General features: G+C 41.0%; 1 protein-coding gene across 1 annotated transcript; it reads left to right on the top strand.

Moving 5' to 3' along the window:
• Positions 1–38,261: 38,261 nt before the first annotated feature.
• On the top strand, positions 38,262–194,914 carry KCNH5 (potassium voltage-gated channel subfamily H member 5; the record flags this gene model as incomplete). Its single annotated transcript, XM_080344898.1, has 11 exons — positions 38,262–38,349; positions 51,215–51,338; positions 58,083–58,189; positions 62,673–62,801; positions 78,461–78,576; positions 82,429–82,821; positions 97,730–98,159; positions 142,479–142,678; positions 154,144–154,396; positions 166,344–166,540; positions 193,967–194,914. The coding sequence occupies exons 1-11, from the start codon at positions 38,277–38,279 to the stop codon at positions 194,912–194,914; spliced, it is 2,970 nt and encodes a 989-aa protein (XP_080201024.1). The 5' UTR covers positions 38,262–38,276.
• Between the last annotated feature and the right edge of the window lie 57,669 nt (positions 194,915–252,583).

Here is a 252,583-nt window from a genome sequence, read left to right as displayed (position 1 = left end):
TCTGTGCTGTTGTATAGGATTTGCATTCAGCAGCGCTTTGAAGATCGCAGTGGAAACATGCTCCGGTTACATTAAGCATTGCACAAAGGTACAGGGAAACCCAGAAGCCCCAGCCTTACAGCATTTCCAGTCTAAAGGTGCAAATGACAGCAGGGGAACCAGAACGGAAAGTGTTGTCCAGCTGACGTGTGAAGTAGTGGTGTTGCTAGAAATAGCAGCCCATGCCCTTGACTCATAAATCAGTGGTTATCTCCTGCTAATTTAAATGCCTTTGAGTCATGTGCTGTGCCTACAGCAGGTTGATTCGAATGCAAGACCAGGGCCAGAGCAGTTGTTTATAGGATTTTCCTGCTGTGGAATCTGTCACTCTACAGTATTTTTGGACAGCAGGGTGTAAGGTGCTAAAACTGTCCTCCGGGTGTCACTTAGCTGCTGGGCAGACAACCCATGGGCTCAGACTGGGACTCCTCCAAGTTTCTTCATAACAGCGGAGATGTTTGCTCAGAAAAGTCACTTGGAAAAGTAAACTCCCTCTTCCTACCCAGCTGTATCAAAGACTGTAAAGACACAAGCAATGAAAACCTTATGGCACAGACGCCTTAGTTCAGCTCTTTCACTCTCCTGTTGTTTTCTGTCCCCATTGAGATCGCCACAGTTGGCTGGGCTTGAGTTTGGATTCAAACTTGTTGTCTCACACAGCTCACACCATTAGCAGCCGCTCTGCCCCAAGGGGCAAAATTCAAGTCTGGACACTTCCTTGTGACTGAATTTCTTTGGCAGGCAAGTCCCTTGGCTCCCAGTCAACACAAATCAGCTTGGGAAGCAACAGGTTGGCAAATTTTGTGTTTTGAGAAGAGTTAATTCAAAATGGCCTTGAAGCCCCAAGAGGGTATGACAATATAGCTATGAGATCTTCTCAGGTGCATGACCACATCCCACCTCTTTTTCTTCCTTTCAAAGCATAGGAGGCACACTTATATCTGAGCAGGATGGATCTGAAATTTCACATCACCATGAGGTTACCTCTTGCATTAGGCAGCTGCTCACAGCTGTTGTTTCCCACTGTGGGTACACACAGCTTTTTTTTTTTTTTAATGATGTGGGAGGAAAACTTGTGCTTTCAAACCCTAACAAGCTATTTGCTTTGCCTTCTCTGCCTCTTCTCGCAGCTGATCTCCATGTCCAGCCGCGAAGGCATTTTCTGGTTTAAGACAACTGTTGAGCAGAGCGCCAGCAGGTGATAGCCCAACCTCTCCTGCTGCTCTGTAATTAGCAGCCCCAAACATGGAGCAGCATCTGACCCTTTGACATTTTTCGCTAAGGCTTTTATTAATTTGAGACTAGTTTTCATAGCAACTCACCAGGGACCTGTAACAAACATTCAGCTGTACCTGACAGAAAATGGTGGGTTTATCTGCTCAAAAGGTTATACCAAGCGTCAGAGGCCAACTGTGGTTTGAATCCTGGGGAACACTCCAGCTGTTTGATGGAAAAAACATGGAGAATTAAAGTAGGAACATTACAATATAGAAGCAGGATTTGTATCACCTCGAGCTACTGAGCTCTGTTATTGTGGTCTTTCAAAACTCCTGCTCTCCGGGGAGCAGACAGGTAGGAGTCTTTTAACATCCCTAATATCACTGTTCCAGAGGGGACACTGCCTTGTCACCTGTAAACTAATTTAAAATGAAGGGATGTTTTATTCATTGGTTGACGGAGATTTTTTTTATCATCTGAAGTGAGCTCTTCCTTTGTCTCCATGAAAAACTGTTCTCAGTGCTCTTGTGATCCCTTTGCTCCTGGTCTGCCCACTTCTGGTGTGAGCACACTGTTGCATAGTAATGCTTGGACATCTCAAATAATCTTTTTTATTTTTTTGACAGACAGTGTGATGATAGCCACAGTAAACACAAGTTTAGGTATTGCGGGTTTTTTTGGTGACTTATACTTTTGGTTTCCTGTGGTGTTTTGTCTCAGGATCCTTTACCCTAATGCAATTTGATGGCAGTGTTCACTTAGTCATATACTCTATTCAGACGGGGGATATCCTTTCATCCTTTCCTTGACAAACTTGAAATGCTGTGTCAGAAGATACTTCTGCATTCACAGGTAATCTCTTGATTTTACCTCCAATACCGGTCATGATCTGTTGCTATAATCAAGGAATCTGTCCTCCAATATCGATTCTTCAGTCTTCAGTAACTTACAGCCTCTTTTGTCTGCTTCCCCTTCAGCAGTGAAGGAAACATTATCCAACATGAAAGCATAATTCAGAGCTATCTAGTATCTCTACTTTGCACAGTACAAGCCTCTGTCCAATAGTGGATGTTGTATAACATTAACCAATTTGTTCCACGCATCCCTTGCAAGCCTCATTTCTCCCACCCAGCTGCTGAAGGTGGATTTAAGGTATCCATCGTACTATCCCCATTTTCACCTATTCTTGGCTCATACCTTCGTTCTTCTGCCTAGGAATTTCTCCTCCAGCATAAATGAAAACTTCTGATTCTCTTAGCTTCAGGCCATTGCTCTGTGACATTTATCCTCTGAATCCTGAGTAAAACTTTGATGGTTTCTGAAAAGGTTTGGTTTTACTTGACAGTTAGAGACACACCATGTCTGTGGTCAGCGTGTGTTTAAGAAGCACTGTAGCTGTTAATGCTGCATTCCCTCTATGCAGACTTAACAGTGGTGGCCTCAAATCTGTACACCCGTATTTTTACTGTTGTTGAACAGGTAAATCTTCCATTTAAATTCTCTTGAAAACTCATTACTTTCTGTCTCAGATCCACTTAAGATCTCAGTGAAGCTTCCATAAAATGGCTTGTGGTTGGTTAAGACAAGAGTTCCTTTCTCCCTAATGCCCTACAGGGACAGCATCTATGACTATGTATGCCTGTTAACTGCAAGTGGTCTTACAGTGTTCTTCAGCTCACTAACACCCACTGCTGATTTTAGTGAGCTGGTAAATAGGCCCATGCTACTATTCTTCCCTGGTTACTTCCATTTGCACTCATTTGAAAAGCAAAATTATTCCTAGGTAGTAGGCAGGTTTGGGATGAAAGAAAGGACAAAGAACATCCAAGTATCATAAAGCATCAGTCTGTGTCCAAACCATAGCCTGATGCATTTTCACAGCTGCCAGCAGAGAGAGGTAGCCAGCCATGTACACAACAGCTGCATTGCCAAGGAACAAAATTACAGAGCCAGATGTTCCTCTTGGAAGTACATTACACTGAACTTGGCAGATGAGTGCAGTAGCTGCCAAGTACATCTCTTATTTGGTCATAGGTAATGATCCCTCTATCAGGGAATGTTGAAGAAAAAGACCACACAGAATATCATCATCAAAATGTTATAGTTAAAACATTAACTTCTCATGGACCAAAAAGATTTGGGAGCTCCATGGCAACCTTCACATCTTGTTTGAGGGATGATGTTGTTTACTACCAGGCATGAAGTGAGAAACTCACAGGAACTGAAGCCAAGTGCTTTCAAGGTATTTGTTACTGAAAGGTGACTAAGAGACTGATATAATTTTTATAGCAACCACAGTTGCTTGTGGGTGTTGTTGTAATTCTCAGCTAAGACTGCAATTGAGAAGGACAGCTTCTGGTTCTGTTTCTAAAGTAACTACCAGCAGTTCGGGTTTCTGAGGACATGTTTATGCTGCAGCCATGTCTGTGATGCAGAGTGGTAGGGACAGACCCAATCTAGCTTTAAACTAAACAGCTGGGTGTGAGTAGAGAGTAGCCACTGCAGTGCAGAGCACCTTCATCAACTCACTACTTGTGTATCTGTCTTCAGTGGAAAGTTTGGAAGCCTGGCATTGCTAGTATTGCTATCTAGAGCTAACACTGCCAGGGTTCACAGTGCTCTGCAAGGGCAGCATGTAGAGGCAAAGGCCCAGATTAATTCCAGCTAGTTGGATGCAATTCATAAAAGTGCCTGACTTGGGGGTCTGGCTGTGGTGTGGCCAACAGGGAATGACTGATACCTCCTTACAGAGATACACCCCCCAAAGACCCTAGACACCCCTGTAAGTACTTGCATAGTGAGAGCTTAGATGACTGAATCTTTTGAAATAGGTAACATTAGCACCTCTGAGATAACTGGAGAGATAATTAATCTCTTGTATCTCTTCAGTCATCTTTCTTAAATGTTCACAATTTGACCCTGGGACTCTCAAGTCCCAAACCCAGTTCTTTCTTTAAATGCCTTCTATTTGCTAAGTAAAGAAACTACCAATAACCCAAATCCCTCTGCCAAATAAATCCTCAGTAAGGAACTTAACCCTAAAAATTACTTTGACCCAACATTTTCCATGCATAATATTAAACTCACTCCTGCACCATCATCAAATTCAAGATGCAATATCTCAGGGATTGCAACTGAGCTCAGAAAAGCTACAGATCATAAATGAAACCTGCAGATTACACTGCAGGATTTCTTTGTCTCTGTTCACATCTCGTTCATGACCTCCACCACCCATCTGCTGATGAGGGAGGGAAAATGTCAGGTTAAAAACTGTGGGTTTGGAGTGAGAACGCATTGTGCCGCTTGCGCATTTTCCAGGGACTCTGGGACAATAAGTTTCTCTCCCCACCTAGTGGTCATTAAACGGCTTTTAATAGAGCAGTAGCCTAAACCAGGATGCTTAACAACCCTCTGCAAGTGATGCATTTTGCATTTTTTCCATGCCAGGGTGGGGAGGAGATGGTTGCTCCCTTTGTTGTAGATTATATAACTGAGATGAAAGCAGAGGGGAGGATTTTTGGAGGATTCCTTTTGTTTCCAATACACTCTTAATCAAATATTATGAGGGTAAGAAGCTGAAGTGATGGTAGGAAATTATTATAACAAACGATGGGGCAGTGGCCGCTAATTTTTCTTTCCTCTGTAATCTTCTTGCTGTGGGTTTTGCGGTGAGTGAGAGTGAGCTTGATCTGTGACAGGAACAGAAATATCTTCATTGCCCGACAGCTTGTTTGGCCTGGCTGTGGTTAATTCTTTCCACAAACAATGTGATGTTGGGTGAGGGAAGAATAATGTGAAATTAAAATGAATATGGATGTTAAACAAAGCTGATATCAACTTGTCTAAAGTCAAATAAGGGAACTCTGAGAGTAAGTAGTGAAAAAAAATGGAGTTGTTTGAATTCTTCCTATTTGGTGCCCTCAGGTTTTATCAGTAACATGGGAAAAATACATATGGAGCAAAAATGTGGTCGTAATATTAACACAAGACATTTCACTACCTTCCCCGAGACCACACACACAAACACAGCTTGCAAGACTGTTATGTGAGGAGTGGTCCTTTTGGGAAAGCAGTGGGTCATCATGAAACACAGCAAAGAGAGCAGCCCCAGTGGCACCTTGTGCTAACACTGGGTTACCCATGGATGGCTCCTTGCCTTAGTGCTGGATGATCTCTCTTCATGTTTTCCAGCGCTTCATTGTAGTGTTATTATTCTGTAACTGTGAAATGAGAGTAATGATATTTTTCTTTCTGTGAATAAAACTTGGAAAATGAAAACTGAAAAGTATAATTAAAAGACTGCAACTGCACGAAAAGTGCTGGCTAAGGCTTATTATTTGCAGGACAGCTTGGGTGTCCTTCCCTCCACTTAGACATGCCCAGGTGAGACCTGGTGGCTGAGTCATTTCCTGCAGGGCTGGGGCAGGGGTTCCAGCTCTTGTTTCCCCAAAATGATGAAATTGCCAGAGGACCCTTGTAGAAAATCCCTACAGCTTAAGGCTTCATGGAACTTTTTGTCCCTTACATCTGAATGCAGAACCAAGTGACCCCTGGGGACACAGGGTAGAGGAGGGACTCAGAGGCTCCTTGCTCATGGTTCTACTTCACCATCTCACCCAAGACGTCTGTTTCAGCCCTCACTAATGAGCCATCCCCTCCTGCACATTAATAAAGCCTTTTAACTGAGATCTGAGCTGCGTTGAGCTCTAGCAGATTAGAACAAACAGATATTTCTCCTCTTAGAAAAGGGATCCCCATTGCCATGGACTTCCCATGGACTGCCTCGTCTATCAGACTGAGTTTGTTTTTAATAAATGTCTAAAACAGGAAGATAATCTGAAAGCCCTGTGGCACCACGGAAAAGGATCAAATTGTCCTGTGGCTTAGGTGAGGAGAAAAAGTCTGGCAGAGGGTTTCAACATGTGACACCACCTTTCTGAAAGGGATGGTGGGATGAGTTTGGGAAGAGTGAGTTAAATTTCTTCCTTATGTCAGACCTAGTTATTATTTTCTCCATCTGACCCTACAGAGACCTTTCACACTGTGGTGCCTTACAGTGGTATAATAAAGTATATGGAGAGCAATGTAGCTATAGCTCTCTTATCAATACCTCTGTACAACAGTAACAGGAAAACAAAGCTTGCTTGTCAATGTTTCCAGCTGCTGCTACTTTCTTTAAACATACAGTCTTATATTTATTGCTGATTTCTCTGAAATAAATAACAGTATAAGAGAGGGCTGTGGACATTTTGTCTCACCTAAATATCATCTTAGTGACAGCCAATGCCAATGTTAGATATCTATATCTATCTATCTGTCTGTCTGTCTATCTATCTATCTATCTTTAATTTTTATTTTCAGTAGTTGTTTACTTTTCAGAGGGTGCCAGAGAAGCTACTCAAAGGCAGACTAGGTCACCAATGAATCTCAAATTAGGTTAGGTTTACAGCTAACCCTAATTCACACCTTGACATATAGAAGGTATATTTATAGGGGTGTGCAGCTGATGATTAGTCTGGTGCAGCAGCCTGATAGGGGGCTGCACCCCCTTTCCCATCAGCATCACATTTCTTTTCCCCTGCCCTGTCACAGCTGTTTCTGGTTTGTCTGTGGCCTTTGCTTGACCAGACATCACAGTCACATTCTACCCTCCTTGGTGGGTATGACTTTCTTAATTGAGGCCACCTGCACGGTCCTGACATTTTACTTTCCATTATTAACATGATTAATGGAAATACTGAGTACAATTGAGCAGGACAGGCCACTTCAGGAACTCCATGACAACATGTACTGTCAGAGGACAATTTGTTGGGACAGGTTTTTGCAGGCAGGTGCTCCTGGAAACCATGCTTTCCTAGTTTCTCATGACCGAAATCAAGACATCCAACATCTACCACCTCCCTTTCCCAGTAATCCTCTCAAAGAGGGAAATGAGTTTGGGTTTGGTACATTGTGTTCTTGATGCATCCACTCTGGATTTTTTTAATTGCTTTATTGTTCTCCTAGTGTTTATAAATTGATTGTTTAATAATTTGCGCTAGTCTGTTTCCAGACTGACAGCTTTATGGTTCCCCAGATTCTCATTTTCCACCTTTAAAAGAGAGAGCTACTCTATTTACCCTCCTGGTATGCAACGCAAGTGATTTCATGCGAAGAAGCAGCAAAATGATATTGCATTATGACAACTATTCTGAGTCATCCTGAGGATTAATCAGAGACAACGGCAGCAATGGCACCTGAACATTCAGAGCGATAACAAGGCAGAGGTAGAGGCTGTGCAGGTAGCATTGTCCCAGCTTTGCAGAGGATGGCTCGGTCAGGAGGGGTTGCAAAGAGAAAACCATCTGTCAGACAAGAATTGCGCACACTAGAGTACCCCTGATATCCAAACATTTTGGTATTTGGCTCCTGGGATTTTGGTATTTTAGAAGTGCAGTGTTGACTTGGTGCACAGCTGTCCATCTCCCAGCCAGAAAAGCCAAACTTTTCTTTTCCAGCACACACTGACAGCCTGAAAGAACTGAAAGGTCAGTGTATGACATGTAGCGTTGATCATATCCACATTAATCTCTGGTGTTCAAAAAAAGGAAAGAACCCTGTAGTTTAATAAAAAATGAATTAACTTCCCAAACAGCTTATTTTTAAAAAACATTTCTTTTTCACTGGCATTGCTTTATTGACCTATTTTGGTGGATTAGGTATCAAAGCATGATGCTTATATAAACTTTCTCAATAAGCTATGTTAGGCAAAAACATCTCTTAAGGAAACTATTCTGTTCTTGCTGCTGATAACTATATCCTTTTTAATATTCAGAACATAAGAACACAAGGCAAAAGAACAGATAATCCAGAAGACACCTGTATCATTAATAACTTTATAATTTTCCTTTTGCCTGTCTTTGGATTCAAGAAAGAAAACATTTAAATCCAAGCGCATCAGTGCTAGCGTGGATCTATGTTTATAGTGTCTGTTTCTCACAGCTTAGAAAAATGAATGTTCAGGGAAATCCCGTCATTCTGATGATAATGAATTTCGGTTTCTAACACCTTTGATGTGTAACATCACATTAAATGTTTTTTCATTTAAGACTGAGCAGGAGTTGTGATAGTGTTGCGATTGTTCTCGAGTTTTGCTCTTTATATCGTAGGATTGTGGCTCAGCCTTAGCCCCTTGCTATGAAATGTAGGTCCATGGGCATATGAACCGATACAGGAAACAAAGGGATGACTGAATTCCTGAAGGTGGGGGCATGTTTAATTGTTTGCAGGATCAACCCTTTAATTTGACATCATCCTTTCAGATTACAAGCACTAAATTGTTACCTACAGTTTGCACTGCAGTGTGTTGGGCTACTGACTACATAGTGAAGAAAGCCATTGAAAAGACATTGCTATTTCTAATAATCAGTTTTATCTGTATAGAGACACCAAGTGTGGAAGAAACCTTCCATCTTACAGTAGAACTTGGATTCTCTTTTTCTTACTGTAGCTAACAGAAAGGAGCTACCTGCTTTCATAATAATTCTTTGAAGAATATAACATTATTTGCTATTCTGTGTTGGGTTGCAGCACAGTTTTGCATGACAAGCAGACTACTTTTGGCATAGCCCCAGAGAGGCTGTTCATGGTGTGTGTCTGTCATGCTCTTGCTGTTGCTTGTAAATCTCCTGTGTCATGTATGGAAGAATATTTGGGGCCATGTCCTCACCTGGTTTACAAGTGGTGTAGTGAGCTGAGGTTGTGCTGGAGTTGGTGGATGTGGCGTAGTTTAGGTGAGTTGGAGATCCATCTCTCTCCTCATCCACCTGCCTCCCAAGCACTGGGCACTCCGCCACAATGACTGACTCCCATGGACTATCCCCTTGGCCATCCTTCCCACATCCATCTCCTCCTCAGCCCCTGGCACCTCTTGGTGTCCACCAGCACTACCTGCATCCCACCAGTCCACGCTGGGCTGCCTCTGCTTTGCACTTAATAAGGTATAAGGAAACACCAGCCACTCCATGCAGAGCTCCTCTCCTGAGAGCTGCCACAGGAGCATTTCAGAGCTCATCAGGCCAGCTCGCCTGCGTACATTGCTGGAGGTGGTAAAACGACAATAAAATCTGTAAACCTACGCTGAGGGATGATCAGGGTTACCTAATGAAATCTATCTCATTCTGTCATTGCCTTCTGTCCTTCACACCACAAGTTTTAAGCAACCTTTGTTGATGGCAAGTAGTTTTCTTTTCCCACGACCTTTCTGCAGTGCTTTTTCACTCTACAGCTAAAAGCATTTAAAAATAATTATTTTTTTTCTCAATACTAAAGCAGCTGCATCATGTCCCCAAGTCAAATATCCTGATTATTTAAAACAGATCTCTTCTTCGTTCCTTCAGTATTCTGTCAGCAGAAATTAAGTCAGCAGAAAAACGTGATGATCACAAAGCCCAATTTCCAAATATTTCCATTACTGAGAGCTCTCTGTCAAGTGTCTGCAGACGTAATGAACAGGATCTGCAGCCAAGTTTATAGAGTATTGGAGACAATATAAGGGAGTCTCACAGGAAAGACTCCCGCTTGGTTCTGTAGGTATACTCCTTTTCTCCTTTAAAAAGTACCCAAAAGTGGAAAATTTGACTGTAGAGTCACCAGAAGTATTAAGAAAGGAAAGCCCTTTGGAAAAAAACTATCAGTATACTGGTGTGGATGATTGGAGGTCAGCTGCAAAATATGCAATATGCAATGATTCTTGGGGAAGAGACCTCAGGGTAAACCCAGAAAAATTAAACCTCTGCTTTAAATGGGAGCAAGGTTACTGGCCTTAGTACTCTTTTGTGCTGTTATTGCCTGGTAATGAAGAAGTGATGTAGGTCACCATGGTTAGCAAGGGCTGTGATCTTAGCACAATCTATTTCAGCTTTTAACAAACCATAGCTCTGAAGACACCTTGCAACACACACACTTTCATTTTTTACTTTATTTTGTGGTCGATAAAATGTCTCTGACTGAGGAAACAATGTCTTGCATCCTGAGTATATCTAAATAAAAGTGAGGCATAATTGGGCAATAACAGCGATGTTGCCACGTTAGCTTTTTGTTGTTGTTGTTGTTTTCCTCTTGATTAACTGGTTGGTTTGCCCTATCGCATAGAGTTTTTTAAATAAAGCCTAGTTAAGGGATGTTGGCAGTTAGGTAGTCAGGCTGTCTATAACCCAGGCTGGCAGGTTGTTGGCCCTGTCAAGCTGGCTTTGGAAGGGACATATTGTTATAATATACACGTGACAATTGACTGAGGAAACTGAAGGGACATTTCTCTTTGGCTTTGTGGAGGCATGGAAATGCACATCCCCAAGATAACCTACAAAGGACATGAAAGCTGAAGCCTTCTCCTTTGCTGGAAATGGAAATCCATTAGAAACCTCCTGAAGGCAGGCAGCAAGCTGTTTGCTGGGACTAAGGCTTTGCTTCATTTTTGTTCCCTTGGAAAGAATTGGTATCACTGTGAAGACCAAGAGGGAGTGCTGGGTAGAAAAAAAATTAAAGTAATTTCTAGGATATATTCAAATGCTAAAGGATGGTTCCGGAGCCAGAATGTATTTTAAAAGGGGAAACAGGAACTGTATCTAAGAACATAAATGATTATTGACTGAAGATTGGAGAGGAAGGACTAAACAGATCCAGCGTGTCATTTCTCTGGCTTCTCTTGTGGTGCTTCTGGGATGAATTTGGCTGAAATTCTATAAATGTCAAAAACAGGTCAAAAGATAATTATCTATGTTATTTGTACAAAGCCTTGCCCTTGGTGGTTGCTGTTCACAGGCTCCTCAGTGGTTTGATAGTACAACTAATGAAGACTAATACTGCAGGTAAATTGTTTTGTGTTTGATGAAGAGGACTATTTTTAAAACTGTAACGATGTAACTGGGAAATCTGTGCTCATTTTAAAGTTCCAGATGGTTTTAGAGTCAAGTCAGATTTTCCGAAAAAAATGCCTCCAATGCAGCATCTTCAAAACATCTGTATTTAAATTGTGTCTGCCTTGTCACTTATGCTAAGCAAGGTATGTAAATTCCTACACTCTTCCAGGAAATGTGTTTTACAGTTTTATACTGTGCAGCAGGAATAGCAAAATGAGAGACCAAATTAAGTCAGGAAGAGGCAAACTTGGGTGCTGTGCAGGGATGGGGTCCATATTCCATTAATTACTTTACACTGAAAGGAATGACCACTTCAGCAGTGAAATCATTGCCTTGCATGCTGTTTGGCAAGTCTCCTAACAAACAGTTCATACAAATGAAATGAACTTTTGACACTGCCTGTCCAGTGATGACTGTACAGTGGGATTTTTCCCTCTCAGTCCTTGTTTTCTACATGCACATCGTGTTCTTGGCTGGTGCTTGGGGCCTTGGTAAGATTCAGGCTGAACTTCCTTTCAGCTTACTGAGTTTGGATAGATAGTTCCCCCGGGAAGGAGGAGGCAGGCGAGCAGAAAAGATGAGACTGCAGAGCAACACACCCTCATCTTCCTTCCTTCAGGCTTTTTTTTCAGGGATTTGGTATCAGGATAGGGAACACTGTGTTGCCTTTCAAGACCAGGGTTTTTCTCAGAACTTTCCATATATAGATTCCTATAGTTTTTCTGTGAAAGTGCATTTAAATTCTCTGATGTCTTATTCTCTTTCTACCATTTGTAACATTTTAAAAATTAATCTGCAGGCCCTGGGCAGAAAACTGAAAGCCACCAGTTGGAGTATATCCTGTAACACATCGCCTGAAGCAGGCAACATGGTGTCTACAGGCTTGGCACATCCTTATCATCTCTGAGCACCTTGTAGTGGTATGACAAATAATCCAGCTATCACCTATGTACAATTTGTGTTCGCAGCCTCTCCTTGGGTAGGGAAAGTGTGGGCAGAGCAGTGTTTTGTTTAGGTTGGATTTTTTTGAGCCTATGCATGAGAGGTCTTTACAGAAAGCTCTTCTCTGGCAGCCAAGAACATGTGTGTCTGATACATATCCAGGAAAGGTTTTACAACAGATTTCCTGGTGCTCTTGTTCATGGGCCCCAAATTCCCTCGCCACTGAAAGAATGGTCTGGTGGGAACTCTGCTTTGCAATATTTCTGAATGCCTTTTTGCCATCCTGATATTTGTTTACAGGAAAGCTTGGCGTGTCCCCCTGTAGTACTGGGAAGTTGTGTTGATTAATATGAGTTACCTTTGTGTTACTTTCAGTTTAACTTCCATCTCTAGTTGAAGAATATGAAAAATAGAACAAATTAAGGCAAGGAGACTAGTGAACTGCTGTAGTGTAGCAGAACTGCAGCCAACAGGTCATAGAACTTTTAAAGGCAAAGTCGTAATGATCAGAAGGTAGAACCTCAGGTGGAATAATAAGAATAATTTCCTGATGGTGTGTGTTGTATCATGCCTTTGAACAATCCATGTAAGGAGTGTCAGAAGTCCAGTAAAAAGGGTTATTAGATCCTGGGCAAGAGCAACCTCAGTGAGCAGGCACCAGGGACCAACTTAGCACTTGGGGATGTAACATGGTTCGTGCCCCTTTCTAGTGCATCTGATTTTGTTTGTGAACAATGACTACAGAACATCTTAATCTTTGCTTAATTCTGGTTATTGCTAAATGATTTCTTCCCTGTCATTTCTCCAGGGAAATGTTAAATTATTCTTTTTTTTTTTTTTTCTTTTTTTTTTTTTCACCATCTGTCTACTGGTGTTTATCTCTTCCTGGAAGAAATTCAAGTTTTGTAATTAAGGCACTGGGAACAGTAGGAGGTTTGATCAGTAGATAAAATGTAATTATAACAGATCTGTGAGTCTCTCTGCAGTAAATATTTTAACACCTTGGGCCAAATCCTCCACTAACATAAACACAGTTATTGGAGATCACACTGTCTTACACCAACTGGGGATCAGTGTAAAACTGCACAGACAGCTCTGTTGTGGTTATGTGAGGAAAATAAATAAATAAATAAAAGTCTTAGGAAGATGATGAGGTGTAACACTCTGTGCCCAACAGGCAGTTTGGGTGAAATGTGGGTGCTTTTTTTTCACATCCTAGAACATATGCTTGCTTACCTTTTTCCCATGGCTTTTTTCAAATATCCTGAAATAGGATAATGTCTGTATGGGTAAAATTTTTAAAACTAATCGCTTCAGTTGCAGTGGTGAGTACACTCTGTCTCGCAGTTTGATTACACATATTAATGAGGCAAGCAGCGTAATCTATTCTCTAATTTGAGTGCTTAGGTGAGGGATCGTTGTAGAAACATTTCACAGACAAAAACCACAAGAAGATTGTTTTGGAGAACAGCATCAGACTGGCTGAAAATTTCCCAAATTCTACCATTTCTGGGTTTCTTGTTTACACTCCTTCTGAAGTCTGGAGCAGGTTTCTAGGCCATAGCTAGTGTTGGTCACTATTTCTGGCCTCCCTGACATCAGAAAATGCTCTAATGAGACATTGGCCATGTTCCCCAAGGTCTTCCTCAGCTATGAGCCCTGGAGGAGCCTGAGGTCAAGTATTATCCACTGAACCTGCAAAGTACCAGATGTTGTCTTGCCGACTCCTCACCCCTCTGGAGTGGATTGAAGGCTGTAAAGGGACATGCGGGAAGGTCGCCTTCCATAGAGATGGAAAGAGAAGGACTTTTGGGTGGAACTACATCCTTGCATATGAAGGAGAAGTTTCCAGGGAGACTGTACAGATGAATCATAACACAGTTTGAGAAGCTGTCCCCACTCTGGGCTGTATTGACAGTTCTTTCAGCTGGTTAAGACTTACTTCCTGAAAGATTTAAAGATTTTACTGCTGAACAAATAAAGGGAGCTGGTGGGGAGGATGAGCCATGCTGCGGTCCCCATGAGTGGTGATCATTGTCTCTCCATGCTGTGTGCTACCTGCTGCTGCCAAGTAGAGGGGCTGAAACATTTCCTAAAGGAAGAGAGCTGAGCAACCAGCTTTCTGCCTTGTCACAGGTGGCCTACATGGGGCTCAGGATCACGCTCAGAAGTGGTGATGGGAACTTAGATAAAAATGAGCATTTAACCCATTGGTGAACCTACTGGCTTCAGTCCTGCTTCAAGCAGTTGTTTGCAGAAATGGTCTGATGAATACTTCAGAAGGTGCTCTCTGTCTGTTTGCATCTCACTCTGCAGGGGTTCTTCAGAAACTAAAAGGTATCAAAAGCAAGGCAAAAGAGAACAAAGATGAAAATCAAAACGGAAGTGAATTGTAAGGGCATGGAAGCCCAAAGACAACTCCTGCTTGCTGAAATCACGTGGTGCAGGTCCTGCAGGAGGGGTTGTGCAGCAAAGGCAGCAGCAGTTTGTGGGCAACAGACAGCTTATAGAACAATAAAACAAACGAATTCCTCAATATGTCTTGCTTCAATTGCAGAACTAATAACCTAATATCTTCCAAACAACGACAGCTCATCTTACACAATAGAGAGTCTAAAGAAAGCATTGAATAAGAATATAACATAATTATAATATGAAGAAAAATAGTGTCATGGAAATGTTACATACTGGCTTGCTTCTTGAACAAACCAAGGGTAAAAGTGGAGTCTATAACTCTTCCTGTATTGAGTGATATGATATGACATGATATGATGATATGATTGATATGATATGATATGATATGATGATATGATACATATGGCTTACCTCTCTTCTCCAAGGCTCAGCTGGCCCTTCTGGGTGGCCTCTTTCCTTACATGGAATTGATATGAAAACTCTTACCTCGAGTTTATGTCTGCACTGTGTGTGTGATCAAAGAGTAAACCACAACGATCTTTAAAGTCATTGGAAAGCCACATGTCTATAAAAGAAGTATTTCATTATGATTCAGAGATGCCAAAAGCATCGTTTCCCTTCAAGGTCTGCCAATTCATTTAAAAGAAGATGTAAAGGATACATCTGTGCAAAGGCTTGGAGTTATACAGCTGCAAAAGGGGGAAAGCAATTGTTTATCCCTTCAGAAGTCTTGCATTTGCAAAAGTAAACGATGCACAGATTGGAGAGGACGTACCTCATACCATACAGCGACATCTGTCTCTGTCTAGCTGTGAGTGCTCATAGAGGAAAAGCTGTGGTTGGCTCTGACCATAAGCTTTTGGAAGCAATAATGAGAAAAGCTTGTGGCAGCACCAGCACATCTATAAAACATAGTGATGTTCCTGTAGATATATGCTACTGTGGCTACATACAGAGCAAGAGAAAATATATTCCATACTGATTTCTTGGTCAGATGGTTTCTGGCAGGGGAAAACAAATAGAAGGGGGTATTTTCAGGCGTAAATTAATTTTGTTTCATCTGAGCAGTATTTGTGGGGTAAGAAATGTAGAGCCCAGACATGCCAGGTGCTCAGCTGTCCCTGGCCAATCCATTGCATTTCAGTGGTACAGTGGCTGTCCTAGCAGGAGGCAGCAGTTGTGGGATACCTGGGTTTTGGGGATTCGCACAAAATTTGTTCATTTTGGGAAAATGTATTTTGCAAACAGTGAAGAAAAAAAGATCAAGAAACATGACATGACATTATATTTCTGACAACTTTATATTTTATGGGATGTTTTCTTCCTCTGAGACAGTTCTTGGTAGTGCTGATTGAAATTGGATGCCTTTTTTTTTTTTTTTTTAACTAAAAAGAGAACAAACCGAATAAACTGTCTGCAATTAGAATTTCCAGGTTGTAGTGGGTTGTTTTGTTTTTCCATTAAGCTCACAATGACTGATTCTTCTTGGAAATTGCCAGTGAGACCTATAGAAAAGGCTCTTGTTATTTATACCTTGTTATTTTTTGTGTGTAAGAATTAGCTCTTTGAGAAATGCTTCTTGTTTGACACAGTTCATTTTGCTTTTGTTTTCCTGGAAGCCAAGTGCATCAATAATGAGATTTATTATACTTTATTTTTTCTTTTAGAATCAGTCTTGATGACAGCTGCTGCCCTCAGATTCGCTGTTACAAATGAACAAAACTTTTGGTTCAGATATTTGGCTCAGTGTTCAAAAAGCAGCTAGACAAACTCATGGGAGAAGAACCTGCCTGTAGATATTAAACGCATAGAAAACACCTCTGGCCTTGGAACCTCCTGAACTGCAAAATATCACATCTTTGGAGGGTAACCTGGGGCTATATCTTCATATGCTTTCTATATTCTTGTATTCCTTCCCATACATGTGTTCTCGGCTAGTGTTGGAAACAGGACAATGGGTCTTTCATCTGAAGTATTAATAGTATCAGCTTTTTGTTGTAATGTTTTTATTCCATGTCATAAAAACACAACAGCTTTGCAGCTTCTAACATGTTCCTTAGTGTTTTATTTTTGGAGCTACTTGGCTCCACATCATGACAGAAAATAAAACAGCTTATTGATATGATAATCTGCCTGTCAAAGGTTGCATGTGAGACACAAAAAGAATAGGGTGTATTGAAACAGAAAGGTGGTGCAGTTAGGTACAATACACACCCCCCTGCTCTAGAAACTGCCACATTTTGAAAGTAAACATTAACAATTAAAAATACATATCATAAAACCTCACAAAAATCCCTTTAAAATCTTAATACTGGTTCACTTATTTCATTAAATAACAACCAGAGCAGTAAACCATTTGTGGTTTGTTCTGGTCATATGAGCTTATTTGTGGCTTGACTTTCTCTTGATGAAATTCCTTGCAAGAGCTGCTCTCTAAGGCAGAAAAAACAATGGGTTAGTTTCACATATCTGATTTAATCAGGTTGCCTAAGTTATTATCATTTTTCACTGCTGCCAGGGAATCAGAAATATCCCTGTATTGTTCTCCTCAGTCTCAGGTGCTGTTGCAGTGTTTGGACCAGGTGAGCATGAAGAATCTCATGGCAGCAGTGGTGGAAAGTTTAAAGAAATGGTTCAGATCACTACTCTATTTATGTGGGGTCATCTGGCTATGTAAGTCTTGGAAAACTTCATATTAGAAATACTCAGTGGACCCCCAAGAGGTTGTGACCCCCAACTGAGGAGACATGTCAATGCTTCTCCAGCTCCTTGGTACAGTCACTGTCAGGATAAACATCTGCTCCACTGGTTCAATGGGGGCTCAAATTGGCTAAAGAAGCACCCAGCTGTTTGTTAGGAATTAAAAAACCTCTTTGCAAATAGCTAAATTATCCAGTTTAACTGTACTGAGAGGCTGTTACCCTTACCTGATGCTACTTGGATTAGCTGTGTTCACATCGGCGGAACTGGAGTGGTGTAATTGCTAGCTGTCTTGTGTTAGTGTGCCTGGAAAACGTCCCAGTTGTCTAAATAAACCTATACATCATACTGGCTATTTATTTATTTATTTCCTTAAATTTTATAGCTAAAGTTTCAAGTTTGATAACTGAACCAGCATCTAATCGAAATGCCTTTCAAAAAAGGAAACTCTAATTTAAAAAGACACGTTGCCTTAACAAATGTCTTAAGTGAGTTTGAACCGGGTGGCTGCTTGAGGGATCCCAGAAGGACATAAAATAAAGCTATGCCTGTTTTTTACCAGCACCCTTCAAGCAAGTTTATGATTTTTCTTTTCTACTATTTAATAAGGTCTTCTGTGTTCTTTTATAGAGATCTACTCATCAGGAAGCAATCCTCAGACTCTGCCTCCAACAGCCCAGGCAGAATTGCATGCTGTCTTTGACACTCTGGTCCCTCAGAGCCTGAGAAAGCAGTAGGAAATACGAGATGTCTTGCAGAAATGTGGAAGAATTCATGTGTTTTGGAGCTTGGTGAATTTCCGGCAAAATTTACTTATGTTCCAGATTCATGTTAATTCCTCAAAACCTGCCATTTGAGATGCTCTGAGCTAAGAAAACTGGATGAAATTGAAAATCAGCATAGAACAGTGTAACCCTTGCACACAGGGTCTGAGCTATTTGGGGCCTCCCAGCTGAAAAGCTTTAGATATCCCTGTGAACCTTGTGAAAACGTCTCCACAAGGCAAAGCAGCTGTGAAAAGCTAACAGCAGTAAGTAAACTGTGTTAACAATGGAATAGGGAGTAATACAGAAAGTCTGGGGGCTTGACAAGTTAATCAAAGTTGGGCAGCAGTTTAAGAAACCTCAGAAAGATATAAACCAGAGCTGCTCAAATGGTTTATACCAAGAGCTGCTGGATAGATGTAAATACCACAAGTAGAAGGGTCATTTCATCTCCAAAGGGATAGCAGGTTATACAGGAGTGCTGGGGAGAGGGTGTGAAGTTGATTTGCAGCACCCAAGGGGTGATGTGTATTAAGTGGAGCTCCTGTATGCAGCATGGGGAAGGGGATGGATTAGGTTATAAAGGTGAGAGGTGAGATTTATGGGGCTGAACTGGGATTTGGGAAAATTAAGATGAGGTGTAGGGATGTCTTCTTAGAGAGGAGGTAAGAGAAACAAGGTGAAGAGAAGTTCCTGGAGGCAAGAGGGGGGCAAGTAGAGGTAGATGTGAAGATAAGCTGGTGGAGGGAGAGGCATGCAGTTGCATTTGGAGATAGAGGAAGCAGAGAATACATTTTGTAGCTGGTCCTTCAACAGCAAATAACATTAGTAGACCTTGCTCCCATCTCAGCAGCTGGGGAAAGAGAATATGGGAAATCCTAGCACAGCTTGCCGGTCCCAAGAAGCATTTTCAGGGCTATGGGAGGGGAAGAGAGGGAATGGCGAGCATGTGAAGTGGGTGGCAGAGAACCAGATCATAAAGCTGTATGCAATTAATTAAGAACTGAGAGCACCCCCCCCCTGCCCCCGCCGAGATATGGGGTGTTGCAGTGTGGTAATTTGCTGTTATCTTGCTGTTATCTCTAAGTGATATACAGGGTCTGGGTTTCTGGGATTATTACCATAAACATCAAGGGTGAATTGGAGTTGCAGGATTAGAGAAATAAATTCAGTCAGTGGAGTAAAGAAAAACAGACAAGAAGATTTGAATAAAAAGATTTGGAGCTAATGCTTTCTATGGCTATTCAGACTGCACAGGGTAGGATTAGTAAATCTTATTCATTAAAAGCAGGAGTGTGTTATTTGCTTTCCAATTAGTAGGTGGAACTCAGCCTTCCAAGCAAAGGTGATGGAATAATTGGAGACACACCTGCTCACACTGCTGTTAAAGTTGCTCTAATCTCTTTCAAGGGTGTTCCTCACCGACACAGCTCCTTGCTGATCTGTATGATTATGCCGGATCAGGAGTCATCATGGTGTATTTACATTTCTAAAACACATGATGCTTTGCCTGAGATATTCTAATTGCTGATAGGTAAAGATCATCTTCAGGTCCAGATTGCTATTATTCATTATATACAACATGAAAGATGGAATTTTGTTTATTTATTTGGAAAAAACATCATAACCTTGGGTAACTTTGGTGGTTCACTCAGTTACAGTGCTGTTTTCTGAATCTGTTGTGTTTATCCTTCTCCCCCTGGAAGAGGCAGATGGAGACTGTAAGTCCAAGAAGAAAAGTTTAAGAGGCAGCAGATCAGGAGTCTGGGTCATGAGAAGGAAAAAAGCAGAAGAGTGGGATGAGTAGGAAGACAAGGTGGAGGGAGAAAGAGAGCTGCAAAAGGAAAGATAGACAAACACGCTCTGTGTGAGCTGGGAGGATGCAGGAGCTGTTGAAGCTTGGCAGAAGCAGCACTGGTCTTGAGTGAGGGTCAGGACCCAGCATGGAGCCTGAAATGCTGAGCTCAGTCAAACAGCAGAACCTGGTGATGTTGACTACCATGTGCGTTCACTGTCTTCTGCTCGGTTCATGGGATGGGGCTCCGGCATCAACTGGAAGGCAACTGAAATTGTGGAAACACTTAAATGTTAGGAATTGATGAAACCAGGGCAAAAAATGGTTTAGAAGAGGCAGACAGTTTTGCTTTACAGCATAGATCATTCTGATTATGTTTTCTGGTTCTGTTGGCAAAAATCTGCCTGTAGGAGACAACAAATGGCTTTTAACTTATTGTTTTCTCTAAGGAAAGCATTATTTTTTTAAAGATCTCTCCATTAAATCTGCATGTGCTTGGAACCTGAAGAAAACAATCTGACTGAGGGGGGAGGGGGAAGGAATAGAACAACTGAAAATCTATTTGCTAAGTCCTGCAATGGAGAATATATATTTTAATGTGAAACAGTGATGGCAGGGGAGGATTTAGACATCTTCAAAGCAAAAGGACTGTCACGGAGGCACCCCAAAGTTAGTTTAGGTGGACAACAAGGTCCAAAACAAACTTTTATTCTGCTCAAAAAGGTGCAGCAAGTTAATCGAGAAGAAATGGGGTTTATACAATCAGCACTGCAGTAACATAAATACAAGTTTGAATATCAGTTGAGGAAATTATTGGGGTGGAGCGAATAAGAAAAATGGACATCCATAGTGTGGATACACGTGGCTCACAAAAAACAATGCCAGAGCCGTCCCTGATCCCAGGAAAATACACTCACTTGTCTAGTGAGGAAAACACCTGCCCAAGTGGCGAGGAATTACTTAATACACCTGCTTATGCAGCGAGGAACTATTGTTATCACTCACCTACATGGTGCCATGAGGCACTACCAGTCCTGGGAGATTACCTTGGGTGGCGATCCAGCCTAAGAGGAGGGTTCTCGATAGCAGCATTTGGCCCACGGCTCCAAGAGGACCACACTAAAAGGCAGGCTCAGTGGAATCTCTGTTTTTATAGTCTTGTCAGATCTGGCTGTGGGCATTCCAGAAGCTTCTCGGCTTCTCTGTACCCCCACTTTGGCTACGGGCGCCCTGAATCTTCCAGACCCTTTGGCGCCTCTTCCCCTCTCCTAGCTAACAAAAAACAAGAGGAGCTATTAATTGCCCCATTGCAGGAGAGGGGGGAGGTGTTGGGGAAGGGGGGAGGTGGGGGTGTACATGCACCTTCCATACTGAAGGAGGGGGGATAGGTGGGTGTGCAACTGCCACAAGCACCCAGACAGTCAGTCCTGCAGGACTTCAGAACCTTGTACTGAGACAAAGCTTTTGGTACATCAGACCTTGAAATTCAAATCAAGTGGAGGGTGAGCCAAGCCAACTTCGAGCATTCTGAATTTCAATGGGTATCCTCAAAGGCTGCAAAATTTGTTTATCGCTTGCTTGCATCACATCCCATTTGCAGCATTACTTTGCAGGTGTTTCTTTGCTCATTTTCTTTTAGTTTTGTTAAGTGATTACGTAGATTTGTGTCATATCATGTGGGTTTTTTTAAAGGTTTTATTCAGTTGGAGTCTCCTTCCCTCCCTCCAGCCTCGAAGGCAGATTTACAGGAATCTTTTAGAGATATGACAGTGCATTATTTTAAAAGCTTTGCTCTTCTTATCTTTCATGGTCTTAGGGGTCACAAAAGACTATGTATGAGGATAAACACCTGGTTTCCCAGCATGAAATAAAGTCAGACTGGATTACACAAAATACTTTAATAGATAAATCCAGATGCTCTTCTCAGTGTCTCCCCTCTCTTCTATCACTGATGAGATTTTGTGAATTTATTTTCAAATGACAGGATGGGGGGAGTACCAGAAAGAGCAAAAAGATCCCCAAGCCTCTATCAAAGAACTCAAAATAACTTTTTAATTCTATCCAAATAATGCATAGTCAAGAATGGCTCAGTACAGATGTTTTTACATCAAAACCAGCAAAGGACTGTTGTTGGCTAATTAATTGATAGGGTTTATATTTCACTAATGAGTGTCCAAAAAATCATCCAGTGTAGGATGCTTTCAACTTCAGGGCAAAGAGGAAACTACCTTTGCTTTTGATGAAGGAACAAATGGATATTGCATTTTTTTTTTCTGTGGTGAGGCTTTGCTAGATTTGATTCAAAGAAATGCTTAAAGCTTGGTTCCCCATTGCCTGTGTTTTATACCATAATTTCAGTCATGCCATCTTTCTCCATGCACTCTTGCAATTAAAGAACCTGCATGTTTTATCACTTGGAGTCTGGCACAGCTCAAGCTATGCCAGGGACAGGCAACTGGGAGGGTTTGGGTTTGAAACTTGACTTTGGCCAAACCCAGCAGAGGACTGAGATGACTGGAGGGTGGGTTCTCCAAAGCTTTGCTCCCAGGGTGCAGTGTTGCAACCTGCACCAGCTGGCCCTTTAGTCTAGGTAGGCTGATATCCAGGTGACTGAAGGAGCACCAACCCACCCGTCTCCTGGGCCAGCTGTGTAAATAACTAAAATCGGGCGAACAGGGCCTGATTTTGCCAGTGCTGTGGGAGTTGCATGTTCCACTGCACTGTGGCTGGTGCTGGAGCCTACAGAGCTTCTGAAGGGATTTATGCCCAAGGAGGGTGTCCCCACATCACTGTGGTGATGGCTGCTGTGGTCACACAGAGAGGCACAGCTCCATGGAGCTTTCACAGTCAGGAAGAGTTTTGGTGCCTCTGGTCTCAGGTGACACTTGGTACTCTGCAGGGCACTGAGGGGCTGGGTGACAGTTGTGAGGCCTGTGGACTCTCATCCCGGATGCCCAAGGGCTCAGCATCACAGGGACCTGCCATGGATGGGTGACACTTTCAGCCTGGCAGGAGCTGAACCATGTGGCTTGAGGAAAGCTGTACCCAGCATGGGTGAGGAGCAGCTCAGCCAGCCAGCTGCAGAGGGTTACAGCAAGCAGCAAGAAATTGCTCTGCTGTCCTTTAAGCAGAACAAGCCTGGTAAAAAAACAAGTACTGGTTTTACCTGTGTGTGGTGTGGCTCAGGGAGACCAGATTTGTTTGGGTATGTGATCGCTTCCCATTTTTTGAGAAAGGGTGAAGGGAGTGCACAACTTCCTCCAGGTTTGCTCAGCCATAAGCATCTGCTGGGCTACCAGCAGCCACAAAACGCCTCCTGGTGTTCCCCTGTATTTCAGTGTTCTGTCATTTCATAAACGGTTTATTTTATTCCTCTTGGTTCTAATCCTGCCATCACTAGCCTGCCTTTAACCCAAGGACAGAGACGAGGTTTTCTCCCAATGACAGGCAGCTGCTCCAGGAGCTCAGGTAAGGGATTGAAATGGGATTTATGCCTCCTGCTTCTGGCTCTGATGTGGTTTCACAGCATAACACTGAAAGTCACTTAGGCTCTGGGCAGTCTAGCCATCTGTGTGGTAAGACCAGATGTGTATCCAGGAGGAGGATGGCATTTGCTAATACTCAGCTCTGGGATTCCTTTCTGATGGACCCAAAGTCTATAGCATCACAGACTCAAAGAAAATGGGACGGCACAGCACTCCTCACAAACAGAACTATTTAAATGGCAGCATTTGCAGCAAAATGAGAGAAGGCAGTAATTCCTGCTATGTATCTCCAATTCCGGTGCCATTTCCAGGTCAATACAAGGGAACGATTTTGTGTTTTGCTCTGCTGTGTAGGTCTGAGCTGCTTATTACTTCCATACTGAGCTATGTCTTTCTGAGGGACAGGTGCTCAGCCAGGTATGAAGGACTGGTCCAGCACCCTCCTCTGGGGATGTGGTTACCAGGTAGGAGGGACAGGTAGCATTTAGCAGTGGGCAGCTGGCTGTAATCCTAGCTGAAAGACAAAGGTACAGAGATGGGAACAACCAACCTCCTGTCTCTTGCAGAAGTGACTCTCACCTGTCACGGTCCACTAGGTGATGGACTTGTGATGGTTCTTTACCTTGATCTCGGAGCACAAAATTAAGGCAACCAAAAAGCCAAGTGGTTATGATTCAATCAAACAGTATTACTTCATTAATTTGCCTGTAAAGTGGCATATGATAGAGATAGAGTGTAAGGAAAAGAAAAGGGAAAAGAAACAAGTAAAGAAAAAGTAAAGATGGGAAATAAGGACGCGTTACCACCAGTAGAGCTTCAGAGGCGTCCCTCTGGTCTCTGGTCCCATAGAGTCCTGCCAGTCCTCCGTCGTGGTTTGGGATTCTCTGGTGGGAAGATCTCCACAGTGTCCATTCAGGAGTCATCTCTTATACTTCTTCACCCCCTCTCACTCCCATTGTTCGAGGCCAGTCTCTGCTTTGATTTTGCATCCCAGGCTTGTACTGCACAGGCTCGAAAGATTCACGCTTTCTTTTGCCAATGCTAACGTGTCCAGCATTCAAGGATCTTTCTCTGGTCCATTGGGTGACCTCAGGACTCTTGGCGAGCTTCTGGGCATGCTCCTTTTCATTGGCCACTGTTTGGGGGAGCAGTTGGGGGACAGGTGTGACTGAGGCTGCAGATGAGAACACATCTTCTGGACAGCAGCTATGGTTCCTGGGTCGAAGAGACCCTCATAACAATCACTTTCAGGAGGCAGGGGCCGGTTTGGCTGAAGCAGCAGGTGAAGTCCATACAGCAGCGATTGTGAGCAGCAACCCCCCCATATCGGAGAAACCAGTGCAACACAATGCTTGTCCTCGGGCCTCTCTCCAAGTCATTGTCCATGCATTCTTTCTGTCAGGGCCTCAGCTCTCTCAGTTCCTGATGGTGATGTTCAGGCAAATATTGCTCCATCTTTGGACCAACTCTCACACTCACCTCTGAAGTTATTGGCTTTCTTACTGCTCCTGAGACCACAGGCAGCAGGAGACTCTTGGCATCATCTGCTGTGCAGAGCCAGGTGAAGCACTTCACCCAGCCTTCAGTCAACAGAAGTGCTGTTGGCCAAAGAAGTTTTTGGTAAAAAAGCTTCTCTTCATTTTGGATGTTTTGTTTACTTGTTCCTTGGTTCTTTTTTTTTTATTTTCTTTTTCTTTTTTTTTTTTTTTTTTTAAATTGAGGGTAATTTCAAATTTAGGATAAAATAACTACAGAAAACGTACCCAGCTGATGATCCTGTTAGTTTTCAATTTGGGTGTCTTCTCAGAAACTGTCAAAATGTGTTATGGAAAAGCTAAAAACCCCAAGTAGTTTATGTTTTAAGCACATGACCCACAGTTAGCATTTTGGCTGTCAAAATGTGTTATGGAAAAGCTAAAAACCCCAAGTAGTTTATGTTTTAAGCACATGACCCACAGTTAGCATTTTGGCTTATTCCAACAGGTAACACAGAGGCCCTTGGCTATTAATATGTGAGTGCTGATGGCCACGTGCAGGGTTTGAGCCTGCGGGACAGGTTGTTACAGAGCACTCCTGTGATCAGGGCGCCCTTTGTTGACACAAAGAAGATGCTCTAGAAGCATCACATGTACCAGGGTGTATCTCCTTGCATGGACAGGTGGTGAGAAATGCATCCAAGTGAATCTGGGGCATAATCTCTGGTCCTGTGTAAAATCTTAAATGTTCTGTACAATGGTTTTAGCGGTAGGAGATGAAGGAATCCTGCTGTGCATACGCTGTGTTTTTAGCTATATGTAACCAACAGGGGGCATTAGGCTTATGCTTATCAAATGTGCATTTCTACTTCCAGCAGAGAAAAATCTCAAGGTTCGTTTGAAAACAGCAGGATTGGAAGCCTGTATCCTACAAAAGATATAGGATTCTGTTTTTCCAGAAGATTTAGTAACTATAAATCTGTTCTGTTTTCTTTAGGTCCAGCTTTTGTCTATTTTGAGATGAGATTGATGTAATTAAAAACCAGATGATTTATGTATCATCTGTAGCTCAAAAAGCACTTTAAAAATACAAGTGTTTCTGGTGCGAATTGTTTTGTATTGATGATTTCCAGTTTTCTAAGCAGAAATTAAAGTAAGGTTGCAATTACATCTTTCTGATAGAAATTAGATCCAGCACCACGCAGTCAAATGCTGCTCTTTGTTATGGAGAAACTCTTGCCCTGAGTTATTTGATTACTGAGTGCAAAGGACTTTAGTGAGGAGCTACAGTGCAAGCACAAATTGTGGTCTTCGAAAATGAAAATAATATTTATTACAGATGTAATTATTATGGCTACAACCACTCATATTCCTGTATGTGGGACTATTCATAGACACATTCTAATGGAGATGTGGGGTTTTTTTTACATTTATATCACTGATTTTGGAAGCAAATTTTTTCCTTTCACATGTAAAGTTGGAAACCTGTAGCCTGCTCTGCGTTCCTGTCACACATAAGCAGCTGGATAACTGCTTTAGGTGAAGTGCTTTTTATGATATATGGTTAACTTGAGCTGCATTTGCAAATATGGAAATAGGTTAAGGAAGTAAATGTTAAATAATTAGGTGATACAGCTGAGGAGAACGGCTTTCACAAAGAAATGTCAAAACAAATTGTTGGCTAAATATGTACGGATGGTGTAATTTTCAAGAAGTTGATTTAATGATGTGCCTTATGTTAAAATCGGTTTTACATAATCTAATAACTTTAATTTCTTCCCAAGTAAAGTAACGGTTATTATTTTGAATTAAAGTAAGAAAATGAACAACCTCTAGCAGTCGCAGAACTTTTGCCTGCCAGTGCATCTGGGATGCTGTGAGCAATTCTTCATCCCCCACAGCCAGAGAGGAGAAATTCTAATTGGATCAGTGGCACACAGTATCTTTCTTCCCCTGCACCACTTCATACCCCTGTCATCAAAAAAAGGCAATAGGAGTCTGGTTCAGTTTTATCTAGCAAAAATGTAAGTGAAGGGGATACAACTGCAAACAGCCAGTCCTGTAGCAGGGTGCTGCAGGGGTAAGAGAGTTTATAAAGTAAAGAAGAGCACAACATTTGCCTTAGAAAAATGCATATAGCTTTACAAATCTGCAGGTGGTAAAGGGAGGTAGAGTTTTCAGTGGGTATCTTTAGGTGGTGCCTGAAGCAAGGAGGATCAGGTGCTTCCCAAGCTTTCATCCTAATGGTAAGTGTGTTTGATCAGTGTCTTCCCCAAGGGGTGCCTGAGCCCAAAGTGCTCTGTTGGAAGCGGGAAATGTCTAGTGGTGGCATTTCTGAAATGCCTGGATTGCTCTGATGGCAGAGCAGGGGCTGTACTGCTCTCCACCACTCTCTGCTGTGGCAGGACTTGGCACCATTTGGGTTCCCTGCACATGAGTGTGGGTCAGAGGGGCTTATAGAGTGTTTCCCAGCCTCCTTGGCTGGAGAAAATCACAAGGAGGGTACAAATGCTTGTGTGTCTGGTTTTTCTGACCTCCCCCTGTTGCCCAGTTTGTGTGTTCGGATCTTAACAGACAGCTCTGCATTATTAAACAGGTTGCAGGAGCCACCCCAAAGTGTGGGTTCACAGACAACTCCGTTAAGTGCCGTATAGACACAAGAAAGACAGCCCAGACTCCCTTCAGTGCACTCGAAGAAGCAGCTTAGTTTTAATTGCTTCTATCAGATTGTAGTTTTGCCTGTATGAGTAAATGAAACTCTTGAAGATGTTGAAATTTAAATTGCTAAAAGGTAATTGCTACAATAGCTTCCTCTTGAAATCTATTCCTATTTCTGTACATAGGTGACTATCTTCTTAATGTTAACAGTGATTTTTTTTTTTCCAACTAAAGTCCACGTGCTCAGAAGTGAACTTCCCATTCAAATCTTTAACACAGGAACACCTTGTAATTTGAAAAAGGAGAGTTGTTATCTGGGGAGAGGGTTGGATCAGATTTATAAATAGAAAGAACACTCACATATTCTTTTCTTTCCTCAACTCTTCCCTGCTGTCTGCTCTTTGGATCTGTGTACTAAACAATTTATCAGCCACGGAATAAGTTTTCTTTTTGCCCATCCAGGTTACCTTTCTTTGAGTTTGCATTGCTCATGTCCTGCAGCCTGGTACTTGCATCAGTGAATGAGCAGTGCAAGAGTGCAACTTGTCTGTAAAATTCCAAAGCCTGAGCTTGCTGTGAGTGTATAGTAGTGCATTTTAAAGTTCTTTGTTGGGATTTCCAAAGTATGGATCATGGACAGCTAACGTATGGGTCTGACTTGGACCCAGGGGCCACGTAACAAAATTAAAACCCACTTTGACACTTGCCAAACCTCTTCCAAAGACTGCCTTGGGTTACTTTGGCTCAAGCTCGGCAGCAGTTCCCTGTGCTTACAAATGCATGTTGATCTCCATGTCTCATTTTGTGTCAGATTCAGAAGCAATTGTGACATCTGTGGTGTAGGTCTTTTGTTACTCTTGTGCACTTTTCTAGAGCAGTAAGAAGCTCTTGATGAATGGTTAGAGCATGGCAGCATTTGCAGCTGCATTTTTAGCCCCTGAGTGGTGACAACTCTGGTCTCCTGGGTGGTGGGATATGTATCCTGGTTCAGGAGGGACCTTGTAGTTGCTCCAGTTGCAGTGACATTGATGGACACCCCATCTTGAGACTTCTTCCATAGTCCAAAGGTGCTGCAGACAGTATAAGGTCTGTAGGCTTCAGGCTGGCTAACCACTATAAAAACAAAAGTGTGTTTTATCTTACATTGCTTACCTGGCATGCTTGTAGTCTGAAGGGAAGCAACAAGACTACCTAGAAAAATTGTTTTTGAAAGTTGCTTGGTCAATGCCCTGGCACTTCTTTCACTTTCATAGAGCAGAGTTTAGTGTCCTTCAATACTTACTGCAGTCTGAACTGCATTTTAAACAGCATCTCATCCGTTGGACTCGCTTGTGTTAGTGGAGAGTTGTCTTATTCTGTGTATCTAATAGAACAGCAAATTAGGGACACCTTTTCCATGCTAAATCAATTAGTCATGTAAAATGTTACCACTTTCCAAAGAAGTGCTGGAGTAGCAGCCGTGTTACTTGTTATAAAAGGTTTGTGCGTCAGCCAGTTCTGCATCTATGTTTTTATTCTGCAGAGCCAGCAGCAAACCCTAATAAAACTTAATGCGAGAAAACATTGCCAGTGAGGTGATAGGTTGAGATTAGCTGCACTAAAAAGAGGCAATTCCATGCTAAGTTTCTTAACTTCTCTGAAGAGTCACTATTATGAACATACCAATTTAAGGACTTCTATCTGCTTCTGTCAAAAATCAATATGAAAACCTGCACAGAATTAATCTAAAGAAGAAAAAGCGGAGAGCCAGCTGCCACTCATCCTAAGCCTGGATAGCTAAACTGGATGTAGACCACATAAGTGCTGGGTTCAGTGGGAAACTTCACCAGTGCAAAAACATTTAGCTGAATTACATGTTTACTGGGGAATCTATGTTGTTTTCCTGCCGATCTTTTGCCTTAGCAGTTAGGAAAAGGGGCTTAGTATTTTTTTCCTATTGCAGTTAGGCTTAACTTGAACATGTATGGAAGGGACAATGTTCAGCTGCCTTCCAGAATGGTATGAATGATCAGTTCCTCTGTTGTGTGATACATCCATAGGCAATTAGTGTTGCTGTACCATACATTGAAGTCAAAATTTCTGTGTCAAATCAACCCCTGTGAAGAGAAAGAGTATGCGAGTAAGGGTTGGTGCAGATATGCATCTGATGTCACCCTTCTCTCCATCTGGAAAGGAGTTTGAGGCAGGTGCATGAAGCATCAGTCTGGCAATAAAAGGATCTAAGTCTGATCACAGACTCTACCCCAATTTTTTCACTAGCCAAAATGTTCTTAGTTTGCTATCTATAGAACAATGGTTTTTTTTGCCTATCTTTAGCTCAAACTGAACCATGTAGGTACATGTACATATAGGTACAGTGTCTTTGTTTCTGAAACTTTCTGGATTTCTAGTAATACAAGTTTTAACAAGTATGTTTAAACTAAAAATTTAGCCCCCAGATGACTTCTAATGAAAACTTCTAAAAAAAACCCAAAACAAAGCCTAAAAAAAAATCCCACATGCAGTTGAGCTAAGCTCTGGTGTAATATTTTTTTCTCATAGACATTTTTTATAAACAAGTGTATATGAATATTTTTAAAATTGAAAAAAACCCTTGTTGTTAAGTGCAGCACTGTATTGTAACACTTTACCCAAACCACATAAAATGCTGGACTTAGATTGCATATATTAGAAGGAAACTCTGTGTTAAAGCATTTTTCTGGTCTTTTTAAAAGTAAATAATTTCAGGACAACTTAGTGTCATCCACTTATGTTGATGCTTCTGCTGCCAAAAAGTCTCGGGGTTTTTCTAGTATACTTGATGCATAATCATCAAGCTCTGACAGATGCTCCTATAGCAGTGAAATGTGGTCAACACCTTGGATTTCTAGTTTTGGAGAAGTTTTTTTTCTCTATAGTTCCTGCTTGATTTCAGAAGAGGTTCCATAAACTGACATGGTTCTTACACAGAGAAGGGTCCAGAAGAGGTGTCAGACATGGGAATAGATTGTAACACCTCTCTGAAGGAAAATGAAGCGATGATCTGTCTCAGACTGTCGAACCTGCCACAGCCTTTGCCACGAGCATCACTGGTGGCTGGTTGGTCTGTCCTTCCCCCCAACAGTGCAGCTTTCCTGCCTGATTTCCACAAACTCAACCCCCCAAAAAATGACACAAGATCAGATCCAGAGCCCCCAGCTCCTGGAGTCATCAGATTAGAGACTCTCAGCTTTCACTTTAATAAAGCTTTTTTCTTTGTGAGTCTCCCCAAAAAGCCCAGAAACAGAGTCAGATCACAGCCTATGAAGCAGTCCATGTCTTAGTGTCTGCAGGAAGCCTGAACAAGAGTTCTGATGCAGAAAATGGTTCTATCCTCTGGCAGGGTGTTTGCTTTCCTCCTGTCCCCCATGTGTGACCGTGGCTGGAGAACAGTGAGGGGTATTTACAGCAATTCATTTCATACCACCCTCACTTCTCACTGGTGGGACTGGGACCTGTGGAGGTGTGAGGGGATATATTGTGATGCTAAGGGCCTCTCTTAGACTTAATCCAGGCTCTTATCCACTGCTGCCTGGAAAAATATCCCTTTCTGCTGTTAGGATACCATTTATTTCTGAGTTCCCTGCCCTGACAGCGTCAGGGATTTATTGCTGGTTCAAGTAGTCCAAAGACCCCCGCAAACACTGCACCCTGGAGTCAAAGCAGCTTTTTGGGTATTGTAAATTGAGCCTAGGAAGGACCTGTGAACCCGTGCAATCCTTCCTTGTGTTATGGATTTCCTCAGAGCATGCCTGCAAAGACTTTTTGGGGCTATAAAGGCTTTAGGATTAGTCACAGAGGCCAAGAGAAACAGAAGATCCTTTCGTGAGGTGTTTTTAGCTGGACACTACTTTAATGCAAAACACTGCTCCTAAAATGTAGTTGTGAATTGTTTCCTGTTCTGAATCTTTTCTGTGATGATTTAGCTATTGGCAAGAATAACCCAAAGAGTATGACTTTGAAACATGGGAATACTGTGTAAGCCCATTTTCACATGATTGTTATTTTAGGCATTACCTGTTTGTGGGTAGAAATATTTTTTTCCGAAGGCAAGAAGAAGAGGACATCAGTCAGCTTTTCTTGGCTTTCTGTAATTAATTTGGTGATTTATCTAAAATCTGACATTAAACTATTGGTTTGTATCACCTTATTTCTCAGGAAGAAATCCTGGAAGAGGAAAGTTGCCACAGGTTCATTAGAGCCCCTGGGAATTAACCTCAGTGCTGACATTTACTGTCCTTATACTGGAATAACGTGTTCTCCTCTTATTCCACATACCCTTTTGACCTACGGAACACCAACCATTTGCACCACTGACTGCTGTGACTGCTCCCAAACCTTGCTTTTTGGGCATCTATAAGCTGCTATCCTGTGGTACTGGTCTTACTTGGTTTTTAGGTTAACTCCGAGGACTCTTTCTTCCTTGCCTTTCCAAGTAGGAGTTTGAGGTTCCCACCTCTTCTCTCCTGAAAGTCTCAAAGACATGAAAACTTTCACTCCCATCACTATATTTTTCTCTACCTGTAAATGTGCTGCAGCATCTGTAATGGTTTCCTTGCCGCGTTAGAAATATGAACTCTGTACCCTTGAAAAGAAAGAATTTCTCTTGTTTCCTGGTAGAAAGTCCACAGGAGTCTTGGTTTGGACCTTGCAGCACCTGCCTAGTGCTGTGATAATGGACTTTGAAAGTTTTGACGCTGTTCAATTAGAGGTGTTATTTTAGGTCATTTCAGAAGCTTTAATGGCTCCCTGTGACTGCACAGCTGGACTGATGATAACTGAAGCACAGACTTTGCAGGTGAAGGAATATAAAAAAATAACATTAATAAAATGATAATATTTTAAAGGCGCTTTTTTTTTTTCCCCAAGTGTCAGGTTCTGGCTTAAGAAAAGCCAGTGGAAAAGTAAAGTTGGGGTTTCTAAGCACCCCAAAGCGAGGCAATGCCTATATGAAGATCGGGTTGTTTCTGCCCTTATGTCTATTCATTGCAAAACAGTCTTCAGTTACATTCCCCACAATATTTCACATATGTGAAACTTTGGCCTGTTAATACCTTTGGTGTGTTTGTTAGAGAAAATTAAAGGTGGGAAGCAATAAGGCAAGGTCTATAAAAAGTCTCATGTTAAAAGCAAACAAGACCTGGAATTGTTAAATGGCTCTTCCATGAAGCTGTGCAAGTCACTTGAACCTAGTGTCACCCAGTGCCTGTTCTTGTTTTTTCCATAAGCTCATGGAAGATGCACAGGTTGCACTCCGGAGAAATGTTTTGCTCTCATAACTGAAGTCAGTGGACACTGAACATCTAATCTTCTGCTGAAGTGGGACTCCTCTGCTATAGGATCCTGAATGTCTCAAGTTGGACACTATAAATTACCAGACGATTTTGACCTTAATCTCACTGTGCCCCAGTTTCCTGTCTGATCCCTGTATGACAAGGTAAAATGCAGAAAACGTTCATTGATGCCTACAAAGCACCAGCAGATTAGTGATGAGCACCATGAATAAATTAATCGTTCCATACTTGAGCAGAGGTTGGCTGCTGTCCCACGAATACAGAACAGGCCATGTTGAATGAGAAGCATGAAGGGGAAAGATTTTGCTGTAACCCATTCTCTGAGAACCATCCTGAGTGCATCCCAGGGACACGATACACAAGAAACCTTAATTTCTCTTAATTCCTGTGTGCTCGACTCAGCTATTCAACCCTCTACAAATTCTGCTTTTTCATGTCTGTTCTGCACCCCTTTGCTTTGGACTGCCAAAGGGGCTAAAAGACAGGAGATCCACAACCTCCAGGTCTGGACTTACTTGCGCAACACAACAGAGAATGAAGAATTTTCCTTGGTGCCAAATCAGATACCAGCAAGTACTTTGGCTATGAGGTTTCATAATAAATATTTTCCATCAATTTCTATTTTTATACCAAAACTGACAACTTTTGTCAAGTTTTTATTGATCTTCTGTCTGTCAAATCACTTTCTCAGATTTCTAATGGAGGAGGAAGCATAAGACAAAAAAAAAAAAAAACAGGAAAGAAATTGTAATTTATTCCCTCCCTCCATCTGTTTTTTGTTTGTTTGTTTGTTTGGGTTTGTTTTCTTTTCCTAAGTATTTCTTCTTGGCATTATCTGCTGTTCATGTGAGCAGAGGTATTTCCTTCTTCCTGAAGGTCGTAGTCCGAATGAAATGAAGAAATGTTGTTACAAGTATAAGCAGATCCTCTTGCTTCCCATCAGTAACTTTCAAACTCAGATTTCACCTACAAGGTGAAGGGATGGTATGCTCAGAGACGCTGGCTTCCTGCAGATTTCTGACGAGTCTCACGCACACTTCTCGGGTAGTCTTAAAGCCAGTAAAAGAGAATTGACCTTACAGTCCTCCCTGCTGAGGAGAAGAAAGCTGCAGTGTGAGCTCACCTGTTGTCCCACTCCAGTTGCTGACAACAGGCACACTTTAACTGTGGAGAAAGATTTAAGGACCTCACGCCTCATTAGATATCAGAACCGTTTGTTTTGTCATATTCTTCTGTGCAGATTCCCTGGGCTTTAAGGAGGAAACTACCCGCTTTTCTCGCAGTTAGCATGCTTCAAACATCTCCCTTGAGCCTCTGTTTCCCACTTGAGCTCTTGTTTCAGCACTACATCTGTAAGTTATGAGACACAAATGTACTGGAAATCAAACATTGCTAGTTTTGGAGCTCATAGACTGGTACAAATCACATTGTTTATAAACAGAGCTTGTGGTCATCTTGATTGTGATTATTAGAATGAGAAGTCTTCTGTGTGCACCTGGATTAGTGTCACAGAGGCACCTCAAAACTCAATTTAGGTGACAAGTTCCAAAAGAGACTTTATTCTAGCCAGAAAAGTATACCCAATAATAGAAATGGCATTTATACAAGTTATTTAGCACTGTGACAACAATAAAACACAGATTCAGATATCAGTTGAGGAGATTATTGGGGTGTAACTACATAAGAATTATGAGAATCCACAGCGCGCATGCATACACTCACCAGAAACAAAAGCAGAAGCCTTTCACTCAAGGGTACCCAGGAGAAATATTCACTTGCCTGGGTTAGGCAAGGACTCACTCAAGGATATATCCAGCAGAGAAAAATAACCACTCGCCCAAATGAGGAGGCAAGGCGCTCTCAATCCTGGGAAGTCTCCTTAGACAGTGTCCCAGTCTAAGGAGAGGGCTCCAGTTCACAGACACACTGCTCCAAGAAGGCCACTCAAAGGGGGTCTTTAGTGGGGACCCCATTTTATAGCCTGGTCAGATCTGGCTGTGGGCATTACGACATGGTCCAGAAGCTTCTCAGCTTCTCTGGGCACCTCCTTCGTTGAGCACCCTGTCAGTCGACTGAGGGTCCCACTCCTCCTGCCCTCCATCAGCTGGGTGAAGATGAAGTCACCCTGCCCCCAGGTGTGGGGAGGACATGACTGTCAGCACCATCCCAGGTGTGTACGTGGGGACAGGCACAGTGGGGCACAAGAGGTGCTAAAGGCTCCGGATCTCGTCAGGGGATGTGCAAGTGCCACAGCAGGAAAACAGCTCAGAGCCCTGCCAGGGGTAGCCCATCACTCAGTTCTGCTCACAGTATTTTCAGATCTATGTAGTCTCATTCGGTGCCCAAGGTGGTCCCAGGGACCCTGACTCACCTTATTACATACAAAAACTGAAAGCAAAAGCAATGTTGTAAATCAGTCCAGCAGCTCGTATGTTTTAATGACTCAGGCCACTGGGGTGGATGAGTGCCTGACCTGGTTATGCTGGCCTCTGGCTCCCTCCTATTCTATGAGCCCCCTGAGACCCAAGTGGTGACTCTTCAATTCATAAATTAATGAAAGATACATTTAAAGCTCTGTGCTATGGATGAGAACCAGTTCTGAAATGTTTAATAGTCCCTGAAGTAAAATAACGCGCTTCTGTAAGTTTAGATTCAAAGGGTCAGATCTTCACCAGATATAGATGGACTTTCAGCCTGCTGCGTTTCCCCTTGCTATGGGAGTCAATGCTTGCCCACTGCTCAGTGGTGCCTTTTGTAGAAATTCCAGTAAAGAGGTAAAACATCCTGAGCAGGTGTTTCAAATTTCAGAAGAAAGGAAATGGTGAAGCAGAAGAGGAAGGAGTTGTGATTACTCTTTTACCCTGCTACAGCAATGTGCTCATTCCCTTTTAGCCTTTTTACTTTCAGGAAAAGAAAGCTAGTTCCTTTGCTTAAAGAAAGAAAGTTTGAAAGGTGGGAAGAAAGAAGGACTAGGAATCTTTTGATTTTCCATCAGGAAAGTTGTTACATTTAGCTTAGACTTCTTTTTATTATTGTTATTAGTAATATTTTAACACCTAATTAACTCTCCAAAATTCAAATTGTGTTGATTAACTGTTCTGGAATAAAAAAAGAAATGCACAAGCCACAGTGGATTTTCTGCCACATTTAAGAACAGCTGGTTGAGACGGGGGTATTTCTGATTTGGAAAGAAACTGCTTAGCTGCATTTTTCCTACTTACACTGACCTCAGACCTTTCTGACAGCTTCTTATGTGATGTCTTGACACTGTTTCCAAGCACAATTCGAAGATCTCCAAGAGAAGACAAGAGTGTCTTTGCAGTTCCCAGTTTGCTTTCCATATCACGTTCTTCTTTTTGGGGTTATCTTTAGCCACATTCAGCGTTTTAGGAAAAAGAAAAGAAAAAAAAAAGAAAAAAGAAAAAAAAAGAGGTGTCCTCTGGAGTTTTTTGCTGCCTCAATGTAAAGGTAAGCATCCCATCACATGTTCTGCCCTTTCTATCCTATCAGACATTTGTGACATTTAAAGATATGTTTTTGGAGCTCATCCCTGTCCATAACCTATTGTTTAATTAGTGCCACTGGAAATACAGCAGCAAAATTTAATAGTGGGATCTGAAGTTGAAGAGAGGAAGCAGGGTGGATGGAGTCACTCTTGGACACGGCTGTCACACCACAATGGAGAAGTTTAGTAGAAAGGGTAAACAAGAAGAGATTTGGTTCATTAATCAAAAGATGGAGGGGATGGTAGGGAGGAGGTAAGCAAGCAAATCTAGGTTTCAAAACAAGAATGAGAAATAAGCAGAAGAATTCAAACTGGGTTCAAATTGAGTGGAACAAAGGGAATTGGGGAGCAGAGGTCCTGGCAACACTGTCCAGACAGACCAGTCACATAGTATTTGCCTGTACACAGATGTTTCTATAGGGCTGCTGCTCACTTAAAAGAAATGAAGGCGTTGCTGTCCACCTGGCAATTACCAGGAGCCAAATTTCCCCATATCTGCGGCAGATCTCAGCAGGGGCTTCTTTTAAACCACACCATTCTCAGGAAAGCTCTGACGGTTTCAGAGTGGTGGTGGTGGGAAAATCAATAAGTGTTTGACAAATAGGGTCTGGTTCACCTCTCAAGCTAGTTTCATAACACCGTTCACAAGCTGATTCTAATGCAGCTGCTCCTGATTTGCATGTTTAAATGAAAGCAGAACCAGACCTTTTCCTTCCAGCAGCTGCTTTAGGGCTGGCTGGCAGCGACAGCAATCCTGGTACTTGGGTTGAAAGAGCTGCTCCTGCAACAGCTCCTGGTGTGGTAGAGATTTTAAACATGCCCTGAACTCCAAGCAGAGGACCTCTGTGTGACTTGTTGGACTAAGACCTAGGGAAGGAGGAGGTACTGAATTGATTTTTCCACAGTGGAATAATGTCCCCTGGGAGAAGCAATGCTGCTTGTGGCAACTAGGGCAGAGGTGTGCAGCACACTGGGATGTGCTTTGCAGGGCACACTCCTGCCCTAGAAAAACAGCGATTTCCATCTCTTATTCCCTTCTATGATCCTTTCTAGTCTGCAGCAGCTTGCAAAATTAGCAGAGGCAGAAGCAATAGGTGGAGAAATTCCTTTCAGGATTTTTCTGTCCGTACCTTTAAAAGACACTGTCTGAGTGCTGAAAAGGTTGGAGAGAGAAATGCGGCTGGGTCAAGAGTAGGGAAGAGCTTACACAGAAATTGGTGCGTGGTGTCTCTCTGCACTGACTCATCTGCTCCTTTGGGGCTTCGGCACAGGAGCAACACAGTAGAGCTGGATCCCTCGATAAAATGATAGAAAACAGGGTTTTAACCCCAAATCTGCCTCCTGTTACTTCCCCCTCATAACTGCTCTCACTAGGAGAGGGAGGAATCCTCTAAAAAGACGGTTGATGGCTTCATGCAAGACTGGCATTTTACATGTTACCTTGCACTTCACAGTTATCATTTGTGGGCAAAATGCAGCCACCTTCCCCTATGTCAGACAGCACTTCGTAGTCTTCCCCTAATCCAGCCGCTGAGAACATGGGAATGCCGTCTCAAAATTAAAAAGAAAGTTCAAAAAGTATCGATGAAAACGCTGGGGTTTGGGGTTTGTTTGGTTGCTTGTTTCGCTCAGGGGGACACGGCAAAACTTCGAAGGGGTTTCCCAGAGCGCCCGACTCGGCGACAGCCAGGGGACGATGCCCAGCGGGACACGGCACCGAGCGCGACTCGCGGAGCCGCCGCCGCGCATCCCCGCGGAGCTCCGCTCCCTTCCGCGCGGCTCCGCGCCGCTCCGCCCCCCCCGCCCCATCCCGTCCCGGCTCCGCGGCGGGGCGGGCGCGCAGGCGCAGGGGAAGCGGGCGGCGGCGCTCGGCGGCGCCGTGCGCGGCGCGGTCCCAGTCCGCGCTGCAGCCGCCGCGGGGGCGCCACTACCATGAGCGGCCGCGGCCGCCCCTGCGCGACTCACGGGCACTGGGCGCATCAGCCGCCGCCGGCCCCCCCCCCGCGCCGCCGCCGCCGCCGCTGTCGCCGCTGCCGCGCACCCCCGGCCCCCGAGCCCGGCGCTGCAGGATGCCGGGGGGCAAGAGAGGGTTGGTGGCACCGCAGAACACCTTCCTGGAGAACATTGTCCGGCGCTCAAGCGGTGAGAGGTCTCGTCCGTCCGTCCATCCATCCATCCCTCCGTCCATCCATCCCACCCTCCATCCCCGCGGTGGCTCCGCCGTGCCTGCCGCTCCGCTGATGGGTCTGTGCCAAAGCGGTGCCTTCAAGGAACGTGGTCTGCTGTGCCCCACCGGGCTCCGCTGGCACCTGCCCTTCGCGGTCTGGTCCCCGTCCCCCCTCACTTCATACATCGTTATCGCTACTATGAATATGTAGCTTTTTTTCTTTTTTTTCCTTTTTTTTTTTTTAAAACTAAAAATAAGTAGTCAACATTTACATTTTTAGTATCCTCTCCGCTCGTTGGGTCATTTTTTCCCCTTCTACTTGTTCTTTAGTTCTCTAATAATTGGGTTTGCAACCGTTTTCAGTCAGGGTTTCAAAGTCTTTGCAATTCTGTGGCACTTTAAAGTCTGTGGCAAAGGTATCGGGAAAGAGGATAAGGGAGGACGATGGTAATCCTGTGGCTAAGCAAATATGTAAAGAACTGTCTGCAACTGCTCATCTACAGCTCCTCTGGTAGGTGAATATTTACAGGACTGGTTCAGGACTGCATGGCTATCAAATTATTCCTTGCTGCTGGAGTTAATTTTACCCTTTCATCCAGTGCAAAGCGCTGATCCAGAGTACTGTATACAGCTCCATTAAAGTTACTGCGTGGCTGCAGACCATCTCCCTAGGTGTATCCCTGTAGGTGCTGCTTTAGGCAGGTCTTGTGTTAGTTACCTTCCTTTCTGGTGTAGTCTTTGCACTGTCAGTTAACTACTGAAACATACGAGTGTTTGCATAAATGAAGTCTGGTCAGAGACCTTGGACTTTGCATCTGCTAAAAGATTTTGCATGGACAGCCCAAGTTCAGGGCAACCCTGCCGCCCCAAAGCACTGCTGTGCCAGTGTGCATGTGGGGATGTGTGTGGGAAAGGTGGCCAGAGCAGAGCATTGAGAAAAGTTGCCACATGCATTATTAATTAAGGCACTAATGTGATGTGAAATTGTGCTGAAAAGTTTTCCTTTCCACCTTTCTATTGCACAATTCTGGATTTACCTTGCATTCATTCTAAAGGGGTGTGTTGGCTTGGTTTTGATGGAAGATAGTGAATTGGTGATTCATTGACATCCACAGGAGCAGGAGTGGGCTGAGGACCTAGAATTTGTTTTAAAATGTTGTATGTTAAAATGCCAGCCTTGTATTAAGCCCTCAACCATTTATGGGGGGGTTTCTTCCCTCTTATGTTGCCTGTGTTACTTCTGCAGTCAGCAGCCGACTCCCTGACAAGCTCTGTAGCTGCACTATCATGAAGAGCTACTTTCCTGCAATAGTGTATTTATTTACCAGAATGTTAAATGTAAGCTTAATTAATAGAGGTTTATATAGCACTTTCCCTCTGATAATTTCAAAGCGCTGAGTGGAATTTAATTACACTTCACAGCTCCTTGTGGAAGGGGACACACAGAGGCTTTTCCAACCCGTTCTTCAAATTGTGGTGTAAATGGGGGCTTAGGGCATCACAGTTGTTTTCCCAAGGTCGTGCAGCAAGTCAGTGGCAGAGCCAGGAACACAGTTTGGGATTGCTGTGGTTTTATATGATGCTCTAATTAAATCATGTGTCCTCCCTGGTGAAAGCTCAGTAAAGCTTTGAGATATCAAAAACTGGAAAAGCTCAAAAGGCTTTCGAACATTATGCTTTAAAAGCACGTATCTCTCTCCAGTTTTAAACCTGGTCTAATTTAGAACCATAAATCATGCTGACCTGGTCATTTGTTCTGCTTTGTCTTGGCCACTGGTGATGCCCAAGCGTGATGCTACAGAGGCAGATCTGTCCCCTTGGACAACAAAGCGAAAAGTGCATTGGGAATTTTCTTTTTAACTCATGTAATTGGTCAGTGTTGTGCCATGAAACATGATTTCGTTCTTATTTTTGTCATCCGCAACATAAAGTTATTTGTCCTTTATAGAAATAGTAATTTTCATTGGATTTAGCACTGTTCAATTTGAACTTAATGGTATCCAATGGAGAAAATCTGTTTGAAGGATCTCCTGCCAGTGCTTGGTAGAAGACAAGGATGTGGTCTGCTAACTGTGTGCTGGGTTTTGTTTTTATACTTGGATTCACCAGTTTCCAAGAGATTTTTCATTAACAAGTTGAGGAATGGGATGAAGGAAAGACTGGTAATTGGTTTTTGAAGTGTATCTTCAGCATCCTCAAAAAAATAAAAGTGCTTCTATCACTTTTCCTGGTTAGAGAGCACTGTCTTTTCAGATTTCTCATACTTATGCAATCCCATTGCACTTCTTGACCATAAATCTTTTCTCACCAACCAGGAGAAGGTTTGTAGACAGAGGTAATGTCTTTTCTTAGGCAACAGGTACAGCTGGAAAAAAGTAGATGGATATTTTGGAAGGTAGGCTCTTTTTCAGGTGAAACGGAAGCAATGCTTTCAAAATGAAATGTAGGTAGAGAGAAATTACGCAGAATTGCCATCTGAACAACAAAATTTATAGACAAAATAACAGTCATATTAAAATGTGGGAAGTCAGAAGTGACATAGTGGGAACATGGTGTGCACATTTAGTGTGGTGGCCAGCCTAGTGTTAAAAGCAGTCATACATTGAATTGTTAGCATTATTTATGCATTTTTATTTAGGACTGTTGTGAACTTTTCCTTTTCACCCCAGTTTTGGCTACAAATGAAGTTAAAATTGCGAGGGAAGCGTCCAGGGTGAGTCAGTTATGAGCAAAACATCAAATAGCCCTGCAGAACAGAACAGGGTGGCCGTGGCTCTTCAGTTCTCCATGTGGAGGGGTGGGATTTCTGGGCTGCCACGCTAGGCATTCACCTCCCAGCCAACACCTGTGGGAAGGGTGGGAATGACTGCTAAAGCGATGAAGGGGTCCCACAGTGTCCCTCTGTCTGGGGAACCTCTGTTTTGGAGGCCACTTTACACCTTGGAGCTTGTCAAGTGTTTAGAGTAGTGACATACTTTGCTCTTTTGGACAGGGACAGGTTGTAAGTGGTTCCTTAAGCATTTGGTGGTGGAGGGTGACCTCTGAGCTGCTTTGTGGGTTCTTTGCCCACACCACAGGTGAGCTCCACTCGAGGAGAGACAAAGTCTGTGAGGAAAATCAGGGTCTGTTGTTAGACCAACTGCTGCAATTGGTAAAGAGGGGACAAGTCCGCAGGACACACACGTCTATCTCCAGGGTTATCTCAGTGCACTCTCTGCGATTTTTTTTCCTTTCTTTTAAAGCACAGTGAAAACACATCGAGTAAAGGTCTTATCTGAGGCTCACAAAGATTGATACGACCTCGCTACAGCCTAGGCTGTGCCCTGGATCTTAAGAAAACCAGGTATTTTGCTGAGCTGAAAGAATAAGTGTTTTGTGAGAGCACTGGGTTAAATCACATTAAGGTGACAGCCTTTTACTGCCATTAGTATTTTTGACTTTTAATAAGGGTCTTCCTTAGGGCAATGTTCTCTCCAAAAATGCTCTCAGCAGCCTGTGCCCATTATTACTAATATTATTGGTTGCTTCTTCAGTGCATTCAGCACTCCTGCTGATACTGACCTCGCTCAGCACCACGGAGTTTGGGAAAAGGTTATCGCTGGGACTTTGTGGTACTATGCAATAAGGAGTGCTAACAGTCTGGAAGCGGGGCTTAGTTTAGTGAAAGACTATATTTAGTCTTATCTATATGAGAGTCCTCATTATTGGCTATTGTTTCTATTGCAATAACTCTGAGAAGCTTTCTCAGCAAAATGGGTCTTTCAGGTTTTTGCAAACGTATTTTGACACTTAAGCTGAAATCCTGGCTTTGTAAGGCTTACATGGAAATTTTACCACGAGCTTTAATGAAGCTAGCATTTAATTCCTGGCCTTTTTCAGCTTTTTGCTATATTCCTACGAAGTGGTTCCTTCAGACAGAGCTTTGCGCCCTGCTTGGGCCTTGTGACTTTAATGGGCAAAAGTATCAGCCCCACTTACAGGTGACTGTGTTGCCAAGGCAGGTTACCCAGGAAGCGGGAGGAAAATAAGTGTCACATCTATAGTGCTAAGACACCGTTTTGATTTTTATTACACTCGTAGAATAGATAAAATAAGTGTCTGTTGCCTCTCCTGTCCTCCTTACCAACCCATATAACGTACCTGATGTCTTGCAGGGTGACAAAACATTGTTGGTCTTACAGGACATGGCATGTTGTGGTTTCTCTCCCCTCAATTAAAACAAGCTACATATTCATCTGATCTAAATTAAGTCACACACACTGCAGAGAGAAAGTTCTTTAATGCAAGTTACCTCAAGTTTACAGTATGTCTGTCATTGGGGTTCCTCTGAAAAAAAGGTGTCCTTCAGCAGTTCCCTAAATCTCTACATAAAGACACAATAAACTGTGGGTGAAAGTTCCCGTCCTCCAGTTCAGTTGACTGCAGAGAAGTTGCTTAAGGGATGACCAAGGAGCTTATGTCATTAGGGCTTTCTTGGGCATTTGAAGGCAGAGGGTTCCTTTTGCAATTCCTATGACTGCAGGGGGCCTGCTGATAAGTACGTCAGTGGAAAGTGGATTTTTACACTAAGAAGCATTACTAGATGACATTTGTGAGAAGTTTTCAATTGCAAGTGCCCTGCTTTCCTTACTTTTCAAGTTGGCTTGCTGAGTGCAGAAGGGTTAAGCATATCTGACTGCTGCTGAAATCGAGGGAGTTTTACATGATCTAATTTTTTTTGTATTTTGTATGTGTTTATTTTTTTTTTTAAAGAAAAATATTATCACAGCTCTATACCATTGTGTTAATTCAGAAGCCCAAACAATGCTATATCATTAGCTAAAGGAATAGGTGGATTTCCTTGAGGTCTGATCAGCTGCTTTGTAAATTGTAGGTCTTCTCTTTCTAATATTTCTGTGTGTGTTGCTGGCACTGGGATGGGGCGATGGGAGAGTCGTTGTCTTCTGGGGGAGGCTTGAGCACTGCTGAGCAATTGCCACAAGAGGTCACTGCAAGAGTTGTTGCGTTCCCAGGTTAATGTTTAAATCTGAGAGAGAAAAATGAAATTATTGATTTTTTCCCTTTTTTTTTTTTTTTTTTCCAAGTAAACATCCAGGTTTTTTATTGCTGTTAGAAGGAGTATGCAGCCAAAGAATAATGTCAGGAAGTTAAGTGAGCTGTGGAAGTACATTTAATTAGCCTGCTTAGCAGGGTAATGTTTGGTGGCTAACTAAGATTTTTAAGTTATTCTTCTGCATATCTTTCACTAAAAAATAGTGTTTTCTGGTTTGATAAAATTAAGTAATAGAAGAAGATTTTGGAGTTAGCACTCTAATGACCTGTTTGATGCTTGTTAATGACCACGTCTGATGCTTGTTTAGCACAGTCGGTGACCAGCTATTTTAAATGCCAAACCCTGGGTAACCGCGATAGCCGGGGCCCGATCCTGCACCCGTGTGTGAATCCCCCCTTGGGAGCCTTGCCTGGAGCAGCCCCTCAGTATGGGGCTGGGGTACCCCCTGTTAGTGGTTTTGCTTCAGCCACTTGCACAGAGAGTGGAACATGGGAGAGGCAGACAATTCTCTGCCAAAACAGATTTTCTGAGATACACCCAGGCTCTGTGAAGCTGCAGCCAGGATGAGCTTTGGGCTGAGTGTTTGCGAGAGGAGCCCCCGTGTCTGAACAACTACTGTTACCTCAATTTTCTCATCTGGGAATGTGAAGCAAGTGCTTTTGGTTGTATAAAGCTAGAAATCTGATTTTTGGTTGCTCCTCGAGCATGCCTGTGTGGCTTTCTTGAGACCTACAGTGTGCTCCAGTTTAAATTTAGTCTCGCTACATCTATGTTGTGTTCTGCATAATTTTAATAGAGAACAGATTCAGCAGTGATAAGATTGATAAGATAACCAGGATAGGTGAGGATTAGTTTAACTCTTGGGTAAATGAATGTTTCAGAAGGAACCTGTGATCAGAATTATATGAAATGTCATTTTGCAGGCAATTCATAGGGACACTATCTTGTCATTATTGACTCCAAATTCTTCCTGGTGTCAATGATGTTGTGCCACAATAAAGGCAGGGAACTGCACTGTTTGTAGCCTTTCATATTCAGAATGATTAAAGTTAATTTTTTAAGTTTTCAGGAGGTAAATTCCAGGTATACTCTAATCTTTCTTCTTGACCTCACTTGCTAAATTGCTAAAAGCTGTTGTGTTCCCAGCTAAGTGACTTAGATGTGGATTTAATATTTCAGCCAATGCTGGATAATTTATCTTTTGTTTTATTTGAAGTGCACTGATTTGGGGCAAGAAATAGATCATTTCAACATAGTTGATATGGTGGCATCTTGCTTTGGGTTTAGCACTCTTTGTGTTTCCACAAATAAAAACAACACTGGTACAGAAAGGTGACGTAAAGAGTTAGTCCTTTGAGAGGTTTTTTTTTCAGGCAAGCCGCACTTACTGTGCTCAATAAATTGGATGACACTGATGTTTTGCATGCTTTAAAGACACAGGGGAAATAATAGCTTTGTTAGAAAACAGCGATGTTGTGTTATAGCGAGGAGTACAAAGTGATGGTGGAGGCTTCTGCTTCAAGCCCAGCAGTTTATCTGCAGCGGATCCCAGAGCTGGAGGGATGCTGGTGCCTGTTGGGGCTGATTTCAGAGGGCAGCACCCTCCAAAAAGGTTTAGGATTTTCGGGTTTATCTTGTGGGGATTCATTATGTCTTGAGCATGTGGTTGGAGTCACTTTAAATAACACCAATAGAAATATGTATTATCGGGGCCAAGACTTGCTCAGGAGAGCTAAAAGAAAATAAAAAATTGAAATATTTTTAGGACCCCCACCTCTCCAATGCACGGATGAGTTTTCCAAGATGATCTAAACAAGGCTGCAGCAATATGCTGACCCTGTGTAGTTATAAGAAGAGTCAGCTGACAGCAGTTTAAGTGGTTTGGGGCTTTTATAAGACAGCATTAGCAAAAAAGGCAAATTCCAGGCGTTTCACAGAGCCTGTCAGGTCTGGGCTGCAGTGGAAAGGTGGTAATTCTAAAGGACAGCTCTGTGTAAAGTTGCTTGAGCTAGGAGTTTATTCCTAGATTGAAAAACTGCTTCTTTTTATTATAATAATAATTATTATTACTTGTGTTCTGCTGCTGCTTCATTTTTTTTTAAAAAAACCCATCTTTTAAATGGTGACTTCTCTAAAAAGATTAATTTCCTATTTTCTTGGGTAGAGAGAGAATTCAAAAATGGTGATTTAAACAATTTTAGTTATAAGTGGTACCCAAGCATTCTTCAGAAAAGATGGTTAGCGACAACGTTTCTCACTTGGCTAAGCGTATCTCCTGGAATGATTTAGCTGTTCTTGCTCTCCCGTGATTACATAACATGAATTTTACACTGCTTTGGGCATTTTGTTGGTTAAAAAACTTGCTTGCAAACCGTCTTTTTTTTTTTTTTTAACAAGACTGAAACAAAACAAGGCTCAGCACTGTGTTGAGTATTAGCAACTACAAGATAAAGATTAAAGGCTTGCTGCTCTACAGCATAACCTGCCTTTATACAAAAGTGCCTTTTTACAAAATACAAGCGCACCAACGGCAAATATATGTCCTTTAAGAATTATTTTCCTCAATTGTGTTTTCCAACCTGAAATTTTGCTAACTCTATGTCTCTAATGCCCCAATTCCTTGCCATCAGCATTAAACCTGGTAAATAGGAGAGTTGTATTAGCTAATAAAAAGCCTGCTGACTTTCTAAGAGGAATTTAGCAACTCTGAGAAAGGCAAGTGCTGGCTGAGCCCTGCTTCCCCGGTCTCTTATAGGCAGAAACTGGTGTTTAGATGTGTCTACTCAAAGAACTTATATAACCTACAGATTTGTGATTTGGGCTCTCTGCAATATATCAGAAAGGGGGATGGGTGGAGAAAATGATTGGTGGAGGCAATGACATCAAGACAAGCTTAGAAATAATAAAAATTGACTTTTAAATTGACTTTTATCTCTAAGGAAATGAAAAGTGGAAACGCATTTTCAGTGCATCGGAGAAACCCAGGCAAGGATGAATGCATTACCAGACATTTCAGTTTAATCATCATGCAAGATCTGAAGTTAGCTGCATGTTAATGTTTTCAGAGTATGAGATATCACCACATGGTGATCTGGGTCTCAGTTGCACAGAGTTTCATATACTGGATCAGATGATTGATCTGTCAGATTTACGGTCCTGCATTCAGCCATGGCCAGTGTCTAGCAGACCAGGGGAGAAGTCCCAGTGTCCATAGTAAAATACTTTTGAGATTGGCTGCTGCTGTACATGGAAAGAGACTTTCTGTTCTGGCCCACAGCACAGGTATTGCACAAGTTTTAGTTACCAGTGTCTTACTACAGAATGTGAGCTCTATTTATGCATTACTTCGGCTATCCTTGGCAATCCCTGTTGTGATACTCTTCTTTCAGTGAAGTTGTGGTATACTTAAAAACTGAGTAAATTCAGGTGTTCTGGTGTAGATGTAGTGGCTGAGTTCAGCATTGCCAGTTATTAGTGGTTAAATTATGTTAAGAAATACTTTTCCTTGAGAATACCTCCAATAGATTATATTATTTTACAAAAACAGCTTGCAGAATATAGCTCTTGTGTGTTGAATCCATAGTCAGGGAGTCTGAGTCTGGGTCTGTCTTGCAGAAGGCATCTGCGGTGTGTGGCATTGCAGTGCTCATGCCCATGCTTTGGAAAAGACTGATTATCTAAAAGTCCTCTGGCTCATTCCAAAAAAGATCTTTGCTATGAACTAACCGATGTGCAGTGTGGGCTGTATGGGGAACGGAAGGACCAGGGGTGAACCTGGGGTTTGACTATGGAGGTGCACCCAGTGCTTGGCTGCAGCAACGCCGGCGGGGTATGTCCCTGGGCTGCCACCGGGTGATCACGTATGGTCTGGGTCCCTCCCTGTTGCACACAATGAGTGTGGATGTATCTCAGTAAGGAGCAAGTCAGTTGGCAGCCTCTAGGCAGGTCTTTACTATACCTGATCTGCTTGAATGAAGGCCTGGCTTGTGCTAAGAGGTTGCTATGGGACTTCACCACAGAGTCACTATGGCAAGGCACAGAGGGACATCAAAGTGTCCTTGACTGGGAGTCCTTGCTTTGGAGCTGCTGGCAAAGGAGGCCAGGAGGTGCACGTAGCCAATTGTGTTAGGAAGGGTACAGGCTCATTTTTGGTGTTAGGCTGCCCTATGGCAACTGGAGATGGAGAAGAAATGAGGTTTTTCCAACCCTTGTCTCTTACGCCTGGTTCAAGCAGCCAGCTGGAAATGGAACAGAGTGGAATTTGCCATAATCAGACTGATGGAAATCTTAACTCAAGAGACAACTGTGATTTAACTTTCTTAATAAGGAAAACATGTAATTGAGTTGTAGAAATATGGAAGTCAGGTATGCAGATGGACTTAGTCCAGGATGGGCTGTTAGGACCCAACTGCAGGGGAGGTAACTGCAGAAATGGACCTTCATGAATGTTGGTGATGACGCAATGTAAAGCAGCCTCTTCTCCAACTACTCAAAACTCCTAGAAAACCTAAGATTATCTTCTTTACTAAGGAGTCTGTGTTGCTGACCAAGGTTTGGCTCCAAAATGGGGACATGCTAAGAGAATATACAAGGAGTCATAGCAGAGGACTCAAAGCAAAAACTCCCCCGTGTCCCTTTGCACTCTGCGAGTTTAACAAATTATGGCCGAAAGAAGAGAGGTTCTCTCAAAGTGTGCAGTCATCCAGCACACCGTTTGGAGGTTTATGGCAGGGTATGAAGTGGGTAATTAAGGTTAAATCTGCCTAAAGTTTTGATCTGTATAAACTGTAGAAAGAATTAATGTATGTATTGTTTGGAGAAAATAACGTGACTCCTGATAAAATGTAGGGTAGGCATGGAGTCCTGTGGATGCTGAAACCTGAGTACACGATAAAACCCCAGGATCAGATGCTGACCTGTGCTTCCTTAAATTTTATCAAGCTGCTCGCTGAAACTTGGGTTCCTATGGCTTTGTGCCCACAGTTAGATTTGTTGGTCTCTAACAAGATGCAAACATTGAATCAAGATTTTTCTCCAGTTGGAATAGGACACACACATACATATTCACATGCTGAGCATGGATGCATAAGCTGTATTTGCTTAGGAGGCAAGGATAAAAAAGAAGTCAGTTTAGTAAAGGAAAATTCATGGGGACAAAAGGAAACATATTCTAATATCTGGTCAAGTTCCTAGTACATCTACTAGGTGTCTTATCTAACCTTACAAATACTAGTATCTACCAAAATACTTCTAGTCTCCATTTTTTTTTCTAGTTTTATGGGATTTTTTTAAACTATCAATATTTTGACTTTATGTTTTGTTCCATCCCAAGTTTCTGGTGGATTTGATTAGTTTAGTGAATGGCTCATCAAGTATTTTGAGCCTCTCAGATGTGAACAAGTTTAAAATCCATAGAAGACAACAATTAAATGCTGTATGTTGGCTGCTGGCTGCAACATGTATTAATATCGTCTGTTGTGTACTATGTCCTGAAACAATCAAGATTATGTCTGTCAGACAGGAAGGCTTCAAAGCAGAATCAGCTGCTTTGGGACTGTGGTCCTCTGGCGAGCACCCAGATGTGCACGGCATCCACAAGTGTATTTGATGTTGCAGTTTCTCATCACCCAGGTTGTGCCCATTGTATCTATATACGCAAGCAAAACTTTGGCGAAAGATAATCCCATAAAGAAATCTCCTTCCAAATCTAACAAGTGGACTTGTAATATTGGTTGTTTCCCTGTGGGAAATTAAAAATTGCTTGTGCTCCCGTTCTCTCCAGCTGCTGGAGTGCAGTAGTGGGAGAGTGGTGGCCATGAAGGAAGCCTGGCAGGTTTAGGGTGTTGTCTCCCCTTTTCCTAATTGGAGAAGATACAAGGTGTTGGGGGGACATCAACCCGATAGGATGAGCTCCAGTGAACCCTTTGATTTCCATGAGGTGAGGATGTCTCTGCGTTAGTATCTGCACGGTGCTGAGGGGAGCTGGACTGAGCCCCTGGTGTGGAAAGGGCTGCGGAAAGCCAGGGAGATTTTGTGTAATGCTCAGGCTTTGCTCCGTATCCCCTGCTGCTTGTAGCGAGGGTATCTATCTCCCTTTGGGTAGGAAAGCAAATTTTTAAAGTTGGTATTTAGGCTTAAGAATATTTGTTATGGATTCGAATAAATTCTTTGAGCTTAAAAGTGTTAGATTCCACAAAATCTAAGCTTCTATTTCTCACGTTGCTTGGCTTTTAAATATTTTTTTTAATCTGCTTTTCTATAGAAAATCCAATAATCTCCAGATTATTTTTTTTTTTCAAAATGCATGCTTATAAAGGAAAAAGAAAGACATAGTATTTTTTTTCAGTACACTTTCCGTCTTCAACAGAATAATGTTTGCATAATGAATAATCCAGTTATAAATACCCTGAGAATGACATGTGTAGCTCATGCAAACCCAGTGTCACTTTTATGTGAAAACGATTGTGTGCACCTGAGTATATGTCTGTAAGTAATTGGCATAACCATTCTTTGGTTATTATGAGGAAAATCTGAAAAAATCTCCTTAATTTTTTCCCACAAGAACTGCTTGAAGGAATGTTTTCTATAGTTTCTATACAGCAGTGATTGTTAATAGTTATATTTTAATAGCGTTTTAGCATCAATGACTGGGACCAGTTAGTTCCATAGTTGCTCTCAAAATGAAATGGAAAACTAACAGTAAAATTAAGAAAACTATGAAGGTCATCACAGACTAGAATTTGAGAACCTCAACTAAGTGAGAATATTAGTTCTGAAACAAATTTAGAAATGTTTAAGGCAATGATGAACAAAAAAATCCCACAACATTGTGTTTAAAAAAAATAGGTATTTCCTTCTTTGGATATGCCTTGCTAAAAACAGGAATTGAATAATCTTTCTAAGCTAGTGAATAAAACTATTTTAGGACTAAGTAATAATGTGTTGGTGCCAGTCCGTGCATATAAACTGTAGGCACTGACTGAAAGAACAGATGACTGAAGTGATATTTAGACCTGAGTTCAGCCTCCTAGAAATTCTCCCCGCCCATATTTTGTATTTACGGCAATGGATGCATGTTACTAGGATGAGCCCAAGCCACCTATTTGCATTTTTAATAGGCTGCCACTGAAATTCAATATGTGTTTTGTGTTATTTCAACATGTAAGTGCCTTGGGCACTCATCAGTTCTTTGATCGTGCTCAATTTCCCTGTGGGTCACTTAATATCTGCGCTCCCAGGCGTGCTGTGGCTGGTGGTCCCATGGGATCTGGTGGGCACATCTTGCCTGTCCCCAGTGGCTCCTGGTGTTCTCTGTCCCTCATGCCAGGGATGCTGGCTGTGTCCTGCACATCAGACTGGGACCTGCCAGGAGGAAAAATTTACTTGTCTTAAGCAAGAGGGTTGTTGTCAGCATTGCGCACGCATACAGTTCAGTATTTAAAACTCAGTTTGCAAGTTCATTTAAGTTTGATTTCATGATACGTATGAAATGAAAATCAAATGTGATACCTTGCCCGGATATTGTGAATAAATGAATCCTTTCTAAATTGCTGAAACATTGGTGCTTATACCAGTATTTCGGGGTGCAAGAACCAACTTACATTACCAGGAGTTATCCTGTTTCATTACTATTTCTTTTCTGTTGCCTATTTTCATTTCAGTTCCCTCTGAAATTTGAAAATAGAAGTTACCGTCATGAGTAACTCTGCATCTGCTGTGTAACACATGGAGGATTTAAATGTAATTTGCCACTGACAACAGCCCTTTCTCTCTTTTTCTCTTTTCAGAATCCAGTTTTTTGTTGGGAAATGCCCAGATTGTGGACTGGCCTGTAGTTTATAGTAATGACGGTTTTTGTAAACTCTCTGGATATCATCGAGCTGACGTCATGCAGAAGAGTAGCACTTGCAGGTATGCCGACTGTCTGTTCATTGCCACTCAATGCACTTTTAAAATGTTAATCTGCTGGAAAGAACAATGAGGTTATGGAAAAAAGGACTGATGTAAGAAAAGCATTGTTTTGCAGAAATTAAAGTACTGAGGCAGGCTTTAAATGAAGGAAACCAGCAACTTATCCAGGACTTGGTAAAGCACTTTGAAATTTATCCCGGCTAATATCGCTACTAATGTGCTCTGGCTAATGATTCAATAAAGAAAGTGGGGGTTTAGGTAATATATTTGAAAGGGTTTTTTTACTAGATTTTTGTTAATTCCTCCGTTACCAAGCCAGGTTGCAGTGGGCTGTTCTGTATCCCGTGTTGGTCCCTGTTCTGACACACACACACACACACAGAGCAGCACAGTAAAGTGCAAACTGTGTCTTTATTCCCAAGAGAGTGATTAAGCTGATGATATATTTACTTTAAGCATTGCAGCTTTATGGCTTTTTCCTTTTGTTGGTTGTCTTTGAGGAGCAGACAGCTGTGATTTAGGGTTAGACATGCATCTGCACCTTGTCTGCTGCATCCTATAGAAGGAGATGACTTAAGGAAAGACTGAAACTAATGCATGTGCATGTGTACATGAGCAAAGTAAATGAGGGACAGAGGCAATAAAGAATGGCTGAGATACAAGTTTCTGTACGTTTTCAGTTGATGTGTTCAGGGAGTGACCAGCCCCAGGCACTGGGAGGAGGGGGCTGCATATCTATGGTGATGATTTTTGAGAGACGGGTACTGACGTGTGGTTGCTGCTCCCATGTGCAAGGAAGGGGAGGAAGCCTGGGGAGTCCAGGGTTGCTCTGTGCAGCTGCATGTCCTCTAATGGGCAATGGAGAAGAGACAGGCATGTGCTGCTGAAATGAAATATTCATTCGCAAAGTAGCAAAAGAGTCAATAGACTCGGAGGGGCTGAAGAAAACAGCCTTATCACAGCCATCCCGGATATACCTATGTGCTTTCCCCTTCGCTATCTGCTATCCTGGTTATTGAACTGTACAAGTCTGCTATGAGCCAGCACTTTTAGAGTCTCTGCATGTTAAAATAATTATAAATACAGAATGGGATTGTAGGAAAATGTTGAGGAAGTTGAGGTTTAGCAATACCTCTCTGATAATGATTCCCCTGTGGCTCAAATACTGAGGGGACCAAAAGATTTATTCCACTTGATTGTTTTTGTGAATATGGGCTCTAGTTACCATTTACAAGAAGCCTGATTTGGCCACATTCAAATGGATCTTACAGGTGAATCATACAGATGCAAATTCAAGGAGAAGTTATTGTCAAAAATGGAATTGCTAGCAAAGATTTTTTTTTTTCTTTAATCTTCATTCTATACATCTGCCTCTGAATCTCAAAGCATAGCTAGTTCTTCTTTTATTTCTGGGTCTTAGCTGGTGAAGTTATGTATGCAGTGTGATGTTTCCTCCTTCTTAGGAGTCATCTCAGTCTTTGCAGATTAAAGGAGAGCTGGAGAGGATTTTGGCATGGTCTGACATGCAGTGTGTCACCTTCCAGAGCAATGTCTTTGGAGCTGCTCTCTAATGAAGAGCTGTGCAGCTGTATGGAATGGAAAATAGTCTTGAAGGCCAGTGGTGCCTGCTTGGGCTTACTCAGTAAAATGTCATTGGAGGATTTTTGACATCTGGGTCTATTACTGATATTATTTTCTGAGTTATGCTTTCAGTCTATATTTGGTGTTATGCCCGGATTATGTTACATTATACATGAAAATTGCCTTATATGTGTTTTCTTTACTGTTCTAAGGCAAGTGCTGTGGGGTAAGAGTGCTGTGGTGCCACACCTCTACTGCACGTTTAGGAGTGGTCTGTTTTTGCAGCTTTTTAGTGCAAAAAACAAGCAAAGAAAAATACACTGATAGAAACAAGGTAAATCTAGCCCGTGATTTGAGCTATTGTTGTTACCGCTCACGAGTGTGATAAAGGACAATTAATAAATTTTGCAATATTTGATTAGTTTGCCCCTGCCTGTAAGGTGTGGTGACTTCAAATGAGCTTTTACCCATGGGTAGCCCAGCAAGTATTCACTGTATCCTACTTCTGTTTGTCCCACCCCACACCCCACTGATATGAGCATTGGGGATGCTCATATGTCATCACCATATTCAGTGTCAGGTGGTCATGGCTGATGCTCATCACAGGGAAGGGTGGATAAACTGAAGGCACTGCAGGTGCAAGTGATTTGTTTTTTTCCAGCTCAGGCAATTAGTTATTCCTGTGACAAGCTGGTAATCAATTTGATTTTGCACTTCACCCATCTTTTTAATCAGCAACAATGTGCCCGTTGGCAGGAAAATCACTTAGAAATATCTCAGTGCAAGTGCCAGTCTCCCTAGTTTCTTGGGCACTGTATGAAAGGCACAGTGTCAGGCTACATGAATATTGTGTGATGGGAGTCGATATGTGTTCTTTCTGGAAGCATATGGCACCCAGCATTGCAGGTGTAGCTGGGGCGGGTATATAGAATAATTGGTATAAGTGAGTGCTAAAATGCACGGGATTTTCAGGTAGAAGAACTTGTGTGCTGATGAAGCATTGCTGTGCCAAGTGAAAATGAGCTGCCAGCCCAGGAGGCACTGGGCATCTGCAATTGCGACACCTCTAACCTTCAATTAACCATGCAAAAACCCCTGGCTGGAGGTGTACTGATAGATGAGCCAGCATGCAGGAAAAACACTTATTTCATGACCACTTGCCCACAGTCATGACAATGTATATGTTCATGAATACACTGGAAGAATAAACAGTTATAAAACATTAAAACCCAATTTAATGTTGCAGGTAATGTCAGTGATTTCTAATATTGTTGCTTATCGGTTAAGCCCTGTATTCTCACTAAGGCTTAGGAAGAGCAGGCACCCTTTGAGTGGCTGGTTAATAAACATATCCTGGCATTTTAAAGTTGGCATTTGCTCCAGGTCTTGCTTTGCTTACCCTTGCTGGCACCTGAGAGCCTGAACTGGGCTGGGAGTTAATGTTTGCTGGTTTTGTTTTCAAAGAGGAAACCTGCTCTTAGAACCTATTTGTGTGTTGCCTTCCAGCTGTACAGGGGATGGAATTGCATCTGCTTGTTGACGTGGTTTTTTACACGTGGCATTTCCACCAAAACACTTGCAGCCCTCCAGTCAGCACCTCTGCTCTCCCATGCTTTGATTTATTGCCATTATAAGTCGGATTGAAGAGTCTGCAAGTGAAATCCTGGCTTCAGTGAAGCTAATGGCAGAATTCCCACCATGTACAAAGAAATGGGATTTTGCAGTGTGGCGGACTTGAAAAAAGTTCGATTTGATACTGGGATGTCACCTCAGTGACCTGATTTTTGCGTATGTGAAAAGGCCTCCTTGCACTGCCAAAACCACGTGAGGAAACCTTGCTGAGCTTTACTGTTTCTCCTTAGAAATGGTGCCCAGTCTTTAACTTGCACAGTTTTGAAGCTATTGAGGTGTATCTGTATTTGTTGTTCCTTCTGGGTAGATGTTTGTTGTAATTGATGCCTTTTCGTCCAGCGCTTTTGGATGACAGTTGTAAATTGGATGCAGGATCGTATACCTTCTGTGCTTCACCTGTCCTCTGTCCTGGATAATTCCTCACAAACAGCTATTAAACACCACCCTGGCACACACTGCAGACCTGGAGCTGTTCTGATGCTGCTGCTCTGGATCCTGGCAAAGGACAGAAGAGCATGATACAAAGCTTCAGATGGGGCTTTTCTGTGCCAAGGGATGCTCTCAAAGGGAGTTGGGGGCCCAGGCATCTTAAGTGATAAATGGTCTGTTTCAGAGATGGGGAAATTATCTAAGATTGAGCCTTTCTCTGAGTATTTCAGTAAGTCTTGTTTCTCTTTGATAAATCTGTTTTCTAGATGGTAAGATTCCCAGTAGCAGGGTGGTTTTGGTATTTATGTCTCGTACAGTTTGCACTGAAGGCACTCGACAAGCACTAAATAACAAAAAACATGAGGCAGAAAAAGACAGAGTGATTGACTGAAGAAGTAGGAGTCACTCCATGTGTACAAAATAGGGCAGACTAAATTAAATTAAACCTGTGATAAGCAAAGATCTTATGTAACTTCCACAGTGAGTGGCTTTGAGGTTTCTTCAGTGCTGTTAAAAATTGCCTTCTGAAAAATGTTTTTATTATTCCACTGTCTTTTATATGTGAAAATAATGTAAGATTTGAGTATTACAGGTTTACTGCAATAATAAGCTGCCTTTAATTTAAAACATAAAGTTGATTGATTGTATTCAGCAGCGCTAACCGGTATTGTCCACCACTCAGAACGCCAAGTACTATTTGTCATTTTAACACTAACTAATGATGACTTCCTGTGTTATAAGCCACGTGAAGTCAAGCACTTCAACAAATTCTTGTTATTTCTTTTCCTTCAGAACTAAGAGAAATATGGTTTTTATTATCAAGAAAAAAACCCAACAAAAACGAACAAAAAAAGACAATTCTATTTTACAAGAGGCTGTGTGAAAACTACCAGCTCTTAATTTGTCTTGCAGGCAGGAGAGCAATCTGCTTTACCACATCAGTGCATTAAAAAAGGCATAGTTTAGAAAAAAAAATACAAAACCTTTTTGTTGTCATCTCACATATAAATGTATAATAGGTTATCAGGTGAAGTTGGGAAAGACAGGTCATTTGAAAATGAGGAGTAGCTGTGTTTTGCATTTCCTAAAGATGTAGATGTAACTGCTAATGATAAGCAGTACCTTAATGAAGCCTTGTGCCCTGGTAGAACCATCTCCTCAGAGTAGTTGCCCTTGTGGTGTTTCCATTATGTTGCCATCCCAAAGGTACTAGTTATGGCATATCATTTATCAATGGCTTTCCATGTGTTACTGGTGAAGAAGCACCTGTAGTGACATAGGGAATCATAGAACAGTTTGGGTTGGAATGCGCCTTCAAAGCTCATCCAGTCCAACCCTGCCATAAGCAGGGACATCTTCACCAGCTCAGGTTGCTCAGAGCCCCATCCAGCCTGGCCTGGGATGTCTCCAGGGATGGTTCATCCACCACCTCTCTGGGCAGCCCTGGGCAGTGTTTCACTACCCTCAGTGTAAAAAATTTCTTCTTCATGTCCAGCCTGAATCTCCCCTCCTTTAGTTTAAAATGATCACCCCTTGTCCTATCACAACGGTCCCTGCTAAAAAGTCTGTCCCCATCTTTCTTATCGGCTCCTTTTAAGCACTGAAAGGCCACAATAAGGTCTCCCTGGAGCCTTCTCTTCTCCAGGCTGAACAACCCCAATCTCTCAGCCTGCTGGAGTTGCTCTGGTGCTCCACATTTGCCTCCATCACCTGCGCTGGGCAGCACTTTGTTCTGCCCGTGCTGGGCAGCCCCATTATGCCCCTTGGTTGATTGTGTAAATAGAAGATTCACGGTCTGGCCTTCATTGAGTATTTTAATGCTTGCCGAGTCACTTACCACTGTACTATTTTATTGTTTCTTTCAGAACAGTAACATAAAATAAATGTTTATTGAATCTTTGGAGGTCTGTGATCAATAAAAGAGAAGCTGCATTGAAACCACAGAGGCACTGATAGCTTTTGTTTTCTCTTTCATATTCGTAGGGTTGTCCATTGTAGGTTTCAGCTGGAGCTCAAACTGTTTGTGAACAAAGAAAATGCAAAAAAAAAAAAAGAGTCAGATCAATTAAAAGTATATTCATCCAAATGTCTGAAAGCGTTTATCCCACGTTCTATTTTCCTTCAGTTCTGTAATTGGGAATTTGCACAGAGTGGTGTTCGCTTATTTTTAATCCAGGAAAGAATGACAATGAAAGCCTGACTGTTTCCTTACAAAGGCTTTCAAAAGTCAGGTCAGCGGGTTCAGTTTGCTTACACCAGCTGGAAGTCTAACCTGGAAAAAATGCAAAGATGGGATGGTCAAGTGTCAAAAACCAGCAGAGTTAAAAATCCATTTTCATATAGTGAGTCTGGAGAGGGATTAGTCTCCAAAAGCATTTTAATGTTTTCTTTATTTTCGCTGAAATATTAAAGAAATCCAGTATACAGTAAGGAAAATGAAGGTATGAATTTCATTGTCTGGTAGTAGTGCAGATGTAGCTGCACTGAGAAAACTCGTACAATGCTTTCTGTGCTGAATTTTCAGACAGTTACAGTCATCACTTCTCATTGGTTAAATTCTCCCTCATTTTGTAATATGTATTTAGTAAAATCATTCCAATTATCTTATTGTTCCAGATTCATCCTGACAAGATTAGATTTGTAGCCACTGATTCAGTCAACAGCCTTTACCTGTAGTAGTTTCCCTTCCTCCTCCACAAGTTTTTTCAAGAGGATTGAACAAAATTTGGGAGGTTTTAGAGGTTTTCTTCAGATTTCTCTGTTTTGATAGCAATATTCTCATGCCCTGCAGCTGTAGCAATAATGGTTTTGTAGGCTGTCAGCTCTATTTCTAACTATATATCTTTAAAGATATGCTCAGAAAAGCACTTAATGAAACATTACAGTAGATTTATTGGCTGTCATTTGCAGTAAAAAGGTGGTCATGATTACTCACCATTGTAGGTTTCCTTCTGATACTCTAAATATTTAAATGAATTATAAATGATAATTAAACTTTGGTAAATGGCAGGTAATAGTATCTCCAATGCTTATGCTGTTTAAGGTGACTGTAACAAAGTTGTTGCTTCTCTAGAAAAAAAAGAAACATTTTTTCTTTTTCAGTTTTATGTATGGTGAACTGACAGACAAGAAGACCATTGAAAAAGTCAGACAGACTTTCGACAACTATGAGTCAAACTGCTTTGAAATTCTCCTCTACAAGAAAAACAGTATGTATATATTTGTGTATGGTGTTGGGAGTGATAAAACATATTTAAAGTATATAACAGACTAACATAATTTTTCATTTTGCCATATGGGAAAATTTGGGGTAAGATTTGGAGAAGAAATGGTATTTTGTTTGCCACAGCTGAAGAAGAGAGCTCTTTTTTTCAGGACGAGTGTTCGGATTGCCAAGAATAGTTGTTCCCTGCTGTCTCTAGTCTGACTCCTTCTTTCCAAAATATATTTAGTATTGAGGATTGTTTCCCTGAATGGAAAACTGACTGGGTTAAGTGAAAAGAAATCCTGAATGAGGTTCCCCCACATCTCTCAGGAAACACCCCCATGTCTCCACAAGTGAGAACCCAGGCCCTGGTTGCCATGAGCGGATGCTCCCAGCAGTGCCTCTGTGGTGTGTAAACCAACACATACGAGCTCTAGTGAAACTGCTGAATTTGATGTATAACCCAGGGATTAATTTGAAAACCAGGGAATTGTGTAACTTCATGAGATATAAGACTTAAGTCCCTTCCTCTTGGTGGCATTGGGTTTACAGGAGGTTGCCAGAACCAGGGATGATTTTCTTCAGTTTGTCTCAACGGTGCATCACTCCACTCACATTTTTTGTCCTGCTGCATATTTGGGTAGTACTTCTGTCTTACTAACGTTATAGCACATACCAACCAAACCCTGTACTGTTGTGTGGTCTTACGCTGGGCTTGTGCAGTATTGACATCTCTCCCAGGCTGGTGGTTGAAATTCCTGCTGCTGTCAGTGTATATGAGCAGCCTCCTCCACTGGCACATGGCATCTTCCCAAGGTAGAAAGCCAGAACTGTCAGATGAAATGTACTTTAGAAAGCCTTGTTCCTCTATACTGAGCAGACCAAGTCTAGTAGTCAGCTACTACGGTGGCCATGTCAAACACAAGGCAAGAGCAATCTTGATGGAGATGTTTTATTTGGTTTGGCTTTCCTCACCCAGTATGGGATGCAGCTCGTGAGCTGTTGAGGAGCTTTCCCCCTGGTTCAGCTGCCTGGAGCCCAGTACCTGAGGCCACATTCCCCCGGGTGGGCTTTGGTGCTGGCATGGAGCACCTTGCTGGGGTGAGGCTGGAGCTCTTCTCTGCATGTCAGGGCTGAGGGAAGGTAATGGTGTGCCTCAGGAAAGTGCCAGCTGTGCCTGACCATCCCATTTCACTGCAACTCACATAAACCTGTCATGACATTGAAGAGAGCATCCCTGATACCTCGCCTTCTTGGAACAAACTCGCATGCTTCAAGCTTTGTTTGTACTTTCCCTTTTTAGGCTAAATCTTCCTGTATGTGCACTTAAACAGTAGGAAATGTCTATATTTCTCCAGATCTGCCTGCTTCAAAGCATTTTAGCCAACACTTTAATTAAAAAGAGAAGCACGAACAGCTCTGAAGTCCAGCTGTTTCTGCAGGTGCACAGGAGAGACCTCCAAATGACCTCTTTTTGGTTCCCCACCATATGGATGTCTGTTCTCTAGATTTTCTGCTTCTCTGCCTGTTTCCTGCACAGGTCACCTGAACATGCCCTCACATTAGGGGAATTTCCTGGGACAGACTTGTGTTAGGAGTCTTTGCAGGTGGTTGTGCCCAGCACCACCATGCCCTGTGTCCTTATGGTTTCCAAGAAGGATCCTAGAGACCCAGTGCTCTCGCCGTCCCTGGCTTCTCTTATTGACTGGGCTGGCAGCTCCTGCTTTAGCAGGGGCCAGTCCTGAACTAAAGTCCTTTCTATTTTATATAAGTATAGAAGGAGGAAAGCCTTTTTTCTCTGAGTGTTCTGTAACAAGCCAGTTGCTTTTTGCTTTGGGTTGTTGATTGCCCGCTGGCGCTTGATAATGCTTCAGAGATTTATTGAGCTGCCGTTGCCTTAATAAAATCTTCACCTTTGCCCAGATCTCTAAGCCTATGCATTCCATAAGTTATGCAAGATTACAAAAGGACTTAATGGAAAAGTCCTCATATTTCTTTTTGGGCTTGAGTCATCTCATCCATAACATCTTTTACCAGCTTCCTTCTCCATCACCGGAAGCCCAGAACTTCAACCTCTTGCTAACACTAATAGCCTCATGTTTTGGCTCCAGTTCAGCATTGAGTTTTGCTCCCATTTGTCATACTCTGAACCTTGTGGAAGAAGGTTCTTCAAGAAGCTGCCCATTTATCCTTTGTATCCTTCAGGCTGAATATTGGATAAAGAAATAAAGAATATTCATGTATGCAATATACTTCTGCAAAATATAGGCAGTTACTCTGTGGAAGGGCTTGTGTTTATCACCTGCAGAGACCCTTTTGTCTGCATGAGGCTTGAAGTGCTCTCAGAGCACCTTCCTGCCCACATTTTCAAACTCAGATCCAGAGGTGCCATATATTTTTGAGCATGTGGCAGAGCCTTAGGTCCAGAGGTACCATGTGTTTTTGACTATGTGGCACAACCTTTTCTTTCTTACCCATTCCTGCTTTTGGCAGAGGGAGATTTTGAGATTTTCAGGTTGCTTTCCCATCCTTCTTTCCTTTGGCATGGAGATGATCTTTAAGAGCTGATGTTCTCCAGTAGCATCCATACAACTGCTGACTTCACACACTCCCTTGGCATTTGAACGCAGCTAGCAGGTTTCAAGTTCAGACCTGAAAGTTTGCTACGACTTTCTTCTGCTTTACTGCATTCCCTCACATTTATTGCTCAAGTCTACTCACCCAACCTATTCATCAACCATATTAGGCATGCGTATATATATGTATATATGCACATATGTATATGGTAGTACTCAGGAAACCTCGTTGCCTGCTTTTGCCAAGGTTTCTGCTTCTACAGCAGTAGCCACCTTGCCTCTGTCTTGGATTTTTATCAGTGCTGTTGTGCAGGTTGTTTTGCCTCCGTACTTTCAGAGCTTTTCAAAGGGTGCCGATGAGTTGCCAGGTATAAGTGCAAGTACAGTATTACTCCAGAGAGCTGCAGCACTCTGTTTTAGAAGTTATGAAAAGAGTCTTTTATCTTGGTTTAGCAACTGGGAATTGAGATAATCAAGTAATCAGCATAATGGCTTTGGAATTATCACAAAAAGCAGTCCCCCATCTCTCCCACTTCTCCAGTTTATTGCTAGGAAATTACTGGTTTAATCGCAGTTCAGCAGTGCTGAATTTTGCCATGAACCCTCGTGGATTTTAACCATCCCCACAGTAGTCCTAGTCCAAATGGGCTTTGTTACCCTCTGAGCATCTATCCTACAATTCCTGGCACAGCTCCCAGACATGGAGATTTTTTTTTGGGGTGGGGGCAGTGGTGCATGTGGGATAACAGTGGGCAAGCAGCTTGTCTCAATGTGTCAGCTCTCAGGCTGGCATTCAGGCAGCTCAGGACAAAAGCTATTATGACAACTGTCTGAAAGCACATCAAATCCCGAAGGTAATTAGCTGGCTGTGAAGGCGTTTATAGTGCAGTGTGTGTAGGTGCAAGTTTGGGAGGGAGGGGATGTGGCTGTGGGCACAGAGCTTTGCTGGGTGGAAAGCGTCTCTGACATTCACGTCCCTGCAGGTGAACAGGGTGTTTCTAAGCAAACTGGTTAAAGTCTTGTAGGATTTCACCCTAAAAGCAGACCAGACCTGCATGTACAGAGGGGACTGCCACGTGTGTTCAGCCTAGGAGGAAACAAGACCAGATTGAGCTCCTGAGCACCTGCAGGAGCCCTGTGTGAGCACTTACCAAAAGCCATGCTAAAAACTTCAAAATCATAGTCTTTTAGTCTTTTTCTTTTTTTTTTTTTTTCCTTCCTGTGTTTTGATGAGTGGTAGGGTTTGAAAATTATTTTGTATTTATTTCACAAGCTAAATACAGATAACTGCATTGGGAGAGTGTTCTGCTGGGCTGGACAGCAAGGAGTTGGAGGGTATGAGCTAAAACACAGAAAGGAAATTGAATCTCTTGAGTTGCCCTGATAGAACATATACAGTCTATATCTGGATTGGCTCATGTCCTCTTAAATAATGAAGCAGCATCAAATTTGGAGCATTAGACAGTATACTGCAGTAGTTTTGGATTTGATAGCTCCACCTTATGTGAAGAAGGAATCAAAGTTACCATCCATTCATTTTTTCTTACCTGCTGACCCTGCAGACACCAAATTTGTGAGATGTGCTGGAAAGAAACAAGAGCAAGAGCAGAAGAATCATATATTTTATTTCAGAGTGGAAAGTTACAAAGACTCCTGTCTCTGCTTATTGGCTAATCAAATTGGTAATATTTCCCCATTTTCATGAATCTGTAAAAATAGGTGTATGTTGTTTTCCTTTGGGGAGGTAAAACTAAACGTTCTTGTATATGGAGAAATATCTAGATGTGATCCTAAACTACATATGTTTTATAATAAATAATGTGTTATAATAAATGATGAAAAATTCTGTGTATGGGCTCGGGAAAGTTTTTGCTGCACCACAGTCCAATGTCACCTTTTTCTTTGCTTCAGGAACCCCGGTTTGGTTCTACATGCAAATTGCACCCATAAGAAATGAGCATGAAAAAGTGGTTTTGTTCCTGTGCACTTTTAAGGATATCACTTTGTTCAAACAACCGATTGAAGATGATTCAACAAAAGGTAAATACGAAGTACAGTATTTTTCTTTGGTAAATGAGAAAGTACAGGCTTGAGCTCATTCTTGTGTCATGTCATACCTGTGATCTGTGTCTTGAATTCAGGAAATGTTTTGTGACCTGTCAGACTTTTGATGCCACTCTTCTATATTATTGCTTAAAAATTTTCACCATGAGTGAAAATTCCCTAACAACATTTTACTAGAATAACAAGCTTTCCTTTCTCTTTGTAATTTCACCAATTTTTCACTACTTGTTTGTTTGTTTGTTTGTTTTTATCTGACCTTTGCTAATAATTACATAATTTCTGAGTCATTTTAATGGTGTGTTGTTTTGGGAGACCTGCCTCCTAAGGGACCAGTATCATCTTTTTAGCAAAAAATAATTTCAGCTCCTTTGTGCTGAGATGTTGGTATTTCCTCCTTTTCTCCCTCATGGAGATGAAATGTAAAAGAAAGAGCCCATGTGGGTCCTTTATCACTGGCCAGCAGTGATGACTGTGTGGCAGTGGACATTGTACTTGCTATTTAACAGTGGCTGGTGATGATGTTTGTTGAGACGTGCTGTACTCTCACCACCTAACAAGCCATGGACAGACCCCCAGCCTTGCACAAAGAGACAATTGGTGGGCAGGAAGGTGCAGAGGATCTAACAACATTCTCTGCTTTGGTTGTAAGACACGAGTGTCTTGTGTCAGGTTCACACGTGTATTGCTTTGGACAAAATAATGCACACTTTCATAAAGAAGGGCATTTGTGCTACAGCACCTGCATCCCATTTTGTCTTGGAAGTTGCCTTCTGATGATTAATTCCTTGCTATATTTTTCTCTTCACGCTCTGAGAAGGCTCTGAATTTCTCACTGAAAGCCTTATGTGCTCTAAGCTGTCTTCTTTAGAATGAACTTGGTGTCATTTGAATGCGAACAGGATTTAAACTCATTTCTTAGGATCTAGATAACACTTATTATATGTGTTTGGATAACTGAAAAGTAGATTTATAAAGGCAGACTTAAAATAAAAGAAAGGCCACTCTAGGCTAACACCAAATATGAGAAATTTTGTCTAGAGGGTATTATCTGTAAAGTTACAAATCCTGATATAGGAATACCTTCTCAGCCATCATAAGCTTTACTGCTTCTACAATTTAGTTAGCAACATGCAAATGTTCCTTTATTTCACTTTCAGCCCTATAACATGGAATTCTTCTGCCTGGAAATAATCTGAAAATTTTAGGATAAATGCCAGTTAATTGAAAGGACTTTAACTGCAGATGTCTGAAGGACATGGGACCTGCTCCTTGCTGTAGTGTGTATAATATGTAGTGGGAGTTCCTAATGGAAAAAGTCAGTCTTTGCAAGGATCCTCTTGTACGATTTCCTATTTGATTTTTTCTGGGGAGATCAAGATTTATCTCACATGAAATGAGCCCCTGAAACCCCCCGTTTCACTGCCTCTGCCCTGCTTTCTGCAGGACGTGTTTGACCTGAGGAGTGTGTGGATGCAGCAGGACAGGGAAAATGTATTAAACGTGGCTCCCAAATGCAGAAATGATGAATGTTGCCTCCTTTGGATTGTCATCCTTGGAGATTAGTAATCTGTTACCTTCCCTGGGGAGGCAGGGATGTGCTAGGGGAGGCAGAGCTCTCCCCCTCCCTGGCTTGTGGCTGAGGAGGAGCAGAATATATTTATCATCCATTATAGGAACAATATATATTCCTATGGGAAAGAGCAATCGCTGTGAAGTGCATAACTTGTGTACTGCTGTTCTTCAGAGAAAGGTACCATTAGTTAAAATGCCAGGTATTAACTATGAACATTGCAAAATATTGTCGTCAGCAGCCGGAGAGGTTCGACTGCATGTTTAAAGAGCACTTACTTCTGTCAAAGTTGTACTTAAAAAAACCTAAAAAAACCCAAGAAACAAACCACTACACAAGGCAGTACAGCCACTTCTCTTAAGTGCCTTTAAGGCATATGATAACAATCTTAAGAATTTGCTCAGGGTGCTTTGATTAGAGCATAGATTAACATTGATCAATACATTCAACGAGCTCCATAACTGCAAGTAATTGACCTGATTTTTTTTCTTTTCCTTTTGCATGAATTAGAGCTTGTATTTTATATTCTTCATGTTAAAAAAAAAAAAAAAAAAAACTTATTCAAATATTTGTACAATTTTACTACAAGGATGGGAAAACAGCACTCTTGCATTACCCTTTGTGTCTCAACTGGGTGGATCTGCGGGATCCCACAGCACCGGGATCACAGTGTTTGTCAGACATAGAGCTATGAGGGATGCATAATTCATTGTCCTTGCAGATAATGTTATGATGAGCTTAGAAGCTTGTCAGACCCCTTCCTTTTTGATTATGAGGTCAGTAAACATATACATTACAATTTAATGAAGAATTTCTAAACTTTTGTAAAAAGCATTTGAATGCTGGAACTTGTAATTGAAAGGGCTATTTTTTTTCTTTTTAAAAGAAGGATTCTTCTTCAAAAATTCTGCCAGGACCATGCAGTACATAATGCATAAGTAACTATGGTGCAAATGAGTTACTGTCGATTACTTATGAGAGCACTAAATTTGAGATAAAAAATTCAATAGATATAAAATATTGATGCCATTATGCAATAATCTCTCCATACCAATATATTCTGCAGTGTTCCAAGGTATGTTGCTTTGTTGTGAAGCTTCAGTATATCACACTCCTATGAGGTACAAGGATTTGGTATTTAAATCATAACAATGGGTGTATCTACACTGCAGGTTGTCTGTGTGTCCTGGCTCCTGGAAATAAATGGTTGGGTTTGCCAGATTTACTTGCAGTGGCTGCAACGTGTTCGGCATCTTGTGTAGACCTTGCACAGGCAGCTGCAGTTTTAGGGGACTGGTCCTGAGGATGCAGAACTGCTCAAAAGTGTTGAGGAGCTTGTCATATTTGTGAAAACAGGACATACAAATAAAAGAAAATAGTGGTCTTACTACAAAACACATTTCAAGGGAGAGGTGTGATTTTTTTTTTGTCTAGTATAGGTTCTCAAACACGCTTGTTTCAAGGCTCAGTACAAAAACCAGAGCTGACATCACGGGGACCAGCCCCGTGCGAGCGAGGGGAGGTAGAGAGGTCGGGGTGCTGCGACAGATGGTGCATCTCTCTGCTTACCTGTGTGCTCACCGTTTGCTGTGTGTTGATGCTGTCAGAAAGGAGGAAGAGGAGGAGGAGGCAGAGGAGGAGGAGGAGGGGGCTTTGCTTGCAGGAGGGTGTAAAAGTAATGAAAAAATTTCCTGGGTCACCCAGGACACTGTGAATATGTCACAGTCCAGGAAACTGTTAAAACTCACTGGACTGAAAGCAAGACTGGAGAAAAGGGATATTTAAAAGTTACCTTCCTCTAATAAAAATGTAGTGGCAGAGATCAAAATCCTTGTTTTTGGAGCGGGTACAGGCAGCTCAACACGAAAGATTTGTCTGACTTGCTTTCTTGTTAGCCATGCTGGTATCTATTATCACAGAGCGATGTACAGGAGACCTATGACGTACAGCGATGTAACAGTGACTGAAAAGTACTGTTGTATCCTTGCAAATGTAAAATTACTTTAAAAAGTGTCTAAACATGCAAAAGTGTAAAAAAACAAAACCAAAACCACCACCACCAACCAAACCCAAAACACAAAAAAACAAAACTAACCAACCAACCAAAGAACAGCAACAACAATTCCCAACCAACCAAACAAAATCAACTGAAAACCAACAACCAGCATCTCAAGTAGAAGCAGTGAAGATGATAATGAAAGGAAACATCAGCCACCACATATTCACTGCTGGGTGAAGATGCCACCAACAGCTGTGTGGTGTAGAGGGCTGGGGGAACTCTCCAACGTTGACTTGGTTTATGGCTCATAGTGTCCCAGCTTCTGAGTCGGTGGCTGGATGAGCTGTGGATGGCGGCAGAGTGGAAGAAGTTGTATGAGAACTAGTGATGCGGCAGGAGGTGTTGCAGGAGATGATGGCTGCACTTGGTGGTCACTGGGACAATGCCTTATTTTCTGGTGAAGGAGCTATGCTATGTTGTGTTTGGTCTCTCTTTTCTTTCTTTCTCCTGTTGCTCTTTGGTAATATGAACATTTATCTGATCTGGATTCAGGACCAAGCAATAGGTCCCACCTGTGGTGCTGGAGGGTCAGATCCCCAGGTGTCCTGGCTGAATGCCTTACACAGCAGGGGTGGAAGGCCATTACAAGCATATGAAAGATCATATTATGTATTTTCTTCCAGAGAATAAAACCTAAAGAGTCTTCTTTTTTTATGTTTGTACCATTGTAGGGTCACAGTTGGATGCTTTTATCAGCTTGCTGTGCTTTTATTCTGTCTTTACCCAATGGCCTTTTAAAAACATCTGAAGACTTTCAATCCTTCCAAAGACACACAGTGGTAATAATCTTATGTTTATTTGTCAGAAAAAAATGAAGCCATTTTTCTGAGCCCTAACTATTAGAATGGCAAATGGGACCACTTAAAATGTTAACAACATTTGAAGCCAGGAGTGCTGTAGGTTATATTGAAATGAAAGTTTAAGGATAGAAAAAAGGACTGGCACTTTTTTGCTAATAGCGGAGTTTCACCTATTGTGCAGTGGCTTTATTTCCTTTGTTATGATCAGGGAAGAAAAAACGTGGCCTCGCGGTAAACTTCGAAATTTTTTCGGCTGGTATTCTCACTGGTTGTCTGTCTCTTTTGAGAGAAATATCAGGCTTGTCACTTGCTGGAAGTGGTTGGGAAGTTGAATATTGATGGGATGCTGAATTAGGATGCAAAGCTGTATAAATGAGGCCTCTACAACTCAGGTCCGTGTGCTGTTAACAGATGGGATCAGGAGATGGCACAGCAGTATCCTGAAGTTAGGGGTTTTTTTTGTTGTTTTACTTCACTTGATAGAGCCAGACTTTGATAATCAAGACTGTCTGGGACAGTGCTGTAATGCTTCCAGTGATATAACTCTTTATGGTTATATAACTCTATATAATGATACAACTCTATCTCGGAGTGTGACAGGGCTATAAAAAGTGTAGTAGTTGCAGAAATATGCACTTATGCTTGCTAATCCTTGCTAAGCCTATAATTCTGATCCTTTTTTATCTTTAATAAGTGCAAGTTATTAAGCATATGTAACTAGTTGCAGATGGGAACTTTTTTCCTTGAGGGAGTATCAATCCTGGTGATAATAGAAGAAGTGGGTGGAGGGATTAGAGCATGAAAATGAGGTTTCTACCTTTAGCTAAAGCACAGTGTACCCTGTTGAACACATTACCTTGACAGTAATCCATAACAGTAATTTAATAGGTCACAATTTTGATATCCTTACCATGTTTTTATTGTGCTTTTCCATGGCTGTGATACCAAGGCTCTTGATGCTATAGGGACCCACTTGTTCTGGTGCTGTTTCCTATTGCTCTGATCTGCAGTTTCACCTGCCAGTGCCTTCAGACACCAAGGAGATCACCTCCATCTCTCCGTTCTCCCTTGGGTCTAGCATCCAGGAACACCTGGGCCTTGAGAAAGGACTTTGTGAGTATGACAGAGAAATGGTCATTTGCCAGGAAACCAGGTGGGCTTCCAGTGACAAGAGCAGACAACTCAGAGGAATGATGCTAAGATGTAGTCACTTGGTATTTGAAACCATCCATTTTGGACGAGCACAGCTTGCTAGTAATCAGGAAGACCTTCTGAGGTCACTTTGCTCCTGTTTCTGCAGGACCAGGATCACTTTTACTGCCTTCAGTGACATGCTGGTGTCAAATGCTGACCTGTCTCCAAGAGATAGTTGTTTCCTTGCTCCTAGGGGTGATGCTCCAAAGTCTTATTTCTGCTCCCATACCCTCTTCTCACTTTGCTGCTTCCAAAGACCCACCATGATGAAGAAAATTTCCATATCCAGGGCTGTTTAGTTTCCTTCACAGAAATCAAGTACTTTTCTGAATCTCATGTTGCCTTTTGAGGCCTTTGTGTGCACCATCAGCAACCCACAATGCGCATTAACTCTCTGTAAATTTCTAGAAGTTCAATGTGCAATGAAAAAGAAATCCCATTGAAATCAAATCTAACCCTGTGAGAGATTGAATTAAACTGGAAATTGATCGTTAAAGCAGTAACTCTTTGTAAATGCATACCCTTTTTATGTAGGAAATTGAACACTCTTAGGTCATATATGAAATAATAAGTATAAATATAGTAGTTAGAGTTTAAGAGTCTAATTTATTTATCAAAGGGCATTACATTTCACTAAGTTACTCTTCTGCTGAACCCATGAACTTGTGTGTGACTAAACCATCTCCTCCAGACTAACATCCAGTATTGATTTAGAAGTCTGAAGAGACTGAGGATCCACCACATTCCTTCTTATTTTTCTTGCTTTTTCATTATACTTTTGACTTTAAAAAAGTGTCACATTTGAATTAACCTGGCTTCAGCTGCTTGCAGTGCCATCTTCTTATGCATTTTTTGCACTGTACTAGTAAAGTCCCATTAAGGCACTTACACAGATATCAAATAATTGCTCCACCTTCTTTTGATAAAGTAAATGAGTTGAGCTCCTTAAGCCTCTGTCTAGCCTGAACTTGGAGGTCTGCTGATGGCAGATACACAGATATTTTAGCTGCATTTTAATCCAGCTCATTGGCAGCAGTAGGGATGAAGATATGGTGGCATGGATTTCAGCCTCCCAGGTCACAAATAAGTTTCGGCAGCCATTATTGTAGTCAAGTGGGTTCACAGCCAACTCCTCAATATTGCTCAGCCTCTCCAAGCCTAGCTTTTACTGTTTTATGCCCAAGGAGTAGGTGACTTTTTGCCAAAGCAAATCATATGCTGAATTGCTCGTCTACTGACACCTCTGGATCATTTTCAGGACTGTTCTTTGCTAGGGACATTTCCCCCTACCATGCTGGAGGTACAATTTGCATTGCTTTTGCCTAGATATCTGATTTTGTTTTAAAACACATTTTAATGGCACATGCCCAGTTATCAAGCACATCATCCTGTGTGACTTTCCTCACTACTGTTTAACATTCCTCTAATCTTCCTGCCATCTGGGCATTTTATTAATTGTTTTTTAACGACTTTCAAACCAACGAGAAAAGCACCGACTAGAAGGGGACCTGTCCACTGGGGTCCATAAGCACTTGGAATAATTTTTGACTGTTTTGCACTACTCCTTGTTTGATATCTGCCAGCTAGCAAGTTCTTAATTCATTTAACCTGTAATTTACTGAACTGCGTAGTCTCAGTATCCTTGTCAAGAGTGTCACACAGTGTCAGTTCAGTGAAGATTACCCTACAAGAGGATTTGGCCAGCACGTGGTTCTCGGCTGATTCAAATGTAGTGCCAGAATAAGGTGGTGTTACGTGATGAGCACTGTGACTGTACTGATTTGGGAGCTGTTGGGAGGAAAGTCCTTGGCTGCAGGTAGAGCAAACCAGGGACAACTGCTGAGGCTGCTGCCAAGTCAATGGTCCAGTTGCTGCCCAGCAGGAGAGCACTGGTACGGGGAGCTGCCCTGGCTAATCCCTCGCCGGTGTACATCAAACAGATGCTGTGGCTCTGGCTGATCACTGCATTTGGCTTGCAGCTTGTTCTGTCCCAGCGTTTGGCTGTCTTCCTGAACCAAACGTATACTCTTATCAAATAATGAAATTAACATCTTAGGGCATTTTACCTAATTCTGTATTGACAGTCATTTGTTACGTTCCTTTCCTTTTTTTATTAAGCATATTGAAACTCAGATCAGTTTTTCTCTCATTTTGCCTGGCACTGAGATCAAGCTGAGCAACCTGTAACTCCTTGGGTCAGCCTCTGCCCTTCCTGCTTATGACTCCAGAATGCCTTTTGGTTGTACTCTGAATTCTTTAAAAACTTAATTATTAATGTAATAATTCTAGCCAGAGAAGGATTTTTCCCGTATGTCTTTAGCTTCCCATGGCCATTCTCATAAGCCATAATTTGTCATTCACATACTCATTCCCTCTTCTTGTCCCTGTGTGTTTCATTGTACACTGCTTCTTCATTTCTAGAAGCTGCCTTCCTTTTGACTCTGAGCCTTTCGGTGGTGTAGCCCTTTTTCAGTGACCATTGAATGGCACCATTTTGCTATCTGAAAAACTCCTAAAAGCCAGTTGACTGACATTTATAGTACTTAGTGCTTTTTTTTTTTTCCCCCCAAAAATTTGCATTTGTTTGTGTATACTTATGGGAAAAAAGTCTTTGGTGGCCCTTTGTGTGTGTCTAAAGTTTAGCTTTAGTTGCACAGTGAAATTTAAGAATTTATGCACTGTATATCTGCAGCTATGTCAGAATTAAATTTAAAAATACATTGTATACCAAATGTAGTATAGTGGTATATAAATCTTTGCACTTTTTGTCAGTAGATCTCAAAATGGCTTGTAAAGTAGGTCATTAGCATTATCTTCATTTTAAGGAGAAGAAAGTGAAGCTCAGAGAGGTAAAGAGATATGCTCAAGATTACCCGTTGATTCTTCAGCAATTTTGAGCTCCCCAGTAGTTGCAGTGGGTGGATGGTAACTGGGAATATAACATTGAGCAAGAACAGAGGTCGGATGTAAAAATTATCACAAGCGTGCAGTACATTATCAGACAGTGGAACACACAAAATTTCAAATTGGGAAATTTATTCTAATATTTTGAATTACTTTTGAACAGACTCTGTGGTTCTTCAGTCCCTAAATAGTTTTACTGCATCATGGGAGTGATTGAGCTTTGTTTGACTTTTATGCTATTTATTCAGGAATCTTATTTATCCCTCTCTCTCTAACAAAGCAAAACCAGGATGATTAAGTTTTTTGAAGAGACAGTGAGGTCTTTCAGCCATACTTTACCTGCAATAAAGAGCAAATAGCCAGCCATCGTAATGATTTTTCTGTCTGAATGTCCAGGAATAGTTGAGATTTGTAGGTGCTAAATGTTGATGCAGGAGGATGATCCATGCTACCAATTGAATTCCATACTGCCGAACTCTGAGTGGTGCCAGCTTTTTGCTTTTGTGAGTAAATCATAGAGTATACTTTAAGCATTCTGTATGTTAACTGTTTCGTGCTTCACAGTGGGATGAGAACAACAACCTTTCCATGGTCTGGAGGTGTTCCTTATATTCCTGCAGGCAGGGATCAACATGGGCATTGCTGTAATTACCCTCAGCAGTTGTTTTTTACACAGAATATAATTCTTAACCCAAGTGTTTTCATTGCAATCTAAGATATTGGATAGTTCCCTGTTACACTGATGTTAAAGCCATCATCTTTTCTGATCCTTTTCCAATCCAGACAAACCTTGACAAAAAGGTTAATTGCAACCTAGTAGAGCTACACTAATGTTTTATTAGGGGGAACTGGTCATGTCTAGATTTTTCAGAGCAAGTGCACTATAAAGAACATTACCGTCTCGCCTTGAGATTTTTAAACTCTTCATAAACTCTGATTTAGCTTTAAAATAGCATAATATGGTTTATGAACTAGAGTTTTTTTTTCAGTGTGGTTTCTAGCTAGGTGGAAAAATTCATATTTGGACCTCTACACAAATCCAGTAAGAGAGATTACAAATTTTCAACTCCTAATTAAATTATGGGGATAATCTGAAGGGTTCTGTCATTCGCAAATACTTATATTTTAAAATGTTTGCTGTTATCTTTGAAGGCAAGGGGTAGACTTGTTGACTGCTGAGGTTTGTACAGGAAAGGTGACACTTGCACTGGAGAAGCCAAAGAGCCCAAGTTGTTTTTGTCATTAGTGTGTGTCTGTGCGGGGGCTTCTCTCCGGCAGGGGGAACTGCCCAGGTCTAACCCAGCCCCTTGGCAGAAGTGTCCATGTGTGATGGGCACCAGGAGCTGCTCCTTGGGGCGTGTGGGAGCACAGTTTTGGGTGGAGCCTAACCAATTTTCTGCAGGCTTTGTGACCCCAAGAGGAATCAGTAGGCTTAAAAGGTTTTTTATCTCCAGATACTCGTTAGGAGACAGTGATTTTGTCCCATCGCTTCCAGCATCACTTCTGCTTCGGGAAGCCTCCTTTGCTGGGCTTTCTTTGGGTAGCTCTTTATCCTTTTTATGCTCTGCTGTCCGCTGCAACAGCTTCTTCAGCCTTCTTGACAGTTCTCTTTACTTAGAGAAGGCAGCAAAGAAGAGGAGCAGGTGTTGGAGGCAGGTGAGCGTGTTTGCGTACTGGATCGATCTGCAGGGTGTATTAATGGGAAGGAGATTGGTGACCAGAAGGCCAGGGAGAGAGGTCCCTATGGCAATGCAAGAGTGCAGTTTGCAGAAGGTCCCTGAGCACACAGTAAGCAGCAAGTGTGGTGGAGAGGAGCTGTTTGGGGAGCAGCTGCTGCAGAGCTGTTCCCATCCCAGCTGTCCAGTATAAAACACAATGATTGATTCAGGATCTCGGGAAGAAAGATGTGTGGGCATAATGCTATTCTTGCTGGAGTAGTAACTGATGGAAAGGCACATGCGATAGTGGGTGAGAGGTTTCACATAAGTTGGTTTGGACTTTCTGACAATGGAGGTAAAATAGGATCAAGTTATAAGGGGGTGAATTTATATTACCTCTCTACAAGGTATCCTCCCTACATATGGGGTCATTGACAAGAAAGCTGGAAAGACCATTTCCCCCTTAGACACCACATCATTTCTGTAGTGTTGTGGCTGATTAAGCATCTTAGACCCATCTGGAAAGCTTCTCCGTCTGTGGGGAGATGTTCAGGTGCTCTGTTTGCTTTGCCTGACTATTGCCTACCTCCCTTCCATGCTCTTGCGCTCCCCCAAGCATCCTGGCACAATGTTAACAGATTCAACTCATGTTGTAGCAGCTATGGCTTGAAAGAAGTACCTTTAAAAAAAAAAAAAAAAAATTATATATATATATATATGTAAATTTGGTACTCCTCTTTTTTTTCTCTTCAGAAAACCTTTGGCTCAGCAGTTGTGTGAAGGATGCCACCAAGTCATCCCTGGCTCAGTTAGCTCTGCAGTCAGAGGGCTGTCAGGTTGGCAGTCCTAATTAGAGCAAGAGGTGTGGAGAATATTTTACAAATGTATTTAATTGTGACTAAAACACATGGAGGAAGAACGAAAGTGGCATGCTTGGAAGGACAGCACTACAGCTGTGCCAAGGCAGAGACTGGTTTAATCCATGTCTATCAGCATGCTTGCCTTCTTCATGTCTTGTTTTTGTAACTGTATGGAGTTGTTAAACCTGCATCTCAGTTTCTTGAGAATACAAAAATTTTAGTTTGAGTAATGAATAGGAACAGGAAAGCATTTTTCTAGGCTTCTCTTGAAGCACAGACCCTTGTTTTGCATCATGAGAATGAATGCAGATCATGAGGTTGATTTTGTTTGTTTTGTTTCATTTTAAAGCAGGGGTACAAATTTTTCTAGTTTTGTCCATGAGTTAGGAAGTAATTAAAGACAACTGAGGGAAACAACCATTTTCAGTGTATGTTATTCCAGAATTTTCCATTTGAGGTAGTTAACCTCTTCCTCTGAAATACCTAATTTAACTGCTCGTAAGGAGGAGCAGCTGCTGGCTTGATCTGGTCTGTGATCTTATTATGTTGCCTCTGTTCCTAAGAATTTGAGTGCAGTGGTGCAAGTTCAGGGTATTATTTTTCAAGTGGTTCTGTGGAAGAAAGACACAGTCAGTCCAGCTGAGCTGAAGAGAGCATCACAAGTGTTGCTTTTTCTCACGAGTAGGTTTTTTTCCCTCTTGCACCTGCTATTTGTGCCACTCTTTACTCCCTCCAAACTGAAAATATCTGTGAGGACAGGAGGTCACTAATACATGTGATAAAATTATCATTCTTTTCAAGTCTCATGTCTGTAGAGGAAAAGAGAGAATAATTTGAAGAAACATTGACAGCAGTAGGCAGCTATATAAATTTTGCATGGTCTTTTTAAACATATGCATTAGTTTTAAATATAATTCTCAATTTTTTTCTAGTCTACAGCAAGGTCAAGAAACAGATAAATGTACCCTGTACAGATTATTTCAGACACAAGACAGCCTGTATACATTTTCACCATCCCACTCATACCCCACCATCTTGCTGTTGCTATGTTTTCAATTTTCTTGGGTTGTAAATAGGAAACAAAAGAAGTTGGTGCTTTTTCATACTATTGCAGATGGATAGATAGGAACAGGTAGAATAGTGCTGGACTTTGTGCTGAATTAGAAAAAAAGTCTTAGCATATTCTGTATTTCGAATGTCCAGAGTCACGGGCTTCACAAGGCTGAAAGAAACGTGCAAATGTGAAGACTCTAAATGAGGCTGGAAGGATTTCTTCAAAAGGTCTGCTCTAGTACAGCAAAGCTTTGGTCTTGGTGGAGGAAAGACATGATGAAATGATTTGCCCTGTGAAAAGGTCAGACCAGACAAGCAGAGCGGTAACCCTGAATGCTAAAATGTGTGACTCTTTCTTTCACATGACGTTGATGATCTCACTAAGGTGGAAAGAGAGTATTTGAAAAAGCATAGTTCTTCATTGTCAGTTTTGCAGGAAAAGGATTACTTTCGTTTGGTATTTGTCTTACTCCTCCAGCTCCTTGTGGTGTATCTTCCTCAACTTCCCCCGGCTTTCTGTATTTGTGGTTAATGCACAACAGATGTTTTTCTTGCCTCAGATGATTACAGCAATTTTCTTACCAATTTTGCTTTATAAGAGGAGATGCATTTTTAAAACTTGTATTTTTGTGAGTAGGATCTCTCAGTCTGTGCAGCACCATGGAAAGGGATTTTTGGAGAGTACATGACGTATCACTGTCAGCCTCTGACTCTTCCCCAATCCTCATCTGATCACTGTACGGATCAATGCTCTAAACCTCAGAAAATAAAGTAAACCTTGAACCATTAACTGTCAGCTATCAGAAAGCTCACAGAATCATAGAATGGTTGAGATTGGAAGGGACCTCTGGAGGTCATCTTGTCCAACTCCACTGCTCGAGCAGGGTCCCCTATGGCTGGTTGCCCAGGACCCTGTCCGTACAGCTTTTGAATATCCGCAAGGAGGAAGAGTTGACAGCCTCTCTGGGCAACCTCTGCCAGCGTGTGGCAACTCTCATAGTAAAAAAGTGTTTCCTAAGGTTTAGACAGAGCCTCTTGTATTTCATTTTGTGTGCATTGCATCTGGTCCTGTCACGGGGCACCACTGGAAAGAGCCTGGCTCTGTCCTCTTTGCATCTTCCCTTCAGTTATTTGTATACGTTAATAAGATCTGCACCCCCAAAGCCTTCTTTTCTCTAGCCTGAGCAGTCCCAGCTCTCTCAGCCTTTCCTCAGAGGAGGAATGCTCCAGTCCCTTAATCATCTTTGTGACCCTTTGTTGGACTCTCTCCAGTATGTCTATGTTTCTCTTGTACTGGGTAGCCTAGAACTGGACACTGCTACACTCCAGGTGTAGCCTCACCAGTGCTGAGCAGAGAGGAAGGATCCACCACCATTGACCTGCTGGCAATATGTGTAATGCAACCAAGGATACTGTTCATGCTTTTTGCAGCATGGGCACATTGCTGCCTCATGGTCAACCTGCTCCACCAGGACCTTCAAGTCCTTTTTTGCCTAGCTGCTTTCCAGCTGGTGGCCCCCTGCATATATTGGTGTATGGGGCTGTGCCTCCTTAGGTAGAGGACTTTGCAGTTCTCCTTGTTGAACTTCATGAGGTTCCTGTTAGAGCTGGGGGAGCTGACAGAGCTGAGATGCCACAAATAACTATCCCAAATCCATGCCCATCGGCCACAGGGAATTGTCTTTCCAGGGGAAGAGGACACTGTGTGTGTGTGCCCGTGTGTGTAGTTACCTGCCCAGGGTCTGGAGGTGGGTGACCACTTCTCAGAGGAGAACTGCTCTTTTCCTCCGGTTCTTGCAGCATGGTTGCAGTGTGCCAAAAGCAATCAGCTGGGTACACTGTGGCCTCCAGCAATCACAAAAATGTCGGGGCAGAGCTGTCAGGATGCTGTTGCGATGCTTGCTTGCTCTTTGAAATCACTGGCTAAGAAAGATAAAGAGCAGTTCTGACTTCTTCTCTTCAAGCTGTCTCCCTGCCACGGTTTTATAGAGAATTAAGAAAAAGAAAACCACAAGAATTTTTTCAAGAAATTAACAGTTCATACTTGGATCCCTATAGTCTCTCTTGACCTTGTTTAATACAGAAAGTGAATGTTCCTAATTGAATATCCCTGTAAGCTTGAGAAGCATGAGGCATATCCAAAGTTCACATTTAAGGTTTAGATTTGAATAGTTAATAAAATACTTCTATTTTTTACCTTTTCCCAGTGCATTTTTTATGTGCATTTTTGAGGTCATGTATAAATAGCCAGACACAAATGGCTTCTGCTGTGCTGGTGGTGTATCATGATATTTGGGTCTGCTCTGATTGCTAAATGATGAAATGATTTACATTTGTGTGAATGTGATATATATGTGATAAATTGCAAAGCCAAACTGTAATTTTTTTTTCTTGAACTTTTATTGTCTTGTCTGTTCTCTTATCTTCATTTTATCTAGCCCAGGGCTTTCCTTAACTTTCCAAGTCCCTGTCGCCTATCAGACATCAGGCATTTAAAAATAAACCTAGCTAACACAGAACTGTTGTGTTTCCTTTCTTAGATGTGACATTTCCCCCGTTTTTCACCTACTCAGCGTTCAAGTTAAATAGAAGTAAAACCTTCTCCTGAACCTGTTTCCTGTCCATAACTTGTTTGATATTTTCCACATACCTGTGTAGTAAAATGTCAGGTTATACCTGGCTATGTTAAGCATCTCCTTCAGGGCTCTTGGGGAGGCATTTCCTCCCTGCAGATATTTGGATTTTCAGTTTTCCTGCTTAAACCCCTGGCGTTTTCTTTGCTATCTCCGATCTACCTCATCCATTGATGCATCCATGCCAGCAGTCACGTTTGGACGTTTTTCCAGCAGGAATGACCTGATGGCACGTTCCTGGATCAGTGCTGCTGTCAGTAACAGACTCCAACCGCTCCTTTCTGGATGCTGCACAAAAAATTCCCCAGGGGTGGCCTATTGTGTGGGTCTCCAGCTACCATTAAAACAGCTGTTTATCATTAGTTTAACAGCCACGTGTATTTCCTAATGCCATTTAAAATCTAGTGCTTAATCTGTGTTTAAAGTATTTTTTAGCTGGGGCAAGAAACAGTAAAGACTTTAAGATCAGGCTTTTGTGGCTGCTCCAGCAGCCCTGAATCAGCAAGAGCCAAACTGTAGCTAGGGAGATTTTCACTTCAGCAGGATTTGCAGACTTGGGAAGCCTTTGCATTAACTTCAGTGTCTTAGAATTAGATTTAAGCGGTGGAGTAACTCCCCAGAAGGCTGAAAGCACAATGCGATCCCTCTAATACATTGTCTCCAAAAGGCAGAAGAAAGAGCAAGCCAGAGCATTTTGGTTTTACTCAGATTTACTTGTGGTTGCCTTGAAGCAGTGGTATTTTTCCTCTTTTGCAATGTCTTGAAGTCTGGAGCCTGAAGCTGTTCTGTGCAGCAATTTAGAGAAACTCAAAGTCTGAGGTTTAGTATCAGTGAACACGGAGGAGACATACTAATGATGCGTGTGGTCTGAGTACATCTGACACGATTTCCTTCTTTCCCGCAGGTTGGACAAAGTTTGCTCGGCTGACGCGAGCCCTGACGAACAGCCGGAGTGTCCTGCAGCAGCTGACGCCCATGAACAAGGCTGAGGTGGTGCACAAACACTCCCGGTTAGCCGAAGTAAGTGGGACAGACACCAGCCTGTTCCATCCATAAGGCAGGAAGAGATGGGGGGGGTTGGGAAAAACCTAATTCCCATTACTAAATAATATTTTTAGAGGAAAGTGTTTCCCAACTCTGATTTTTTTTTTCTCAGCCTCTCCTCTGCTCATCCTAAAGCAGCAATATGTGCCAAGCCCACATTTCTGGGATAGGTCACTCTCAGTCATGAAAACAGTCTCCATAGGTCACTTTTACTTACGTGGCCCTATTTCTGTGATGTTTGCTAGTTGTTGCTTCACTTGGGGTGCACAGTATGCTCCTCTATGTGCTATATCACACCAATGCGGAACAAGACATGATGTCCTTGAGCCCTGCGGATGGTCGCTTGCTCTTCCAGGGAAAGGAGATTATTTGAAAAACCTCTTTGGAAGTATCCTAGTCCAGGTCCCTGGGGTTGTACAGGCATACTGACTATGTATCTCTTAATCTTGACTTTCTTGTGAAGTCATTCCTATGGTATTTTGCTCATCATTTTTTTCTTCAGAACTGATGAAATGAACTCTTTGGCAGGTTGCAAACATCTCCTTAACAGTGCAGATGGTGCAACAAGTGAATGCCTTCAGGTTAACTGATGAAACAGAGGTACAGCTTTCATATTCCTGTCCATTGGTAATGAAAAATATGTGGGTCAAAAATATATGGGCTACTGAACATGACAACCCCAGCCACCTTGTGCCAGAGAGCTTGTCTTGGGTTCAATGCTAAGAACTGGTAGCAGCTTTAACTGTGTGTGCGTTTGTTTGTTTCGTTTGTTTGGGTTTTGGTTTTGTTTATTTTTCATTCTCTTATTAATAATAAAAGCTCTACTTAAATTAAAATCAAAATGGAAACCTCTAGTTTTCAAGTGTTGGAAGTGTGATGTTTTCTCTTGAATTATCCCATACCAGTAGCTGGATGACTGCTGAGTTACTCTCACATCTTACTTTTCTAATTCATGACATGTCAGTGTTCTGTAAATCCTGTTATATCCACTATTGGCTTAATCTAGAGAAGATATGGTAAGAATATTCAAATAAGTCTATAGCAGGTGCATAGAATGAGGGAGGAAATTGTTCACTGGAACCACTATTGCTAGAGAAAAAGTAATGGCATTAAGTCACAGAAAGGAAGATTTAGGTCAGGCAGCAGGAGAAGCTCAGGTAAGGGAGAAGGTTGTACTGAGGAACAGGTTGCTTGGCGAGTGTGCGATCTCCTCTCCTACCAGTCATTTAGAGCTACAAAGTGCTTTGTAGGGAAAGTGCTGTGAGGAATGCAGAATGAGTGGAGGCACATCATCACTGTACAGGCCAAATTTTTCATACTTCTGTGTCTGAGGAGGAGCATTATCATTACAGCTCATCCCTTGAAGAACATACTGCCTACCTTCATTAGGCTTACCAGCCACCAGCCATTTTTGTTAGTTGTATACAAGAATAGTTCAGAGAGTCTGTGATGAATGCAGCTGACTAACAAGATATTGTGTATTCTTTTGTGGTTTAAGATTAAAAATTCATGCAGCATGAAAGAAATAATCGTTATAGTTCAGTGGTCTCCACAGCCACTTGCCACCCACTCACCATGTCAAACTCAGCATGATATTATGTTAAGAATAATAATTATGCTTTTACAGTGTCATGGGAGCTCCTAGGCACTCCACCACCAGAGACACAGGGAAGTATCAAGCATATGTTCATCGCATTTGGCTTGAGTGCTGAGTAGCTTATTATTCCAGCAATAGTGAGGCTGTTCCTGGCTCCTGCCCCAGTAAACAAGGTGGGGAACAAATAGGTCTGGAGAAACCAAAGAAGCAAGTCCCAGTCTTGATTTATCATGACAGTGAAGCGTTGACCACAGATGAGTCCAAAGTGACAACTGGAGATAACAACCAGTCAAAGGCAACATTGTATATTAAATGCAGGGGACAATTTTGGCATTGAAAGAAGTTTCATGGATTTGTACAAAGACTACTGTGAAAAAACATGGTGGTATTGATCATTGCTTTTATTCCAGCGAAGGACCCTTGGATCCACCAGCAAGTTCAGTGTGCCACAGTGGCCAGCTGAACTTGCCCATTAGGGACTTAGAGGAGTTGTGATAGTGAGCCTTGTCCTGGTCACCGGGGAAGGGACACCTGGAGGTTGATATTTTTATGGTTCTCACCAGGGGTTTGGCATCTGTGAGGGTCTCTGGCAAGTGTCATTGGGACCACACACCTCGGTGTGTGTTGCTGTTCAGCTGGAGCTCAGCGCATGGCTTTGTGTTACACCAAAACTGGTGTGATAGGAGGCTTTTGGCAGCAGGAGCAGCTGTGGTCTCCTGGAGGTCTCTGCTACACTCTCACTGCTGCCTCTGTAGTGGGTCTAGTGGTTTTCTAGTCACAGGTTAAATTTGTGCAACTCAGCAGACTCTAGAAAACAAATGGTTAACTAATGTAACAATAAATGAGTTTTTCATCATAGCAGTTTAATTGACTTTCCTTAGAGGTTGTGATTGCTAAAATTGACATTAGGGAGGGTGGGAATAGGTAAGCAGAAGCAGGTTTGCGTCCCATCAGGTTACAGCCTGACATTGGGCCAAATTAGACATGTTGGGAAGCCACATCCTCCAACAGAGAGTGAGGGAGGCTGCTCTTGTTTTCCCTTGGTGATTTCTGAAGAGCAAGTTTTCAGCAGAGCCAGACTTTTACTGTATGATCTCAGTAACAGCTTTCTCATCTTAAAAATAAGACTGCAAAGAATTAATGGGGAACCGAGGTCTGTGGTACTAGTTGTGCTGTTTATTCAGAGCCATTTACTCCTTTTCATCAAGGAAGCATCCTGCGTTTGATCATTTTTACATATGCGAGTGTTGTTCGCAATCTGACTGTCCCTGCAAATATGGCACCTCAGGTCCAATATGAGACAGGTGTAGGGCTGAAATAAGTTTTAAAGTTGCTGGAATTATTTATTTTCTCCCATACAGATGTGAGATCCCTGAATGTTAAAAGGTGTTATTAGTTCCAAAATACACAGGGATCTTTTCAGTTGTCAGCGCAATATATTGCCACGTTGTGCATTCCTTTGTGCTTCTGTTTCTTGTGTTGGACTGAGATAAGAAATAATTAGATTAGCTGGGAGGAATGTCTTAAGTGAATTTGGCTTGGTTCCTTTGCAACGTTTCCAGTTCCACATTTTACAAAAGTGCACATGCTGGAGATTATAGTCATATGCAAAAAAGAAAAGTAATTACAAGAAATAAAAAAAGAACCCACTAGAGATATTGAACTTGTAAGAGCAACAACTTTTTGAGGAAAATGAGAAGCAAGCATGATATTGCCAGGGTGTTAAAGCAGAAATTGTGCACTCAATGCTTTATTTTAGAAGGAGGTCAGCCAGCAAGGCTACAATCTGGTTTACCTTTGAGAAGGTATTGTTCTGGCTCAACAGTGGTTTAAAAAAGAGGTCAGGCACAAAGGATTAGTCTTGTAGCACCTCCAGGTACAAACGGATGCTCATGTTCGTAACTGCAAAGCATGATCTGGTGTGGCGGTACCCACCAACCTGTTTATGAAGCCTCTCTGCCCTTGCTGTTGGCATGGCTTCCCTTCAGTCCCTCTGCAAAGACCTCCCTTTTTGCAAGTATATCCTTAGATGCTATGCTGCTCCCATTCATCGAGTGATAACTGCTTCCACACATTCTTAATAAATCAGATAATTTAGAGACTGCAGGTTGACTTGCAATGTCCAATGAACACAGTCCCGTCTTTGTGCCGCTCCTTACAGAAATCCGTAAGACCCCTTATTGCTTTATATTAATTGAGAACAGTAACATTTGCTTTTCTGTCTTTTACAGGTTCTTCAGCTGGGATCCGATATTCTTCCTCAGTACAAGCAAGAAGCTCCAAAGACTCCACCACACATTATACTGCACTATTGTGCTTTTAAAACCACTTGGGACTGGGTCATCTTAATTCTAACCTTCTATACAGCAATTATGGTTCCATATAATGTCTCCTTCAAGACAAAACAGAACAATATTGCCTGGCTGGTGCTGGACAGTGTCGTGGATGTTATTTTTCTGGTTGACATTGTTTTGAACTTTCACACGACCTTTGTTGGCCCTGGTGGAGAGGTTATATCTGATCCCAAACTCATAAGGATGAACTACCTGAAAACGTGGTTTGTGATTGATCTTTTGTCCTGTTTACCGTATGACATCATCAATGCCTTCGAGAATGTGGATGAGGTAAGTGATTGTAGGCCTCCTCCAAAGGGTTTTTTAATTAGGAATTAATTTAAGAGCATGCTCCCAGGCATCTGGAAGCAATAAGAGGCAACTGAAGCTCTGTGCAAATATGCAGGGATGGCCTTAAGCTGCTGGGCTTCACCTATGCAGCATTCCCTTGTGGGAGAAGAGGCATCTTATGATGTCAGTACCACAAGTGGACGTGTACATTAGTGGATGTGGGTTTTAGAATAATTTGCGTGTCACCCAGGAGCGTTGTGGCACATCCATATCAAAATGGGCTGAACCAGTTGGGATGTCCCTCTGCCACAGCCCCCCTTTGCAGCTCAGACCCAGTGACTGCCTCTAAGCAGCTTTAATCCATTACAGGGCAGACTAATGTGGCTTGACGTAAATAATAAAAACTCTCTATCTGCTCTAGCTGAAGCTGGTAACATATTTGCCACTGACATACAAAAGTAGAGAATGCCTCTGAGTGAGCATTTTTTAAATCCTGCCCTATGATAACTTTTTAAACCATGCTGTAATTTTCAATTTTCTTTTTTTATGACATCTTTTAAAATGTCTGATTGAGAGGGAGATTTATCTCCATTTTTTTAAACAGTTCTTGAGCTACTGCTGGAATTTTAGAAACTGTTTGAGGAGAGAAAACAAACCTATCCTAAATGGACAATGAATTAAAGCTTTTTAACTGCTAAATGTGTTAACATTTACAAAATTGAGCTTGCAGTCTAAGATAATAGCGAAAACAAGCAATAACTTTGACAAATAATGCATGCACAAGTCAGTGTAGAGAAAATTCATTATTAAAATGCAACTATAAGGGCATTAGGACTTGTTTTAATTTTTCTCTTGAGTCTTTTATATTTAGGGCTATAAACAGATGAAAAAGCCTCTATTCATTTTTTAACATTATAACAGTTTTTCTTAGACATTGTTCAGTGGTGCTTTTTGTTGTTGTTGTTTTGGTTTTGTTCCCCCCCCCCCCCTTTTTTTTAAATTCTCCAGTTCCTCAGTTATATATCCTCACTTTATAAAGTCTATATTCCTATTTTTTAATGCAGAGTTTGGTGCAGATTTTGTAGAGCTTCTTTAAAATTCCATCCCCGTCTCTATGCTGAGTACCATCTTTTGACATTGTTCCATTTTATTTATAGAAAATATGACAGAAGTGATAATACTTGCAGCTTAAATTCAAGATCATATGAGGGCTGCCCGTCTGGAAGCAGGTTGTACAGTCAGGCTGTGTAAGGAGGTGGTATTATCAAGGTTGTAAATATAATACAGGTTTTTAAGATAAGCAATTTCAGACTGAGAGGAACTCGATTTTTGTAAAAATACAACATTATCTCCAGATTTTCATGCTTTAATATGTAAAACAAACAGAAGATTTCTGTGCCCAAGCAGTACAGTTTAAATATTGAGCTTAACCTCTTTCTCTAACATATAGATGAGAAAGAAACCATCTGCCATGTTTGTGACAGTGAAGAGAATCATTGGCATGGTGCATTATAATTGAGGGACACTTAAAGTGGCAAAGTTTAACAAAAATGTAGTAACTATTACAGGGTACCTGGAGGCCCAGTGATCCTGCAGCTGCTGTTATACCTTCAAACAAATGGAATATCAACTCCTTTTTAGTAAGAGAACCAATAGTAACCTTTATTTCTCATGAAATGGTCTCTTATGGCCCTGGAGCCTCCAGCAAACATTGGAGTACGGAGTATAAATGTTTATGCACTTGATTTCAAAGCCCTCTAGCTCCAGTTTTCCCTAGTGCCTGAAAAGAATTGAAGTGATTTTGAGAACAGGTATGTAAGCAGTCAATCTTGGGTCTACATTTTCCCTTTTCTCTGTCTTCCAGGGGAGATTTTTTTGTTTCGTGATACGTCTTCATTTGTGACATTGAATTCTTTTGAGCGGGTTGGTGTGTTCTGGGTGGTTGTAGTTATGAATGCTCTTTATCTTCATTTGGCTTTTAACATTTTAACATAACTGGTAATTTTTTCCTGGGATTTATCTTCTTGGCCCACAAGCAGCAATGTGCTCGATCATTCTTTATTGGTGAAGGATAAGTAGATCTATAAGCTTAATTTGGATGAAATATTCTGGTTGTTTAAAAGGAGAATGTTCTCATTAGAAGTTGAAGTGTTTCCTACCTAAGGCAAGTAGGAGAGAGAGGAGTTCTTTTAGCTCTTGATTCTGGTAGGTTTTAGCCCTTTATCTTGGCCCTGGATCTTCAGCATTTAAGTTGGTGATTGTGGCATTTCAGAAGAAGTTAACAGAAAGTCAGAGCTTAGTGGTAAAGACCTTGGGGGCAGATCCTGGTGCTGTTTGAGTTCTTGGTACTACAGTGAAGGATGGACCAAAATCAAGGTGAATAGCCCTAAAAGCCAGCTCATTGAAAAGTGACTTTCCAAATTTCCATTGTGTGTCCCACCTCCATCCCTCCTTTTTCCACATAAAGCATCAAATGTGCTTTTGTTAGTTGTTAAGGGACGAGGTGGGGGGGGGTAGGACATGATTGCAGGCAGTTGTGGGCAGGTCTCTCACATGTAAAGAAAGACACAGCCAAGGAAGTTTAGGTTTGTGTCTTTCCATTGTAGATGTATATATACTACATATGTGATATAGGTGCTTGAATGTTCTCATGCAAAGTCTGCTTAGTCATTGTATAAGACACTTTATGCACTTGAGTGCTATTTTATAATGTCAGAATTAAGGAGATAAATAGAAAGATTAAAAAAAAAAACAAAACTGTTTGAAAAAAGGGAATGTGTTTTTTCTTAGTGAGGGTCGGAGTTCTTCAAATGCAGTCAGTCTTGGACAGAGTCAAGTGTCATTTCCATCACAGCCAACATTAGGCCAAGGCTGGAGTCTTGTGAAATTCCCACCTGAGCCAAACATGGCTGCAAATCAAAGTTATTTTGTTATTAAGCAGAGATAGAGCCTCCGTAGAAGGATGTGATGAAAAGGATTATGCCACATAAATTGTGAACTGGGGGGAATTAAGATGATTTGAGGCAGAATTAGAGGTGTGGGTTTCCACACAAGGAGTTACAGAGCCGGGCTATTACCGTCTGCTCAGGGGGATTTCGGTGTGTGACAATGAAGGGGAGAAAAGTAAGATAATGAGACAGAGAGGTACCTTGCACAGCATAGAGTGATCTAAATTGATGTGATGGATGAGGAATTAAGTGGCTAAATGGTATTGATAGAGTAGGAAAACAAGGTAAAATAGGCTGGAGAAAAATGAGCTGAGAGAGAGTAAAGTGGAATCCTTAGTGGGATACATACTTTAAGAAAATTGGAAGGATGATAGTCCTAGAATTCAGGAAAATTCAGGTGTCTTTTCTAATTGGGAAATATTACTTGCTCTGAAATACCTTCTGGCTAAACCGAAGCCATACAGAAAACCTTTCAAAAATAGAAGTGTGGAAAGGACACTGTAAAATACTGAGAAATCAGCCAGTTTTTAAGGTACGAACCAGAACAGAGGGTGTGTGCTCAGACTACCTGAAACTAGGCTGATTTTTTTTTTTTTTAAAGTAAGAGAGTTCTCTGAAATTTCAGATTTAGTCCAGAAGTTCATGTCTGTCTGTCTGTCTCTTCTTTTAAATTAAAAAATAATGTAAAAAAAAAGAGAAAAAAGAAAAAAAACTGGAGTAGTGGGGGATATGGTGTTTGGATCAAAAGATTAAAAGATTTTGGTCACGGGAGGTTCCTGTTGTTATTATGCTCTAAAGTATGTAGGAACTGGAAGAAATCGTTCTAATAGTTTTGCCGAGTACTTAGCTGTAATTGACAACTCTTTCCATTGCTGTATGTACTGCCACTTATGTTTTTGAAATCATGATTCCCTGCTTTTGAAGCTGGAGAATTACGTTGCCTTGGGGCTTCTTAGCCTTTATATGTGTTCTGCCTACCAAAGAAAGATAAATATGCAACTACTGTCAGTCTGGGCTACTAAAAGGTTATTTATAGCATAAGTAGCCATTAATTCCATAGAACTAAAAATTTTCAGTCACACTGTGCTGTGTATTGTCAGCAGATGGGTTTACAGTGTGCCTGAGGACACAGATCCCATTGCTGGTTCAGGTATGGTCAAAACATGCTACAGCTCCCTTTGGGACCAAACTCATGGATTTACATCCCAGGGAAACCAAGATGTTGTGCAGGTGTTTGGCTCTTGCCCCCACGTGGAGCTGTGCAGCTGGGAGCTGATAAAGTGCTGCTGAGCCTCTCTAAATTAATATGTAGAATAAATATTCCCAAGACTGGGTGGATGGACAAGCCTTTGGCCAAATGGAAAATACTTCCACAAATTTAGTGTTCAATACAACTCAAAAAGACCCCTTTGGTATTTGGAAAAATATTGATGCCTCTTTTTATTTTTAAATTATTATTTTCTGTGAATTTTTACTGAGATTCCTGAATTTCTGAGTTTGTAGTGGAACAAAACCTAGAAGCTTGATCTCATCTCTGCCAGAGACACAGCCCTAAACTGATACAGTACATATTGTGAAGAATAGGGCCAGATGTCAGGATGGCACATAGAGATAGCCAAATAGATGGTTTTCAAATCAGTTGTATGAAATATCATCCTTTCTGCATAAATTAGTTTTCATGAGATACTGGTTGGAAATGAAAGCAGACAAATATAAATGAGCTAAACTGAATTTCTTTGTCTGTTGTTTCATAATGTAGGACTGCATGACCCAATGGCCTTTAAAATTTAGTGATCTGTGCAGGACATAGTAAGGCATGGAATCCTTGTAAGTGTAATCTACTTTTAATTACTGTTATCGATCTGTTTCAGTGGTGGCAGAGACTCCTTTGCATCACTGCAATGAATAGCGACTAAAATAGTAATGTCTGTAAATTGAAAGCAAATAAAACCTGATACAACTAGTTTAGCCATATTCACATCTGCAGTGCTTTGCTGCAAACATTCCCTTTTCAAAAGATGTTTGAAGAAGGGTTTATGGATCCCAGTCTGAGTAGCATAAGCAAGGTGAAGATAAATCAGTGTATTTCAAGAATGTGACTTTGGCTCTGAAAGAAAGTCCATTGCTAGCTACCTTTCTTAAATCTAGGTGGCTGACATGGAGAAAATAATTCCCAGAACTAAATCCCTGCTGCAGCCAAGTGTTAAACTATGATGAAAACTCCTAGCAAAATAATGACAGGCGCACTAAGCCTGGGACCTGGCATTTTTCCCTTTGTTATGCAGTCAGAAGGCAATTAAATATGAAGAATACTGTCATCCTGCTGTGGTGTGCAGAAAACTGCAGTATAATAATACAATGGCTTGGTTACGGTGTCCAAATATAAATGTATCCACCTTAGCCATATTGTATAAATAGTCGAGAATATTCACCCCATCACCCTGGTTGAACATGGTTGCAGAATTGCACCACATCTCTTTAACTTTTATTCAAGCTAAGATTTTATTCAAATTCTGCCACCGTTTAATTATCAGCTTTTTTAATGCTGTGCAAGGTTTGGGATATTTCTACAGGTTCCGCTGTGGAGAAACATGAGTGTCATCTTGACATGAGGGTCAATTTGTGAAGGGCAGTGCCTGACCCAGAGGCGATGCAGGGGGTGGTGGGAGGGCAGGCAGGGTTGTCTCATTAGATGGATGTGACCTGGTAGCCCAGCGCTGCACCACTCTGATGCGGATTACGGCACACTGAACTTTAATTCTATGTTTCAGTGGTCTTTTCTCCTTTTTTTTTCTTTTTTTTTTTTTATTTAATATGTTGTATATGTTACTGTGAAACAGATGTTGGGTACAAGCCACTTTCAAGGGAAGCTTCGAGTCCTGCGTGATCCCTCTGCTCACAAAGGAAGGAAAGGCTTACAAAGGAGATGAGGCAAATGAAATAAGCTGCTCAGCTACTCACTAAAATAATGCTGAAAGGAGTAGCGCACATCCACATTACTGGGATTGCTGTACACAGCCGTCAATAGGAGGAAAAGAGCTGCAGGCTTAGGGATGGGCAATTGCTCTGCACTGAATGGAGCCAAGCCTTGCTGAAACTAACTGCATGGCTATTATCAGAATTAGTGAAGTTTTATCACAGCCACCTTGTAACTTGATATCAGTCTTTGTTTTATTAAAGACTGGGTTGGTGTTACTTAGGCCCCTTGGTGTCAGCAGTATGTGTAGTTGCAGAAGTACTTGCAGAAACATTGCAGCTCAGGTTACTCTGTCCAGATATTTGTTCTCTTTTTATTCCTATATGGGCATAGGAAATTTGTGGCTTGCTGCTGGCATTGAACTATCAGCTAAGTTCAGTGTCCTGCTCAGGTGCTGTCCTGACCAAGGGGACATACCTTCTTCTCCCTCACATTTCATCCTCTATCCATTTTCCTTAAGTAAAAGGAAATTATCCGTTTTTTTATATCATCCTCTTTTTCCCTGGTTGGGCACTGCAAAGCACTAGCAAATAAATAGTGCAAGATGCCACATCCCTCTTAACTTGAATCTAGAAGAAATATTTTGAAATCGGCCTTATTTTTATAATGTCAGTTATTCACTGTTTGAAATGTGTTGCATTGTAGAGTTGTGCCATAAACAATTCACTAGAAGTTTATTTATAATGTTATAGCTTATTGACATTTGTTTTAGGGGAAAAAAGAAAAATTAAAAGGCTCCTCCATCCTCCTGGAAAAAAAAGATAAAGCTCAAGCAATAAATTTAGAGGTGCTTTCAGACACTGCATGAGAAAATTTACTTACTTTCATTTTGCTATAAGGACTCAATTTTGTGCTCACTGCTGTCACTGCTCCCATTGCTATCAGTGGTACAGGGTCAAGTATTAAATGGGCTCTGCTTGTATCTGGACCTAGAATCTAGATAGCTTGTGCAGACACAAAGCCCCTTACTCCCGCGTGGACTTACATAATAGAATGCAACCCTAAATTCAGTTCTTAAAATGGTAATAAATCAGAAAAGTTGCCTTTTCTTTTTCACTCCATCATTTTAATCTGTAACTATGCAACTTTATTGCGTTGTTTACGTAAAGCAAAAGGGGGTTCTGAGATATGTTGGAAGATTTACTTTAACATTAACTCTGGTAAAGAAGCATTAAGGAGCTCACCAGGGATTTTAGACCTAAGCTCCATTTAAGTAGCTAAGCTCAAAATTTCTTTTGGGAATGATTTGCTGGTTAATTTTCAAGCAGCCTATATGTCTTCCTGGATACTCCTCCTGGGCGAAGCAGAATAATAGCTCTGGAGATGTGCCTGCAAGCTCACCTGCTTCTGTTGGCAAGATTCACTATTTCAGTTGTTCCTAAAATCTGTAGCTACTTCCATGTGTGTGTATGTTTTGGGTTTTTTTGGTTGGTTGGTTGGTTGTGGCTTTTTGGTGTTTTGTTTGTGGTGTTTTGTTTGTTTGGGGTTTTTGTTTGTTCATTTAGGGTTTTTACATTGTCTACTATCATGTAACAACTGCACGTGAAGATTGCCCACGGTTTACAAAAATGGTTCCTTTATCGCTGCTTCTTTACCAAATGCTAAGCTATGCCTCAAATTTACAGAATCAGCTAAGTGATGAGTTTGGGGGATATTTTTTGTGTGTATGTAATTACTTCTGGTGAGGAAACGTTAATGAAAGTTTTGCTCATACTTCTTTAAATGAAGTATTGGGCTGTATTTCAAAATGTGCTAAGCATGAAATTCATCTGATGAAACACAGGACCAGGCCTACTCCACAGGCGTGTTCAGGGAGTTCTTATGTTCCAAGATGCATCTCCAAAGTAGGTCCGAGAAGTCACCTTGTCCTAAAATGCTTATTTCTCACCACTGTAATGACATGGTAGTGTGACCAACTCAGATGCAGAGCCCTCCACGGTATAGTTAGGCTGAGCATCCTGCCCTTCTGACTGTATTTGCCTCACTTCAACTATTCAAAGGATAAAAACAAAAGCAGAAAAAAATAATGGAAGTAATACTCATGGAAATCTTTTGAGTCACCAAATCATTGTCTTTGGGGCACAGGTTTATCATATCACCTTTCCCATAAGCTGGCCAAAATCTACCTTCACTCATGGTGTCTGCAAATCTGTTTTAATTTGCAGTCTGTGCATTTGTTCCTGTGCCAACCTCTTGGTTAAATATTTCTTTTCCTTCCCTCATGTTTATCTCTTCAATGTGCTTAGAAAGATCAGTCACCCCCCTTCCCCTGCACAAACATGCCTATTTTCCTTTCCTTAATCTAAGAAAACTCATTTTATCTAGAAACTTCTTTTCTGAAATTTTGTGAAAGTTTTCCAAGCCTTTTCAGCTGCCTCTCTCTGTATGGAGTTAAGTTTGAATATATCTCTTTAGGGCAGAGCTGTGCATGTTAGTCCAGATGGAGAATTCATCTTTGCCTTGTAAGTGGGGTTTGGCTTTTCCTCTTGATGGTAGAAACACTTAACTGATGTGTCCTGGAACTGGATTAACCTTTTCTGTGAATGCACCCCACTGGTTGCTATGAGTCGATTAACCCATATACCCAAATATTTATTTTGCTCAGTCATTTGCAGTTAAAGAACTTTGTAGTAGTAGAAATTTTCATTAATTTGCCCTGTAAAGGAAGCCTTGAGACTCTGTATTGTTAAGCTTTATCACATTTTCCTTCATTCCCACCCAGTTATTCTTTGCACTGACAGTGTGTTATCAGAGAAAGCTATCAGAAAAACTTGGCTAGATCTCAGCAAACCTAAGCTTAGCAAACCTATTGCTGCACTGATTGCATCTTGATTTATCTCAATGTTTCTAATTATTCTTTCCCTCAACATTTGTTCAGGTCATGTATCTGTTTATTTCCATCCTGATGCATTAGCTTTTTTGGAAAACGTCAACATCATCCTTGAAAACTAAAGCTAAGAATTAGTTTAATTTTTAGCCCAAGCCTGGATGAAATTTACTTCATTGCAGCTTGATCACTTTTGTTGTTCTTTCTTTCCTTTATGAATCTGAAGGATCTTTTGGGATTTGTTTTAATATTCTTTACAAGGAAAAGTTCAACCTAACATTTGGCAGTTCTCACTTTATCTCCGTTCTTTTTAGTCTCTAAGGTGTAGCTTTCAGTAGATCAATTTTTTATTTCTTACATATTGTCAGTTCTCTGTTTCTGTTTTCTTCCTTTGGATGATTGTTTATGCAGCTATAACTGATGTCCAGCTTTACAAGTTTTTCCCCTTCTTTGAGATACAACCTATGGATATTTTGTACCTTTCGATGTAAGGACATTCCAGGTGTCCTCTGCTGCCAGGTGTTTGACTCTCCTATTATCTTGCATACTCCAGTTGTCTTCACTTACTATTATCTGTAGTCCAATATACTGCTATTTATAATTTACCAGCTTTTGCCCTTTTGAAATCAAGAACCCTAGTCCAGTTTACTTTGATTGTTCGTATTTTTATGAAAAGATTCAATTCTTTCTTCAAGCCAATGGGGACTACTGCAAAATCTTATCAGAATTAAATGTGGTGTAGCATCACTTTCCATGGAGTAATTGGCTATTCAATGAAAAAACAAGCATGCTATTGCATCTGCAGAAAATCTCAGCCTACTCTTATTAATGACATTTATTCTTCAAGCTTGTATCGAGAAAGATAAGTCTTACATTCTGAGGCAATGCTCCGTAATATCCATCTCTGTAATAACATAATACAGATTTGGATGCTGCCCAGGTCTGGGCTATCCGGATTTCTAAGGATGGGTTTAATTTCTCCTCCCGTAAGCTATGTCAGTGATAGGCTTCAGCTTCTTTGTATTCAGCGGGAGAGGAGAGAGACAGCTCCAGGAGCTGATTCATCCCATCCCCGGCTGTCTGAGATGGATTGGGTGAATCACTCTTCTGACATGCCTCTCTCTTCACTCACCGGGGAGGAAAGCCGGACAATTCACACAGACTGGATGGTTGGCCGTGAGGTCGCAGCATTACGTGAGGTGAATTCCCACCCCAGGAGTATGGATAGTGCTCAGTTGTGGTGTGGCTGTGGCTTCTGCAGGTGTGCTTGAGCTCAGCTTACGTGAAACCATTTTGCTCTAGCATGGAGATAAAGAGTTCAGCCTGGGCTGCAGACTCCTCAGCGCGTTTGATCACATTAATGACTAGACTTGCTGAATGCAGGTTGCTGTAATTGCTTGCATCTAGCAACTCTAAGCGTATTAGCTTAAATTAAGCTTAAGAGGGTCTGTATATACTGCAGTCACATCTTTGACTGCAGTGGCAACATGCCCTACAACATTTCATAGAAAGGTTCCCACCTCTGGTTCTTGGCCACTCCATAAATTCTTCAAAACCACAATGTGCTGGACATGAAGGCATAATGAAAAAGTCTTCTGTTTTGTTTTTTTTTTGCCTCTGATCTTTTCTGTTAAATGATGCAGTACTGATCCCCATTTCCAGACCTGGGAGGGTTTCAGTTTTAGAACACATTTAAAATGCATGTTTCTTTTTTTTGTTGCGGTTGCGTATGTGCCCACAGTGAACAACAACTAAATAACAAATCATGGAGTGAAATCTAATAAAAAAGTGCCTAGAGTTAAAAACGCATTGTTCCCTAATAGAAAAAAAAATATGCACAAATGTACTGTTTCAGCATACTGGGATTTAATTTTCAGGTTTAAGCAGATTTTATTATATTTACATTTTAGAAACTAATGGCTGCTTTTGTTTTCATTTTACTTTCTTAAACTTTTATGCAATAATTTCCTACTTAAAAAAAAGAATACTTATTAGATTAGCAAGCAATCAGACGATTAAATCTTTTCCATCTTTTACAAAGATGCAGCTCTATTATTCTGTTGCTCCTTTAGTACAGAACAACTCCGCTCTCTCTTCCCTGGTTCAGGAGGACACGTCTGGCACTCATATGAACTTGAATTATTTCCTGCACTTGTTAACCTTAATTTTCCGTTGGTGACAATGTTCCCTTTATCCTTTTGCATGTTTGGCTCTCAACCCCTGTATAGCACCATGACTTTGACAGCTTCATCCTTCCTATTGCCTGGTTTATCAGGGATTAGTCAAGCTCAAGAGAATTCAGATCCCCGTTCTTGCTCCCATGCCATGTATCGCAATTGCAGGAAATGTCTTTCTCAGCCTTGTGGTCAGAAACATTTAGCCAGATGGAAACACACAGCTTAGAAACCTCTTTCATCCTGAAAGACTGAAGTTTGACAATGTGGTAACATCTAGGATCTGAAATGGCAAGATACAGGTAATTTTAATAGGAAGGAGTGGTCTCTCTGCATTTCAAACCGAGGGCTGTCATCGCTTGTGCCTCTGCTGTCAAACTCAATTTCCTTTCTTAGTATGCTAAGAGAATTTGAGAACACAGACTTTGCAAGGTGCTTATGTCAACAATCTTGGGCTTTCTTTAATCATGAATGCCTAATTTAATTCCAAAGTTGAATATCCATTTCTCAGAAATGTCTTTCTGGATAAATTTTATGTTGTCTACATCCTTTGTGTTGGTTTCAGCTGTCTGCTAAATATAAATGGTGATAAAGAAAGGGCTGGTTCAGAGCTGCTACTTGTGTCCTCTCCTGATCCAATGGCCTTAGAAGTCACTGGCAAGGTCTCCTGTGGTTCACACTTGTAACACTTAAGTCAACGATGTGTGTCGGATAGGAATTTGGTTCCAAACTCGACACATAAAATGCAGTTCTGGAGTAGACGGCTTTTCTGTTATAAGATTTCTACAGGTGAGCAAGCTGAATGTCCTCATCATGTTAAGATATAATAAAATACATTTATCAAAACCTCAAGGGGCAGGATTGCATGGTTCATAACATAATGAGATATTCTCAGTCAGAAAACATAGACCAGCAGATATTACAGACAATTGACCCAATTGGCTAATCACTGCAATAGAGTGATGAATGCTCTTCCCTGAAGGCTGAATCCTCAGTATCAAAACCATGCATTTTTTACACAATGCTTCTGCCAAATGGGATTACGTGCTCCATGCAAGGTTCCTCATCACCTCTCTGTTCCTTGAGTGCTGAGGTTGCTTCAGTTAGAGCATAAATGCAGTTTAAAAAAAAAAAAAAAAAAAAAAAAATTAAAGGCAGCCAGCAATCAGTTGAGTTTAGAACACTGAATTTAATAACCCAAACTTAATTCAGGGCAGTTAGTCTTTCACATAATTTCCATCAAAGAGATCATTGCTGAGTCTTAGGCAGAGCTTTGTGTGTTGACAATTGTGCACTTATCATCAGGCTATTTTTCAATATAATGGTACAAGCTTGACCCAACCCAGTACTTAAACAGTGCCATGCATCACATGTTCATTTAGCATGTGCTTAGCTGCTCTTTCCTAGGTAGTGTTTTATGGAATAGATTTTTAAAGCTTCCAATATTGTCTTTATATTTTGCAAGATTAGACATGGAATGTGAGTACTCAATACATATATCTCTGATTTTTTGGCCATAAAGTAGTGAGTCCGTCTGAATTGGCTTTAAGAGTTGCAGTTGAACTTACTTAAATGAATTAATTAGAAAGAATACATTTCAATGTCAGCTAAAATGAAACATTTCTCTTTGTTTTATGCGGTAGAGATATGATTGTTATCTGTGCTTAGGAAAAAAAATAATCACAGCACAAACTTTCTTCCAGACTTTGAAATAAGTACTGTATTTTTATACGAGTTTTTCAACTGCTCAACTGTACACATAACTTAGAGAAGATGTAATATGGGTAGAGGATGCAGTGTCAGGCTGTAAACTCTCCTGATCAAGAGCTGAATCTTGGTTTGGGTTTGTGCACTAGAAAGTGCAGTGTAAACCTTGCCGCTGGGATGAGCTTAAACTACTGGGTGCAAAAAGAGGACTCCCCAGTTTAGCTTCCAGGTCTCTGACCCCTTCTCTTAGCCTTAATCTGGGTAATGAACAGTGACTCTTTAGGTAAAATGGAAATAATGAATATCTCCTTGGCCAATAGGGCACGGATTCTACAAAAAAACACCCTGCTGTTTTCTCCTTCTGATTTCACAGCAAGTTGTAAACTTTCAGAATCAGGGTTAATTCACTGAAACACACTGCAGATTAATTTTATGAAATACACTATTAAACTACTCTGATGTTCTGTTTTGTTTTGTAGACATTGTTTCTGTGGGGTGTGACCCTCATTCAGTAGTCCATTGGCCCCAGTCCATTGTGTGATGAATATTTTAAGGGACTTCCCAGTTTATTGAAGGAGGTGGCTGTTCACGGTGCCTCACAAGCATGTATCCCAAGGCAAATAAGTAGATATACATTTAGATGGAAATAAGAATGATAAACTCTTGTGTAAATGCAAAATACAGAAATCAAAACGGGAAAATTCCACTTCCCTACATGGTATTGGTCATCATGAGAGTTTGAATGCAAATACAGAACTTCAATTTATTAAGGATTTGGAGATCTGAAATAAATTCCAACAGGATTTGAAAGGCATACAAGAACTTTGTTGAACAGATTACATCTAGAAATATCAGACGTATGTTACCCTTCAAACATTAGTTGTGAAAAGAAACAGAGGTGCAAAAGAGATTAATGTTTTTTTCTGGTATGGAAAACTCCAGAAACTCCAGTCTTTTACTGTTTGATAATATAATTAGCCAGTGTTTTGACTAGTCTGATTTGATAATGATCCATAGAAAAGGGCAATTTAATCTTGGCACAGTAAGTAGGAATGTTTGCTTCATTGCTTTCTATGTCTTAATTTCTACTTTAAATTAAATGTCTTCAGCTTCTGAGTGTTTTATATTAGAAACCTTCCTTTACAAACCTTCTATTTTAAGCCACTAATTAATTTAATGCACAAGTTAGATATATCGTGGGATTGCAATAGATCAGGAACATATTTTTCTTATCTTTCTGCATCTATAAACTCTATTAAAATACATTGCAAACCATTTGTGCATTGAGGAGGGCATACACATTTCTTGTTACCTCTCAGATGTTTCTATTAACTTTTTGATGGCCTCTGTTCTATTCCCTAAATATTTGTATTTCAATTTATTTGTTCTTCATTTATCTTGCCTGAAAAAAACACCACACAGATATTTGCTTTAGGAAAAAAATTTGCAAGGTCTGTTGATCAGGAAGGAAATTAACCCTATATGCAAAGGCATGTGATCTTGCCAGTGCCTTGTGGTCTGTCTTACCCTCACTCAGAAAGGTGATGTGCCCACAGTTGTTAGTCCCATGTTGGGTCAGTGAGACTTCTTATAAAAACAAAATGTCCAGAGTTGTATTAGCTGTGGTGGTCTAATATGAGGTGGAGCCTGTTGGACTAGAAGTAGTTACCCAGCTACTCTCTGATGGATGAGAGGAACGGTAGGTAGAATTCTCTGTAGTTACGCATTACAATTACTTTCTGATGTTCCTCTTGAGCATCTGTTAATGCGAAGGGTTGCTGAAATAGGTGCACCCGCATTTTGAACAGAACAGCAATCATCTACTTGGATTTAATAGCATACCGTTCTCCAAGAAGCTTCAAGAAGACTTCACTTGGATGGTGTAGCTCTATCTGTGACTGCTCTTTCACCATGTTTGACCTCCTTGAGGTCAAAGCAGAGTCTCCTGTTTATTTCAAACTGGCAAAGTATCAAATTTCTCCTTTTTATAATAAACATGCCATTTCCCAATTTGGATTCTACAGAACTCTTCTGTTCCTTGGAAAGACTGAGCTTGAATGAAGTAATTTATTCGTCTAATGAGTGCCAAACTTGATTTACCTTGATGAAGACAAAAGTACTGGACAGGGAGGAGGGCTTGATCTTGTATTCTGTCATCTTGGGCATGAAAAAATTGTATAGAAGGTTTTAAAGCAGATGCGGGAATCATTGTACAGTGTTTTGTGCTAACCAGCAGGGCATTTCAAATGAAATAATTATTTTGATTCTTTTCTAGGGGATCAGTAGCCTCTTCAGTTCCTTAAAAGTGGTGCGTCTTCTACGACTCGGTCGAGTTGCGAGGAAGTTGGACCATTACCTGGAATATGGTGCTGCTGTACTGGTACTGTTGGTGTGTGTCTTTGGACTGGTGGCCCACTGGCTGGCCTGCATATGGTACAGCATCGGGGACTACGAAGTGATAGATGAGGTCACTAATACAATCAAGACAGACAGCTGGCTCTACCAGTTGGCACTGAGCATCGGGACACCATATCGATACAACACCACTGGCTCAGGGCAGTGGGAAGGAGGACCCAGTAAAGACTCCTTGTACATATCCTCTCTCTACTTTACCATGACAAGCCTTACAACGATAGGATTTGGAAACATAGCACCAACCACTGACGGAGAGAAGATTTTTTCGGTGGCCATGATGATGGTTGGCTGTAAGTAGAATTTGATTTTATTGTGTTTAAGCAAAAGTAGTTGTATAGCTAACGTAAAGGTTGCAGAGCACACTTGCTCTAAGCTTTCTTGACATCCTAAAAAATCAGAAGTATCTGGAAATAATAATGGAATTAATTTGGAATTACTGAAAACGAGAGCTGAAATTGTGTTGTTGCTTTAGCTTTTAAATTGATTGCAAGGCTACATGTATTATGTACATAAGTGTGCCCATTGTCTGTTCTATATTGAGTTGAGGGCCTCTTTACATCTTAAACATGTCTTTGATTGTATTTGAAACGTCTTGGCTGGAAATTTGGTTACAAGTTACAATGTATATTCAAAATCAGGTAGTCTGACGGAGTTTTGCTTATAAACTTGCAGAGGCTTGGAAACATCTGAAGTGTTTTTAGCCAATTCTTGAAACGTTTAGTGATTCCTTAAAGTGATTTGTATTTTATGGCACTTGTTTGACCTACAACAATCCTGATTTTATCTCCTGAATGTGGTGACCTTTGTCACCAGCAAAGCTAGAAGTGAAGGAAATCAAAAGACTCTCTATTGTACCTTTTTTTCTGCCACCTGCTGTTTTGCAGCTCCTCTGAAATAGTCTAAAAACAATAATGGTAAGGAGAATTTCTCACTTCATGTGCTACTGAGGTTAGATCAGTGATCACCTCTCCAGGTTAACAGAACGTCTGCTGAAAATGTTGGTATCATTTGAGATAATTATTTTTCTGTTAAATAAATAATTATTGGTATTTCTCTGAGACTTTCTATTTTCTGAGCTCCATGCAAACACTGAACAATTATGTAATAAGAGAGCAAACAAAACTTTTTGAAAATAAGATCTGCATAATCTCTCTGATAATTATCTCGGCTAACACTTTGAGCTCATCTCAGAGAAATACTGTACTATGAAAAGCAAGTTTTCTTGCTACGTCTTTCTACATCTTTAGAAGATTAAAGCCATTTATTTTGGGATTTTTAACTGCTTTTTAAGAAGAGAGGCTGCAGATTTGGGACTCTGCTTGCAGTGTGGTGCAATGAAATTTCTGCTGAGCAGCATCTTTACATGATGGGTTGATGTGTTTCAAAACATTTCCCAGTCCATAAAAAGTAAATCCCCAAGCTACAGCATGAATTGCAGTTGGGCCATAGGAAACCTATAGGTGCTGATTAGCCATTTGTTGAAACTGCTTTGTGATATTTACAAAAGACTGGGATTTGGAAAGTAAAGTGGATGTAGAACATTTAAAATATTGTAATATTGTCTTTTGTGGGGACATCTGTTGCCATGCTGAGGAGAGTCCACAGAAGGACCTAAACAGCTGTGGTAAATGATTTAGGGTGGGTTGAAAGCCATAAAACATAATTAATAATAATAATAATAATAATAATAATAATAATATTAAAAATAGTAATAACATGGCCTCAGTAACTGAAAATGAAATGGAGCTTGTAACCTGCTTTGTGTTTGTTCCGGATGGATTGTGCTCTTGCTTTTTAATCTCTGAAACACATGTTAAAGATGGAGAATACACATAGCAGTGTCAAAGCTGACATTTACAACAACCTATGTATGTGACACTGTGTGATTTCAATACTTTTCCTAGGTGTTACCTACACAATTATTACATGTATATGTCAAATTTATAAGTGGTACCTGTAACCTGAGTAGTTGGAAAACCTTGAGTAAGTTCTTAGGTTTTTGGGCAAAGTCAAAAGTAGAATCTGAAATTCAAGAAGGGTGGCATAAGGACAGTTAAGTTGCTTATTGCATAAAAAATAATGCCATCAAAATAAATGTGGCTTCTCTTGTGAGTGAGGTGAAGAACATTGTGGCATGCAGGAAGGCTACAGGCAGAAGAAACCTTTTTACATTGTTTGCAAGTGTAAAAATGCTTCTGTAAATGTATCATGAAGATTTGAAGATTCTAAATTCATGCACCACAGTATTATGAGTGATTCTGAAATCTAAAGGAGTTGCTTGGTTGGTTGAATACTGGTTAGAAAATATGCCAGCTTCCAAGTCACGGGCTTTGTATTTGCAATGTTTATGCCAAGAGATCAGAACTGCAGGTTTTTATGAAGACACTTTGCAGTGCCAGCTACTGAAAACGTGACAGTCTGAACCCCAAAATGGGACAGGAAGGCACAACAAATAGCTGATGGAGAATGCAATTTCTCAGGCAAAGTGACCGGTGAGCTTGATAAAAAGGATTCGGCCCCAAGAAAAGGTGTAACTAGGAACTGAGAAATATTCATTTGAGTTGTTTTCAAAACAAGGTGTTACAGTTTTTCTTTTGAAACGGTGTTTTGAGATAAACATTCAGCAAAATTCAATTACAGTTCAATCAATAAAAAACTCTCGTCCCTGAACTGACTCTGGTTATAAGCAGAGAGAGACTGTGAAACACCTTTGGTAATTTCCTGAAGAAGTTTCCTAATACCATAGTTGATATTGGCAGCGTCTTGTCTAACAGACTCTGCCAAATAAATGTCTTAAACTTCGCACTGGAATCAGAGATAGTAATTCATCACAGTCCCAGCTGCCTACTCATGCAAACTTCAGATATGAAAGAAAATATTCACTGCGTTGTCAGCTAGAAGTGGCTTGTTCTGCAGCCTGAAGTTTCCTATTCACACTGAGAAACTTATCGGGACCTGGGAGGAGTATTTGGAGAGATTTGCAAATCCTTCTGGTGGGCAGGATTGCAAAATGGTGTACTTGTTAAAAATAGCTGAATTAAGATTCTGTAGCTGCTGATAAAGCATTGCTCAGTGCAAGGTGGTGGCGGGGGGAACCCAGATGAATGGGGATGCTTTTCAGTTTGATTGGCAGTTTGTCACTTGGTTGTTCACTGAGGACAGAATCAGGTGGGATATATAGATTGAAGTACATCACCTGTCTTGCAGGAAAGAGAGATTTGAATAACTTAACCTCATCTTGTGGAGCTACTTCAGATTTCTCTTTACCTCACTGGCTCTTTCTTGGTGTCCAGTGCCGTTCAGCAATGTTTTTTCTGTTGCTTCTTGACACTTGAAAAGCCAAAAATAGCATCCTATGACGTGGGAGCAAGGTTTTTACAAGGCTTATTGTTTAAATACCTATTCTGCCTTTGCTGCCTTGAGTTGCTGAATATGCGTTGAAAATCTGCTTTTTCTGCAGCTCCTTTTGTGTTGATGCAGGTCATTTCGTCCCCACTCTGCACAAAACAGAACAGATACGTAGGCCTGTCAGATCCTTTGAGTGGACCAGGAATTGTTTATCACTCAGGAAGGACCTTTCTTGTAAACCTCCCATTATTTTCTGTCAGCTCACAGCATCGAGCAAGAAACTCAGTCTCGGCTGCTTCAGGTTGCTGTAGCTCAGTCCATAGGCAGGTATTAGGCTTTTGCAGCACAGCCATAGATGTAGATGTAAAACTAACTGGTTTTGTGCTTTTCACCAACATGAATGCATTAAGAAAGGCTCCAGAAAGAGACTTTTGGTTTGTAAACCATTACAATCTCACAGCTCAGCACAGCCAGGACTTGAGTGAGTCGAAAGCCTGTAAAAGGGAAAAGGCATTTTTGGGAAGGTGGCAATATAGCAAGGTGAAACGGCTTGCAGAATTCAGGAGAGATGGGCTTTTCTGAAGAAACAGGTGTGAATGTTTAAATGGCAAGAGTTTGTGTACTGCCCTGTGCCTTCTCCTGTGCTTCCACTGGCAGAAAAGTGGCCAGCTTGCAGCTCAGGTCTCTGACAGACTTTGCGTACTTTTGCGTACCTTGGAACAATCAGTTCGCCCCATCCATATGCAACGATGAAATTGCTCTGAATGACACAGAGCAGTTTGCAGAGTCAGCCTAGCCCCATAAGTAATGGCATTTACATGAATGTATTTGTCCAGCTGGATAGGCCCTACCTACCACATACTCCATCCAAGCAATAGCAGAAATCTAGTATATTCCACTGGTCACTGAAATGCTGTAATGATCCTTGCTGCAAGGGAAGGTCAGAACAAGATATTGAAGGCAGGAGTGTCAATTAACATTGAATGCTTCACTGTTTCTCAGGAGATGAAAGTCCCAGAAGAATCTCTTAATCATCCATCAGTCCCCAAAAGAGCTGAGAAAGTGTGCTTAGTTCTTCTTGCTTTAGGGATACACTTATATTTTATATACATAGCTGGCTTTGGCTTCTATTCAACTGCCAGATTTACTGGGAGGTGGCTATGGAGGAGATCTTATTTTTCAATGTCTGGTTTTAAATTGTGGTGAAGACAGGCTTATTAATTCAAATTGGGTTTGTGTATGAGCAAAAGAATTTGTTGTGGTTATTGTACAGGATACCTTCTCTGGAAAATTGGCCACTTTTGCCAAGTATTGAAGCAATTTCTAGAGAGTTCTTTCCAAAACTTAGTTTCTAATTTCATGGTGTGAAATGCTGACTTCTTGTTTTCATCTTAAAATACCCAGGATGATGATTTGCAGGTTGGAAAAGAAAACAGACGTGATTGCTGTCACTTTGACCCCAAGTTGTTATTGTTCAGGGGAGAGCTGATGCAGGAGCGCGTGGGTGGGTTCCTCTTGGTACTCTGCTCTGCTTTTGATTTTACTAAATTGAGAGAATAGGATGTGCTCTTTCGTGTTGAGATGGGGTGAGATGCTCTCACCTGCGCCACCTCTTGTTCTAAAACCTCCCATATTTAGCAATGGGCAAATGATGCTGAAAAGCTGCTGGTTGCTCGTGGCACGCTCCCTTGCTGTTCCTCAGCTCGTGTTTTGGAGCTGTGACATGGACTGCCATGGACCATCAGTCATCTCTCCACTGATCTGCCAAAACCTAATTCATTATTCAAGTGGGTTCTTTCATCGTTCAAGTAACATTTGTCGGTTCCCGACCGATATATGATAGTTAGCCACTTGAATGTTGTTTGTATGAATCATGGAGGTTTATCGAGTAAATTTGTTAAGCAGTGGCTAAGCCCACACACTGACACAACAGTGTAATTGTAGGAAAGCGCTTGTCTGGCAGACTTCCAGAAAAGCAATCCTAAGAGTCCATAGGATTTAATTTTTCATCCTGAGGAAAATGTATAAGATAACACCTTCTAGCAAAAATTGCTAACAGTAATGTAGATGAAATAGTATTTTTTGCAGCAACAGTAATGCGAGAAGGCCTTACATCTGTAGGAATTCATAGGCTTGAGTGCTTAGCTATGGTTGAAATTCAACCCTCCTCTAAGGGTGTCCTACAAGAATCAGTTCTGTGTAAGGGCATTTTCTTTTCCTGCAGAGATGTGGAATATGGAAGAGATACTGCTCTGCATCGTCCATCCAGGAGCTGCAAAAGGGTTTGATCTCTTCAGAAGCAGAGGACTTCTGCCAATTTTTGAGCGGCTCCTTACAGTTTCTTAGAATGTTGGGCCCGTGGGGGAAAACATCTCTCTTTGAACAAGAGCATGGCCTCACTGGCAACCTCTTGATTGCCTCAGCTACATACAGACATAACCCCCAAACCGTTTTTGGCAGGTGGGGTATGGGATGCTTCCACAGCAATTGCTGTGAAGTGGCTGGAGAGCTGAGTGACAGTCTGCACCCCCTGGAGGGATCGCTTGTGGCTTATTGCCAGGTTGGACTTGGCAAACTTTTGAATGTTCTGCAGAATTTGGCCCAGTGAAGGAGGGATGAAGCAGCTTCTCACTTCTTCATGGTCTTCTTCATTGTACAGTGTGAATCTACTACGTGGTTTGGCAAAACTGCCCTGATGGAGGCTACTGAGAGGATGACACAAGGATGCTCCCAAACTAGGTGCTGTTCTGGGTGCAACTGCTTTCCTCCTGCTCCTCTGCACAAGCATGCATCCACCCAGAAAGACTGCAGACTCACCTGTGCCTTAATAACTACGTCTCAAAGACAAAACATTTTATTTAGGGGTAGTGGAGACTGTCTGGAGGAGATCATTAGTTTCTAATTGGACTTCTAAGAGATCTAGGACTAATGGAAGAGGAGGTGTTGATGCAGGGACTACCCTGGAGTAAAGAACTGCTTGAGCCAGAGTGGTTTTACACATTGAGACAGAGTGCCAAGGATTTTCCCAGAAGGGCTGATTTAGGTGTATTTCTGGCTCTCTTGTTCTGGGCAGGTTGGCATTTGGCTTTGTTACCAATATCCCACTGGATGAAATGCCAGAAATAAAGCTGTGCATCACCACTACTCCTTGTCTTACAAGTAAGTGTATCTTGATATTTCAGAGCTTGAGGAAAGGTTCTCAAAAGGCAGCAGGACACCTGGTAGACTAGGGGTAAAGATGTCTGCACAACTAACTCAATGATACAAGTCCTAAGTGAAACTGGAAATATATTTATTAGTTTAGTATTTCAGATGAGTGTGGCAAGCAGAACCCTAAATTACTCCCTTGTGACAATGAGAAAGGTGATAAATTCCTTAACATTCAAAGCAGGGGAGAATAAAACTGTTCATTCACATTTACCCATCAGCACAAACAGAAAGAAATGACACACAAAGTAAACATGAAGTTGCTCTGCAAGTGGAAATTTCCCCTTGAGTGCCACTAAAAAAAAAACATTTTGACACTTTTGGATTGCTGATCAACAGTCCAAGTGCTATCAGCTCTACAAAGCAAGGAGATCAAGATTTTTCTGTGATGTCTTTTAACTGTTAGCAATCTCACAGCTGGAGCAGATGAAGTTTTTCCTGGCAGGGTATCTGTCTCCGTGCAGCAGCTGAACTGGGCAATCTGTTCTCTGAACAGCTGCATGGAAAAGGCTTACAGTAATAAACAAGTTACTCTTAGGGAGCAAAAGATCGATTATCATCCACTTTTTCATGAAACTTCAGTCTAAGAGTGAGATCAGGGTAGAAACAACAAGAGTAATTGTCAGAAGCACCATGGAGGGGCTATGTACCTTGTTTTGCTTTAGCTCTGACATGGCACTAGATTTTTAGATATTTGGGTTCTAGTTTATAGCAAAAACTTGTTTCTTTATATAAAGTGCTTTAAAACTGTAAACCAGCCTCCTTGGGAAGCTTTATGGGATTTTTTTTTTTGCAAGGTTATAGCTAGTGTGTGTTTATATAAGCTTTACTTTTATTATCATTGGCTTGATATGTTTCAATGAATTTATGGTGTCAAGAGAGATGGGGCAGTGAGTGGGAGAGGTAAGAATGAAGAAAGAATTGTTATTTCATGCTATGTTATTTAAAACAACAGAAAATTGCTATTGAATAAATGATACCTAAATGTGGAAAATCAAACTTTACACAGTGCTCTGGCTCACACACAGTGCAAGCAACGCCCTGAGATGGTCCCAGAGGGATTATCAGGTTGTCCCAGATTACTCATAACAACTGTATCTCTCAGGAGGCAAAAAGTTTTAATTAATCCAACTAGATCAGCAAATATATCTGACTAGCTCACAACACAGCACAGTTTTATAGCATATTGTGCTAGAGGGATAAACAATTCTTAGACACAAGATAACCCACAAGGTATTATACACTTGGATGGAAGGGGATGGGGAGATTGTGTTTTTCTGATCTGAAGTTTCAGAAAGCCAAATGCGTGATCTAGGCTTGTGCCTGCACAGAGATCCTTGGAAATCTGCAGGGCTTAATCTTGTATACTCATGAGATAAAACCTGTGCGTGGTTGGCATTCGAAACAGAGAGTTACCCAGGTCAGTCAGGCTGGTTAATGAAGGTATATCCTGCCTGATTTCAGTGGAGCGGTGCTCCTCAGTAGGCATTGCTTTTCAGTGGGTAAAACAGGTATTTTCTGTTAAATTGCCTTAATATTAGCCTAGCTTTACTTGCAGGTAAGACCTATGGTTTATCAATCAGAATATACTGAAAGTTTTTAGGATGGACTCAGGAGCGAGTTGATTTAGGTAGTGTCCCATTGTAAAAACATTGAACCATAGCAGTGAATCAGATCAATTAAGGATTTCCCTACCCAAATTTTGTTAGGTTGAATTTCACATCTGAAAAACAGCATGTCATTGTTGCACATGCAGAGAGAGTCTGATCGAGTTCATTTTTTTTGGTGGTGTTTTTGTAAAAGTAAAATAAAAAGTGCAAATCTATGGCAGGTTTCATTATTGCTCTACTGCCTGTAGTACTGTAAAGCATTTGGTGGTTCTAAGAGATATTAGGCTGAATAAAAAGATGACAGATACTAGTTCTTGGTTTCTCATTACCTCATTTCTGGAGGTCTGAAGTAGTACAATGTCATGTTTCTCTTGAAAATGCTGAGAGCATTGAGGACTAAACCTGCATGTTTCTTGTCTTCATTCATCTTTCCTGCAGCTTTTTCTGCAAGAACCTTGTTAGAATCAGGAAGAAATTTCTGCTGGTGTAAGTGTACCTGATGTGGGAATCTGACTGCACGATCCTTCTTAAAGAGATTTACTCCTTTCCCTTCAGTTTAGAGGAAGGACAGGATAATATCCAAAATGGCATCTCTCCCCTGGGTACCTGCTGTGCATCCCTGCCAGTGCTGAGTCAAAAAAAAGCAATCCAGATGTGCGTCAGTAGGAATATATCGGTCATGAATAATTAAAACTAGTTTTCTTCCACTGGCCAGCAGCCAGCATGGATTTGTCAAGATGAGTTCATGGCAAATTAATCTGATTTCTGTCTTTGACAAGATAACTGCCTAGTGAATAAGGGGAATTTAGTAGATACAATATATCTGAACTTTTAAAAAGGCTTCTGACATTTTTCTACCTAGTGGTCTCATAGCAAATGAGTGAAAGATTATCTCAACACAGTCATAACAAAGTCGGCAATAACTGATTGAAAAATCTCTCTCGAAAAGTAATCAAGGGCTTCATTGTCAAGCCTGGAGGGAATTGATGGGGAGGTCTTTGCCCTGTGTGTGATTTTATTCAGCACTTTCGTTAGCGGGGCTGAGTGACAGAACAGAGAGGATACATCGGGAGAGTTACGGGAAGGGTTGCAAGCAGTTCAGATGACAGCATCAGAATCCATAATGATCCCTATAAATTGGAGAGACGGCGCAAAATCAGCAAAGTGAATGTCAATAAAGGCAAGTGCAACGCACCGTGTGTAAAGAGGGCATATCAAATGCAGCAGTGCGATATAGGGAATATCTGACTCTGCTGTTGTGAGGCTGGAGAGGATCCTGTAGGAAAAGGAAAGGGAAAGTGACAGGCAATGGCTGATTGAGTGTAACACAATAGTGGGCTAAAATCGGACATCTCACTCTCAAAGTATCACGAGCAGTGTCATACACAAGGTGAAGAAGGCATTTATTCTTCTGGGATTAGGGCTGGTAAGACGTTTTTCTTTTTTTGGATACAGGGCTTTAAGAAAGCGTTAGACCAGCTGGAGAGGAGATCGAATAAAATCTGTTACAAGACAGGATCTCAGGGGAACATTTGGAGGAGCTGACACTGGTTTAAGCTGATGGAAGCTGAAGGAGAACATGAAGATTGACTTCCACCATGGAAAGAGTGTGCTTGAAAGGGAAAAAAATGTTGGTCCTCTGTGTTTTCTGAAGGACAATCAGGTCAGTTAGGAGGGAATGAAAGACTGATGTTCAGCTGTGGGTAGATGAGAAAAAGAGAGGTTTTTGGGGCAATTTTATCACTTCTCTCTTTTTTCCAGGGGAAACCAAGCAAGTAGCTAAAAGGAAGAAGTCCAGCAGATAGAAAAAGATTTTTTGTTTTAAGTTGAAAGATTGATAAGCTTTTATCTTATTTTGTTTACATTTTAGTTGCATAACAACATGAAGGATTTTCTAATAGAGCAGAATATTTAAGTTCTTTTGAAGTATGTAATGAAAATCTAAGGATGTTTCAAAGCTCTATTGTGAAATGTAATCAAAATTGAAACAGAATGAAGTTGATGGAAAAGTGTTTATAAATATCTGCCATTGATTTCTACATGGTATTGTGACAATTAGAGATGACTTGGAGGCTGAATTCCTCTACAGCACAAAGCCCAGCCATCGTGTTGAGTTCTATGTCAGCTTTTCCTTAGCAGAAGGTGGTTGATTTTGAGGTAAAAGCCCCTTAAATTGGATCTTTCCTGAAATCTGAACAGAGGAAGTAGTAGTTGTATCTGCATCCCTTCAAAATCTGTGTTTGTGTGTGCGCATGTCAACAGTAATGATAGTGGCTAGGGAAAAATTGTAATTCTCACAGTGTATTGGGAAGGTTGAACATCCTGAAAGTATGATCAGTCATTACACAGGCAAATACTATCTGTCTTAGAATGGGGTATTGAATCCTTAAAATCTCTTCTCTCATCTCATATTAGGTTAAAGGTGAGGAGGGCAGAGTGAGATGTGATGGATCCTCACCTATTTTTTAAAGGCATTTAATCAGGTCTTTCAGTCCTTCCTGAACTGAGACCTTAAACCGGCAGTGTGTTAAGCACTCGAATAGTCATTGTTGTTTAATGCGAGCTTACTTTTAAGTGTTTTTCTGGCCACAAGCCATAATGAAAGGACCATTTCTGACATTTAAAGTTTATGAGTGGCACTTCCAAATATAGTCGAAAGGGAATTAGGAGGGTAAGTCCTGTTTGAAGGTTGCTAGGACTCATACCTAAAATTAATGCAGGCATATTGTAAAACCTCACCTCGACGAGGTCCCATGTGTGGAAATTACTTGTTTACATGATATGTTTGAATGATCAGCTGTTTGGTAAAGACACGGGAACAAACTGTTATTGCTTTAGATACTGAAAGGACTGGCTTCATTTGCCCATCTTTTTCCTCCTTGACCACAAATATTTTAAAGCATGAGATCTGATGGATGCTTCCACTTCTTTTTGAATAGGAAATGGAGGCATAAAGAAGGTTACTACTGCGCCTCATTAATGTAGATGTTTCCTGCTCAAATTGAGAGTCTGTCTTACCTAAAGGAAGTGTAGCTTTCTAGTTAATCAAACACAATCTTTCTGCATTAGCACTTGAAAGAGTGAAAAAAAAGGCAAGTCAATAAGGCAAGAAAGAAGTGCAGAAAAAGCTGTTGGTGTCAGTGCCGTATCAGAAAATATTGGAAGTGCTGGAGGAAATAAGTCTGAAATGATTAAATGTGGGTGAATATTGGTCATGCAAGAAAGAGATTCTAATCAAATCTCCTTGTCTGTGGATGAATGAAGGAGGAGAGAGGAGGAAGGGAAAAACAAGTGTTTGAGATACCTGCAGCACCTGTGGCATGCTCACAACCCTTGGAGGTCCTTGGCCAACTTTACCTTTCCCCATGCACATGGTCATTTTGGCAGAGAGGTCTGTTTAGTGATGTGCAAGACTCTGTGTGTCCTTGCGTGTGAGTGACGGTGTGTTGAGCCCTGTCACGTTTCAGGTGAGCGTGGTGGTGTCTCGTGGGACCATGCGGAAGCTCCTGTGTGTGCCCATGGTTGCACCCATGTCAAGGTTGCTCTGCTCTCTCTTCTGGGAAGTCGAGGGGTACTAGTGGCTGTTAGATGGAATTTTAAATGGCAGAATTAGAATGATTTATCTGAAGCATTAGTCTTCATTACAAAATAATTAATTTTCATTGGCAGAGCTTCCTTAATATTTTTCACAGATCATAACAAATGCACAATATTTGTGTTGTGTTGATGAGCTTTGGAGCAGGATTACAATGTTAGGATGGCTGTGATTTTATAGATTACATCCTGCTTTGGGCATTTTTTGAATTTTTTTTCCCCAAGCTTCAGAGTAGGGCCCAGCACTGCAGCTGTGTTACCTGTTCTACCAGCATACCAAAGGAGCGAATTGGTAAAGCACAAGCTTAACACACACACAGTATCACAGTATGTTTGGGATTGGAAGGGACCTCAGAAGATCATCTAGTCCAATCCCCCTGCTTAAATCAAGTTTCTGTGTAACTTGTTAAAAACAAAACAAAACAACCCAAACAGAACCACCAACAACAAAACCCAAACAACAAGCAAACCAGGAATATCAGAGAGTATTAATGAATTAAATCCTAAAGTGATTTGCTAAACCTGATGATAAATATCGGGGATCTCCCAATTAAAGTATTCTCTGAGATTTAAACTCCCTTCATTACAGACAGAATAGTGAGAAAATTATTCATATGGTTTAAATATGGGTATGCTTTTTTAAAAATAGTCCTTATAAGCAAGAGAAGCCATTAAAACTGCAATATTGTAAGGGGTGATTAGAGGCTTTGGAAGGAGTTTAATGGAAACTGCATCAGTATCGAACACCCACACAAACACACAGCATAGGAGGCACATGAAGCTGAGCTGAGCAGATTTGATTTAGCCTAATTAGTCAGATTGTTGATGTTGTTTTTACAGTCTATTATTGATATACAAACACACTGTTGAAGAATTAGTAATCTAAAACATTGCAGTTCATTAGAATTTTTAGTGGTGCTCTAATAGCCACACTCCATCTGGATGTTAATAAGAAATAATGGACCGTAGAGAAGTTATGCATCCTTACCTTATAATCTATTTTCAGCCAGCTGAGAAAGCATCAAAGAGGATGTTTGCTGTGAAATATATTACTTTGTGATTATAAATTCAAAGCGAACAGAGACCTGTGTTCTTTATCTCTGCAGCAGACATGTATTCCTTTCTTCCTTTGCGTGCTGCACAAATATTTCTAACCAAATTTTTACTGTGGGTAAAGACGTGTCATTGTGTCAATATGAAGCAGACATGGCACGACATTTTTAATGGTTTTTATGTTACTACAATAAGAATGTCAGAATGAATCAGACTTTCTCATAGTTTATTGACTTTCAGGTTGTAATTGTAGCAACAAAACGTCTTCACGTGTAATGGCAGCATATGGAGGTTGTTAACTAATGTGTTTTCATGTGTACATGAAAAGAAGGAGTCAGTTGTGGTCTCTTTCATTTGGCAGATTTTAGCACAAGAACAAGAGCTTTTGGGTAGAGATGTCTAAAGGTTAAGGCTCTGGTCTAGGAATGTGAAAACTTTAGTTTCACTTCAAGATCTGACATTTGGTAGAATCACGAACTTAGACATTTGATAAATTTTGTGGTTCTTTTTTCCTCTCCAAAGCAATGCCTGATTTATTAGTTTAGATGTTGAACTGTTGGGGGCAGGAACTCCACATGTTTTTGTAGAGTGCCTACCAAACCGTGTTCCAAGTGAACAGGGAGCCAACAAAAACAAAGGAAAATGTTCCAGGAGTCACAAAAAATAGTCTGACAGCACTTAAGTAGTCTGAATTTCTGTAGTGGACTGTACGTAACTGGTTCAGACCTCAGGTTAAATTCAAAGAGTGCAGGAGGCATTTAATTTTTACCGATCTACAGTTTAAAAGCTGAGGTGAAAGTGGAGATAAACAGGGGATACTATCCATTGCTATGGCTGATCTAATAGCCTGCAGCCAGGGTATTTCATGATAGTCAAAAGCTCATGTGGGTCTGAGCTGCAGCATTTGTGGGAAGAAATCAGATGAACCTTTTAGTTCACCCTAATTTTCAAAATATATGTCTACATGTGTTATTATAATATATATAATACTATATAATATGATATATGATATATATTTATATGTATAAAAATATTATATCATATTTTTATATATATAATTTTGCTTCAGGGGATATAGCAAATGAAATAGGACTGGAAGCAATTCTTCCTACCCTGAGCAGTATGTTGAGTGATAAGTAGTTCCAGGATTAACATAGCCAGGGTACATGGGAACAGTACGGATTTGTGCTGAAATTAGTGCCTGTCTCTTACTTCTCCTGGCCCAATATATCTTGATGTTTTAAACTGAAATATTAGAAGATTTAAGGCAGAGTTAATATAATTCAGTAGGATGGCAAGACATGACAAAGCCACAACAGGTATCTCCTATAAATCTAAAAAAAGTTTGGAAGTCCCATCACAGACTCTGGAAATGTGAGTTGTTTAGGATATTAGACAATGTATTGAAAACACCGATACAGCTTTTGGGAGTTTATTTCCCATTTACTTTCAGAGAGATCTTGGCTTTTACATCACATTTCCTTCTTTTTTTCTGAAAATCTTTCCTGTTATAATCAACGTGGAACATTTTAAACTAGTTTAGGATCTGGTCCTTGCTCCCTTCTTAACCCCCCAAACAACCCAGAAATATTAATTATAAAAAGGAAATGTGAGATAAAAACTACCAAACAGGCAAGATTAAGATAAATGATCACGTCACTGCTCTGACTTCCCTGACCTCCAAGCACTAGGTCTTGGAGTGCTAAGCCTTAATAGTGGATTAAAATTAGAAACCTTTTTTGTTTTTTTCATGAAGAAACCAATTTAAAATTCTAATGTTAAAAAATTATTTATTTTTTAACATTTTGATGATTTGTCATTGTTTTGAGCTTTCTGCATGAGATTCTCTTGTTTTCTTGTTCTTACAACCTGTTTCTGTCCCAAAAGGTTTGGAGTAACCTTAAGAAAAAAGCATAATAAATACAGTTCTACTGTAGATTAACAAAAGCGTTATTGTTTGAGTGCTTTTGTTATTGAAAGGATATTTTCAAAGTTTGTATACATGTTTTATCATAATGTGATCAGTAATTGCACTGAACTCGAGGCTTCTCCCTGTAACTGTTGTTACTCATACATACTTCCCAAAATGAATGAGAAAAACCATATTTTTCATGTAGAGCTACAACAATGAAAACCAGACAAAGTCATTTTCCCTAAAAGTTCCTCAAAACATTTACCTTGACATTGCAAAATGTCAGGCCAAAACAAATTGGTCTGATGAAAGGAAGGAAGTTTAGAGTGGGAGGTGAAACTGTCCTAGCTGGGGAGTGCATGGTTCACTCTGCAAATATCGTTGTAACTCTCTTTCTTGCTCCAAACTAAATATCCTTATTCTGGTTAAAAAAAATAAAACATAAAAAATGAATATAGATTTGAGAGTATTACCTTACTTCCATTTCCTGCCCCAAATAAAATTTTACTATCAGCTTTATATTTCTATTACTCTCTTTCATTGTTTTTTTTGTCCCTTCCCATTCAAGACACCTAACAAAAAATGTCAAGAAAGTTAATGTCAGAAGTTCTGTTTGGAAGAATAGCACAAAATGAGGACAAATCCATTTCTTGGCTTTTGATCCTGCTGCTTCATTTTAGAAGCCACTGTAATACAGACTTACTAAATTGTGTTTAGGTAGACTGAGTATCTGATATATCGGATTAAGATGTTTTGACAATTATCCCATTGTTATCCTCAGGGACTCTATCCTCGTGTGCCATTTTTCTTTAAATGGTTTCTGTAAAGATGGTAATTAATTTTTTTCCCAATCTTCCCCCAAAATTGCTGATGTGGCACAACTCTGTTGGCCTGGTGTGCAGCTAGGTAGTTATGGACAGCTATAATTGGAGTAAGGCCGTCTACATTATCCCAGGAAAACATTGCAACATAATTTTTCTGCTTATTTCCATGCAACCAACCTGTTGTTTTGGCAATGAGGGGAGACCTACAGAATCCATAGGTTCAACTAGGTAACAGTAAGACTTGCTAATACTAATTTCAGCTCACTTTTCATGACAAGGTAGAGCACGGAGCATGACTGATTTATGTGGCATCATCTCCTTAAAACAGGGGAGAGTTTCAGCCCCCACCTCCTTTTTCTTTTCTGTTTTCTTTTTTAAATGAAAGCCAGGCTGCTTTGAGTCAGGGTGTACTTGTGATGCTGAGATGTGACAGTGAGTATCTATTAACTCAGAGTTATTTTTTGTGGCTGTTAGTGGCATCTATTTGTATAGGCAGAAAGTGAAGCCCGTGTTGTGCATCGCAATAGAATATGGAATTGTAAGAAAAATATTTTTTGTTGTTGTTTTGTTATGAAGTTATCCATGCCATCCCATAACATAGTGGAGTTAGCATGTGAAATAATTGCTGCTAATTAAGCCTTCCTGATTTAAAACCATTTCCATAATCTAATTAGGCTAAGTACGTGGCTGAGTATTGTATGGGATAGTTAATGAAAATATTTATATGCGTGGATCCTGGTGAAATTAGAAAAGGTTGAAATTAATTATGGTCAGGAATTTTTCCTCCTCTTTTCTAACCCTGAGTATAAAAATGGACTTGGACGAGCACTGGCAGTGAGGTTTGTTCCCTGCTTTTCTTCATGCTACTAGAGGAAAGATTTTCTGCTATCATCTGAAACATTTATCAAAGCAACAGGCATAAGTATTTCTTTCCTTTGGGAGGTTAGTGCTCTGTGTTCTTTATGCAGGATAAATAAGCTTTTTCACAGAATTATGTTGTCAAAATCTTTAAGTACAGAATATTGGAGACATTTAAAAATATGTTCAAAAAGCACTTTGGGCCTATTTCATAGCAGTCATTCTGTTTGCTTCTGCTTTAATCTTGCCCATTTTTCACTGGAAAATTTCATGCACACTTTTCCCACAAAAAGGGACAGACTCCCACCCTTTCCTAATCAGCTCATACACAGCTGCCCATTAATCAAGCACTAAGTGGAGAGTGCAGCAAATTTATTTCAAAAAGCAAGGTATCTCACTTGGCAAATCTCTAAGGATTAAAGAAATATAAGAAATACTAAATAGCAGTGCTAAATTCTCCGAGGAGGATTCAGCTTGCCTCTCCCTTCCAGTGGCTCATCAGCAGAGCTCATTTCTTTGTGCTTTGTGCGGATCCTGGAGATTTCATCTCTGCAAAGGATGAGCAAAGCCAGAGGCAGACATGGTCCAAGGGAGAAACAGTGTGATTTTCCCCATCCATACCTTATGGAGGAAGAAGGCCACAGATTTTGGGGTGTCAATAGTAACTTGGGTTCATATTCATTTCATATTCATTTTTAATTTTAGGTCGTCAAAAGTTTCTGTAAGTGAAAGGACCAGTATAATTGGATTGAAATGTTATATCTGGAGTTTTTATTCTGTCAGTTCCTTTATTAGCCTGAAAAAATTAAAGGTGAGGGTGTAGGAGGCGGGAAAAGAAAGAGGAACAGAATCCTCTACTTGGAGCATGCAGGAGGGGAATTGCAAGGCATCTGTGGTCAGTAGGTCCTTGTTGAATTAACCAGACAAAAATGATTTTGGACCTTCATCCAGCTGTCATTTTCTTTTCCTCTTTTCTTCTCAGTTTAGGGCCATCTTTGCCAAAACAATGTGGAATTTTGTTCAACCTGATTGTTTTCCCAGGGATTCAGAGCACCGATTAAACCCTGTAGTGGAAGCCATCCTGCTGTTTCTAGGATGCCCTTAATGAGAAACCTCTTTTTTTAATAGCTAATAAATGGAGCAACTTAAAAAAAAATGGCTTTGATGTATTATGGTGATAGTTATAGATGATAATTTCTACTGTCAGCACAAAACTTGACCTTCACTTTGGTCTGTGACCTGAAAAAATGTCTTACTATTGCTTCTGTAATGTCCCAGTGGTGTTTGTAGGCTAAGTCAGGGTTTGAGCACTTAACATATGGATATCATATAAGGATGGGGTTAGATAGAGGTAGGAAGTGAATCTGTCCCTGAAGAGGCTCAAAGTACATCTGTAATTCAGCAATAAGAGTAATCGTTTTAATTGAAGTTATGTGATTTTCATTTTTGATCTTAGGCTGTAGTTTTTTAGTATGCTATGGGATTTCTATTTTAACAGCCATCATGCAGCGTACTTTCCTAGTAAAAAGCAGAATCATGGAGGGACATAGTCTTGGATTTTCTGTCATCTTAAAAAAGCACGTTTCTCATAAATGAATGTTAATCTTAGTGCATGGTTCAGAATATTTTTTAAATGGTCCCTTTGGCTAGGATTCATCTCACCTAACTTAAGACGTTTATGATATAAAAAATTACTGTCTTTCCTAACCTCCTTTAGATTTCTTTTAGACTCATCAGAATAAATGGGCACTTTCAAGACACAATTCATCTGACCCATTGTAGGTGTCTATACTTTAAATGAGATGAAACTGTGTTCTTAAAGTCTGAGTATAAAACTAATTTAGATATAGATATCTGTATCCCACATTTCCTTAGAAACACAGGTAGAGCTTTGTAAGAACAATACAGCTGTATTCAGATAAAATCACTTCATGAAGCATGGGAGTTTTTACATTGCCAGTAAATATTTTGTCATGGAAATTTGTGGAACTGAAATAGCATATTTTTATGGAAAAGGAAGGACGAGAAAGCAAAAAGGACTGTTTCTCTTTATGTGTAGATTGAGTGGGTAGGTGTGAATTCATATATAAACTCGCTTTGTGTGTCTGAATGGTTTTGTTTTTATAATTATTTTTATCATTCCTTCAATCGTAGGCGAATCTGTCTTTTCCCATTCAGTATATTTATGTGCAGCTCATCACCATCAGTCAGTTCTATTAATTTGTGTAAATGTGCCATCCCTGATGAAAAAATTTTGCCTGAAATTATTTAAACTATCAACAAAAGTCTGTTGAGCTTGGCCACATCTGAAGTGTTCTTACTCCATATATACCAACGCAGCCTGCAATTGCAACAGTTTGAGTTGGATCAGGTTCATTTGATATAAATATGTGATCCAGAGAGATTATGCTGAGCATTGAAAAACTTTAAAATTCAAGTAGTTGGGTGTCACTGAAAACCTGCTTTATTTTATCCTCTCTTGATAAGATGCCCTGAGCTGCACAGTGCATTCTGCTGATAGCACCTTCTTAATCAATAGCTTCATTTTAACCATATCACACAAGTCGTGCTCAGAAATTAAGAGCTGCTGCTGGGCTCTCTTAGCAGACATGTGAAGTGGTGATAAATTCCTGCCTTGCCTATATTTTCCTTTGTTATTTGGTAATCTCCTAAGAAATGGTAAATATGACTGAGAGCTGAGTGTGCGGCTTTACACAATAACCACTAACCTAATTCCTGCAGGGAAATGGGGCAGTTGGTGCTACCACGTGCTCGGGAGAAGAACATCTTATGAGGGCGCCAATAAGTAACTTGAGAGTGAATGCAAAATTGATAATATCATTTTGATTCAGCAAAGCAACTCGCATAATGCCGCTCCCAAAACCCATTAAATTAATCAGTTCTGAGGAGTGTTACCTTACACAGCTCCATGTAGATGCTGCACGGTCACTTGTAACTTGTTCATGTGCTGGCTAGGTGATTTATCTCCCTGCAAAAGTATTTAGATCTCTGGTTAGCAGGATAATTTGTATATATTTGGCACTTGATATCAGCATGCATCACTTTGTTAGAGTTTATTAACTACGCTTATATATTGTAATATATCCTGTAATAGCGACAGTCAGTCTCACATGCAGGCTTGGCACCAGATGTGTTAGGTCATGGGAAGTGAGAGGTTTATAAGCTGGAGACTAGTTTAAAATCGTAGAAGCACAGAAACCTTTGATTAAATTGTTATATAAATACATTTCAAAGTGTGAAGAGGCATGAAACATGTAACATGGACCTTATGAAGAAATGCAGTTTGCCTCTTTCCGAGGTAATAATATGGTTTGTCCTCAGGGTTGCACCTTCAGAAGATGTAGATGACTTTCCTAGTATTTATATATGCTTTGTCCACTTATAAGAAGTACAATTAAGTTTTTCTTATTTGAATGTCATTATTCACATTTCACCATATTAGCCTACATGTTGAATTGTATTCCAGCAATAAACATAAACCACTTTAGTTATACAAATATTACAGCTAGTTCCTAAATATAAGCGCTAGTTCCCTGTATTTGCATATTTTCAATAGCAACAAAAATTACAAACAGTAAACATGACATTTTTGTTAACCAGAATATAATAGACTGAGTACATGAGTACTTTCCTACCACTAACTCATTTTTCAGCCTGCCAAGGCCAAATGTGCTTGACAAAGAGTCAAGAAATAATGAGCAAAAACCAATTATAATAGCTGTCTGTAGTGTCAAAATTTTTCTGATAAATAAATTCCAATCTTAAAAATCAAAGATTGTCATTGTGATTTACCGTGCAGGAAATTTGAGGTCTAAAATGGTCAAGAAAGGATACCTGAGATGTGTAATCAGATTGTCATGGTGCTTAGTTATTGGGGTTAAGGGAAGAATCTGCCTTTGACAGTTGGTCTCTATACTGAATTATCCATCCACCGAGACGTTGGATCCACCTTTTCTTTTTCTCCCTCTATGTGCTGAGATGCAATATGGAAAATGATGATCAGCTGAATCCTCATGGGAATAAACAAAAATAACTTTTGAAACGTGTCGAGACTTGCTGCTGGCTGGGGGTACTGCTTATAAGAAGGACTCCTCACCACAACATACGGTGCTACTACAGCACCATCTTGGTGGCAGCTGCCCGTGTGGGACGTCTTTCCTGCCTGAATCCATTGGAACAGCAGTTGGTTAAAGTAGTGCGCTATTTCTTTTCAAAGTAATGATGTGTCAGATGGCTAATGCTTGAATCTCCTGAACATGTCATGGGAGTGCTTCATAGTGCAGGTTAAATGATCACATGCAGACCTTGAAGAATGTAATGATTTTTTTAAAAATAAGTTTGTGGTTACAGAAGGGGTAGTTGCTGAGTCCCTTTGCTATAAAGTTTGATTTTTCCCGTGATGCACAGAGAGTGCAGCATGTTGAAAAGTTCGTTTGTTCAGCAGGACGAGGCAGAGAAACAAGGTCATCAGGAAAATGATAAACTGCAAGGTAGTTTTATTGTCCCTTGAAATTTTAAATATCCAGTAAAATGTGATGATTTCAGCGTGGTACATGAACCCTGCTTTTTCACTCTAATTAAACTTGTTCTGAACATTTGGAGCTAAAGGTCTTTGTGACGGAGCAGAAGAGAGGAGCCCTAACTGCAACTGACCTTTTCATTTTGTTCGGGGGCCAGGCAAAGGTGCTCTACCTGTGGGCAATTGAAGGACTGTTTAATCATTTCAGTCCTTCTCAAGATTTCACTACTTACACCCAGATACTGGGTGTGTCATAATGTTCACTGACAAAAGCTATTTGTTTCCAAATCAGTAAAGCAAATTTGATTTCTATGCATGTTCTCAGCATCTTGGTAGATTAAAGAAACCACCTGGGTAAGGAGAAATATGTTGCCTTGTGATCGCTACTGCCACTGCTCAGATTTTCTTGATTCCTGCTTTGGTTTCTTTGTAGCATTTTTATTTTAAACTGCACACCAGAAAAGTGCTTCAGGGAAGAAGCATCTGTAGCAATAGCTAGGGAACAATCTTAATCCCTCCAGTAATTCTTTGGTTCTTTGACCTCATACTTTTAATCTCCTCGAGAAGTTTATTCCTTGACCTCATGGTTTTAATCCCTTTGCTAATTCCATTCCTGAGCTCTGGGTTGAGTGGGGTTTTGTGTAAGCACATCTTTGAAACTGGTACTTGACAGTCAGCAGTGGACCTCTGTTACTGTGCTTTCTCAGCTTGTTTCTGGTTAAAAGCGCAAATGGTGGGAAGAGAATTAGAAAATGCTTTTCTGCACATACCAAATATATTCCAAGGGAGAGCCAACTATTTCTGGGCCCAGAAGTTACTGTGGGACATTTAGGGCAGGAAATGTAAGCAAGCAGTTGCAGGTTACCTTAACAGGGATATCATTTGCTTACATTAACATTAAACTACTTTTAAGATGAGTCTTGTGAACTTGATTATCATATTATTGCAATTATGTCCCCTGGGAGGATTTGAGTTAGGAAGATTTGTAAATGAGTGGGACGTTCAGGCTCAGACAGTAAGAGGAATGTTTGGGTTTGAGTGTGCTCTGCCTGTATTTGAACCCAGCAAGGAATATAGATTTACTGACCAGCACATAGCAGTAGCCAAGGATGGAGAGAAGAAAGAGTTTGCATCCTGTCATTTTTCTTCTTTTGAGCTATTCAGTTTCCCACAGTGCATCAATTTTTAAATTGAGACTTTAATGTACAGCATTTTAGCCCCTTTCATGAAGAGATTCTTTTTTCTTTACTTTTCCCTTTTTGCCAGTTATGTAAAACCATCTGCTGTTTACATTTTGTCACTTTGAATGCTCATTCCCTTTCTTTATTCTTGTTCCCTCCTGTCTGTCACTCTATGGAAATAATCATGTTATTTGGAAAGTTTGTTTGAAAGTTGCTTATTTTCATTTGTGGGGAGTCCTTTTCCTGGCAGCCACAGTAAGGCATGGAGGTACTATTGTGTCCTGGTGTACTTGAGGTTAAGACTTGATTTACCAAGGGCAGACTGGAGAGCAGGCAGCTGGGAATGGTACTGACTCTCAACATCCACATTAGCAATCTTGCAGGGATCTGCTCTTGTGCAGCTGTGGTTCAGAGATGTTTTTCAGGACAGCCTTGAGCTCAGGGCATTGCAGTAGCTTGTTTTCTGGTGATCTGGTTTGTGTTCCAGCTTCTGGATAAGATGTAAAAGCTACTCTGAGTAAATGTGGGATTTGATGCTTAACTACTGCTTAGCAGTTATTCCTGCAGATAGCAGGAAGGCATTTTTCAAATGCTGATTTATTTTTTACTCTCAGTTTTCTGGAAAAAAAAAAACCCATAGATTACTGCTTTAGAGCTTTTCTGTTTGCTTATCCCAGCTTGTGATCAGCTGTAGAGCTACATGGTAAAAATGCTGACAAAACGTTCATCAGGAGTATCGGAGAAAAAAGAGGAGGAAATACATTGCCAAAATTGTTCCTGAACAGCTTCTCTTTCTTTTCTGTCCCAATGACTCAGTTCCCTAGAAGGTAACTTGCGTGACCTGGGGTAAAATTAATTAGTGCAAATTGTCATTACCATTATCATTTAAATAATACCACTTAATTAAAAAGAAGATTCTGTCTGCTATGCCTCCACCTATACTTTTTTTTCCCTCCCCTTTTTTAAAAATTAAATGTCAACTCTGTATCCACTAAACAGTCTCAGCAATTTAAATATTAAATACCTGGCAGTACATTGACTTTCAAAGATGATGCAATGAATAGCTGTGATGCAGAAACTCTGGAAAAGCTTACCCAAACCCAGGGATGTCAGTACTCCATGCATGTTAGTATCAGTTGTCATTGTATTTCATTTGCTAAATGCAAAAGTGGTGATGGTGTCAGAGGTAGAAGAAGTGCAAGTTTCATATCCTGGTGAAACTGTCCACACGTTTCTGATGTTAGTGCAAGTGTCATGAGCTCCAGGATGAAGCCCCGTGCTCATCCATGCTCTGCAAATACTGGTGGCTCAGCTGGGTCATAACTAAGACCTGGCAAAGTTGCACCATATTGCTCTATTTCTTTGACAGTTTTGAAATTGCCAGGCAAAGAAGGGTCGAGCAGGAAAACAGCATTGTGTATGTTGGAAGAGCGATTATAAAGAAACCGAGGTCAGGGGAGGTTTAGTGTGTATACAAAAGCTGAAACAGGGAAAAGAACATTTAGCAGATGATTGAGGTTCATTTTTTATGCCCCAGCACTGAAACTGTGGTTATCCTGGCTTAAGGACAGCTGTGTGACCCAGCTTGTGAGAGGAGGACTGAGCTGTCTTTCCTTGTAGGGAAAGACATATACTTATGTCTTTCATAAGCCATCTATGAGACTTGTACGTATGACATTATACCATAGTGCATACATAGACCTTCTCAATGCATGCACAAGCAGGCTGGGTCTCTCACCCTGTTCCCTGTCCACTGTGAAAAGCTGAGAGACCATTTAACCTTGTCTCTAAAATGATGTGATAGAAAACGGAAAGTCTGCATCTCTGTAGCATAGGAATATTACAGTAAAAGGAAGAGAGAGCTCTGATATAATAACAAAACCATAAATTTTGCATAGCCTGATGTCAAAATAGCTTAGATAATTTCTTAAATATGAAGATGAATTGAAATCAACTGTATTTGTAGTCTGATGGAAGTCATAGCTTAGACATGCTGGAAATCCTGTTGTAATTCCAGTTCTTCAGGGTGTTTCCCAGCCCAGAGTTTTCTTTGCGCTTTATTTTGTGGCAGGTGCTTTATAGGCATTTCACTCACTCGAGCTGCTATATTTAATGCATATATTACTGTTAACACAGAAGGTGTTAATATCCATAATGATGTTTCTTTTGAAAAAGCCAGCACCATTTATTCTAGCTCTTCATCTTTAATGTGATTGTCAAGTTTTTGGTATTCTGGAGAGGAAATTATGACATTCAAGCCACCCTCAGAGTAGTAATTCCATTAGAACACTTTCCAATTCCTTAGCTATGGCCTTGGCTTCTTTAATTAGCAGAAAATTTAATAGAAATATATTAGTGAAAGGAAACCAGCTTTGGAGTGTTATCTGAAGACAAGAAAGTACTTACTCACTTTTCTGTTACAAGTATGAGTAAACATGGACAGCCAAACTGGTTTGCTTTGAGTGGTGAATGCCAGAGGTTACGAAAGTGCCCCAGCACAACAAATCTTCAAAGCAGTGGCTAAAGCTACAAACCTGCTTATAAATTCTAGGTGCCTTTTACCTGCTTTGTGTGTGGGAGAGTAGGACAGGAACAATATGGAAATGGCCAAATGAGCTGGCCATTGTCTAGTGGAGTTTTTGTTGTCTACAGTGGGTATCCAAATGTTGGAAATCCCATAAACAGGAGCTTATAAGGCAAGTTGGCTACTAGGATCCTCTGCCCATCTAACACTCATCAGCACAAATGCAGTTGACATCAGTAGTTATTCTCTGAAAGGAGCCAAGAGGGGTTTATGATGGCAGGGTCCCTTCCCTTACCTGACTGTTCAAGGAGAAGCTGGTTATCAGAATATTTCCCTTGGACCTGGACAACCATCCTTAGTCTGAGGGATATCAGTCCCACATTTTCTACCTTCTAGAGGTCCCAGGTCACCTTTCGAACTTACCCTCTTATTGCACCCTGCCCTGGGTTACTGCATGTTTCTCTCCCAGATGTTCCCTCCCCTATGAACTCATTAATCTCCTGTGACCAAGCCTGGCCATTCCTGTAACTCCCACGTTGTCCTCGTTTCAGTAGCCTCCATTGTTTGCAGGTGCCTCTGCCTGATCCCTCCCATATCCTTGCCAAGTCTGTTGGTCTCTGCAGAAAAGCAGCATTGAAGGTGACTTGGGAATATTTAGATTTAAAAGACAAGCAGCCAATGATTCTGAGTAATTCCAGGGTGTGTCCTCATTGCAACACAATGATGCAGGCATCTGAATTTGCTTAACCTTTGTTTTCTGTTTGTGCTGCTTCTTTGGATCTGCTCTATGATGTCCAAAGATCCTAATGATGGTCCAGTTTGCACTTTGCAGGGCACTTATCCAAGCGAAATTCTCCGTTATGAATGTTTGTGCTGAAATACTCTGGCATTGGGGTGAAGCTGTGTGTACAGACCAGTCCTGCACCCTGTCCTGAATTATTTTTTTATTCCAAAAAGTGAAATGACTAAGAACATTTAATACAATTACTTAATCACATTATGAGAAAAAGCAAATTTTTAAATGGAATGATTATTCCAAAATTGGTATTTTCAAAAATGTTTTGCTCCTTGGAACATCAAGTTATCAAGATTGTATTTTTTTTGTGCAAATGCTTGATACTTTGGAGGGTTTTTTTTCAACTGTTTTTCAAAAACCATTGAGTACGTTAATGTGTAATTTTAAAGCATCTGAAAATGCTACAGACATTTTATATTCCTTATAAAGAAGGAAGAATATGATCAGAATGATTTGTATTTAGAAAAGCTATACTTTTTAGAATAAGTAAGCAGGCTTTAATTTCTCAAATGGCTTTCATTGTGTGTTTCCCACTGTTCGTAGGAAAAACAGCAGCTATAGTACCTTTCTTGAGGAAAGAAGCTGAAGCTGGGCAACTGAAAATAACCACGATAAGGTGGTTATTTGGGATACAGACAGGGAGGAGAAGGTTGTGCCTGCATTTACCATAGTGATACAGCTGACTTATGAAGGTCTTAGATCACCCCATTTTTCATTTCTTTTCTCAAGTCAAGAATAGTGCTAGGGTAACAAAGCAAAACGGGCCTTAAATTCTTTCGCTTTTCCCTGTCCTTCCTTCTTTACTTCTACTGGTGCTAAAATCAATACACATCTCCCAAATATGCCTCTGAAGTTGCTCGAGGCAAAGGAATCAGTCTACAGGTTTGCTGTCAGAACACTGTTAATTCAGCACCTCAGTCTTGATTTAGACAGTTTTTGGTTTCTCAAAATAGATGGCAACTTTTCTCTATTGATTTCAAATGGACCTTGAAATGTTCATGTAATGAAGGTAAAAGGATTCTTAAACCTCTTTTACCAACAACTGGAAAAATTATTATGTGTTGCCAACGAAACCTCATTCCTTATTCCTCATCTTTTGTCCACCTTTCCTTCCTTTCCCATTTTTTCTTAGCAAGAGACTGTTGAAAAGAAGTTCTGTCAGCTTATAGGGCAACACTACTGCAATTGTTGGAGCTTGATTCTTCTGATGCCAGGTTCATGTAACTTATGTCTGCCGAACTTTGATTGTCACTTTTCTCTAAATAGAAGACATTACACCTAATATAGATTATTTTAATCTTCTTCTTTTTTTCTTTTTCTTTTTTTTTTTTTTTTGTCATTTAAATATACTACCCATAAATTTAGAACCTGTGAAAAATTACTTTGACTTAGGAAAATAAAGTGCTGGGTAATGATCTTTTTCTCCCCTCCCCTTTCTTTCTATGAAGATAACGTTTTCTCAAGTAATGTTTTTAAAGGATTTATACTGCAAATTACTTGAAGTGCATGTTACCAGACTAATTAAAATTGTTACAGGAACTACCTTGGCTGTTCCTTAGTTTGTGGCTATGCTGTGGGCTTGCAGGCAAATTAACCATAAAAGCCTCACCGTGCTATTAAATAATGCAAAATACAGTTGGGATATACACTTGTGTAAACTTGTGCAGGAATACAGTTGGAAAATGTTTCATATTCTTGAGAACAGATCCTTATTTCCTGACTAGTGATGATCTCCGTCTTCCCTGACCAGCACCAGAAAAGCTCTGGCATGTCCGGAATCTCCCGAGTGCCCACAAACCTTCTCTATCCTGAAAAAACTCTCTGTCCAAAGCAGTGACCTGACCAGCTGCTGGTTACAAAGACCTGGTGAGCAGCCAACAGTGCCACTAGTTCACCAGCAACACTATACTATTAAGCTATTTTTTAGATCCATGCAGAGGACAAAGTCACTGCTTCTCTGTGGACGAGGTGTACCGCTCTTGTCGTTATTTTAATAAAAAGGAATTTGAATGATTCCGTTTCTATTTGAAATAAAATAGGTGAAACACAGTGAGAAATAGTCTTGCTCCTGAAGGACTGCGAGATATATATTTTTAGTAGCCAATACCAAGAAATACCACTTTTTATTGTTCTCTGAGAATACAAGATATCACGTGGAAGATCAGTCATGGTCAATGTGTTCAACAGCATTTCCCAGATGTCATCTTAACCTGTGTGAGGATTGCGAGATCAAAAATAAAACTGTTTTCTTCCTCCAGTAATTAAGAAAAATCAAGGTATGAGCTGAACAGTTACTTTCAAACTGTTCATTATAATCTTGTACTGGATTGTGCCACAATGCTAACTTGTCGGGACAGCCTTATGAATTTACATACGAATATATTCCGTGTGGCCCTTGTAAGTCTGAATGTCTCGAATACAAATACTGTTCGAGTATTGCAGAAATCCCTTACTAGCAAGTAAATTGGAAGTTTATTAAAGCTGTTTAAAATTTTTGAGGGAGAATATTTTTTCAGTAGAAGGTGCTACTTTGTCTAAGAGGAAGCATTTACCTCATCTTGTCAAATCATCTTTTAAAAACTTGTTCGCGTTCTGTATCCTCTTCCTTCTGTTGTGTCCTGATAAGGTCAATATGGGACAAACTGACCTATCAATTTTATCATTAAGCATCCTTTGTTTTCAGTTTTTTATTCTTTAGTGTTACCTAGTGGAATATAAAATAGTGCAAAACAATTAAATTTTGATTCCTACCACCACCTGTTCATTAGGGAGGCTATAAGGGGACACACTCTGTAAAGTGTACATCACACTGACTGCTCAGTGACATTCATTTCTTTGATCTTATCTAATTATCGAGCAATTAATGACTCTACATCTCCAAGAGGCAGGAGGAGATATGCACAGGCGTCCTTAAATTGTCTGTGGGTTCCATGCAGGGCTGAAAGGATCGTTACTCATCCTCTACTCAGTCGCTCTCAGTATATGTTCTTTAAAGTACTTACTGTTTGCTGATTGCTTGTAGAAGATGAACCTGGAAATGGACTGTACATTCATTTTGTGTAAATGAGATGGGAGATGGGCAAGCTCTTACTGATTATAATCAGTAAACGGTAGCTTTTGAGAATTTTAATTTGTTGTTATTTTGGTTAGAGCACTTGGAAATATCTTTCATAAATGAATATAAATACATTAGGTAAATAAATCAGTCCTTGAATCTGGCATGAATCTGCCCACAATAATAATTTTTAAAAAATGAACTTTAATAATAGCCTCATGCTCCTGAAATATGAAATGGGGATAGCAGCAAGGATTTCAGAGACAATTTTGTTATTATATCTGGCTTGTGAGTTAATATTTCATTAGCTTCTGCCACAATTCTTATGCTAGCCTTGTGGATGAATCATCATCAACAACAATAAAAGCAGATTTTACTCAGCAAGTTTGTTAATTATATAAAAATGAAAATAAATGAATATTTTCTTAGCATAAAAAGCTTGACTGTATCAGATTTCAATATTAAATACATAGTTTTGAAGAGCAGAACCAGAACTCTGGCGATGTGTGCAAATAAAAATAACAGGTATGGCTAATATTCTGTTTCACTAGCAGCTTTCACAAGGACAAATATACCCTGAAGATTGTCCATGCTATTTCAGACTGCCTTAGGTATGAACTGTGGTCCTCTAAAATGTACCTTGTCCAGAGTAGTGGACAAGCAGTGTGGTCACTGTCTAAAACAAGTGGAAAACTCTCTGTAGAGATCCAGCCATTAATTCTGTTTGGTGTATACTTAACTTGTTTTGGCTTAATTTAGTGTTTCCAAATTAATGTCCTGATTGAGAAGGTCTGGGCCATGAGGTGGGGGTGGTTGTGAGGAGATTGGGGTTGAGGTTTGGAGTGACTTAGGGGCCAGGCAGGAGGAGTTGAGGTTGGCAGTGTTGTGTGTGGACTTCTAGGAAGGACTGGTCTCCTGGGAGGGTTCTGAGCTTCCTCTGGAGCTCCTTACTCTGTCCCTGCTCTTTTGCAGGAGTTTCCCCTCAATGCACTCCTTTTTCTGTGACTGTAAAGCTCTTAGTGAGTCGCATGGCCCTTAAAACATCTGCAGTCATTAAAAACCGTTCTGAAGTTCACTATCTCAAATCATCCCGCTGTAATTAGAAGATTGCCTGAAACTTTAGGGTTAGGCTCCAACATCTCACACACCAACTTACTGTAAACCATGTCTCCTTTCCTTTACGTTTTTGAGAGCGCACCTGTTTTTAATTGATGTGAATGGTGAGAGGGGTCTTTGCGAAAGCACTCAGCTGTAACCCAGCCTGGCTTCCACCAAAATCATACCTGTGCTACCTCACTGCTTGTTGCTTTCCACTGGGTGCATTTGGTTTGTCATATCAAGTGTAGCCTCTTTGCCTTCACTTCCAAGGCCCTTTGCCTTGCCAACGGATCAGAAGCCCTCGCCTGCCAGGGTGATCCTACCTCTGAGTAGCCTGATGTATCTCTGCCTTTAGCAGCCACTTGTTAACTTTTCAAGTAAGTACCACCTTCCATGTTGTCCCATGTTTTGAAGGAGGAGGTTTGCACATGGTCACAAAGCTACTAGAAAGTCACTTGGAAACTTCTCTTCTTCATGTGTGCCTTCAAAACATATAGTTAGGGAGGAAGTTGTCTATTGGGTTAATCATTGCTGTTGTGTTGATTCCTTGTACTTTGCTGTCTGAAAGCTGTTGTGGTATGGGAGCAGCCCATCCTGCTCTACTGGACATATGATGGTGGTGGCACTTGGAAGCTGATGATAGATGCAGAAAGGTGTGTTCTCTGCCTCTGTTTTGTCTGAATTTGAGGAGAAACAAGCAGGTGGAGGGAGTGTATGAGTCGTCCATGCCACTCTGCAGGTGACGCCGTATATCCCATGTCTTAGACCAAAGCCAAGTTATGGAGCTCCACGTGGTGGACAGGTTGGAGAAACCAGGCAGAGCTTTGTCCTTAAGCAGCCCTGAGTCTTTGATATCCCTAGTAATATCCCTAGTAACTCCAGTAGGACCATCAGGGCTGAAACTGATGGTGCTGCTAATTACGGTTACCTTAGTAAAAGTCCCCTGTGATGAGAACTTGCCATGTGGCAGCTGGACTGATGCCACTTTGTGTGACAAAGGTGTGCAATAAAGCGATAAGGCTGTGCAATATTGGCCGGTATTAGCAGAAGGAGAAAACTTCATGAAAAAAACATTTTTGGCCCTATTATTCTGATAAAACCTGACTGGAAGGGTTATATCATTAATTATTTTTTATGGATGTATGTGAAGCTGGGGTGTTGGAGAAAGCAAGACGTTCTGTGTAAATTCTTCAGAAAGATCCAGGGATGGAGAAATATGGAGTCATTTCTTACAGTGTCATGGCAACCAGCTCTACCCAGAGGAGGCATCTTATCAATTAGGTTGAATAATTAAGAGTAACATTGAGTAAAATAAAGAAAAATAGCTTAGAGTCATGTCAGGTGGGAGGCAGCTAAGCTTCTAAACAAAAAAATATGCTGTATAACTTATGGAAGACTTCAGCAGAGGCTGCAAGGAGATGTGGAGGGGAGGAAGAAATTGAGAGAATTAATGAGGTAGCAAAAAACCCCTTGTGGTAGGAAAATGACATATTTTGAAGAAAAGAATTAATATGCACAAGATATATATCTATACACACACACACACACATATATATATAGGTATATATATTACTTCTCAAGTAATATGTCCCTGCTTTCAAGATAACAGAAAGGTTCTTTCTTGCTCATCCTCTTACTATGCTTGTCAGGTTTTTTTACACCAGTAAGAAACTGGAGAAAAATTCTCCCTCCCCCCCCCCCCTTTTTTTTTTTCTGAAAAGGTTTAAAAAAAATGCGAGAAAATGCTATTTTCTTTTTTAAAATCTTTTCACTTCGATGGTGGAAGAAGTAGAACATAGTAAAGACATAAAACATTGGGTTTCTATATTCAGTGTAGAAGATCTACAACCATAAATTCACATTAAAAAAACTTTCTCTCTTTTTTTTTTGCTAAAGTTTACCCTATTTCATTAGGAAAAAAGCAGCTAAATAATAAGATGGGGAATAATATTTTTTTGAAACAGTAAATGTCTCAATTTTATAAAATATTTCATTCTGAATTTTCCAATGAAAAATAGAACAGGGACAATTGAAGTAAATTACAGGTATGGAACAAAATTGAATTATTTATCTTTCTTTGTAAAGTGTATGTATAAAAGCCAAATATGAAGTGACTGTGATATTGTTATTATTAATAATAATAATAGCAATTACTATGAATAGACATTAAAAAAATTAAAATTGTTTCCCAAAGGCCTTTTACTCTGCCTTTGGGAAATTTCCCATACAGATTTTCAAAGGAAAAGATAAACAAACATACCTGTTTATTGCCAACCTTAAAAATCCCTATTATCATCAGCAACTTCCCATTGACCTCAGTGAATTATGGATCACAACCTCTGGAAAAAATTAGTTCAGATTAATATCATTAAGAACCAATGTAGGTTAGCTTGCAAATCTGTTTCAGTGGTGGGTTGTTTTCTTTTTAGGTTAGGTAAATGTGTTCTAATGTTATGCTTAATAACATGTATTTGCAGGAATAAACAGTTGCATAAAATGAGAAATATGTGAAAGATTATTTCTCCCAAACCATCAGCAGAGGAGATGAAGAGACTCTGCTCCATAGATAATAAATCTGAATGCCTAGAAAGATTAAAAGAAATATTTGCAATTTCATCAAACAAACTGTGGGGAATAAAATTAACTCCATTGGGATTTGGTTTGCAAAACTGAATAAAAAATGTAAAGAAAACAGCTTTCCAAAGTCAACTACAATTAATAGTTCAGTATAAAATTAATGTACCATACTGCAGAGACTTGGGAACAAGCAGGCTGGAAGGCCTGAAGAGACGTGCTAATAAATGGGTTGTTGAATTTCATTTTCTTTGGGTTTAAAGACTTTATTCTGCAAGGATTACACCAGTTTCTTGCTCACAGGAGTAGTCAGTGATGGGAAGAACTGAATGTAAATGATACCTGCAGGTATTAGTAGCACTAGCTGGTTTAGGTCATTAATACAGAAGGACCGAAAAAAACTGAAAACACTGTTCAAACTCCCCATTCCAGGTACAATCTCTGTTCTATGTATGATTTCAGGTGTTATTGCCCCTAATGAAGGAAATTAATGGCATTCGTGCCCCGCTATTAGTGCCTCATAACAGCTGAGAAGTAACTGAGTGTGCTTCAGAGGTTGACAAAATAAGCAGGGAGGGAAGAGATCCTGAAGTAATAAATATTTCCTACAGGTATCAGCATATGAATGAAAACACTGAAGGTGTCAAGATCATTTAAATTAACCTATTACATTCATAGGTGTTCTCACTGTTACTTGAATTAAGGCGATAGCTGTTCAGCATCATTAATGGCACATGCAATGGTGTGACACTGAAACTGCCCAACTGGAGGGTTAAACATGGATTTTAGAAAATAATGCTTGCTCTTGCTGCTAAAGAGTTTATGTTCAAGAGACATCCTGTAACTGTTATAAGTGTTGTGTCACATCTTGACATTTTTATTCTGTCGAATCTCTCATTTATTTTCACTGGACTTTTAAGGTTGGCTTAGTCACTCTTGGATAAAATCCAAGAAAGAACAGCTTTGCCTACATTTACCCTGCTCTGGGAAATAGTCAGTCCTGCTTGGAGTAGAAAGATGAGAAAATCTTCCCAATTATTGGGACCTAAGCCACAATACTAGCATAAACCTAAAAAATTTAGGAAGCAATTTAATTTTGCCCAGACTTTTTTTATTCTTTGCCTCATAGTTGCATCTAAGTGCAGGTTTTTTTGCTTCTGCTCCAGGTCTTTTTTCTCCTTAATCCTGAAAATACAGTTTCTAGTTGATATAGCAATCCCAGCACAGAAGTGATTGTGAAAAGGACAGATGAAATTCAGTGTCAGTGAATGCAAATTAATACACGTAGGCAAAAAATAGCTAGCTATACATATACAATAATGATTTCTAAATTAGCGGTTACCACTGAAGAAAGACATCTGACTACTTTTGCAGCGAGTTCCTTGAAAATATCAGCACAATATTCAGTATCAGTCAAAAAAAGGCAAAAAAAGGATTTATAGGCAAGTAATTGCAATTAGCATCGTTGCACTGCACTGCACCATTCTGCCACAAGGTTTTGTAAGATTAAAAAGGGGTGTCAAAAAGGTGACAAGAATGGAGCAGGGAATGACTTTCTTAAAAGGAGAGATCAAATAGACAGGGGCTCTTCATGACAGAGAAAACACAGTGGGGGAAGGCACAGGAGGTGAAGAGGAGCAGTTGCTTATGTTTCTCATAAGGGGATCTGGGGGAGGGCAATGTGAAGGCTGGGCCAGCCAGGCTTGATGAATAGCACAAAAAAAAAGTAGGAATGGATTTGTGGAAAGGAATTAGATATTCTTGGTGGAGATGTCTTGTTGATGGCTAATAAATGCCATGATCTGGATGCAGTGGGGAGTTTACAAAGTCCCTGGGCTCTGGGTTCATGGAAATCTGGAAGGAGTAGCCCAAAGGCAGGAGATGCTCTGGCACCCTCTGGAAGGGGCTGCAGTCAAAGGAAGGATTTTGGCTTAGGTGGGTAATTGGTGCGATGCCGCCCGTCACTTCTGTCACTGTACATGTCTCTGGGAGCCATACACAGCACAAGCACCTTCCAGACAGCATCTGGAGCTTTACAGCAAGAACACCATTGTCCCAAAGAGAGTAGCTTTGTTTCAGCATCCAAGAGCAGAATAAAAGGATTTTAGTGAAACGGGACATTTAAAAATGCTATGAGACAACCACAAAAAAAGTCAAAGGAAAGTGATAAAATACACTCAATTATTCTCCTCAGATACTCTCCAGACGTCAGTGTAATTTCATTGACTTCAGTGAAATTAGTGTTAATGTAGGAATGGAAATGCAGCAAATCTAATTCCAGCATCTCCTTCCTGGAATAGTGAGCAAGAAAACAGAGGGGTAATGAGATAGAAACAAGTGCTGATCAGAAGGAGTTGGACAGGGAGGAGGAAAGTTCCAGGAGCTACTGCCAGGAAATAAAGATGCTTTTCCAGTCTCACATAGTCATGGAGAGTTCAGCAATACACACACAGAGGCTGAAATGAAATGCCAGATTTGTTTTTGTTTTATTTTGCCAATATATGCAATCTTCTGTTGTTCTGTGGAGTGTTCTCAAACCCTTTCTACCAGGACAGCATCAATGACTAGTAATATATTCCAGCGATGTTTTTATGCTTGGTATTGTGGGGAAGGGAGCAGCGGAGAGCTGTGGGACTGATGGAAAGAGGTGTAATCAAGTAAATGTGCTTGATACAGTATTTAGAGAGCTCTTCTTTCATCTGAAAAATGATCTGTTTGTAACCTTTGGAGTACTGATGTCCAGTTCAACATATATATTACTGTCTGGCTTTGTACTCCTCTGATAGAAAATGCAAAAATATATTTAGGGTGTTGCTATGTCATTGCTCCTCAGCAGAACAGTTTGTGGCACTTGCACAGGGGACTGTGGAGACCATTTTCCTAGGACCATAGATGTTCTCTCAAGTGCTGTAAAATCTACCCAAATATAGTAGGATTTAAATCGACGTTCTGTAGAAGATGAAACACTCTTGGTAAGTGCATTCACACTAGTATCTTCCCCAAAGGCCCTTTTCCACTGGTGAGAAGTGGCTTTGGAGTGGCCGTAAGTGACACCAAAGCCATGGACCTGTGGTGGAAACATCGTCCCACTGCTGGGTCAGGGCTGGGGGGGTGGGTGGATGTATTCTGAATATATAAAGAGTTAATTGATAATGCTGAATGCTAAGTTTAAGAAGCCACTTCTTCTCCTCCCTGCCTCCCAGAAGGATGCAGTATAGAGTAACACACATTATTTCATAGAGTATAAAACTGGGAAACGTGCTCGTTTTTGCAGTTTGGTTTCACTTGACTATTGACTGTTTTACAAGACAACCGCCGAGGAGGCTGTGAAGAAGCTGACAGGCTCACTGACAGCTCAGCATCTGCCACAGCCAAATCAATACTGCGGTGAAGGACAGGTTCCCAAAGTGGATAATCAAAGCTGAGTAAAGTTAATTCACCTTGAAAGCCTGAAAAATACTAGTGTGAAATTTTTTTAGACAAAACCAGCATTATTCCAGCAAAACATGAGAGGTGTTGAGGTCCAGCCCTGAGCAGCTGCCTGCCCGCTCCTTTAGTGGGAGTGGGGAGAGGGCTTCGTGCCAGTCACGGGCACAGATGCTGTGATAAAAAGAGAACCTGGTGCTAATAAATCACGCAAAAAGGGATTCACGTTGGCCCTGTTGCTAGCAGTGTGCTAGGAACTCATGGTTTGCATTTTGTGGAAAATATTCCATTATAATATAAATCTGGGGTGGTGAGCAGAGAGTGAATGTTCCATTTTTTCTTAGGCTGCTAAGACTTTTTTTTTTCATCAAAACAGGATTTTCTTCTGTTGTTCAGGTTTCAAAGGTTTAAAATCAAAAGACTGGAGGAAAAATGTTTTGCTATGAATTACTTTAGCTTTGTAAAACCTGGAGGTGAATTCTTTCACCTTTCTGTGGAACTCTGGTTTTTTCCTTTGGTTTTAGTGCAAGCACTTCAGGGAACGCAAATTTAATTTCAGATAGACTGTCAGTATCACACAGAAAATTTTGGATACAAAATTTTGCTTGGCTCTGTTCAGAGGTGCTGAATTTGCAGGACTGAGAATCAGAGGGGTTGCTTACATGATGCAGATGAGTAAGAAACATTATAGTTCAGTTCAATGTAGCAAGTTTTGTGGTCATTTTACGAAGCAGAATTATTCTGAAAATAATAGGATGTAAACATCATCTCCACATTTTAGGCTTTTAATGTTAACAGGTAAGTACTTTATTTTGTTCCTTTTTGTTCCTAAAAATATCCTAAAATTGCCTACAAAAATCTATCTTCTCACAGAGTTCAGGCTGATGAATTAAAATACAGAAAGAAAGAGCTACCGAACAAAAGCAGCATTGCTTTACCTGCGCTTGACATCATTAGTGTTTTCAGGCAGATATTGTATAAGCAATGTTATGCAAACATGTGTGTTTACCACATCTCTTAAGGCTACACTTGTGTGTTTTATAGCTGGAATCATATGTCTAATTGTCTCAAATCCATTCTTATTAATTGTACTGAGATGAAACTGAATGTTTAAATAAACAAATAAGCAAAGTTAAATTTGAAAGAAGAAAGAATTAGCGAATTAGAATACTGAAAGGAAAATTAGGAGCTGCAGAAAGTCTGAGCCCGTTCATATTGTATGTTCATCTTTTCATTACATACAGTTATGTGTACATACATGTATAAATATGTGTATTTGTGCATATCTAAAACATACCAACATGCAGATATTTGTAGTACAAATGTTAACATTGGCACATGCAGACAAAAATAACCTAGGTAGGAGCAGAGAGCTAGACACATCTAGCTCAGTCCAGTACTTTGAAAGTGTGTTTACAAATTTCCTATTACATTTTAACAAGACAGGCAATTTAGGTGGCATTCCTCAGTGTGCAAGTGATGTTCTGGCATCTTGCCTCCAGCAACATTGCTATCCTGGGTTCATCTTAATGTGACAAGAACTTGGTGTCCCACTAAAAAATTCCCTTAAAAATACTAAAGAAAAAAAACCCAAAACCCTCAACAACAGAAAAAGCCTTGCAACTCAAATCCAGCAAGAAGCTGTCAGGTTGTTTCACATGGTAATACTGACAGCTGCCAACTTTACTTGTAGGACTTTTTTCTGGAGATGATCCCTTTGAGCCAGCGTTGGTTCCTGTGCTTCCATTCATAAGTGCTGGAGACCCTTTGTGACTTGTGCTTGTTACTGGTGACAGTTTTGACACCATGAAGCACACAAAGGAAGGCACACAGGATGGTTTTGATACACAGGTGTCAATGCTGGCCAGTAAGAACAGTAAAGACAGGACTTTGGGAAAGCAGCTTCTTTATTTCTTTGATGGAGAAAGGAAAGAGAAAGATTTATGTGATGGGCAGATGATTGTTTGACAGACACAATTTTGATTTTTTCAAAATACTGGAAAGATTTACATGGAAATGATGTTAAAGCTAATATTGAAAATGGAGAAAATGATAAATAAGGGATGGAGCAAAGCGCTAGAGGCGTGGAGGTGCTGGCATACATGGTGAACATAGTTCTCATTAATTTTGGTCATTTTCTGCCTCTCTACTTTCCTTCCACACCCACTGTCATTCCTTCAGGGAAGTGATTGCATTGTAATTAGCATTTACCATTGCACAGGGCTTTACGCAATGTGTGAAATGCTATATGTGCCATTTGGTAAGGAGGTGATGGATTTCTGGGGAAACAAGAATGATGAAGCATTAGTTTAAGAAGCAGTTTAGCTTGTTCTACTAATCAGTTATTCTCTGTGTTTATGTCATGCTCTTCTTATAAATGGAAACCTAAATATTCCTTCCCCAGTTGTCACTACTAAAACCTGTGAACCCTTAGACTCAACTCCCACTGCGTATGAAATATGTAGAAAGAACCCTAACTCTCAGCCTCTTAATCCAGAGCTCTTAGGGAAAACATTTCCAGAATTAAGGCCCCTTCACTACAAGATATGGATTTTTCTAGCAAAGTTCTGTTTTGCCACTCAGTTACCACAAGGTAATGCTATTTGCCCTGCTGCCTGTTGTGGGGTAATTGCAGCCATTTTTCAGGCTGTGTCTCCCCTTCCCAGTGCTTAATTAACATTCTTGATCAATCTGATGAGGGAGAAGCAGACCTTCGCATAATCAAGATATGTAAAGCTTTCCAGATGAAAGAAAATGCAGGAAATTGCATCCAAATGTCAAGACGAGACCACTGAAAATGTACAGGGCTGTAATTGTGATGGCTAGCAACATTTCTCAGGTGAATGAACAAGTACTCTAATAACATGGGGTGGCTGTGCTAAGGGATGTTGAGCAGGGAAGATGTTGTGTGTGAACTGTGATTTTAAGCATCTGCATCATCAGACCCAGGCAGCACCCAGACCCTCATCCTCAAAGGAGGCAATATGTGATTTTTTTGGTCTGTGCTGTGGAGTAACCTTAGCAAACTTAAGCTCACATCCATCTCTTCCTCAGGGCTGGAAGCCAAACACACTGATAGCTATGGACAGTGGTAGCCTTAATTTAAGACTGTCTCAGTAATGCACAGTACTGTGTTTTGTGATACCGATTTAGCCAACCTTGGATTGCAACTATGTGCAAAAATATAGCTAGTTGGCCCGTCACATTTTCATGGTGGAGAGGCACTGGAGCTTTGAAGTAAATATTTTCCATTAGCTAAGTGTTCTCATGAAAAAAAAGCTTCCAGTTTCGCCATTTAAAAATTAGTGACTGTACAAGTGCAGTTGAAAGCCCTTATTTTTATAAGGATTTTTGCATAAAGTATGCAAAATGCCTAATTGCTTCCAAAGCAGCTGTTCCACTCTGCTGTGCAAACAGTGTCCTTTGTAAATGGAAGAACAGCAAGTCTGAATTCCTACGGTTTACTACTGATGATCCTTTTAATTACATAATTATTTAGTTCTTGTCAAACAAATATCTCATCATTGTGAACAGGGATTTTACAGATTTATCATTATTATCATTATCCTCTTAATTGAGAGTTTGCGTTACTATAGTATTAAGAAGGTGTTGGGTGAATGTCAGCGGGGCCCATGGAGAGGCTGTGCATCTTACGTGTCTGCAGCAGGGATATAGGAATGTATGGAGGGTCACTACCTCCCTATGTTGATAATATGGCACATAAATCTGGATGAAGCCGTTGTATTTAAAATGTATAGGCCATGGGGATGATGGATTCATGCTGGCCCTGATGTGCTTTCACACAACTGCATTCAGTTCCCCCTGAATTCTGCAGTTGGATGATGTTGGTGAGAAGTTCAGAGGTGAAGTTCACTGATGAATCCATCCTTTGCCCATTAGTTTCTCATCTGAAAAGTGGAGTTATACTTTGCATTGCTGGGGCTTATGGGAAGATAAATATTAATATATTGGGTTATGTGGCACAGGATAATACAGTGATATGGCTGCTCAGGTACTTGGAGGAAAAAGTTTGTTTGTTTTTTAATTTGGGAACTTTTGGAGCCAAAATTTGAAAGCCAATATGCTCTACTATTGATATCATCTCACTGTTAAAGAGGAGTGATTGTATTTAAGACACTGATTGGACACTGATGTCAGCATTCCTGGAATGGGGAGATGTGTTTTAACAGCACAATATTTATTGTGGCCAAGAATTCGAAAGATTGGCCTTTTGAAGACCTGTAAAAGCGCAGGGTTGTGTTGGTGCTGTCAGGAGCACGGCTGGTGGGAAGGAGAGTTGTTGCGGGGTGGAGGTGGGAGGCTGAGGGGCAGGACTCAAAAAAGTGCTGTAAAATGATGATAAGGGAGGGGGCTTAGACGGATTATTTTCTTCCAAGTAATACACTTTGTTGAATAATGTTGGTGGATTTGAAATAAGCTGTTCTGTGGAATTTAGGAGATGGACACTGGCTGTGCTGCCAGGTGTCACACCAAATAGCATCTACAAACATTTTGCAATATAAACTGATGTATTAAGGTGAGGTGGAAAGGAATAACAGAAAACTGTGCTGCTTTTAAAATAAGAAATCAGATATTTGGGTATTGGGCTTAAGTCTAATTTTATCTTGTGCTTATATATTGGGGTTTGTATTGAATCTCTTGTGAATGATACAGCTTTAATAATACTAATCTAATAATCCTACAGGAATACCTAATTTCAAAATTTTATTCAATAAGTTGCAGCTAGCCTCAGCATGCGAGAATTAATACCTATATTCTTCCAGGATCAAGACCTCATCTTCTTTACCATTACAGTTTAGAGGTATATCATATATGCTTAGATTAAGAATATTCTAGCATAGAGCAGACCATAGGGAAAAATAGATTTCTCAATCAAGCTGTTCCTGAAGGCAGATGTTCTGATGTGGACATATATAGCATATGGTCAGAATAATAAAAGACATGAAATGCTTTGGGATAATTTAGGTAACTGTGAGTCTTTTTTTTAGAGAGTTCCTTGGTTTTAAAGAGGCATATAGATTTATGTAACACTACTGCTAAATCATTTAAACACGTTTTATGCATGTACAAATATAGTAACACACATTTTGAATGTAAAAATATATAGCACTTAGATCCTTGTATATAATTTAGGGGACATTGTTCAGCACCGAAGAGTGAAAATGGAAATTAACAGTTGAACCACCAACCTCACCTTTAAGACTGAGAAAAAATATTCCTGCATCATCATATCAAATTGATATCTATGAGATCTAGTGAAGGCTGTTCCAGATTTACACACATAGGACAATTAAGTTAATGATCATTGCATGACTGTAGGAACATAACAGGAAACATCTGCAGAAATGCGAGTCATTAAAGGGAAGGTGAATAAATGCAGTTCGACCTATCTAGTCATTTAAATAAACTGAGTAAAGTAATTTCACCTTCAATCTCTCTAGCATCATCTTTCTTGTTTCTTGTAAATGGATAGACTAAGTTAAAACTATTGAAGTATAGCTTTACATATTTCTTTAGAGATACCTTTACATATTTCTTTAGAGACTATTTATAGCCTCTTATTATCAAGAGAGGCACAGTATCTTATATCCTTTAAAACCTTTTGCAAATGGTCTTCATTGCCAGTTCTCCCTGCCAAAAATAATTCAAATACAGGAAAAATGAAATGCCCTTGCTAGCAGCCCCCTGCCTTTGTTTTTTATAGGTGAGGGGTGAGGTCTACACTTGGCACTTTGACATTTGCTCCTTAAATAAGGGTGCTCTGAGAAATCTTTGTTTGGGTCAATGACCCTTTGTAAGGGTCATTGATGGACAGCCTTAGACCTATAAAGGCTGAGAAAGGCATCCATGCATAGGGGCTCCTGCACTGAGACATGTCTGCCAGCTAAAGGAGCTGGTCCAGCTCACCTCCCTGTCTCTGTCAGGTTTGCAGGTGATGCAATTACCCCAGCCCAAAGTTGAGTGGGGAGGAGCAAAGGCAGGTAACCTGTGTTTTTAAGGCAGACTAAACCTCTTCTCAGTAGACCCTCCCAAGCAGTGGGCCCTTTCTTTCCCTGTAGAACAGTGTCACAACAGGTATAACAAATGCAATGACAAGTATTTTATTTATATATTTGCTGTTTCCTTATCAGCACAAAGTTGTTGTTTTTTGCATACCAAGACCTGCAAAACAATAAATGTTAGCTTATTTTAAATGACCCTCTTTTCTAGGTTACATATGGAGAACAGGCATGGGGAGCTATTTTACAGAGAGGTGGATTTTTTCCATGCCAAATTATGAAAAATATGCTCTCCTCCCAAAAAACCAGCAAACTGCTCCCAGCAGCTACCAGTGTTGGCCTAGGGAAGCACCACGAGTGAGGAGAGTCTCTGAGAAACAGCTTCAAAGCTGTGAATATCAAAGTAGGTTCCCTTTAGTGTTTGCCAAAGGCCCCCCATGCAGTAACCTGTAAGAAAAGTGGAATCTTTAGACTAACTCAACCATGTTTCTATACTGTTTCCAACAGAAGGCAAAGGAAGGCTTTGACTTCCAACAGAGAGATAATGCTGGTTTTGTCTGTGCAGACTATACGGTGTGTAGGGTTGTTAATTCTGGCTTGGTGAGGTAATGCTGGATAATCCTTCCAGCAATTTTGCAGGTTTGATCCAATGATTTATTCTGTCCTTAATTTCTTGAACAGACGTAGTATTTAAGCACAACTTCCCAGGACCCTATATTAGGAGACACAGCTAGAAATGACTTTTCATTTGTAGTCACAGTCATTTTCAGATGCATCTAACATCAGATGGCAAGATGAGATATTGTGCACTCATACATCTGATGAGCTGAGTTAATGATAAATCAGCAACTGTTCTTCAGGAGGATGAGGGATGTTACACTGAGAAGAAGTGGCACTGTGTCAAGTTTGTCCTGCTACAAAAGTCCAAAAGAATGGAGGAAGCTGAAAAAAAATTAAAGAAAAAAATCAGTTGACATTCTGCTGAAGGAAAGAAGCCAGAGAGTCGTGGTCAATGGGGTGGAGTCCGGTTGGAGGCCTGTATCTAGTGCAGTGCCTCAAGGGTCGGTACTGGGGCCTGTATTATTCAATATATTCATCAACGATTTAGATGAGGGAATAGAGTGCACTATCAGCAAATTTGCTGATGACACGAAGCTGGGAGGAGTGGCTGACACGCCAGAAGGCTGTGCTGCCATCCAGAGACCTGGACAGGCTGGAGAGTTGGGCGGGGAAAAATTTAATGAAATATAACAAAGGACAGTGGAGTCTTGCATCTGGGTAGGAACAACTGCAAGTTCCAGTATAAGTTGGGGAATGACCTATTAGAGAGCAGTGTAGGGGAAAGGGACCTGCGGGTCCTGGTGGACAGCAGGATGACCATGAGCCAGCACTGGGCCCTTGTGGCCAGGAAGGCCAATGGTACCTGGGGCGTATTATAAGGGGGGTGGTTAGTAGGTCCAGAGAGGTTCTCCTGCCCCTCTACTCTGCCCTGGTGAGACCGCATCTGGACTATTGTGTCCAGTTTTGGGCCCCTCAGTTCCTGTGTAACCTCATCTGGGTGTTCTTGCTCCAGCAGGGGGATTGGACTGGATGAGCTTTCGAGGTCCCTTCCAATCCCTGACATTCTGTGATTCTGTGATTCTTGTATCTAGGCATTTTTATAATCCACATACTCTCATTCTGAGTGTCGATATATATGTGACTGGGTACAAAGGCAGAGAAAACCTTTCAGTAGCTAGCAGGTATGATACAACAATCAGTAAAAAAAGGAAAAAAACACCTACCCTTGCAAAGAGCTTTGTTTTTTGACATCACATAGGGTATTCGTCTGCTGTGTTTTCTAAAACTGAAACTTTGTGTTCATCTTTGCTACAAATAGTGTGATCTCGTTTGATATGATCTTGTGCATTGAGATGAAAAATCCCAAGACTTTCATAAAACAATGAACATTGTATTTCTGATGAACTTTAGCATCTAATTTTTACATAGATGTAGTAAAAAGCACTGAGAAATGGAAACACAATTTTTCTATTAGGCAGGTTTTAGGAAAGCACCGTGTTTCTTTAAAAATGCCACCTCTCAAACAGGGGCGATAAACAACAGTAAATGAATTTGAAACAAAGTGAGTTTCTGGAAGGATATAGGAATGTGTGGAGGGAAGGCATTATGCACTGAGAGATGGAAGGCATTTTTTCCTTTCACAGTGGGTTCTTTCTTGCCATGTGTAGGATACAATTGTTTTTCACAAAAGGAATATGGAAATGCATAGCTGCATTCTGCTATAAAATACCTCCGAGCAAAGATTATTAAAAATGACAGGCACATCTCTGTGTATTTGATAATGTCAAGAGCAGAAGTGCTGCGCATTGCTATTATGAGGTATCGGAATAATTCTCTTTTCTGGAACATCTGTAATGCCTAATGGAAGAATGTCATTTGCCTCAGTAAGGCACCTTAAACTTGCTTGACTTTAAAAGCATCTTTCAATCCACTGCTATTCAAGACAGGACTAACAAAGGGTACATTTAAGGTTTTGCTTAAATACTTTGCTGAATTTAGGCTTCAGAAATTAACTATTTTCCATCAAACAGTGTTCACTGCATCACACTTGTAATAGTCCGTTGCCAGGTGTGATTCTTGGGATTGTGCCTTCAACATTTACTTTCAGGCTGCAGCTACATTTGAAAATGAGTTTCAACTAGTATAGGATGTAGAGTTAAAATGCACTGGATGTTTTTAAGTAACTCCATGTATGGACATTATCTGTATGACTGATAACACTGAGTGGCTGTATGAAATGTATGGGTAAATTCAATAAATAACTCTGTACACGTGTGAGTGTGTGTATAAATATAAATTTTCAGTTTACACATCAGCATTTGCAGTAATTTGTAAACATACATAAATTTATTTGAAGTTATCTTTGAATTATGAATAGCATTTACTGGTGCATACATATTTATTTTTAATTACTTTTGTTTTATTTCAGCTCTTCTTTATGCAACTATTTTTGGAAATGTCACCACCATTTTCCAGCAAATGTATGCCAACACCAACCGATACCATGAGATGCTGAACAATGTGAGGGATTTCCTAAAATTATATCAAGTCCCAAAAGGCCTTAGTGAAAGAGTCATGGATTATATTGTTTCGACCTGGTCCATGTCTAAAGGAATTGACACAGAGAAGGTATGAATACCTGAGGTAACAATTTAGATAGCAAGAGTTTTTCTCCATTGTGTGCTTTCTTAGAAAGAGGACTGTATGACAGCGTGTAACTTACTAACAAATTCTTAACTGCATGTTACTCCGTTATTATGTTTGTGTTTGGATCAAAAACTGGATGCTTTAAAAATGGACTGTATTGCCACTTTGGAAATATGCCTTTATTTTTCACTATGGTAAATGTTTTCTGCTTTCTAGTCTTACTTTGCCTAAAGTAATAATTTTAATAATTTTGGAGTAATAATTTTGATGTACTAAACTGTTGAAATCAACAGGAAATTGGTCTTCAGATTGGTCTGAGAATGTAATTTGGTGTCTAACCTACATCAGTATTATTTTCAAAAGTATTGACATCTGTGAGTTGCAGTGAAATGACTTTGATTGGCTTGGACCTTTCACTGATGCCCAGGACATTGACATATCCATCAGCATAATTAGTATAGAATTTAATGGCAGTAGAGATTGATCTCCTTGAGCTAAAATCTCTCGGCTAGAACTTAAGGCTTTTGGTAGGGAGATACAGAAAATGGGGCACTACTGATAGCCATGCAGGGTGGAAGTCCTACAGGGCTTTAGCCCTCAGAAAGGACTGGTCAATTAGGTTTCTTCAAAAGCTGATTAAAGAAGATTGTCTTCAGAGTGTGATTCATCATGTCCCAGGACAAAGTGAATGGTCCTCAGAGCCCCTCTTTCTCCATGATCTGTGCAGTGAGTCTCTCTAGCCTTGGATATTTGAGACAGCTGAGGTCAGATGGAAGGATTTCCACCTGCAATACCTTGAATGTAGGCAAGATATAACAGCTTTAGGTCTGGAGTTTTGGTCAGTGCAGATCGGCGATGCTCCTGTGGCTTATGTGGACCTGATACACATCAGCTGAAATTAGGCATTCAAGCTCCAGTTTCCATGAAGATTTCTCTCCTAAGAACTTAAAAGGCAATTGCCCGAGGGAGGGTAAGAAAGTGTCATGACAGATTAATATCTTAAAATGTCTAGTGCTTGCACAGCTTTGAAGTTCTTGCTTCAGTTGAATCTGTTACATAATATGGCATGAGGATGCAGCTTGTTTGGATACACCAAGTTGAAGTTGCTCCACTGAAAAATTTAGTTTTACATCATGCTGATTCAACAGCAGTTATCTTATTAATCATCTGCTGTGAAATTCTGTTTACCATCACAAATATTACTATGTTAAGTAACAAGGATTTTGATTTCTTTGATTCTTGTGCTTCACTGTGTCACAATCTTAAATGTGTTAACTTCTTATACACTAATACCCTAACTTACCAGTGCTGATTCATATGGTGTTAAAAGTGAGCTTTTGTATTGTAAACTACTGTAAATGCATTCAGTCCTATTGTGTAAACTCAAAACCCTGTGAAAATTCAACTTTAATTTTCATTTATCTCCTTGCAGTTAAGCCAGTGTCCTGTATTATTCCACTACAGTTTCATTAGATTTTAATGATGCTTCGCAGTTAATTAGGAGAACCAATGCTTCAATTACTGAAATTTCTTTCCATAGTTTACGCATGTCCAGTTTTATAGATTATAAAAATGCAGTTAGAGCCAAAAATTTTGAGTCGTGGTAAGCAGTGTTCTCTGGTCTGTAAGACAGTAGTGGCTGCTTAGCTAGATAATTAATATGGCTGTAAAATCTGTGACTTAGGTTTTTAACAATTTTCCCTTGGTAAAGACTTGCCAAAACTTAAGCCTGGATTTGAAACCTATTTAAAACAGTAGAAGGATTTCTGGAATCTCGGCATCTGGACATCGATAGTTGCATCTAATTGAACTTACTAGAAAAGCTCATGTTACAGAAGAACAGAGACAAGATAAACATTAAGATCTTGAGCATCCACTTGAATATTTTGGTGTTTTGTGTCCCTTACAGCCTGAAAGTCTTCAAAAGCAACAGCACCAGTGGCCTGTGGTGCCTGCACTGAGCATCCTGGGGTCTGTATAAGTGTAAGGATCTGGCATTTTGCTTACAGCTGCAGGACCTTACCCAAAATCAGGATTTGTTTTAGCAAAAGGATGGAAAGCTGTGTCGTAGCCAGGCAGCCTTCCTACCTTTATTTCCACTCAGGAAGGTGTTATGATGTGCTTTACCAAAACAAATGAGAAAATATTGTAAATCCCAGCTGGGAAATGGTAGGAACAATGGTACAGTCCCAGTGTTTAGTCATGTAGAGTGGATTGTTTTTCTTGTTCCTTCATTACCCCTCCAAGCCCTGTCATAAAACCCTCTGCATTTAAAGTCAGTTCATCTGCACTAACTCTAGAGAAGCGAGCGGATGGGAGGGCACTGTAGGAACCTCCTAGTACACAGAGTCAAATCAGTTTTGTTATTGTAGGCACAGTGGGGCTAGTGGGACAACATTGCACCTGCAGCTGAGCTGCTAAATCCAGATAGTGCTCCAGCACAGGCTGGAATAGGAGATTAGTGCCCCAGGTCTTGCATTGCTTCTCTGCACTGCTTTGTCTGGCAGCCTGGACATGACCTTAGGGATTTCTTCCCATCTAGTTTTCAAAGCTCCAATAATGAGACTCTGACCAGTCTGTTTTCTGGATATGTTTGCATCATGTTATTTCCCATTCTTTTTCATTTTTATGAACTTTTCAATAAGCTTATTATCATGCAAAACACATGTGCTCATGACATATGATAATTAGTGAGGAATTTATCATCTTTTCAGTTTCCATCAGACAGCTCAGACAGTTTGCATCATCCAAGGATGTTTTTCAACCTAACATACAGCATTACATCCTAAACTGTTTCAAATATATCTGCATTGTCACACTGGCATGTGTTTTGCGACATCGTTTGCCACAAATTTATTATACATTTCATTCAGTCACTCAGCATGTTGAAATGGCTTTGTTTTGAAATCTAAATTCAAAGAACAAGAAGGTTAATGTTCTAACAAGGAATGAAAGCTCTTATATGAGAGTTGCAGTAGCTTCCTATGGTGATGAACAATCCTAGTAAATTGATGGAGTAAAAATAAGTACTTGCATGTGTTTCTCTGATAATTAAATATTATAAATTAATATATGTTAAAATAAAAGTTAATAGCTTGATTGGAATTACTGCAACTTAACACATTAACTTAACACATGCATTTGTTGCATCAGCTCTCAAATATCTGTCCTTGAATGACACATTCAGTGTGTAGTCCCAAAGAAGATCTTGGCTAAAACTGGTCAGAATGAGTCCTTAGATGGGAGCTGAAGACAAAGTTAGCATGGAGGAAGTTTAATGAAGGTATATTCCCTGCTGCTTGTGGGAGCAAGCTGTCCAAAACAGAACTTTGTTTTAAAGCCCTAGTCTATTGTCCTTGTATGTGAAAGAGGACTTGTTCCCCCAGACTGAAGAGATGATGTCTTAAGCACACAATTTTGGCTTTCCTCTTCTCTTTGGGAATTGCTCATCTTCAAATCCTGTCTTCAAACCACAGCGCTTCAGCCTGTCTCTGAGTGTTCACAAATAAGGAATTAACAATGACACTAAAAGCATTAGCATATTTATTATTATTACTTAAGGGGAAGTAAGTGGCCTCTGATCTATAATCTTAAATCACTTAAACATGAGAGCCCTCCTGTGACAACTGGGATGATATATGTAATACATGCATATGGACTCTTATCTTCTTGTGTAACAGTGGCTCAGATAAGATGGATTTTTTTATTATTATTTTTAATGCTACAGGTTTCAGGTTTATTCATCTAATAATGAGCAGGGCTAAAATGGTGAGAAAGCCAAGAAGCCTTTATATGCTAAACGGTATCTCTCATCCAGCAGGACCTGTTTTTTTTGAGAGACATTATAAAGAGGCAGTATCTTCTCTGTATATGACCACTTTTAAGCAGCTGAAAAAAATCTTTTCAGTAATAATTTAATATATGAAGCGCACATCAAATTCAAATCTCTCAGTTTTTATTGAAATCTCTAGGCAGCAAATGAAAAATTTATAGATATTAGCTCTTCTATAAGAAATAGGTCATTATACATAAAAGCAGAACAACCATTAACTAACATGCAGATGTCTCGAGGTCTCATCTAATGATAACGTTCTGAAATACCAGTAAAATCCAAAGATTTTTCTATTCCTGACCTCTATGCTGTCATATGGTTTAGGATTTGCTCAGCAAGCAATTAAATAAAAGTCTATCATGTTTTAACAGTCATTTCGCTCAGAAAAGCCATAGGTTGAAAGAGAAAAAAAGGCTTCTATTTTGTTTCAACCTAAGCATCAGTGGCAATTCAAATAATGAGAGCCAATTCCACACTGCAATGACTGAAATGGAAATAATGGGAAAATAACACAGTATTAAAACTATTCACTGCTGACCCACTAAGCTTTCATACAGAAGAGATGGGTTTATGGTAAATAGATACAGGTTGTAACTTTATTAAACATTAATCTACAGAAGGACAGTGAAGTTTAGTCATGTTTGCTGTTAGCAAGACCTTCAAGTAGGAATTAATGATACACTGAGATGAACAGGGGAATCAGGCTGCCATTCCTACAGTGTCCTATCACACAGAAGTATCTGTAAGTGCTGTCTGGATGTCCTCGTGGATGACCGGGGTAGAAGGCTTCCAAGCTTCATGGCCAAAGAGAACTTCTACAAAATTAGGTGTGACAGCTACATACATTTCCCTGCTGAAGAGGGAAGGTAAAAATCATTTGGACAAGTATTTTTTTTTCGTTGTAGAAGCGGGGTTGTTGGTCGTTCCTTGCAGATCGGGACGAGGTGAACAAGAAGTCTTCCCTCGTCTTAGAGAGCTGAGCTGGGACCAGGTACAGTTGCAGTCCACGGTTCTCTGGAGAGCGGTCAGGGTCTCACTGTTCTTCACACGGGTCCAAGAGTGGGGCCTGTCACCAGTGGGGCTTTCTGTTTCACCTTTATGGATGGTATGGATTATTTACCTCCTGTACGCACTGTGCAGAGCCAGGAAGATTGTCCACAGTTACCTCTGCCTGCTGGATGTGTTCATCTTGGGATTGATATGGATTAGACTAAGAAATGCCAGAGCTATGGAACAGCTCATGAGTTTATTTTCTGGGGGAAGGAGTACCCAAGTGGATGGGTCGGGCATTTTCCTGAGCACTGTCACCAAGGGGATGGAGCTGACAGAGGGGCTGTCGTTTCCAGAGACCGCATCTAGGGGAAGTTCTTCTCCAGATCTGTTTTCTTAATGCTTTCACCCTTGAATGTCTTTACATAATGCTGCATGTTGGAAAATAAAGCCACCTCCTTAAGAAGCACAAAGTAAAATAATCCATTGATCGACTCCATTCTTGCCAAAAGTTGTCACTCCAAAAGGTGTTGTGACTTGAGAGATTATTTCATGTATGCCATATTCTTTCAGATGTTTATTTTTCTTTCTTTTATTTAAAAAGTTGATTTTAATGATAGAATTCCCTGTTGTCTGCTATCCTTTGCCCCATTAGAAGGTCATGTGATGATTTTGCTAGGGGTAGATGTTATGGCAAACCTGAAAACAAAACCGTTAACTGTTCTGAGACTTCTACAGCTCTTAGGCAACCTGGGATCTGCTACTTTGGGTTGTTGGTGAATGTTACCAGTGTGCCACGGTGTGTTAGACAAACCAGCAGGCCCCGTTCTGGTGAAACACTTGATTATTTAAAACACATGATGATGCCTCTCATCTTCCCCGGTTTTTCAGACCTTTAGCCAGGTTCTGTCTGAAAGAGCCAGTTTCTAGGGATTTTGATCTTGATGCTCAGTTAAAAAGTGGTTAATTTTGTTACTATACCACTAAATCTAACCATTTTGATCACTGGTTCGTATCATGTGTCGTTAACAAGAAAACAAGCCAAACTCCACTAATGAGACTTGATTTTCAGATCTCGGTTTCTGAGCATTTAAATTCAAGTGACCTTGGATTTTAGTGCAATTAAAATGCAGCACACCACTGCTGCTGAAATTTGATTCTTAGTGCCAAGATACTCGATGATGTATTAAAGAGTAGCCTAATGCATGCAGGGTTAATAACTGCTCAGTTCTATACATCACCTTAGAGTTAGTGACAAAATTACCTGATTATTACAGGAAAATGCTCTGTGATTTGCCAATCAGCTGTTTTCTTACCTTTGTACCTTCGGCCTCCATCCAGTGCCAAATGTAACACTTAGAGCCCAGTCTGCAGAAGACTTCAACAGTCAAATGAGCCAATCCTTCTAAAACCCTGAATAGCTTGGTCAGTTGCCTAGAGGGTGTTGTGTATTTTTGGAAAGAACTGACCTTTATTATGACAGATGAATATGTCTGAAAATACATAATAGCCTTTCTCTGCAAAATAAAAGAGCTATTGGTGGCCTGTAGCTGGTTAGAAATTAGAGTTTAGTCTATTTATTATCAACGCTGACAGTCTTTAGTATTTCCAATATGTATTATGGTTATTCATTTAGGAAACGACCCTTGTTATTCAACCGCTAAGACTGTTTAAGCTCTTCACTTGAATATCAGTCAATATATCCCTTAGCTACAGCTCCATGAAAGTGAGAATCCTGTATGCTGAAAGAGAATTGCAAATAGATAACATTCATGATTCACTGGCCTCTGCCCTTTTTGTTAACAAGTCTTAACAGATTCTGTAATATTTCCTAAGCCATTCTGTAGTGTATTCCAGCTGGGGGAGATTTTTTAAAAAAATATTTAAACCCACCCTAAAAGATATTGTTTGGACACACTCTTAATCTGTACAGTTTTTGTTTCAATTCATTTGCTTTTCTTTGAGTTCTTTATAATCTCTGCTCCCCATAGAGTTCTTTGAAATGTTCAAGGGGTTTATCTTAAACTGCCTGAGCATGCTGAGGAAACGGATGGGAGAGAAAAAAAATCAGATGGAATCTCCTTGGGAGGTTTCATTCCCCCTTTACAGATATCGAGCTGAAAAGATAGTGAGACGTTTTGTGCCAATTCCCTGTGAATCTTCCAGAGCTGGTTATTGCCTTTCCCAATCTCTAGCAGCAACCAGAAGCTTTTCACTCACCGCCAGTGTTTTACATATGCCATGGGGTGCTCTAGACATGGCAGCAGTGTTGAATCTCTGCACTGGGTGTCATTGTGTTGAGGTTTCTACCAGCTGGGTGCCGGATGGTGATGACAGAGCTCAGCAGTTGACCTATACTGACTTCGAGGAGGTTTAATTTTCTGTGCGAAGGGGAGTGATAAATGTTATTCTTTCCTTTATTTTCTCCTATCTCAGCTTTGTAGTGGTTTGGGTCTTTGTGGATATATGTGTACTGTTCATGTGTGGCACGGAGCCTTGCTCCTTTTCTGGTAGAAACACAGCTTATACAGCCAGAAAAGATTTTCCTCTGGGTAGAATCTGACTTCCTCCTTTGATTTTGCACTGAAAGGCAGCAGGCTCTTTTCTTTCCTGCTGCTTGGATGCATATGGGAAAGCTGACTACGAAGTCTGTGGCTACGGATTTATTACAAAGCAACTTCGGTAGGAGCACAAGCATCTGGTCCCTGCAGACTTTCTACTCCAAGTCGCATGCTCCAAAACCATCAGTTAGTAAAGCATTGCAGTCAGCAACCTGAATATCCTGCCTTGCTTATAAAGTACAGGTTTCACTGAGAAAGGTCTTGAAATCTCTAAGGAAATTTCCTCTTCAGAAATCTGTCTTGCTGTTTTTTGATACACTGCTGAAAGAATACACAGGCTGGAACAAGTGTCCCAGCTGAACTTGGTTCTAATTTAAGGGTTCTACTGACATGATGCGTTGGAGGCATTTCTCTAACAGCGAAACAGTAAATTAAATGTTACAGGATATCCTCTCTCTTAAACTGAAATTCTTGTTTACACCCGTGTTTGCATTCGTACACCATACAGACTTATGTACAACCATGTTGCTACTAGTTTGTATCTTTTTAGTTGCATGTCGCCTGAAAAATGTTGAGATCTCATTAAGAGCATTTCATGATAAGGATGCTGAAGTCTTGTATTGTCAATAAGGGACAGAAGAAAATTTATCTCAATTTGAAGTGCCCATTTTCTGCTCTTATGATCCTTGGACTGTTTTATCATTAGCTTCCAAATGCTTCTATGTGATTCTATATCACATTATGTGTATTTTTTGGAAGTAACAAAATGATTACGAACTATAATCTGTGTCACCAACAACCCCGTTCTACAGTACGACTAATAGAGAAGCTGGTGGCATCTGTGAGACCCCTTCTGAATTCATGACATTGTTATTTGTAAACACACAAAGAAGTGCTGCAAAGTCAGGTTGGAGCTTGTGAAGTCCTGTGCTTGGAGCATACAGTAAACATGAAGCTGAAGATTGAGATCGTGTATCTTTCTTTCCTCTTTTTTTTTTTTCCCCTACATATAGCTACATTTGTCTTTATTATTCAAAGCTCCTTTGCCAAATCTTTTAATATTAAGTATTTCTTTTAGTTGTCATCTATTTCATTCTCTGTTCTCAGACAAGAAAGCTGAAATAAATGATATTTGTTCCTGGCTAACTCTTGGATCATTACTCATTTACTGCTGTACTAGCTGATAACTGGTATCTCCATACATCTCCTTACAGTAATATGTCATTAGGAGAATCACTTTATCATGACAACAGAAAATTCCTGAATTATACTTTCTAAGACTGGCTTTTTCTGTGTGATGGAATTTTTTTCTGTCTTTTCGTATTACGGTGTGTGATGATAGATATGTTTGTTGTGTCTGTAAAAAGAATAATTGTTTGAGTGTTCACTTTTAATAGTCTGTATTTAGCTCTGTATTTGTGAGGAAACAATATGCTGCTTTGCACCCAAGTGGCTTTTCTTCTTGAGGGACACAATTAATTTACACTCCATAAAACAAAGGGCCCCGCAACATCTTGGAATCTTACAGTAATAACCTCTGCAATATTTTGACCAATTTTTCCTGAAGTTTGGAACCTTAAAAAGTAAAATTTGGAAATCAATCATGTATGAATGCACACATTTTTCTAAAGAGCAGTGTTGGAGAATTTGTAGCTCATGGCCCTGTTAAGTCAAAAGCATTTATATTACTGAAAGTATTTAAGGGACATAAAAAACTTCTAACCATGATTTAGGCCCAGGAGTAGAAAAAGATGTTAAAAATCATCAGTCATGATACAAAAAAGAGCAGATTTTTTCATTAAATTACTATTGAGAAGAAGAAAGATGGCATGTTTCTATTTTATTATAATAATGACAAACTTTCTATTTGATCCAAAAGTAGGGCTGTGGTGGAACAACCACTCTGAAAGGAATTATTTTTTTTTACTGGAAATACTAAGGTGTATTCGTATTTCTAATGGTAAATAGAATGGCTCAGGTAAGTATAAGTTTGTAAAATTGACATTTGCCCCTGATAAAATTATGGAAATATGATATGGGACATGGTCAACAGTGACTCAGACAAGACATTATTACTAATGCAAATGATGGTTTATAGGGAATATGTCTTGTCAAATATGTTTATTATTAATGTTATCATAAAACAGACTTATGCAGGGTGTTCTAATGCATTCTGCACAACATTTTATTACAGAAAAATAGCATTAGCCGAATTAATTTATTCTGGGCTAAATCAAATAAAAAGTAGTTATCTGGTAGATCTGGGAAGGTGGTTGTAAGTGAGAAATAGGGAAATTTCCAAAGAGATACTGTTGCTTCATAGTGTTAAGCACAAGAAGTATCACCTCTCTTGTTTATTCAAGGTGAGATCAAGAGGTGACCTGGTCATGGTCTACAAACATCTATATGTGGAAGAGATTTCTGATGGTTGCAGGTCTTTTATCTGAGCAACATGATGAGACGTGCAGGCTGTTGGCTGAAAATTTTTTAAAAATAGATTCAGAAACAGCACATTTTAAAAGAGAGAGTAGCTCTCCACTGGAACAACTACCCTACATAATTTGAAAACATTAAATTAAGACCTTCTAGGCTATAATTTTACCAGCTATTCTGGGACTGATACGAAAATTATGAGTGCAAGAGGTTAGTGCAGATGGTTGCAGTAGTCCCTTCTAGCCTCAGACTCTCATAGTACAGAGGACAGGAGAATAAGTTCTGCTTCATCTTTTTGCATTCATTATATCTTTAACCACAAAGGAACTTTTATCTATTGAAATAAGGAAGGGAACAAATGTTATTATTAAACTATAAATTGTTTACCATTTTCCCATTACCTCCCATACCTCTTTTGCATTGAACAGAAGAAAATCATGGCTTTACTTCAATATTAATATGACCATTCGCCTCAAAGCTTAGTCAGGGTTACCAGAATCTCCCACTGTTTGCTAATATTCAATAGTGGTCAACAGATTGACCCAATGTCCCTGTCTCTCACACTGCCTGCAGAGCAAGCTGCCAGATTAATTCCACACAATGAGAAATTAATCAGTACTATTGATCTGCAGTGTTCTTTACATGAGCCTTGCAGGGTGCTCTTAATCTCATACTCTTTTCTATTATTTATCCTAGAAAACCTTTAAAAGGTTTTATATGTTTTTCGGTGCAATTAGCTACCGTGCGTTTTAGGCTTATGTTAGTCTGTTTAGGAAGATGTGCAAATATTAAACACATATTTTACAAACCTAACAAGACCCACAGGTTTTCACTTTCTTCAGGTATATTTGCGTTATGATTTCAATAGGGAAAGCTATTTAAGGTAAGAAATTAATTGAAGATCTTATTTAATTGATCTGCTATGAAGACATCTTCATGTTTGCAGAACAGTTTTTCATCCACCTTTACCTTTCATAAGGTTTCATAATACTTTCTTTTTGCTCTAATCTCAAGCTCTTTGCCTTTTCTAGTCTGGAAGCCCTCCGGGGCAGGTTACTTATTATATGTCTCTTTGGCACTGAAAATAAACCTTAGGTGTGTTTGAATACATGTCGGTAAGTGGTCATCTGCATCAAGACTTGTACACTAGGTTTTCTGGATGTGAGCAAAATGTGGTGTTTTCTATTGTGAATGGTCCATCTTTGCATGTCTTCAAGCTCCTTCAGCTCTGAGCGTCTGTTCTGTGCTCCTGCAAGGATTGAGCGTAGCAGCGGGTGGATAATCTGGGCACCAGGTCTGGAGGGATACCCACAAACAGGACGTAGTAGTGCCACCTGCAATTCTGGAAAACAAAAATGTGAAAACTGTTAGGAAGGAGAATGATGTAAAAGGATGGTCCCTTCTTCCAAATCACCCTTTCACCTGCAGTGGAAGCAGTAGATGGGTAGAAAAAGACTACCCCCATGCAAGATAAAACTCCCATCCAGAAGCTTTATGAAATAACTGGATGAATGTAGCTTAAGATCCACTCAGACAGATCTGAAGATCCATCCATTCAGTTATTTCAGAACGTGGGCGCTGGCCTGGTGTCATATTCTCAGCTGACTATTTTTCACCTTTCTTTTATTCAGGTCCTCTCAATTTGCCCAAAGGACATGAGAGCAGATATTTGTGTGCACCTAAACCGGAAAGTTTTTAATGAGCACCCTGCCTTCCGTCTGGCTAGTGACGGCTGCCTGCGAGCCCTGGCTGTGGAGTTTCAGACGATCCATTGCGCCCCAGGGGACCTCATCTATCATGCTGGGGAAAGCGTTGACGCTCTCTGCTTCGTGGTCTCGGGATCCCTAGAAGTCATCCAGGACGACGAGGTGGTGGCTATTTTAGGTACTGTGAGCTCTGTTGAAATGTTTGTGGTTTGGATATATTTACCTTCTGCTTAGTTTCAAATATTAACTAGTCTTTCCTAACATCAGCTGGGACTACAGGAGGGTAGCAGTTGTCATAAAGTGAAGATGTCATGTCTCCAGAGATACTGTTCTAGAAGAAAATCCTTCATCTTTTATGCCATTGGGAATGCTCTTTCTGCCTAATATTGCTCACTGGTCACGGTGACAGTATGTCTGAGCAGAAGGGAATGGCATCTATGTGCTTGGCATCTTTTAAATAGCCTGGTAGATGAAATGCACATTGTTTTATATATATCCGTCTCTCAGGAGGCTTTCCACATTAACCTGCACACTGGGATTTCCATTTGTCTCTATTCTAGCCGAGAATAACACCTGCAAACAATCTCTTCAAGGAAGCAAAATTATCACTTGTATTGAACTGGCTTTATAGAAAATAAATAGTCTGATGCGACTATGCAGAGACAGGGACGCACAATCTATCCAGCCATAGATGTGAAAAGTCTGAGTAATGGGGGACCTTCAGGGTTAATCATCCTGTAACTCCGCTCTGGAGTCTGGTTTGCCAGCAGTGGGTGGGAAAGAGCCTAATGCAGACTCCTTATGAGCTTGTATGGGATTGGGAAAGGTGTAGCAGATGATGAGACTGAGTGGTCAGCACTGGTGTTGAGGCAGGAATCATCCTCAGAGGCAGAACAATGTAGAGGAAGAACTGGTAGCTCTGCATGAAAACCATTCAGAGTCTGTCTTGCCTGTTTACAATAGATCCATTTCTTGTAGAACTCATCTCTTGCTCAATATTAGCTATTTGCCTTCTCTTAAACTGGAGCTGTGGCTCCCTGAGGGAAAATCCAGTGGGTGGCCTCATTCTAGGGGACCTCTCACGCCCCACTGAACCTCTCTACTGCCTCTTCCTCCATGGGTCCCTCTTATATCTCTTGTGGACGATGGCTTGTGGGAAGAGGGCAGACATGGAGAGTCAATATTGGTCATGAATCAAGGCTTTAGCTCCTTCCCAGCTGGCAGCAAGGGAAAGGAGAGCAGAAATTAAGACAAGCGTGTAGCCAAAGGAGGCTCCTGATGTGTTGCCATACAAGCACATGTACACGTTTTCCACTGGGGTGGGACTGGGCAATGTAGGTGTGTGGATGGGAATGCATGGGAATGGCTCCTGGGAGACACAACTCAGGTCCTCCCAAATGAAATATAACAAGGGAAAGTGTAGAGTCTTGCATCTGGGTAGGAACAACCCCAGGTTCCAGTATAAATTGGGGAATGACCTATTAGAGAGCAGCATAGCAGAAAGGGATCTGGGGGTCCTGGTGGACATCAGGATGACCATGAGCCAGCACTGTGCACTTGTGGCCAAGAAGGCCAATGGCATCCTGGGGTGTATTAGAAGGGGGGTGGTTAGTAGGTCCAGAGAGGTTCTCCTTCCCCTCTACTCTGCCCTGGTGAGACTACATCTGGAATATTGTGTCCAGTTTTGGGCCCCTCAGTTCCAGAAGGACAGGGAACTGCTGGAGAAAGTCCAGCATAGGGCAACAGAGATGATGAAGGCAGTGGAGCATCTCCCTTATGAGGAAAGGCTGAGGGAGCTGGGGCTCTTTAGCTTGGAGAAGAGGAGACTGAGGGGTGACCTCATTCATGTTTACAAATATATAAAGGGTGAGTGTCAGGAGGATGGAGCCAGGCTCTTCTCAGTGACAACCCATGATAGGACAAGGGGTAATGGGTTCAAACTGGAACACAAGAGGTTCCATTTAAATTTGAGAAGAAACTTCTTCCCAGTGCAGGTGACAGAGCCTGGAACAGGCTGCCCAGGGAGGTTGTGGAGTCTCCTACTCTGGAGACATTCCAACCTGCCTGGACACCTTCCTGTGTAACCTCATCTGGGTGTTCCTGCTCCATGGGGGGATTGCACTGGATGAGCTTTTGAGATCCCTTCCAATCCCTGACATTCTGTGATTCTGTGAAGTGGAAAACATGAACGCAGGAAAATACACATCCATACTCTTGAAATACCTGCTGTACCTTTCTGTATTCTGGTATATACTAGAGTTTTTTAAAAGAGCGATTTAATATAAGGATGAATCTGTTGCTATATTCAGATGTGAAGTCATTATGGTGAAAGCTCCTAAATCTACAATTTCCATAGTAAAATATTCCTTGTACTTCAGCTCACTGGACCATTTCATTTTTGTTATAAATCTCAGGGATGATAACGCATGTTTGCTTACAGCTATTTAAAAAAGAAAAGCTTGAAGAGAAAGTAGCAGCATTTAAACAAGTAAATGGTTTTCTGCGTATTAGAAGGAAAACAAAAACTGAATATGTAATTTACTGAGCTAGAACCCATCACTAATTGGATTACATACAGAACTTTATTGCATTTAATAATGAATATTGTGTGTTTGGAAAGACAGTACTAACTTTTTGTTTCTACCTTATAGATATGGTAAATCCAGTATCTGTGTTATTCTCTATTTGGCTGAAGAGACCTTTAACCATATCTAGTTAAAGTGAATTACCTTTAATTACCAAAAGTGCCTTTGGTTCTGCCATGGCTGCTGATGGGCGATCCCATAACTCAGAGCTACATTCATTGTGTACTACAGGGTTTAGCAGAATGTGTAAATTTAACTTAAAGCAAGATAAACTGCTTCCTCTGGTCATAGAGCACACTGAAAAGCTTTTTGTGCTCTGGCAGATTATATAACAGAATAGTGAACTGAGTAATTATGAGGTGTTGTATCCTAAAAATTCACTGGTGAAAGAAATTATCTCCCAGATGTAGTTGAAGAGACATTTATAGTGGCAGCTGTGGCAACTGAAATAGTGTCTGTAGATCAGATGATGAAGAACATAATTTTATCGAACTGCTCTGTCTTGAGAAGTTTGATCACAAGGAAAGTGAATCTACATAAGGGGGAGACCAGGTTTAAAAGCCTCTGCCTAATATGAAAACCTCTGTAGCCTGCTTTGAATACTCCAAGCATCTGCTGTCACACTGGGTTTCTTAGGGAAAGGCAATTTATGGGGTTGTACTACCAGTCTGTCCATCTTCCTCATCCCCAGCAGTAACCTAGGGTGGAAGTTGGATGAGTGTCCTTTGGAAACTTGTCCTTATTAATTCCCCCTATGGAAGCAGGACATGCACTCTGGCAGCCTCTGCTCCTTGCCTAAGTTTGCTTTGCAACTAGTACTTTGCAGTAACTGTTGTAGTATTGTAGTAGTGTATCGTTATTTAATATGGTAGTGTTATTTGCCTTGCTTAAAGACAGAGAGGTGTGTTGTCCTTTTTTTTTTTTTTAAATCATGTTCACCCACAGATGGAAGTTTTGATGTATTCTTATACGTGGAATATCCTAGAAAAGTGCATCAGGTAGGAACACCAAGGCAGATTAAGAACATGTGTGTTCCATCTCTTATATACGTGCTTCTGTCCAAAGCGCAGGGCTCCATCCTCCCTCACAAATTGCTCTGTGATATTGCTCTTTTTTCCCCTTCTCCATCTCCCCTTATCACATTCCCTTCCCTTGCATCCCTGGTGAGTTGGCACATCCAGGCTCCTTGCCTGCTGAAACTGTCCTCAGGAGCCTTGGCACCCCATCCAGATGTTTTCTGCAGGCTCCACTGTGGAGACAGTCAGCTTTTTGTTCAGCAGCAGTTTTCCCAGCTCAAGGGCCCCAGTTTTTCATTTCTTGTGCTTGAAAGCAGGTGAAACCCGGTGATTGGCAGGGCATCTTGCAGCACTGTGACGTTTTGTTCTCCCCTAGTTTGGTTTTGTTCTCCCCTAGTTTGGTTTTGTTCTCATTTGTGCCCAATTAAATGCCCAGCTGCTGCAGTAATCAGCATTACAGAAATCAGTACAGCAAGAGAATGAATCCAGTTGCAGATCCGCAGTTTATACAACTCATTAATGAAGATACCCAGGTGCCCTATTACATTCTCCTCATTAGTTATCTCCATTTCTTGAGGGCGGTTTCTCACCTTTTGCAGGTACTGACTAGTGCTGTAGCTGAGAGCGCAGCCCATGCAGAGCTGGTGTGATGGGGTGCTGCTTCTCTGGAGAAAACAAGATCCAGTCATTTTAATATAACTCATCTGCAGTTGCCAAGATAATGGAGAAGGGCAAACAGTCTCGTCTCTAATTATCAAAACTTTCCTAGCATGCGAGGTGACCCTGAGAAGGCACATCAGTAATTTTCCACAGTCTCAAGCAGGAGTAAACAATTTAACTGCCACCGCTCTGCATGGGGAGGTGTTATCAGCGGAGGAGTCTCAGGAAGGACCAAGGGTTTGAAGTCCCCCAGGCTAATGAAATGAAGCATCTGCTAGCAGAGGGCACCTAACAACTCACCCTGTTGCAATTAACCTGAATTTGCTCCTGGCGAAGACTTTCTTTTGAGTGGCAAAGCCAACCAAGTGTCTCTGGAAGCTGTTTTCCAGCTCCTGCTATTTGCACAATTGACTGTGTAAGTTGTACAGTAACTTAAATCAGGCAGATTGATTAACAAGGTTTAAAGAAGTCGTTTCGCCAGCAGAGAAATAATGACCCACCATGTTCAAATGTTGATTGTAGGAATTGATCAAAAATATTGCTCAAACTGCATAGTGATAAAAATATATTGAGCAGTGAAATCCTTGTGGGGGCTGCTGATGAATGAATTCAATTTTGATAGTCAAGCCAAGATGAATATAGATTAGTAGCTCATGTTTCAGTGATACTTAGGGTCCTGATCCCATATGTATCCAATTAAGTTGTTATTTGCCTTTATGTCTTACATGTTAATTCTCAGCATGTTCTGCCTATGGTCCCAGTGCAACAGGTGTTTATTGGATTTATTGTTTTTAGGCCAGACAAAGTTCCACTTATTATAGGTCTGCTTCATGAATTATTTCCAAATGTTTGGTGTGGGAAGGGAATATTATGCAGTATCAGATTAATTAAGGGAACCAAGAGTGCAAGTGGCATTCTTCTTGAATTTGGTATGATAGCTGAAAATGGGGATGAGTCTTTTTCTGCTCTTAATTTTGCGTGTGTTTGGAGATCAAGAAGTTAATTTTCCTACCAGATCACACAGGGGAGAGTTCTTTAGAGGCTGAGCAAGTAACAGCTCCTGTTCAGGTGAGCAGAAGACCCAGGCACTCCATAGCTCTCATCCATGGGCATTAGTAATTTGATGTTTGGAATCCATGGGTCATCACTTTGAATTTCCTTTGTGTGATACAGGTGGGCATGTGCTTTGTGCAGGACAAGACTGACTGTGTGACTGTATGACATAAAAACTGTCACTGCAACTACGTTTCATAGCATTAGTAGCTAATTCTGTGATTTTAATTAGCTTAGTTGCAGCTTGGGTTACTTCTCAAGTGGAATGAAGGTGACAGAATTTGCCCATATGTCAAATCAGCTCTTGATATTTTATACTGAACTTTTTGTTGTTGTTTTTCATGTGAAGTAAACCAAGGCAGACTAATTGTGAGAGTTGCACCTGGTAGCAGTTTGTGTCCAATTTCATCTATAGGAAAAGTCTCTTTTGTTCCAATGAGTTAAAAGCTCTAAATTAACTAAGAGGAAAATGATTCATAAAGGAAAGGTAGGGTTTTTTTTTCAGCTAGTAGACTGTAATAATTAAGGTGATGCAGGCTGTAAGTACTGAATCTCCAAAGTATGTTGCAAACTACTTGAAGGATTAGTGATCTGAGAACAAATGCAATGTGCAGCTCTGCACCCTGCAATTCTTAAATACCTGCCTTGGAATAAGTAATATCTTGCAGGTCTGGGCTAGCATATGTAGTACCATGTAAGATTTAGTCCTACTGACGCTTGTTCGAAAGTGTTATTACCTCTTATTGATAGAGTTGAAGGGAATGTTCAATTTTTCACATTATTTTGTAAGTTTAAAATATTTTTGCCTCTATCTGTGTGATATTTAACTGCAGTAAGAAGCATCAATCTTAATTTAGTGCCAGCTGGTGTGTTATAGATGCGATCTGCGGCTTCCAATGTCAGAAAGATTCCTTTCACTGAACTGAAATGTTTTTGAATTAGACCTGCATGCTTCACTACCAAACCCAGGAACTAAAATGTCAGGGGCAAGGCAGCAAGAAAAGGAAACTTATTTAAAAAACATGTGATATATTTCTTTTATATCAGCCTAACAGCTTGAGGCAATCTAATTTGCCTTATGGGTATTGAAGGTGGTGGGAATGGTCATGCTTTCAAGTTTATTTCCTCGGTCAGGAAGCACAGAAACTTACTTCTGTATAAAATCAAAATGAAGATATCCTGTCTCCAGGAGCTACGGCTCCTAGAAAAATAAGAAGTACTTGGAGACTTGCACTAAAAGTGAGTGAGTTGGGGAGGATAAACCCTTCCCTAACAGGAGAATATCCATATAGACCTTTTGCTCTTGCAGCAGTCCTCAATGCTGGAAGAAAAGTGAATTTCTTTTGCCTTTTTAGGTATAGATGCAGAAGGTTGCACTGTGTTAAATAATGCAAAGTACCTTTGCCAGCATGGACTTGGATCTCAGTCACAGTCTCTTGTTATTATTTCTTTGCTGGCTATTTTGACAATCTTTGAAATGCTAGAAATGCTGTTTTGTCCAATCGTTCTTCCCTTTCACATGTTAATGTGCTGTCCTGTAGAGCTGGATTTCTGACTGGTCAGCTCTGATCTGATTTTCAAGGGAGTTCTGGCCCTTCTGGATGCCCTGGGAAAGGCTGAGGTTTTGGTTAAAACATTGACAGAGGCAAGAAGACCTTGCTTACAGTCTTGTAGACATCTTTACACATCATAGGCTGTGTATATGGGAAGCAATGATGTTCCAACTGGCAGGAGACAACTGATGAGTTTGCACCACTACGTCATTCTCATCTTCTCCAGATCCCCTCTTCAGATATAAACAGTTCTATCAGCTAAGTCCAGAAATCCAGACAGCCCAGTAGCCTGTCTCCAGAAATGTCCAGTAGCAGATGTGCAGGATAAAGTAAGAAGATAAAATAAGCAAACAGTGATACCTCCCCAGAATATTCCTCAACCCATCATTAAATAGTGTTTCAAGATCTTCCTCACCCAGAGGGAAATCTTTTGTGTTTAGTAGCCTTGGATGAATTTTATTCCATTAATACATCCCATAATTTTGTAAAGCTGTGCAACCACCCCCGATGTCCCATGGCAAGGAGCTGCAGAGCATACATACTCACTGAACCATCACAGAACCTTGTGTTGCTCTGGGTAACAGGAGCCGATTCCCTCCCTGCTCATTGGATTTCTGCATCAGTTTGCGATAGTCTGAAGCCGGAGTTTTCACTGCAGATGTATAGATACAGGCAGATGTATTTGTATGACTATATATACCAGTATATGTTATTATGACTGCAAGGATTTGATATTTGGTCACAGACCTCCACCTCTGTGCATTCTACTATCAATTCATGGCTTTTGGTACCTGAGCTGATAAGATGAACATTTTCTCTGCATGATTCTGTTATACTGATTCTTCAACAAAATCAACCTTTGCTTTTTGTAAGGAACAGGAGAATTGAGTGCTTCATGATGGAAAGCCTACATTATTCATCACATCTGCCTTTTGCTAGTGTGACTGATGGGATTTTGGACATGTTTTAAAATGGGTGGAAAGGTAGCTGGCCTGTTAGCTAAGACTGCATAACACAGAAAAGCACCTTATCACCTTAAATCTTGGTCCCTTTTATCTGTTTTTCTTCAGTGCTGTTTTTCACCAAGAATAAATTCTTTCATTGCCTGTCCAAGCTTTCTCCTAAAAGCCCCATCAAGTTTCATGTCTACTCAGATATTTTTTAGCTCAGTTTCTGTCCCCATCTGGAGAAGGTTGAATTTTGCCTTTACATAGGTATATATGGGCTCTGAGATGCTGTTTAACAAGAGTCTGAGTCCAAGGACTTTTTCATTCCCTTTGCAAACTGGGGGAGTTTCTTAAGGCCTGAAGACTTTTTCTGCCTGAAGGGTCCAGGTGTAAGCTGTTGTCTCTCAAATTGGCAAATCAGTCCATGGTGCAAGGCTGTGAAGAACATCTGCTCCCTCACTTCTGTATGGGACAGTTACCATAATATTAGAGTAGTGTACAGACATATTGTAATGTATTATATAATTACATACCATATGCTTATCTCTAAATATATATCCAAGCACGCATGAATATATATGTATGTTTTATGTGCAGGGATAAGTACATAATATACCGGCAAATTTTTATCCATGTTTAGGATGATACTAATGTAGCTATTTCAGCAAAAATGATGCTTGTCACCAACACTCTGCACATGGATTCTTGGTTTCTGTGGTTCTTTCAGTTCCCAGATCCTTACACCCAGGTTCCTGCCAGCTTTAATCCAGCAGGATCCAAATCCTGATGCTCCCTTCCCCCTTTCTTCATACCAAGTGCAAAATGTATGCAAGCAATTCCCACTCTAATTGTACAGCAGGGTTTTTTTTCACCAGTGCCTCAGGCACTGTGAGAATAGGGGCAGGAGGACTTCCAAGAGCTTCACCTCCATTCAGGAGGGGTCTTAGAATCACAGAATCATGGAATCATTTTGGTTGGAAGAGACCCTCAAGATCACTGAGTCCAACTGTTAACTCTGGCACTAAACCGTGTCCCTGAGAACATCATCTACATGTCTCTTAAACCCCTCCAGGGATGGTGACTCCACCACTGCCCTGACCAGCCTGTTCCAGTGCCTGACAACTCTGTCTGTGAAGAATTTTTTCCTCATATCCAATGTGCACCTTCTCTGGAGCAACTTGAGGCTATTTTCTCTCGTCCTATCACTTGACACTTGGGAAAAGAGACCAACACCTTCCATGCTACAACCTCCTTTCAGGTAGTTGTAGACAGCGATCAGGTCTCCCCTCAGCCTCCTTTTCTCCAGGCTAAACAGCCTCAGTTCCCTCAGCCACTCCTCATCAGATTGTGCTTCATACCCTTCACCAACTTTGTTGCCCTCCTCTGAGTGCTCACGGTTCAGGGCAGCGCAGATTTTGGACTTAACATTCTGAGACATCAACAAATATCTAGGGGGAGGCTTTGAAAAGTCCGCATCAGCCTCAAGTGCCCCTGTGTGCCCAGCCCAGCCCCAGGCTCTCCCTGGAGAAGTGCACATGTCATACATGTGTACAATATATATGTGCCTCCCAGGAGCTGTTTCAGAACAACCAGTTAAATTTTCTGTTACAACTCTGAAACTTTTTTTTAATTTAGTTGCACTGTGTAAAATTAAACTTGAATAAATAATTACCACTCTCAGTGAACTACAGTTAATGGGAATGCAGTGTAGTACATTAATCTCTGTATTTATGAGAAAAGACAGGTTGTTTTGGAGAATCTAGTTGGTTTTGTTTCCATTCCATCCTGCATTTATAACAGCCTAATGAGAACCATAAGTGTGTGGGGGAAACGTCAAATTCAAGAACCCTTAAATGCTTCCAAGATTTTACACTTTCTGAAGAGAATAAACGAAAATGTAAGAGGAGCTTGTAGCTTTGACATTCAAATCCAGTGACTGGTGGCTCATGGAGGAGTGAATAGGTTCAGTTCATCATATCCCAGCCTTTCTGAGGAACCCAGTACAGCTCACTGCCTCACTGAACTGAAGACCATGAGAAGTTCTTTTGAAGTTTATGAATGGTGATTTCATTTATCCATGGTTTGGGTACACATTCTGTAACACATCATCATGCAGAGACTTGGAGTGAACATCCACTGCTTTCAAGCTGTTGGCTTGAATTAGCTGTGTATTACCTTAAATTTAGAAAGAAAACGAGTATTCTGCTCACATTTCTGTGGGAAAATTGTAATAGTCCATGTTAGTGAATTCTGTCTTTTTAACTGTGCTCTGCAGCTGATGAAACAGGACTCAATTCTGCCTTGTGTCCACCTCAGAGAGCAAATCCATTAAGCAATTTTGTGCATTTCAGAAAAGGTCTGTTTTCTATAAATTATATAACTGTGCTTAGTATGTCTGTGAACCAGGTTTTGAACTGTGGGTATAGACAGGGACAATTAACTGCAAAGGGTAATTTCTAAACAGGACATTAGAGAAATGATATGCTACTAGGAAATACTCTGCGATAAGGAAATAGTTTTAAAGCAACCTGTTTTATAAATTATACCATCTGTATTATGTATTGTAGTTCATTTTGATTACATAATATGTAGAATTATTTAAAAGCAGTTCAGTGATAATGCAGTTATAACCTTTCTAAAATATGATTTTGCTATATGGACTTTTGTTAGAAAGTAAAAAGAAGGAAATGAAGGTAAGCACTTTCACATTTTATTTTACTCTACCAGAGAAATATTTGGAATGTTTTACTAGATACAATACCTAAAGCAGAGATAGAAATAGAGAAATAGAACCTCTGACCCCCAAAAGTAATAAGATTGGATATATTATTACTCTGGTCTATGTTCTCAAAATATAGTTGAGTGAAATGTTGTGAGTTCTTAAAGGTGGAAGTATTAAAATATATTTCCTTTTCTATCCCAAAATCATTAACCTTCACTAAGGTGCTGCTGAATCAATAGTGATACCACCACTGACTGATGGATTTTAGTTTCTTTTTAATCACTGCTAAAAGAAGTAGCTTGGATATAATTGGTATTTGAAATGAAAAATGCCCTTTGTAACATGGTTTCTGGTTCAGGATTTTAGGCATCAGCCGGAAACCCCACACCATGGCCCTTGCCCAGCCCATGGCTGGTGAGCAGTTGGGAAGCGAGAGGCAGCTTTTGGATGCTTCAGGGTGCTTTCTGCTTTTGCCATCTTCTCAGGGCAACCATCGGGTCCAAACCTTAGAGTGTCTCTCCAGTCTACATCCATACTGGTGTTTTGGTTGGGTCAGGAGTGTCATTTTTGAATCTAATGTCCTGATCCTCAACTCTCATCCTGTTTTGGTGTCTAGCACAGCTGTCTGGGGATGTGGATTCCTTGCAGAGGAAAAGAAACTGGCAGATGCAGAGGAGCATATCTCATGCACTTCCACACTCTAGAGATCTTCTGACCGTGGGACTGGACTACAGCTAGTCCTAAGTCCTCAAAATGTGCAGGGTGAATGTCAGGTCCTCAGCATCAGCTGTTCTGCTATACTGTCTACCAATGCAGTGTGTAATTTTCACATCTGGTTGAAGTTATTAATATGTGCAGATATTTAAGGTGTCAAATACTGTCTTACCTGGCAAACATTTAAAGACAGACTTAAGTGTAAGCCTCTAATTAAGTGGATGTGTTTAGGTTTAGAACTAGACTTTTCCATATATTAAAGATTTAGAGCCAGTTATTCAGAGGTTAAAAGTCTTAGGGAGGATTTTGGTGGGTTTTCAGAAGGAGTGTTGCCACTCACACTGAAGTAAAATGTTTAAATTTCCTTTAAAATGTGGTCCTTGGGCCTTGAAAGCTGGCTCTTACACCGCGCTGCAAAGCTATGGTGATGTAGGAACCAAGATGTCATGGACTTTTGGTAAGAGCAGGACTCCTAAGCCACTTAAGAACAGACCATCAGAAATATTAAATCACCTGAACATTAGTTAAGTGCTGATTATAGTCAGGAGCTTTTGAAAAATCTATTACTATATTCAGGAGCCTTTGAAAAATCTATTGCCTGCATGTTCAGCTACAAGGAGACCTTTACCATCTGGCTTTTATGCTTTGTGACTCTTCACAGAGCAATCTATAAATACCTTAAAAACTGTAGCTACAACTAAGGATACGCATGTACCTCAGATACTTTTAAAACTTCTGCCCTCACTAGTTTTCACAGTTCATAGCTTAAGTAGGAATATTTGGAAGCATAAGACAGTTTGGGAATAAATAATTTGTGCACTGAAGAACAGTGTGTAAGTTTTACCTTTTAACAATTTTTTCCCACTATTTTTCAGGTAAAGGTGATGTGTTTGGTGATATCTTCTGGAAGGAAACCAGTCTAGCCCATGCATGTGCCAATGTACGGGCTCTGACATACTGCGATTTACATATTATTAAACGAGAAGCCTTGCTCAAAGTGTTGGACTTTTATACTGCTTTTGCAAACTCATTCTCAAGAAATCTCACGCTCACCTGCAATTTGAGAAAACGGGTAAGGCGACCGCTCTTCTTCTCCACGTTCTCTTACAAAGAGATTGCACACTCTTGCAGACTGTTTGCAGTGTTTACAACCCCCAGCTTACTCTTGATGTTTTCAGGTCATTGCAGATTAACTGGCCTTTCAATAAATGTCGTCACTGTTCATTAATAATGGCTCAATAAAAGTTTCCCGTAGATTTGCAGCTCTGAGAAGCAGTCCTAGCAGGGTGACATATGAATTTCTTTTCCTTTTCTTCACAGTTGCTGAGTTTTGGCTTTTTTTTTTTTTCCCATTGCATAATGTATAAAGTTATATTTTACAGTCTGATGGAATCTAGATTCTATATTTCTGAGGTGAGCTTTCGTCTCTCACCTGCTAAGATAGAGGATGGAGAACAGTCTGATGGATCTGCATGGCATAAACCAACTAGGAGAAATTTATTGATATTAAACAAATAAAATGTACTCAGCAAAAGTATTATATTGATACCTACTTCTCACTTGCATAGCTTAGAATTTTAATATGGCAAGGTTAATAAAGCTTGGTAGTGATTTCACATTCACAGCTCACTTCTAAAACCCTCTGCTCATTTTATAATCAATCAGCAATGCTCACTGTCCATTAGTCCTTTCAAAGAACACTCCATCTAAAAATTAATTAGCTATAAGGACATATCTTGAAAACAGGTTAAGGGATTCTTTAATTCACATTGCGGCTGCAAAATTTAATCTTGATGATTGTTTTTTAAGATTGATGAGTGTTATATAAATTTCATTTGCATAAAGAAATCTCATAACAATGATTTATAGATTATTGAGCATTAAACTGTGATCCTCTAGCTGCTGAAACATTTTTTTTGCAGCTGTACCTACAACTTCTCACCTGATAATGTACCGAGACTACCTCAGTATTTCCCAAGACAATTTCAGCCTCTACAGTAATGGGAGTACTAGAATTTACTTTTCTGAGTCTAATTTCCCTCTAGCCACTGGAGCATCTTACAAATGCTTTTTTTCAAAGGAGTTTTAATTTTTAGTGCATTCCTTGTACTCATTTCTATACCAAGTATGGCACAAAATACCCTTGGCAAAAACGCAGATGCAATAGGATTACGGTTCCCCTCTGTCTATGCTGGAGACTGAAAGAGCTGAATTATAATCAGGTTTGGTTCCAGCTTGTCAGCTTACCCCTGACTTGAAGCTTGTTAACTCTGCTTCTGACCCAAAGAAGGGCTTTGGGGTTTGAAAACTGGTTTGGGGTTTCTAGCCATCACCTCTCTGTTGATAAGATGTCCTCCAAGCCTTGACTTCAGCCTCCCCTCCTTGCCATCTCACCTACCTGTGACATGCCACCAGCTACAGTCCTGTGATCACAGGTCTGCTCAGGCGTTACTGACAGTGATTTCATGGGACAAAATAATGCCGTGTACATTCTGCCAAAATGTATTCTTTCCTTCTTAAAACTGTGAACCTGTCACTTCAACTACCTTCCTGGGACTCCCTTTCCCCCATTAGCTGTGACAAGGTTGTGTACAGCAAAAACACGTACAGATCTTTTCCTGACAGGTTGATGTGCTGGAGTTCAACTCTCTAGTCCAGGGATGCATGTCGGGAATAGCCTCTTGGTTGGGTTTTCATGGATTTTGTTCTCTCCCACACACCCTTTTTAAGGAAAGCTGGTTCCCCTGCAGGGCCTTGGCATAGAGAATCACCCGGGGGGAAACACTCATGGAGCTCAGTTTTCCAATATAGATACCTGCAGGGTGTTACGTACATGGACTTTGCCATGGGGGCAGTGAATCAAAGCAAGAAGGAGCGGTACTTCTAAAGAAATGTTATGTTTTGCAGGAGGAAAGGAAATGTTTGTTGGGGATATATGTGGGCATTATGTGAGAGTGAAAGAGTCAAAGAAAGGTTGTTTCAATGTGGTACGTGCAGGGTAGAGTTAATTTCACTGAAAGTTGGATGATGATTTCCAAGCTAGTCACTGATCACCTTTATAGACCTTGAGGAATGGTTCCTCCAGAATACAACCATTTGGCCCCTCTTCGGGGCCCCATCTGGGGTGGGAAAACCATCCCCTTTCTGTTGCCTTTTGAGAGAGTCCATCATCACTAACTTTTGGATACCTACAGTACATCAGATGAACTCCACCTGTGATGTCTCATACAATTTTACTCAAAATGTGTTTTTGGAGGAGTTTTTCTTCTAGTATTGCAGTAAGATGTGCTGAGCCAGAGCCTGGTTTGCAGAAATTCTGTGTATTGTTCCCAGGCACAAAATACATCGTGCTACTTTCGGCACCAGGGACACAATTTAAGTCCTGTTACATAAAGTAATTCAGGGGATTGTTTCAAACCTCCTATCTGCTGAAAGTATACATGATTCCCTGTTGGGCACAGAAGTGTTTGATGGTGAGTTCATCTCTTAAAAAAAGCAGTGTCATCCAGGACAGTTTCATCAGGTGAACAGAATGCAGTTTTTCAGGTAATGAGATCGGGCTGACAGAGCTGCACTGTACTGCAGCAGTTTGTGCTGGAGTCATGTAATCTAAATGGAAATAAAATCATTGTCTCCATTAATTGATTTCAATAGAAATATACTTAGCACTTTTTCTACATAGTCATCACTCGTAAGGTTTGACATTTAATTATAACAAAAATACACTCCTTGCAGTTCTGTGCTCAAGAAAATCACTCTTCTTGCTGTCAAAAATATATAGACAGAATTGTTCTTTCTTCAGGTCTGCTCTTTGAAATACTCCTGCATGTACTTGGGTCCACACACACTCACACGTGTTTGTGCTGCATTGTCCCTCAACAAGCACTTAAATGTAGCCATAGACTGCAAAACAATTTAGGCGTTCAAAAGGCTAATAAATTAATAATAGTACTGAGCACGAAAGGTTAGTTCCACATGACAGTGAAGAGAAAGTCACGCTGAAGTTGTTTTCTCACTCCCAAATAACATTTAGAGGCCTGGTATGTTGAGTGACCTACTTAAGGCATCTGCTCAGCGTGCTATTATCAACTCTGGATTTTTGTGTTTTGGTTTTTTTTGTGTGTGTGTTGGGTAGCTCAGCCTTCGTGCTGCATTTGAGAGCCGATAAAGTAATCATGCCTGCTAGCTTTTTGACCTGCAGTCATCTCTCCTGCCCTGGGTGGTGAGGTGACTTTTAATCTGTAATTGCAAGGTATTGCAGCATACTGTGTTTCGTGCTCTGAAATCTTTATGGCACATCTAACATCACTAATGCACACTCCAAGGCAGAACTAGGACTCGGAGCTTTTTTTTCCAAACTGGGAAAAATAATTAATCTAGAAAGATATTCTTTAAAATCACAATGAGATTACATAGTTGCCTCTGAAGACTGAAAGTTATAAAGCAGTATTTAGGATGATTCTTCAAAGAGTTAATTATTGCCTTCTGATGTTGGAAGAGAATATTAATAATGTGTAATTCATTAAGTGCCTTTCAAGGTTTCACACAGCTGGAGCAGAGCGTCTCTGCGAGCCTGAGCCATGGAGCTGGGCCTGAGGATGGGAGCCAAGACAGACCTCTCGGAGGCTCAGACCAGTATAACTAAATGTATGCTTTATTGTTGGTGAAAATTCAGGAAGGCAGGCCTACATCAAGTTACCAGATGTGTTCCCACAGAAAACAAGAGTTCAGCTGAAATATTTTTAAAGGGTTTTTTTTTTTCCCTTTTTCTCATCATTGCTTCAATTTGCACCAGCTAATGCGCCACTTCCCGCTAACTGCCAGACCAGCGCAGGCTGTGCAAGTGCAGGACAAAATCAAACTGAAATTTGGGCCTTCCTGAAATCATAGCTAAAATTCTCCTGTGTTTCAGTAATGCAAAGATTTCCTTCCACCAACTTTTAAGATGTAGGGTCCCATACTACTGTTTTCTACCATGAGCAGCCAGGGAAGAGAACAATTGTCTGTATAGGAGCTCTGGTGCGTTTGCCTTTGGAAGGTGTGCTGGAGAGTGAGCCAAGGAGATGCAAGTAGAGAAGAGTGACTTTAAGGCACTAAAATGCCGTCCAGAGGGGCTCGGTTCTTTTCTCCATGATGCTTTTAAAGCCAGGGACAACACTGTGAGTGACAGGTGTTATCTAGTTCCCCCAGCACACTGTGAATCTCTAAGGCTTTTCAGCAGGTGAGGCCATCAGACTGTCTTAACGCACGTCCTGTCTTTCTGTTTCAGATTAGAATAATTTATTTTTAAATTTTACCTCTGTTTTTGATTGAGGTTTTAGTGAATTGCATCTTGTTTCTTGACTGAATCACTCATCGTTTCCGTGTCACATAGTTTTTAGAAAAGCTTTATTTTAATTTGAATTCTGCGTTCGTGTCTCCTAAAAGTGAAGGTTGCACCAAGGTTCATTCAGGATCCTTCTTCTTTTTTGATTTTAAGGCTTTCCAGATGGCGTCCTATATTAGTGTCCTGATGCAGAAGTAGTGTCAGAGACAGAAATCATTGCTCTGCATATTGGCCCTTGCTCCTGAAGGTTGCACATGTTCTGGTGAACCTGAGGACTTTCACAGGTTTTGAGCTCTGAAAGCCATTTACAATTACAGCATCTTAATTCAGAGCTGTTTGCACTTTGCCAGCTGGTGCTCATACTCAGGCCTGAGTTGTGGGAAGTGACTTGCTCACATAGGAAGGGATCAGAGTATCATCCTTGGGTAACTCTGGCAAACAGAAAGCTACAGGGTAACTGTGGAACTAGGCATGCTGAGCACCTCCTCTGCCCAGTGGTCTGTCTGCGCTGGCAGGTCCATCATCTATTTTCACCTTTTTCAGTCTATTATTGGGAGCTTTTGCCATGTGGAACAGTGATGATGGCAAAACCTATCTGGGAAAAACGAGTTTTTCCATAGTTATTAATGAAGGGAAGCAAGGGACAAAAATGTGCTGCATAGGTAGCTGCTATGACTAATAATGTAGATCAGCTGGTGGGGGCTTCAGTGGGGTCTTGGACTCCCATTCTGTGATAGGGAATGTGCCCACTCCCAGGCTGGTACCTGGTCTTCATCCATCTCTTACCCCTGGTACTTTTCTTTTGTGTGTACAGTTTATTCCTCTGTTGATTTGAGGCAGTGGCCAGGGTCTCAGGGAGCACAGGATCAAGCCTCTGCAAGGGTAGATCCAACAGATCAGTTTCTATTATGGCTTGTATGACCAGCAGGCTTTTGGCGTGACTTAGAGTTCGTTTGTAACTCCATGGCTTGCTCAAGCCTCTTGAAAATCACTTTGATCTACTTCTTGACGGCAACATGGATGCCATGTTTCCATTCCCTGTCTGTATCTTTTCAGGGACTCGATAATATGTCCTGCTGCTTGCTGCCCCTAGCTGAGGCAAGGGGATGCAGAGGGGTTCTCCTGCCAGGCATGATGACACCTCCTGTTACTTCCCGGGGCCAAAGCACAGAGTGATGTTAGTGACATTGTGTTTGGGTGTTTACAGCTCTTGATTCATTACTGCAGTAACAGCCAACTCTCTTGCAAACATGGCAAAGGATTCGCAGCTCACCTCTTACTTTTCCTCCTCTCTCCTCACCTGTAACTCATTTAAGCAATAAGGTCAGCTCAATTTGGACATAAAGGGGTAACTTCATGCTCCCTCTCACAGACTAGCCTTGCCTTTAATTTCACCAAATTCCTTTCTCTATCTCTATGTGAGAAAGGAAAGCTTGTTTTACCCTTTCTCAGGATACTCCTGCCCTTTCCTATCCCTCTCTGATCTTTAGTTATCTGGGCTTTTTTCTCTTATTTTGTGTGAATATATTGTCCCAGAAAATGATGTCTTATAGCTATAGTTTAGCTGTAGCGACAGCTTAACATGATTACAGAGCAAATAAATTATACCCTCTAAAATCAATATGGTTTTGTTTTCTTCACATCTTAGCAGACTCGGCAGCTTCCGTTATGCTTGAAGAACCTTCCACTTAAGACAATCTTTTGAAGAATCTTTGTTGTTTGGCTTCATTACATTCACAGCTATCTCCAGATATGTTAATATTCCATTCCAGTATTTCCTGAAGGACTGTTTCGTGGGTTTAAACCTGATACCACCACTGATAGTATCTAGACTTATCTATTGAATGTGCGTGGGACAGAAGAGCCCACTTCAAACACTCAAACAACGTGGCCTCGTCCCACCTGGCAATTGACTGTGGTCCCTGGCTGGTCTGTGCCCAGGAATTGCTTGAGAAACTGCTAATGACTCTGGGCCAAACCCATCTGAGGGATTTGTCTGTATGGAGAATGGAACCATTCCTTGTGTATTTGTGGCTGTGTGATTGCAGACAGCCCAGCACAGTCCGTGCTACACCTTCAGTCATCAAGGGGCCCACACGATTCTTTCTGCATGAGGGTTACAGATCTGAGGCTGGAGTTTTTCTGCAGGTCTTCCCTCCCCTCTCCTGCTCCCGTGAGCAATTCCTTGTGTCTTTTCTCCCCTTCGGGGGCATGGGGATTTGAGTTTGAGACAGTCAAAGCAAGGAAGTTAGTCCTTGGAGGACCATTCATGACTTTGCTAGGTAGAAGAGCAGCATAAAAATTCAGAGAGAAAGCTTCAGCAGCGTTACCTTCACCCCTCTGTGCCTCTCTGCCAGACGGCATGGGACAGCTGTCTGAGCAGAGCGATGGCTATAAAAGCTGTCGATGGGTTTGCTTTCTCACTCTTTTTTTTTTCTTGGTAGCTGTGAACCCGACGCTTTTCTGTGTGCCTCACTCCCTCCCCTCTCCTTCTCCCCACTTCATCATCTCCCTTATGGTGATCTCTTCTGGGCACCCTTCAGGTCACACGGACTGTGGGAAATCGGGGGTGTGGGAGCAGTCACACCTCTGAGCCCCTCTCTGGTGACACAGAGGGAGGACAGCGGTTTTCTCTCCTCCGACAAGCACAACATTCTCCCTTGGCTGTGACCATGTTTGTGGACAGGTGCAGAAGTGGGTGATAAACCTGAAATCTCTCCTCTCCTTACCACCTCTAGCACTTGAGTATCTTAGTGAGTGTTTAAGTACTTACCTGAAAAACAAGGCACTCTGTACTCCTCAGGGTCCTTGGGAGATCTGGGGTAGCATGGGCTTGTGGCACAGTCTGTATTAATACATTTTGCTTTTAGACTGCAGGCAGATGCAGAGATTAGCCAGCGCACCGTCATCTTTAATAGTCTTTCAGAGCCACATTAATCCCACAGGGTACCAGCAGGCCCCTGTTCTATTCTGAATATAATCTCTAAATTAAATACCTTCCTCAGAGGTCCTGACCCTGCTTCTGTGAGGCAATGAGAGGCAAAGCACCATGAACTTTGTTAAAAGTAGGACTCAGCCCAATTCTGATAATCCTTTGACATTACAGAGGTAGACATATTTTTTTTCCCGGACATGCAGCTTCTCTTTCTAAATCTAAATCAAAAGGATATTTGATCTTGTTTGTCGGGCTATTATTTTAGTGTAGGTTTTTGTTGAGAAATGCAAGGCAATTTAGCATACTTTTTGTTCAAGGATCTTTGAACAGTATGGTATGGCTGAAAAAAAAAAATCACGTGTGCTGATGTGCTGCTTTCTGCATGCAGGGACTCAGCAGCTGTTATGAAAGGCACTCTACTGATTTATCCCAGCGAAAGGTATCTGTGTCTCTTCTTCAGGCAGGCAATGCAAACTGAGTCATTTATTAGTGTGTGGAAAGATCATTAAATGGGAAAAGTCAGGGATGGGCAGCATCCATAGGAAAACAGAAGTGTAAACTGGCTATGTTAAAGTGAAGATCCAGATTGATGACAATTTGCTATTGTGCTTTTTGTGAATTAATACAATTTTCTTGTTTAGAAAGCTCTCATAATTAAGAGACTCTCCTTAGTTGGCTCAGAAAGCTTTCTGCAGGCTGTCTGCTAATATTGATTCAGAGCAGTGTTGCTTGCACCGGACTTGAATGATGATAAAAAAATAAATCAAAGGTTTACTATTTTTAATCTCATAAATATTAAAAGATAAATATTTTGTGTTCACCTCCCCTCATTGATTAAAACTGATGCTTTTAATCTCTTCCAGCTGCTAGGGAAGGGGAGGCAATGTGCGTGGTGCAATGGGAAGCAAAATTGCCCTTTAATTTTTGATTGCCAGTTAAGAAGGTTTTTATCATCAGCTCCTCCTGTGTTTTTATGTTGTGATGAGCATTGGCCCTGGCAACTCAGCCAGCAGCAGATCACCATCCCTGTCCCTGAGCTTCTCCTGTGGGCTGTGGCTTTGCCAGGCTTAGCTCTACAGCAGCTCTTTGGGCAGGCATCCTAACAAAGCCAATCTCCCCCTGCTAGTTTTAAGTGACTCCTCTGGTGCCTAATATGTCATGGGAGTGTTACAAATGCATGTGTTACTGCTGAGTGTAGCCAATTTATTCTGTGATGCCTTCAGTGTCCCTGGGAGCTGCCAGTTCCCTGCTTTTGGGCCACCTCCATTATATAGAACTGTGCCTAGTGCTGAGGCCACCGGTGTCTGAGCAGGTAAGATTTGCACAGAAAGTGAGGAAAGTGATCTGTTGTGTTATCTCACCCCTCTCCAAACAATTAGCCCAGAGCAGTGAATGTCTTTTTGCATGAGCTGCTGAGCCTAATTATCAGATAGATCTACAACTTTTCCAACATGAGAACCAAAAAAAAGAGGGGGAAATGTTACAAAATGGAGATGATTAATTCCAAGTGCTTTGATTGCTTCTATCCTTGCTTCCCGGAGCTGAACAGCAGACATTTTAGTAACTCAGCACAGTATGACTTGCAGGTATAAAAATGAGTTTCTACACCAGACTTCTCACTCCTCAAACCTTACTTCTACAAAACTGGGAATGCCAGTTGAGATGCACCCAAAACTGTGTCTGGGGAAAGAGAACTTCTGCCTGCTCATTGGGATCATAGAAGTGGATTCCCAGGAGCTTCACAAGGAGCAGACAGAGCTTTAGCATTGATCCAAGTGGGAGTTTTCTGGCTCTGCCCAAAATGGGATCAGTTTCCTCCAATCTAGAAATGATCCGTAACAGGTTCACAGCTGTTTTGCATGGGAGAGTGCACTGATTTTATTCTTGCCTCCCCCTCTTCAGACAGGGTTTTGCCTTGGGTTGCACATAAAGGCTTCTCAGCAGTTACATACTATAAGCCTGTAAAATGCTAAATAAAACTCCCTGAATAAGTTCTTTGTTTTCTGTGTAATTATAAATCCATCCATTTATTGTTTTGCAGGACACACTTCACCCAAATGTGCTGCTTCAGCAAGTGATAATCGTCACGGCCGTGCAAATCCTAGATTTACCTTGCTTTGAATGCTATTTTTGCCTTCTACAGCAAAGAAGTAGTGCATGTAGGAAAGTATTAAATTGTATACAAAGTGCAAGAGAAACTTTGTGGGAAAGCTTGCATGAATCCCACTAGTTTTAGTTAAAAATAAAACCCAGCCTGTCACTTCCAACTTAGTGATGGCTGATTGACTGTGCCTTTTTTAATTGTCAGTCAGTTGCTGTGATTAGCAAGCTGCTGCAGTTTAGGTCCTGTGCGAAAGAAGTCTGGACAAGCAGTTTTGAGAGTAGCTGATTTCCATAGTGCCAGAGGTGGGCATAGTTGTCGGGAGGGACAGAGGGATTCCAGGAAGCACCTGAAATAATGTGAATCCCCTATTATTGCACTTTTGAGCAACTTGCTGAAAGGCAAAAATCTTCTGTGTTTTTAGGAAGGAATATATATTATTAATGCATGGTTTTTCCTCATATTTTTACTTCTCCATTTTCACAGCTCTTAGTCTTAATCTGTTTCCTTTCCTAAAGATAACAAAAGCATAATATAGTTTTCAGATGTAGGTTATTGTTAAAAAAGGAGCATAGTGTAAGCAGTTATAAAAGTCTCTGATTTTCTGAGCTCCATTAATTAAACTGTCAGTGATATTTTGAACCTTGGGACCTCCCCTCAGACTTTTTGATGAATTGCAGATTATTAGTACACCAGAAATCTGCCTTCAGCTTTCAAAAAGATCTTGTATGGTGCTTCCTATCTAAATATTTCCATCAGTCACTGTACTTCCAGACTTATATCTCCATGCCCCATAAGTACATATCTCTTTTGGAAACAGTCCATTGTCATCTGTTTTTTATTACGGACAGCACTCCCGTTACCACAGGAACAGGCTTTGGCTTTTCCTGAGAGCCCAAAACACTTTGCACTCCCTTAAAGATGTGAAAATGGAGACCTAAGCAACCAGCAGATGACAGCAGCAAAGAACAGCCATTTCTAAGCAAGATATTTCTACCAGTTAGCTGAATGTAGCATTTTTATTAAGATTAGCTTTGCTTTTCCACTTGTGTGTGTCGCTCACCCCTCAGTGCACACGCATCCAGTTTTCCTTCTCCAAGTCCCCGACTTTATCAGGGCATCTCGGTACCTAATTTCTGTGTCTGTTTTCACTGATTCTACCTTCCTTGCCTGCCGTTGTAATGAATTTCCATCTCCATCGTGTGTCTAAGGCAAATCCATTTTTAAATGGAACAGTTGTTGGTAGTTTAGAGCAGCTCAATTTTGAATGACACCCATCCTTCTCTGAGGCTGTATTAGCCCTCCTGCCAAAGTAGAAATGTAAATAGATGAGCCAAATTGTGCATGTTTTTAATGTGTTATTAATTGTCCTTGTTTCCATTTGTTAAAGAACTTAGCCAGTACCCTCAAGATGTTCTACAAAAGTACATGAATAATAATTTACAAGCACAATACAGCCATGCATTAATATACCAAACAGATGCCTGGTTGATCTGCATGAACCATCAGCTATACCTTAAAGCATTTATCAGAAAGTTTGAACCAAGGCATTATTTGCCCTGTGGTCCATCAGGATCATGTCCCATGAAGAGCTTCTCCCAGACCAGTTGTGCTCAAATTCAGCCCAATATGTCAGGTATCTGTAGTAGGGTAGGTAAGGACTCTGCTTGGACAGAGATTGACCTTGCAAAATCCCCAACAGCCTTCTTCAACCTTACTAGCCTTCTTGTGGGCAGGTGCTCTTGCTCTATGGATCAGCCCTGCCCCATTGGTAGAACATCTGGCACAGCTGCACATCTGTAGGCATCCCCTAGCATCTAAGACGGGTGCTGGACCCCAGCAAGGAGAGTCAACCTCCTAGAAGTGCCTGGACAAGACTTTCATGGGAGAAGGTGACTGAAGAACTGGTGTCTCATGTAGGAGGCTTAGACTCAGCTGGATTTTTCAGACACCAGGGAAAAAAAAAAAAAAATCAATCAAACCAGAGAAAAACAGAGAAGATGCTTTAGCCAAAGTCTCAGGGGTCAAAAGAACTGCTGGGAAGTGAATGCAGCATCTGAGATGGAAAGGTAACAGAGCCAGAGATCTGTACTTCTGTCTGGTGTCTCTCTGCATCCTTGCAGCAGCATTCATCCTGTACCAGCTGGTGTTTTGTTAATTGTGTGTGCACAGGGAATGGTAGAAAAGATACGAACAGTGTGTAAACAGGGTGCAGCATAGTCACAAATGGGGAAATACAGAATCATCAACGTTATCGATTGCAAAAACCTGTTATTTGTTCAGGTGCAGGGTTTTCTTACTAGCCTCAGACAGGGGGAGAGGACAAATCAACTGGACTAACTCCAATTCTACGTGACGAGGTCATTTCTGATCACTTTTGAAGCCAGATTTGCCAAAGTATACAATACTGAGGATTACAAACTAATTTGTTTGGGTCTGGAGCAATGAGATCAGCTAAGGCTGCAAAAACAGCAGGCTCAGCCTCTAAGGAGCATCCTGTGTCAGTGCCTTAATACATGGATAGGAACATAAAACAGTGCTGATGAGCTTTACAGAGATCCACATCTAGGAAAGAGGTGATGGCTGTGATATAGGTGTTAGGGAAAATCAAATGAAAAAAAATGAAGGACCTTTTTCCCAAAAATAGACTAAATGCCAGAACCCAATAGAATGATACCCACAACTAGGATATAGTCAGATCACTAAAATCCTCCCCAGCAGAGCCTTATCTTATTGTCATGAAAGCCCAGGGATTGATTTGATGCAGTCAGTATGTAAATGGGAAGGAAATGGTTCTTCACCATACCATCTGTTCATCCCATCCCCATAGCCCTACTAGTTAACTCTCCTGTACTGGGTCTTCCTTTTGCTGATACCCATCAGAAATAAATACAAAGCTCTGCAGGGTCACCAGTTCCTCAGTCACTTCTTCTGAGGTTAGAGAAAACATCTGATGGTCCCTTTGGGGACAGGCAGAGCACTTGGTCCTCCCTGGGTGTTTGTCACATAGGAAACCTGCTGGGTTTGCTCGCAAGAGGCTCTGATACAGCTATCATTAGCTACTTCATTTCTGCAGAAGTAACCTTCAGGGAACAGCGCACCTCTCTTTGTGGGGAAGTTTCACATGGCTGATGCAGTATTTCCGTGCTCTCATAGGGAGTTTGCTAGTTGGTGGATAATTCTCCTCCAGGCTCTTCTGGCTGTGGGTGGTTTTCTTTCAGTCAGTGAGTGATCTGCCAGAGGTGTTAATCTTTCCTGAGCCTTGATTTTGATTTAAGGTAATTGCCAGGTCATGCTGCCAGTGGGTTTTGTTCTGGCAGAGATGTGAGTTGCTGAATTGCCCTGGTTCGTTCTCCCTTGCAGCATCCCTGTGGCTTTGTTTGCAGGGTATCCCATGGGAAAGGTAGCACAGGGATATGCTCAACAGTCATCTGAGCTTGGGTTTCATCCAAAAGATCTGTAGAAAGGGCGTGAGCACTGACAGCACTTACCTGGATTTGATCCAGGCAGGTTCAGTCTTCTCTGGTATAGCAATAGGCTGTATTTATGGGTAAAGAAGGAAAAGAAGTAACTGCAAAGTAACTTTAGCGTGGCTGGTTAGCTGAAAGCAAAACCATAGTGCAGTGCAAGCTTTGGACTTGAAAGCAGCAGATCCAGATTAGAACAGATATGAATTGAGCCTAATTAATCCTGCCTTTTTTCAGGGGGATGCTATGATGCTACAATGGGGACCTTTGTGCCCTTCTCTGAGCTGCAGCGTAGACATACCCTCACCTTCAGCCCCAGGAGCATTTAAATGATCAAGTCCTTGCCTGGGATCTAGAAGCAAAGGGGAAACAAGCAAATGACTGTCCAGCCACCAGCCTATATCTTTTTTCTCAGGAATGCTACCATGTTTTTCAAGTAGCTTGAATCTGGATTCAGTGCTTCTCCCCACCAAACTGGTCTCTGCTATGAGACCCCGTTCAGGTGAGGAATGTCTGTCAGTGAGAGAGCAGCACAATTTACCTCTGGTTTGTAATATGGAAAGATACAACAAGGTTTGATGCCTTGGCTCTTCAAGGTACAGAGATGGCCCATTGTCCCTTTCGTTTTGCTCTCTTGTTCATATGTTCTACCCTTTAAAATTATTTCTTCATTTCTGACTCATCACTTCCAAACAAACCTGATGGTGTTCTACATCACATGGCAGTGGAAGTGTTTTGTTTTAATTGAAGCTCCTGTTATAAAAGCTTTTCAATAAATCAACAAAACCTTGCAAATGATGAAGTGAACAGAGTAGCTGGTAGCACATTATGAATAAAATCCAGGGAGGATGTCCTCAATATCAGAAGAAAGGCTGATAGCAAGAGGTGTTATGTTTTGTTAGATGAGTTGATATGGCTGGAAAAAAAATCAACAAGCTTTCAGTTGCAAAGCACTTTTTCAGGTCTGAAGACTTCAGATTAAATTTCAGACACTTTATATTCTGGTACAGTAATATTTAAAGAAAAAAAAAACATAACGATTCCAATTAATTTAAATTCCCACTTAGAGAGGAGAGAATAGTTAACTTTGGGAACAATTTGCAGTATTTTTGCTGATGTATTACTTTGTAAATTGAGAGTCTCTCTGAGGCATTTATTGAGACCATTTGGTTTTCAGTCAGAAACCCATAAGAGGCAGAAACACAGAGAAAAAAACATGAATTCTGCAGATCTTCTAGGCCCATGTTCTGTGTGGCTTTGTGCTAGGCATATGCAGGAATACTGGGTCTGTCACAAGTAGGGCTGACCAGAAGCCAGATATTAAGTTTTGGGTTTTTTTCATTTTTCATTGGAATAAAAGCAAGACCTTAACATTTTCTCTAAATAAACAGAGATAGTGCTGCCCACCTCCCCACCTTCTTTCCAATACAAACCTAAACAGCAGTAAAATTGCCTTAAACACGTTTCAGTTTCAGCAATTAGCTGCAATTACAGTTGAGCCCTTCCAACTATTTGAAATCCAGGTCTGTATTTCCCAGACTGGGCAGTAATGAGAAGAAAGTCCGTTATTATGTTAGTAATTGTATCTAACTTTAATATATCTCTTCATATATTTAATCTTTTTGCAGTATGGCTTTTCCTATTATGAGGTTTCTGGGCTGGAAACCTTTGTTCCACCTCTTGTTCATCCACTGAGCAGCTCAATGACCCTGGGCAAGTGATATATGACCTTTCTGTGCCCTGTTTTTGGCATCTGTCAAAAGGGACAGCAGCGTGAATCCTGCTTTCTCCAATACAGGGAAAGAAGAGTGGTAGATTAGTACTGCATAGTATTATTGATGATTGATTTTCTGTTCCAAGTTAAATCAGGCTGAAGAGCAGGTCCAAGAGTCATTTGGCACTTTTCCCCATCCCAGAGAGCACCATTTCTGCATTCTGCCCCAAGCTCAAACCACCCCACTCTCATCTGGAGGCTTTGAACTATCTTTCCCTATTTATGCTCAGAAGTATATAACTTGTAGGAGATACTGCACTGAGCGAAGCAAAGGCTGCTTTCTTTGAGGAGTTTTTGTGGTTTTTTTTTTTTAATAATAATAATCTGTGATAAAATGCACAGACCATAATTCATCTGCACCACAGCAAAGTCTGAATCAATGGACAGCGCTGCTTACTGACATTTCATTAGGCCAATGCCATGACAAATATTGATGCAGTGGCCAGTAGAAGTTTGCCAGGACCAGTTGGAAACTGTCCTGTTGAGGGGGCACTGTCTCACAGTGAGCACTGGGCTGGGAGGCAATGGGAAGCTCCCTTCAGCTCCAGAGTCCTAGAGTTCCTAATGGAGATGTGCTGGCAGGACTGGTGGTGGCAACCTAGTCTTAGTGCACCAATTGGTGGTATGTGTCACCAGCTATTTATGTCAATGTGGAGTTCTAAAAGCCATGGGATGGATTTGTTGAGGTGAGTGGAGGCTGTGCTGGTAGTCTTCTCCACATCTAGTGAAAGATGTTAGGTCTACTGAGCTTGAGTTTTGAGCCTTCTGCAGGGCTTCTCTTTCCCAGGGGCTGGAAATCCACCATAGGCCCCATAAGTACCTCGGCCTCCCTTCTGCAAGTTAGAAATTCCAGCAAGAGTATTAGAAATCTCCTCCTCTCTCTGCCTTAGTACCAGGCAGAGATGTAGGAGAAATATCTCCCCTGTCCTTTCCTCTCTCTAATAACTGCTTCAGTAAGGAAGAGAAGGGGAAGGGTAAAGGGAAGGGGACATGGGTATGAGATACTCTCCATCAAGAGCACATCTGCAAGAAGGAGAGATTGGTAGAAGGAGGCAGAGAGCAGGAGGAATCGTCTAGTTTGCTCACCCACCAAATGACCAGCCCAGGCTAAACTTGTTTACATGGGAGAGTTGTTATGGAGTAAAGGAAGGCGTGAGTTTAAATCCCAAAGTGGATAAACTTAACCAGTGGGAAGGAACAAGTTTTCCCTTGAGGCACTACTCAATAATAGTTACACTGCAACAGTTATCCTAAAATCACTCTCTGCTCTGTTTCCCCATGTTTAACCATCTCTCTGTTGTATACAAAATCTAAATTAGCTCCTGATTCAACAAAGTATTTCAGCTCTCTTGTCCAATTTTGTTGTTGTATTGAGTTCAGTGTAGGATTTAGGGTCCTGAAAAGGAATTAGGAGGCTAAAGCTAGGCTTCGTTGTCCCCAGTTGTGACAGGAGCCTCATAGTAGGAACTCTGTCTCTTTAGATCGTGGTCACAGCTCAGTCTTCCGAGGCCACACAGATCAATACTCCTCTCTGCAGTGGGCTGATGCTAAACTAGGCCAACTGGTGATAGAGACCCTTTTTGAAAATATCATAAATTAATAAATAAAGTAGCCTTGCTGGTTTATTCTTTAAAATAACCTTGTTTTTATGTGGAAGGTTCATTTTGCTGTGTTTGATAGTATTGGAGAAATAGGTCTAAGTCTGACTGTTCTGCAACTTGCAGAGGCATCTGCTGTTTGATTAAAGCAAAGAAAACAGAAAATAGTGAGGGCAAAGCAGCAAAAGAAGTAATCAGCTTCAATTCTAGAGTCTTGTTTACAAATCACAGCAAAGCTCCCCACTTCTAAAGGTACACAGGGCCCTTCTTCAGCAGCCCTTTCCAGGCAGGAACACAGAGCCCAGCAGGCATAAGGTAGAACAGCTAAGCTTGCAGCAGCAGAAAATCCATGTGTTGTTTTCCCCAGGAATACAAAGAGAAGGAGGTGTCTGTAAGTGCTGAATGTATGGGCAGGAGGTGCTCAGGTCAGGGCAACTGACAGAACAGAAGAGCTCCTGGCTCAGGAGATTGAGCTTCTCTCAAAAAGTATTCATGTGGTTGGTTGTAAATGTGTGCAATCGTGCAAACAGAGTAGGAGGCTTTGGCATCTCATCTCAATCTGACTCCTTAGCTCAGCACATTCTTAGTTAAACATATAATCACACCCATTTGAAGAACCAGTGCCCATCACTCAAGCTGACCAATTTGGCTGATTCTTCCTTGCGAAGTCGGTGTCAATGCTACCCTCAGTCAAGGTCTGACTGATGCTTCAGGGCATCAGCAGAGGCTTTCATGTAGCATTGTACATCTGTTGTGGTGTCTCAGTGCAGCGGTGCCTTGGGCTCTTAATCTTGAGTTGAAATCCTAAGAACACCTATGTGTATTTTTGATGGCTTTTTTTAATGAACTGTCGCAGTTTTAGTAATAGACCAGAACAGTGGCCTCTCTCTGCTATCAGCCTTTGATCCTAGTCTCTCAGTTAGCAATGACAGAAGGTTTTGCAAATAGTTGCAGAAATGAGGGCAGTGTTATTATCCTCTCTTATACTGGGAGAGATGGAGACGTGAAGAGACAGTGTGATTTGCACAAGACCTTCTACTTGGCCAAAGGTCAGGCCGGCAGAATAATCCATTCTCCTGAATCCCAGCCTGGTGCTGTATGATTGGGGCCCTGATGCTCTCAGGATGTGATAAATGTGACTTGGATTTATGTGACAAATGTGACTTGGATCTCTGCCTGCTTCTCTTCTCTTTCTTCTTCAATCCAGGCATGTTTTGAAGTAAAAAAGAATGACTTCAGATCCATAGCAAGTACGAAGTAGATGGGGCAAACTCTCAACAACTCTCTTCTTAATATGCATGCGTGTTTGTAAATGCAGATCAGCCTAATTGGTTGCCAGCATGCACAGATGTCTCTCTGCAAGAGTAGTCAGGTGCCGTGTGAATTGATTGCAAACACAAAATGGAACCAGATTAAAATTTGACTTACAGTAACCAGTTTCTAAAACACAGAGCAGGCAGTAACGAGGTGATGGAAGTTCTGGGCTCTGTAAAATCAGTTACTGGCTGTTAGGTTCTTCTGAAGGGTCCCTCCCTACATGCTCCACTTTTTCTTTAGATGAGCAACTTGAAGGGCACAGTTCTTAATGAAGTCACGATGAAAGGATTAACCCCTTTCTTGCACATATAATAAAATGCCATTAAATTTCCCTTAAAAGAGATTCTTCTCCTTTCCTTGAAGTGAAATCACTTTGTTAGTTGGATTGGAAATCTTCACATCTCTTACAAGTCAATTCTATAATCATTTAGGAGGAAACTACATGAATACAGTTTCTCCAAAGCAAAATTAAAATGGGCTTGGTAGCAGGCTTTTGCATGCTACTGTGTCTGTGAAGTCAGGATCAATGGAAATTTGCAGAAAGGCTATTATTTACTGTTTCTTTCAAGCAGCCAGCAGACTAACCTACGAAAATCTTCTTTTCCTCCAAAATCCAGCAAAGAAAGACTCTTTAGTTAAACGCTCCTATCCCAGAGATTAACTAATTGCTCAGCAGTCAGTCATTTTCACTGCACAGCCAAGGACAGTGATTCCTTTCGCACACACAGATGAAGTGATGGTTTAACACAAAACAGTTCCTAGGACGGGAGGATTAAGGAGAATTTACTGGAGAGCAATTAAAACAGTTGTTAGAGCAATTTGTTTTTGAGGCTCAATTTCACATCAAAGTAAAGCTATCTGAGGAGTGTACAGAGCAGAAGAACAATAAAGCCATCATTTCAGGCCATCTATTCTGCATCCTCAGAGTGCAAATTAATAAGGTGAACTAAGAGGATGTGGAGATTTGAAGGAGTAAATTAGGTGAAGCAGCCTAAATGCAGTTTGCATTTGGAAGGAGGTGCTCTGGCTTCAATCTCTGTTGGCTCTCACTTTTTGTGGCTTCAGCTGCCCTCTATTTCTGCCAGGTTTCTTGTCACTGTCATATTCGGCAGTTTCTGACCGTGCTTCTCCGTTCCAGAGACTCCTGCCAGCACAGAGCACTGCAGTCAGAGGCTCCTCTCATGCATGAGCCATACCACAGAGCTGTTAATAGAAGCTGGGTCAGAGCCAGTGCTCCTTGCTGCTCCTTTGCTGGTGTTTGCTGGTCTTGCTGGCTTGGTCTTCCCATTATAGCTGTCTGCTCCAAGCTCCTTGCCATGCCTTGACCTAGAAGGAGGCATCGCTCCAAGCTCTCCCTTGGGATCAAGAGCTGGAATTGCATCTTGTGAGTGATGCTGCCATTGCCCTCTCTGTTTTGGAAGGGCAATAAACCTGCAATGAAACAGGTTTTCAAGGCAAGGAACCAGTCCAGACACAGTAAGACCATCCACGGTGGCATGGCAGCAGCTTCTATCATCCATCCCAAAGGAAGATTCACCTTAATATCGACTGTTCGGGTTTCTCTGGCTCACAACAAGAGTCACAGGCTGGACCATTACCTGAAGGACAAATACAGGTGGCTCATGGCTCTTCTATCAGACAGAACTGCAGCTCTGCTAGTCCAGCCCCCGGGACTCCTAATTACAAACACAAGGGATTGTGTGAAGTGATTTCCTATGCATTTATTTCTGTCCATTCTTTCAATAGTTTAACTTTTTAAATGTAAGCACATCTTTATTCATGTAAATTAAAAGGAAGACTTGTTAGCATCATAACAGTTCAATTAAAAAAAATAATATCTGAAAAAATAAGATTTAAAAACATTTTAACATATGAATATTAACAGTGAATTATGTTCTTCGTGACCTGCCTAGATTTAAAAACTACTTCAGTTTTGGACCAAGCCTGTTTACCAAAGGTTACATGTGAGAAATTTGACTTCACTGGCATAGTTTTCAGAATATCAAAAAGGAGGGTACCCCGATATGCCCTGTTTTGACAACTGAAGGCTCCTGGAGAAGTCTAGTCCTCAAGAACTGAGGGATGAAGCACCCTAGACTGAACTGAGCACATCAAAGCAATGGCCTGGAAGGGGTTTGCTGGTGATGACAGCCCTGAGCAGTGCACAGTGCCAATGGTGGGAGAGATCTGAACAGGATCTGTCCTGCAATATCTGAAGTAGGATGAGATTTGCAATACCAAATAATAGAATCATAGAATAGCTTGGGTTGGAAGGGACCATCAAAGCTCATCCAGTGCCACCCCAGCCAGATCAGGTTGCTCAGAGCCCCATCCAGCCTGGCCTGGGATGTCTCCAGGGATGGGGCATTCACCACCTCTCTGGCCAACCTGGGACCGTGTTTCACCACCCTTGTTGTAAAACATTTCTTCTTCATGTCCAGCCCGAATCTCCCGTCTAAACTAAAAGTTTAAAACCGTCATCCCTTGTTCTATCACAACAGTCCCTGCTAAGAAGTCTGTCTCTATCTTTCTTATCAGCCCCTTTTAAGCACTGAAAGGCCACAATAAGGTCTCCCTGGAGCATTCTCTTCTCCAGACTGAACAACCCCAACTCTCTCAGCCTGTCCTCCCAGCAGAGCTGTTCCAGCTTTGGATCATTTCTGTGGCTTCCCTGACCCCTCTCCAACAGGTCCATGTCTGTCCTGTGCTGAGGGCTCCAGAGCTGGATGCAGGACCCCAGGTGGGGTCTCACCAGAGGAGAGGGGCAAAAGGGTGTTTGTATGGAAGCAGCCACAGCCGTCCCAGGTGGGAGCTGCAGGGAGGCTGGCTCGGTTCCCAGAAAAAGCTGGAGGATTTTCCAGGGGAGCATGGTAGGAACAGGGAGACTTTGCCTTCCCTATTGGTGCTTCATCTGATTGCTCTGTGCAGGCAAAATGTCTGTTTTTTTCACAAGCTTACACTTGGACCCACCAGTCTGGCATGGTCTTCTGTGCAGTTGTCAGTCATCCTCCCTCTGCAGCTTTTAAAATAATGGTATTTATCTGAAAGGAGTGGCTGTTCTCTGGGTCTGTGTGGGGAATGCATCCCAGCAGGGAACTGGTAATACCCCAGGATGCTGGGGGAAATAAAAATAGCATCAGCTGAAGGGTATAATACACACACATACACAGAAAAAAAAGCTTTATAGGGATGCTTTTTACACAATCTGCACCAAACCCTGACATTTGCACTGCTAGAGGCAGGGATTTGGATACTTCTTACCTATCATCACATGGAGGATGTCTGCATCCAAGTGACATGCACAAAGCTGCCTATATAGACACAGGAGACAAACAGGCATTGCAGGGTATGGCTTGTCTGACCTGTTTTAACACTGAGCTGCAGGTGAAATGACTCATGGTCTCCAAGTATCTTTTTCTCTTCTTCCACTGTGCAGGGCTCCTGGAGAATGAGTTCAGATGCAGACACCGTCTTTGTAGGTGAACCCTGTTCTGAGTGTCTGGGCTCTGGAAACTGAGTATATTTTGTAGTTTGTTATTAGGAGCAGGAAAATAGCATACTTGTCTGAGCACAGCATGGGTTGGGGTATCCTGTGTTGGGTCTGAAACAAATTTGCCTTCTTCAATAGCATATGAAAAATGGCAGCTTACTTTTCTACAGTGCACTCTGAGATGTGAAAATTAATAGCATTTTTTGCAAACATCTCTACAAAGCTTTCTTTTATGTTGTTCAGCCTAGGCATGAATTAAGCTTTCCTTATTATTTTCAGTTGTATTTGTTGGGGTGGTTTTAGCATCACTTATGAAGAAAATGAGGTATATGTCATTGCAGTATTTGTCTGTTATTGGTTATATCATCAAAAATTTTAAAATCCATTTTCCAGTTTCATTTGAATCATTTCAAACCAAGGAGGCAATGGAAGAGAGCTCTCCTATTTCCAGAAAAGAACTTATATAAAAGGGTGTCAAGACTAACACAACTTGTTAGGTCACAGACCCTTTTTATGGGAATTAGACATTCCAGTAGCATATGGACCAGATCAGATCCTTCTGGTGGGATCTGGAAGCTGGTAAAGGAGCAGCTCTGTGGGTCTCACCTTTGGTTTGGTCCAAGGGATGGTGCATTCCCCTAACACACTGCCTCCATCACTGCAGCCAGCTTGCAAAGTTCCTACTCAACTCGTTCCGCTCATCCCACTGGCCCCATCTGCAGCATTTTCCAGTACAACTAGGGGTCTGCTCTGTGCTGTCAGATGGGTCACTGGCACGATCCAGGTTAAAAATAGACCTATTTATTTCTTCAGATTTATTAACCTGGATCATTTCACTGATCTGATTTTCAGGGCTGCTAAGGAGTGGAACAGTGAGTTCTTCAGGGCCACAATAAGGTGCCTTCTGGAACATTCTTGTATTAAATGGGACCAAAAATACAGAGATAAGGACAAATACATTAGATTGTGAGTAACCAGATGCGAGGAAGATGGGCTTCTACAAGACATTAATACAAACAAGAAAGTTCCCTCTGGAACCAATTTTTGAGAGGTGTCCAACACCCACATCAGCCTAGCCTATGCATTAATGATTGTGACCTGTCGGTTACTTATTGCAGCCTAAATCCAGCCACATGTCAGGCTCCTCCTTCTCTTCTACATGGCTGTATGTAGCTGTGTGGGCTGAAATGTTGTGTTTGCTTTCTGTTCCAGTTTTTGGCACTGCATAAACACATGGTTAGCTGAATCAAGCCATTTCTCCTAGGACAGGGTCTTCCCTTGCTGCAGGACTCCAGCATCCCTCACCCATCAGCCACATTTGTTGGATGCCTCAGATTGGGCACCCAGAATTCATTAGTCACTAAAAATCTTTACCTTGATGGCCTGGTGTGGCTTTTCCCCTCTCTCACTCAGTGCACATCCACTGTATTCATCACCATGACAACTGTGTGCCCTTTCGCTGTACTGTTATATTTTCTGTGAATTTCTGTGGTGAGGGACAGGCACGTATTAAACTGCAATAGCAGCAGCATGGGATGTTCTAGGAATGGGACAGGATGATCTCTGGTCAAATATTTGCCACTTTTATGAACTTACTGTAATTCTTCAAGACTTCTACCAGTTCTTTAATCCATCCATGTACCTTCCTTGGAGTCTGTTATTAAGGGGTCTTTGCAAAGGGAGCAAGATCACAGAGGAATGATTTTCACAGTACCTGTACAAAAAATACAGCAGACAAGGAGTACATTTCAAATTATCTGAAAAGACTAGAGCTTTACTGATTGATTTGGCAGTATATGAAAGAACTTGCCTGAGTCTCAGCCTTGGTCTGGCTACCCAGCCTCTCATTGCTGCTGCCTGTGTCTGCACTTTGCTTTGGGTTCAGTTATACAAGTTGGCACCTTCACAGGAGCTGCTCCAGCTGTAATATTCCAGGTACTAGTTATGTTCGGGTTCTTTTGTGTAAGTGACAATGGGATGAGTTTGCATTGTGGCCAGTTACCTCTTGGTGCAGTGCTATGCTGGTTTGACTGAAAATGAGTTGTTTTTCCTCATGCTGTTAAAACCTTCCTTTTTCATAGCTAGCGTGGTCATTATTTGGACTTAGTTTGAGTACCAGAAGATAATACCCTGAGACAGAGTTAATGTTTTTAGTCACTCTGTTCTGAGAGCCGAAGACATTCTGAGTGCTCTGCCCACAGGTGTGAGGCATCGAGGAAGTGGAGCACAGATGGGGCAGAACTTGACTGACATCCAGACTGATCAATAAGAGTGTTCCATCCCATTAGCATCATGTTTCAGATATAAGGAGAGTCAGGATCTTCCGGGCTCTCTCTCTCACTTCTTTGCTTTCTTTGCTCTTTTTGTCAGAGCCGGAGAAGTTCTTTTCGAGACATAAATGTCTCGAACCTTTTGCCATCCTGCCATTTTGCAGAGGCCTCTGGGCCTTTCTGCCTTTTTCATTTTTTCTCTCTCTGGGATCGACTGTTGGGACCAGGAGCTGTTTCCTGGGACTGGCTGCTTGGTGTGGACCGAGTTTGTGAGGAATTGCATTGAGTATCTTTTATTTTATATTCTATTTCTACTTTATATATATATTTACTAGTAGTGTTTTAGTATTTTGTTATTTTATTAAACTGTGTTTACTTCAATCCAAGTTTCTCCCTTCCCTTTCAATTCTCTTCCCTATTTGGAGGCTAGGAATGGGGGTCAGTGAGCGGCTATCATGGTTGTATTGCTAGCTCGGGTTAAACCACGACACATGGAGAGGAAAATGATGTTAGGGTTAAGATTAAATGGAGAATCCCAGGTTGCTGTTGTCTCCTCTGTGCCTGCCTTGTAAGATAACCCCGATACTTCAATTCCCTGGGCTGGCCATCCATTAACTTCTACTTAACCTTTCCCAGCTCAATAATTAACATCACCTCCATTCCCCCTCCTTCCCAAAATAAATACATTAAAAGCAAGAAAACCAAGAACCTGGTCTCATGAGACAGGATTTGTGTCACATGGGGCAGTCTTTCACAATCCCATCCATAAAGGAGATGAAGTCCTACACTGAATCTCCATCATATTAATGAGTTTAGCACTTGCCGTGAGCTGGGGCTATGGCTCTTCTTGAGATGTGCTATACACACAGTTAATTCAGTTTCTTCCTATTAACTCCTTTGGGGTTTGTGTCTATTCCTGGGACATATGTTTGGACAGGGCTCTGTGTAACCTCTCTGAAAAAGGTCAGGTACAACTGAAAAAGCTCATCCAATTTAAGATTTCAAAATAAACCTCTCTCAGTTTGCTGAGGAATGTCAGATTGTATGAGGTGTTTTTCTGTTCTTATTTATAGGGAAAAACATCCAGTAACAGTTATTAGACAATAATAGAATTAAGTCTCCATGTAAACAGATTTTATCCTGATCTGTGTTAGGTTAAACTACAGTGGAAATGGATTAAATCCAACCACCCGAAAACATTCCTAATATAGAGAAATTTGGTAATGCAGAACGTTACTGCTAGAATTCACATCTAATTTTTTTCCCCAGTTCTTTGTTTGCATAAGTGGATCTTTCTTTTACTTGCACATATTCTAAGGATATCGAATAGTCCTGACTAAGACTTGATCCCTGCTATGCTAGGTTTAGAGCTTTCTTAATTGAGTGTGGATGTCCTGAAGAGGGGACAGTCTCCATGGGGTGACACAGGCGTGAAATAGTTTCCTCGTGGTGACAGTGGGTGATGGAGGACCAAGATCACAGTCCTAGTCTATGGACATTTTCCGTACTAATTCAGAGTGCAGCAGGCTTGCTTCTTTGAAGGAGCTACCCATAATTGTTCTGTGGTGTAGCACTTTCTGTCCCAAGAGAAGAAAGCAGAAAGGATGTATTGAAGAGCTCTGCCAGGCTCATGCCTGTGTCCTAGATGTGGCCAAAGGAGCATCTCCTTCTGGGAAGCAGGGCTTTGAGGGAGTGTCTTTCCACTGCATGGGCATAAAGTGAGAGAAAGCCCATGACTGGAAGTGGTTACTGAGTCCTTGGTCTCACTTGGCCAGAGCAGATTTGCACTGTGAGTCTGATGGTTTTTCCCCACAGCAGGGACGAGTTCAGGTTCCCCAAGTGATGGCCTTGTGATGAGGCACAGCAGCACTTGGGCTCAGCTGGGTTTGGCTCCTCCAAGTGATGTCTGGCCAAGTGGTTCTGTGGCAAAAAAAAAAAACCCAAATGATTTCCTGGCTTTCAGAAGGGCCCACTTCAGGAGTGTGAAGTACAGATGGTGTCAAATTAGCAAAGTCTTGGCTTTTCTTCTGCAGAAGGCAACAGCAGACACAGGTAATTACATTCTGTGCAGGGAGATAACCTCTGGAGAAGTTTTGAACTGAGAAAAGGGAGAAATGAAAAAACAAGAGTAGGGTGGTGGAAGAAGAGAGAGATGAGGGTAGTTTTCAAAAAAGCTCAGGCGTTTGGAAGGGAAGTAAAAAGCTGGTGCTGGGGTCTTTGTTGTTATCACTCTGATCTTTATAAACAGCTGGTGGGACAGCAGTTGTCAAAGTTACCTTGTACCTCTCCCGACCACACATTTGGTGCTGTACTGGACACGGGAGCACTGCCAGCCCCTGCCCGGGAAATGTTGGATAGAGGATGTTTTCCCAGCCTTGACGTTTTCAAGGACAGAGCCACTCCGGCCTGGCACAGCACGGGGCAGAGCAGCACAGCCAGAGAGAACAGTGGAGCAACCATCCACCTTCTCTGAGACACATCCTGGGGACAGCTGGTTGCTTTCAGCATTGCATCATCTGCCAGAGCTGCCACACTGCCCTTCAGGGAAAGAAAGGCACAAACAAAACAGTATAACACACCTCCCAAGTCTTCATTTAGCAAGCATGGCGTCAATTAAATGTAATTACTTAATTTTGAATCAAGGGCGACTTCTCTTGCATTTATTTGCTGTCCCCAGTGGCTTGTCTGAGAGAGAGAGTTGTTCCATGAGAGTAGGTGCTAATGATGGGGAGCTTCCAAATGAGTGTATATGTTGCTGCATCTAGGTCAGAGGAACCAGATGAAAGTATCTTCCATACTTCTCTCTTTTTTTTTTTTTTCTTTTTTAAACTGGGCTTTTAATAAACACATTAACTTTCCAGATTATTATAAGCAGCTGCATCTATCAGCAGCACACAAGGATGTATTTACTGCATTTGAAAGCTCTCTAATGAAGCTTTGAAGTCCAGCTCAACCCCAGATTCATGCAGGGAAGGAGCTGTAGCCATTCTGGCATTCCTCTGCTGACTTCTGAAGATGTGAGACTTGAAAGCAACTATTTCATTGCAAATACGGACGGGGTGAGAAGCCTTTTTATAAAAAATAAATAGATACTGAAATATGGATACTCAAACGGATGCTTCAAAACCTACATCTGACTGTCACAGCATTTTGTTTGTGTTTGTAGGGGCTTTCTTTTACTTTTCTTACCAACGCTATCCCTACACAGTCCATCTTTGCATTTAATCATCTGCTGCTTTTCACTTTAGTATCGTTGTTCAAAGAATCTGAGGTTCCTTATCCTTCCTCAGTCCCACATCCAAGAAAATGGGATGAACCTAAAAAGAAAGAAATAAATAAAAGATATTTCATATTAGTAACATGCATAAAATCAAAAGAAAGATTTTTACTGTTTGAATATTTCCACAGCTTGAGGCTCAAATTCCTTTTTCTACAGAGACCTGAGAGATACTGCAGGGTGAAATAACTGCAGCATTAAATGGCATGACATCACAAAATGGTGAATATTGCTGGGTTTTATGATTGCACACTGCTGTTATCGTCCTTCTCCATGGTGCTCCCAGTACATGCACACATATTAGAGATATAAACTCTCCAGGAAATGCTTGTGTTGCTGCTTGAAGCCACACAACTCGGCACATGGGGAACCTAATTGCACCCTCCAGCCACTGTTCAAGAGCTAGCAATAAGCAGAGCTAAAAAGTATTGGGCAGATTTGGATTTTCCAGTCTCTGGAAGGGTGTGTGTATTGACTTAAACTTGCAGCCATGTAGTCTCCACTGAATTTTTGTTTCCTTTTGATCTGTACTAGTGATGGAGCAGGTGTGAGTGGGACTAATGGGCAGGTAAGTGTCACAGTATTTGAGTTCTTACTCACATTCTTTCTTCTCTTTATTCAGTCTTTTTCCTTATCTTGGTGTTGGGATATATTTAATTCTTCAAGGCTCTAACTTTTTCATCAAAAATAAAAGTGAAACCCACTTTCAATCTATGCTTCTAAGCAAGTATGTCCGTGGATATATATGTATTCCAACTACACAGTGGCTTATACCTGAGGTTAGAATGTTTTAATCAGCTCCATATAAATTTACTACAATAAATTTAGATAGAAAAGAAGGAGAAATGGTTGTTCTCTTAAGGGGGCTGTGTGCTTCCCCCATCTCCCAGCAACATGTGATGTCCTTTGGGTACTGACTCTGTTGTGGTTATATCCCATATAGATAATTTTCCGGAAAATCAGCGATGTCAAGAAGGAAGAAGAGGAGCGCTTGCGCCAGAAGAATGAGGTGACGCTGAGCATCCCTGTGGACCACCCCGTGAGGAAACTCTTCCAGAAATTCAAGCAGCAAAAGGAGATGCGTAATCAAGGCTCAACCCACATCGACCCAGAAAGGAACCAGCTTCAAGTGGAAAGCCGGAGCGTGCAGAATGGGGCCTCCATCACAGGCACCAGCGTGGTCACCGTGTCTCAAATCACCCCCATCCAGACATCCCTGGCTTACATGAAAACCAGTGAGGCTGTGAAGCAGAACAACAGGGACGCGATGGAGCTCAAGCCAAATGGAAATGGAGACCAAAAATGTCTGAAAGTAAACAGTCCCATTCGGATGAAAAATGGGAATGGGAAAGGGTGGCTACGACTGAAGAACACAATGGGGACCCACGAGGAGAAGAAGGAGGACTGGAACAACGTCACGAAGGCTGAGTCCATGGGGTTGCTGTCTGATGACCCCAAGTGCAATGACTCGGAGAATGGTGTAAATAAAAACCCACTGAGGAAAACAGACTCCTGTGACAGTGGAATAACAAAAAGTGACCTTCGCTTGGATAAAGCTGGTGAGACTCGCAGCCCCCTAGAGCACAGCCCCATTCAGGCTGATGCTCGGCATCCTTTCTACCCTATTCCTGAGCAGGCCTTACAAACCACGCTGCAGGAAGTCAAGCACGAACTCAAAGAAGATATCCAGCTGCTAAGCAGTAGGATGACTGCCCTTGAGAAGCAGGTGGCAGAAATTTTAAAAATATTGTCCGAAAAAAACGTACCCCAGATCGCTTCCCCCAAGTCTCATTTATCACCCCAGCAGCGCCCCCAGATACCCTGTCAAGATATTTTTAGTGTTTCAAGGCCTGCATCACCTGAATCAGAAAAAGATGAAATCCACTTTTAGCATATACCTATGTGTATATATGTATACAGTATATATGCAGAGGTGTATATATACCTTTATACATATATATGTGAGTGTGTATACGGTAAATATATATACATATATATTTTCACTTGCATCCAATATGACTTGAACACACCAAGGATTTTGATATGTAAATATTGCATGTCCAGCTGGATTCTGGCCTGCCAAAGAAAACAATTATTAACATAGATATTGCTTGTATAATATGCAGTTGACTGCATGCACACTTTACATTTATTTATAATCTCTATTATGTAATAAAAGAATGACTTTTGTTTAACAAAGGCAATGTACTATTTAAAGAATCAGGGTCTAACCTGCCAATATTGCCATGACAGTTTTGATCTCAGGCTGGGTAAATTGAGCTTTTATTTCCTCACTGTCTTTTCTGCCAAGTTAAACAGTAGATTAACATGATGTGGAGGACACATTCAGACTCCAATTAGTACTGTTTCCTGGTGTCATTCCATTACAATATTCTGTATATTTGGTGATGAATTCCCCTACTCCTCCTAAAAGGAGGGCTCAGCTCAGTGGCCAAGGAAGGGCACTATGTCTGGTGCTGGAGTGGATCACTGGCATTTATTCATGTGGGTGTACTGCATGCACTGCCTTTTATTTCAAGTATCCTTCTGCTCTTTTAACATCGTAAGTAAGAAATAATAATGAAGATTTACGTAACAAAATGAAACTAACAGAAACTCTCTCAGCTGCACTCCCTGTGTGTTTGAGGGTAACTTCTTTCTTGAAAGCCTCCTTTTACTGATGTCATTTTTACTGAGTTGTTAGAGTAACATTATGTAGATTCTCTTTGCAGCACTTAGTGATGGTGTCCGGTTCTGTCAGTATCTTCATTAGCATGTCCCGTTTTTGCAGGGTTGAGGCTGCTCTCCCCGCCTCATTGCTCTTGACAGAAAGACTTTGTACAAGGTCTGGGCAAGGAAGAGGACAATCGTAGTTCGGCTTCTCAGGAGCCATCTGAGCAGGTTTGAAAGCATGAAGTCAAAAGGCTGCAGTTGATTCCCTTCTTCTTTCTTCTGAGGGTGTCCATCCATCTGCACCTGCATTTGAGAAAGATAGAAAATAACCAGTCAAGATGAAATTCCCTTAAGTCCAAGGCACTTGGGTGGGAGAGTGGTGAGTGTGTTGGGGAGATGAAGTCCTCCCTAGGGTGCTGCCCACTGCTCTTGCCTTGGACCGATGGAATGTTTCAGTGCATGGAGGGGACTCACTTCAAGAGCAGACTTGCAGTGCCCACACAGCCAGTTGTTGCATGTACTAAGGCCCTTAGGTCTCTCGGATGCTCTGACTCTCTTCACTGGCTCCCTTAAGCATCTCCCTGTCTTGAACCATGTTCAGACCCCATCTCCGCCACCTGGGCTGGGGCATGGCCCTCCCCATGGTGCTGCTGGCTTCGCAGGGCTCCGGCAAGGCAGGCTCTTACACTGGATCCTCTTTGTTCTCCTGTTTGGAGGTGAGATTTTGGACTCTGCCTGGGTCTGCGCCTGAGTGTGGTGGCTTTATTATCTCTCCATTTGCACTGGTTTTGAAACCAGAAACACTTAATGGATAGCAGAAATGGCCATCGCAGCCTCAGAGATGTTAACTGATACAACTTGAGGCAAGCCCAGAAGACTGCAGTGGCTCCTTGCGTCACGATCCCATGTTTTCAAAAGTGCCTGGAGTAAAACATACGTGTGCCACAAGGCATCACTATCAATCAGGTAAATAAAAGATAAGTATATAGTTAGTGAGCATCCTTACCAGGAGCAAATACTGGTTCCATTAATTAACATTAGGAAACTAAAGAAAACTAAATCACTTCCTGAAAAACTGAAAAAAAAAACCACCCCAAACTATCATTTGCAGTATCAGCAATTGGGAACATTCATCTTAAGGTGAACACAGCTTCTACTGTGAAATCCAAACCTATAAACCCAAAAAAGTACATAAGAAAGCCAAAGAAGTCATTGCTTCTGTTGTGTTAATTCATAGAGACTTTTTTGGATAGTCTTCCTCATTTACTGTTCCTTTCTGGCCTGTTTCTGCCCCTTCTGTAGTTCCTTGCTTCAGGATCTCATAGACAAAAAGGAAGAATAAAAAGCCACTGAAAGGGAGAATTCTTCCCAAATCCTAATGGTTCGGCTGCGTGCTTAATATAGTTTTTCACAGCTGCATTTGCCACTATCAAAAGTTGCAGCTGTATTTTGCAGCTGCTGTTCTGACACAAGTGCAAATCTGTAACTCTGCAGCCACATTTTGGTCTGCAAGGGCAAACTGTGCTTGCAAACCAGCAGGACCCTCAAGGTCCTACTCTAAATCCTACCCTGAGATTCTGAAGGAATCGAGGGGTGTAGGGTTAGAGAGTTACAGGGTTGCTGCATGCTGCTGTAGTACGTACAGACCTTCTGGGTACAACTGAAGTGCCAAGCTATGAAGATTTGACCATTCCTGCCTGCCTTGGATTGCTGGTTAAGGCAGACATAGCAACCGCCCAGAGCTGCCCAGTGAGTAGCTGAGTCACGCAGGCTGTCTGAGGGCCAGATTTTGGTAAAAAGTTCCTGGAATGCATGAATATGCCATGATGTGATGCTGCAAAAGGCTCAGCAGGTTAGTGGAGGTGACTTTGTTAGAAAGCTTTAACCTTAATGGTATTCCTCTACCTTTGTGAGAGACTTCTTTCTCTGTAACTGATACTAATTCTAGATAGAACTGCATGACATGCAAAGGGTTGTTTATTTGGGGTTTTTTTTAGATTTATCTTGCAAGTCAGGTGTAATTTTGTGCCCCTTTACAATGAGAGAACATGTAACTGGATTAATCTTACCTTGAAAATTATTTGACACCAGAATGTCTATTACAATTCAAGTGCAACTCGCCTGGTTAAAATGCATAGTGGCTAAAAGCTATAAATAGTGTAAAATACCAAGTTCATTACACAAATACAGTGTTTCAAGGTCCACTTCTCCTAGTGCTGCTTTGATATTCTGAAATTGTCCATTGCAAGTTCAGTGGAACCAGCTTGCACTCTGTACAAGACAGTAGCACAATGGGTGTCTTGCAAACATGATAAATGCAGCTTGCAGATGGGCTGTGTGCTGGGGGTGCAGCCAGAGACCAAATTTTCGGGTTTGACCCTGGTGGCTATTGCTCTGAAAATTTGGCTTGTACAGTTGTGAAGCACTTTGCCTCCAAAATTTCACGATTGGGACATTACATGTTGTTTCATGGAGTTGTTACCAAGGCACTGGTTCAGCCTTCCCGTCGCGGTTCTGCATGATGTGATCGAGGGTGCTGCCCACTGTGGCGTTCCTTTTCTGTTAAAGAAGCATGAGTCCTAGTCTTGTAGTTCAGGCTTGACTGAAAGCAACCACCTATCGTCACTAAGGATACAAACGTATCTCTCCAACCCAAGCCAGTGCTCAAGCAGCTACATGCTGTGTAGAGGGAGCTCTTGGCTGCATCCCTTTCTTCCTTTTCCCTTTCCTTTCCCTTTTCCCTTTCTTTTCCCTTTTCCCTTTTCCTTTTTTTTTCCCTTTATTTCCTTTTTTCTCTTTTTTTTTTTTTTCAGTTTTTTCCTTTTTTTTCCCTTTTTTCCTTTTTTTCCCCTTTTTTCCCCTTTTTTTCCCTTTTTTTTCCCTTTCTCCCCCCCTTTTTTCCCCTTTTTTTCCTTTTTTTTTCCTTTTTTTCCCTTTTTTTTTCCTTTTTTTTTCCTTTTTTTTCCCCTTTTCCCTTTCCCCTTCCCTTCCCTTCCCTTCCCTCCCCTTCCCGAATACCCGTACAGATGTTCCTGCCATGTGCTGGGAACAGTATTCTTAGCACTTACCTTGTGCTTTGTGCATTCAAAGCATTTTACCTGCACACAAGTGGATTTTATCTTTCCAGACTTTGTAATAGGAATAAGATGTGTACAGGAAAGTAAACACTTTCCAAAGCAAATGAACTAGAATACCTTTAATAGCACTTTTTGTGTGTGTGTGTAATATTGCATATACAAGATAGAACAGCACTTCAGGATAATAATTGAAAAAAAAAATAACTGTTGTAGTGAAGATTCAGTTCTTCTGAATTTGTATTTGTAAGTCTTTTTTTCCATCTTTCTGTCTTGGCCAGGGAACAGGGGGTAGAGCAGAGCTGACTCTGAAGTGACAAACTTAAGCTTTGCATGTTTTTCTTCTCCCTGTTCTGGAGAAACAGCACAATTATAGGGACACTATGCTGCTGGCACTGATGTTTGGGCTCATCATTGCTAGATTCAAATTCAATCTTCATTTACCACCACATGGAAAGCAACTCTGTTACACATGTGTGAACTGGAGGTTGAATCTGCTGATCATATTGAACCTTAAATAGTAACTTTGGATCCCAGGACAATTTTAGAGAACTGGCAGCTGCAGAAATAACGTTGTACTATTTGCAAGCTGTGAGCAGTTGCTCTGGAAGTAACTGAGACCGTTATAGAGACAAAATCATTTGCATGGGTCAGGAAACAGATGTTGTGTTCATGAAATAGCTTGAAGGCTTTTGGGGGAGAAAGACATCCTGAACTGGAAGGGAAAATAAAAAGCCAAAAAGGTTTAATGTGGAATTTGGGAGTGAGGACGTAGAGAGATATATTATAATGAATCAACACTTTTTTACTTGGATTTTAACGATTTAGAAAACCCAAACCTATTTTTTTAATGTCAGAACTGGATAGATTGTTTAGTAAAATAAATATTTCTTCTCCTGAGTTGGCATCAAAGTGATGCCTGTTTTTTTTTAAAAAAGTCTTCAAATACTGTTTTCCTACAGGAAAGGTTTTTAACAGGTTTTGTTACTGTTGTTTTTAATAGGCTGTATCTAAAGGCTTTTTTTCTTTATTTTTCTTTTGTTTGTTTGTTTGTTTTTGTACAAGAAACTCGTGTTGACATGTATATTCAGGTCTATGGGATCTGTATTGCTTTATAATCTTGCTGCTAACATAGAGGGTTTGAGAAGTGGGATTCTCCTGTCCTGAGCTGCGGTGAGACCTGTGAGCGCTAAACAGTAGTAGTTTGGATTTTTCATGGCATTCTGGATCTGCACTGGTTTCCTTCTGGAAGGTTAAGGAATGAAATAGAAAAGTCAACACTAACCCTTTTTCTGGATGTCCTCAGGCCTTCTCTTATGTCTTTGCCACCAGAGCAGCTCTTTCCCATGGAACCTACAGGGAGCAAAAGTTTGATCCATCTAGATTTCCACATCTGGGAATATTTTGTACAATTTTCTCCTTATTGTTTTGGTACAAATGAGTAACATGATCTCTACATTTTTTGTTGGTTTTAATGTGCTATAGCACATTTCAGAATCAAATACATTCTTAAAGCAAAGTGCTGAATGGTGCTAAAATAGACAAGAAGTCCATATTATTTCTGACAGAAAAGTGGAAAATTTACTTACTTACTGACATGAAGAATATTGGGCAAAGAACAGCTTTGTGATACCTAACAAATGACAAACAAAATCATCCTTACTGAGGGTGCGTTCAGTCATACAGAAAATTGACCTTGTATTGCACAGTGGGACAAGAAGGCATATATTGATTTTGAATACTCAGATGATAGGAGCATTCAAAAAGTGCTTGACCAGGCCAGGATAAATAAATTCTGTTAATTAATTTTGTTATGTTAATCAGCCTCGTGATGCAAGGTAGGTGGTACCAGGCATCTGGGGCAATATTCTCACAAACCTTTTTATCCATTGTAAAGCAGATAAGAGCATTTCTTCATTATTTCCTGCTTGGAGATGTAAGCTTGATTGGCCCACAGTCTGAGACTACTGGTGTGCACCAACTCGGTATCTGGCTGTCCGCCACAAATACATCAATTAGCCTTAATTAAAAGCCCTACAAAAAGGATTTTCTATTAGGTTGGGCTCAGCCAGCCCCGCTCAGTGACATGACTGTGTGTTATGTGGTTCAGAGCAGATTCAGACCGAGCAATGGCAGAGCAGATTTCTGCCTGCCTGCAAAGGATGTATAGACACACCGTATGTATATATACCTATCCATTTGGAATGGGGACTCAGTTCTGGCTCACTGAAGACAGGTGTTTCAGACAGGTAGGATAAATTGTGCTCTGGTGGTGCCAGTCTCTCATCCTGTACTGTAGAGTTTAGATTGAACACTTGATTTGTAGACTGTTAGAGGGTAAATGAAGTGAAGCCAACCCATAACTCAAGCTTGCAGCCTGATCTTGTTTGTATAACAAGGTGCCTCTAAAAGGGACCACTTACCATCTTTCCAGCACCTTCATACAAGTGTGACTGTCTGTACAGCAAACATAGAAATGTCTCAGCCTGCAGCCAGAAACAAAATGTTTAACTCCAATACTGCTAATGACAGGTCCGTAAAGACACTTAGATGCTCATTTCTTGGCCTGTGGTGATCAGGTTTTTGATGTTTTACCCCAGTGCCATGGCAGGATAGTCCAGAAACCCCCATTTTCACAGGTATGTAACAGTTGTGCTAGTCTTCATCATGATCTACAACACCAAAGTACAGTGGAGAGTCGCCAGTCAATTTTTGGGCTGTGGAATACTGCCCCCTATTTGGGATCTTTGGATGCTCTGGGGCACTGAGGATGTTAGGAGTTTTATTGCTGAGCTGTGTCGTGCAGTGGAAAGAGGCCAAGGCTTGGAAATGCCCAACAAAGGGAAAAATTGTAGTGAAGAGCTTCCAAAGTAGACAAAGAGTGACTGACCATCAGGTGCTTGTCCAGGCACAGCAGAGCCCTGGCTCTGTGCCATGTGATGGGAGGAGAGAGGAGAGAGGGAGAAGAAAAGATGTAAGGAATGGTGTCCAAAAATGGTGACAATATTCCACTGAAGTCAATACTTATTAGTCTCTGCATAGTGGTTGTTTGTGTCTTTGTAATTTATTTATTTAGAAGCTGGCAGACCCTCTTCGCTTCAGGTAGCATTTAAGGATTAGGCTGGCAGCCCTTTTTGGGGTGACAACTGTGGGACAGGGAAGGGCCATTAGAGGACAGTCAAATATAGATGCCCTTAGGGGAAAATGTGGACTTTAGATGAGCCAAAGCTCTTACAGCTTGCCAAAGACCTCTCGGAAGGGGGCATACAGTATCCAAACTGTGTAGCATCAGTGTGTGGACTCTGTATTTGAAGCTGACCCTGATTTGAGCAGGACAGGGTGGACCAAATGATTTCCAAAAGGTCCTTTCCAAGCTATATTGTTTTGTCATTCAGTGGTTCTGTAGGTTTTAATAGCACAAATCTTACTTACATTCCATTATTGTCTGGTTTTCAATTTAAATACCACACTGAGGAATGTGGTGCCAATTTTCAAGATAACAAATATTTATAACAGCTGATACTCATCAAGCAGACACCAGAGAAATTTGGCATGTTCTAACACTACAGCATATAAAGAAATTAAGGTAACATCCACACTTGAGGAAGATGTCTCAGTGACCACACAGTTTCTGGAAGCAGCAAGCTAATATGAATGCATCAGCAACACCCACTCCCTCTTCCAACCTCTTCCTCAGCCCAGTGGAATGTGATTATGGTGTCTGAAGATGCCATCCAAAAATTAATAGCATTTGAGATGGTTTTCGGTGTTGCACTGGCAGACATGCACATCCAAGGGCAGAGGAATCACGTGAAGGGCTGTGACAAGTAGGTTTCGCATAAGCAGGTGGATCTGGAGGTGACTCTCACCTCCCTGGATTCAGCTGGTTCCTCTCACTGTCAGTGGGTGGACACCATTGCTGAAATGGCCTGGGCTTGTCTAAAGGGCCTGGGCACAACCATGGGGCTCATGCACATCCCTAGGATCAGCCTTAGCCCCATTCCCAGGCTCATTCCCTCCTTTTCTAGGGTGATATTACAGGCACATTCCAATATTTACTCCTGGTCCTATTAGGTTTAAATGAAAAGCTATTTTTCCAAACTCTGTAACCTTCTCTGTATCCCTGAGGCCTCACAGGGTTACTCAAAAAATCCTTTCCAGTCTGTGGCTTAGTGACAAGTCTCCAAATAAATCAGGAATAAGAGGGCAAGCCTTCTCCCATTCTCAGTGCATTATTTTATTAAACAAACCTTAATTTTTATTTTATTTATGGACCTTCGGAAAATCTTGAACAGTACAGCGTCCCATAGAATAGCAGGGAGTGGAGTGTTCGTGGTTTTTACTGAGCCACTTTGAGAAGGGGAACTCAAGTGCAACACCAGCTTCGCACTCACTCCAGCATCTGCTGTGTGTGGCCATTTCCTCTGGTTTCCTCCTCTGGTTACACCTTGGGTGAACTTCACCAGTGGCACTTTGAACTGATGCCATGTAGTGCAGGTAAAAGTCCTCTTCATTTCCTTGGGCGGACCCTGGGGCTCTGCCCAACATCTCTATGAGTGCTGTGCCAGGACATGCAGGCGCTTTCCTGCCCTGGGCTTAGTTTCAGAAGAATTTCCTGAGTTGCTGTGCCTCTTTTTTCTGTCATCACTTTGTTTTCCTAGAAAAAGAAAACACCTTTTGTGCTGGTGTCCACCTCCTCCAGCTGGTGGGACAGGAGAGGACACTCATGGCTCATTGCGAGGAGTGGTGCAGTACACTGCGCGTTCTGCCTGATTGATTGGGAAACCAGTTGCATTCAGGGCTGCTGCCAGGACCATTAGTCGGAGGTCACAGTTCAGTTTGTATGTTGGGTGTCTTACCCAAGCTCTCATGGAAAAATTTGCATTTTTTTTCTAAAGGAAAACAAAACTTGTGCTCTGCTTCTAATTAATCCTCTGTTGTCCCTGCAGGATTAATTACTGCCTTCTTCGCTTATATCATCAAATGTATCATCAAATGTTGTTTGGCAACAGCTTCAGCTTTTTTTTTTTTTCCTTTTTTTTTTTTTTTAGGTGTAATTAGGAGTCTGGTACTACAAACAAGCTCAGTCAGGTGGTACTTAAAAATTACAGAGCTGAAATGTCACCCAAACTAGCAGTATAAACTTAGTTTTTGAATACCAATAACCCTGTTGCACTCACTGCATGTTCAGAGCTCATCGCTTTGAGGTCATCAGTACATCAGTGTGAACATCCTTCTCTTGAAATCAATAATGGAAGGGTTTTGTTCTTCAGCGTCCTCCCACAATGTGGCTCTTAGAAAAAGACTGTGGATGCAAGGATGCAATGGCACCCCCCAACTCTTCCCTCTGCACGTTGATGCTTTGTAGATTCCCAGCCACTTATTTGGGTTTTTTTTTTTACTTAAAGGGAGGGCAGAGTGCCACCAACTACATAATTCTATCAAGTGGTAAATTCAATTTATCGAGTGGGAGAGGCAGTAGCTAGCAATAAGGCAGTATCTGAGTTTTAAAAATCTGCCTTGTGGGAATTGGGCAAGCTACCAGAAAGACAATAAAAGGTTTATCTGGCAATGCATGCTAAAGGAATGCTAAACATGCAAGTGGCAGAATTTATTGATACCAGTGAAAAAGCTCATTAGCGTTAAAGTGCAAAGCAACTTTGTAAATGTACCTTTCAGCTGACCCAATAAAATCCCTCTACTCAGACAAGGGGAACTAAGGTTTGTGTCTGTGGAGTGCAGAACTGGCTAATCAGCTTTCACAGAAAATTGCACGCAAAATATGTTTCCCCAAGGGTAATAGTTAGCACTATTTTACTGTCATGGACAAATTTCACAACTAAACTCAAGGTATTTCCCCTGCCACTAGATTCACAGCGATTCAAAGATGCTCCTAAAGCTGGCATGGCAGTATTTCTCATAAGACAGGTTTTTTTTCCCTTCCTTACTTGTCACTGATGGCTGATTATTTGCCCTTTAAGAGATCTGTAGCCCTGTAAGGGACATGAAACACCACAATAAACCTGCAGCTTGTGGAGATGCAGTGGAGATAAAAGTTCACCATATTTTTTAAGGAAAACATCCCAATAGTAAAAATACACTTGCTAACTCCCTAAAGCTCTAGTGCGTTATCAGCACAGTTTATGTAACAAAAGCCCATTAGTGCTGCAAAATGTTGTCACTCGAATTAAGACATGATATGCTTCATAAACTTTACATACCTATTTACTGCTGTTATGCATATAAGAAACCAACAGTACCTGACTGGGGCTTTTACACACAGGTGTAACTGCCTATATTTTGTCAATTTCTGCGTGGTTTGAAAACTACGTAATATGAAGCAGAATATTTTGCACAATGAAAAGCATTTTCCTTCCTTTGTCTCTTTCTCTCTTTGTTTCTCTCTTTCTCTCTCTTTCTTTCTTTCTCTCTCTCTCTCCCTTTCTTGCCTTCTTTCTTCTTGACTTCTTTTTTTTCTTGCCTAGATTATTAAGCCAGCAACTTGTAGAAATGGGAAGATTGATTGGGTAATGTTGCATCAGCAGATTTAATGAGATAATGATCTGTTTTGCTATTTGTGTTCAGAAGAAATAATATACTAATAGGAATTGTAGTTAGGGCTGATTTGTTAATGTTCTGCTTAAATACCAGCCAGTGACCCAGTGGTTCAGTAAAGTGGTCTCAGCAGGTCTTCTAAATTGTGTTCTTCGTTTTGAAGGTAAATATTTTCAGACTTCAAACATCCTGTGTAAATGTTGTTATTAAGGTCAGTGGAAATCCTTCCATTAATTTGTCTATCCCAGTTCTCACAGAGGGACCCAGACACCGAGTTCTCAGAACTGGGAACTGCAGGTACCAGAATTTTAATTTCAGGCCCTTGTCTAGTGCAAATGGGTCCAAGATTTCATGCCCTTCAAAATGCTGCATTCTAAATGCAGGCAGAAATGTAGAGGGTGTGTTTGAAGATTGGAACAGCAAGGTAAATTGCCATAAAAGTCAGCTGAACCCATCAGGGAAAGGGCACTTTTTAATTAATACATATTTGAATCCAAAGGACTTATTCTCTGTGTCTGAACTGTCAGTAATTTCCATCCAAAGTAACTGCTCAAAATTCATGACTGTCTAAAATATCCTTGTACAAGCCAGATATGTACATAAGCTGTGCACACTCTCTGGGGAGAAGCACGGTTAAAAATAAAGTTATTATCACTACCACAGAAAGACTGTGACAAAGACAGGAGGTTGTGCACCAGGTACTGTGGGACTCTGCATTCTGCCCAGCCATCCGTGTATCGAAGCATTGCTGATTCAGAGATGGTCTGACGTGCTCAGCTTTTGAGTTCTCTTTGCATTTCTTCATGTCCAGCCACATGTGGAGCGGAGCAGAGCATCATGAAGGGGAAGAGCAGCTTGTGTAGGAATTCATGAAGTGTAACCCCCACCCCAGACCAGGTTTTGAAGGGGAAAGTCCTGGCTCCATGATGGCCACAGGAGTCTGGTCGCAGGTTCTAGGATTCTGCCTCCCCCATCCCTTTGAAATGGTTATGAGTTCCCACTCATGTTTAGGCAACTAGTCATCCTAGGCTCTTAAAGGAAGAGAAATCTGGGGAATATAGGAGGAAAGGGGGATGAGGGGTAGGCATAATCTTGCATATGTCTCAGTGCAACCCCAGATCCCCAATACTGTCTGGTGAAGTACCCTCGTAACAGCATTCTCACAATATTCTCAAAATTAGTGGCAGGTGGAGATTTTTCTAAACAAATCATTGTCATTGCAGGGGACCTCATTACAGTCAAAACATTGTACTATTTTTCTAGCCTTTTTTTCCTAGGCTTCACCCCCTCACCCCAAATGATAACTGAACACTAAACTGAGCCAGGAGCTGCTATACAAACCTGCACAGAGAGAGGCTGAATCTAAAAGCCACCCCAGCCCACCCTTTGAGGTACCCACACGGTCTATGCTGAGCACCCATCCTAGGCATAACCTTCTCATTCTTGTTCTCTTCTGAAATGCAACTGCATGGCAAATATGCTTTCTTTTCCTTTGCTTTCCCTGGGAGCAGGCAGCCTCGTATCGCCAGCCCAGCGCCCACTGACCCGTGCTTGTGCCACGATGTCTTGCTCTGCACCCCTGAGCACCTAACAGGGACAATCCTGCAATGCTAATCCCTGGTTTGTGGGATTCGTTCCACTAACATTAGCAAGGCTTTCTTCACAAGCAAAGCATAACAGGCTTTAAAGCCACCTTTTTACCCTGAGGTCCTTAGTTTTGATTTCAAATTTCAAGGTGTCCCGTTAGCTGAAAAAGCACCAGCTGGTATAATCATGTTTGTGCAATCCTCATGGAGAAGTTGGGCAAAACAACTGGTTTTAAAAGCTCGTGTTGGGAAAACTGATTTACAGAGTAATTGCAGCTTTTGAATGTATGTGATTAACAGACACTGGACTGTGGAAAGGAAAAATATTTTGGGAAAACTCTTTTTTGCAAGGGAGAAATTGGGGGAAAGGGTTATTGTTTGGATAATGTTTCTTTTGTTACTACTTGCTGCTCTTTGTACACTAGCCAATGCAAATGGCATTCATGTTACTGATGATATTTTTGAAAATCCCAGCTATCTTTTTTGCTGTTGTTAATATACTGAGGATTTGGGGGGATTTTAAATGCCTCTGTCTTTCAGGATTATTTCTACAAAAGCAATTGAGAACTGTATTTTGACAGCAGGAAGCTTATAAAAACCTAGAGAAAAAATTAAAGCATTTGAAACTGAACAGCTATAAAAGGAATGCACCTCTGCTACCATATCCAAAATCTGCAAAGTGATCATGATTTACATCAAGGACTGAACTATCTTTCTGTGGAAAATCACACATCGGTTCATACAGAGTGGATGCTCCCTTGACCACTCGTGTGACCAAGGAGGAATGTGTGGGAATGCTTTGGTTACATGTGACCGCGCTGTCACTTTTGGACATCATTGCCATGTGTGGTTGATTGAAATTGGTTAATCTGTAGCAAGCTTCTTGTTGCACTTTTCTGTTTGCTAAAATTCAACAACAAGGAAAATGTGGGTCACTTTAAAGCATTGGCAGACAACTGTTTCTAACCCAAAGGATTATGGGTTTTAGCACAATGAACTGTACTTCTTCAGGGAGGATCAACGTTGATTTTTCTTTTTTCCACACGTCTTTATTTACATCTGGCTATATTTTCATTGATACAGAATAAAAAGTGCATTTTATTGATCTTGTGTGTTTTGTCACTTCTCTTGAACTTTGGCACTGTAAAAGCAATAGCTATTATTTTCCTGGCCAAAGCAGAACACAATTTGTTGAGATTAATAAGCAAAACAATCTTATTTATAGGTGGCTTGGGGATGGGGGAGACACATAAACCTATTGTTAGAATAGAGCTTGTATATAGAACAATAGGAGCAATGCTTGGCCTTCCTCCTCACCAGCCTGAAGACAACAGGAAATAAATCAAGGTGATCTGAGCACAGGTATCTCATGCATAAAATTTTGTAGCTTCTAATTCCCTCTCCCAAGCAAATCTGGATGAAGAGGGAATACTTTATCTAAGTGGATAGTAAGTATTTGTTAATAACCTCTTCTTCATAAAATGTTCTGTTTTACGTGGTGCAAATGCGTAACTTTGCTTCAAAAAAATTCTGTATGTTAATTACATTCCAAATGAAAAATGAAGATTGGAGGGTTGAGGAAGAGCAGAAGTGTTTAAATTGGAAATTTAAATAATTTCTAAGACATTTCCTCCCTCTGCTTCATACATCATTAGCTTTGTCACAAGTGGCATTCCTCAAAGAAAGAATCACCTGTGCCAAGGTGCCGGTGACTTTTCTGACATACATACACACAACACGGCTGGCACGTTCTTGAAACCATGGTTGCTCCAAAAATCCTTCAGCTCAGAAACCAAAGCACATTGAAACCGATGGAGCTTTTTTCTGTTCCCTTGCAAGATGCTTTGACCCAGACTCTGCAGGCTTTGTCCTGGCCAGGGATGGTATCAGTGTGGAGGGGTAATTACAACTGTGACAGACAGAGTGGAACTAACTCAGTTTGAATGTAAAGCATCTCAATCTAGCTGTCCACAGATAGGTGTTGCTGTCTGTAGGGATAAGCTTTCTGGGGAGAACATGCCTTCTATTTACAGTGAGAATGATCCATTGCTGACCTTTTTTTTGAATTGCAAAATTCAAAGCATCCTCAGCTGCGGTGAAGAGACAGCACAGGAGGGAGGATAGCTCAAAGCCTTCACGGCAGGCACTGGTAGAACAGGCCATAAATTCCATTGCTGAAAGCTCAATGGCAGAGACCACTCCTGCTGCTTGTCTTTTGTAACTGAGGCTGGGTTTTGCCAGCTAGGAAGCTGCCAGTGTCAGCACAGCAGCTTTTTTCCAAGAGCGTATTTGGGACCACATCAAGGCTGTGCATCCCAGCCCTGGGAACCACGCAGGAAAAGGAGCTGTCAGGCATTATGGAGGGAGACAGAGGGATGAAGGAAGAGTGAGTTTCTTTGCAGGAGTCAATTTGTTACTGGCTGGCAGTACCGATTTGTGTAGTTGTGCAGCTGTGCCTGAGCAAGGTGGCAATTTCTGTCATTATCCATTGGGCTGGTCCTCATCAGTATTCCAAACTCTTTCCACCCCCCGAGACAGGGTTTGGCTTGTACCCCTGCAAGTGGCAATGGTGCTGGCTGAGATGCTAAATCAGTCCCCAAGATTGCTGAAGCCCTAGGGAAGGCAAAGCATCCATTTTACTTTGCAGATTGCTTTACCTGTACATATTACCTCTACCCAAACAAGCCCTGAAAGCCAGGCAAACAGGTTAATAAATATGCACATCTCCTTCCTATTACAAGAGCACTGGCCTGAAGATTTATTCTCCAGGGCTGATGTTCCTGTTGATTTAGGATCCATCAATAAATTTGTATAAGCTAACACGGGCCAGGAGCACAGGTCAGAGACAGACTTGGTTCAGACTGACTCCTTCCTCACATCAGTGCACCCTTTACAGGCAACTTCTTACAACAGTTTTTTTTTTTCCTTGCCAAAACAAGGATGGGAGTCCCTGAAATCAGAAGAGGTTGCTGCTTCTGGAAGGCTCATCTCTGGTTCCCAGGATGGAGAAGCAGTCTGAGAGCTGAAATGGGACATCAGTTGGAACAGTCCTACCATTTCTGCAGCAGGTGATAGGAACCCACTGCCAACCTCACACCAAAATGACTTGTGTGGTCAGATCAGAATAAAAGTGGTCCATGTTAGCCAAGTGCTGTGCTAGCCCACTGACTTTCACAGATGTCCAAATGTCATAGGTATTTTCAGGAATTCCCAAGTTAAAGTGTCCTTTTCAAATAGGCTCTCACTGAGAGGGTTAGAAGATAGAAAGTCTAGGGCAGGTTAAATATCGTAGCAAATGTTCTGAATCTCTGTATGTTTATCTTGTCCTATTGACATGAAGGAGAGCACAGCTACATCAGCTGGAAACTGCCCACTGAGGCACTGGGATGACCTTCCTGATAAACAGCAAAGTGTGGCATCCCTGAGGCGCCTTCTGGCTTCACAAGTGCTGCTGCAAGGACTAGTGCTACTCAACACCTCCTTTAACAAACAGGAGGAAGCTCTTCTGAGTATGCTTGTGCTGCTCACAAGTGGGAATAATGAGGAATGATGATGTGCCAGGAGCACAGAGGCAGGTGTAGGACCCGTGGCTGTCTCAGTGCTGCTGCCATGGGATGGTGCCAGCTGTGAAGAGCCCTCAGGGGCAGGGACTGGCAGCGCATCATGAGGCACTTTTAAAACATCACTGGAGCTGGGAGTGTGCACTGTTGGGAACTACCATTGATTGGCAGGAAGATGGACTGACTGATTTAATAAGCCACTTCCATCTCTCTCCTCTGTAATTCTGTGACATTTTGTCCAGGAAAGTAACGTACTTCCAAATTAATCTGATTGCAGTGAAGCGGGCTGTTGTCAGCCCCTGGAGAGTGCAGGGCTTTTCTGGCAGAGGCAGAGCAGTGTGATGGTCCGTCTCAGCTGATAGAAGGTGAGAGCACTGCCCCATGTCACGGGGCAGAGGGTGACCCTCTGAGAAGCTGCTGAGTCCATTTACTAACAATTATCAGGGGAATAAGGAAAGGCTGAGTAAGGAGGTAGACTGGATCAATTTATTGTCTGCTAGGGATACACAGCACAGGCAAGAAAAGAAGAGAGGCAGGAATTAGATGGACGGACAGACTTGATGGATTAATCAGTCTTGCAATCTATTTATACATAGGCATTAGGATGACATTATGAATCAGTAACACAGACACTATTCAAAGAATAGCACATTGCTATGTGAGATCCCAGAGTTCAGAACAGACACAATTCAACATGGGATGAGAATTTGGATGTATTTAGCTGGTTTTCATATATATGTGTTGTAATATTCATAGACCCCTCAGCTCCACTTGGCAGTACCCTGCAGCAGAAGCAGAAGGTACCAGCAAATGGGACAGCAAATGGTGAGCTGGATGGATGCAGCCCTGCTGCCTGTCCAGCTTTATCATATTTATTCCAGCCATCAGGGCTGAGCAGAGCCTGGATGAGGTTGAGGTAGTGCAGACGTGGGAAAGCCTGTTTCTCACTCAACAGGCAGCAAGGGAAAAGGCAAACTGTTGATCATGCAACACATGAACAATCATAGAATCATAGAATCATTTTAGTTGGAAGAGACCCTCAAGATCATCGAGTCCAACTGTTAACCTGCCAGTGGCACTAAACCATGTCCCTAAGAACCTCATCAGGAGCTGCATCCAAGGATTCACAAATGGTGGCAAGATTTTGCATTTGTTGAGATGGGAAGAAGGGAGGCAAAAGTGTTGGAGAAGCATTATTCTGTCCCTCATGTTTCCACTCTCCTTCAGTTACAGTCTTCCGTTCAGACGCTATGATTTACTGGCTTCTGTTGCGACTATAGTAAACATTCATTAGAAATAATTTTCCACTGAAACAGAACAGTGAAAAATTACATCCCTGATTTCATGGGTGGGGGAAGGTCAAAGGGTCTGGAATTATCCACAGCTTTTCAGAAGTTGCTCAGCCTGTCACGATTTTCTAAACTTTCTCATAAGGGTTCTGCTTCATACTTGGGACACCACACTTCCTTCTCCAGCAGCAGTTCTTGTATAGGAAAATCCTGGGATCAATTAGTCTAAGCAGACCCTTTGAACCTAATCTGCGGTTACAATCTGATAACGTAAGTCCTCATCCTCCTTATCTACTATTTACTTTATGAAGCAGAGCCAGGAGCTGCAGAGATTTCCTCCAGCCAACAGATCGCCCACTCTTTCTCTTTCTCCTTCCTTCTAAAGATTAAAAAGTGCTACCTTAGTCTTTCACAGCATATTTTTTAATTGTGTACGTAATCAGCTTTTCTTTGTAAAAAATGAAAAGTGCCAAACCATTGCTTTTGAGACATGTGCAGACTCCTGCATCCTTGTAAGAGATAAGGCCCAGCTCAACACAGACCCATTTCAGCTTCAAAAGGCAGGGAAACTTCACCCTGGGCGCACATGGCAGTGTAACAGCTTTGCAAAAGAGGCAGTTTTCTTTAGTAGGATGATGTTTTTTCTAGGCAGATGACTTTCCAACTGTAGCAAGGAAAGGAAAGAAAAAAGAAAGAACGCAGAGGGAATCCAAGACATCTATTGTGACAGCAAAAGTAAGCTAGTAGTCTAGTAGTATAACACACTCCATATTTCTAGATAAGCTTGCTTGAAACAAAGACAACTAAAGAAAACAAACAAACAAAATCCCCCAACCTGTTGGAACATGACAGAACTAACCCCTCACCATATGATATTTGCTAATGAACTACAGACAGCGAAAAATATGTGAGAATCCTTTCTGAGGCTTTTTGGGGAGGGTGATGAATTATTATCAAGTAATGTAATAAGCAAGATTGAAAATGGGTTGTGGTGGGTGGTTGCTTTTTTTTTCTTTCCCCCTGCTAAATCATGCCATAAATGTTTCGCTCAGCAAATGCAGACGCACATCATTTCTTTTGGGATTTTATAACCATGACAACCAGTTTTAAAGGAACGTTTTCAGTTTCCATACTTTAAATTAGAAGTGTATCCAAAAAGAGGGTGGTAAAGTGAGCAGAATTAAGCTACTATTTCCACATTTTCCTAAGAACAATGGAGTTTTACATTTTTGCCTTTAGTATTAGATACAAATATGATAGTGTAAAATAAAGTTTCTATACCAACTTTTACTTTAAAAAATAATTTTAAAAGCAAAGTTTATTCCCTTGCTGAAAAGTCTTCATTTTAAAGAAAGTGAAATTAAATCTTCCTCATTTTCATTCATGTTAGATTTGATGATACTGTGATTTATAAGAGTAAAGCATGTTGGCATTTAATGCATATGACTTCTTTGAAGTTACATCCTTTTAGGAGAGATGAATTTTGATGAGTTTTACCAAAAGGGTTGAAAGAGTTTAGGTAAGCTAAAAATAACTCAGGAGCAAGTTTAATCTGGGTTGGACATGGTTCCTTTTATCTTACATTGAAATCTCATTAGCAGCGAGGTGCAGAGAACCTTTCAGTGCTTTCAAATACTTTAAAAATTGATGATAAGCTCTAGACGGGCGTCACGAAGAGGGGACAGTACCCCAGCCCAACATGCTGCCAGACTTAGTGTCCTTGTGACCTGCTGAACTGGGGTTTCACCCCAAAAGTCTCCCCTGTGCTCCCATATCTGTTTCAGGCTATGTCGAGCTCCAAGCAGGGCTCATCATATCTGGCCTGCACATACCCAATGCCCAGCACTGCTCGTAACACTGGTATTGCCCATTTGAACATCCACAGGACCAGGGTGATAGGAAAAAAAGATGTGTGCACCATCGCGCTTGGATGCAAGCAAAGGGCTGAGCAGTTTCACGCAGAGAAAAGATCATAGAATCATAGAACGTCCTGAGTTGGAAGGGAAACACAAGGATCATCGAGTCCAACTCCTGTCCCTGCACAGGACAACCCCACAGTTCACACTGTGTGTCTGAGGGTGTTGTCCAGTCTCTTCTTGAACACTGTCAGGCTTGGGGCCGTGACACCTCCCTGGGGAGCCTGTTCCAGTGTCCAGCACCCTCTGGGTGAAGAACCTTCTCCTAACGTTCAACCTAAACCTCCCCTGGCACATCTCCCTGCCATTCCCTCGGGTTCTGTCATTGGTTGCTTCTGTCATTGGTGCGGGATGTTATCTCTCACATGTGTCACAGCTCCATGCAATGTAGCATTCATTTGGGGTTCATCTGCTCACCCTTCAGTGCCTGACCTGTGTTTTTTTGCATCTCAGCTAATCACCCAGATCTGTTTTGAAAGCAACAGAAAAAGACAGAAAAAGCATGTTTGTGTGTGCACACATGCAATAGTGTGCCTAAGCAGATTCTTCCCAAAAAAATTAAACATCTAGATAGGTCAGATGAAGAGTGCTTTTTGAGCCTCTCTTCCTCTCATGGCTTAAATTAGGAACCTAGAAGCTCACTGAGAGGCACTGCCTTTGCATGGATAGCATGGATAAATCCCATCTATTCTTTGAGGCCCTGATCTGGCAAAACATTTCCCTATAACCACCAGATAACTGAACTGCCTGTCCCTGGGCCCACAGAGACTGCAGCAGTGCTCCCCACCTCTGGTTACAGCAGCCTGGCTACCGTGTTTATACTTTCTTTTGATTCAGTTCCACATTTCAACTACAAGAATTTTTATCAGCCAGGTTATTCATTTTAACCTTTGGTGGCCCAACCTGCTTTGTCTTAAATCTGTGTGCAGAGTGTTCAGTAAAGCACTGGTACTTTGTGTGTATCTCGTTCCCTTTACAAGTTTCACATGATTAATCCCTCATTTGTAAGTTCCAGCTCATACTTCTAACCCAACCTGAAGTAGTTTGTATAAAAAATAGTTCCTTTTGTTTGTCATGTGGCCAAAACACCTTGTCAACATGACTGGGTGAGGCAGCCCACCTCCCAGTGCAGGGGAAAACCCACCTACAAAGTCTGAAGCAATCATTGGGTTCATTTACACATGAAAATGTGCTTTCCAAACAGGTAGCATGTGACATTCAGTCGACCCTTGCCACACAAAATTAGTATTATTTTGGCATTTCTAAGAGACGCAAGGTGATTGTGCTCAGATGTAACAAACAGCAAATTCTTCACTCTTGTGGCTGAGATCCACGTGGGGATCCACCAAAGGAAGATGAGCTTGTTGTGTTGTTTATTAGAAAGCCACAGAGGACTCAAGAGATGTGTAATTTCTCCTTAGGGATGACTATGGGGACCTGGTCATTTCTCCCCTGCAGTGGAGGACTCCAACCCTCTCCTGAGAACAAAATTTCAGCCTAAAATGTGGGCCAGGGTTTCTGATCTGAGGTTCACCATTGCTGGAGGGGCTGCTTCTTCATGCACACCACTGCTGGCACTGCTAATTGAGCATCTATTCAATCTGCCTCCCAAGCCAGACATGGCTTGTGGGTGGCACATAACCTCTTTTGCAGAAACACCTCGATAGTACACCCTGTACAGAGTTCCCCTACGAATAGTCAGACCTGTGCATCTATCCCTCTGGCTTGCAGTTGTGTGTTCAGTTGAGCCCTGGTGCAAAGCCAAACCAAGATGCTGGTACAAGGCTACAATAATCAGTCCATATTTCCTTTATCTAATCACATCTTTTCATGCTGAGCAATAAAATCCCATATAAATTAAGCAAAACGTCAGCTTAAAACAAGTGTGGCAGACAATTGCAACCAAGAACCGACCATGTGGAGAGCAGCAAACCAGGAACCGATGGACAGTGACCTCAAAATTCTTCAAAAGGAGGCAACTCAGCGTTGCTGATATGAAATTACCAGGAGTTTGACTCCTGCGTTAGTGGGATTTTTTTAATCTGGAAATACATTTATCACATTGGATCTCTGTTTGCTGGTCCCACAGTTTTGGAGCAGTAGACTGATCTTGTCTGAAGACACATTTGAGGGGTTTGTGTCAGGGAAAGGTGAAACCCCTGAAGGTAACTCTGTTGATGAGATGAGAAACAATTGCTCTCATTTCTTTTGATACTTGGGATCAGAGGAAAGGAACGTCTTTGGGGGCAATAAACTTTTCCACCCTCTGGATTTGCTTTTGCAGAATTAGGATAACTGAAGGTTTTGAACTTAATTTTCAAACCTTAGAATAAATATGTTATACACAGGTATACAGAGGGAAGGTAGGGATTAATCTAGCACAAAGACCTGTTTAGGCTGAGGGTTACAGAAACTAATAATTTTTTATTATTATTACTATTACTATGTAAAATTTCTTGAAACCTGACAGCTGTCAAAGCATTAGACCCCACAGTCAGATGAAGATAGCAGAGCACTCTTTTTTTTTTTGGTGTAAATGCATAGGTCACAAGCCCTTGAGAATAGCATGCACATTTGCACATGAAGTTACAACATCAAACCACTGCATGCACTGCCTTTACGTCTGCATGAACTCAGGGGGAAAACAGGCTCTTGGTTTCTGACTGCACAGTGCTAACAGGGCTGACTACCGAGGAGTGACACTAAACTTGGTGCTCTAAACACATTTTATTTCTTTGCTTTTTAAACATTAATTTAATCTGACTTTGATAAGTATGTGCATGGAGAGTGACTGCACAATTTCGTTTCATAGAAATATAGGTTCTTTCTCAGAGTCCAGCTGAACTTTCAGTTCACTGCTGAGACCTGGTTGCTCCCCAGCACCTTTGTTCCCCCTCGCTTGCTGCTGCTCTGGGTACAGCATCAGACGAGCAACATGCTTCCCTTCGCAAAGGCAGAGCAAGCAATCACTCCTTTTGTAAGCTGAACTAAATGCAGTAAAGGTAAAAAGACTAATTTCCTTTCCTTTTCATAGCAGGACAGTGATGCAGTGTCTCTAATTAGCACTCGCAGTTGGCATAGCTGAATTGCTGGGAAATGTTCGGTGGCCTGCAGGTATTTTGTCATCCTCCCCTTTCATCAGTGGTTACTTTCAATTACAAAACGCTTCTGCTCTTGACTGCTGTTACTTGAGCTGAAGAGCCAGCTATTACATTCTGGTCTTTGGGCAGGGACAGAGGATTTTTGTTACCTGGGTGAAGAGAACAAAAGAGTGGGCAGAACACAAATAGCAGCTTTCACAGATGCATCCAACCTTTGTGCAACGGGGAAGGAAAAACAGGCTTGGGTTAGAGGGCAATTTAAATTCCGTCCCGCTGTTACCTAGATCTGATCTAATAAGAGCTAAGAAAATACTGGGTGTTATTTTCAAGCAGAAGTGAATGCATATGACATTTACTGTTTAGAACAGAGCCCTTTATCGGTAAAAGACAGTAGTAGCATGCTTTCAATTCAAATCACAATGGACAGACATCCCTATTTAAAAAGCATATGTGTATACACATGCACATACGCACATGCAGGCACATATTCCCATGTGCTTGCAAATAATGTTATGGAAGAGATGGACTGAAAAGAGAAGAAAAAAAGTAGAGGAAGATGTCAAGTTCTCACCCACGGGAACAAAAGCCATTCTTAGAATGACCACCAGGGAGAAGGCAGCGTCAAGCAGTAATATTTCCACTGTCCGTTTCTCTCCTTGCCAGTACTGCTGCCTCCTTTATGGCCTCTGCAAAAGAAATGAAGCTGAAGGAAATGCTTCACCACAGCAATAATGCAGGACTTCTCTAGGGCCCTGCTTCTGCTTTGTTTGTCTTTTCTACCATGAGCAAGTCTACTCTGTGAAGGGCAAATGTTAAATCTAAGATGGCCAAACCCATTGCAGGGCTATGATTTGCAATCCCATGAGAGGGAAAGCAGGGCTTATCGCAGAGGTACATGATAGCTGAAGAAATGGAAGTGTGGTCTTGCCCCTAGTTACTGATTACCCTTTTGAGTCACTTATGACACCCCTAGTAAACTTTTGAGGCTTGATAGGGCTGAGCAACACATTAGACTCCCTTCCCAGGACTCCTATCTAAATTTTATCACAGCTCTCAGGAAATTAAATGTACTTTATATTGTTCCTTCATTTGTGATGTACCTGACCTTGGTCTAGATTTAGATTTTTCCAGCAGGATGAAATTGGACAGTCATAATCCCTCCTTTCTGCTGTTGCTGAATCTGAAATATCTGAATTAATGAGGTCTCTTGTTTTGCTATCACATGATCTAAGCTGCCAAAATATTTACTTTCTGCCTGAGTGATGTACAAGAGAATGAAAATGGAAATCATCTGTATATTCCTTCAAATGCTCCTTTACATATAAACTGCTAACCTAGCTGCCTTTTACTTTCCAAGCTGTACACTGCAATACACAGAGAATGCTCAAATTCTGTGAAATTTAACCACAAGTATAAAGATAATCCCAGGCATGATGGGCTTTAGACCCACTTAAAGTGCAAAAATCAGCTTAACCAAACTATCTGCTTATACTTTATCTTTGGACTGAGTCCCTCAGATAAATAGCTCCCAACACATAGGATAAACCAAAAGACACATTATCAACTCAAATGAAACCATAATGATTAGAGATAGCTAAGACTTTAATGTTCTTCTAATATTCGTTTGAGAGTAGAACCTTCCTCTAACTGGAAAGGAGAGCTGAAAACCCAATAAAAATACTTACACTTTATGCTGCATCTAATAAATGATTCTGTAACAAATGGCAATAGTTAAATAAGGCAAAAACCATTAAAGTGGTGGTGTTCTGGACCTGCTGTCAGTTGGCATAACTCCATATCTTTAATGTAGCGAAAGCTAATTTAGCAGTAGGAGATCTGGTCCACTGTGTTTGAAAAGAAGCAGATGAGCATCTTATCAGTATGATACAAGAGTCTTTCCTTTGCATTGTCTGCATACTTCTAATATACGGATGGCTGGAGCAACTTTCCACTTTCCAACTCACAGCCTGGTGAAATGAGGCAAATACCCATTTGTTGGCCATGACAGTCAAGATGCGGGGAGCAGACATGACAGGTACTCTGAGTGCATATACCTCTAAGTGTTTTTGCAAACTAACTGTGTACCCTAACTTCTGATAAATCTGTATTTAAGAACAGAAATACTGTTGCTTCCTTCCTGGCCTGTAGGAAATACTTTGTAGTTTGATATAAGATAATAAGGTGCAAGTAAAGAACCTACTGGGATCAAACAAGGAGGTGCATTGCAATTAGCACAAAATATACAGAAAAATATTCTTATTTCCTGTGATGCTTCTCTTTAGTCCAGAGGGACATTGAGAAACTTGACTGGGGTAATAGAAACCTCATGGAATTCAACAGACATGTGCAAAGTTCTGCACCTGGAATTAACCCCATTCCCTTGTTCAGGCTGTTGCTCGGTGAGCAACAGTCCTGATGAGAAGGACCGAGGATTATAGTGAATGCCAGTTTCAGTGTAAATTGAGAGTCCACATGACCTACAGTGTGATGCTGAGTGAGCTGAGCTGATTTAATCCAGCAGAGGGGAGGCTAAGGCATGATCAGAGGACTTGAACGGTAATTATAAAGATTACAAAGGCAGACCCATTAGGGCCAGACTGCATAACAAGGGAAAATACCCGTGAATTGCCATTTTGGAGGTTCAGGAGAAACTTTTTCATCAGGAGAGTGCTGCAATGCTAGAGCAATCTGCATGAGGAGGTGCTATAACCTCCATCCTTGGAGGCTTTCAAGACATAGCTAGACAAAATCACGGCTGACCAGTAAATTTGACCTCCAGGTACCCTTTCCAATCAACACTGCTATGTCTGTGATTCCTGCAACAGATATCCCATGCTTACTCACCTTCCTCTGTTGGTAATACCTGCATTCTCCCAGGTAAATAGAGCTGTTATGGTATGTCATAGAGTTCTGACAAAGCACAGATGTCTTTGATCCTCTAAGGAAAACTTCAGTCAGATATGTCGAGCCTTCGAACTGAAACTCTTTGAGACAACCTGTGTTACAGCTTTGCTGTTTTTTTCATATCATCAGACTATTGGAAAGCAAATGAAGGTTCAAAATATCAACAGGATAAAAAAACCCAACTAATAGTAGGGCAGCTTCTGCTTTCAGCTACAAGAACTTTGTCTCATTTGAAAAGTGAGCCAAAAATCATTTATGATCAAGAGAGAAAACAACAGAGCTTTGCTTGCATGAATCCAAATGGGGGATGGGCCACAGGCTCAGCTGGTGCAAGTTCAGCATGTAACGGTCTGTACACATATTCTGATTTACACCAGCTGAGATATGGCTTTCTGTTTCTATTTTAATATATCAGCTGTAATAATAAATTTCTCCTTACTTGCCTGGTATGGTTCTATCAAGATGTTTAACCACAGCAATGCAACAACTGTTTTTAGTGCAAACCACAGATGAAACATCCTTTGTGCCACATAAAGCACATCTTGCAACCCAGATTGATTTTAGAGGTGCTAATTATATTATATAGTGTTGCAGGAACTACAGTAATTTACTTCTAAAATCCATTTAATTTCTTTTTAATTACTCATGTTTACCAATTCCTTTAGATTCGGAAAAGGCTCAAAATTGCAGCTAGCAAAGGAGGCTTGAAGTGGAATGATTAAGAACATCTGGCATATACATAATTATCCTAGGCAATTTATTCCGCCTTCACCATTTCACTATAGCCGTGGTAATGAGGTAGAGCTGGATTCTATCACTTTTCTGAACAGTTAAGAGTACCTTACTGCACAGACAGCTTCATTGAAATAACTGGTAATAATTAAAGTGTATAACACGAAACCCTGGAAGAAAAGGTGGCAGATTCTTTCCTGTACTAAGTGGAGCTGCCAGCCCCAGATGTGTGGTCGGCCTTTTCTATGAATGAAAGCACAGGAGTCTGAGTTTCTCTGAAAGACTGCCTGAATACAACTATAGCAAAAACCATGGGCAGCTTGTCATAGCTTAACAAAAGTAAGAATCAATACTAAAAGCATGTTGATTAGGACAATATTTTATCTTTGGAAGCACATAGAAATAAAGAAAAGAAGCAGACAATGTCACACCATACGGTTTTCATTAAAAAGACCAAACAAACAAACAAACAAAAAACACAAAAAAACCCCCACAAAACCCAAAAAACAACAAAACAACTCTAAGAACATCTATGAGCTTCAGACATAAATTACTGCCTGAATCTGTCTTTCATTATGCAAATGGTGAGACTGGGTGATCAGGGTGACTCTTTCTGGCCAAGGATCTGTTAATCTTATTAACTAACTATCACCTTTTTGAACTTCTTTATTTTTAGCAGGCATTGACCAGGAACAATCTGTATCTACTGAGAAGTGTCAGTAGCCACAGCATTACCAACAGCTTCTATTCCCATGGCACACAGAACCTGGAAGAAGACTTCTCCTGAGAGCATTCCTGGGTGACATGACCAACGTCAGGAATAACCATCAGACACAGCCAACTGCAGAAATCCTGATAACTCCTTCTATAGGAGCTCTTAATAAATCGAGCTGCCCCGCCAAAAAAAAATAAATCAGTGAAATGTGATCTCCTTCTCAGAAAATTTCACAATAAAAGTGTTGCCATCACATGAATTTACAGTCTCAACAGCCTCATTTGAAAATCAAAAGCATTGTTTCTGAACACTTTATGGGTTTCCATAAGTTATGTAATGGATAAATCTACAATTTAGGGTCACTACAGCCCTACTCTGGCCAGCTGATGGAGGGAAAGCTCACCGTCCCCACCTGGACTGGTCAGCTGAAGGAACACTTCCTGACTGTGCGCAAGCTAGGGATCAAAGGACGTGGTCGAGTGTGTCCTCACAAACACCATGAACAGTTGCTCTTCATACCATGAAATTGCAAAAAGAGTGATACACAAGGCCTCCAGTCACCCAGCTTTATTTTTAGGGGTGACTGGATACATTGCTCATGCTTCCCATGTGCTGCAAGTAAGCAAAAATATAGGCAGGCAATATTCTTCAGTCCCCATTTCCTTGTGCCATTTCTTCAAGTTCTTATCCCAAGACATTCTTTCTTCTGCAGTCTCTTGTTCTTGTCACTCATTATTGGTTGCTAGCTGCCACAAGGAGCTGGTTTCCTTTTTTTAATCAGAGGGTCTGTCAACAGCATTGACCCTTATTTGTCTTTTCTTGTGGTTTTGAGTGTCTCTTGCTCCATCTTTGTTTGCTCTTTTGTGACATTTCAAAGTGCTTTACTCTGGTCTGTATTACTCTTGTGAATACAAATTATAATTTTATTGAAGATTCAGCTTTTCTTCCTTGTTCCCTGTCTGGCAAACATCGAACCAAGTTATTTTTGAGCCTACAGTTCGAATCCAGGCAGCAAAGATACATCTGCCTACTCCTGTTGTAACTAGACAGACTTTATAGGATGCAGTCCAAACTTGATTTGAGTTGGCCCAGTAGCTTACTTTACACAATAACATTAGCATTTCCCTGCATGAACTGAGACCTGGAGACTTCATTGAAGAATGCCTTATTCTGCCAAAAAACCTCCACCATTTTTGTGGGACAGGTGCATGTTCTCACCCCAAGTTCAGATTTCTTTTCATATAACTGATCTGGGAATACTTTCAAATTTCTACAAGGCAATTTATTTCATACTTTTTGAGAAAATGAACTGAAGGTTTTTTGGTTTTAGGTGTGTTTTTGTTGTTTTTATTATTATTATTATTATTATTAAGTCCAGTGGTTGTTATTTTCATTTTAAGTGCCTTATTGGCATTTTGCATATTTCTTGCCATATGCAAATTCTGTATCCATGGCCACATAGTGATCCAATTCCTCTTTATATACCTGAAGGCACTCCTTATATTTTAGTTATGTTACCCCGATTTAAATCTGCTTAATTGAGGATATACATTTTAAGTCTGGTCTGCACACTATATATTCTTGGTTAGCACAAGACTGTGTATTGATATAAATGGCACCTTAAACCTTCCTTCCTAAAAGCCATCTTTTTGTCACTAGTTGTCAGTCCACTAAGACAACCAAGATAATTTTCAGGATATGTCTGATGAAGATGTTCATGTGCAGAATTCTATTAGCTGTCTTTATGTTTGTTTGGTTGTTTAAACAATATTTACTTGGATACTTCTGACTGTAATGTTGGTTCACTTAGCAGAAGTTTTACGTGAAGATATGTTTTACCAGACCCATTAGATCACCCTATTTTTTGAAACTACAGTGTTGCTGTGAATTGCACAAGATGAAGCACAACACACACACACACAAAAAAAGGTTAAGAGAAGGAAAAATTAACTGAACTAAGTGGCAAATATGGAAATAAACAAATTAGCTAGTCCAAAGATTTTATTTCTATTAAGTGCTTCTTTTCATAGCTCTTGGATAGCCCTTTTCTAAGCCTGTGTAAGTACAGATGTGACACTACAGTGAACTCTAGCTACACTCCAGACAGAATGAAAGCTTTAGCCCTCAACAATGACAATTTCCATCCTTTTATCAAATTCAAATTTAACTTTTACAATGTTATAAATCAGTGTTAGCATCCAATATTGCTGTGGATAAATATGGCCTTTTAAAAATTAAATTAATGGTATGCATTTATCAACACCAACCTCTTTTGTTTAGTGAAGTGGAACATCACTTACTGAAAGCAAGATGGTCTCAGAACCATTTGAGGAGGGATGAGTATGCAAGGACTGATAAATACAGTGCTTCCTTTAAGAGAGCCTGCTTTCAGTTGCTTATAGCTTTGCCATAATATCACTAAAAATTTTCCACACTGAGAATTCATACAAGATGGGTTACTTAGGCTTTTTGTTTTGGTTTTCCTTATTTTAGGGCTTTTTTTCTCTTTTCTTTTTTTTTTTTTTTTTGGTGAAACCAGTTGAGAGCAAAGTTTAGAATTTCAGAACAGGAATAAAAGAGAACAAGAAGCATATTTTCCTTTGCTGTCTTAAAATAACATTGGCAAGCCTTTTTGTTTTGCTTTGCTTTTCTTAGTTTCATTAGAAACCATGAGCACACTAGAATTAAGTGCAGATGTGATCTTTGGGGTCACAGCTCTGCCTTTGCCTGCTGCTGTGAAAATCCACCAAATTAAAAGGCTCAATTCAGTGGATTGTTCTGACTTTGACTGTTGATACTTTTGAAGGTGGCAGCTTCCGTCTCAGAAACCCCTGAGATGTGTGATCTCTCTTAGATGCAACTGGTGTGAAGCATAGGCCATGGCCCTGTTGGATTCTACATTCTGCAGCCTGAAATGGTGAAAGTGGAGCTGGACTTTATCTTCAATTACTGCTGAATAGCACTGTGCAGCACTTCACTGGGTGAACAGGTAGGCTGTATGAGGACAGCTAGGATGACATGCAGCCAAGATGAAGAGGATGAAAACCACCTAAAACATGAAGTACCAATGGGGCAGTGACTGGGGCAAAGAGAGGTGGAAACAAGAGGTTGGGAGGGAGATCCAGCAAAGAGACAGGATAGTGGAGAAAGAATGAAGAGACAAGACAGGGTCTAAATTTGGGAGAAGGGGATAAGTCAGGATTGAATGGTACGATAGGAAAAAAAAAAAGACAAAAAATCCAGCTTGGAGGAGTGGAGCTGGAGAGCTCTGGCTTATAGATAAAAGAGCAGAAGGATCTAGCTGGGATTTTCAGGGAAAAGCAATGATGCTTTGGAAACTTCCATTGCATCTCTCTGAGCATCCTCAGACACCCCAGCATCTGGTCATGTTACTGCAATGGTAAACACAATTAGTGAGAAACAATATACTGGGGCTCATAGCAGGCAGTATAAAAGGCTTGAAGCTACACTTTGTCCATCCAGGAGAAATGAATTGTGTTCACTGGGATACTGAAGAGGACAGGAAGATTAGACAGTGATCTGTGACTAAAGACTGTGACATAAAAAGTCTGCGAATATGGACTTTGCACAAGCTCTTTAAACCTGGCAATTAACTTCTGAGTGTATAACTCTGCACTTGATGCTGTTCCTGGAAAGTCTTAGTTTTCTCTATAACAAGTGATCTTTTGAAGTAAGAGTTTTGAAGCACCTGGTTGTGGTTGCTTTCCATTGACTGTGAGCCAAGCACAAAAGTCTCACCCTTATATTACGCAAAAGTTTTCCTAAGGGCAGAAAGGCTTCTTCAGGTATGGAAAAGCAGAAGTGCCAACCAGAGTACATTAAGGCACAAAACAAAACAGAAAAAAAAAACCCAAAAAGCAAAATCTGCTACTTTTTTCCCCTAAAAATGCAATATAGAGCTATTTGGGACCCTCAGAGTATTTTAAATACATCTCGCACTGCACTTGAACTTGTTCCCTTAAGAAACAGCTGATAATACTGTTTTCTTTCTGCTTCTTTCCTCTTTGTTGATGGATATAGACAAGAAAGCCTTTATCAGTAAATAATAAAGCAATTATTTTTAACGATTTCAGTTTCTCACTTGAAATAAAGAATGAAACAATTATTTTTTTCCTTAAGATCTCTGCAGAAAATCAGCACACCCTGTCTATGAAACATGATGTGTGTAGCTCATAGGCTTTTATTTCTAGTAATAACAAAAAGACATTCCTTTACTTTCTACCATTGCTACCATTTGCAGAGATGGTAAATGCTTTAACTCCAGTAACTGGTGAGCTCATGTTAGCATACCAAGTCAGATGAATTACTGTTAACCTGTACTGTTTTAGATGGCGCAGCTTTTGTTTAATCCTTAAATTCTTGCTAGAATTAAAATGTTTCCTACCTCCTTCTTTTGTACTGGACAGGTACTGTGTGCAACTATCCAAACTGCAAGTGTCCAGACTGATAACAGAGGGCACCGTGCAATGGACCCATTCAGTGGACCTCATTATGCAGCACAGAACTGAACATTTCAAACACCATCAGTCATGTTAAGGGTGTCATTTTTGGAGGGTTAGGGTAAATGCAAGCATGCTATTAAACTCAGCTGACTTGGTGTTGCTGAATTAAACAATAAAACCAAAGAAACTCTTCAAGCTATTGATTTCTGCAGTGCATTGTATGCATTTACGTAAATCTAATTAAAACACTGTGCATAACCCAATTACAAGCTATTCCCTTACAGCAAGTTTTATATTTATCTAAGCCAGGCTGCGCCAGCTGTGAGACATAACCCTGGATTTGCAAATAGCTATTGTGTAACAGCTGAAGTGGTCAGAAAAATACACTGATCATTTTGTCTCTCTGCTAATGGATCATGTACTTGTGATTCAGGACCATTTTTTTTGCCATAACAGGCTACTCCATTGACATATTGCTGCTACCAAATTGCTCAGGAGATAAGTTAAAGGTACAACTTAAAAGGCAAGGAGTTGAGAAAATGAGGGACAATAGAAGACCATTGCCCAGGTGGCCAAGAATGGCAGCAGCATCCTGGCTTGTATCAGCAGGACCAGGGAGGTGATCATCCCACTGTACTCAGTGCTGGTGAGGTCGCACCTCGAGCACCTTGTTCAGTTTTGGGCCCCTCACTACAGGAAAGACATTGAGGTGCTGGAGAGAGTTCAGAGGTGGGTGACAAGGCTGGTGAAGGGTCTGGAGCACAAGTTTGATGAGGAGCAGCTGAAGAAACTGAGGCTTTTTATCCTGGAGAAAAGGATGCTGAGAGGAGACCTTATCACCCTCTACAGCTATCTGAAAGCAGGTTGTAGCATGGAGGGGGTTGGTTTCTTTTCCCAAGTAACAGGAGAAAGAATGAGAGGAAATGGCCTCAAGTTGCACCAGGGGAGTTTTAGATTGAATATTAGGGAAAAATTCTTCATGTAAAAGGTTCTCAGGCATTGGAACAGGCTGGCCAGGGAAGCTGTGGAGTCACCATCTCTGTTGGTGTTTAAAAGACACGTATATGAGGTTCCTAGACACATGGTTAACTTAATGGTTGGACTCAATGATCTTGGAGGTCTCTTCCAACCACAATGATTTTATGATTCTAAAACCCTCACTTTGTATTCTGTTAGTTAGTGAGAAGGCAAGTTTGAAGAGGTAGTATCACCACTCTGAATCACTCATTTTGGGGAGGCAGTCTTCCTCCAGTGGGAATACAGGTACAGTGGTAATACAGAGGACTGTCCTTCGAATCCAGGGGTCAAATGCTAGGTGTTCTGAATAACCTTATTCAAACCTTGAGGTTGAGTAATGCGTCAATATTTAGATTTTGATGGGGTGGGATTTTAGCAGTGTTCATCAGAATTTCCCTGGCATCCTGCAAGTGCAGCTTCATCCCCTGAGTAACAGTGGCAAAAGATACAGCAGGGACCGGCTCATGCCACTACTACACATAAATCTTCATGCAGCAGATCTACACAATAATTGTGACAGTAATAGCCTATGTAAAATCTTTTCTAATGATGGATGAAATACAAGCAGAGAGGGAGAGAGAACAGTAGACTCAACTTTTCTTTCTAGGAGTAGAGCCATCCCTAACCCTCCTTATCCTTTCAAGGAGTACTTTGAAAATGTGCCCTTATTGAAGGCTCAAATCTATGCTCTACACATTTCATAAAGAAGAGCTAATATATAAGAATCCTTTCTAAAGTTGGGAAAAGGGGGAAGGAGGATTAACCTGGCTGAACCATGTAAACGAAGCAGTGGAGTAGGAAATCCCAGTTAGGCATATGCAGGGGCAGGGAGAAGAGAAGGGGAGAGGAGGATACAAGCAAGCAGAGCACTGGTGAGGGTGATGCAGAGCCAAAGCGACTGCAAGCAGATAATGGGTGAGACAGCACAGAACAACAGTGGGAAGAAAGAACACCAGACTTCCTCCAGTGTGTCACTCTCTATTTCATCCCTCAAAGGTTGGTATTGATGCTGTTGGGTGGAAATCCCAGATAGATCCTTACCTATGACTCTTAATAAATTACTGTACTTTTCCTTTCTCTGCTTCCTTGATGTCAGAAGTTCATAGGGACAGCTTAGCTGACCAGTGGTTTAGTATCTATCCCTACTCAAGTAGCACATTCCCAAGTGACTCCTCAGGTCCCAGCACAGTGACTGCAAGGCAAAGCTGCTGGCCGCAGAGCAGCATGACAAGCAGCAGTCTCTCCTCACGCGACCTTTAAGCGTAGACTCAGTACAAGTGCTACAAGCATTCCCTGGGGCAAGTGAGATTGACGTGGCATCTGGGCACACGCACTACCCAACTCCGTGATTTCAAACTACATGCCATTTCCTTCCAGTTGGAGACAAGTTTATGAGCTTGAGCAGGCAATAAAAGCTTCTCTCCATGCTAATGATATGACCCAGTCCTACTGAATTAGTAGTTTTCGTATCAGGTTAAATCTGCATTTTTGCTGATAAAGACACAAAAGTCACTCCTAATAGGCTTTCAGGTTTTGTTAGCAAAAATACATCTCAATAGAGCACAGAGCCTATGGGATATGAACAGGACAGAAAAGGCACTAACACATTATGACAGACTGCTCAAAATCCCTGCTTTCCTCCAACTGGCCAGAACACAGCCAGGCAACGTGCAGAAAGCTATTGCTGTTGGAACCTGTGGGCACTTTCTTAGAAACTCATGTACAGCCAGCCCACCTCTGGTCTCTGCAGCACTTCCCAGAGCTGTTTTGCAACCATGGTCAGATATGAGACCCACTGGAGATGGGAGAAACATTCCCACTCACTTCAAAGAGTTCAGGCCCTTCTCATACTAGAAGTTATTCTATATCTCTCTTTGTGAAACCGCTGAATGAACAGAGATCCCAAACTCAATGCCTCATCAGTAACTCTTCACTCTAAAGAACTGCAAAAATTATTTTGGGATAAAACAACAACCAGGCAATTCCTCCAGAAAGCTGCTTATGCCATACCTCTGCTACTAAAGAAACAGCCTCAGATGCCAAAAGCAAGTGGAAGCAGCTGGCTTATTCTGTTTAGGGTTTATCCTTTTTGTCCTGACACTTTGTCTAGGAATGAGTTGGAGAAATGCACAACGGAGTTGGAGAGAGAGTTATCAGCTAAACGATATGGATGATAGAGCTCCAGTGCCTAAACTGGCTCCTTGACTTTCCTTCATCTGCATAGAGATTCTCTAGAAGCCTGGAAAAGGATAAGGCATCGCTGTGTGGTTGGACCACTCTGAAAGCACAGAGTGGCCCTGTGATGCTGGAGAGCAAAGCCTATGCTCAGGGGGGTGGCACAGCAGAGCCGCTGCAAGGCTCCATTTGTAGGTGTGAATTCCTGGCTGTGAATCCTCTGCCCTCAGCCCTCCATGGGTGCTCACAGCCTGAATCTCAGGGCCTGGATCCCCCTTCTCGGGCACCTCACCATCCCCATGCAGCAGCTCTTTGTCGCGCATCCCACTCGGTTTTGAAAGCATTTTAAAGCCCCTGCACACCCCAAGCCTTTCGGTGACTCTTCTGCGGAAGCAGTTCAACAAATAGCACAAAACTGACTCAACCCAAGGGTACTTTGATGATATTTTGTACATGAGGATTTATTTTTTTTTTTCTTTACCTTTTGGAAACTTTTCCATTTGCTATTTTAGACCTTAATAGAGTGATGCCATTTTCTATTTCAATCAGTGCTCCAGCTTGCTCCCTCACTTTCATTTGTGACTAAGTCTAAGGTAACTTTTAGAAAGGAAGGAGCAGAGATAGATGAATTATGGCACTTGAAGTGAGAGAAAAAATTTTGAAAGGAAAATATAATTAAGAAATAAATTGAAAAACGGAAGCACCTGTGATACACTGGCCAGGAATGATTATCTTAGGGGGGGAAACCATCACATGCAGCTTAATTCCATTTCATTCTGTTGCTCTCGGGATTTGGACTGTTTGCTCATTTATTGGGATAAAACGTAAACCTCTTCTACTTGCATTGTTAGATGTAATGAGTATTATTTTACATTTAATTAAAATACTGACACATTCCCACTGATGGAAAGTTTCCATTGCTCTTCAGAAAGTGCTAAGTCGCTTGATTAATAGGACATAGTTATTAACTGCTCAGCAAATACCTGGAATGGTAATAGTTTTACCTGTTAGGAAAAGCACTACTGCTCCCATAAAAACAAAGGTTTTAAAGAGATTGAAATGTCTGGAAGAAATTCAAGATAGGAAGGGAAAATACACAGGAGAGTGACTGCAAAACTGATAAAGTGACATTTTGAGTGTTTGATCAATGACTGATACAAATATAATTTCACATGGAAATGTGAGTACGCTGGGACAGGAAGAACTGCTGAAAATTTTGATTCAGTAGCTGATTACTCAGGCTGAAGTGGGATGAGTTGCAATAAAAATACTGACATCTGAAAATCTACATTAAGAGACTGATTCAAAGCTTACCACAGTCTGAATTCACATGACATAAAAGGGGACCTTTTTCTTCAGTGAGTTTGCTACTTTTCCAATAGCATTTAAAGTTGCTTCTTTGCTACAGGAGAGGGTGAACAGAGCAGGAGGCAAATCCAAAATTGATCCAAAGTCCAAAATTGCAAGTCAGAAAAGGAGATCCCATAGAGAATCTTGTCTAGTAACACAGAAATACATTTATCAGATAGGTCTGAAGCCATTCCATCAGCACAGAGCATTAAAACTTGTCACTATTTTTTCCAAAGATAGAGGAAACTTGTGTCCTCTTTTATTTTAAATTATCACACACACAGGGAATCTTTGGTAAAAATTATTGTTATGGAGTAAGAAATGCTGCCTGAACGTGTCAATATTCCTACTTCCTAGACAAGCTAGTTCTTTTTTTAAAAATCTCTAAAGATAGAGGGATGTGTCATGTCTAATAGTTATACTTCAAATTACTTCAGCATGCTGTAATTGAAATGCTGAGGAAAAACAAATCACTTCTGAATAGACCAAGACTACAACAAATGCTACAAGTAATCTCGATTCACAACTTCTTAACAGCACTTTTAGTACACTGTTCACTTCTGTGCTATTATATATTTATCAATACAACCTTAATAGCTGAAAAAAAAGATTGAAGCTTCATAATCCCACCAGAACATAAGGGAAGCCAGAAAAATGGCTGAGATGACATTAATCTAGCTACTAGGTTTATTAAATCTAAAGTAAAGCAGAGAGGAGACTTTTAAAATTGCTGCAGTTGTCACCGGAACACTGAGATTTTGAGACAGCAACCTGCACAAAAAATAACCGAGATTAATTTATAGCATTTATGTTGTCTTTAACCTCCCTGAAAAACATGCGCAGAATCTAGATAGCAATACATCAGATCTGGTAGGAATCCAGAACTGGTGTAAACAACAAGGTTTCAAGTACTGACGTCTCTGCCCCCAGAGCTGGCCAGATTATTACAAATTTGGAAGCTTTTCACAGAACAATTCTAGAAACTACAGCAGTTGAAAGTTTTGTGAAAGATGGTTTTTACACTAGAAAATTATATTCTAGCAGATTGGAACCATATTATGAGGATGGAAATGTTCTGAGGGAAAAAACCCAACAACAAGAAAGTGTTTTCAAAACAAATGTTTCAATATTGTTGCAACCAAACGAAATCACAGGCTTACAGAATATGTGAGGCTGGGAGGGATCCCTGGAGATCTAGTTCCATCCCATGCTCAAGCAGGATCTCCTAGAGCAGGTTGCTCAGGGCTGCTCACCTACAAATGTTGTTGTGTCACCCATTCCCTTAAAACATGGCCCATCTGCATTTTACATAAGTTATCAGATGCTTCTGAAATGAACAGTGATGATCAGGACTTTGGCTTTGTTAAGGTCAGAATATGAAGTTGATTGAAACAAGCACCGTTTCAGTATATTTGGGGATTTATTGGCTGATACCAATAAATATAGTTGATCGAGGAAGTAGAGAAATCCTGGGCAATTTCAAGAATTTTTTTCCCTAATATTTGGCTCAGTGGAACCATGGGAAGACTGCAGTTTTTCATGCACTGCACAAAGCGACACATTTATGAAGGTTTATTTTTAATAGAGTAGCATGGATTAATACTGGGTTCTTACTATGTTTCTGTGCACCTCAGTGTTTGGGGGTCTGCAGAGCAGTCCAAGGCCACTGCTCCGAAGGAAAGACACAAACGATTTCTTCAAATGACCACTTGATGTCACTTGACACCATGCTAATAAGCTTGATGAAGCCCACTTCGGGGCAACAAACAAAGGTTCTTAGAATAAGGTGTCTGAAAATGGGAAACCAAGATGTTATAACGTTTTATAAAAAACTCATATTTATTTGTTATGGGTGTGTCAACTGATCTTGTAAACCAGTGCGGACAGCTGCTAAATTACTCATAAATACACTTCTTCGTGTTCAGAGAAGCATTGGTACCTGCTTTGTCTTCCAGAGAGTCTAGAGTTAATCACTGAGACTAAGACCTATTAAGTGAGGATATGTTCTCCACTTTTTATGTGCCCAGTTTTGAAGAGATGTCAAAAAGGCACAGATGTTCCTAGGTTACTCTTCCAAAAACAAGAATCCATTAGCAATCCAGTGCCACTAGACAATTTGAAAGCTTTGGCTAAGCCTTGAATTTTTTTTTTCTCCCCTACAGCTTCATTCTTACCGACATAGTGAATTTCACATTTCCCATGCATATGAAATACCAATTCTGCAAACTAAGGCTAAATGCCATATTTCCTAATCTATCCAGTCCTAAGTAAAGCCAATTATTGTTCCATGACAACATTTTTCATACACTAGCATGACATGAATCCTAATAAATTCACATAATCACAGCCTTACAGTTTCTCCTCTCCTACTTCCCATTTACATACTGCTGCAACATTGATTTATGTGTGACGGAAACCTTTATCCTGAGGCTTGTATGTGTTGGTTTTGTCCCCTGGTATTCACCAGTCAGGTGGTCTTGCCAGAAAATAGATCTAACTGTCTGTAAAATAAATGTTAACTCGGGACATTTTCAGTCTCAAAGCTCGTTGAAATATTTCAGCCAGAAGAGATTTTCCTTACAGTTTCATTGAAAGTAAAACTCTCCTCTGGATACTGTTTTCATACTATTATTAGACAGAAAAAAGTAAATGACTTATTGAGGTTGTCCCATTTTGTTTGAAAACGTCAAAAGAGATTTGTTCTTACTTTAATCAAAGCAAAATGAATGACTTGTATTGAGGTATACTTATAAAATATATTCTATTGTTTTTGCTGTCTTTTTAACATTTGAGTGGTTCCAAATTTCAACAGTTTGGAACCTCTATTTCCAGAATTTTGAAGAACAGAATAGATTCTACTTCTTGTTTGCCTTTCAGCATTGGCATTTATCACAGAAAGAAAATAACCAGCCCAGTAATACAAATGTTAGGCACTTGCTCTCATTTATGAAATGTTTTGCTTGGAGACCATACAGTCTCACCTGAGTAACAAGCTTTTCCTTGGCAAGGTAGTCTAAATCAATACCAACAGGACAGTCGCACAGCTCATTTGGTGTAAGTCAGCTGAAAGGTGTAGAAACTCAATCCTTATGCTCAAGGGCTGTCTAAAAACCCTCCAGGTATCTCATTTATGATTCGTTGTGCCCTACCAGCTATCACTCTTCCTGCCCTGACTGTCAGTTCTTGGCTAGTGCTGGAAGAAGCTGTGGTGGATCCTTTTGTGAGGACTTCTTCAAGAAATGTGAGGGAGATATGGAACCTTTCCAAAAACCTTCAAGGATGACGAAGTGATGCATTTAATCTCAAAAACTGTCTGTAGCAAATTTACCTCTCCTCAGTGACTGAGCTCCTGCTTGCTTTAGTGCATGTCAAGCCAATAAAAGAACCCCAAAGACTGGGTGTCTGAGAACATACCAGAAAGTTTTTTGCAGAACTCTTTGGTAATAATATAGTGCATGGAGCCACAACTGGGAGGAAGCATCCACAAATACATGTTGCTGTAATATTGAGTATAGCCATACTGACATATAGGACAAGGGGAGGAGGGGCAGGAAGAGGGTCAGGCTTGCAGGTTTCTGCATCCCACATCAAGCAATCCAAACTAAATTCATTGTGTAGAGAATCTGGCTGTAAATTTGGGCTAGCTGTAACACCTTCAAGAGGACAGAGAACATAAAAATGACTTTGCAAAGCAGACATAAATGCCTATAGGACATTTTAACTTCCCTTACTTTCCACAGAAAATAAAGCTGGAATAGTTTAAAAGATAAAGGTGATAAGGTGCTTGAAATAGGTACAAAAGTATCCTCTATGCTCTTCTGTCTGGAAAGGGATGCCTTGAATATTGCAGTTTTTATATTTGGGGACATTTCTAGATTTATCTGCCTATACCACTGCTCAGACCTATTTCCAAAGTTCTGGTCCCAAAAGAAACAAAATAATAATAATAATATTATCATAATTAACTCTTTTCCTTAGGGAGGTAACTTTAGAGACAAACTACTTTCCAGCACCATCTTCTCTAGCTGGTAGTGCTTTATAATCTTCATTTCCACAAACACTGAGCATATATTGGTGATTTATTCCTGTAATTATTGTGCTACTGAAGCTGTACCAAATGAAGCATGTAGTTCTGTGCTAAACATTGCAAGTTAAATCCCACAAGTGAGGAAGGAGAAAAAAAAAGCTATAGAAGTCTATCTAAAGCACATTTCAGCCCTTGCTTGGCTGTCCATCAAACAAGATGGCCTACGAGACAAAGATGAGAGCAAGAAGCACATGCAATCCATCTTCTTCCAGTGTAGGTAGTGCATGCAAGTAAGTTATTTATCTAGTGCTTTAAATTGTGTGATTGGCCCATTGCTTTAAAATGAGAGTTCACAAGAATTCGTAGACATAAGAAATGTTACTATTTCATTGTAAATAGGAATGAAAACTATAAGCATTGTAAGAAATTATGAAAATAATTCTTAAAGCCACTTTCTCTTTGTTGCAGTCACAGAGTTGACTTCTAATTCACCCAGAGATGTGATAATGTTGAAAACAGAGACTTAGATAATGATTGTATTCTACTAAAACAAAATATTCTACAGAAACAGAAATGATGGAACCATCTATTTGTATAGAAAAGCATATTTGTAGATATTTTTTAAGGTATATGTGAAAGGGCATTTACTTGCTTAATTTGGGACTCCTGACCGCAAGACTTTGATGCAACCTTGTGCAATCTTAATAAACAACGAAAAGCAAAAATCACCCAGACAGTGAATCGCTGGACCCACTGGCTTCAGAACCAGAACATGTCAGTGTTTTCCCCCGTCAGGTTAGCAATCTGAAAGGAACTGGGTTTTTCATGTCCCTACATGAAAATAAGACCACAAAAGGAGAAATCACTTTCCTGGGCCTCAGCTTAGCAAAGTCTTTCTGCACAGGCTTAGTTTTAGGTGTAGTACGTGGCACGTTCACAGCTGAAGGTGGGTACATCCCTCTGCCTTTTCCTGCACCTGGACACAAATCTGAATGTCACTAATTTAGCTCTATCATGTTGTGTATCAAATCACCACGCACTCATAATAACTCCTCTCATTAGTAACAGTTACGCTGCATTTTCCTTTCCGTTGTCTTTACTTCATCTATGTTTCCATTCGCATTAGCTCAAGAAACTCTTAGGGCTAAATCTGATCTCAGAGAGTTGTAAATCAGGCAGCATGGTAAATCAGGTGTCCATACTGGAGTAACAGTTGTGCAAATGAGATCGAAAGAGACTTGCAATTTCATTCTATGAAAAGAAGGCTCTTTGCTTTTTCAGCAAGTTAACTTAGCCTTCCTCCTCCTGAGAGATTACCCCACTTAAATATAAATCTGGGAGGAAGTGGAACAAGCCCAAGCTGCATGCAGCCAGCCGCAAATGCAAAACAGCAATAAGAATTCTCCCAGAAAGCTGAAAACCTGTCTAGTTGTACTAGCAATAGTTAATGTTCTGTTGAACACCTTTGAACTGTGATGAAGCCAGCTTCGAGAACACTATTTCTTTGAATAAAATCACAAATTAAAATGAAAAATTGTGGCATAGGTCCACAGCTGTGTTTCACGTCCATGCTCATTTAAAGGAAGCAAACTTGAAGGCGGTTGTGGAAAGCAATTTATTTACTAGAGGTACTCTGGCTTTCCACCCAGAGGTATCAGGAAGCCACACAGGTAGCTCATTAGGGTTCAGGATATATGGTAATTCTGTTGCAAACATTTACCTTATAACTTCCCACATCAAATTCTCACCAAAACTTCATATCAACATGTATAGTCAATTAGTGGAGACAGAGAGCAGGAAATGCCACCCAGAGTTTTCCCTGGCATTGATCAAATGCAACCGAATGTCATTTTGCATGATTCCCCCTCCTCAAGCAAAACTCCATTAAAATTTTGGAAGCAAACATGCCCGAGAGAGGCATTAATCACTCTGCAATGGCACAGCACAGATCTCCAGCATGCCGCAAACTAATGGCTGTAACATACGCTTCTCCAGGAGCTAATATCAGGATCTCTTGGCTGTCTCTCCAGTGACGTGTGACTGCAAAAAGGTAAACAAAAACAAACAGCTAACTGAAATGATCCATCTGAGTTAGGACCCTGAGCATAATGAAACCAGCTTCCCTCTTCCTGCCTCTGTAGCTCAAGAGGTGACTTGTATGACATTCATATTGCACATCATAGATGTGAAATCAGCATGTGAAGAACTCACATTTTAGATTTGTGAAAGAATGGATGACACAGACCATGCTGTGATGTTCTGTATGTCTTAAAATTCAGTGGAGTGGCTGCGATCCTTGACCCTCCCTGAAATGGCCCATGGCTCCCACCACCCTTCTATGGGTCCCAAGTGTCCTTCCATCATCACTGAGACACAGCTCCCACAAAGGGTGGTAGGCTGGGGTACTACCTTACTAAACTGTCCTCATAGTCAAGAATTTTGGTCCAGAAATCTCTGCACTTTGTGAGAATCACAGTCTGGAAGCGACACTCAGAACCCACCCCTGAAAGGAAGCAGCTTTCGGGAGGAGCAGTTCAGAAATGGTGGTTTCCCTGTCCACTTGTCAGAATCAGATTTCTTTGTTGATCATGTGTTTGACACAAAGATAGATCTCAGTAATTAATATCTTGTGTCAAATTCATCTTACATTGCTGAAAGAAATAACTTGAGAGTGTCACTGTGATTAATTTGAACTACTGAACTCTGTAACATTTTCAGAAAGAAAACATGGGATGACTGTATTTACAGGGCAGAAAACACTGAAAACTACCTATTTATTTTCCTGAGAGCTTTCCTAGGGCACACAGCTGCACAGATCCAATTTACAAAGGGTGTTTGAAAGCCAGGATGCCACTCTAAAGGACAGGCTGAGAGAGCTGGGCTTGTTCAGCCTGGAGAGGGTTACAGGGAGACTTTATTGCAGCCTTTCAGTACTTAAAGGGGCCTATAAGAAAGATGGGGACAGACTTTTTAGCAGGGCCTCTTGCAATAGGACAAGGCATGATGCTTTTAAACTAAAGGAGGTGAGATTCAGGCATGAAGGAAGAAATTTTTGACACTGATGGTAGTTTAATGTCCTCCACAGCATCATAATAAAATTTGAACAGAGTGCAAAAGAATCTACAGATAGTACATTTATATTGAAGAAAGAAAATTCTTCACTTAACAGGAATGTACTAAAATAATCACAGCAATATCGAAGCCAGTTAGGGAGACAGTGATGTAAGTCAAAGACACAATAAGCAGTCTTCTGTGATGCAGTTTATGAACAGTTAATCACCACACTTTGGCTGCAACAAGAATACAGCCCAACAAGCTACTGACTTCAACTTTACCTTTAGATATCTATAACCAACTCATATTAATAGAGTTAGGACCTGACAGTGGTGATAAAATGAGCTATTTCTAATTATTCAACTCAACAAAGGGTTTTCTAACAAACACACCCAACATATTAAACTGAATTAATTTTCTTTTATGGATTCCCAACACTACTAAAATCAGTGGAGCAAAAAAAAGTCTGTCTGCTGAAGTGACAGCATAAATCAATAACCAGCTACAAACGTGAAGATAATTTATGCTCCTTTTCAGTCCTGTTGGGGTTTTTTAAAGCTCAAGTATTCCTAATGTGCTCCATGGTCTGTGCAGGACTGGGAATGTTCTGGAAGGCATGATAGGATGGAGAGGGAAGGGGATCTGCAAGAGCTGACAGCATGCAGAGATGGATAGAGTGAGGACATGCAGCCTGGAGGCTTGAGGAGAGCTATAGATGGTAGAAACAGCCCAAAGCCAGAGCGGCTGTGAACAGTAACTTCTCACCCAAGTTTGGAGGGAGCCAGGAGCACTAGGGTTTATTATTAAGGGTCAGATCTACCAGTGTGAAGGGCCAGTCACCAGGTAAAGGGACACAGATGGCTCGCTCTGCTACACTCATGGGCACAGGGCTGCACCACACAGAAATGCCATCTTGGAGCTGCATTGGCACAGCACCCACAGCTAATGGTTCCTGGTCTGTGAAACATCATCCTGATGGGACTAAACTCTTTCCAACCTTACTGACTTTTAGGGAAGCAAGTTGGTGCCTACAACATGCAGCATTATCAGAAAGAAGTACTTTAGGATAAAATACACAGAGATGGCATCTACTATTGGAGGCAGGAAGGGAGCATGTATATTGTGTATTATTTGCTTAGTGCACTAAATTAACAAAAAACCCATGTTTACTCTAAGAGATCACTGTAGCAGTAGAGGAATTTGAAAAGCCTGGTCCAGACAAGAGAAACCGGGGCGAGTGTGCTGGAAATGCACAAACACATCAAGTACAAAATGTATGGACACTTGGGAAAGGCTTTGTCAAGGAATAAACAGATAAGTGCACTCCTAAGACTTCCCTGATCTTTCCTTCTACAAATCAAGAAGATATGCAGCAGAGATGACAAGCCTGGGCCTGGTTTCTAGTGAGCTGGAGGCCCAAACTAGTCCATGGGTTTGTTTTATTTCTGATTTCAGACTCACATTCCTGGCTTTTAGGAATGAAGGTTCTCAGGGAGATGTTTAAGAGCAGAGCACAGCAGCTGGACATGATGTTTCTCTCTTCAGGATTGCAGAAGGTGAAACACTGTAAATGAAATGGAAGGGCATCAAACTAAAATCACCTTTTCCCATTGCAAAGATGTTTTGAGGGTTCAGACTCTTTTATGGGACTAGTGGAAAAAACAACAGGCAGGTGGTCCCAAACTATCATTTAGTGATCTGGGTACCAGCCCATCATTCCCTGCTTCCTGCCAAAATTTTTTGTCCTGAATGACCCTGAACACTAATCACATGCTAAGGTCACTTTAAGCCAGGCCATGCCATTAGTCCTGTTATGTCTCACTTTTCTTGAACTTGATGGCATACAAGGGAGGGAAATGACAACCGAGCAGACTTTGGCTTCCTAGTTTGAATGACCACATGGTTTGACACAAAGCCTGAACTGATCATCCCAGCTCTGCAGCAAATCACCCTCAGTATTCTGCAACTTCCCCAGAGGTGTTCTGCAATTAAAACACACAAAGCAATTCCTGCTTCAATGATACAAAGAATAAATACAGACTGTGATCTCCCCTGTACAAACTGGAAAAAGAAGCACTGGAGAAAGCTGAACTACACCACCCCCCCATACCACTTATTTTTTCAATACGGGGTAAGGCAAAGGGTTCCTGGGCCGCCAGCTGACTTGTCCCAGCAGAGGGAAATAGGAAGAAAGTATCTTCTGTTGCATGATGGGCACGAATTTACATGATGGAGACAGAGACTTCACTTAAGCATCTGTGTTGGGAACAAATCCCTTCACAAGTCAGCTAATGGGGACAAATTCCTTGCACCATGGTAAAGAAAGGGAGCAAACGCTCCTGTTTGTTTAAAAGCTCCATCATCTCACCTTGCTCAGAGGATCCTCAACTTCTGTGTCTTATTTCCATCTGCTAAACTGCTCAATTTTTTCATCTCTTCCTTTTTAGGAAATCCGGTTTATTTTGTCATGTACAGTCCTAGTTATAAACCAAGTAACAGTAGCTAAACTTGCTGGCAGATGGCACATTCATTATTTTGAGTTTCTTAGCCCCAGAGCCACCACAAAAAACAAAGTTGAAGAACAATAATTTTAGTTACACCAGAAAAGTGAAAGCCTGATACATTCCCTACCGAGCAACAAATTAAAATAAGCCTAAAGCAAGAAGCAATTTCTGACTCTTCCATGTGTGTTTTTATTTCCATGTCTCTGGTGTCTACCTACAACAAGGTGTATGTCAAAAGCTTCCCTTAACTCTGAGTTTCAGGTCTGAATTAAATTATTAATGTTCGCGGAAGCTCCACCACCCTTATTTAGCTCATGCAGTTTGTCTCCTGCCTGCAAGGCTGCCTGCCTGAAGCTGGACAGGAGAGTCTTCTGCACGAGGAACCCCATAGGAACTCGGGAGGTCTTGGCCAGCATGAGGGGGTTCAGCCTCAGCTGTGTGAAGGTGTCTAAAAGTCTGGCTGCTTCAGTTCTTCCTGAGGATGGATTAGCAAGTGTCACATATCCTGTATGTCTTTTCCATCACAGTGTATGGCATTTCTGAAAGACCACTGGTGCACTGAATTTTCCCTGGGCACTCAAGATAAACTAAAGGAAGCATTAACTCAATTGGACTTCCAGGAATATAGAACAATCAGGAAGGATGGGAAGACATACAGACTATGCCATGGCACTTTCCCACTGCCACAAACCCTGAGTCATTGATGCCAACAGGACATTCAGTCCTGTATTCCCAAATATGTTTGGCAGCCCACAGCTGCAGGGCCATTACAGCAGTGAATTTGTTCTTACACCCTAACCTTCCTGCAAGTCTACGAGTAAATCCCACTGCTCACTTTGGCAGAGAAACTCTTCATATCGCAGTCATCAGGCTGCTGCTGTACAGTCAAACCTGAACATCTGCAGTGCTCAGCTAGCAGTAATCAAAGCCACACATTATTCTTTGCTACTTCACTCCTCCATCACAGCCCCAACTAGGCTTGTTCTCCACTCCTGGGACTCAAAAAAGGACAGAGAGCACAAGTTCAACTGGGGAAATGTTTCTCGGCTAAGTTTTGCTTTGTAAGCGCTTGGCTCCTGCTTCACTTTGTTCACCGTTATCTGAACTGCCTGAAAAGAAATCAAATGCAGCCTTTCCTAGCAACAGGGTATTAGAAGAGGGTCGGACTTACAATACCTGCAGTACCTAAAAATGGAGTATTGTACTGACTACAGTCAGTTAGTTAAACCTAAAATTCCTAAAATTAGAGCCTAAAATTCTAGGCTTTAAAGGGATGATTTTCCACCTGAACATTTTTAGACTCTAACATATAATTCTTTAGCTCAGTTTGTTGAAGATGAGGCTTGTCTTATGAAGAAAGTTGTGCTGCTCTCCCATCTCTTGTTCTTGGGACTCCAGCCGGTTTGGCACAACACCTCACCTTGTATTGACTTACTGTGTACAGTGAGTCCATTGTAAATGTCATATAACAAGTAGCATATATATATATGTATATGGGGTTTTTTTTCTCCAGCAGTAGAAAAATTTTCCACAAGGATGAGCAATTTCAGATTAGCAATGGTTAAACTGTTCTAAACTTCGGCCCAAGTCTCCAAAACCAACTGCACTATATTTTTTGCAGGTTCGGGAAAGTCTAACAGCTTCCTTTTAAAATTGTTATTATTTCTAAACATTGTCTGTGTTCAGCCTTCACCAGGAGTGCTGAGGCTACAAATGCTTCTTGGCATCTGTAGGTAGTAATATCCCTCATACTCTGATTGCAATGTACTTTTCAAGCCTCATATTCATAAATCTTCTATATGCCTGGGAGATAACTAAGTACTACTGTGTACCACTGTAGTAACCTAAGGCATAAAGAGGTTAAGAAATTTGTCATCCATTACCAACTGAGTGAGAGTTGGGTATTGAACCTCCAAGTCCTGATCCCTCATTTCTCTTCCAACCACTTACCAGCCATCCCTCTCCAAGTAACCAAGCAGTTTGGTAATTACAGTAAGATTTCCAAACTTTAGGTGTTGATTCTTTTTACCTTCTCCAGCAAAATCATTAACCTTTAAGATTTAGCCCATTGCCTATGTAAAATTGAAAAGACATTTACAATTCGTAGCACAGAGGACTTGGATTTTCATTAAGGAAAAAATGCCTCTCAGTGAAAGGGAGATCAGGCCAATTCCTGCACCACTCACTTGCTGTCTTCCCTTCTAAGGACCCACATTACACGCAAACGTGTGATCTAGCAACCACCCTGCTGTCCTGCAGCCACATTTGGACACTCAGCCTAATCCTGACTGTAGGTTATGACACCAGTGAGACAGTGGGAGGAGGTGAGATTTCACTTTAAGGTACAGAAAGTGGAAAAAGAAGGAAACGAAGCGGAGTAGGAGCACCACCAAAAGGTCATATCTGCTCAGATGAAAGCTGTTTGAAGGTCCCTGGTTCAGCATCTCCTTGTGTGCCCCTTTCAAGACCTCTCACACAGGCATTTTATATAGCTCTGGCTCCCTGCCTGTATTGGGCAGTCAGGCTGGATATTGATGAGTTCAGCCAGAGGCCTCTAAATTGAATTCATGCCTTTTCCAAAGCAATTTCTATAAGGTGACCCCAGCAGGTGTATTTTTCATTTTTAAACAAGAAGGCTGTGTTAAGAGGGATTTATCCCAGAGCTAAGTTTCAGATATTAGTTTTTTTCAGGTTTTTAAATCGAGGTGTGTAAAGGTTTCACCATCCACTGCATCTCCTTGTGCCATTCTCTACTGCTTCAGCCACTCAGTCTTGTTTCACCTCAAACATTGCTCACTCCCCTGCACTTTTGTCATAGGCTGGTGCTGTGGCTAAAATAAAGACAAACCAAAATCTTACAGGGCTATCCAACACATGCCCCCAAAAGCAGGGTACACCTGAGCTGTCTCCTCAGCTGAAAACTCCTCTAGGGTCCAACCCAGGCTTTCCTCAGCTGGAGGTCTGACGACAAGCCTATTTAGTGGGGAGCTGCTTTACCTTGCTGGGTAAAATAAATAACTGCACCATGCACCCAGTGCAGGGGGTGGCAGGAAAAATGGTCCTGAGCACCTTTGACTTCTGTTTGAAGCTTCCACAAGTTCAATAGCTGCTCTGGCAGGAGTGGTCCTCAGCTTGCTATCTACAGTCTCTGACGTGAGAAAAGCAAAGAAGACATCACTTTTGTGGTCACCCCAATGGGATGATCTCTCCGCATTTTACCTCCTTCCTTAAAGGCAAAACTGGCAGAAGCAATGCCATTCTTTACAGGTCTCAGAAGCAGAGGCTACAGCAGGGAAATGAGGAGCTGGGTGTTAAGGAACCTCCCTTGAGAAATCACCTGTGGGGCTGTTAAGAGACTCAAGTTATCCAACATGAATCACAGAAAGAGATTAAGTACTAGAGACACTAGCTTCTGCCAAGTCCCTTAAGCTCTAATTGATGTCCTTTGATCATTTCTTGCCACATATCCCAAAACAGACCTTATTTGATGGAAGTATTAGTGGTCTCAGATGTTAAAAAAAGAAAACAGTTAGCCATAGGTATCCATAAATGGTGGCTTCAAGCAGGTTTGTTACAGATGGGAAGATCAGAAGAAAGTGAGGATTATTGGTATCTATCCCAAAATCCAAGGACCAGCTGATACAGTGGCTGTCAATCTAGCTTCAAATTTGGAAGCCACACAGATGCACCTCCTGGCTCTGCCTGAAGCCTTTTGATAGAAGCTGCAACAGGAGCAGGTGCTTCGTACAGACCTTATTAGCAAAAAGGTTAGAAGAAGACAGCCGTGAGAAACAAAGCCATTCTCCATGGAGTGGTTGCTGGAAGAGCAGGAGAATAGGTCTTGGGAAGAAGCCCTGTTAGAGTTTTATTATTCAGGTGTGAAAGGAAAATTGTATATCCAGGGGACATATGCTGCAATGCTGTTTTTCACATTTAACCTTACTCTTTTTGTTATAAGGGATGGAGAAGTGCTTCTTGCAGTGCAACTTAAGGAACATCTCCTCTCCAGTGAGTCCATCTGACCAGACTTTTGCAGCATTTTGTGGCCAAAGCTGTCAATGCAGGTTTAAAACCCTATGCTGGGACTGAAATCAACCCTAAGCGGATACCTGAAGGCTTCTGCTCCATCTAAGAGATTTTTTTTTTGCTGAAGTTCTGGCTGATCATCACCAATATTCTACTAATTATTTTTAGAAAGAGTAGGTCCAGCAGAAAAATTGCTTGAATTTGCAGAAAAGGGCCTAGTACATACCAATTCCTGTAAAAGGAAGAGAGTGCAAAACAGCCTAAAAAAGACACAGTCCTGGTCAGGCAGCAGAGCAAATACATGATTACAGATGCACTGAGGGAGTTAAGATCTTGCCAAAAGTAAAAACAATTAAGACAATTACTTGATTGTCTTAACAGAAAGCAAAATCAGCAATGTTTTGCAGAGTCATTGCCCTTACACCCCCCTAAGATACCACCTCATGCTCTATTTTCATCATCCTGGATTGTCCCTGAGAAGAAAGCATTTTATCTGGGGTTTGTAAGGAGAGAAGGTGACTGGAGACTTTCAGCTCTGCAGACACATGATACAAGTCTCAGACTTCAGGGCTGTTACTGCTTGCGTGCAATGGACAGAAAGAATTTCATAGTTGTTTCTTATCTGGCTGTAGAATTTTATTTCTAGCTGGTTGCTTTTTTTCCGCTTTCTCTGAGGGCTGAAGTGCAGCCAAATTTCAACACATGAGAGAGGCTGCTAATGACATTCTGCTCTCTGAAGTGTGCAGTGCTTGCACTCAACCACCACTTTTGGGACTAGAAGGGAATTTTCCCTCCAGGTAAGACTGGCAGGAATTTTTGAGGCTTTTCTGTCTTACTTCTATCATGTGACTTATCTCTCTTCCACAATCTTAAGGCAAATCTGCTTGTCACACAATGATTAGGATTTGGAAGGGATCTCTGGAGATCATCTAATCCAACCCAACTGCTAAAGCAGGTTCACCAGAGCAGATCACAAAGGAATGTGTCCAGGTGTGTTTTGAATGTCTCCAGAGAAGGAGACTCCACAACCTCTCTGGGCAGCCTGTTCCAGGGCTCTGGCACCTCCAAGTAAAGAATTTTCCCCTCATATTCAGATGGAACCTCCTGTGCTTCAGTCTGTGCTTGTTGCCCCTCATCCTAACATTGAAAGGAGTCTGGTCCAACCTCTTGACACCCACTCAGGAAATATTTATAAACATCAATGAGATCTCCTCTCAGCTTCTCTTCTCCAGGCTGAATAGACTATTGCTCTAGTATCACAGGGGTGTAAGAACATTGGTTGTTTTCCTCAACCTCTCCTGTCCTCTTTTTGTCATATGATTATGTCATTGGTTCATTTACTACAGGTCTCAGGTTGGTCACAATTGGGGCATGTTTCACAGTGCTTGTTGGTGTGAAGATCAGCCTGTGGACTTTTTTGGCTACTGCTTGGTATCCTGCTCTTGCAAAGGACAGCATTCAATGCCCTGGGTGCCCTCTTCCAAGATAAAGTTTTCATATTTCATTTACCCTTCATTAAAAGTGGAAACCTCAACAGTTCATGAAAATAAGACAAACCATTGCCAGGCTACTGAGGTTATACTGCAGCTATACATGAACCTGTCAATTCTAGTGCATCAAGTGAACCTACTTAAAAACTGTGTCTCAGGCAATACAAAAATTCTTCATAATATCTATGCTTTTCCTGCAATTGTTGTATTCTGACACTGCCATGAACCCAGTTCTCAAGGGTTTGAAAAAGGAGGTGGAAGGTCAAAGTTTTGCTGAAAACATCCAGATATTGGTTGCTTCAGGCTATGCTAGCATAGGTTTCGCTTAGTACAAAAGCAAGTTCATGCAGCATTTTAACCATATGGTTAAAATGACCATTCTTTTAGGAGCCATAGTCTTTTACGAAGACTGTATGTGCCACATCATGATTACCACTTCCTGCTTTTCAGATTCTCTAGATGGGCAATGTTACAATACCAGTTTACATAACACACTTTACAAGCAATTCATTTTCAGACTCTGAAAGCAACATCTATTACATGGAAAAATATCTCACTTGTTTTGCCCTTAAAAACACTGTAGTGACTGTGTTTGCTTTCTATTCTGATACATTTTCATTTGTTTCTGTGTCATGTATGGATGATATGGCACCTACAAGATCAATATGTGGGCCTAGTGGCCCTTCAGTACACATATATTGAGTAGTTCCTTATGGTAACAACCATCTTCTAAAAATCTTTTCTGCTATGCTTTTCTCCATGCCTAGGACAATCATCTGCGATCCGTAACTGGAAGCTTCCTAGAAGCACTAATTAACGATATAATGATAACATGGATAACAGAAGAAACATTCTAACATGCACACAAGTAAAATTTGCTTTGTGTGCACATGCACACAAATATATTTGCTTTTAAACAGTCACTAAACTCTATCATTATACTTTAGCATAAAGATTTCTAGAAGTTCTTGATGATTTGAAATATCAAAGTAATTGATTTTGAAGCTATTCACCAATACAGTGGCTTCATGTGTTGACGGGCATTGAGAATAGTTCTTGGATGCTGAATAATACACTGTAAAGAAAGTATGTGAATCTTTCCAATGTCCACACTTTGTAGAAAATAAAATATAAATCCTCTGGAAAACAGATATCAATGTAAAATACTTGAATCTCATGGTGTTGAATATTAACTGCAGGATATATGTGCTGAGCTCTATGGAAAGGACAAACCAAATAATTCAACTGAAGATAGTCACAACAGTGTGTGCTATTGCTCATCCTCTGCTGCGCCCTGAAAGCACACAAACCAGTTTGACCAGAGTCTGTTTACTGTTCCTTAAAAAAAATGACTCAAGATTTTGCCTCAAGCCCAGCTGGGCAGCAGCAAAGCACTCCAGATATCATTGCAACCAGGTGGCCCTGTGGTCAGGAAGGAACTTGTTTTCCTCACACTAGGTGACACATTTCACATATATTTTCAAGGCTTACTAGTCACAAAGCCAGAGAGAGCAAGAAATACCAATATTTGAGTTCTAGTCTTTGAAAATATCCTGTAGCAAAGCACCATTTGGCCTTCTGCCTCCATTAGATACGGGCTACCACCTTGATGGATTGAAGTGCTCATGCTCGTAGCAAATACATTGACAATGACATATCCATTCAGTTCTTGAGTTCACCATTGACTGCACTGCCCTAGTCAAGTTCATTCAAAGCAACATTTGTCTTGCTTATACCTGCCATAGCAATGAACAGCCTTGACAGTTAATTAGTCAAAGGCCAGAAGAAAAGAAATTAGGAAACTTCAACAATCCTCACCAGCAGCCTTCTACTCTCTGAGTAGGTGGCTTGTTGGGGGTGAGCTTGTTGCTCACTCCAGTAAAACACCATCTGCAGAACCTTTTACTTTGCCACAAGCATAAAATCAGTGATAGCTTTGGTACTGTGTGGTTTGCTCTAGCAAAACTCTCCATGTATCCCAGTGCTATGCTATGAATTCTGAGGATCTAAAGATCTTAAACCTGAGTAGCTAAGACATCATGCTGTACATGCAGGCATTTAAGCCTCTGTATAAAATTGTATCAAAGCTTTCTTGAACTGAATCCACTGTAAAAAGGCACATATTTGGATTGCAAATTCAACAGTCTGCATGGACATCCACTGCACCCACAGAATTGTTTTGTACATTGCTGGATATGAAGGCTGATCCAATGTAAACATCCTATCATATCAAGTGGCCAAGGTCCAAGGACCTTGACATGAAGTCTATAATTAATATTCAGATTCTTCTGAAAGGACACTGAAATGCTGCCAAACAGACAGGGTCCCATTAGACGAGGGTGTTCTACTGGGTCACGCAGCTTCTGAAGAAAAGAAATTGGGATTGTCTTACAATAAACACATAGATGCTCTTTTCCAACAAATGCTCTTTTCCACCATTGCACAAGCCTGTGATTTTGAAGAACAGATGCTGAAGGAGAACAGCATTTGTTAGCTGTCCACATAAACTGAGTGGGCCGCCAACTCCAACTATTTTCTTTTCATCAGGAGAAGAACAAATGCATAGCTAACAATCGGTATTCAGGATCAAAGCTGCTGGTTTCATACGTTCTTGTTCAAAAGATAACGCATACCAATTATAAATATGCCAATTTTTTATTAAATTGCTAAATTTCAGCGGTCCATTTCAGAGGAAAACACTGTGTTTCAAACACTACAGACTCAGGCATGAATGCAGCATTACTGGATAGCTCTCAATCTTGATTAACACGGTATAAATTTGAGGCAAATTCTCTCATATGGTCAATTAATCCAGATTGACACTAAAACAACTGAGAGCCCAAGAGTCATGGAATGTCTTTATAATGCTGATTTAATTAAGATCAGCTTTGTTGTCTTAAAATGCTCACTGTGTAATTCCATATAAGGCAACATGTAAAGTTATTGTGGTATTATTTCTCAGTGTTTTCATTTGTAATGTCCCAAGATACAAGTAGTAAAAGAAAGCATCACTTCCTAGTGGTTAGAGACACAAACAGAAGATCTGCTGTCTGTTTTCAGGTCTGCTGCTGGCCTGCTGAATAAAACAAGTTATGCCTCTTTTCTACATTTGCCTGCAGCACAACGACCTTCTTCCGTTCAGCACTGTGAAACCCACATATCTGTGTTATTAAGGATGTACGACAGGAATGGTAATATATTTAACTGAACACTTGACTGAAAAGATTTTGTACGAGATGAACAACTCTTCCTGAGGTGTGCAACAATCTGTCATTACCATACTTCCAAGTAGCCTGCGTCTTCTGAAGTTCATACCTACGAACAAATAACAAGTTAAAGTTATCTTTTTGTGTATTTGCCAATTTCCTGAACTGTCTTTTCACCTCCGGCACTTTAAATTTCTAGTTACAGTGTTTAATTCTGTCAGGAAAGTCATTGAGGCATTTCATGATTCACTTCCTTTCATATTAACGTAGATGACACATCAAACTTCCTTGCTAACCTCCCTCCCCAACTTGGTGTGGCATCTCTCAAGCTGATGAGGACTTCCTGCAGAAAACTCGCTCCAGCATTTCTGATTTAGCACATTTAGGTGAGTTCAACTACTGGTTTGTGTAACTAAAACAAACCGTCAAAACCCTCAAAACAGGGTTTGAGACTATGCAGGCATTTCTGAGGCATTGTCTGGCACATTAAGTGTTATAAAAGCACAAATACTTGTTGGCTATGAAGCTTATGTTACATTAACTCTATAGCGTACATGAAATGTGGGTGCATGGCACCCTGTGCAAGTGACTCTCACTGGAGGAGCAAGAGTCTGCTTTAGAAAACATTACTTTCTATTTCAATTTGAGGACAGCTTTGCTGGTTTTTGTTGTTGTTGCTATAGCTGACTGATCCTATACTCTGGTGATATATTATTCTCCCTCGCCTGCCTTCACCAATCACTGTATGTCTGTCAAAAGTGTTAGAATCAGTTGGCACAGTCTCAGCATGAGTGGGAACAAGCCAGGTCTTTTGGAAATCCTATGAATTTTCATAGCACGAAAGAGTTAGCTACAGAACCTGGCTGAAATTTTGGTGCTCTTCAAGACATTGAAATAATCACTCAACACTTAACAGGTCTGAATTATTGAAGCTGGAGGTAAAAAAACCCACTCAGTAACAAAAAAATCAGTCAATAATAGAGGACAATTGTGAATTCTGGAAAAGCAATTGGAACATTTAATAGACTTTTTTCAAACCTTGAATGAAGTCACAAAGTCCTTCAGACATTGAATTAAAATTTCCACAATAGCCTGCTCCAAAATGGAGCCTGGGATGTTTTAGAAGTTGAGTAAATGACAGATTTCATACTCAGTGCCAAGACTTCAATTCCAACTTCTAGTTGCTTCCCTTCAATATTGTCTAAACTTACATTTTTTCTGTGTGTTGAGATTTAAAAATGATATTGCTGTGCTGGCAAGAACTGTTATTAGGTGTTGAAAAATTCAATCATGCAGAAGGGGGTAGGAGTGGGGAGAAATGTAAGCCAGGTTATTTATTATCTCTCTATAGGAGCCCTGTATTTTGTCAAGGCAGCATCCTAAGGAAAATTTCATTGTAGTTATAGAGACAAGATGACAATGGAAAATCCATTTAAAAATCTGGAAATTCTGAGAGTAGCTCTTCACTCAGTTTAGTTTAATTCAGCTATATATCTTCAATATATGCCAATCTAATTAAGAACTGCTAAACAGCTATTAATAGAAATGTATCTTGGATGCTAATACTGTGGGCTTTATGCCCCTGCTTAGCAAAGCTGCTATGTTAGAAGTAATAGGAACATTAGTGTTACAGAGAGCTGCTACACTTGCAAAGGCGGGTGAATAACTCCATGTGGGTAGGATCTTCCCATCCAAGAGCCCCTGTAAGCCTTAATGGTACCCCCCTGCCTACATAAAGCATAGGATTATCATTTTTAGTTCAAAACATGGGAATAAGTTCATCCAGGAAGAGATGCAGCTTGTGAAACAGCATCTAACAGTTATCATCTCCTCCACCCCTACACATGACCCTATCTAGGTGTTGCAGCCCTTTGAACTTAGTTCCAAAAAGAAATAAATCAAGTCAAAGCCTCTATCAAAGACAGGTGCGTAGAGACTAATCACATTGCAGAGCAGGACTGGAGGCATCCTGTGCAGAGGCACATTCTAAGGCACTCCCAAAAACATTTAGTGTAGTAGATGTGGCTACAAGTCCAGTCCGGATGGAGAGAGAATGTCTTCTCACAGAATTGAATCACAGAATGGTTGAGGTTGAAAGGGACCTCTGGAGATCATCCAGTCCAACCCAACTGCTAAAGCAGATACACCTAGAGTAGATTGCACAGGAATGTGTCCAGGTGGGTTTTGAATGTCTCCAGAGAAGGAGACTCCACAATCTCTCTGGGCAGCCAGTTCCAGGGCTCTGGCACCCTCAAAGTAAAGAAGTTTCTCCTCATGATTTTCTCTTCTATGCTCCAGTCTGTGCCTTTGCCCCTCATCCTGTTGTTGGGCACCACTGAAAAGAGTCTGGATCCATCCTCTTGACATATCTATAAATTGAGATATTTATAAGCATTGATTATATCCCCTCTCAGCCTTCTCCAGGCTGAACAGACCCAACTCTTTCATTCTCTCCTCAGGAAAAAGATGCTCCAGACCCTTAATTTTAGGTCTGGACCACAACCTGGTGCTGCGGAAACTCAGCATCTTCCACCTTAGAAGGAAGAAGAGAAGTAATACGGTCATCACAAAGTTTACGTGGATTTTCCTGTCATCATTTGGTAGACTTACATCTCCATGATTAGACAGACACCATGAAGAGAGGAAGAAAACTCAGTGAGACTAAATTATTAGGTCAACTGACCAGAAAATCAAACAGAACACAGACCAAAGACCCCATGATTCCTTTATCTGTGTTGGTTATCTAAACATAAGACATTCAAATCTGCCCTTCTGTTCTTTGGCTTTGATTTTTCTATGATTTTTACAACAAATATCACAAAGGAGAATGGAGTAAAAACAAGTCCAAAAAGGCTTATTGTTCAAGATTTATCATAGAATCATTTCAGTTGGAAGAGACCCTTGGGATCATCAAGTCCAACCATAACCTAAGTCTGACACTAAATCACGTCCCTAAGAACTTTGTCTAAATGCCTTTTAAACACCTCAAGGGATGGTGACTCCACCACTTCCCTGGGCAGCCTGTTCCAATGTCTGACAACCCTCTCTGTGTAGAATTTTTTCCCAATATCCAATCTAAACCTCCTCTTGAGAAACTTGCAGCCGTTTTCTCTCACGCTATCCTTTACTACTTGGGAGAAGAGACCAACATCCTCCATGCTACAGCCTCCTTTCAGGTAGTTGTAGACAGCAATAAGGTCTCCTCTCAGCCTCCTGTTCTCCAGGTTAAACAGCCCCAGTTCCTTCAGCCTCCTCATCAGACTTGTGCTCCAGACCCCGCACCAGCTTTGTCACCTTCTCTGCACTCTCTCTAGTACCTTGATGTCTTCTTTATGATGAGGGGCCCAAAACTGGACACAGGATTCAAGGTGGGGCCTCACCAGCACTGAGTACAGTAGCAAAATCACTACATCAAGAAGTGTTTTTTTGACAAAATCATGAAATTTTGCAGGAAGATATCAAATTCCACCTGTGCTTTAACTGGGAAATTACATTTCACAGTGATACACTGAAATAATTCTGTTTCAATAGAATAATTTTAGCTACTATTATGACAAGCAGAAATAAGAGCAAAATGTTCTAAATTACCATTATGAAGCATTTCAAGAAAGCCATTTCAATGTTCCAGGAACAAAAAAAAAAAAAAAATCCTAAATTTCAGCTGTTATTTAATTTTGACTTCTGGTACTGGTTTGAAAATAAAATTGTAAGTTTCCTGCAGAATGAAAATTCCATTTTCTGACCAGCCGGCTTGAGTAACAGCATTTCAAATGTGATTTGGAGGCATACAATGGGCCTATTCACACACACTGTTATGGGGCACTGCTCCAGTTGTCTCTTGGATTATGACCTTACCACAACCTCCTCTTCTTGCAGGGCAAGCATCAAGAAATATTTCATGGGCAACAGCAGTGAACTGCACATAGCATATCAGCCTGCAATAATAGCCAGGAGAGGTCTTTGTCACTTTAAAATTTACAAAACCAGGTTTGGGCAAATCTAATAAACCAAAGAAAAAGAAACCTATTTTGGAGAGTACTAGAAGGGAAGAAAAGGAAATAGAGTTGACAGAATTAATCACAAACATTTTGTCCCTGTGTTTGGCAACTTAAATTAGTCTCATACCTTCAATTTATTTTTTTT

The sequence above is a fragment of the Nesoenas mayeri genome (assembly GCF_963082525.1).
Source record: "Nesoenas mayeri genome assembly, chromosome: 5".
Classification (NCBI taxonomy): domain Eukaryota; kingdom Metazoa; phylum Chordata; class Aves; order Columbiformes; family Columbidae; genus Nesoenas; species Nesoenas mayeri.
Note: the sequence above shows the minus strand (reverse complement) of the source record. Positions and strands in the feature narration are given on the sequence as shown.